General features: G+C 43.7%; 2 protein-coding genes across 8 annotated transcripts; one reads left to right on the forward strand and one right to left on the reverse strand.

Annotated features, from left to right (window-relative positions):
• Window positions 1–569: 569 nt before the first annotated feature.
• On the reverse strand, window positions 570–24525 carry MRPL55 (mitochondrial ribosomal protein L55). Of its 3 annotated transcripts, none has more exons than XM_069210992.1 (4): window positions 24240–24516; window positions 17063–17242; window positions 5958–6159; window positions 570–810 (listed from the first exon to the last, which is right to left on the reverse strand). In XM_069210992.1, exons 2-4 carry the CDS (start codon window positions 17107–17109, stop codon window positions 658–660), a joined length of 402 nt encoding a protein of 133 aa, XP_069067093.1. In that variant the 5' UTR covers window positions 17110–17242; window positions 24240–24516; the 3' UTR covers window positions 570–657. The 3 variants fall into 3 exon arrangements, with proteins under 3 accessions (XP_069067093.1, XP_069067092.1, XP_069067091.1); XM_069210991.1 differs by having other exon boundaries at window positions 17063–17258; window positions 24240–24377; XM_069210990.1 differs by lacking the exon at window positions 17063–17242 and having other exon boundaries at window positions 24240–24525.
• Window positions 24526–25060: 535 nt separating this feature from the next.
• On the forward strand, window positions 25061–236597 carry GUK1 (guanylate kinase 1). 5 transcript variants are annotated; one of them, XM_069210986.1, is made up of 8 exons: window positions 25061–25225; window positions 95444–95557; window positions 112233–112268; window positions 135309–135405; window positions 183614–183752; window positions 188343–188427; window positions 229511–229596; window positions 231623–236597. In XM_069210986.1, exons 1-8 carry the CDS (start codon window positions 25132–25134, stop codon window positions 231656–231658), a joined length of 687 nt encoding a protein of 228 aa, XP_069067087.1. In that variant the 5' UTR covers window positions 25061–25131; the 3' UTR covers window positions 231659–236597. The 5 variants fall into 5 exon arrangements, with proteins under 5 accessions (XP_069067087.1, XP_069067086.1, XP_069067089.1 ...); XM_069210985.1 differs by having other exon boundaries at window positions 25062–25225; window positions 112233–112274; XM_069210988.1 differs by lacking the exon at window positions 25061–25225 and adding an exon at window positions 78264–78342 and having other exon boundaries at window positions 112233–112274.
• The last annotated feature ends 51761 nt before the right edge of the window (window positions 236598–288358 follow it).

Consider the following 288358-nt stretch of genomic DNA (forward strand, 5'->3'; position numbering starts at 1 on the left):
AAAGGCTGTTTCCGCCGTGTTTTTATCCACGGTGAATCCGCCCCGGAAAAGGTGGCGGATTGGTGTGTTGTAATAGTGTGGGCGGTACTTTGTCTCCCGCCTGTCTGTTGGCGGTGACCGCCACGCTGTTTGTCTGTACCGCCGTGGCGGGCGAAGTGTTAAAGTGGCTGTCTTTGTTGGCGGTTACCGCTAGGGTCGTAATTCCCTTTTTTTTCCGCCGGCCTGTTTGCGGTATTATCCCACCTTTTAAACCGTCCGCCAGGGTTGTAATGACCCCCACAGTCTTTTGCAGAGAAGGACCTAAACATTTGAGCTGTAAAAATACATCTCACCATTATGTCTGTGTGCATATATTGACCAAATCATGCCTAAGTAACGAAATCCATGCAATGTATCTACAGCAACACTTTATCAACAACTTGAGTTGTATTTAAAAAGCACACAGAAACAGGACCGCTATATTTCAGTACCAAACCATGCTGCGACCCATTGCAACAGATCTAGTTTTCTTACCCCAATGTACTCTTTTTGATCTCTGATAAAAGGGGAAAACAACAAACAATACTATATTATAAGTAGTAAAGCATTTATTCATATGAGATGACAATAGCAGGAATTAGTATTTTCTCAGAGTTTGCAGAGCAAAAATAAAATAGTTTATTTTTTCTTCCAAAATTTTTTGTAATCCTCTACATTAAACTCATCCAAAAATTCTTCTTTTTCCTCTTTTGGTTGCAATCGTTTTGGATCACGTTTACGGAACCTTGCCTTTCGCTCAACTTCTGAGAGTGTGGTGATATCTACAGGCATCTGAAATAAAATAAAAAAATGAAAAACAGAATATAGGCAACTCATTAAATACCTTTATAATTCTTAATTTGATTTTGTAATTTTAAATAACCACTTGAGTGATTATTCTGACTTGTAAGTGAATAATCATTGTACAAACGTTTACAATTGGAAAAACAAAGAACAAACCTACGAAACATGAGGGGATCAATGTATTAAAGTGGATCAATACTATAATGATTTTAGTGCTTTGAGGTGTGAAAGGTGGTGAACTGAGTGAAGAAGACTGAAAAAGGCTTGAACAAATGTTACAAAGGAAAAACATCAAGTCTTAAAGCTGTACCCGCAAGTGGCGAGAACAGTATTGTGAACATAGTTGAAGCAAAAAAAAATAATTAAAAAAAATTGTTGATCAGAATCAAACACTCTCCTAAATATCTGTATTTGCCACTTGCTTAAAGTCAGCGTTACTGGTTATAAGCATCACTCGGTTGTATTTAATATTAGAAGTGTCCCAAAACAGCAAAGGGCCCACATATATTCGCTTGAGACCCTAAACATTGGACATAATTGATGCACACAGAATAAAGACCAATACGTGGATCTTGAAAATTTGCTGAGGAACGGTGAGCACAAAAATCATGAAAGTGAACCGTTCATTGTCTGCAGACAACTAAGGTATGGCCTACTGTACAAAAGAGCACAGCAACCAGTGAAAGGCTGGTGGTCATATGTGGCCACTAAGTGCAAGGATCTCGAGACATTTCTATACAGATTTGCAGAAGGGGTGTTGAGAAGAAAACCAGATATGCTGAACAGCAATGCTTATACTTCATCCATAAGGCAAGCTGACTGAAAATCTACATCTATGGATTGAAAGGTGTAAGCCAGCTAGTTTTGCAAAGAGGGAGAGTTACGCAAATGTCAAACGATGCAACCTCACGGAACTTGGCAAGCAGTGCAGTCTGAGCAGACAGATAGTCAAGTGTACAGCTCAGAACTGACAGAGAGGCATTTGTGACAGAGGAAATACATTGAAAATATGAGCAACTGAGCCATTTTTTTTTTAACGATGCTATTGTACAACATTACGTGTATTCCGAATTATACGAGGTACACATTACAGCTATCCCTAGAGTCCAAATTGTAGGTACAATTTTTTTTACAATTAGAGATTTCCTTGATGTATCATTGTTATTCCTTTTATTTTTCACTGTCAAGTTAAGCATGCTTGATACACAATGAAACATTACTGAACCCACTATTCAGCTGAGGTGTTGGTTTTGGGTACTGTATTTTTGGAAAAACTATGAAAACTGTAGATCTCTGCAACTACAATAGTGAGAAGAAGTAGCAGTATGTTACATTTGTAATTTGCCCTACAGTAAGAAAAATTAGAGATGCATACCTTGTCACCAATTCAATTTGAATTTTGTTCAGGAAACATTTTTATCAGCATTTTGCAAATAATGTCCTTGTACAGTAACATGTCACTTTTATATGTAATTTTTAATCTGTAATGTAAACTGTGGTATCAGGTGTTTTTTCAAGTTTTTAGTTGTTTGGGAAATCTAAACCAATTTATACAACTAAGCCTTGAGGAATTCAAAAAACTGTCTAGTGTTTGGAAATGTATGCCTTTTGGGTTGCCTACAAATTTGAAGAAATGGACTAACAGCAGAAATAGAAAATATTGGCCACCCTCTTCAAAAATACCAGAAAACTTTTTTTTAAATCACCCCCCCTCAAATTGTTTTAGAAACCTAAAATTCATTTTAGCACACCAACCTTTTTTGTTTACTCTATTTTTTAGAGCAAACACATTTTTTTCCACACACTTTTTTCAATTTTTTCAACTATATAAATTGTTGCTGTATTTTAGCAAGTTTTTCGGGTTGCTGAAGTGTAATTAACAAATCCACTGCATCATTACATTCTCCGATATGTAGAATAAAAGTTGTGTAGACTTAAACACTGACCTGTTCTATAGGTTAAAAAAGTGTCACAAAAGGAAAAAACCCTAGCAGCCAAGTGGTTAAATCAAAAAATGCCCTGTAGTAAAAAAGTCCACCGGTCTGTGATAGGATTCTATGACAGAAAATCAGGAATGCAGCTGTCATCCTCTGTGCCCCGTAGGAAAACTATGCCCATTCACCACACTTTTTTTATCCTCACGTATAAAAAGATGCATGGTGCATTTTCCAAAAGCAAGCAAATTCGCTTTGAAGTGGTCCAACCTGTTTATAAGAAGGCTGATTAGCGGTAGCACAGCGTGGAACAATGGACGTTACATTTTTTGGACCATGACCCATAAAGACAAGTCAAAATTTTCAATGTTTGTTCAAAATATTCAAAAATCATGATTTACATGTGCTTCTCATGTTCTCTGTTATGTAGGTTGCACTACATTCATAATAAGTGAAGACAGAAAAGAGCAGCAAGGGCAACGTAACTTGCTGATTTTCATGCATGCGGGTAAGATCATAGGCCCTACTGAGTCTACAGTTAATGTATATAGTGAAAATGTGGTTATGCCTGTGACTTACATTAATTTGTTCCAACTTTTACATTTCTCAATTTTACTTGGCAGTCCTTTGTTTTTAGTTCTAGCTTTCCAGGCAGTGCAAGCTGTCTGGTTGCTGAATACCTATTGTCACCTTGCAAAGAACTTATAGTGGTCTTAAAGTCCACTCATTACTTACCATTGTCTCGCTTTATTGTCACTCCCATTTGCTTGTTTTCCATTCAATGGCCTGGCTTGTCAGTCTTGTATATGCCCCTACCCTGGAGCATATCCTCTTTACTTGTGTCGTTCCACTGCTCACTTCTTGGGAACTATTTATTTTTGCTTAAACACTCCACCAGAGAGCATGCGTTTCCCAGCAGTCTCACTTGGGTGCTTGTCCCAAACTTCTCTAGGCGTAGCCCTCTAATCAGGGTGCTTCTCTCCACCATGCTCCTTGTTGCTCTCACCAGTGTGCTTCTCCCTAATGTTATTTTCTCCCGCCTGTGTGTCTCCCCCTGCCCGCCTTGTTACTTCTTCCATCGTAGGACTCCTTTCCTGCCAACACCTGCAAACCCAACCTGTTCCTCTGTTGCTCCCCAACCAATGATTTTCCTTTTTTTTTTTTATATGTTTTTTATTTTAGAGGCATAGGCAGGAAAATTGCTGCCAGCACTTTCTACTTTCATTCTACTTTATTTACCGATCCAGCTCGGACTGATAAGTGAAATAATAAAAAAAAAAAAGGCACATGTGCCATGCACATACGTCATGACCCGTGCATGCGCCTACAAAATGACATTGTTTTGCTTTTTTTGTTCCTCTTCATGTAGCACTGGAATTGCCAATGCTGCAAAGCTTGAACAAAGGTGTTAGAGTCACTAGGTCTCAAAGGCGAAACATATTGGCTTTGCTAATGCTTCTTTTTATTTATTACTTAGGACCCATTCAGGAATTACATGAACCACATTTATAGCAAGTCTAATTGAAAGAGAATTTCTGATATTATTTTTCCATTTGTTTATTTCTTTCAGCTATAAACCCTTCACATACAATTGCTGATAAAAGGAAAACGATTTTGATATTTTAGAATGCATGCATTTCAGTGTCCCTCCCCAGGAAAACTACCTATATGCTTCTTTGAGTTGGTGTAACTAAAATCACAAAAGCATTTTTAGAACGTTTATGTACTATAAAAATCTGTGTAGCGTATATCTTTGGACATTAATCAGATGCCTTAACATATAAATGACCCAAAACTACTAAATCTTTACAAAAATATCTGGAAAGACAATCTGCTGAGCAAGCACAAATGGTCCTTCCAACTGCACAGTCCAGTAAAGATGATTTATATCGGATATCAAATGAAATGCTATGTTTTACATGAATTTGTCTACAAACAAAGGATGTGTGTTAATTCACCTGATGTTATGAGAATGGCTATGTAAGCAATGAAAAGTGGAAACCCAAGAAGAACATACGGTTTTTGCTGTCTCTTGAGCTCCTGAGATAGTTGAAAAAACTGCCAGCTAGCCAGAGGAAACAAAAAGCGAAAGAAGGTAGGGCACTACAAACTAGATACCTGTGAACCACGTTTCTGTGTACTGTGGATAGATGGCGACCTGGATACCATGCTACATCTGATTAGAAATTAGAATGGACACACACGAGAGCAAGAAGACAACCTGCATTTCAGATGAATTTAGTCAATAAATTATAACCTTAAAAATCAATACCAGAATCTATCATTCTTGTAATTCCCAAATAAAATCAATTTAGGTCTGAGAATTGCACCTAGTTCCCAAATGTTGCAATATATGCATAAAAGTACATTGTGCATGGCAATTGTTTAAACAAAATATTCAGATCCTTATAAGATACCTGCGTTTACACATCAATTTTGCATTCTGTTTGGTTGTTAAAAATACCTTTTCAATTGTCTTTAACATTAAACAAGCAGTCTCTCAAAGAATGCCACACCAGATACATTATCCAAATGTGTGAATCTGCCACCGTAAATCTCAGTCACGAATATTGTCAGCTTTCTTATCATTGAAGACAGTGATCTATATTAAGTAAAATTAGGTGGACGATCAAGGCTTTTTTCTTTCATAAAGCCTGGCTTTGGTGTAACTTACTTCTGTTATTACAAGAGTAAGACGTCCTTATTCACAGAAACACACCTTGTGAATTGGGTCCACAGAGAACAAAATGGCTTGTCCCGAAGGTTAAAACACTGAGTTTCACCAAGGGCCCTTGTGTACTGTTCCGACTAACCTAAGTCAGTGGTTCCCAACCTTTTGACTTCTGTGGACCCCCACTTTATCATTACTGGAACCCGGGGACCCCCACTGAATCATTATTGAAATCCAGTGACCCCCTCCACTGACTGCTGGGACCTAATTTGTTAATACTATTTAATTTTCTAAGCAGTCACGGACCCCCTGAGGAGGCTTCGCGGACCCCTGGGGGTCCCCAGACCACAGGTTGGGAACCACTGACCTAGGTGACTCAACATAAGTAAGGGCCATTTATGCATGTTCGTGTCAGCTAGGTTAACTCTAAGAGCTCTAAGAAATGTGGATTCTCTGCACAAAGTATAGTTTAGATAATTACAATGCTGTCACATAAAACCTGTAGATTGTACACTACTGATGTGCCTTACTTCGAGGATTCTCCTGGGCTCTTTATAGCGAATGGTAATGGTGGATCCATCAGGTCTGACCAGTAAAACTGGATACGTTCTGCTGTATACCTGCCTTCCACAGCGCACTATGGATGTTCTGTTGGAATTGTGATGACAGCTAGAAATATGCAAACTGCAAATAGCAGGAGGGAAACCCCTCAACACCTGCTGCTGCAATAACCTGAAACGACAATAACAATAGAAGACGTCAACTCAAGTGTTGCCTCTGTATCAATCTGCAAAACAGTGCGCGAAAAATGATATAATCATATAGTAACAGTTATGCAGTTTACAAACTACTGCTTTCCCCGATGGCCAAACTGATTAATGAGTCCGTAAGAGAACTACTGATTACAATGGATTTTTTACTGGTGGTTATTTTTTTCCTACAGCAGTGTAAGGGCTTCTGGTCAACGAAAAGCTTTTGTACGCGTTATTTTCTGCAATCTGGTATCATAAGGGTGGGGGGGACATGCAAATTTCCAGAACAGCTATGCTGGGCTTCTTGCAGCATTCCACTGAGAGTACACTACCGGTGACTACGGCTAAGTCAATATTCAACCATCTGCAGTGCATTTCGAGAAGCGGTGTTTTTGGAACTGTGTGCATGCTGGACTGCAGTTTTTTTTTTTTTTTTTTTAATGGACAGGAAATATTCTGTATGATGTACTGTGAGAATAAATAAATACCTTTGTTGGCGAGGACGAGGAACCTCAATGTAATACAAGCTTCAACTCATTGCTCTGGCATCAATAAGCCTGTCTTTCAGCCTTACACTAAGGACATAACATCACTAGATTTTTTGATTAATACAGTTAACCCTTTAAGGAAAAGCAACCACATAGTGCATTATAAACATGTGCCTGTACATCTTACAAACTTCTGTGCGAAAGAGCTAAAATACATTACGTGGGACTTTCCTGCTCAGACATGTGGATCCTTCCTTCAGTAATGTGCCTGACTGGGGCGAACTTCCTGAACAATGCAGATAAGTTATGCAATAAAATCAGAAACCTTTCTTGACATAAATCAACCAAACAGCCTCTTGACTAGAAACTATGAAAACCTCTGGTAGTAGATGTTAAATGTACAACAGTACAGGTGTGTAGTGACGAAATCCTTTGCCCTTGCCCAGCAGTACACCAAAGCTGCTTTTCTTTTTTTTTACGTTGAGCCTACCAGACAGCACAGCTATCTGGCTGACAATGCATAGTCGGGACATGCTGAAAGCTTCTGAATGCATTCTGTCCACTGCTTACCAGTTACTTTATGTTTTGCAACTCAAGTTTGCCTGCTATTTGCTGGCTTTATTTCTCTTAGTTCAGTATGTTGTTTTCTCTAATGTGAAGCATGGCCTGTTTACCACCTCTCTGACTGGCTCCTTGTATTCTTCCACAGATGCTTGCTTCCTGGCAACTCTTTCTTTTTCTTAAGGCACTCTCCAACAGTAGATTACTTTACAGTCGTCTCCCCTGTATACTAGCTTTAGAGTTGTATTACTTTAAAATGACTTCCTGCTTCCTATCTTTTTGCTTGACTGATTAATGAACTGTTAGTGCAAAGATAAGTAATCCTGCATGCTTATGAGGAACAATGTTCTATTTGTGAGCTTGTTTACTCTGGTCAGAACTCTTCATTAATAGAATAACAAGCAATGTTCTTCCTCAATTTCACATCCATGCCCTAGACGCTTTAAGAATGAGAGGGGTGGTGGAGCTAAAGCACTTCTAAAATAATCATGCTGAAATTCAGAAGTGAATGAGCAATAAACAGGCCTTTAAATCTTGCTTTTATTTTGCCACGTTTGCTTTGCACTCAAAGACAGAGAGCAAATGTTAGGCACTGTCTTCTGAGGGAGGTTGTTGTTTACTTTTCTTTCTTTGACTGCAAAGAGAAGTGAATTCATGTGACAATCTTGCTGGGTACCAGTGAAAGCAAATGCTGTAGGATGTTATTTTGTTTACAGCACAAAACAAAATTTAAATGCCAGTAAATAAACTGCGCAACTATTTCAGAATATATTGGAATTAAGGATGCATAAATGAAAAACTATTTTGTAACTCTGAAGTTTGGTGGAAACTAACATTTTAATACGATTGAAACAAAGCAGTACACTAGGTGATGCAGACTTCCGCACATCATAATTTGTGCACTTTATAGTTTTATCAATGTGTATGTCTGTGCAAATTTAATGGTAGTTGCAATTGAAAATGTGCTGTCTGTAGTGGCAATAGCAGTCCACTACCACACTGTGCATATTTCACTCTACTCCACAACACTTTAGTCCACTCTATCCCACTCCACAGCACTTTACCCCATTCTATGTCACTCCACTCTATGACACTCCTGAAGTCTTTGGCACTCTATGTCACTCTGTAACACTTCACTCTACTGTACTCCATTCTATGACACTATACTCCACTCCTCTATAGGATACTCCATGACACTCCACTTTATGTCACTCCACTCCATTCTATGCCAATCTACTCTGTCACTTACGCCATTCTTCACCACTCTCTTTTAAACCACTCTCTGCCACTACACTTTACACCACTCCAGACACACCCCAGTATTTTACTCTACTCCATGCCAATCTACGACACTACTCTAAGCCATTCAACTCTATGCTACTACTAAGAATGACATACCACGACTCTCCACTCTAAAACACTCCCTGGTGCAACACTCACTCTGTGACACTTTATGCTACTTCACTCTCTAACACTCTGCTCTACTCTAGTTTCTTCACTCTGCGCCATGCCACTCTGGTAAGACTATCATTATCATAAATCTCTTTACCCATTTCTTCAGTTTGCCTTTTTGGCAAAGGTAAGAGTGTAGCAGGATTTGGGTGCTGTAGAGTTTAACTGAAATGTTCTCTGCTTCCATGATTGTTTGCTTATACTTTGTCAAGAAGCTATTTGTGAGATGCTGAGTGCATATATATGTTAGCAATGTCTCAACTGAATATGGATCCAACACAATAAGTATTTACCCCTTTACAATTGCCTCACTGTGTTCAATTGCCAAAGACGTTGCTACAATATTTTCATACAACATGTTAGGGCAGCAACTACTGAATACAGTGATGCAGAGAGCTATGATATTGGCTGCTTGGTTGGTCCAAGCTGCTAGGGATAAAACAAGTGCACAGCCTTCTCTTTCATGACAGAATAAATAAAAAAAACTTTCCCATAACTCCTAGAGCAGGTGCTCTACATAAACTAGGCCTGAGCTTTAGGAAGGTTTGTATACACCCTTCAACCCGAGGCACCAGATAACCAAATTCATTGTGCATTAGCCTCTGTAGGGGCTTAGCAATCATGGAAAACTTTGGAATCCACTGACAACCGTAGCCAATCATTCCTAGAAACATCTTCGGTTCTCTCTGTTCAGTTGGTGGGTGCATTCTCAAAATCACACAAATGTACTCTTTGAACACCTAACCTTACTTTGTTCTCAGTTTGGTGTCCCAAATAAATGACTTATTTTTGACAGTTTTGCATTTAAATATGGATTACTTTATGACCGTTTTCAGCAAATACAAAACTCAATCATCAACTTATCCTTATACTGTCCCAGTACTGAGCCACAAGGCAAATTTAAACTTTCCAAATGCTTCTTTGGTGTTTGGGAAAAGGGTGAAGGACTCTCTGTAGAGCCTTGTGGGATGCTGCACCAAACAAGGACTTTATTTCAGAATCAGAAGGCAAAAGTATTTCATCTATCCCTATGAAAAAGAATAGAGACAAATGCTTGACATAACCAATTACTGTGCGCTACTTTATACTACCTGGAATCTGAAACACAATGGCTGCTGGATTCTGTACCACTGGACACCATGAAAGGACCATATCATTAATTTTGTGAAAAGTCTCTACTATTCCCCATTTGCCAGTGGGTTTCTTCAAGCCCATTATAGGTGAATTACTTAGGACTTGCTTTAGAATGCCCCAATCAATCATTTTATCAATGAACTGTGCAATCCCTCAGCTTTATGAGTAAGTCAATATTAAGGGTTGCAAGGATACACTGTATATGGTTTTACAGTACTGCACTGGATCTACACTTCTCATTAACCCAATTCCTTTCCTGTAAAATCGCAAATCTCCTCTTTCACAGCACGTCTTAAAACTCCTTCAGTGAGAACTGAGAATAATTTCATCTTTACACCTCGTGATTTTAATTTAAACTCAACCTTGCTTGAATCCGAAACCATCCCTGGTTTAGTAAATCCACTATTTAACTTGCACAAAAGAACTTGACCCAACAACTTCCCTGGATTTGTCTCCCCAATTATAAACTTATGATTATTAATACTCAAACCAATTTTAACTGGGACATTGGCTGTCAACTTATTTGTCACTTGTGTGTCTGAAATGCCTAAAGCCTGGACTTCTTTTCCCAAGAGGGATAGGTTGGGAACCTTCACTGATTGAAACATGAATTGGTAAGATCCTTTATCAATCAAAAATGATACAGGACTGCCATCTACTTGTCCTCCCAAAAAAAAAACCATCCTGGTCTGTCTCTAGGATTGCGCCAAGCATGCAATCCTCTTCCCCTATTTAGCACTGCTACAGCGCAGAACTTGGTCTTGTAATAACTCCAAGTGTAGCTGTAAATTGTGTAAAATTCTCAAGAATCCCTGAGTATTTCTGCTGAATTTAAACTTTGGCTGAGGTCCTAGCATGTTACTCTGCATAGGTTAGTGGAAGGCATAGTCATATTGAATTGATTTGCATTCTGCACAGAGGCAGGAAGGGCAGGGACCAAGGACTGTGATGATGCAGTGATACTATTTTGTGCCATCTGATTCTCATTCTTCTGCATTTGAGAAACCTCAGTGTAATACAAGCTTCAAGTCAGTGCTCTAGCATCAATAAGCCTGTCATTTGAGACATGTTTTGAATTCTATTTGGATTAAATCTACTAGTTTTTTTCTAGGGTCCTCCTTTACCACATAAGTGACCAGGACCACTTCTCACCTGTACATTGTTAGTATCATTGCTTGCCTTAAAAAAGCAAGAAGACAACTATCTCCATCTTGAACACCATTACCATGTGCACCAGCATCTTGTACAGCAAAACCTGCAACTGGTGCTTGGAAAGTTCCTTAACCGCCTTTTTGAAAGCACTTTGTTTTAACTACCACTAACTTATCCTTAGTTGATTCCTTATTTTGCATCGCAACAATCACTACAATACTTAGCATAGGCAAGAATCTCATCTAACAATTTGTTCACCAGCACATTTCACTGCTGTATATGCACACTAGATGCAATCCATACACAAAAGCAGACACAAATTACAAGACACATTCTTTTGCTGAGGCATTAACTCCAGTGTGCTGCCTGTTAATCTGCATACATTTCATAATAATATGCATCCACTAACTCATCTGATTTTTGTGTCACTTCCATGATTTCCCCCCAATTGACTTGCTTCTTGGGAAACACTCCCTTCAAATGCTCATTAATCTGCTTATACTTTTCCATGACAGATGAAGAAGGCTTATTACTTGCACCAACTCAGAGTGGTTCTTCCTCAGGCTGCCGAACCACTGTCTCACACTTGTTCCACAAATCCTTAGGTACCACAGTTGAAAACAACCCATCTAGATGTTCCCAAAGTACCTAATAAATGGTTAAGATCCTTTCCACTTTTGGAAATTCTTTGTAAAAGTCATCAAGTCACTGCTTGACCAAGGTACATGCACATATGCGCCTTCAGGCACTTCCCTCAACGGAAAATCTTCTTCAGCTGTTACTTTGCATTAAGCATCACTCACATTAATATGCTTTCCCAAGTTGTTCTTTTGTGATTTATCAAACTTTCCAGACCAATGATCTTTAAATGTATTCACGTTTTCTCAATCTCTAATTATGTCAACTGATTCTCAGATGTATTCTTAGTGGTACAATATTCTGGTTTCGTTAATCCTGTTCCAATAATTCTATTCTATATGATCTAGGATTTTTGTTTCATAAATCCAAATATTTGAGCCAATTCCTCAAACTCTGTGTGTGTAGCAAGCATGTTTCCCTACTTCAAAATTCACAAATACCAATTCTTCCTTGTTAAATATCAGAAATTCATCCCCATTACCTTTTAGTGTACAATATGATGTAAATCCTCCAAGTTTTAAAATATTACATTTCTACAGTCTTTGCCCTCCTCTGAGATGATTGGGCAGCTACCAAATCATCTGTTTCTGCTGTTGGCCCCTCTGCTCCTGCTTCTAGTCTTTGTGCATGATCCTCATTATATTCGTCTTAATCAACAAATTATCCCTGATCTCATCTTGTCCCTCAGAATCACTCCTATTCTCTTCCTTTCTCTCATTTTTACTTTCCATGTTAAGCTCTGTTTTGTTTTTCCTTTGAGCCAGTTGCAATCCCAGGAAACAAACCCAGTTTCATATATGTTCTCATGCCACTCCCTTTTTCGTAATCGGCATTTCGCATCCAACAAATGTTTAACAGCTTTTCCAATCTGACCCTTTGGTATTTTCTGATGCCTTTTTTTTACATTGATCACATAATCTCATTCATTCAGTGCCTCAATCTTCGCAGGTCTGGGTTGCGGTTTTATCCCACACATGGCAGCCCTCAAATAGTTAGTTTTGTTTCTACGTCAAATGTACCATTCTCAGGAAATTGTAGCTTTTTGCCACTCTGTAAGCCACAGGCACAAATGTAAATCATAATTAGGCACCATCGCATAGGCGGGTGTACCAATTTGAGGTGGACCCTCTCTTCAGTTAGAAGGAATCTTTGACTTATCCAGGAGCACACCTATTATTTATCATTTCAAACAAACGTCACAATACACATAATGCTAATACAGCCAATCACAATGCAAGTTCACAATTCAATCTAAAATACCTAATATCAAAAGTAATAATAAACCTAAACACCTAAAACTTAGTCTGACTACAGGGATAAAGCTTGGAAAATCACACTCACCACAGAAAAGGAACAGTACCTTCCGGCAATTTCAATCACACCAACCTAGGCTTTCGACCAGCGACAACCTATCCTCATTATCAGTGTGCCTATTGCTGCGCACAGGATAAACACTGCTACTCAAGATTAGTTGGCATACAAAACTAGACTGTAAGTATCTTATGAAGTTCAATTTATAACCTGGTGTGGCACCACTCACCCTTATTCAGCATACAACTTTATGTTAAACTCTAGTTCTCCATGAAAGCATTAATTCAAAAACCTTTTACACATAAATATTAACACAAAATCACAATTTCTTCATCAAAATGCAAATTTTGCAAAACGTCAGAAACCTGCGCAACTCATTACAACTTTGAATTTTCAACACACGCGCAAGACAAAACACCACTGAAATAACATGCAGTGCTGCATGCAAAACAAATAATTTCACTACGCATTACACGTCACAAGACAACACACACTCAGAGCCAAACAACTCAGTCATATTAATACTGACCAACCAGCAGCATCTACAGACACTCTCACAATATTCTAAATGATTTCAAAATTCTGTAATTAGGTTAATTCCTTTTTGTTAATTAGTATTCCCCATACTGTCCTAATTTTGTTCCAATTTGCCCACCGTTCTGCACCAAAAACGTCTGCTGATTCTCTAATTAAACCATTAGAGGGTTAAGACTCAGGACTGGAGTTGTCTGAGTCTTCATAAGGCCTAGTAAGTAGTCGTAAGGCTAACCTTAGGATGAGTAATAAAATCTTGACAAGACAAGAATTCTAATTTTTATAGAAAATGTAGATCACTAGTGATTGTTAGTCAAATCTTAAATTAGCTCAAATCAAAGTAGTCTAAGTAATAATCTGCAAGAGGATCAACATAAGGTATTCACCAAAGCAAATAAATAGCGGGAACCAAAGTACAGATCAACAACAGATCGACAGTCAGTCTCCAAAGAAAGAGCCTAAAAGACTGGCACATTTCTAAAAAACAAGGTATTTTATATGATTTCAGGCAGAATGGCCACACACTCCACATGGTCTGAAAACGACAAAACAGGGCTAAATTAATGAAAATGCACTTAAAATCACCAATCGCTATTTGCATATATATGATACGGAGATAAGAAACATTTAGGTACACCAACTTTGCTGAACATTAATATACAAAATATGATAAAAACCAAGGAGATAACTATTCATTTCATAACACGAGTGCAATAAAATGTTTAAATAAACGAATGGCTCATCGGAAGAGCCTTGAGCAAATGGCTTTGAAATTGTTACACGGACAAGAACATCCTAGTCCCAGCCTCCTCCGCCAAAGGTACATTAAAACATTTGTATTATATACCGGCAAGAAGAAACATGAGTAGAGTTTGTATTTCACTTATTTTTTTAGACTGGAAAAGCACTCAACATGCACGTAGAAAGCTTGGTCACTCTAAAATACAAGTGCACATTTTTTCTGAGTGGGTGTCAATGAAAGCTGAAAGAGTCCTAGTTATGCTACCATAAACACATCTGAATTAAGCATCAATTTCTAATTATTAAAACTACTTCTGCAGGTTACTGATCTCATATTTGAAGATGTTTTTGTTAAACTGGACTCTCCATCCATCACTCAAACAACATTCATCCTGAAACTTCCTAGACACCTAAGGGATTGTGCCACCATTTCTGGTGCCTGCTTAGATAATACAGTATGATACATTATGTGGGTGGCAAATTGCCCAGGAGGACCAAGAGGAGGATTATCTACGAATAGCAGTCTGCAAGGATCTCCCAGAGGTGTGGAATTCCTATAGCCTGACGCCCAGGACATATTGTTTGGGGTCCAGGACAACAAGTTTTCAGGTTTATTTTGTCCTTGGGACAAGAAGGCCCAACCACTTGCAGCACATACCCTTTGGCTGTCAATTTACAGTACCACATTACAGAGCAGGGAACTGAATTGTCTGCAGTTAAGATAATATTTGTGTCCATATGTTAATGCTGCTCGAACTTGTATTCATGGTTCATTAATACAAAGCCTTTATTATTAGGGTGAGAGTTCTAAAAAAAAATGTGTAAGCTCGGACTGCACTACTGACAGTGGTTTCAGTAAAAAATATGTAAACATGTTTACAGACATAAACAATTATGGAGGCTATGTATAATGCTCCTGGGTTGCTCTCTGAATAAATGCAAATAGTTGCAGAAGCTTGATAGCAAGATTGATGTTCTTTTGCTGTCAAAATAAAATGTTAATAAAAAACATGTAACTAGGAAAAAAAACGTTTTGCTAAACTACTGTGAAATTTTAGGTACAATTTCTTCGAAGCATCTTTTAGTAAAATGTGTTGATGCATGTTATTATTTCAAAACAATATTGATAATGGAAAGTCAGTCTCTCCAGTTTCAACAAGATTATGGGACACATGAATGTAAACAAGCATTAGCAAGGCCAATCGTTACTACACTGATGGCCAGTCTTATAGTTTTGTAAAAGCGTGTCTTGTGTTGACATGGCTTTTGTAAAACTTTATTCTTGTGGGAGCTGCTGGGCCATCACCATTGTAACAAATATTAGCAAAAAGCCAAAACATTATTGGTCGCAAAAAGCATGCATTGTCACAGTAGTTCCTAGCACTGAACAAAACTACTTTGTATGCTGATAGGGTCCTTGTGAAAGCTCAGACTGCGATCATTGTAATGTACTGTAACATGGATTTGTAGATGTGTGGAACTTGTCAACCTTGAGGGGATCCAAAGGCTGAGTATGAGCAGGTTCTGCAAGTAGGATCAGTCACAGTGAAGCCAGCCCATACATGGATAGAGAGATAGAATTTTAATAAAACAAAAGGTCTTGGTTAACGCCAACCATAAACAGGGACCCAATTTGTTCAAAAAAAGAGAAAAAAAACACAACAGTTCACCCATGGTATATGTTTTTGCATTAGTGCAGATTTGCATATTTCATGAAATCACAAGTCTACCAGGCAATCTTACTTCTAGAAAATATTTGTGAACGGTATTTTAGCATGAGAAAGTTTGCAGGTATAGATTTGCTCATGTAAAGATCTGTTGAGCGTTTACAAGTTCACTCTTCCTTTAATCACTTTTTTCCAAACCCTGGAAGAAATTTTACTTTTGACCCTTGTTGGGAGTAAATGTCACACCTTTCTCAGTATGGGAAATGATTGGAGAAGAGCTGGAAAAAACCCTTAAAACATGCATGTTAGTAGGTTTGAATAGACTAAAAAGGGAATTCCAACCCTGGCACTACTGCTTAATGCTACTTACAGCACACTTATCTAGATCTGCAAAAAAAGGTGGCAAAATAAGGAACTGCTAGTATTCAAGGCCTACTACAGTATTAACCCTGCAATAATGAGAGAGGCTATTCTTATATAACAAGACTGCTGCCATAATTTGTCACCACACTACATGGCACTAAAGGGAAAGTAGATTGTTTTTACAGGAAAGGTAGATTTATGAAGCAACCTGTGTCATGGACAAGTAGACATTTTATTAAATGACACACCCCTGATCTCCCAAATCACATTTGAGGAAATCAGGACTTTAGCACAATAATGCTACAGTGTGGACCTCACACTAGATAACTTGCAGCCACTGTGATCACTTAAGTCCTGCACCCTTGAAAACAGACTCAAAAGCTGTTGGAATTCTTTTGCCTCTAGGAAAAACTACTTTGGTGGTTGGAAGTGACTGGGGCATTGAAGAACTAACATATGTGCCAGAGACACAGAAGTCTGGTATAATAAAGTACTTCTCTTTAATGAAAGATAAGCACTGGATACCACATTCATTACTGTAGGCGACGTGGTAACTTCTGAGTTTCTAAACTACTGTCTTGGAAAACCTAAACTGATAGCCTGACTCCCCTAAGGATAAAGTGCTGAAAGGTTGTTCAATTTGCAGTGCCATTTTAAGCCAGGGCCTGGGGACAACAGTAGTAAAAGAGCTCAACCATCAGGTTACCCTGTGGCCACTCCACCCCTGAAAGAGTTCTGCCACTACACTCCCTGATTGAGTGCTACATAAATATGCATAACATACACTGCAAGCATTATGATTTTACAAGTTTTCTACAGCTAGTGAAACAATTCAATTTACCTGAGTGTTTGACTCATTGATACCAATCCTCTCCCTGTGGTGGCCATTAGAACTGTAGAAGATCTTCGAAGCCTGGAGTCTCAAAACACCAATGGAATGAACACAATGGTACTGCAATATCTTCTCCACAGTTTCGGTCAGGAAATATTTCAGCTTTGAACACTTGTTACAGTCAACGAGCTGTGGAATTCCAAAACTAGAATGTAGGTAAGTCAGTCCGCATTCAGGAAGGACATTAACTTTTGACGTTAAAGTGAGACTTTGGTGAGGGAGGCAAAATCATGCAAAACAAAAAAAAAAAAAAAAAAAAAAATTGCATATTTTCATTTTAACATGTGAAAGATTTGCACTAAATCTAGTTGAGAGTTTTCGGTATCATTTTGGTAAATGCTTGATTTAGTGAAGGTTGGTGTGAATTTTATTGACAAACTATGACTGATTGTAAACCTGGAAAAGCATGATTTATCATTAGGCCGACTGGACAACAAATTATGCATCCTAATTCTAAAATCTGTTTTGAGTAGGCTATTACTTGCGCCCCCGCCATGCAGAGTTTTCTCATCAATAATTTAATTGCAAATGGTGCAGTGATATTATCAATTATGTCATAGAAGATGTAATATGAGGGGTAATTAGCAGTGCATGGTGAGGGAATGAGTTATAGTTACCTTAGGCCACGAGTTATAGTTACTTGAGATAACTAGAAATGGTGACTTTCTGTGTTTTTTCAGTTTAAAATATTGCATTGTGACTGAACATTTCACCTAACTATAACATTACTTTTCCAGTAAATTTCTAAAGTTTCTTTTTTAATGCAAAGTAAGATATTATCATGCCTAACAATAACATCACTTCAACTTTTTTTTTTTTTCTGTGAATTTCTAGCTTTTTTTTTTTTTAAAGTAAAGTAATATTTTCTTACCATACGTAAAGCCAACCCCTTGCTGCAAACGGCTGGTAGACTGGCCCTGTATTTTTTTATATTATATGTTATACACATTAAGTCTGCATTAAATGCAACCATACAACCATCCTCTAGGTGGCACTGCAGTCCCAGCTGTAAAGCAAAAGCTCCAGCCTGGGAAATGCTTTTGAAAATTATGGTAAGTTTTCCTGGGCTTATGGTTCCACTGAACCAGAAGACCTGCAGTTTCTCTTTTAGTGCTGCAGAACTCCTGGCACCCTCGCCACCCAACATTAAAATTGGTGAGGTCCCTGCCCCTTTTAGGAACATCAGCAAAAACAAAAAAATGTTTAAGTAGACCTCCATGGCATTATGGGGCACCGCTTGAATAAGTACCAATTAATACATGAATGCCTATGTTGGTATAGTTAGGTGGAAATGTCAGTTAATCATACAATTGTAAACTAACAAAACCACTCAAATTCACCAGTTATAGTTATTTCAAGTAGCTATATCTTGTGGCCATGCAGTGTGGTTTATCAGATGTTGCACTGATGTTATCAATTAAGTCATGGAACATCATAAGTGGTGTAATATGTATGGTATTTAGCAGGTCATGGTGAGGCCGCGAGCTACAGTTACTTGAGATGTCTTTAAATGGTGAACGTAGTTGTTTAATTCATTTATTATAGCATGTTTAACCTGACATTTTCAAATAAAAATAACGTTGTTCTAACCTTTGTTTTTTTTCCCCACTGAATATTGAAAGGTATTTTAATGTAAAGTAACATATTTCAATTCCTAACTAAAATGTTACTTTAACCTTTGTATTTTTCATCAGCTTTATATTTTTTTTTTAACATAAATTAAAATGTTCATCACCGTGCGTGGAAAGGGGTTAGGAACCCCTCCTGCAGGTGCCGAACCCACTCACAGACACCCAACCCTCTACAGCACACTGGGTTCGGACGTAATCAGCATAGGCCAGGCCTTGTGCCCAACTACATGCTGTTGCGCATGCCTGTATATGTCAAGTAACAATATAAACAGTGTAACTTAAAGAAAGACTGACCTACTGGCTTTACCACAGGCTCAAAATACCGAGAAAAAAAATGAGACTTGGATTATTGGTTTCATCAAGGAGACAGCATATCAACATATATAAAGCAGACCTATTGGCTTAGTCAAAAAGTCACCAATAATTATCATCAAATGAAAACTTCATAAATTCACACATTTACAATGTTTAATAATAGTGACAGTCTCAATGTTTAATATCATTAACAAAACAAATAAACGTCGGGGTCTTTTTAAACATTTCTCATGCCACAAAGCGCAGCCATAAAACCAACCAGAAGAACAGCATACAGCTCCCGCTCTGATTGCTTTAAAAAGTATATGGTAAGGTGAAATGGATTCAATGACTGACGAGACTTATTGTGTTTTTTTAATGTTGCTGGGTGGCTGCTGTGCTTTTTGCAGCTGTCCCAAACATTAAAAAAAATGGTTGGTGGTACACCGCCCCTTCCAGAAGCACTACCAGGAAGAAAATGTATAATGTAAAACGTACATGCCCCGCTCCCGCCCCCCCAAAAAAACAGGGGACCCACGTCTCTCTTCTATCCACCCCCGCCACCCTCTGGCTTCGTTTGAAAAAAATACAGGGGCCCATGTTTTTTGTTTCTCTTTTATTCAGGGATGCAAATCCGTGGCACTGACAAAAAATTGTTGATCTCGGAACCCCCCAACAGGCATAAGGTGTCACGGTACCCACACACACTTAACATACCTGACTGAGGCATGTGCGTGGTAAAGGCATGCATGGTAAAGGATGGTTCCCTCCTTTGGCAATGCAGTACCACCACTGGAATTGTCATCCTATTCAACAGACTAGACCAAGGGACCCACCCCCTCATTATGTATTTCCATATAAGAGGAGCGTTTGCTACATTTTTCAGTGCTCTCATTTAAGGGGCAATTCTTCCTGACACAACAAATATGTTCAAGGAACTTTCCTTGCACTAAAATGGTACAACATTCACTAATACTTATGCACACATACGTGTATGGAATACTATTTCCCTGTTTCACTCCTATCCATTAATAACGTTCTCCCACTACTACCATGCCAGGCACTAAGTAAGCAAGTCTACTACATGATACTCACCGGATATTCGTGCTAGTGGCTACAAGAACAGTTTGCTAAGATTTTTGAGTGAATCATTCAAATCTACCGTCAAGTGGTATATGAAATACGTTTGAAAGAAAAAAAATAAGGAAATAAACTGCTAATTTAATAAAGGGGGATATGTAAGAGTATTAACTGTAGGGCTTTCCAACTCATGCTTTATACTATTTTATTTTGCACGAAAGTGCATGATACCAATAGAACGTAATCAACTGGCTGGTGAGAGTACTAGTTTAATTTAACCTTGACTGAAGATCATCAGTTCTATAAATATTTAAGAGAATGAAAAGAGCAAATTGGTCTCCATCTGAGCTTCCAATTGACATGCAACAGGTATTATACAATGTACAATTAAAGTTGATCAGTGTTCCTGACCTGTGCAGCAATTGCTCTGTGGATGTGATACCGAGCGCTCAGATAACCATGTTAAGCCCTGGAGTTGACTGCTGAGGCGGGGACATTAATTTCAGGAATGCTGGTGCACTTGGCGATTAAGGCACGGACATATTACTATCTGTAGAAAACGGATTCTTTTACTTAGGGTTCATATCGACTGAACCTCAAATATATTACTTGCCACTCACTCTCTTGTTCGGGGGCGTTTAAAAGAAGCCTCACAGACTCAGAGAGGCAAAGGTTCGGGTGAACATATGTAATGCAGATGCTACTACATAGGCCTATGAAATCATCCTCCACATTCATTTTAGGTACCTGAAGATTAAGTAATTTGCTATGAATCACAGGATGTTGAGCCGTCGGAGAGACTCGAACCGGGTTGCTCGGGTCCAAAGCTGGAGCTCTGTTGGTAACGCCACGTACTATCATTAGTGAATGAGAACTAAAAAAGCGGCCTATGTTTGTAAATTGGAGCAGGCTTATTATTCAAGGTATGGAAGACAGCACGGATTAGCACTTTATGCAAGCAACCTGTTTCAACTAGGGAAATCAACAGTAAACAAGCATTGGCAAAGACAATAGATCATGCCTCTGCAGGATGCGCTGGTTTTGCCAATATGTTTTAGCAGTGTTGTACACCAAAGTGGCTGCTGTTCAGCACAGCTAAAAGTTAGTGGCGTAGAGGAGAGTGGCTCGAAGTATGTCATAGAGTGGAGAATCATGGAGTGGCGTGAAGGTGCGTGGTACCACGTAGAGATGATTGTCATGGAGTGTCATGTACTGACAGACTATTGTGCAGTGTCGTGGAAGACGAACAAGTCGTAAAGTGGAACGGTGTAGAGCAGGCGTCTCTATCGAGTAGCTCGTGAGCTACCAGTAGGTCCCTGTGATTAGCTCTTCCGTGTGCACCCCAGCCTACTACTATATAAGCTTTGCTAAGTTGAATTATTATATGAATGCCAAAATTAAAATTCATATACTTAAAATGACATGTGTGTACTTTCAGTACAAATAAGGTGTTGTTTGCAGAAAAACAACTGAATTTTCAATTTGAGTTGGAGAGATGTATTATTCACATTATTACCTTGGTGCCATGAGTGTTGCAGCTACGGTTCCAATTGATAACACTTTTTAAGTCGAACATGCAAGCGCTGCTTTTCTGACATGTTGGTATCTACGTGGGCTTTTAACCACGCCCACCTCACACCCATCACTTTCACTAGTTGGTGGGCTTGCCTTTCAAAAATCCTTAGATGATCTTGTTAAATGCTTTATGTTTGTCCCGCCTTGGGGTGGTTTTGTTACTGCCTTGGGGACCGACCATGTTACATGGATTTGCCGATATGTCTGACTGTGAGAGAGCTTCTTTTTCCATTTCTGTCTCTCCTTTGCGCTCACGCTCATGGAGGCTGTGGCGCTTTGAACTGACTTGCTTATGTCAACTGTTTTTCTTTACATTTTCAATTTATGTAGCAAGAAAAGTCCAGTTAAGAATTTACAACGCTAATAACTCGAGCAAACGTGAGACCCATTGCATTAAAAATGCTTGTTTATTTTATTGCATAACTACATCAACACTAATATTAGTAGCTCAGGTGGATTTTCATTGAACATAAGTAGCTCTTATTACCGAAAAGGTTGGAGACCCCTGGTGTAGAGTATAGTACAGTGGAGTGGCATGGAAGATGTGGAGTGGAGTAGCGTGATGTGGAGAAGAGTGGCATAGAGCAGAGTAGATCGTCAGAGTGGAGCTGCACGGACTGGAGTAGAGTAGTAGAGTGGAACTGCATAGAGTGCAGTAGAGTGGGGTGGCATAGAGGAGTAGTGGAATGGAGGAGTATGTCATAGAACAGAGTGGAGTATAGTGGCACAGATTGGAGAAGAGTGTTGTAGAGTGTAGTGGTACAGAGAGGAGTAGAGTCTCAGAGCGGAGTATAGTTAAATGAAGTAGAGCATCACAGGGTTGAGTATTATGGAGTGTCGTAGGGTGTTCTAGAATGAAAGGCGTAAAGTACAGTGGTGGAGAGTGGATTAGAGTGGAGTTTTGAGTTAAGTAGTGTAGAGTGCACTGGCGTAGAGAGCAGTGATGTAGAGTGGAATGGTGCAGTGTAGAGTGGAGTGGAGGTGAGTGCAGCAGAGTGGAGTAGAGTAGATTGCTTCAGAGTATAGTGAAGTACAGTGCAGTAGTGCAGAGGTGCAGAATAGTGTGGCACAGAGTGCAGTGGTGCAAAGTTGATTAGAGTGGAGTACAGTGCCTCCAGTTTCATAACCCACCGATTTACTTGCCATCTATTTTCAGAGCTCAGTTTGTACAAGGGCTCCCAGAGCCAAGCCAGACCCTTGGATTGGCTCTCTCCATTAATTGGCTAGTCAGCAATTTTATCTAGGGTTTTAAGAAGGAATAAAAAATGGGAGGGGTCTCTAAAAGGAGTTTGCCAAGTCTTCTGAGCAGTAGCAGATAAATGAGCAATGATTTTGGTGGGAATAATTGGTAGTGACAACGTTTCAATTCTGAAAATATGAGACTGTGAATTAAAGCATACTAAAGGTATGTGGAAGACGTACTGGTCTTTTGAGACTCTCAGTTACCTCCATTCTTCATTTCACACCACTTTCCTCTGCAGTCTTTCACTCTATTAAACACTTACCCCTTTTCACTCCACATTTTTGTGAAATCCTCAATCTGGATAGCTCACACCTCATCTCTTTCCTCCTCAGCCCCACTCTTTTCACTGTCTTCTGCTTCTACTTTCTTGCATTTCCTTCACTTAACTACCCTCCACATACAACACTCCCTCTCACCTGCATGCATGCCTTTTCTTTTACTTTCTCACTTTCAGTATTTTGACACCTGTGTATCTTCACCCACTTTCACACAAAATGACAAATACCACGAGACTACTGATATGGGGGCTCTACGTTGAGTTCAAAGGTTTGGATGAGAATGTGTTATGAAAACATTTATTACCCACTGACATATACTATGGGAAAATTGCACTATATTCAGCCTCAACAACAATGGTTTCAATCGTGTCCCATTATAAACACTTCCCCATAACCGGAATTCACACAGACACCTAAAGCGACTAAATTCGCAGTATGCACGATTCGAGGGTAATATGCTACATGAAAAATGTTACAGAAACACAATACCCTGGGGGAAAAAGCAAACACTTTAGGAAATGCAAGATTAAGTAAGAATAGGGAATTCAGAAATGCTGATGTTCCTGTGAACGTTTTTTACAGGCATTGTGTAAAAATCGATAAGTATTTTTCCTGTAAAGCTAGGGTGCCTAATATAGGGTCGGATAGGGAACCGTTTCAAGGTCAGGTTTTCGTTAGTGCAGGGTCTGAGATCCGCCCCAATCAAAGCCCTTGTTTTATGTCAAATTCTGGTTAATAAAGAGACGTCTGGGAGCGGTAGATATGGTAAGGTCTTTGACTAGAACACGGTTTACTTACAGAATACCGTCTTGCTTCTCAGTAGCATCTTTAACATCCCCTAACCTTGTAACATAAACACAAAATGTATTTTTACATTGGCATCCCCGGGTGATTGTTGCAGCATCTCAAACTCCTATTCCCCGTCACTGACTGAGTTAAGGCGAATGGGCGATTTCTTCGGGGCGACAAAAAATAATTGTTTTCTAACCCAGTCTCGTGCAGGCGTCAATCATGCCATTGCTTACCTCACATTACTTTCTCTCCTGAAGGAGCCACGCCGGGGCAATATGACGTCATCGAAGTGTCCCGGCTTCCTGCCCGCTGTCCGACCTTCCCGCGGAGCGGCTGAATGGGGGCAGTATCGGAAAATGCCTTTCATACACCTACGCCCCTAGAACCCCTGGACGGATACTGCGAAAGGGCAGCAGTAACCACCAACCACCCCTGAAAGCATGAAAAAGTTAAGACCATTGCTTATGCTTCCCCAGGTGGCCATGCTTGGAATATGTAGGCGGTCCTTTCACTTAATTAGAAAAGAGACAAACCGAAGTTCCTGAAGCCTTGTAACTATTCATATTATTGTAGATAATGTATTAAGAGTTAATAAATAGTGAAAACATCAACACGGCTTTGAATATTTTTCAAGGGCTGAAACATATCAAATAGTTTTCCTCTATTTTACTTAAGAGAAAACTCTCGAAGCATTGACTACAACTTGGCTTATCTGCAGAAACGTGCATTTGGTGTCATTGTTCCTCTGGGCAGATTTAGCTTCAGCAATCCTGTACTGTTTCATTTCCTTGAGAGAGGATGTTGGTTAGGAAGAAATGATCAAAAACCTACATATATTCTGACTACCTTCCCGAATGTTACGAACATGTTAAAAATAGCATTACAAGGGAGAACGGCATAGTGATACATACATAAATCTATGGGTTTGATACTTGAATGATTTTATGATAATTTTTTGCTTGTCCCTCCATAGGAAACCTACGCACTTAAACCTTTTGAAACATGGCCGCCACGAGCATAACCGTTTCGTTTTAAGTGAAGTGTCGCGTTAAAGTCTATAGCGCAGGGTGGGCCGTTGTCTTGGTGAGCGAGGAGGCGGGGTTGGCGCATGTGCAGAGTTACTGCATGCCGCCCCGCGGCCCCAGATGTAGTTCTGCAGTGGCTAGCCACATGAGTGGACTGAGGTACCTATCTGGTCTGTGCAGAGGGGCCAAAGCAGGTGAGAGCATCCCGCCTGCCCTTTATTCAATCACACCACTCAAGAGATGTGTAAAATGCTGGCTGGTCTAAGGGATGGATGAAGGGAGTCGGGACCGTGAATTTGCATATGTTAACCCATAGGAGTAGGAAGGGTATTAGAAAAGCCGCTGGATTACGAGATGCACATTGGCAATTCTTTAAAATGCGTGCTATTGACCTAACATTATGAACTGGAACTCTCCTGCATGGGTAGCGCTTGCATTTGAAGTACTAACTTTTAAAAGCAACACGGACAGACTTAATCAGCTCTTTAATGGGAAACAAATAATTCATGTGATAACGAGCCAACAGGAGCAGCGCGAGAAGATAACACCAGATAAAATGAAATGCAGCCATTAGGTTAATAAAACATCAGGCAGCTTAGAAGGATTTGTAATGGCAAAAAGGACAATACCGCTGCAGAAAGTGTAGAACTTTATGGGCGCAGACCACGGCTCTGGAAGGGAATCAAGAGCTGTAGGAATAATAGCAACACGTAGAGGGCAGCCAACTGTGGCCCGTACTTTACATTATTTGCAGACGTGGTGAGAATCCTTTCGAGAATGCCATAGACGAAGTTAGTATGTTCAGGCTGCACGTGGGGTCTTCCTAAATGATAACGCACGATCATTATTCCGGAGAGTGCCTAAGGCAGCGGACACGCGGGCAGTGTTCATCACATGATCGCTGATGCACGTTCCATTGGCTTTTGTACTAGAGCCGTAAACTCCCTTTTAATTATTTTGAGTAATTAATTTATGTTGAGTTTCTGCGGCGGCTAGCTAGTTTATACACATACTGAGTGTAAAGGACCTTCAGGCAATGCTGTTCGTAAATCGGATTCATTGCGAAGACGTCTCAGATAAAAAGGATATATTGTAGTATTTGTTTGCGCTTACACACACGGATAAAATATGACTTTTAGGCAATTGGTTCCCTCGAGATGACAATGCCCATTGTGAAAATATGACAAACTGCCCTTATCACTTTTAGAAGATAAAGTATGCAGAGCAGTGCCAGCTAAGGAAAATCAAACTTCCCAACCACATCAAGGCTAGTTGCAGCCTCAGGCTAATCTTTCTGAAATCTACGCAGTAAATCCTGTCGCCCCTTCAAATTATGACGATATGACTTGAAATTGATCTTTTATTGGCATTAGAAAATAAAAGTATGCGGATACGAACTTAATCAGCCAGGAAAAGTCAGGCTACCCCTTGTCACTTTAAGGCTGGTGTCAATGCTTGGGCTAGCTTTTTGACTTTTGGACTCTTGCTCTCATCCCGCTGAGTCTTCGCAATGCGGAGATATGACACAATCTGCCGTCATTAGCGTTAGAAGAAGTGACGTAATAAAACTTGGGGCCCCTCCTACACAGACTACAAGGAGCCTCTCCTGACCCAGTCAGCACCTATCTAGACGTATTCTTGCCAGCTAAACTCCTGAGCTGGTACAACAAATCAGTAGGTGACTCGATGCAGAACCTTAAGAACCACGTGGAGCTGAGGGGTACTTTCTCTGTTCACTGCCCCCGTGCCGATATGCACTACAGAATTTCCATTGGGTGGCGTATACGGCATTGCTGTTTTTAATTTTTCCCGATTTAACAATTATTTGAGAAATACGGTTTCTTTTAGATGTCTTATGGAGCTTCTTAAACGACAATTCTTTTTATCTTCCTTGCTGATGGCAATGATTTTAATTAATTTTGCAAATAAATTATAACTATTACCCAGTCTGGTGCTCTCAGGCCAGGGACCTGTCACCTGTGCAGAGTGTACTGTTCTGAAGGGTCACCCTAAGCTTGTGGCCCTCCTACACTGCAGGGGCTAATGTTTCGCCACTGATTAGAAGATGCAAGTACACTGAGCCTTGCCAGCCAGGAAAATCAAACTGCCCCCCTACCACCTGCGCCCTTGGTCCTGTTCTGCTGACCCTTCTTGTTGCAAGTAAATAACCCACAATCTGTGTTTTTCACCATTAGAAGATGAAAGTATGCTGAGCTATGGTAGCTAGGAAAGTCAAGCTACCCCCCACGTTAATGGTTAATGTTGGGCACAATGTCTCAGGCTAGCCTTGCTAATTCCTACGCAATTGGCCCCATTCTGCTAACATTTCTTTTTGTGCAGATATGACCTGCAATCCGTGTTACCAGCATTAGAAGATGAAAGTATGCCAAACCGTACCAGTCAGGAAAATCGTACTACACCCTACCCCTTTAAAGCTAGTTGCACAGTCTCTGTCTAGCCTGGTTTACTCATGTGCACCTGGCCCCCATCATTTTGGAACACAACATTGCAGAGATGTCACCCACCTCTTTCAATTACAGGTATTTGAAGTTGAGTACGTTGAGCCCTGCTGATTAGTAAACTTACAACCTGTAACTTTGACTAGAAATATCTTGTTGGCTGAAGCCTGAGTTTATCCAGTTGTGGTTTTATCGCTCAAGTCTGTCAATTAGGAGAAGAGCATCTGCTCACTTGATGCATTGTTTTGTAGCATTTGTATAGCGTTTACTACCCCAATGTGGGGGTGCTGAAGCACGTATCTACACGGGTAGCAAGCTACATTTTATAGGATGTGTGGTTGGGAGGGTGTTGTGTTTTGAGCCTATGTGGGAAGTGTTTTCATGTCGTTCTTGCTGACCACTGAGATGTGGTTATCTTGTTATGGGATGCCCCCCCTGGCAGTGTGGATGCTGATTTGTCTGGAAATAAAATCACTGTGCAACTCGCCACTCGTGTGATATGACATATTTTATAATTTATGGTAAAGTAGTGCCAATTGTTATTCTAACAGGGTACTATTTAAATTTTCTGACGGCCTATCACTAGGTAGGTAATCATAAATTTAATGAGTGCTCAAGTCAATAAAATTGAAGCACTCCTCACCCACCACTATTCAGCAAAACAGGAACGAGTTAATGCTTTACCAGTTCCGAACCAAAAAAAAAAGTTTAGATTGCCCAAAAACGTCAGGGTGGTAATTGTAAAAACGCAAGCATAGAGGACTAAAACCATCAGTATGGTCCAGAAAATAAAACAAAGTATGTTGTGGATGGTTCCTTTGATTTACTTGTTCTGGCCAGTAGGATATGGTATACATCGTTTTCCCTCAAGCGTGGTGAGATATAGTTACGTTACATCTTTGACTTTGTATTTAATGGGTGTTCAGTGCTACCTATGAATAAGGAAGTTATTTTTTTCTGGGCCATGAGCCCTTGTTTCTTGGAATATTCGATACCAAAGATGAAGAGCTAATTAGACTAGTTAGGGATAGCTTGACAGCTAGGGCTACCAACTGCCTACACAAGTTACATACTCTTGCAACAAACACATTTATGCTCGAATCGTATTATAAGCATTTTATCATTCTTGCTAGAAACGATGGACCAAGTGTTTATCAAATGGCGAAGAGGTTGACAATGCTCAATTGATTTAAACTAACCTGAGTGGAAAGAACCTAAGGCGGGATATGTAGTATTATGAACATATTTCATTTTTTAAACATTTTCACATTGCATGTTTTCAAAACTCCGAGGATACTTAGCTAATTAGCTTACTCAGTTTTGACATCTTCCCAAAAAGTGTTAAGACGCAACTTAGGGCAGCCTGACATCTAAATATCTGGGTGTACATCCTGCTAATTTTTAAAAGAAGTAATCACAGTGGACTTAAACCTAAACAAATGCTTGTCTAAATAGTGTTATTTGATATTACCTAACATCTGCGATTACGTCTGCCTAGGTAGTGGCTCTAAATGATCATTTAACAGAAATGGAAGTAGAGATGGAAGAAATCTGGGGCAACCTAAAATACTGTTCTTTGCCTGATGTATGTTCTTTGCAGCAGGCATATTAACCATCTGCGCTACCTTTGAGTCAAAACTACCACTAGACAAAATTCCCATCTCTCTCAAGCTGGTACATTAATCACTAGAGTAATCTTGACGCTTTTATTTTTGTGCCAAAAGCTGCTGGATGTACGAGGAAGTTTGCAGTGCTTTTAAAACTTCTGCACAAAGGAAGCAATAAATATTAAAAAAACATGCATGTGTTTGTCAGAGGCACCAGCTGGGGAAGTGCCCTCCTCCCGGCCCAGGCCTACGGACACCCTGGTAATCCGTCACGGACCCATTGTGGTCCACGGACCACATGTTGGTAACCACTATGCTAGACCATTCGACTTGCCGAAGAGCGAAGGGTAAAAGTGAGGAAATGCGGTGGGTATGAATATAAGGATTTGTTGACCTTCACCAAATCGTAGCTTTGGCAGCTGCACACGTGTTTTGAGATTTAGGGTATGATAATATATTGTAGTTCATTTTTATCCAATTATGTACTTAATTCAGAAAGGCAATTTGTTACGTAGTTAGCTAAAGTTGCCGTTTCATAGCTGAGTGTTGTAGTGTAGTACATGGAATTGGGTTGGATCCCCTCCCTAACAATCTCAGATACTTTAATTTGGTGATTTATTACTGAATCCGTTTTGGTCTTGAGATGCAGGGCTTTGGTTCACTGATACTGTACTGTAAGCATCTCTTATCAGATGGAGGTGCACTAAAATGTCAGTGGTGTCCTGTTGTAAATTAAAACGAGTTTGTGGAGCTGCATGTGGTGCACAGCAGCTTATGATCACTGACTAGCCTTTGGCATTTTAAACTACGCAAGGTCAAGCACAGAATTTGGTGGTACAACCAGTTCATGAATGAAGGAACACTGGGGTCAGAAGACTGTGTACCCTGAAAATTGACTGATTCCCAGCAAGTGGAATAAAGGACTACAGCATGGGCTGCAGGCATCCATAACTGGGTGGAGCATACAGGGTGCATGTGCACTCAGTACTCCCAAGCAAATTCTTACCTTTGCTGTGCATGCGATATTCCAGGTATCTGGTCCACATGTAAGCTGGCGTATGAGTGTGGGGGTGGTAGTTTATATTTCCCAAACAACCCCTAGGTGCTTGTGAGCAGTGAAGTAGAATACTGCATATTTTTTTTCGGTTGACTTACATTGTCTCAACTACATTAAAAAGTCACTGTTGCTCAAGATACTCCACTCCATAGAAAAATCTTCCAATTTCATGTTGGCATACTTCATTTGTACACACGAAGAGTGGGATAAATAAACACTTTGGATGAAGTATCATGAGTGAGGACCTGAGTTGTGGTCTTAATGTGCTTCTCACTGCATCTTGCAACTTTGCACCACCCCTGGTCTAAAGGCGAGGATATGAGAAGGGAAGTGCCAACAGCTCCAGGCCTTGCCAGGGCAATTTGGAAAAGCTTGTGACCACTACAGCTGAGTGGTCTCTGGTACACAACATTAAAACATTTTAACAATGCATCCCCAAACTCCAAAATACACCTAGATTTTGAAATGTGGGTATATTACCGACACATCAGAACCCAGGTGGGGGGGGAACACCCCTTTGAACGTTGTCATGGAGGTTTCAGTCGAAGCTCAACCAAAACTTTCCAGCATTATTTCACAGCATATTACGCCGCTAATGCCTGTTTCAGTATTTGCAAATAGCATATGATAACTCTGGAGCTTCAGCTTTATTGATGTGAAGCTTATACAACAGTACTGCACATTTGTGTATCTAATATGATTTTCCCCTAATGCCTATATTCTTTGTCACTGGCTTGACAAGTAAGTAGGAAGTTCTTAGCTAAAAACTTGCCTATTTTTTTCATCATCGCACTTCCATTAACTCAATATCCATTAGTTGTCCCAGTCATCATCATTAGAAACAATGGCTAGTCCTTAGCGGTAGGGTATTTACAGCAAAATGCTCCTCAGATCCATTTCTCTGTAATCTGTGAGATCAGCATTTGGTTGTATAAGCTTCAGACTGAGGGTGTAAACATTTCTTATGTTCCAGTATTAAAACGTCTCCCACCCATGATACCGTTTCTTCTTTTCTGAAAGATCGTTCCTTTTTAAGTCTCTATCAAACCTTTGTAGTCGATCAGTTTCCTGGTGACATGCGGCGTGCTTCAGGGCTCTTCCCTGAGCCCCATGCTTTTTAATGCCTGTATATGCCCCTTGGCCAATGCCATTAAGTCTTTTGGCTTTACTGTACTGACATACTCTGATGATACTGCTTGTCTTCTCATTGACATAAGAATCTGTTTGTAACACCGCTCTGCTTCAGAACTCAAAGAATCTGGCTGTAACTCCACTCTGGTTCGGAACCACAGTTGCCAATTGAATGGCCCTCAATTGTCTCAAGCTGAATGGAAAAAAGACAGAAGCCATAGTGCTTAGTAACCAAACAACCTATGGTCCACAAGCTGGTGGGTAGATTTTTATGCATTTAGACACTTCTTGGACCAAATTTTCGTTTGCCGGAGTTGATAAAGCAATAAATATAACTTTGGAGGACGCAAGGTTCAGGTAACTGCCAGGACTGAATTTCCACCTTTCACTGGAGGCAGCTTGCAAGCTGCAAGATGTAGGCCTTAAGACTAGTACAGCCCTGCACAGATGAGTAGTAAATGCTTTTGTTTAAAATCTTTGTCCAGGAGAAGTGCACCTTGTAGTTCACTTAGTCCATGTTTATAGGTCAAGTCTAAGCAGCGTGCATGCTCTGTTTCTCGACTTTTGTAATCTATTTCTATGTATATATATGTGTGTAATATAAATAATGGCAATATTTTCATTTTTTGTTGTTGCAGATAGAGGAAGAAGGTAAACAGAAGTGCTTTAGTTATATGCAGGGCCACTAGAATTATGTGGCAGAGAGAACAAAATTATTGAGCAGCTTGACCAGTTTATGTGGCAATAAAGGTCCAGTTATACATTTACAACGCCATTGCTCTAACTCAAGCAAACGAAAGACATCTTGCATTGCAACTGCTTGTTTGGTATTTCTGGAGTGTGTTGGAAAGAAATACTTTAGTATGTTAAAAATGATCTAGGTAGTGTAATTTCCACACACTTTTAACTGTACACTGTATAGTTATATTAGTAAAACTGTGTGTCTGTGCAAATGTAATGGTCATTTGAATTGAAAATGTGTTGTCTGTAATGGAATTGTGCCACCAGACCATGAATACTCCACTCTGCACCACTGCACTCTATTCCACTACACTCTGTGCCTCTACTCTCTACCACTCCACTCTATGCCAATGCTCTTTGTCACTCTACTCTACACCACTGCTCTGTACGCCTCTCGAGTCTAGGCTACACCAGTCTACTCTGTACAACCCCACTCTATGCCGCTGCACTCTACGCCACTGCAACTCAGCACTCTGCGCCATTTACTCTGTAGCACTCTGCACAACTGCACTCTACAGCTCTGCACTCTACGCCATTACACTCAATGCAGCGGCACTCAACCCTGCACCACTCCACTCTACGGCACTTCACTCTACTCTGAAACAATCTACTCTATGCCACAGCACTCTGTGCCACTCCGTTCTGTGCCACTGAGCTCTGCACCACTCTACTCTTAACCACTGTACGCCAATGACCTCTACACAACTGCACTCTGTCACTGCACTGTAAGCCACTGCACTCTACTCTGCATCACTTTACTCTGTGCCACTGCTCTCTATGCCACTCTACTCTACACTACTGCTCTCTGACACTCTACTGTGCAATATTGCACACTCTGCCACTGAACCCTACTGTGCCCTACTCAGCCACTGCACTCAATGGCACTATACTCTACTTTGCACCACTGTATGCTGCTCTGCTCTGCACCACATGACTCTGCACCACTCTGCTCCACTTGACTCTACTCTGCACTCTACACAACTGCACTCTATGCAAATTGACTACTCTGCTCTGCACAGCTGTAATCTGCACCACAGCACTCTACTTTGTACCACTCTGATCTACTCCACTGCATTCTGCCATGCTGCATTGTATACCACTAAATTCAATGCCACTGCACTTTACTCCATTATATTTTGCAGCACTCTACGCCAGTGCACTCTACACCAGTTCACACTACTTTGCCACTCCAGTGTATGCCATTGTGCGCGACACCACACTATGCCACTGCAATACACAACACTCTCTGCCTCTCCACTCCACAACTCTATTCCACTCTTAAGTTCTAGTCTGACACTCACCGCCACTCTCCTTTATGACACTAACGTTTAGTCATGCTGAACAGCAGCCACGCTCATGAACAACATGGCTAAAACACATTGCCAAAACCAGGTGCTCTTGCATGGGCGAGACCTATTGGCTTTGCCAATGGTGGTTTGAAAGAATTCATCTTAGACCTCTGAACAGGCAGCTGAAAGGAAATAGCCCAGCAAGCTTTACTAGGTGTTACATTTCACATTGAAAAACTGACTACTTAGTGGTTGGGACCTAGGATTTTGCAAAGCTTGTTTTTTCTCAAATGTACAGAAATAACAAGAGAGATAATCGCTTCTATTCTTAAATAAGATCTCTCAGTGGAACATGTTACATAAAGTATGACGGAATTTTGAAATAAAGGGACCGGGACAACGTGATTTGATATTACCATGTGCACAGCAAAATTTGCAGTGACTACAGTCTGGCTAGGAAGACAAGAGGTTGGCGGGGGAAAACTTGGAAATATATGAATCTTCAGCTGTTTTTGCCAGGTTGGTAAAGGGTGTGGTCAAGTTGGTAATATTGAGAAGAGAGTGGTGAACGGACAGGTGTTAATTAAATAACCAAATAGGAGGCAAAAAGAAAATTAAAAATGTCATATCAGTTGATATGGGGATTTTTATGCCTTGACAAGTGGAAAGGGGAATAATCAGCAATTAAAATAGGGAAAAACATGCAGACACTCGAAAAACTATTTTGCAGTTTGCAACTCACGAACCAAGCTGCTGTGAGGATATTAAAATGTTCTGTTGGCTTGTTGAGCTACGTATGGAGATTTTTTTTGCTGCCTCATTCAATTGCACGTCTTAGGGTGGGCGTGATGGTTACACTTGGAGTCTGTATGCTATGCTGGAAGTATTTGTCAAAGAAGTTTATCATTAAAATAGGGTGAAATTTTAGATGTGTGAAAAAAGTTAATAAATTGATGAGTAGTAATGAACTTGAAACGTTTAACGGCTCCTAGTTCAAATAGACTATCAAAGTGAGACTTATTAAGCCCTAGTCTTTCCGGCAATAATTCATTTTGGTAAATCACCCACTCTTGTGAAATATGTCAATTTACAGAATATATGGGATTTTTGAAGATTAAATGTCTCCTGTATTTTTATTAAAAAAGGTGCTTGATTGCCCTCCTGTTTTCTAATAAGTGCATTGCTAATCAGCTATCAGTCTTAAGGGCAGTGAATATTCTGCAAACCCACACTTTTCTCTTGTATTCCCTCTATGAATTGTGTAATTCAAGCATACACATTGAAATCTCTGAAACTGAAGCCAAAAATCCAAATATTGTTGCTATCATTTGGACTATCCACTCCTTTGCAGGTACTTCACTTGGAGCTAACACACACTGAGTCACCAGATTCAACAAGTATATTTCAAGGATGTTGTGTGTGCTGAGCTGGTTTCAACCTTATGGCATTCAGTGGAATAGACAACTGGGGCAGTCTCCCCAGGGAGCTCCAAGCTAGGCAGTGTTTGGTCTACATGTGAACTACTGGTTTTAGAGTAGTATACCCAATATTGGCATAACAAATATGCAGTGATTGATTCTGAAAATATGTTACGTATTCAGCAAAATATGTCACCACTTCGGCTTGCTGTAAAATAAGTAGAATTGTTTAAGAGAGGTTAGTTATATCAAAACACTGAACCCGTTGAACTTTTTTTTTTTAATGAAAACTGTAGTAATTTATTAAAGCAAAAAACTGATTGGTGCTCTTCGGGTGCTCTTGATTTAGGCCAGATATCCCAAATATTTAATAGGAAGAAAGATGGTTCAATTTATGCATTTAATATTCAGACCATCAAAAGCTTTTAGGCTAAATGCCTAAATGATTCAAGAGATTGTGGGTTCTGAACCCCTGAAGGGATATCTTTTTTTCTATGGCTGTATCCACAAAAGCAGGAAAGCACCCTTCCAGGGACTATTTACTGACAATATGTGCACTTTTAAACAGATGCTTTCTCATTTAACACAAGGAAAATATGTAAATCTTATGTGGAGCGTAAAGCTCACTGAACTCTGTTGTAGATGTTTAAGGAATTAGTAATTAACTGCAAGAGGATGGAAACCTGTTGCAAAACCAGGTAGTAAAACTACATATAAATGTATTGTATTGTAATAGGGAGATCATAGCAGGGTGAAACAAATGAGGGAGAATTTAGCAGGGTTGTTTGGGAGGTCATGGTAGTAGAGTGAGGTTTGGTGAGTTAGATGTGGAAGTGGAGGAAAGAGCTTAGGCAGAGTTATTTAGGAGATGAAAGTAGTAGACTGGATTTGGGATGAGTCAGAGTGGGAATGGAGGATAGATTGATAGAGACATGACATATGATGATGGGTAGATAAGTGTGATAAGATGAGAGCAGGGATTCATAGATATCTAGTATATAACAACCCACCCAGGAGCCATGCAATGACCCACGAACATGCCAAGCACAGAACATACACACACACACACACACACACACACACACACACACACACACACACATACATATAGATAGACATACACACATGAATACACACACATATGCACACACATATGTACATACAATACATCATTAGAACCATGGGTAAATATACTTAGTCAAACAGGTTTAAAGAGTGTGTGTGTATTTTATTGTTATGACATAGTAGCAATACATATTTTCTAAAGAACTATACATAACAAGAAATAGAAACATAATCAGAAAAAATATTTATCAACATAGGCATATGCAGTCCATAGTTGTTTGAATATGGTGGTTATGAAGGAAAGAGCCAACTCTTGAGTAGTTTTCTGAAGACAAGAAAGTTATCTGTGGCTCTTATAGTTGGGGGTAATGAATTCCATAGTTTGGCTGCTTGAACGGAGAAGGATGTACCACCTATAGTCTTTTTCTTGTATGGTGGTGTTCTAAGGCGGGGTGCCAATCTTGAGCAGAGGTTTCTTTGTTGGATGTATTTGGTTATTTTGTTTCTGATAAAAAGCGGTCTTGTTCCATGTATAGCTTTGTGGGTGATACAAAGCAGCTTGAAAGTGCATCTTCTGGCAAAGGGTAACCAGTGTAGTGCTCTCGAGGCACCTTCCAGGTGGACTATTTTACAAGCTTTCTTATAGACTGAGAGTGTGGGCTGAAAACAGTGGCCACCTTCCTGGTCCGGCAAGTCGGAGCATGTCGGTTCACTGGTTATGGGGAGGAGGTCGAAGGAAGGCCTAGGCTCTGTTGCGACTCCAACTGGCTTCTCACTAGGAAGCATTTCCTCTACTATGTGAAAAGATGACAAAAAGCAAACTCCCAGTGGTATGAGATTTTTTTATTTTTTTTCTTTTACATGTGTTGTGTGAATTGGCCCTGGTGTGAATTGCAGCTTCCGAAATGTCCCTCTGTATTTGGATGAGTAAAGCGCTCCCATCGCTTTGGCTGTGTCAGTATCCTTTTTCATTTTTTTCTTTGGCTGTTTCCACCTGTGTGCCGAATAACTGTTGTTGGTTGAATGGCATGTTGAGGACAGCCTGTTGGATCTCAGGTTTAAAACCTGATGTTCTGAGCCATGCATGGCGTCTAATGGTAACTGCAGTATTTATGGTTCTTGCGGCTGTATCAGCTGAATCTAACGCTGACCTTATCTGGTTATTTGTTATTGCTTGTCCCTCCTCTACTACCTGTTGAGCTCTCTTTTGGTATTCTTTGGGGAGATGTTGAATAATGTCCTTCATCTCATCCCAATGAGCCCTGTCGTATCTTGCAAGGAGGGCCTGTGAGTTCGCTATGCGCCACTGATTGGCTGCTTGTGACGCTACCCTCTTTCCTGCCGCATCAAATTTTTTACTTTCCTTATCTGGAGGGGGTGTATCTCCAGAGGATTGCGAGTTAGCCCTTTTCCTTGCCGCGCTGACCACTACCGAATCTTTGGGAAGCTGTTGCGTGATAAATACCGGGTCAGAAGGTGGTGGTTTGTACTTCTTTTATACCCTTGGGGTTATGGCCCTTCCTTTAACTGGCTCCTGGAAAATCTTTTGGGCATGTTTGAGCATACCTGGGAGCATGGTATGTTGTGTGTGTTGAGGACAATGTATTAAAAAGAAAGTCGTCCTCTAGTGGTTCAGTGTGCATGCTCACATTGTGGAAAGCTGCAACCCTTGCCAAAACCTGTGTGTAGGAGGTGCTATCTTCAGGTGGAGAGGGTTTAGACGGATAGCACTCTGGGCTGTTGTCTGACACAGGGTCATCATAAAGATCCCACGGGTCTGTGTCCTGATGTGACTGCATAGTGTGTGTGGGTGACTGTGCAGCCGGTGTAGCAGGTGGAGAGACAGCTCTCTGAGGAGAATGAGGAGGAGACTGGGCTGGAGAAAACTGGCATGGCGGAGATTGCTCTCTTGGCACTTTAGCCTTTGGCTGATCAGTGTCCATACGTCCCATGGAAAGCCAGCTTTCTTTTTAATTTGAGGGGAGGTGCTGTGAGGATCTTGCCAGTACCCTTGTGGATCTGTATCCTGGCTTGTCTGTCATAAAATTCCTCCATTTGTTGAAGCTCTTCCTCAAATCTATGGCTTTCTTTAAGCTGTGTAGAAAGTCCATGTTCCTCAGTATATGAATTGTCTTTTCGTCTCCGAAGTGTTTTTTTCGGTACCGAAATGCCCAGGGAGATAGTAGGCCTCAGTTCGGAAAGGGACTTTCGGGGTCTCGACTCGACCGGTCGGTGTCCAATTTTTTCAGAGTCTATGTCTCGACTTGAGTCCGAAGACTTCGATGCGGGTGTGGCCTTTTTCGGTGCCGAAGGTGTTACTTGGTCACCGCTTGATTTTTTTTTCTTTTCCGGGTGGAGCCATGGCCTTCCAGCAGTGGCGTCCCTGAGGCCTTTTGTTTGGTCTTGGTCTGGGTGGGGACAGAAGTACTCACATGCTGGCCCGCTGTCGGTGGTCGGCGTCTGAATCGGATCCTTGAACGGAGATGGCAGTGTGGATCATCTCCTCTTCTTCCGCGTCGAGGTGTTCGGTGCTCTTTGACTCCATTTGTAGCCTTCTCGCCCTTCAGTCCCTCAAGGTCTTCTTGGAACGGAAGGACCTGCGGGCCTCACAAGTATCCTCTCGGTGATCTGGTGACAAACACAGATTACAGACCCGATGTTGATCTGTGTAGGGATACTTTGCGTGGCAACGAGGGCAGAATCGGAACGGGGTCCGGTCCATGAGGCTTTGCCGCTTCTTGCGGTCGGTCCGACCAGGCCCAGGTTGGGCACGGGTGCCCCGAAGGGCAACCGAAGGTGTGTATCCGCCGGTACCGAGGTGTCAGTGCAAGATGGGGCGTGATCGAGAACAATACAGACTAATTTCGGTGATTTTAGAAGTTTTCCGAATCGAACAGCCGGAGTGAAGAGGAACACGTCCGAACCCGATGGCGGAAAGAACACAATCCAAGATGGAGTCGATGCCCATGCGCAATGGAGCCGAAAAGGAGGAGCCACCCGGTCCGTGACTTGAAAAGACCTCCTCGAAGAAAAACAACTTGTAACACTCCGAGCCCAACACTAGATGGCAGGAACTGTGCACAGCATGTGTATCTGCAGCTACACATGCCACCGAGAATGAATATATATATATATATATATATATATATATATATATATATATATATATATATATATACATACACACACACACACACATCTATCTATCTATCTATCGAAGAAGTCCCCTTGAGCCACGAGACCGAGCGACGACTCCTCCCCGGCTCCACCGCGCATGGGCATCGATTCCATTGTCAGACTGTTTTCCCACAGAGGGGTAAAGGAAGGAGTGATAGAGTATATAGGTATAAAGTAAGTGATGACCTTGTAAATGTATATATAAATGTAATAACTTAAACGACTACAGGCTTCCAGGGAGGGTGCATGTGAATCTGCAGCAGAACATGCCACGAACAGATATACACTGGGTAAGTGACATTTTCCGTTTGATGGCATGTGTAGCTGCAGATACACATGCTGTGCATAGACTACAAAGCAGTTTGTCCCCCCAAAAAGTAGCAGTGGCTATCCTGTAGAAGTTGAAGTTATTTGAAATTACGTTTTTAGGACAGCTTGGCCTACTGTGGCTTGTGGTAATACATCTACACAGTAGTGTTTAGTGAATGTAGGTGGTGTTGACCATGTAGCTGCTTTACATATTTGTCATTGGTATATTCTCTAAGAAAGCCATTGTTGCACCTTTCTTTCTTGTAGAATGTGCTTTGGGAGTAATTCATAGCTGTCTTTTTGCTTTGATATAGCATGTTTGGATGCACCTTACAATCCATCTTGCTAAACCTTGTTTTGATATAGGATTACCTATATGTGATTTTTTGGAAAGCTACAAATAGTTGTTAAATCTTTCTAAATGGTTTGGTTATGTCTACATAGTACATTAAAGCTCTTTTGATGTCTAATGTATGTAGAGCTCTTTCTGCTACAGAATCTGGCTGTGGGAAGAAGACTGGCAGTTCCACTGTTTGATTAACGTGAAATGGTGATATGACTTTTGGTTGAAACTTTGGATTTGTTCTTAGTACAACTTTGTTTGTGTACTTGGAAGAAAGGTTCTTCAAGAGTAAAGGCTTGGATTTCACTTACTCTTCTTAAAGAAGTAATTGCCACTAGGAAGGCAACTTTCCATGTTAGAAATTGCAGTTGACATGAGTGCATTGGCTCAAATGGTGGACCCATTAGTCTTTTAAGCACTATGTTTAGATTCCACAATGGAACTGGTGGCGTTCTAGGTGGAATGATGCGTTGTAAGCCTTCCATGAAAGCTTTAATGACAGGGTCTCTAAATAAAGAGGTGTTACATGTTTTGTAAATATGCAGAAATTGCAGTAAGATGCATCTTTATAGAAGAAAATGCTAAGTTAGATTTTTGTAAATGAAGTCATTAACATACAATATCTTGTATTGATGCTGTAATATTGATGCTGTAAGAGGGTCTATATTTTTAAATTAACAGTAATATACAAACCTTTTCCATGTGTTTGCATAGCACTGTCTAGTAGAGGGTTTTCTTGCTTGTTTAATAACTTCCATACATTCTGATGGGAGTTGTAAATATCCAGACTCTATGACCTCAGGAGCCAAATCGCTAGATTGAGTGCCTTGGGATTTGGATGTCTGATCTGACCTTTGTTTTGTGTCAACAGATCTGGTCTGCATGGCAATTTGGAATGTGGTACTACCGATGTTGTGTACCACAGCTGACGTGCCCATGTTGGTGCTATGAGTATCATGTTGAGTGAAGTTTGATGCAACTTGTTGACTAGAAACGGAAGGAGTGTGAGAGGGGGAAATGCGTACGCAAATATCCCTGACCAATTGATCCCTAGAGCACTGCCCTTGGATAGGGGATGTGGGTGTCCGGATGCGAAGTTTTGGCATTTTGTATTTCCGCTTGTTGCAAACAGGTCTATGTTTGGTGTTTCACTTTTGAAAGTACTCTTGAATTACTGGAGGATGAATCTCCCATTTCTGAGTTTGTTGGTGTTTTCTGCTGAGAATATCTACCAACTGATTGTCTATCCCTGGGATGTACTGTGCTAATAGATGAATTTGGTTATGGATTGCCCATTTCCAAATGTTTTGGGCTAAAAGGGACAGTTCGGATGAATGTGTCCCTCCCTGTTTGTTGAGATAATACATGGTTGTCATGTTGTCTGTTTAGATGAGAACAATCTTCTGTTTGAGAAGAGGTTGGAAAGCTTTGAGTGCTAGAAAGACAGCTAATAACTCCAAGTGCTTTATGTGTAGCGGTTTCTGTTTAACATCCCACGGTCCTTGAATGTTGTGATTGTTTAGGTGAGCTCCCCAATCAATCATTGAGGCATCTGTTGTAATTATGGTCTGAGGCACAGGGTCTTGAAATGACCACCCTTTGATTAGATTGGTGGAATTCCACCACTGAAGGGACATATATGTTTGGTGGGCTGTCAACACTAGATCTTGTAGTTGACCGTGTGCCTGTGACCATTGTTGTGCAAGGCACTGTTGTAAGGGCCGCATGTTTAGTCTTGCGTGTGGAACAATTGCAATACAGGATGCCATCATTCCTAGAATTTTCATGACAAATCTCACAGTACATTGTTGATTTAGTTGTACTTATGGAATTAGGTTTTGGAAAGCTTGTATCCTTTGTGTATTTGGATATGCTAGAGCTTGTTGAGTATTCAGTATTGCACCTAAATATGGTTGTTTTTGTGCTGGTTAAAGGTGTGATTTTTGGTAGTTTACTGAGAAACCTGGTGTGTGTGAGGTTTGTATTACGTAACGCGTATGATTTTGGCATTGTGTACGACTGCTTGATTTTATTAGCCAATCTTCTAGATATGGAAAGACATGTATATGTTGTCTTCTTAGGTAGGCTGCCACTACTGCCAAGCACTTTGTGAATGTACTGCATATCAGGTAAAGGCAGACCTTAAAAAGAAAAAAAAATGACTGTTGTGTGGGGCTGAGGGTGGTTTGCTTTGCCTGTGTCCACTTCCTGCTCAAAAACTTGTTGGATATAGCGACAGGGTCACTCCCAGCATTACAAAAAGTAAAACAAGCATTGGCAGAGACAATAAGTTTAGACTACGTGAGAGCTATTGGCTTTGCCAATGTCTTTCAGCAGCACTGTACAGTAGTGTGGGTGCTTTTCAGTATGGCTAAACGTTAGTGTTGTGGCATAGAGTGGTTTGGCTAAGAGTGCCTTGGAGTGGTGTAGACTGGCTCAGAGTGAAGCAGTGTGGATTAGGGTGGTATAGAGTGGAGAGGAGTATCATGGAGTAGAATGGAGTGGCGCAGATGGGCATAGAGTAGAGCAGAGTGGTGTTGAGCAGAGTAGCGTAGAGGGGTGTAATGTAAAGTGGAGTGGTGTAGAGTGCCATAGAATGACATTGTGTGGAGTGGTGTACAGTGGTGTGTCATAGAGTAGAGTGACATGATGTAGATTGACATAGAATGGAATGGCTTAGAGTGCCACAAAGTTTCATGGAATGAAGTGGCCTTTTGAGAGTGTCACAGAGTGAAGTGGCATAGAGTGTACTAGAGTGAGTGGCATTGTGGGGACTGGAGTGGGGTAGAGTAGAGTAGCCAAAAGTGGTGCAACATCGCATAGTTGTGGGTCTAAGTACCTAAAGCGTCAGTAGAGATGACATATAGAACGAAAGCAACATAAATAAGAAGCTTTATGCTTCTGTTAAAAGTAGGAACCGCTTACAAAAAAAGTGCATTACAAAAAGACGAGAAAGAGCAAAGTACGAGTAAGAACACAGGTACTTGGTCCATGGTCCAGGGAGGAGCTAATACAAGAAAGGAAGACAAGCCTGTAGGAGCTAAGCAATTGAAAAATTGTAAATAAAAGTGACAACAATAACAACTAATGGTATACTGTGGGTGGGTTTGAAGCCCAGTGAATGGTAAACCATACACAAGTCTCAGCATAGCGCATGTGCTGTGTAGGCGAGATCTAATAACAAACATTGTCAAAACCAATAGGTCTCCTCTGTGCAGGAGCTATTGGCTTTGTCAGTATGTTTTAGCCATGATTTACACCAATGTGTTTTCAGCATGGCTAAAAGTTAGTGGCATAAAAGAGAGTCACAAGTGTGATAGAGTGGAATGGCGAACAGTGTAGTAGTGTTGTGGAGTGGCAGTGTTGTGCATCGAAGTGGCATAGTGTGGAGTGGTGTATGGTGGCATACACTGGAGTGGCATAGAGTTGAGTGGACTGGTACGCGGTGGCGTAGAGTGCAATGGCATACAATGCATCATTTTAGAATGCAAATGCATGCAATGCCTCGTAGAATGCAGTGGCATACAATGCATCGTTGTAGAATGCAGTGGTATAGATTAGAGTTGAGTGGCGCAGATGACAGCGGCGTGGAGTCGAGTGGCATCAAGTGCAGTGGTGTAGAGTATAGTGCCAGAGTCAGGGACGCAGAGTGGAGTAGTGCAGAGTAGAGTGGCATAAAGCTCGATGGTAGAGAGTACAGTGAGGCAGAGTACAGTGCAGTGGCATCAAATGCAGTGACATAGAGTGCAGTTGTGTAGAGTGGCATAGAGTACAGTGGTGTGGTGCAGAGTGGCATAGAGTAGGTAGTTTCAGAGTAGAGCGAAGTGACGTGGAGTGGTGCTTGGTGGATTGCAGTTACGTAGAGTGGCATAGAGTGGAGTGGTGTAGAGCACAGTGATGTAGAGTGCAGTGTAGATTAGAATGGCATAAAGTGCAATGGCACAGAGTTTGTAAAGTGTAGTGGCTTGGAGTGCAGTGACGTAGAGTGGAGTTGTGCAGAGTATATTGGTGTAGCCTAGTCTGGAGTGGCGTATAGTTGAGTGATGAAGAGTGCATCGGCATAGAGTAGAGTGTTACAGGGTGGAGTAGAGAGGCGTGGTTTGAAGTGGCAGAGTGCGCAGTGGAGTGGTGCAGAGTGCAGTGGTGTAGAGTGGCATAGCGCATAATATGCATGGTAGCGCACTGCCCATTACATTACACATATTTACAGTTTTACTAATGAAACTACACAGGACACAAATGAAAATATGTGGAAATTGCATCACCTAGTGTAATGATATGTTTCAATCATTAGTATTTGCTTCCAACACACTTCAGAAATAACAATGAAACATGCTTAATTTCAGGGCGCTGAGGAGGGATGAGGGGGGATAAGGGGGGGGGTGCTGCTACTGCTCGAACAGCCAGGTCTTGAGAAGTTTCCTGAAGGTAAGGAGGTCTTTGGTCTGGCGCAGGTGGGTGGGAAGAGCGTTCCATGTTTTGGCGGCAAGGTGCGAGAATGATCTACCGCTGGTTGTAGTTCTGTGGACGGTTGCGAGGGCCAGGTTGACTGATCGGAGATGCCTGGTCAGGGTGTAGACGGAGAGCCATCTGAGGTATTCTGGTCCGGTGTTGTGAAGTGCTTTGTGAGTGTGGTTGAGGAGTTTGAAGGTGATTCTCTTGTTGACTGTGAGACAGTGCCGGTTTCTCAGGTGGTCTGTAATGTGGCGGGGGATGTCCAGGATAAGGCGTGCAGAGGCATTCTGGATGCGTTGCAGCCTCTTCTGGAGTTTAGCCGTGGTTCCTGCGTAGAGGGCATTGCTGTAGTCCAGTTTCCTGCTTACGAGGGCTTGGGTGACTGTTCTTCTGGTTTCACTGGGTACCCATTTGTAGATCTTTCGAAGCATGCAAAGGGTGTTGAAGCAGGAGAAGGAGATGGTGTTGACTTGCTGGGTCATGGAAAATGAGGAGTCCAAGAAGAATCCTAGGTTGCTTGCGTGGTCGGTGTGAGTCAGAGCGGCTCCGAGAGTGGCAAGCCACTAGGTGTCATCCCATGCGGATTTGGTGATGGCCTTCATTTCTTTGTGGAGGTTGGTCTTGGCGGAGTCCTTGGTGAGGGAGAGGATCAGCTGGGTGTCGTCGGCGTATGAAATGATGTTGAGGTTGTGGGATCGGGCGATATTTGCGCGCTGGGCCATGTAGATGTTGAAGAGGGTCGGGCTGAGGGACGAACCCTGGGGTACGCTTCAGATGATTTAGGTGGCTTCCGAGCAGAATGAGGGTTGGGGGACTCTCTGGGTTCTGCCGATGAGATAGGTGACCCGGTCCAGGGCTCTGTCGCGGATTCCTGCATTGCTGAGGCTTGAGTGTAGGGTGTGGTGGCAGACGGTGTCCAGGAGGATGAGGGCTGCGGTTTCACCGTTGTCCAGTATGGTTCTGATGTCGGTGGCGGCGATGCGGGCAGTTTCGGTACTGTGGTTGCTACAGAATCCGGATTGGGAAGGGTCCAGGGTGCAGTTCTCCTCGAGGAAGCGGGTTAGTTGTCTTTTGACAGCCTTCTTGATGACTTTGGCCGGGAAGGAGAGCAGGAAGATAGGCTAGAAGTTCTTGATGTCCTTTGGGTCCGCCTTGGGTTTTTTGAGGAGGGCGTTGATCTCGGTGTGTTTCCAGCTCTGATCTTCGGTAGTTGGGGTGTGATGACTGAGCTTTCTTTGTTGAGGATGTGGTGAGGGTAGGGGTCAGATGGAGAGCCGGAGTGGATGGTGTTCATGATATAGATGGTATCGTTGTCCGGAATCCAGTAGAGCAGGAGGTTGGTTGGAGGTGAATCTGTGGTGTTGGTGGTTGCCGGGGGGTGTGTGTGGGTGCTGAAGCTGCCGTATATGTCTGCAGTCTTGCAGTGGAAGTAGGTGGCTAGGGAGTCGCGGAGGTCTTGGGATGGTGGTATATCGTTGGCATTGGAGCTGGTGTTGGAGAGTTCCTTCACGACGTTGAAGAGCGCCTTGTGGCTGTGTTCCTTGTTGTTGTTTCGGTCTTTGAAGGCGGTTCTCTTGGTGGCTTGGATGAGTTGGTGGTGTCTGCTGATGGCGTTTTTGAAGGCTGTGTAGTTGTACAGAGTCTGATCTTGGCACCACTTCGTTTGGGGTCTTTGGCAGGTTTGCTTAGATTCGTGGAGGTCGGCGGTAAACCAAAAGGCCTTTCTGTCGGTGCGTCTGTTGGAAGGATTCTTGATTGGGGCGTGAGTATTGGCACAGGTGTCGACCCGTTGCCTGAAGTTGCATGCTGCTGCATCAGTGTCGGTGGTGTTGATGGGTGGGTTCCGGGAGAGGGTCGCGATAAGTTCGTCACCGATGACCTTGTTCCAACTGCAGTGGGGGATCCGTTGTGGGTTTCTTGAAGGAGAAGTGGATGCAGCGGTGATCTGTCCTGTGGAGTTCGGTTGTGTGGCTGAAGGTGATTTCTGGCGGAGAAAATAGGGTCGAGTGTGTGTCCTGCGTAGTGGGTCGGTGTGGTAACGACCTGTTTGAGGCCGAGGTCGGAGAGGTTGTCGAGCATGGTGGCGGTGTTATTGTCGTTGGTGTTCTCGAGGTGGAAGTTTAATTCCCTGAGGAGTATGTAGTTGGTGGATGCGAGAGCGTGCCGATGACGTCAGTGATGGAGTCGCTGAACTGCTGTCGAGGGCTGGGGGGCCTGTAGATGAGGGTCCCTTAGAGGGTTGTGCTTGGGTCGTTGTGGATCTGGAAGGGCAGGTGTATGGCGGTGCTGAGGGTGTCTTTGGTGCTGGTCATAATCCTGAGGGTGTTCTTGTGGATGATGGAGATGCTTCCTCCTAGTTTGTTGGAGCGGTCGCTGCGGGTGATCTTGTAGCTGTCCGGGATGGCTATGGCGATGTCAGGTGCTGAGCAGGGGTTCATCCAGGTCTCGGTCAGAAAGGTGACGTCTGGGGAGGATGTTTCGAGTAGATTCCATAGCTCTGCTGCGTGCTTGTGGACGGAGTGGGTGTTGAGGATCATACATTTGAGATGGTTGTGTCCTGCCTTGGTGGGTGGGTCGTTGGCGTGAAGGCTGGTGAAGGTGCAGTTCCTGCAGGAGAAGGGTCCGCGGGTGGTCTGCGGGGAAGCTTGAAGGCAGGCTGGAGAGTGGCCTGTGTTGAGGGCGCGGAGGGTGGTGGCGTCATAGTTGAGACGTTCGTGGCGGCGGTGGGGGGGGATGGGAGGCAGAGGTCATGGTGCGGGATGCGGTCCAGGCGCAGACGGGCTTGCCTTTGGCGTGCGCGCCATTAAGTATGGAGGTGGGGGGGTGGAGAAGACAGCTGGGAGGTGGGGGCGAAAAACTGTGCAAAAAGGGGGCAGGCTGCGGGGCAGCAGCAGCGAGGGAGAGGTGGGAGATTGAAAGTGAGCGACAGCGGAATGAGAGAAAAAAAGGAAGAGAGTAGCGTGAAGCAAAAGGAGCACAAAGGGACATAAGTGAAGCAGAGCAGAGTGCAAAGCAGAGAAAGGAGACGAAAAGGAGGAGAGATGCAGAAGGTAGTCTAGTAGGAAAGCAGAGCGCCCCCACTAGACACCAAGGATCAAGCGCAGGCAGAAGCCGATGGGTGGAGGAGGGCCTCAACTCCAGGGGTCCCAACACCCAACTCAAACGCAAAATTCCCTCCAATGTAGAAGAAACTTAAGACAAATTCCCATAGCAGTACTAGAATAAAGAATGAGATCACTTCTTCGCTGTCCATCTCATAGCCTCTCATAGTTGTAGTGATTCACCACCCACTAAACTCAACAGTGTCCTCCATACTGGACCACGTAGCCCCTGTGAAATTGAAAAGGGTGAGGAACCCACCCTCAAGAGCTTGGTTCAATAAAGATCTAAACACTGAACGAACGCAGCTGAGAGCAGCAAAAATACTTAAGAGATCGAACCCATCCACAGCACACCTTGAGCAACTCAGGAGAGAACGCATAAACTACAAAACACATCACACAAGGAAAAAATACATTCTTCCGCAATGCGATAGATGGGGTCAAAAGCCGCCCAGAGAGCCTTTCCATATCATCATACAACAAACATTCAAACCCCCCCTAATAAATCCTCAGACCTCAAAGGAACGGTGTGACAACTTTGCCAACTTCTTCAGTGACAAAATCATAAAGATTGACCTCTCATTTGAAACGCACAATCTGTCAACCACTGAGAACCTTCCTCCCACAAAGGAAAACAACAATCCTTTCTCTCCGTGGCCTCCCTTCCAACAATCTCTTCCTTTGTCAACAACGGATTTTATCTTATACAAGAGCCAAAGGCATCTCCTAGAAGCTGAAAAGTCTTCAACCAACTCTCTGAGGTGTACATCTCTGCTCTGCTGGCTATCCAAACATCCTCTTACCTGACAGACCCCCTCCCAGCAGACTGGCGTGATACCAGACTGCCTTTAGCTCGGTCAAGTCACACCACTGCTTAAAAAAACTGGGAGCAGACCTGATCGACCTCAACAACTTCAGACCCGTCTCCAGTCTATCCTCCCTTGCCAAAACTTATGAGAGATGTGTTCTCTCTCTCTCTCTACTAAACCAACACCTATACATCAGTGACCTCCTGGACCCTCTTCATTCGGGATTTAGAAAAGGTTACAGCCTAGAAACAGTGTTTCTTAACATAGTAGATAACCTTCACAAATCTTTTTAGATACAGGCCGATGCTGCTTGCTTATTCTCCTAGCCCTATCAGAGGCCTTCGACATGTTGATGACAAGCTTCTCCTGGATTCCCTCCAAAAAAGGTTTGGCATGGAAAGATCGATCCTATGCTGGTTCTCATCTTTTCTGCAGAACTGCTTTCAACAAATAAAAATAAACAACATGACCTCTGACACAACAGCAATCACCTGAGGTGTTCCACAAGGCGCTGTCCTCTCACTCACACTATTCAATAGCTCCATGGACCCCCTTACCGTTATTATCAATGACCTAACATCCCCTTCCATCAATACGCAGATGACACCCAGCTCTATATGCAAATCTCCTCTACAGAGGACGTACACCAGCTAAATACCACCCTCAAAGAAGTATAACTGGCTATTCTGCAACCACCTAAAACTCAACGAAGATAAGACAGAAGTTCTTCTCATATCAAAGACAGAACATTTCCTCCAGATGCAAGAATGGATAAAATCCATAGACACTCTTAAATGCAATCTTACCCCAGCAGATACTGTCAAGTCTTTAAGAATCGCACTGGACACCAATTTTACTATGAAAAACCATATAAAGAATAGTGTGAAGAATGCTTTTTACAACCTGAAACTACTGAACAAAATCAAACAATTCCTACTCCAGATGACCTAAAAAAATTCCACACAAGCGCTGATGCGGTCCAGGTTAGACTACAGGAACCCCATCCTCCATTTTGCGCCCATGAGAGCCACTGTCCATGCAGCGGGCAGAAAGGTTACAGGAATTAAAAAAAGAAAATATGACCACATCTCTCCCGCCCTGAAAGAACTAAAATGGCTCCCAATTGAAGCTCGCTGTAGCTTTAGAACTGCCTGTCTAACTCACAAAGCCCTGCACACTGGGAAACCAGCATACCTCGCTTCTAAACTCAAAAAGGCAGGACAGACAAGAAAACTAAGAAGCTAAAACACCCTACTCCTCATTCCGCCTAATGCCCACAAAGAAAAAAAACAGACATGCTCCTTTACAAGCAATGTCCCTAAAATCTGGAACTCCATTACAGTACACATCAGGTCAAACCCCTCTTATCAGATCTTCAAGAAGCAGCTAAAGGACTTCCTCCTCAACCAACATCTTGGCTAACAAGTCATCCATTGCCCACAAGACCTATTCCCCTCCACAGTGATTTCTCCACCTAACTCCTGTTTACACTCAGATAGGTGTGATTCTGGGAGGCTATATTGTTTATATGATTGATCTGTTGTGAACATGTACTATTGTAAAGCGCTCTGATGACCCTCGGGTCTTGCCAGCGCTATATTAAAACTCTAAAATAAAATAAAATTTAAATATCGTGCTAGAAAAAACGTCTTTCATACTCACATTATTCAGCAAGATTGTCACATAAATCATCTCACTTAGTAGTCAGAGAAAGAAAAGTAAACAAACACCCTCAGAAGAAAGCACCTGACATTTGAACCGCGCCTTTGAATGCCCAGCCAATGTGACAGGATGAGAAGAAGATTTAAAGGTTTACAGAAATGGATTTAGTAGAACAATACTGTAAACATGGTTTGGGCATGATGATGTAGGAAGTGCCCTGAAGTGGTATGGTAAAGCCAATTATTGATGTTTTGCAGCCATTCACTGCTTAGTGATATGTCTGCCACAGATTATAGACTCCCTCGAGAGGTTGGAGGAAAAGCCACAAAAGTTTGAAAGTAAAAGAACAGGCAGACTGAGAGGGAGAGAGACAGAAAGACACCATAGAAAAGTCATAAGTGGTGACTTTTTTTTTTTTTTTTTTGCAGTGAAAGTCCTCGTACAGAGGACAATTAAATGTAGAGTATTCTTTCTTTTTAAATTCAAAATCATTTTGCACCTTTTATGGAACATTGGTGCTTAATTCCTCAATCATCACTTGTGCAAATCATTCTAGAGCGGGGATAAATATATAATGGATGAATACGTACTATTGTGATGAGTTAAGGAAATACCTAAAGAAGCGCTTTCCCTGTTATGCCCTACAAAGTGCTCATGCTACCACAGCTATATTATACACTAAGATAAAGGTGAAGGCATATGATTTCCAAGAATCCTGCACACTCGTGCAGGACTCCAACAAATATTCCTTATTAACCTGTGCAAGAAACATTGGTATGGTGCTCTTTTATCATTTGTGGTACCACCTGTCAGCTTCCAGCACTCTGGATTGGAGCTTGACCATAGCTCTGTTAAGAACTCTAGCTGATGGAAGGATAAAATGGGATACTTTTTCTTTGTTCGCACTGGGATCATGAAAAAAAGTTGTACCGATTTGGTAGAACATAGCAACATCTCTGCACCCTTCATCTATCTGTTTCTAAAATTAATTGCAGTGCACTACCACACCATGCATACTCCCCACTATGCCATTCCACTCAGTGTCCCTTAGTCACCCCAACCCACTCCAGTCTACCCCACTCTACTGCATTCCACTCAAATCTACCCCTCACTGCTCCCATCTACCCCTCTCTGCTCCCATCTACTCCCTTCTACCCCACTCTGCTCCCTTCAACCCCACTCTGCTCCTTTCTACCCCACTCTCCTCCCATCTACCCCCCTCCTGCTTACTGAATCCACCCCACTCCTATTTACCTCAATCCAACCCTCTCCACTCCAGTCTACCCCAACTCCATTCCAATGTATCCCACTCCTCTCCAGACTCCACTGCAATGTGTCCAAATCATCTCCACTTTTTTCTACTCCAATCTACTCCATTCCCCCATAATTAACTCCACTCCACTCTTCCCAAATCTACCCCACTCCAATCTACCCCAATCCAGTCTACCCTACCCTAATCTACTCCTATTTATTCCACTCCAATCTTCCCTGTTCCAATCTACCCACTTCATTCCAATTTACCCTACTTACATCTATCACTCCTGATAAATCAGGGAGGTGGATTATAGGTAAACTACAACTATATGACACTGTATCTGTTAAGAACTCTAGCTGATGGAAGGATAAAATGGGATACTTTTTCTTTGTTTGCACTGGGATCATGAAAAAAAGTTGCACCGATTTGGTAGAACATAGCAACATCTCTGCACCCTTCATCTATTATGATTGGTGGATGGCATTTATGTTCAGTGCATATCAATGCAATTAATATATAGTGTGCTATGTATGTAAGACATTTTACAATTCTTCATACGGTTGGTGTGGTATGTTACATCACTCTTACTGGCTCAACCATGGGACAGAAATTGTTTAAAAGGTTCATGATGTCGTACAAAATTAATCAGTATAACTCATGAGTAATGAAAGTCAGAGATACAACAATAGGTTCTTTGTGACCTGAGGCGTGACCTGCCAAGATGGCTGCCTGGACCTTCTTTGCGTTGTCCCTGGTTAGACCTGTCCATAGATGCTTGATATCCCTGCTCCTAAGCCCAATATAATGGTGAAACTGCCCAGTCAGTCTACAGCCAGCAGGTCAGCCATGGAGATGCTTTGAACAATAGTAGTCACTGAGCCGCAGCCCTCTCTGATTTATGGCTGCCACACTTGTCAGATGAGAATTTGCTCAGACCTGACTCACCTGGTGGGTGGTCCCACTGTACTCTGGCATGCGGGGAATGATCAAGAGGTTTGGCACCTTGTGAAATCTCTGATGGATGGCCCCTGATCGCGTGTGCGTGCGTGCGTGTGCGTGCGTGCGCGTGTGTGTGCGTGCGCGTGTCTCTGCGTGTGTGTGTCTCTGCACGTGTGTGTGTGTCTCTGCACGTGTGTGTGTGTCTCTGCACGTGTGTGTGTGTGTGTCTCTGCACGTGTGTGTGTGTCTCTGCACGTGTGTGTGTGTCTCTGCGCGTGTGTGTGTGTCTCTGCGTGTGTGTGTGTCTGCCTTGGAGTGGAAGGCATGCTGGTGCAGGCCTAGTGGAGAGTACATGGAGGCCCTGCACCCATTGAAGACCTGCAACAGCTGCAGAGTAGAGGTGGCCGGTAGCAGTTTGGAAACGTAGTTCATCTTCCACAGCCGGGTTGGATAATGGGCTGAAGTAGGGAACTCTGTTGATGATACGGGTGAGCTCTTTCGAACCCCCCCCCCATGCTGCTCAAGGCTGTCTTGCTTTGCTTGGCCTCTCCCTGATAAGAGTTGGTCCTCCCAGTTACCATTGTTAAATTCCTGAATGAAGGGAGCACATGTTGGTACTTGCACCCCTAACTTCTCTGTGGTAGCTGTACTGCAACACTGTTCTTTGGTGCACTGCTACTTTGTCTGCTGCTCAGTAGTAATACACCATCCCTTTGGGGTCCCGACGACACCAGAAGATATGAGCTGCTAAATGCCGCATATCAGATTAAATGAAAATATCTCTGACTTTTGATACTGCAACACCTATCCATGCACCAACAAATCGTACACAAAATAGTGTCAATATCTTTTTCAGTGATCCCAACTTACCCAGACGACCTGGGATGACGGATGGCAGGGAGCGCAATCCATGCCCTTTTGCGAGATGCCCCTTAAGAAAGCAGGTGCATTGGAGTCTCTCAAAATTTAAAACAGAACTATGTGTGAAGCTTAGTGCAGACTTTGCCAAAGTTTTAAAAAAAATAAGGTTCAAGTTGTGCTCCAAACTATATGTGGTAAACACTGACATTGATTCTGTTGGCATGCAACTGATTGACATGGAATCTGAAGTTTAAGTGGAAGGAAAAATGGCTACCCTGGAAGGGTAAACTTCATGCAATAAAACAAAGTCTGACGCCGTACTTCTCAAACGTGCAGACTCGGAAAACCAGATACAGTGTGACAAAATATAAATTAGAAACCTAGTGGTGTGGGGCAGGGGGTCAGGGCACAGACCTAGACGCTCTCCTTGCTTGTCACTTTGCCCAGATTCTAGTGAACTCAAAGACAACTCTAAACATTGAAAAGGCTCACAGAGTAGGACCTAAATGAAAGGGAGAAATGACCAAGGACCGAGATATTTTGGGGATATTCTTAAGCTTCAAAACTAAAGAACCCATACTTCAAGAAGTTGTATCATATCACCTTCCAATACTATACAAGTGAACTCTGTCAAGCTATTGCTCCAGCCACCCTTGTACAATGACATGCGTTCAGGGCAATTACAGACAGACTGCGACCGGACCCCATAAAGTATTGTTAATCATTGCTGTTTGGCAGCTACTTTGATTTGGCAGTGCAAACGCCACTATTTTACTTATTGAGATCAAGTAGCACAACTCGTGAACATTTAACTATCAGATGAGAATGGTTGTCGAGCTGAATTGGAAGCTGGCAAGGATTCCACTCCAGACTGCATCTAATCATCTGCATGGGTGAGACCCTGTATCCAATAATAACAAGGAAACATTGCCAGACCGTGACCTTAGCAGGTTTCCAAAACTGTGTTTCGTAAAACCCCTACTGAGTTAAAAGGCCTGAGATGTATATGCTCTAAGCTTCTAGCGTGCATCCCAGCTCAATTTATATCCACCATCGGACCAAATTTAACTCCTTGGTGATGTTGTAAATTTTATTTAATACTCTGTTCTGGAGAAACTGGAACTTGGGGGGACCTTGAGGGAAGCAACCTCCTTTAAAAGTGCTGTTGATACGCACATCATACTTTCACAGAGTTGATTTTAGTGGTTTACAACTAGTGCTTCCACAAAAACAAATGGATGCACCTAGGAACTGATGCCAAGCCGCTAGGCACATACAAGTACATTATCATGATCACAGAAGGCCTCAGGATGTTGGTGTTCTGCACTGCACTGTTCCACGTCCTCCTACTAATTAGATGATGAATGACTATGTTATTATTATTTTTTTAGGTTGCAGCCTACCACACAGTCCTGCTGAGTACCTATGCAGGACGAGAAGAGATTATTTTTTTTCTCTGACATTACAAAAAAAATGAACCGTGCTGATGTTTCAGAATATATCAGAATTAGTATGAATGATACAGACCACCTTTGTAATTCTGAAGTGTGGTGGAAACAAATATTTGAATACCAACAAAGCACATCAATCTAGTAGGTGATGACATTTGCACTCATTTTCGTTTATGTGCAGTAAAACCGTATTTCGGTGCAACTGTAATGGCCATTTGAATTGACATGTGTTTCTAAAATCAATTGCAGTGCACTACCACACTATTCCATTCCACTCAGTGTCCCTTAATCACCCCAACCCACTCCAGTCTACCCCACTCTACTGCATTCTACTCAAATCTACCCCTCTCTGCTCCCATCTACCCCTCTCTGCTCCCATCTACTCCCTTCTACCCCACTCTGCTCCTTTCTACCCCACTCTGCTCCTTTCTACCCCACTCTGCTCCTTTCTACCCCACTCTGCTCCCATCTACCCCACTCCTGTCTACTGAATCCTCCCCGCTCCTATGTACCTCTCCACTCCAGTCTACCCCTAATCTATTCCATTTTATCCCACTCCTCTCCAGACTCCACTGCAGTGTGTCCAAATCATCCCCACTTTTTTCTACCCCACTCTACTCCAATCTACTCCATTCCCCCATAATTAACCCCACTCCAATTTACCACACTCCACTCTTCCCAAATCAACCCCACTCCAATCTACCCCACCCCCAATCTACTCTACTCCAGGCTACCCTACCCCAATGTACTGCTATTTATTCCACTCCAGTCTTCCCTGATCCAATGTACCCCACTTCATTCCAATTTACCCTACTCACATCTATCACTCCTGATAAATCAGGGGTGTGGATTATAGCTAAACTCCAACTATATGACACTGTATTAACATTAGTTGGTTTTTATGCCCCAAATTGTGACGATACTGGCCCTTTGAGAGTGTTTTTTTCTCGCCTCTTGATTTTTCAGATCCAGTTATAATGGCAGGGCATTTGAACATGATTCTGGAAAATAAACTGGATAGATCAGTGAGATGTAGGTATGCCAAAATCACAGGCCCACCTTAAAATGATGATGAACGAACTTGGATTGTGTGATCTCTGGAGACAGAGAGTTGGGGGTGCAGCAGGATTTTCATTTAATAACAGAAAGTACGTGCATGCTTCTTGGATAGATTATTTTCTTGTTGATCAGGAATGGTGGAGGCGGTTGATGAGATAATCTATTCAGCAGCCCATCTATCTGATCAAGCCGCGGTGGTATTAACAATTAAGTTGTTCTTAAAAGATGAGGTGAGGAGGCAGGGAAACATCCTGAACAACGAGGTCTAAACCACTACTTGCCTGAACCACTACTACTAAACAACTAAAAGGTCTCTACAATGAAGTACTGAACAACTACTGTCTAAAGAACAATTTTGTCTGATTAACAATTGCCGGAACAACAAATTTTAAGGTAAGCTTTTTTTTTATTTATTTTATTCTTTTATGGTTAATTAGTTGTTTAGAATTTTTATATATATATATATATATATATATATATATATATATATATATACACATTCTAAACAACATATAAGAAAAAAAGAAAAACTTACATTAAAATTCGCTGTTCAGGCAATCGTTATTCAGGCAGAATCGTTGTTGTTTAGACAGTAGTTGTTCAGTACATCGTTGTAGAGACTGTTTAGTTGTTTAGCAGTAGTGGTTTAGCCTTTCGTTGTTTAGGACCTAGTTGTTCCATCACATATTCAAGGAGGTGGACTCTAGAACGCTCACTGCTGCTGGGTGGTGATGATGTATCACAACTTCGCATGGAGACAGAAGAATTCTTTAAAGTACATTTGGGATCAGCACCATAAATGTGGTTTGGGATACTAATAAAGCGTTTGTCAGAGGTAAAATTATCAGCTTAACAAGTTTTAGGATCAAGAATTATAGGACCGAAGTAAGCTCTTTAGAAGCAGAAATGGTTGAATATGTGAGGCAAATAAAATTTGGGGCAGAGGTGGCAGGTAAGCTTTAGGAAAGGTTGAGCGAATTGACGATACAGCTTGAGAAAGTACTGCAAGCCAGACTGGGAAGGAACTGGGAAGCAAGTAAGCTTGCTCATTTTGAATATGGAGAAAGTGCAGGAAAACTGTTGGTATGGAAATCTAAGACAGAGCAAGTTCGGAATTCCATTACAGAGATTAATTGAGGGCAGACTGGAGAGAAGTGGTCAAGTAGTATTGATAGAATGAAGGCTTTTCACAGATATTTTTTTCAGAGCTTTATATGGGGGAGAAGATAGTATCTGAGAAAGAGGTGAGGGATTGGTTGGGTGCAGATACTTTACCTAGTTTAACCTTCTAAAGAACAGGCCCATTTGAATAAAAAAAAATCTCCCAGGGAGAAATAAGATCAGTACTGAAAGTGAGTAAGGGGGGGTAGAGCTGTGGGTGAGTTGTATAAAGTGTTGGGGCACTCCATAGTACCAGCTGAATTTAGTTTTTGCTGGCTTCAGGACTCTGGGCACTCTACCACTGCTGACCAGTGCTAGAGTGCAAATGTTCTCTGTCTAAATTGTATTGGTGATTGGTTTAACCATGATTGGCATTTTTGATTTACTACCAAGTCCCTAGTACAGTGCACCATGTGTGTCCAGGACATGTAAATCAAATGCTCCTAGTGGGCCTGCAGCACTGATTGTGCCATTCACCTGAGTAGCCCTGTTAACATGTCTCAGACCTGCCTCTGCAGTATCTGTGTGGGCAGTTTGAAACTGTCATTTAGGCCTGGCAAGTGCACCAACTTGCCAGGCCAAAACCTTTACTTTTACTACATGTAAGTCACCCCTAAAGTAGGCTCAAGGCAGCCCCATGGGCAGGGTGCACTATATTTTAAAAGGTAGGACATGTATTAGTGTGTTTTTCCTGTACCGATAGTGAAATACTGCTAAATTAGTTTTTCACTATTGCAAGGACTATCTCTCCCACAGGATATCTTGTCGATTGCCCTGAAATATATTTTAAATGTAATTACCCATTGGGGGCTGATAGAGAAATGGAATTTAGAGTCTCTGAGCTCACAATTTAAAAATGCAACTTTTAGTGAAATTGGATTTCGAACTATAGGTTTGAAGATGCCACTTTTAGAAAGTGGGCATTTTCTTACTTCACTGTTCTTTGCCTCTCTCTGCCTGTCTGTAGAATCCTTGTCTGGCCCAGGATGACAGTTTGGCGTTAGTGCATTCACTCTAGACAGTTGCACGTAAGGAGCTGAGGTTTGCCCTGCAAATCCTGATGGACAATCACCAGGAAGATGGGTCTTCCTGAGCTAGAGTGGTGGAAGAGTTGACATCTGCACCTGAATAGGGCAGTGCCCATCCTCACACAAAGCAGTCTACAAACCCCCTTGAGTGTTTCTGTGGCTAGGGCAAGGAAAGACAGGGTCTTGTGCACTACTAAGACCTCTCGTTGAAGTTTGCCTACGTCAAAGACAGAAATAGATATAATTATTGGACCTCTAGCCACATAGTTAGACCACTTCTGAACTAACAATATTCTGCTAGGAAGAAGAGCTGGATGCTATAGGAGGGACTGTCGCCCTGCCTGCTGCTTTGCTGTGCTGGCCTGCTGTTTGCTGCTTCTGTCCTGGTATTGAAAAAGTACTGGGCTTGGCTTTTTAGATCCTGCTTTCCAAGGTTCCTCAAGGGCTTGAACTGAGCTTGCCTCCTGTTAATAAGTTTCAGGACCTTCAAAGACTTCACCTGCCAGTGCCTGGGTCTCTTGTGGAGAGGCCTGACATGCCAGGTGGTACCAAATTCAGTTCCTGGGTCCTTGTAAGTAAGCTCTGGTGCAATCAAGAAAAACTATGCACATTGACTCCAGAGCTACTTCGGAACCGGTGCTGCGATCTGACTCCGCCCCCCCTGCCTGCACTGGAGCAGTGGTCTCCACTGAATGCAGTGACCATGACCTGCAACACAGGCCTAATGTCTCCGAAGTCCCACCACAGCATGTGACCCCATGTTGTGATTGCGATACCACAAAGTCGACTCCTCTCCTCTTGACCTGCTGGATTCATCGACCATGTCTGGTCGTAAGGAACCAATGCCTCCTCAGACACCGCACAACCTCCCCTGCAACCGGAAGGAACAAACGCCTCCCCTCCCCTGCCAGCAGTAAGGACCTGACATCTCACCTCCTCAGTAGCAGTAAGGAACCAACGCAGCACCAGCTCTAGCGATGCCTCATCTCCACAATTCTGTGCAATTTCGGTGTTTCCTGATCGTTTTCTAAGGTACTGAACCTGGGGTCTGAGCAACTCCAACTAGCCCACACTCCCTCGTGAGTGGTGTCAGAATGTTGGTAACGACTCCTTCAAGAGGCCCCAATGCAAGCTATTGTGTTTCTAACTACTATACTAAGATTAATCTTTGTAAATTTGTATGTTTGTGTATGTTGGATTTCTGTAGTTTTGGTCTTGATTTACTCCAGGTCCTGATGATTTCACCTCCCACATTTATAAAACCTTCGCTGGCACATTAACCCCTCATTTAACACAATTCTTCAGTCATCCTAGACAGTGGCTTGGTTTCGACACCAATGAAAGAAGCCCACATATGCCTAATACTAAAAAATGTAAACATGCCCCTAGTGGGCCTCCTTTTGTCTGATAGCCCTACTTAATTTGGATGATAATTTACAGGAAATTTTTTTTTATCTCACTGTTAAAACCACTTCTCCCTGCTACTGATCCATACATATCAATTAAGATTTCTTAAAGGACAGCAAACACACTATAATATTCAGAGTAAATAAGAGATGTACCTACTATCATATTGTTACTTGACACCAAGAAAGCGTTTGACTGGGTGGATTGGGGTTGCTTGGTAAGGACGCTTAAGAGATTTAGTTTCAACCCATAATTTTGTTAAAATGTTAATGGCAGGGTACTACTTCTCAACATCCAGGTTTTAGGTGAATGGGAGATTTTATTTGGAGAGGGTGATGAGACAGGGAAGCCATCTGTTCCCCTTATTATTTCCCTGATTGCTGCCAAGATATGGGCACAAGATAAATAAAATACATTCTCTTTGCTAGCAAAGGCCAAAAGATCAGTCTGTTTGCAGCCAATATCTTATCATCATTGACATCCCCAGCCACTTCCTTACAGTAAGTATTACAACTGTTACAGGAGTTTGAGGCAGTATGTGGATTTAAGGTTAATATAGGTAAATCTGAGGTCCGCAAGCTTTCTTTGCTATTTGATGAGATTGATTGAATTGAGGTACAGGAAAGGATGTGGTGGTACTGCCAGAGCTGCTGAATTCGGAACTGAAGAACCAGTTTCGTGTCCTGGCGTCGGCTCAACATCCTGTGATTCTTGGCAAATATCTTAATCTCCCCATGCCTTAAAAAATCTGACCTTGTGTGATGTAACTGGCGCTCTTGTAAAGCGTTCCAATGTCCTTGGCCCACATTTGCACTATATACATTTTGTTTTTTTAATGGCCTCTACTTCAGTTGTCCCCAAAGCTCATTAAGTACTTATGTATTTATTTGATGCCCCAAGTGGACGGTCTCTACTCGGCTTACTATTTGAAATTGCTAACATCCATGCTCGAAGACTATGGGAGGTGGTCCCCTCTGTTTCTGTTTTGGCTGGGTAGAATCATCACAGTCAAAATGACAGTATTTCACAGGGTACTTCTGTTTTTTCAAAGCAGCATCAATTGATCAATTATTCCCCCAGAAACCTAAGTCTTAGTTGTACTTGGAATATGTCTGGTATTTTGTTGTCCAAGTTATTAAAATAAAGATGTAACCAATACAATTCACATGGTTAGTGCACACAATACTTTACATGCAAAAGTTGTGGGGTGCCTTACTGTGCGTTTGTTTCTGTGTATATGCTCACTTTAAAAAACAAAGTTTCAAGAAACATTACCACTAGGTTCTGAATTTACATGCACAAAACCATGGAAATTCAGCTGTTGAGGGATGTGGAATTCCTTTATCCTGATACCAAGGACATATATTTTAAGGTTAAGGCCAGCACATTTTCATGTTTATTTTGTCCTTGGGACAATTAGCCCCAACCCCCTTCAGCACAAACCCTTTCGCTGCCAGTTTAGAGGAAAGGGAACTATCTCCAGTTGAGGTAATATTTGTGTCTGTATGTTAATGAGGTTGAACTTGTATTTATTGTTTATTAACACAAATCCCTTAATATTGGGGGGGGGGAGCGCTTTAAATAAATGTAGGAAACTCAGACTGCACAACTGACAGTGGTTTAGGTAAAAAGAAATTATACACACACACGTTTGAAAAGTTTAACAATGTGAGGTGACGTGTAATGCTCCCAGAATGATCTTATTAGATGCATATTTTTGCAGAAGCTTGTAATCTAGATTGATGAGTCTTTGCTTTCAAAATAAAAAGTTCAGAAAAAGATTGCAACTAGGACAACATGTTTTGCTAAATTTCTATATAATTTTAGGTACTGTTTCCTTGACGCATCATTTTGTAACATGTTTTGATGCATTCTAGTATATCAAACAATATTCATAATGAAAGATTAGTGTAACTGGGTTCAGCAAGATTACGGGAAACATGAAAACAAACAAACATTGGCTAAGCCAACCAATCCAACATTGGTGGTCAGTTATTTCGTTTTGTCAATCCATGTGTTGTTTGGACGTGGCTTTTGTAAAATGTTATCATTGTGGAAGCTGCCAGACTCTCACCTTTGTAACAAACATTGGCAAAAAGCAAATAAACGTTTTGCTTTTTCTCAAAAGCACACATTACCACGTTAGTTCCTGGCGCACAACAAATCTACTTTGTATGCCAATAATCTCCTTGTGAAAGAGCAGAATGCTGTCACTCATAGTAAAGCCATATTATAGATGGATAGAGAGATAAATAGAATTTTAATAGAAACAAAAGATCTTGGTTAAAGCCAGACCTAATTAGGGACCCAAATCTAAAAGAAAGTCACCAAAGTTCACCCCCATGTTATATGTCTTTGCTTTAGTGCAGCATTCAATCTTTCGTGAATTCACAAAAATTTACAGCAGCAGACCAGGAAATCGTACTCCTAGAAAATATTTGTGAACCGTGTTTTAGCACAAGCAAATATTCATGTGTAGTTTTGCTCATGCAAAAAATTGAGAGTTTACGAGTCCATTTTCCTCTCCAACCACTTTTTTCCCCCACCCTGGAAGAACTTCTAAGTCTGCCCTTGTCAGGAGTAAATTTCCAGCTTTTCTCAGTATGGCAAAAATTAGAGAAGAGCTGGTGAAAATCCTTAAAACATACAAGTTAGTAGGTTTGCGCAGGCTCAAAGGCATTCCAACTCTGGAACTATTGCTTACTGCTTCCTCCAGCCCCAGTATGTAGATCTGCAGAAAGGTGTCAAAATAAGGTAATTGCTATTATTAAAGCCCTACTATAGTATTATACTGTGAGAAAGTAACCTCTTTCTAGCATGGTTACCCCCATTTTTGGCCTGTTTGTCAGTGTGTTTTGACTGTCAGTGGGATCCTGCTAGTCAGAACCCCAGTGCTTATGGTTTGTGGCCTACTTGTCAGTATGTTTCACGGTTATCGTGAGTATGCTTTACCGTGTCACTGGGATCCTGCCAACCAGAACCCTAGTGCTTATGCGCTCTCTGGTTCCAAATTTGTCCTTACATACTGGTAACCCAGTATTTCACTCCAAATTGGTATACTGCCCCCCCCCCCCCCTATAAGTCCCTGGTATGTGGTACCTTGGTACCCAGGGCATTGGGGTTCCAGGGGACCCTAGAGGCAGCAGCATTTCTTTTGCTACCCATAGAACCCATGCAACAGCTTCTACAGGACTGCCATTGCAGCCTGTGTGAAATAGTGCATGGGCTTTTTCACAGCAATTTTCACTGCACCAGGCCACTTATAAGTCACCTATATGTCAGACCTTCAGACCCTGAAAGCTGGGTGCAAAGTACCTGTGTGTGAGAGCCCCTCTGCACTAGCAGAGGTGCCCCCACGTTGTCCAGGCCTATTTTCCTGGAGTTCGTGAGTGCGGGGACGCCATTTTAAGTGTGCCCTGCATGTAGTTCAATACCAGTGTCCAGCTTCACAATGGTAACTCCGAATATGGCCATGTAAGTTGGCTAACAACTGGGAATTGTACTCCAATACTGATTCCAGTATTGGTTGCACAATCCCGTGCACTCTGGGGGCTTCACAGTGGACCCCCAGTACTGCCATACCAGCCTTCTGAGGTTTTCACTGCAGGCTCAGCTGCTGCCACCTCCCAGACAGGCTTTTGCCCTCCCGGGGCTTGAGCAGCTCAATCCTAGGAAGGCAAAACAATGCATTTCCTTTAGGAAAGGGGTGTTACACCCTCCCCCTTTGGAAATAGGTGTTACAGGCATGGAAGGAGTATCCTTCCAGAGCCTCTGGAAATGATTTGAAGGGCACAGATGGTGTCCTCCTTGCATAACCCAGCGTACACCGGTTCAGGGACCCCCAGTCCCTGCTCTGGGTCGAAACTGGACAAAGGAAAGGGGGGTGACCACTCCCCTGTCCATCACCACCCCAAGGGTGGTGCCCAGAGCTCCTCCAGAGTGTCCCTGGGTTTTGCCATCTCGGATTCCAAGGTGGTGGGGCACTCTGGGAGCATCTGAGTGGCCAGTGCCAGCAGGTTACGTCAGAGAACCCTCTTGATAGATGCTTACCTGGTTGGGTGACCAATGCCCCTCTCAGGGCTATTTAGGGTCTCTCCTCTGGGTGTATCTTCAGATTCGGATTGCAAGAGTCCAGCAGGAATCCTCTGCATCATTTACTTCATCTTCTACCAATGGATCAACCGCTGACTGCTCCAGGAAATCTACAAAACTGCAACAAAGAAGCTAAGACGATTCTGTAACATTGTATCTTCTTCATCCTGCTAGCAAATGCAACAGTTTCCAGGTTGTGCATCTTCCGAGGACTGTGTGTCTTCAGCCTGAACCAGAAGAACCAAAGGAATCTCCTGTGGAGTGACGGAGTCACTTCCCTGCTTCAGCAGGCACCTCTCTGCAGCGACAACCTGTGGCTCGGGTCCACCCTCCAGATGGCAGGCATAGATCCAGGTGGACTAAAGTGACTCCAGCAGTCCCAACGTCCAGCTGTCCAACTTCGGTGGAGGTAAGAGCTTGCCTCCCCACACAAGACAGTACCCCCATGCACCTCATGACTTGCAGTTGCCGAGGCTTGTGTGCGACCTTCCAAGAAGTTCTTCGTGCACAGCAAAGCTTAGGCCCCCAGCACGCCTTCCTGCAACACACGGCTTCCTGAGTGGTTCTCCGGCAGTGTGGGAATCCTAAGTGTCATGCTGCGTGGTCCTCCATTTGCACCTTCTTTCTCCCCGTGCTATGGGACTCCTGTGCACACTGTCTGGTCTTCTGAGGGCTCTCTGAGTTGCTGAGAGCCCCAGAGGCCACCAGGTCCCTCCTGGTCCCGGGCAGCGCCATTTTCGCTAACCTCGAGCTTTGCGTGTGCCAAGGATTATTGGTGAAACCCAGCGACACAAACCAGACTGCATTCATCCATCCGGCGTGGAACATCTGCACCAACCAGCAACCCGCATCTGCCTTCTTTGTGACAATACTGACTTTGTCTTCTCACCGGTCGTTCTTCTTTTGCACCTTCATCCGGGTTAGCATGGGCTCCTGTTCTCCCTGGCTCTTCAATGCTTCTTGGACTTGGCCCCCTTGTTCCACAGATCTTCAGGTCCATGAATCCATCGTTTTGTCTTGTAGTCTCTTCTGGTTCTTGCACTTACTTCTATCACGGCTTCTAGTGTGTTTTAGGAAACTTGCTGTGTTTTACTCCTGCTTTCCTAGGCTCCGGTGTGGGGTATTTTACTTACCGTTGGTGTTTTTTTACACTCCCAGCACCCCTCTACACACTACAATTACCTGTGTGGGAAACCGACTTTCGCATTCCACTATTTTAGTATATGATTTTTATTTCCCCTAGGTCCATTGCAACCTATTGTGATGTTTACTGTTTGCTCTATTTTCTGACTATTTACTTACCTATTTTTGGTTACTAGTGTATATTTTATGTAATTTACTTACCACCTAAGGGAGTATAGTCTCAAAAGTAGTTTGACTCTGTAGCATGCATGGATATGAATATCATGCTAGTGCCTGTTTCTTTATATGGTTAATTATGTTACATGTTACAGTTTTTGTGGAGCAGAATGTATCCCATGACTCAGACTCATGAAGGCTTTCCCAAAAGTTTATTCCATTGACTTAGGGGCCCGGGTGTTCTCATTAGCATTTGTCAAGATTGTATAGTGCAGTGTGCGCATATGATCCTTTACACCTTTCTCTGACTTGATGGCTGTCTCTTCTCTGACTTGCTGGCTGTTTCTTCTCTGTTGTAGGTTTAATTTACTTGGTGCTCTGCCCTAGAACATTACATGGATAGGCAGGCCATTCCTGCTTTCTTTTCCTAAACCATATATTTACCAGTAGAGTTCCAAAGCTTGAGAGGTAGTTGGAAGTGGGTAGGTGACTATAGGACGGCCAGTTGCAAACCGTTCTTGTTATTTGGAATGGTTTATGCAGTTTTGTACAGTTGGTGACCTAGGCCAAGGGAAGACTTTGTTTAGTTCAGGTTTTAATGTTTTTTTTCTTGTTTGTACTTTTTAATGTTGCTTACGCCACTTGAGAGAAATGCACAGCACTTGCAGGCACAGAGGAAGGTTATCAAGTGAGAGTAGTCCTTTGACTTGGTGGCAAGTGAGTCTTCGTCACTGTTTACTGTAAGGCAGCATGTGGCGTTGAATAGGTAGTTTTTCAACCCTTGACTATTTGTTTTTTTAAACGCATTCTATTTTACCGTAAAGAACAGGATGTTTGAGAGTAAAAAAAAAAGGACAAGCTTTGTACATAGTACAACCTTTACAAATGGTGCCTGACGAGAAGACCGAAGGAGGGAGATTTTTGGAAGCTGGCTAGTAGGTCGTTTTTGAAGATATTTCAAGGAGAAACAGCCATCCTCTGCGTAATGGATGAAACAGATAATTTTGAAGTGTTCTTTCCTGAACTGTGCGCCAATGCATTTTTTAATTAAAATGTTATTGTACTTGCATGCAATACGGAGTGAGTGGTTCATGACCCTGTTTTTCAAAGACCTGACATTGCATGTGACTATGATATAGGCAATATTTGGCCAGGACCACAGTGGCTAAATTTGAGTTTTTTTTTTTTTTTTTTTTTAAAGAAGTTTGCTAATGTTCTGATTGTGTTTCTGAGGGATATTACTGATAATTTGTTAAGTATATTAATATGACAGGTCAAGGAGATCCGCTATGCAATTTGTTATTATTGAAAAGAAGATCATTTAATTTGATTTGTAAGAATTAATTGTAACGCTTATCACATATGCAGTATCGGACTCTGGCGGAACAGTAGCACTGTGGCACCCTTTCCTGATTTAATTATTTTTTATACTAACCATACTGTTTCCAACAAGGATATGTTTGTCCCAAGATTACTTGCCAGTACACTACATGATTTTTCAAAGCAAGTCGCTCAACAGCAGAGTAGTGGAATGCTTGAAATGTTGTCCACCCAAATGTCACTTTATTTCATCACTGTTGACTACAGTCTCCATGTCCCTTTTACACAACTAATGGGTGGTTGTAGCTGATGATAAAACAATTGGATACAAGCTTTTATTAGTTGTGCCCAAGTTTCATAGGTTGCCTTATGGCCCCCTGATAAGTGTGTGTAGTCTACATCGCTTTAGTTGGCAGGACTCTGTCAACCCCTGTATGATTTCCGAGATTTCTTCCTTACCAAGCCCTGAAGACTATGTTGAACCCTTTCACATCATAGACCTCTGCATCAATTCCCTCCTTATGAAGGGCCACTAAATTGTGGTATGCTTCACTTTGAAGAATCATAGCTGCCTCCTGCATCTAAAGCACACACCACTACCAAAGAGCAGTGACTTGAATGCATCTGAGGCAGAAATGGCTGCTTATGAGATCCAATGTGCAGCCACATGTCTACCAGAAAAAACAGTAAAAATCCTTCAAGTTCTCCATGCAGACTTCTAACTTTGCCTTGCAAGCCAGATCTCTGTGCCTGTATAGTACCAAGATATTGCTTAGGTATTCAGTTGAGTGTGAAGGCAGTAAGGGTTTCCCCATTAATTTAAGAAAGAGAGAATGACCACATTGTTTGAAAAGAAGAAACATTTCATCAAGCTATTCAACCTTTCTCAGTGGATGTGTTATATTTTAGATGTCCTAAAGCATACTGTTTATTGTACATTTAATCTGTACCTCAATGTTAAGTCTGAACCACCCCTCAAGGATGATCTTCGCCTGCTCCCGACCACTTCTCCTGGATAGTGAAAGCCTAGAAAGAAGCTTTGTGATAGTCATGTGCCTGCAATAGTACAGTAGTATCTTGTTCCCATGGATCCAGGGACAACTTGCAATTCTTCATATAATAAAATAATATCAGAATTTTATAGATTTCAAGGTATTTCTTTTTGGGGGGGAAAAAGCTAGGATTAGGAACATGAATTGCTGTGGCTTATTAGTAAAATGTCCAAGGTAAAAAAAAAATGTAAGACATAGGACTTTGATTGCCCTGACAGAAGTTTACTCAAGTTTACTAAAGATCTAATAATTCCAATAACAAATCAACTTAAAAAATATGTGAAGGTGAGAATGTCTACATTCAAAGGACATTGTGATTAGAAACATTAATAATGTAAAATTGTAGATTCTGGAGCCAACAAATAATTTTAGATTGGACTTGAGACTTTAACACCTAGAAATAGTTTTCAATTAAAGGCAATTAAACCACTTTAATGGCACCCAGGTGGGATTTCCAGAATAAGAATAAATCACAAAAGCTCATATAGTTTATATGACTGTAGTGTTATGATTTGCTTTATAACTTCTGGTCTGCAATCTGTGTACTCCTTTTATTTTTGGATCTATCCTGCAGTGTAAAATGTAGTGTGACATTGACATGGAAAAGGAACCTGTGATGCCCGGACGCACCAACACTGAAGCCAGATCCTCTTCCCCTGCTCTCAGGAACCTTTCACTTATATCTACAGATTGGTGGAATTTAATAAAATATCTACTTGTTCATAGGATATGTTCCTTCATAAGTTTACTTGTCCTGTAAAAAAAGAAAAAAATAATAATCTACTATCCCTTTGGTGTTATGTAGAGAGCCGACATATTATGGCACCGTCTCATTTTATAACAGCTCTAATAATAGCTGCTCTGATTATGCACGGCTAATACTATAGGAGGGCTTGAATACTAGCAGTTTCCTTCATTTGCCACCTTTCTGCATATCTACTTGCTGGGCCTGAAAGCAGAGGTTAAAAAAACAAAAAAAAATGTTCCAGGGTTGAAATGCTCTTTTGGCTCTGTGCAAACTTATTAGCTTAAATGTTTTTTGTGGGTTTTCACAAGCTCTTCCTTAATCTTTTTCCATATTGGGAAAGGTTGGAAATTTACTCCTGACAAGCTCAGAAGTAATACTTCTTCCAGGGTTGGGAATAAGTGGGTAAAGGAAAAGTGAAATTCTAAACACTCAACATATTTTCGCAGGAGCAAATCTACACATGCTTATTTGCTATCGCTAAAATACGGTTCACAAATATTTTCTAGGAGTACTATTTCCTGGTCTACTTCTTTGAATTCATGAAATATGTAAATCTGCACTAATGCAGATCATATAGCATGGGAGCACTTTTTTGACTTTCTTTAACAGTTGGGCCCCTAATTAGGTCTGGCATTAACCAAGACTGTTTGTTTTCATTAAAATACATTCTTTCCCTCTATCCTGCTGTCAGCTGGCTTTACTGTGAGTGATGGCAATCTGCTCTTCGACAAGGAGCATACTGGCATACAAAGTAGTTTTTGCTCGGTGCGAGAAACTACTGAGGCAGCATGTGTTTTTTGCAACCAAAAAATATTTTTGCTTTTTGCCAATGTTTTTTACAACAGTGAGGGCAGCTCCCACAACAATAATGTTTTACAGAAGCCATGTCAAAATAAGGCACGCATTCACAAAACCAAAAGACTGACCACCAAATTCTGACCTATTGGCTTTGCCTGTGCTTTTTTATTTTTATGTTTTTCATATTCTTGAAACTGATTTCACAGATTATTATTTTTTTTCCTTTATGAATATTTTTGGAAAGACTAGCATGCATCAAAACATTTTACTGAATGATGCTTCAAAGAAATGGTACTTAAATTTCCCAGTAATTTAGCAAAACATTTTTTCTTCATTGCATTTTTTGTGAACATTTTATTTTGAAAGCAAAGAATTGTCAATCTAGCTTTTCAAGCTTCTGCAAATATTTGCATCTAATCATGGAGCATTCTGGGAGCATTACATGTAGCGTCATATTGTTAAACTTTGCAAACTTGTGTACACTTTTTTTACATTTTTTTACTGGGACCATTGTCAGTACTGCAGTCCGAGCTTACAACATGTATTTGGAGCGCTCACCCTACTAATAAAGACTTTGCATTAATGAACCATAAATAGGATCTTGAACAATATTAGCATATGGACACCAATACTACCTCAGCTTCAGACAATTCCCTTCCCTGCCTCATAATGTGCTACTGTAGACTTGCAGCCAAAGGGTTTTTGCTGCAGGGTGTTTGGGATCCAGCAATTGGCACATAGATAGCCTGTTCCATAGAGAATGTGTGTGTTTTTTATTTTTTTTATTTAAGCAGTCTGGTCATGCTCGGCTTTTTTTAATGGCAATCGGAAATAGAGCTCTTTGTAAAAGATTTGTTAATAATGTTGTAGTAAGAGGCATTAAAACTGGAAAAAGTTTCTTTCAAAACAGAAAGGATAAAGGTTTGCTGGACACAGGGTTAAATTGATTGCCATGGTATTAAATGTTATTTTGAATGTGGTTTCTTTAACCAGAGAGAAAGGTAGGGCAGCAGAAGGCTCTTCAGACAGAGGGCAACTATTGATTCTTGATTCATCCTCCGAAAGAACAATGCCACCCTGGAGCTTAATTTTGCCCGCGAAGAAAACCTGAATACCCCTCACAGATCAGGTGTCTTTATGGGCGCCTGTGTACTCTGTATGCTGACTACCAGAAGTGTCCTAGAGAATTGGACACAGCTTTCCAGATTGAGGGGTTTCAGTACCAGTCACAATCTACCAGAGGTTGTCATTGATGTGAAGAGCTATAGGCTAGTTGAAGCTTCTAGAGTGGACCAGCCAGGAGCTCCTGAACTCGACACAAACTTTAAAATATGGCCTCCAGGTTGGCACAGAATACGCCAGCAGTGGCCTCTAAAAGGTAGTGTCAAAATTCCAGATACTTATTTCCATTACTTTCAACGAACCATGTACTGTAAGCACTTTTGACAAATGGTAAACAATGACAGTGCCTCTGCACCATAATATTCCTTTTGCTCCTACTACAGCCTTGCAATAGTTTTCTCGCTTTAATTTCACACAGTACAGAAATTCAAAGATTTTTCACTGCTGCTACCCATGCTTTACATGTGTTGCGTGAGTGATAGATTAGTTTTATAGTTTTCTGTAGGAGGCTGGCCCTCTTTGTAGTGTGCAAACTAGGCACACTGTGCAGGGGGTCCTGGCAACCACACGTTGGTTTCCAGAGTTAAAACTAAATCACCTAATGCTCTAATTTTTTAGGTAGCTTGGTCGAGCAGTTAGATCTTGGAGAAGTTCAAAGCGTTTGTTGTACTCACAGTATCGATCATGCATCTCACACGTTCAAAGGAATGACTTGAGACCAATTTATAAAAATACTACAGATTTTCATATACATTTTAAGACCAAGATTATCAAAATTGGGTAAGTAGTTTTTAAGACCTGGATTTTTGAAGTTTTAACAAATGCAGTCTTTCTGTGCATAATCACGCACCATAGGAATCAATAGGGAGCCACTTTTAAAAACGCATATTAAATCATACAGTTGGTTTACCAAGTTCCACTTTTGCAGGTTGGTCGAGGTCGTTGGTGGGCACCCTGTGCCAGCTGGAGAAGTTGGGGCGGCTCCCGGTTCCGGCTGGAGCAACGGTAGAGAGTCTCTTGGAGCTGATGCAGGGCCACTAAGAGGAACCACTTGGAGAAGATCTGTTCTTGCAGATTTAAGTGTCGAGGGTTCCCTTGGAATGTCAAGGTTGCAAACGGTGAGGGACCTTTGGGGCACAGCTGCTTCTTCGTTGCAGGGCACAGGGCATCCGGGTGCTGAGCGAATCGGTGAGCCAGAAGATGTGCGCAAAGGAGCCCTTTGGAGTTGGAGGTAGGTCTCTTTGTCGGTCACTTGCAGGACAACATGGGCACTCTGGTGGGAGTTTCAGGTTGTTTCTGAAGTCTCTCGACTAGTGCTTCCTCCTGGTCCTTTTTCAGCTCTGGGAGAGCTGGTTTTCTGCTGTCCGACATCAGCTGACCAGTACCCAGGGTATTAGTACAGTCTGGCCACTAGAGGGCACATTGTCACCAAACTTGGCACACTTGCAGGGTTTGTCCTTGTGGTTGTTAGTGTGTCGTTGGGCTCGGCTCCGACTTCCGGTTAGGGAGATATCAGCTGGTTAGTGAAGTGACCCTCACTGGGTTGCTGGTTCTTGGTTTGTTGCAGAGTAGTACCTCCACTCTGGAGGGAGATCTTGGGCAATTGATGAATCCTGGAGGTCCTCTGGGTTTCTTGTGGTCCGTCTAGTGTCCAGCTCCTCTGCAGGAGCGATTTTTCTGGTCCTGAGTGCAGCAGGCAGGGTTTGGTGCCTTTTTCTTGTGCAGCAGTCCACAGTTCCTGTGCCTTGGATCTTCTTTGGGCTAGTCTTCTCTGTGTCTTTCGAATCTGCTTTCTTGGTCTAGGGATGCCCACTAAATACTGAATTTAATGGGCGTTTTAGGGGGAACCTGGTAGTGTCCAGTGGGACACTTACCTTTGGGTGGCTACACCCACTATAGTGACCACTTCCTGTGAGAAGGGTCACTTTCCTACACCTAATTGGCTATTTACCTTCCATCAAAGATGGAGGAAAATGAAATGGAGGGTCCACCTCGCAGGCAACACCTTAGGGGTGGTGCTTGCCGGGTGGGGCGACTCCTCCTACCCTTGGTGTTGTTTCCCGCCTTTGTTCCCGCCAAAAGTGGGGGTTTGGAAAGGGGGAGGCCATAAGCTGAAGCTCACGAGCGGAGAAGTGCACATTCCTGGGGGAGAGGATGTTAGCACCACCACCCAGGAAGGTAATTGTTTTACAAACCAGAGAGACCAAGCTCTTCCCCCAAGGTTTGTCTATTGGCTTTCTGGAGGTGGCAGGTTGGATATAGCCAGTCAGCAACCATGCCAGGATAGTTGGCTTTTGCAGGGGGCACCTCTAAGGTGACCCATGGATACATTTTATAACAAATCCAGTACTGGTACCAGTTTAGATTTATCATTGTGAGTTGTTTGATAAAAAAGCAACCCAGGTTCAGAGTGGCCATCATGTATCTGGGAAACTAGTGTTGACCAGTGTCCAGCACATGTATTAAAATGGCTGCTCTGTTCATTCACTATGTCCCATGTTTGGCAAGGACACAGTGGTGGCATATTGCTTATGCAGCTATGCCCTAACACATAATATGGAGCCCCCTCCCTTAGGGCTGTAAGGCCTGCCAGAGGGGTGTCTTGCTCATAGTAAATACAGTGTATAGTAGACAGGACACACAGGTTGTGTGCCATGTCACGTTTGTGTTTTAGGTTTGCACCAGGACACCCATCCTGCAATGGCAGTGCTGGATGCGTCCGGATGCATTGCCCTAGAGGGTGACACAATCAGTGCTACTGCCCTCGGGGTCTACTGTTAGTACCCCGTGCCCTGGGTACTTAGGTACCCATTTACTAAGGACTTCTATTGGTAGTTAAGGGTGTTTCCAATTACCTTTACAATTTTAGGGAAAGAACACTGGCACTGGCAACGTGTTTAGCAGGATCCCAGTGCACTCCAGTCCAAGATGCATCCAGAAGCTAGGCAAAAAGTGGGGAGGTACTGCAACAAGGTGCCAGTTTCCCACATTTTCACTATAAATTGCTATTTTGACTGGTTCTGCCTGTTATCTTTTACTTCAGCAGACTGTAAGGAAATGGCTCCCTGTTGCAGTTACCCCCCCACTTTTTGCCTGATACTAATGCAGACTTGACTGAGAATTGTGCTGGGACCCTGCTAACCAGGCCCCAGCACCAGTTTTCTTTCACCTAAAATGTACCATTGTTTCCACAGTTGGCACACCCCTGGCACACAGAAGTCCCTTGTAAAAGGTACCAGTGTTACCAAGGGCCCTGTGACCAGGGAAGGCCCCCTAAGGGCTTCAGCATATGTTGTGTCACCCTAAGGGACCCCTCACCTAACACATGCACACTGCCATTGCAGATTGTGTGTGTTGGTGGGGAGAAAAAGGCAAAGTCGATATGGCATCCCCCTCAGGATGGCATGCACACAAAATACTGCCTGTGGCATATGTAAGTCACCCCTCTAGCAGGCCTTACAGCCCTAAGGCAGGGTGCACTATTCCACAGGTGAGGGCATAGCTGCATGAGCAATATGCCCCTACAGTGTCTAAGTCTATTCTTAGACATTGTAAGTACAGTTGTGGCCATATTAAGTATATGGTCTGGGAGTTTGTCAAAAACGAACTCCACAGCTCCATAATGGCTACGCTGAATACTGGGAAGTTTGGTATCAAACTTAGCAGAATAATAAACCCACACCGATGCCAGTGTTGGATTTATTTAAAAAAAATGCACACAGAGGGCATCTTAGAGACGCCCCCTGTATTTTACCCAATTGTTCAGTGCAGGACTGACTGGTCTGTGCCAGCCTGCTGCTGAGAGACGAGTTTCTGACCCCATGTGGTGAGGGCCTTTATGGTCTCTGAGGACAGAAACAAAAGCCTGCTCTGGGTGGAGGTGCTTCATACCTCCCCCCTGCAGGAACTGTAACACCTAGCAGTGAGCCTCAAAGGCTCAGGCTTCGTGTTACAATGCCCCAGGGCACTCCAGCTAGTGGAGATGCCAGCCCCCTGGACACAGCCCCCACTTTTGGCGGCAAGTCCATGGGAGATAATGAGAAAAGCAAGGAGGAGTCACCCACCAGTCACGACAGCCCCTAAGGTGTCCTGAGCTGAGGTGACCCCTGCCTTCAGAAATCCTACATCTTGATTTTGGAGGATTCCCACCAATAGGAATAGGGATGTGCCCCCCTCCCCTCAGGGAGGAGGCACAAAGAGGGTGTAGCCACCCTCCAGAACAGTAGCCATTGGCTATTGCCCTCCCAGACCTAAACACACCCCTAAATTCAGTATTTAGGGGGCCCCAGAACCTAGGAAACTAGATTCCTGCAACCTGAAGACGAAGGACTGCTGACCTGAAAGCCCTGCAGAGAAGACGGAGACACCAACTGCTTTGGCCCCAGCCCTACTGGCCTGTCCCCCCACTTCAAGAAAAACTGCACCAGCAACGGGTCCCCCAGGGTCCATTGGCCTCTGAAGCCTCAGAGGACTACCCTGCATCTAAAAGGACCAAGAACTCCCAAGGACAGCGGCTCTGCTCCAAAGAAGAAACAACTTTGCAACAAAGAAACAACTTTTAAAGGACTGCACGTTTCCCACCGGAAGCGTGAGACTTGGCACTCTGCACCCGATGTCCCCGGCTCGACTTGTGGAGAACAAACACTACAGGGAGGACTCCCCGGCAACTGCGAGCCCGTGAGTAGCCAGAGTTGACCACCCTGAGCCCCCACAGCGATGCCTGCAGAGGGAATCCAGAGGCTCCCCCTGACCGCGACTGCCTGCTTCAAAGAACCCGAAGCCTGGTAAAGACACTGCACCCGCAGCCCCCAGGACCTGAAGGATCCGACCTCCAGTGCAGAAGCGACCCCCAGGTGGCCCTCTCCCTTGCACAGGTGGTGGCTACCCCGAGGAGCCCCCCCTTGCCTGCCTGCTTCGCTGAAGAGACCCCTGGGTCTCCCATTGAAACCTATTGCAAACCTGATGCCTGTTTGCACTCTGCACCCGGCCGCCCCCGTGCCGCTGAGGGTGTACTTTTTGTGCTGACTTGTGTCCCCCCCGGTGCCCTACAAAATCCCCCTGGTCTGCCCTCCGAAGTCGCGGGTACTTACCTGCTGGCAGACTGGAACTGGGGCACCCCCTTCTCCATTGAAGCCTATGTGTTTTGGGCACCACTTTGACCTCTGCACCTGACCGTCCCTGAGCTGCTGGTGTGGTAACTTTGGGGTTGCCCTGAACCCCCAACGGTGGGCTACCTTGGACCCAACTTTGAACCCTGTAAGTGGTTTACTTACCTGCAAAACTAACAAACACTTACCTCCCCCAGGAACTGTTGAAAATTGCACAGTCTAGTTTTAAAATAGCTTATTGCCATTTTTGTGAAAACTGTACATGCTATTTTGCTAATTCAAAGTTCCTAAAGTACCTAAGTGAAATACCTTTCATTTGAAGTATTACTTGTAAATCTTGAACCCGTGGTTCTTAAAATAAACTAAGAAAATATATTTTTCTATATAAAAACCTATTGGCCTGGAATTGTCTTTGAGTGTGTGTTCCTCATTTATTGCCTGTGTGTACAACAAATGCTTAACACTACCCTCTGATAAGCCTACTGCTCGACCACACTACCACAAAATAGAGCATTAGAATTATCTCTTTTTGCCACTATCTTACCTCTAAGGGGAACTCTTGGACTCTGTGCATGCTATTTCTTACTTTGAAATAGTACATACAGAGCTAACTTCCTACACAGACCCAATGTGTTAAATAGTTGATAACATTATAACATATTATTGACAGGGGCGACTGGTGTTCATGGGCAAAAAGGGCATTGCGCTGCCACCCTCAGGGGAGAGTCAAAAACAGGGTAATTATGACAGAGTAGCTGAAAATAAAATCACTGCTCCTGGACAGGGTGCTGAATCTCCTGGGTAAACTCTAGTGAACTTTGTAGATGTACTGTGCAAGTGTATGCGGGCAAGGTTTTCTTCGATCTGCATGTGCAAGCTTCAGCAGTGACCTCTTCGGAGAGGGAGTGCTGAATTAGAAAGCAAGTGATCAGATTGCTTATGGGGCACATAAACAGTGGCCCTGGAAAGAGGTGCAAAGCTTCATTCACTTCAATGGCTGGGGTGGGGCAGGCCTATGAGGACGAGGAGGGAGTGGGTGGCAACAGTGTGTTGGTCATCGCAGAGGGGCAGACTGTAGAAGGGGTGCAGGGGGCTGCTCTCCTGGCAGTACACGTTTAGTGCTGCATTTGATGTCACTTTGAAAAAAACATTATTGAGATGAGCACAACAGTGCTCCTTATCTCAACCATAGAAGCCCAAGGAACCAGCTGCTGACAATTGCAGTAGTGGACTAAGAAGTAAGTGTGCTGTTAAGCTTCAGTCTGCTTCAGAGGCATTGCCCCCCCCCCTCCCCCACCCCCTTAGCAGCTACAGTGGGGTGGGGCTCTTGATGGGCATCTTCTGGCTGCAGCTCAGCAGACAAAGGCTCACAATAAACCTGGGACAGTGAGTGCATTGAAGGATGGATGGATGGATGAATGAAATAGCGGATGGATAGATGCATGGATGAATGAGTGAAAGGATGGACGCAAGAATGAAAGTGAAAGGCAGGGAGGGTTTATGATTGAAAGGGAGGACGGATGGATGGATGATAGATTAAAAGAATGGGTTGATGGATGATGAAAAAAGGATGGGTTTGATGGCTGATGGGGAAAAAAGGATGCATGGTAGAATGAGTGGATGGATGGCTGAGCGGAAAGGCAAATGGATGGTGAAAGTATGGCTGAGTGAAAGTATTAATGTAAAGAAGGATGCTTATAAAATGGATGGATGAGAAAGGCAGGTTAGATGGATGTCTGGATGAAAGGATGGATGAGTGAAAGGGTGAACTGATGGATGAATAGATGGATGAGTGAGTGAAAGAATGGATGACTGTGTGAAAGAGTAAATGGAGGCATGTATGAATAGATGGCTGGATAAGACAAAGGGTGGATGGATGGGTGTAAGGATGAATGGCTGAGTGAAAGGGTGGATAGATGGACGAGCCAAAGGGAGGATGATTGATGGATGAAGTGAAAGGATGGACAGATGGAGTGAAAGGGTGGATGGATGAGTGGATGGATGAAAAGGGGATGGATAAGTGAAAGGATGGATGATTGAGTGGATGGATTGGTTTGATGTATAGGTGTCCCCGGACCAGTGGAGGCTCTCCTTTATGCGGTATGCCGCTACAGTACACCCTCCTTCTTTTGTAGTCCGTTGTTATTGTATCTAGAGTGAATATTTATTCACTCTTGATATAATAGAAATAAAATGCAGGCCATCTTCAGATCCAGCAACAAACTAAGGCAGCTAGTGACATTGTCTGATTGCTTGTCACAAGTGCATGAAGATGCCTACACCAGCCATCAGAAGCTGTTCAGAGCTTGTGAAATCCCAGCACCGTGAGCATGTTTGTGTGACTGTGTGTGAGTTAAAGTGAGAGAGAGTAAGTGAAGGAATGACTCTGAGTGAGTGCTAATAAGTAACAGAATGAGTATGTGTGAGGGAATGTGAGTGAGGCAGAATGGCTGTGAATGTAACTGTGTGTGACACAGTAAGACTGAGTAATTCAGAATGAGTGATTCTGAGTGGCACATAGTAGAATGAGTGAGAGTTCTTGAATTAGTGAGCCCAAGTGAGACTGAGTGAGATAGTAAACTTAGTGCAAGAAAGTGTGAGGTAACCCTTCGAGAAAAAGCTCTTTGGAATTCGAGCCAAGAATTACGCCCACAACTTTTAAAGGTCGCCTGCTGCCACTGATTATTGATCAACAAGTATCAATGTACTGCTCTGTGTGAAGATGCAGAAGTCATAATGGAAATATTAAAATAGCTTTCGAGTAGGCATAAAGGAATAAAGCTCCACAATTACTTTTTCTAGTCCCAGATTCACAGATGTTTGCTGTTTTCCTTGGCTGGTATTGCTGTACATTGGAACATGCACCATGTTTTTTCACAGTAATGCACACTAGACTGTTTGTCTTGCTGCAGGACTGGGTTACAGTCTAAACGTTTTCTTTCAAGGTGTCTGATTTGTGATCACAAATTGTCTTGTAGGGCGCCCTCAAAAGCACAGTGTCTCTGTGCCTCTGACATGTATGCCACCCTGCAGTACCGAAGTGTATGACTTTCCATTCTGTCATCGTGATCATTTAAACTATGTTCGTTCTGGTTTTTTGATACTCTCCTGGGTGGGGTTCATACATTGGAAACTTTTTTGTAATTGCTGACGTCACTCTAATGCCCATCTGCAAAATATAATTTTTAGCGACTTAATTTTTTATTAAGTATTTTTGTAGATAACAAAAGCTGCACTCGTCTCTTAAGACAGCGAATTCCACTGTAAGAAGTAACTCCCCCTCTTTCCCGCCACTTTGCCATTTCCCCAAAATGTGTGTGATCGTGGGCAAGCACCTAATATCTGTTCTCTTACATAGCAAAAATTGATAATGTTTAGAAACAGGCTGTCGGAACCCAAAGCTCTGTCTCCCTTTATACCATTTAGTAGCTGTCTCCTGTTAACTTTTTCATTGGATGCATTTCTTTTGCTTAGTTTTCCAAACAGATAGTAAGCGTCACTGCCAAGCACCATTAAAGAGAGTATTTCATGCTTTATATCATAGAATACCACCACATTAATGGCAGCTATTATTACGCTGCTACTTTGGAGGAACCTCTGTGTCTATTACTTACTCTCCCTGTTCCTTGCACACACTGGAAATTTCTGAAAATTCTGCAAGATTTGAAGGTGCTCTTCATGGCTACATGTGATTTGTGTGAGATGTCATGCCTTGATGACATGCCTTAAGGACTTCAAGTCCAGTGTTGTAGGCAGCGAGTGGGGCATCTGTTAATGCTTAGCCTTAACATGTGGAACTTCTTTCCATTCTTTCTCTCTAATTATAGTGCCAGGGGAAACGCCCTGGCGTCACACACAGGCTCACTTCATGTTTCTGCTTCTCTTTGAAAGGAGCATTACCCGCAAGACAGCTACATCTCTCTCCCGGATAGATCTCCACCGACCCCTTCCACTCAGACCTATTTTTAATTAGAGATTCTTGGAGAAGGTATGTTACGTTCGCATGTTTTTCCTGTAGTGTATATTTTATCTATATGTCATCTCTCTGTGTCATCCACCTATACATAGTACGTTTTTTTAGATTATTCTAGCTTCTACTTATCAAGATGGCAGCATATTGCATTTTAGTACATAAGAAGTTTTTTTTAAAGAATCCCAAAGTTGTAAATGCATCAGATGCGACTTGACTGTCCGTGACCACTACATTCGTTCAGTTGGAGAAGCGCAGCGAATGCAACTTGACTGTCGGGTCTGGTCACTGTATTCAGCGAGGTGAGCGCAGATAGTTATGTTGCTTCTGCCATGCTTAGCTAATTGCGTGTTCCCACAGATAACTTGTGTATTAGGACCGCTGGTGCCGGTGTACCTCCTCAACGCTGAGGCACCATTCATTGAGCCTCATGGTAGGCAGTCTTCTGCAGTTCTTTACCTCCTGGGCGAGGACTTATAGAATGTCACAATGCCAATAATGGTTGTCCTGATGAGGCTCATGGACAGAGTGGAAAGTAGACGTTTTGTGTTTTTTTTTATTTTATTTTTTATTTTTATTTTTTTAAACCACGACTGAACGTAGAAATGAAATCCACCAGCAAAACAGCCACCTTGTAGATTGCAGTGTTTTCTTAGCCCACTTATTCCCTTTCACTGTTTAATATGCATCGCACCTGAGAAGTATGCACTTGCTGGACCAACAAACTGTAAACATTAATTATGTTTATTTTAATGATTTGAAAGAAATACCTGGGGAAATATATAAAAGACTGAATAGATTCTTCGTCTTTATGTATGTGTATTCGACTGTTTGCCAGCGATGTATACCTTTTATTTATAAAATTTCCATCAATGCTGGTTAGTAATGAATAAGGCTATCTCATGCATATTGAATGCAATATCTAAATTACTCCAGTGACCCACTTTAAAAAAAAATATATATATATATATATATTTCTATGATACCCAGGTTCTCTTTGAGATCAAGGGAAATGTTTTTAGGTCTTACCTACCACACAGCCTAAGCTGTCTGATTGCGAAAGTTCTATTGTTTACTTAGTGGGCTAAATGCATGACCATTGCTTAACATTTGATGGCTTTTTTAAAATCCTTAATTTTCTTGCTTCTTTAGTCACTAGTTTGCCTTTGTTTTCCTTTGTTTGTCCCTGCTTTGGATCATTTCACTTTAGAGTTCTTTTGATTGGCTGACTTGTATCCTTCCACTGCTCACATGTAGGGAACTACTTTTTTCTTGTCATTGAGCACTCTTGAGTGCATGCGTTTTCTATCTCCCTCTTTACTGTTTCTCCCTTAAAACACTTGCTCTCTTCACCCCATTGTGTTGCTCCCCACCATTCCCCGCTTGTCTGTAAAAGCACAGCAACAAGGATATTTTTGCTGGAGTATGACTAAAGAGCAGACTTTAATCTCATGCATTCAGCACTTTTCATGAAAGCACAAGATTTGGTAGATAAAGTCTTTTATAAAGCTGTTATTTGGGTCCTCTGTTGCAGTCACTCAGCTGGCCTCTGTGACTGAAGGTGTACTTTGCATGACACTTGTCCTGAAGGCCCATGAATGTACTCCAAATGGCTGAAAGCTGTGACAAGTAAATTAGACCTTGGTAAGTGTTTTCCTTTCCAGTAGGTTGAGCCTAGGCAGCGCTTGCGCGGTCTCTCGACCTGCCGTATTCTCCTCTGTGGGCTTTTACCACACCCCCACCGCTTTTCATTGGTTCCTTCCTGTGGTCTTCTAAATTCCTTGCTTTTCATTGGTGAATCCATGCTATCTGTCCTGCTGGTGTGCTGTTCCCTCCCGTGGACACTGCCCCTGTGATGTGTGTCCCATCTCTTTTGTTCACTTATGCCATTTTTAGCACCCTTTTTTTTTTTGCCAGCCCATCCTACTCAGTTGTGTCCTGGACTTACCATTGTTGAGCTGCTGCCGTGGTACCCCCTCCCACCCCGGTTAAAAGTGGCTCTGTTCGCAGCCCTACGAATATGAAGGGACTGGAGACTGCAAGACTGCAGTTAGAGGTGAGGTCGGGGCAGGGGCGGCACCAATTTTTATCTTTCTTTCACTCCCCCATGCACATAGGCTTTTGTTACAGGTTTTACATTCACGAATGTTTCAAAGAATGCGTGGGTCACGTGCAGCGTTGTCTTCGTTTCAACCCAGGGTATACTTTACGTACGTGTATTGCAGACAGTCAGCCTGTGAAAGTCAAATGAAAGCAGAAAAAGTGCAGTGAATAAAGTGGGCTGTTCTTCTCGAGGAGGAAACATGAAAACCATTGTTGGGCGTGGCAGTATGGAAGCTGCCCCACTTTCAGTGCTCATTAACCAGCGTTCCTACAGTACGCTCGGGAACACATTCTTAAAATTGCCTATAAGTTTTATGACTTTCCACGGATCTCTCGGTCCTTTGTTCCCTCGACCTTATGACTTCTTTCATACAAATAGAGGAAACTGCTGGACGGAGGGATTCCTTTTTCACGTTTATTACTTCACTGAATTCAGCATTATTGCATTGGCTGGTCCTGTCCTTTGCCTTTCTGTTTTTGTGTGACTAAGGCCCTCATTCTGACCCTGGCGGTCTTTGACCGCCAGGGCGGAGGACCGCGGGAGCACCGCCGACAAGCCGGCGGTGCTTCAATGGGGATTCCGACCGCGGCGGTAAAGCCGCGGTCGGACCGGCACCACTGGCGGGGTCCCGCCAGTGTACCGCGGCCCCATTGAATCCTCCGCGGCGGCGCAGCTTGCTGCACCGCCGCGGGGATTCTGACCCCCCCTACCGCCATCCAGATCCCGGCGGTCGGACCGCCGAGATCCGGATGGCGGTAGGGGGGGTCGCGGGGCCCCTGGGGGCCCCTGCAGTGCCCATGCCACTGGCATGGGCATTGCAGGGGCCCCCGTAAGAGGGCCCCTAAATGTATTTCACTGTCTGCTGCGCAGACAGTGAAATACGCGACGGGTGCAACTGCACCCGTCGCACAGCTTCCACTCCGCCGGCTCGATTCCGAGCCGGCTTCATCGTGGAAGCCTCTTTCCCGCTGGGCTGGCTGGCGGTCTGAAGGAGACCGCCCGCCAGCCCAGCGGGAAAGTCAGAATTACCGCCGCGGTCTTTCGACCGCGGAACGGTAACCTGACGGCGGGACTTTGGCGGGCGGCCTCCGCCGCCCGCCAAGGTCAGAATGAGGGCCTAAATGTCTTTACAAGCTTGTGCGTGCCTCTGCGTGTACTTAGTCTGTTTGAATATCTGGTTGTTTCAATGTGCTTAAGTGCAGGCCTCAGCATGTGTCCTGAGCGTGTGTGTACCTTTGTGTTTAAGTATATGCATGGGTGACTGCCAAAGTGTGTGGCTGCATACGTGTTAGGAAATGTGCCTTTAGGTATCTACTGTATGGGTGTGCCTTCGTGCATGTGTGTTTCATGTAAGTGAGTGTCTAAATACGTTTGCGAGCAAGTTTGTGCGTGCATATGACGTTTTTGTGTTTGTATGTATTTATGAATGAATAGTTGGCTTGTGAAAAGATCTGTCTGTCTGTGTGTGTGTGCATGCTTGTGTGCATATCTGAGTGCGAATGCGTGTATTTGAAAATGTTGTTGTCTGTGTGGCTTGCATCATCTACATGTGCGTATCCGTGCTGACATTTGTGGACGGTTGTGTTTCAACATGTACCTTTTATGTATGCATACCTGTACTTGAGTGGTGTGTGCCGGAGTGTGTGACTTTGAATAAGTGTTTATATATCTCTGGCAGGTCTTCAAGCGTGCCTGTGCCTCAGAGAATACCTCCCCGTGTTTGCGTATGCATTTGTGTGTGACTGAATACGCGTCAGTATACCCATGTGTACGATCATGTGTTCCATTGCCTGTATGTGACTGCTTTGGGACGCACTGCTTAAGGTGACACCTTTTCTGCAAGAGACATGGAACCTGTGTTTCCTCTAATCTGCGCGCTCAGGCGCCCACCCAGCTTCTCTCCATACCCCGCACAAAAGGTAACAAGTAACTTTCATTATGGGGTGCAGGACTGGCCATTAACTAAAACTGGCGGTCCGAATGCGTAAAAGTCTTAATGATCGATCCCCTGGTGGTTTATGGCAGCCTTGAGGCAGGCAACTACATTCCCCCTTTCCAATCATTGGCATTGCTACAGAGATTCAATGTTCTGTTAAAGTGTTTAGCAGATAGGTCTCCAATCTTTTCTGTAAAAAAGAGCTACTTATGTTCAATGAAAAGCATTACAAGTTACTCATTTTATTAGTGTTGTATTCATCCAATGTAAAATTGTCAAGTGTGATTAACTTAGTCCATCAGGCAGGATTGCCAGCAGTAAAGTAAAAAAAAAAAAAAAACCTTTCATCGATTTTGATGCTGTACCTGGGTAATACTTAACAGCCACAGCTACAATTTCCCTGTCACCAAGTGATGAGTACTGTGTCTTCCAAGCACAGCCTAATTTATCACTTAAATATCAGCTTTAAATATATTTTCCAAATTCAACAATTTTTCTTCAAACACCAGCTTATATATTCTGAAAATACATTCTCATCTCACACCTTTTTAATATTGGTGTACATACATTAATTCAAGTAAGCAGATTCTTCTAACTTACTTGCCTGAACTGCACAGATGTGAGCTATTTGCGGGTAGCTGGAGAGCTGTCAGTGGCTAACAGGCTGGAGGAGCCTGGTTTGGCATATCACAAAACGTTTGACTCTCCTGCTCTGATCCCCCATTCTCCTATTTGAATAAAGAGTCTTCTATCCTACACTTGAGGAACCCGAATTCCAGTGATATTTTCCACTCAAAACAGAAGAAAAAACTACTTTAAAACATAATTTGCTGCCTTATGATCGATCCAAGCTTCCACTAGGCAAAAGTACATCCTCTCTCCAAAAAGAGCATTAATCACCAGAGTTATTTTGACATTTTTACATTATATGCACTCTGTCATGTTTTTTGCAGTAGGCACATTAACCCTCTGTACTACCTTAGGGTGACTCCAAGCTTCCACTAGACAAAGTGTGTTCTCTCTCCAGAAAAAACATTGATTGACAGAGTTATTTTGACATTTTTACATTAGATGCACTTTGTAATCTGTCTAGTACATATTCTTAGCAGTAGGCACATTAACCATGTGTGCTACCTTTTCATGAGTCCAGGCTTTCACTAGACAAAAGTAAGTTCTCGCTCCAAAGAAACAATTAAACAGTAGAGATATTTTGACATTTTTACATTCGATGCACTCTAAACAGAAAAACGTCACAAATGGAGAACGAAAACAGCTGTGACAGTGATCTGAAGAGGCCGGGAGTGGCTAGACATAGAATATATAGGCCCAATATACCTTTAAAATTGCATTTCGTCAGTATTTAGTACTTTAACATTTATGTGCAGCATCCTTCTTACGGCAAGAGCTTTGAAGCTATTTTCTGCTTTTAAGACTTTTTGGGCCTCTAAGAATAATGAGTTATTTGAGCGCAATATTACAACTTTACTGAACTCCTTAGTAAATACCTTTGAAGTGTGTGCACTGTGGCCACTTGCAAACCCTGTACAGGCAGCCAACTCCAGCTCATGAGCTGTAGCTGCTGTCTGATGAAACCAGTCAGGTAAAGGTAAGGTGCTGAAATCCCGGCTTTGCTGTGTTTTTACTGTGATACACTGCTATTCAAGAGGGCATCCCAACTATAAAATCGTAAAGTTGTGAGCCAGCCCTTGGAGTAGTGTTCATAGAGTTGTCCATCTCCCTAGTTCAATGCGTGATTCACTTATATAGATTTTCTGCTTTGCATTGTGGGACTTGTAGATTTTTTTTTAACATAATACAAGCTACGAATACAAAGCAGAAACCTGACTACATAAACTTCACAAGTTTGAGTCTGTGAAACTTGGGCTGTGTATGCGTGTATTTATAAAACTAACCTCAAGGAGAGCTTACAGTTGATTAATTATGCTGTGCAATTGTTAGTATTCTATAACTAAAATTTCAGTTCAAGACTGACTGAGGATCATTAATATCAGGTGAGATGGCTGTCCTCAAGTGTGTGAAATATCATGGGTGTTTTGTTTGACTCCCCCAGACTGCAGTAAAGGGACAGTGATCAAGTAAGCATGCATTCTTGGAGTACCATTATTTATTCATTGCCCCTCTGGCACTGTCGCCTGTACCAACTGCCAAGTAAATATGTTTTGCACATGGGAGTAGTATGTGTTTAAAAGACCTTGTTTAAAAAAAATATTCCAGTAGGCCTACCAGCCCTTTAGTTATATGCACGGCTACAGGAATTATGTGGCAGAAGGGACCAAAATATGCTGCACGGTTGACCAATTAATGTGGTAAAAAAGTTCAGTTATGCATTTACAATGCCGATCGCTCCAAATCAAGTAAATGCGAGACCTATTGCATTGCAAATGCTTGTTATATCGGACACTGCCTTATTCTTTGAACGTTGTTCAGTTTCCTGAGTGAAATGTATTTGAAAAACAAACTATGCCATTGATAAAGATTGAAAGCATTGAATTTAATGTGCAGTTTTGAGATACAATAGGATGTTTGCTTTTGGCAACAGGCATGTACTCGCTTCAAATGGGTGAGACCAATTGGATTTGCCTATGTTGGTTTCCTCCAGTAGGAGTGCAATCAGGCTCCATGACACATTCCTTTCAGCACCAGTCGTGCTCCAGCGTTTTCTCCCTCGTCAACTGTGCTACCCTCTCATCTGGCTTGCTCACCTTCTTTTCTATCCATCACACTCATCAGCCACTTCCCTTCATCTAACATCACCCACCTATCAATCTTACCTGCCAACCATTTCCTTTTCTCTACTGGAATCAACATTTACCACTACACAGCCAGATGTTTCATGTTTCTTTTACTCTCTCACATGTATGTGCGCGCACACAAACACACATACGCACGTTTACACTGTTGCTGCACAGCCTGTACTGATCCTGTGCGTGTAATGAAACCTGCACTACTTGCTATATGTACTGTAATGGTTCAGTGTGTGAAAGGAAAGCTGGCTCTGCAGGTGTATGCCATGTAGCATTTTTAAGTGTGGGAGAAAGTGTGCACCATTGGTCACTGTACTGTCGTTGTCATTTGTGTTATGAAAGCTTGCAGAGCTGCTCCCTATGCCGTTTAAATTTCTGCAGCATCCTTTAGTTTTGTTTGTAAAGTATGTGGTTAAGGACCAACATGACACGGCAACTTGAATCTTCTTGTTTGCAGAGAAACATACTAGCTTCTTGTGGTCAATAATTGAGTTTGATCCTTTGATCTCCTTTAGGTCTATTTTTATATATTTTTGTAATCTTCTTAAGGTAAACCCCTCCCTTGGTAGGAGCTGTATATGTTTGACTTTTCCTGTCAACATGTCCCGTGACACAAACAGCATCACGTATTAGAAATGTAACGGTAGAAGGAGCTTTATCCAATCCTTCGCTCGAAACCATGCGGTATGGCCGCTGGAATGAAATGTGTCGGGGTTGACCAGAAAAAAGACAGAGTATGCAGCATGATGCGGCATCATTTTAACCCTTGCTTCCTACTGATAAGCTGTTTCGACAGATGCTATCACTGTGTGGGTAAGGATCACCTCCTTATTATCCGTTTAACAGCTAAATATAACAGCCAACAACTGAAAGGTGGCCTGCCTCTCAGCGGCAGGCCTGTCACAGTGCAGCAATGTGTAGTAAGCGTCTTTACTAACGTTTAATCCATTTGAGGTAGAAACAAAACAAAATTGCTGTTAATGTGCAAGTTATGCAGATGACTGATCAGTGGCAAGTGTAGCAAATCCATAATTGTAATGAAGATGCTGCAGATTTGCACAATTCCGGTTGCCCTGCCATAAGGCTACCATGCAAGTGTTTTTTTTTTTTTCATTTTTAAACATCTTAGTTTGTGTAAGAAAAGTACTTTGCACGTGATCTGAGCGCAACAGAGCACAAAGAAGCCTCAAAGAGGATCAAAATAAATAGGATTAATGAAGAGGAAGGAAGGCTTAAGTGTAGAGAGCACTCTCAAAGGAACACCACCAGTACAGACGGGTGCTCCCATAGGTCTGTCACAGCCTGTCTTAGCTTGTCTGAGGCTGCAGTTAGCATTACTCCAGTGAGATAAAATAAAGGTGACAATAAAGGGCATGGAAAAGTATTGAAACCAAGGAGGGTTGGAAAAGCGTGACAAGGTAAAACCTTTTAGCCCCGAAATCAAGCTGCCATATGGTTTTACTGTCTCAGAGCTTGTTATATAGGATGCTTGAGTGTTGACACTTCGGAAATAATTTTGGGAACATCTGTTCTATATAGTCTAAATGTCATGACTGATGCTCTCAGTTGAATATGCCTGGAAAGAAGATAAGGGCAATCGAAATAAATCAGACCGGGAGCTCTGTGCAACCGTTTGGTGACATTTGGCAAACGAGAAGGCCTTTGTAAACATCTGTCAGGCCTTTTCTTGGGGTTCTTAAGTAGTGGTTTGTTACGTGGCAGTGTCAGGTGTGGGTACTGTTGTGTACGTCTGGTGCCCGAGATAGATAAATACTCTTACATTTTGGGCACTTGACACCCGAGACATAGGAAAGACAGCAGCAAAGGCTTACTCTGAGAGACAGCAAGAAACTAGGAGAACACAATTGACTTTAACATTTAATAAACTCAGTCTAGTCAGCGCTATGTCTTTAAATAGGAATAAGGCTTTCATGCTTCGGAAAAACAGAGTGAGTTAGAGATACAGGACCAAATGGTAAAGCGCAATGTAAGCATAACTGCGCACAAGCAGGATCACTAGGGTGCCTGATAGTGAGCAGGAGCCTCAGAGATGTGAGTCTGAGCAGAAGCCTCAGGGGTACAGAGAGTGGAAATGAGCTTGAGAGTCCTGAAGGTGAGTGGATAGTTTTAGGACCAACTGATAATACGCAGGGATCACACTTTCTTAGGGTGAGCAGGGTGGCCATGTCATTGAGCGTGAATCGTGAATAGAAGCCAGACCCAATGGTGAGCATGATCCTCGGGGGTGATTTGGTCAGTAGAAAGTGATAATCTGCACAAATATGTAGGGAGTTTAGGGTCTAATTGTGGGAAGGAGACTCTGGAATGTGAGGGTAAGCATGGGCTCTGGGAGATTCATGGACCTAAAGATTAACATCAAGACCAGAGTGAGATGCAGTGAAATAATGAAGGTTTGAGTCCTGTACAATGTAACTGGCTCTTCAAGCTACAAAAGGCTTCATTTATCACCAAGCTCTCCCAAAATTAACCCCTGATACTAACTAAACAATGGTTCACGACATTGTCATCCTCCAACATGAGACACAATTTAGGTCAGGCTCTGGCCAAATGTTGCCTCCCGGAGCACAGATTTTAATTGGAGGGACATTGTGTTCTCCTGCTGAAAAAGAGTGCTTGTATTTATCTCTTTGCCTAATTGGTGCACTTATGTTCAACACAACAAAACCTGGTTATGGTGCTTGATTAGGGGTGTAGGACTGAGACATTTAAAGTTACTTAAAAGATAGTAGACCTGACTTATTCATTGTAAACAGTATATGTGAAAGCCATTAGGTCTGTTATAACACTGTGTTAAAGCTAATAGGTGTTGCCTTACATGGATTCTCAAAGGTAGAAGATGTGCATATGATGATCCTTTTTAATCCTGAGGAGGGGTTGGATATTGTGGCGCCAACTGTACTGGTGTGACAGGGACTGAGGGGAAGTGCACACTCCCCCTCAGTGCGCATGTATGTTTGGCCGGTCGTCTTGGCCAATCATACATGCGCAGTAGGCTCTGTCCAACCTGACACCACAGTGCTGGATTGGAGAGAGCAGGCAGAGGCTTCCACTATACCTGGGAGCGCCCAGCCAGGGCACTCCATCCAATCCTAGCGCTACTTTCATGCTGCCAGCAGCACGAAGGCAGTGGTAGGAATGGACGCAGGGCAGGCTGGGAGCCTGTGGCGCTGTGCGGCAAAACCGGTACATTTTTGTTTCCATTCATTATTTTTTGTTTGCGCACCGCAGGCCCGCGCCGCCCCTTCTCTCTCCCATGAGCCATGACTGTTTGTAGATATATATAATTGTTTGACTGCATGCATGAGGGTTGCCCTATGGTCGGCCTAAAGCAGAATTTAGTAGTCTTGATTTGCTTAACAAGCTAAAGATCCGTGTAATAGGCCTAATTGTTTCCTTGGGAAAATGTATGCGAGATGCCGTAGGTTTGATAGGTTTATTATGAAAAGCTACGAAAAAGGCAGTTAGCCTGATCAATTTAATGCGAGAAGCTTTAACGCCAGTAGTCTTTTTAAGGGTGGATTGTCTTTACACTGTGTTAAGGGCCATAGAAATATATTTTGTTACATGGAATCTCCCACATTTGAAATAGGCTGTAGACTAGTATTTTGTTATATGCAATCTCAATCATTAATTTTGTAAGCATGGGTTTTAGAAGCACTATGTTGTCCACCTTGGCTTAGTACAACAGTGCTGCACTACACACTAGCGTTTGAAGAGGACTGCCCAGTGCATTATTTACTAAGTGGCTACCTTGGTATTGTGCATTGTGTATCATTGTTTGTATTTTACTGCTCCAAGGGGGTCTACACGTAGTTTATAAATGTGGCGTCTGTGTTGGTGCTTTAAAACAATGATACAGTATGTGTAGTACCATTAAAATATAGCCATCGGATATTATGTTTCATTTTAATCTTGTATTGTAAGCATATGTCCGCCAATTTTAGGTGGCAGCATATTTGAATTGTTCTACTTTTTTTTGTTTTCTCTGTGCATGTAGGAGTGTATGTCTGTTGTGGATGTGTGAGGGTCTAGACCAGAGGTCTTCAAACTGGGGGGCGGGCCCCCCTTGGGGGGCCTCAAATGATCCCAGGGGGGGCGCCAAACTCTGACCAAAAGAAATATTATAGAGATAACATGCCTTTGTTTTAAGCAGAAGCATGTTATTGCAATTTTAAAAAGGTAACAGTACTTAACTGTAATGTTTAAATAGGTTTAGACATATTTAAACACTGCCATCTTTCTAAAATAATTTTAAAAAATTCTGAGGGGGGGCCCAATGATTTTTATTTTTCAACTGGGGGGGCGCGGCATTAGAAAGTTTGAAGACCACTGGTCTAGACGCAAGAATGAGTCAGTGAGTGGATGTGTGAACGCAAGAAGGAGTGAGTGCCTGCATGATGTCTTATTGAGTGCCTGAACGCATCGTTTTCATCTCTCTTAGTTAGGGTGGCCAGAACCTGGACATTTCTCAAAAAATAGAAGAAGGACTACAATTTTACATCAATGTAGCGCTCCTCAGCATAGAAACTCAGATTAGGTCATAAGAAAATACTTAAAATGCTATTTATAGCTTCTGTATCATACCTGTTCATTAAATTGTTTCTTTATATCATCTCTCAACTAACCCTACTTTGGAACACATAAATATGACTCACACTGGTTTTTAGTCTGCCCTCTTTAAAAAACCGGACACGAGCCAAATTTGATCACATCTGCCAGGCCAGCTGGTGAAACCCCCTGACTTTCCCGGCAAATCCGGGACGCCTTGTCACCTTATTTTAGTATCCGGGCATAAATAATAGTTAACGTAGTCCTTCCGACGATTGTCTACGAGACTAGATCCATTTCATTTTACTGCCCAAACAGACGCTTGAGTTAAAGGCATGCGGAACTGTAAACTCTATGAAGGGGGTGACGAAAACGTGCTCCTCTGGTTTTCCTCAAGAGCGTATTCGGGCAGTAATAGGCAGCTTGCAATGACTCACTTCAGCGGACTCGCTCGTTTATTGCTGGTTCCAGCATAGAGGTGGGAGGAGTAAACGAAGGGATGGGCGCCCCTGGAGGAGATTATCACACCCTAAGCTGTTTACTGGTTGCATTTACTTGGACTAAGGAGTTGCAAATCGCCATTTGATGAATTGCACTCGACACAGCTGCTGTTCGAGCGGTATTGGCAGAGGAAGGCGCAGACTGGAAAGAGTCGGTGAGAAGTTCGGCGAAAGGCGGTTCGGGTTGTGTGGATAAAGTAGGATGCGTAGATTGTCACGATCAAAACAAGTTGCCGGTCTAGAATGGCACGTCGTATTTGTTTGTGTAGGCAATGACGGCTTAACCACAAAAATGTTAGCAACGTATACTTGAGTAAGAGTGGTAATGTAGTAATTAATGTTTTTGAACTGCATTATTCAGTGGTATAAAAAGGGTGTTGGTGACCCTAATGAAAGCAAGGAAAACTGGTCTTTGACCCGCAGTTGGATTATAAAATAAAGCTATGTTTGGAGCACAAGGATGTATTTTATTACACTTGGGCCCCGGAGCCGCAGTACCTGCTGCACCATTACTGGCAACGGCATTGCTTAACTTATAAAGCAGTAAGTGTTGGGGCGCAGAGTTGTGCTCTGAAGCCCGCATCTGCCATGATCGAGGTTGGGGTGCTGAGTACCAGGGCTTTGTTGTCCTGCCTCTTTTATCCACCACCACACCACTCCCTCCCTTTCATCTTGCTTTCGAATTTTTAAAATTCCTGTTTTCTCTCTTTGTCATGGTTTCCCCCACTTTCTATTCCCCGTTCTTTTCTCCTTTTTGTGTGTGTTCTCTATCTGTCCTGTTGTGGATTAAAGTATGACGATGAAAAAAAAAAAAAAGTTGTGTTTTTCAAAACTAATATTTTATTCTGTACATGTTTTGAGCTCGGCTGTAGCTGTTCACTAATAGTGCGAGAATAGTTTTTAATATTTTCAGAGCTCGCAGGAATAATAATTTTCTTATCAGCCATAAATTATTTTTGTTGTCCATTGTATTAGACCCCTTTAGCTTTCAAAGACCTAGTGTCTCTAATACATTACATTACAATATATATAGATATATATATATATATAGATAGATAGATAGATAGATAGATAGAGTGGGCTGTGGGTCACCCTTGCTCTAGATTGTATGACCTTTTGTCTATCTCTTTTCCCCACTTCTTATTAAGTGGCTTTTCCCCTATTCTTTGGGCATCCCATTTCAGCCTTGGGCTGACTTCATTGTGAGTGGTGGCATTCTGCTCTTTAGCGGGATCCACATTCACTCACAAAAGCTGTTATGCTACAATGGTGTTGTGGGCTTTTTAGGGCTAAAAACATTTTTCTTTATAGCCATTTTTTGAAAGTTTTGTATAATAGAAGCAGGAACACAGCGGCTCTGCCATCAATAGAGTTTTACAAAAAACATCACAAAGTAAGTATTAACAAAGCTAAAAAAATAATAATTGGGCCAAGCCTTTTTTTATTTGAACACAGTGTAGAAATGCATGTGTTTTCTTGTTCTCTCTCGCTTTCCTCTGTGCTAGCTCCACTTCACACACCAGCCCAAACATGCTTTCCATGTTGCTATCCTTATCAAGCTCACCCTTTCCACCACTCTGTTTTTAGGTCAAGCGCACAAGAGCTTTGACCTGTTGTAAGTATTGTGGGCTTTTAACCACGTACATGTCACGCCCATCGCTTTTACTCAATCATGGGCTTGCCTTTCAAAAATCACTTGATGTAATTGGTAAATGCTTTAAGTTTGTTTGCCTTGAGACTGTTTTTGTCACGCCTTACAGACTGCCCTGTTACAAGGATTATTGCATGATTGCCAATGTACTTCAGCGTGGGCAAACTATTTCTTTTGTCTCTCCCCTTCGTGCTGCATGGCAGTCATGGCGCTCACAGCGCCAACAGGCACAACACAGTGAACTCAATCAGTGGTATTGGAGCGCTGGTCACATTGTTCACAGATAACTAATTAGTCATTTCTTGTGTGTCTCCCTTTAAACACTTGAATTTGGTGAATGCTTTATGTAAAATAGGAATTCTAAAAGCAAAAGCAGCTCTCCTGGGACAGGGGGAGAGCCAATACTACAGTAGTCCCCGCACTTGGGAAAACTCAACCCATAATGCTTTGCAGGGCATTACTTTTACAAAACATTTTTGCTCCTAACACAGCCTGTGGTGGCCTAGGACAATGGAACCACCACTAAAATGTTCAAGACAATGTGCTCTCTCTGTGTACATCATCTTTGGGTCCCCACCCTAGGTTAGTGGGGACCAGGTAAAAAATAATCCCTCCCACAATTCAGTGTCTGTTTAAGCTCTCTTATGGCTGGCACCTTTGCTTTACAGCTGGGAATAGCTTGTGTTTTAAGGGCCTTGTTTGTAATATCATTGTTATAAGCTTTCTACCCCCTGAATATATGTAATGCATTATGCCCTTTAGGGGCTAAATATATGGTTATACTGCATTATTTATTGCCATTTGTTTTTATGTGGTTATGCCCTCTAGGGGGTAACTATATAGTTACATGACCAAGTTTATTAAAAATGCTATTGTCATTGCGGTGCCCTCTACAGGCTGTTCTAAGCATTACAGTCTTAGCAACATATTAAAATATTAGTGGCACTGAAACTTGTCTGATAATGCTTTGTAAGGCATTACTTTTACAAAGCATTTTTGCTCATAATGCAGCCTGTGGTAGTCCTAGTACAATGGGACGACCTTCAACTCAAAACAATGACCACGATGTGCTCTTTCTGTCTACATCGTCGTTGGGTCCTGCAGTTGGGATTCCAAAATAATTACCCCTACCCCTATTCATAATTTTTTAAAGCTTTCTTAGGGTTGGAACAATTGTTTTACAGCTGGAAGAAGTTATGTTTTATGGGCCCTGTTTGTAATACCATTGCAGCAGTCCAACTAGTCCTGAAAATGTGTAATGCACTATGCTCTCTATGGGCTAAATATATGGTTACACTGCTTTACTTTCTCCCATTCTTTATGTGGGTATGCTCTCTAATGGCTGACTGTATGGTTACATGACCATGTTTGTTCCAAATGCTGTTTTTACTGTGGTGTCCTCTAGGGACCGTTCTGAGCACTGCAATCAACATACTATAATATTTGCGGCACAGAACAAACCTGCCCTATAATGCTTTGCAGGGTATTACTTTTACAAACCATTTCTGCTCATAACTCAGCCTGTGGTGGTCTTAGGACAATGGGACCACCTTCAAAATACTTTCTGTCTACATCATCTCTGGGTCCCCACACTAGATTAGTGGGGACCCCAAAAATAATAACCTATCCCACCATTCAGTGTCTTTTAAGCTTTCTCATGGCTACAACTTTCGATTTGCAGCTGGGAAGTTTTGTTTTAAAGGCCTTGTTTGCAATATCATTGCAGTAGGCCTGGTAGCCATAGAAATGCCCTCTGGGGGGCTAAGTATATGGTTACACACTGCATTACTTTCTTCTTTTTTTAATGAGGCAGGGTTGACCAATTTATGTGGCAAGAAAAGCCTAGTTATGAATTTACAATGTGATTGCTCTTACTCAAGCAAAAGCGAGACCTATGGCATTACAAATGCTTTTTTAAATTACACCCCACCATTACTTCCAGAGCTGTCTGTGTGTGCTCCCCGCTTCTCTGTTTCTCCCTTGTTCCGTCAATTTATATTTTTAAGGAGGACCAGGAAGCTGCAATTTGCTGCCAGTCTGCTTGCTTGCAAGAACACGCTTTGATACACTTTTTGTAATTTTTTTTTATCTACCACTCCAAGGGTGTTTGTCACCTTGGACTGGTAAATATAAAAAGAAAACTGGGCGCCGTAAGATGAGGCATGGATTCACACGCATCTGCCATAGCATAATGAATATACATGCATGCCTGTAGATTTATTACATTTGTTTTCCTGATGCTCAAGAGCCAACGGGCAAAACCAGTAGGTCTGCATTGGCTGAACCAGAAGGCAATACCAGTTGACTATTAGTGCTTGATGAAGTGTGAAACTTGTCATCTGGTCTGAGGTGTTCAGATGGGGGAAGAATCCAGTCACTTGTTGACTGTATTACATGAAGTACACTCCACTTGTTCAGAGTTGTGATTTGCTAAAACTGAAATATAAAGCCCCGTAAATGTCTTTTTTTTTTTTTTTTTTTTTTAATTGTATGTTGTTTATTGGAATAGCATTTTAGGCACCCAGAAATACCCACCAGGTACTTTCGGGAGCAATAGAGCTGTAAAAAAAAATCCACTGGAGAGGGAAACAACTGTCAAGATAGAGGCAGCATGAAAGGTAGCTTGTGGATGGAGCAGTGTCACACAAAACATGTACATCTCACTATTGTAGCAGATTGTGGGTTGACTGCCTAAAATATCTGTTTGGGAGATAGATGAAAAGGTAGCATAAGAACTGAAAGGGAGTAGACAGAAGAGGGCATAGCTGGATGGGTTCCCTGATTGAGATTAAGAGTGACATGAGCATTGAAGGCTTGAGAAATTTTAAAACCTTGTTTCACTCTGAGGTATGAGGAAAGGCCAGGGGGAGAAACCTTGTAAGACAAGGGGCTCCTATACCTAAGCCTCTCTAAAATGTCTACAGTAAGATTTTGTCCACTATTCTACATTTATTTATCTGTATGTCCCACTACTGAACGTAGAGGGATGGAGAGCAAAGGGCTGCTGATTTTCTCAGAAGTACTTGTGGCAGCATAGAGTATTTAAAACTATTAGGAGGCCCACCACAGGCAGCGCAAAGCATGACCTTAATACTGTAGAGTGGCATAGACTGAGCTTCCAGTACTCAAAATCTCTTCCTTGGTTGCACAATAGGGTGCTTCAGTGTGACACCTGTCCTCTCAGCCCAGCGAAACCAGGAGCTCGTTTTGAGGATTTGACTGGAGGTGCATACTTCTTCATGCATCCCTTGGACTTAGATGAGTGCCCCTTGACATTGGGGTCCATTCTGCATATTATTGTATTAGAAACAGACTTCATCCAATATGGACAGCTCATTTCATCGCCTTTTGTTATATTGAAGTTGTCTTGTTTAGGAGGAGATTTGAACCTCGAGGCTGTGAGATGTGGCCACCTGTGCCAACTACCCCATTGGACTATTTAGTGAAACTAGGCAAATCTCTTGATTACTCTGTGCATAAGTTCCTTTACCTGCTGAAAATTGGAGATATTTTAAAGCAGACTGTCAGAATATTACATTGGGTAATTAAAATGTTCTTTGTGCGTAATACATTATCTGTATATTTCCTTTTTAGTTATGGGAAGACCCAGGCCAGTCGTTCTGAGTGGACCCTCTGGAGCAGGCAAGAGCACATTGCTAAAAAAACTTATGAAAGAATATGACGGTGTCTTTGGCTTCAGCGTCTCGCGTAAGTATCTCACATGCCTAGGGGATAAATTATTTCCTATTGGTGGGGGAGGGTAGAGATGGAACTGTTGAAGCAATGAAAAAGGCAATACAGTTTGTTGGGAAGGAAAACTGACTACACTGCAGCATTTATACCTTGGAATAAGTCAATTTGGGCATTTCTTCAACTACTAAACATGACTTGCAGTGTGAATCTTAAAAAAAAAAAAAAAAAAAATGCCCGACCACTTCTCCACCCCCACTCAACCTAATCCCTTAATCTGCCCCACTTCACTTACCGCGTCCTCTCCCTAACACTGCATGGCTTTTTCTGTGCCCTAACCACGCATATGTGTAGTTCAGCACATGCGTGGTTAAGGCACAAAAAAAGTCATGTGTTCAGGCAAGAGTGGTCACGCCTGCGTGGGAAACGTCCGTGTCCTTGAGGATGTTTCCCGTAAATCGGGCTCAGGAAGCTCCCTCCATGATTGTGATTGTGTCTTTGATAAATTTAAGTGCGTAGTTGAACAGTGTATGGCCCTTTTGATAGAAAGGATGCACAAATTGGAGTTGACTGTCTTTACCATGGACAGATCAGCACTTGCAGTTACTGCTGCTAGGAATTCCACTCTGGGTGGTAAGATGAGTGAGGAGTCTCATTCACCGGGGAGGTACTAAGTGATCCTGAGGCCCGGGAAGAGGGTGTCAACACCAGGGCAGTGCGTGCTCTGTTGGCGACTAGAATGCAAAAACCCAGTACTCTCAAAACAACGTAATTTATGCATTGTGCTGATATGTTGTTGTTTAACCTTTTGCATTGCAGAGTTCAATTCTGAAGACTAATTTTAAATGTGCTTACCAATGCTGTTCATTTGCAATGTATTGCTGCAGGCTTTCAGAGTGTGTTACGGTGTGGTCCCTTTCCAGGGCCTTCTAGAAACTTTCCCTGTAACATGCCTGGGTGTGGTTGTGGGCTGGGCCAAGACTCTATAAAAAGGAGCCAGCCCAGCTCCAAGTGCTCACTATTCAGAGGTCCCGGTGCAGAGCAGCAGCTACTTCCTGAGCTCCTGTCCCGGTGGCCTATTTGATCTTCCAGACATCTGACTTTCCTTCTTCATTTGGAGATCCTTGTTCTGGGCGGTAAGACGGTGGTTGGGCCGGTCTCCCTACGCCGCTATCGAGAAACTCTCATGTTCTTGGGCCTAATTCTTTTATGATTTGACAGAGTACTTTGCACGTGTGAAATATGCGCTTGAGTGTTTGTGACAGTTGCATGGTGGCTTAAGAATCGGCAAGACGTGCGATTCGTTTTATGGTGTTTTAACTTTGTTATTCATTGTGCGCTACCATTTCTTGACATTTACATGGTGGCTTAAGAATCGCCAAACGACGCGCGATTCGTTTCATTGTACTTTGATCTTGTTATTCATTGTGAGCTGTTATTTCTTGGCATTTACATTGTGTTTTACGAATCTGCAAGACGCGCGATTCGTTTAATGATGATTTGACTTTGATATTCATTGTGTACTACCATATGGCTTTTTACATGGTGACACTCGAATCGGCAAGACTCACGATTCTCTCCTCGAGTTTAATTCATGTTGTTTATTGTATGCCACTATTCTAAGATATTTATCATGTAATATTCAAGTTGACGAGTTATGTGATTTGTTTTTCCTGAATCCATATTGTGTTGTTCATGGTGCACAATCCTTTTATGGTGTTTACTATACGTATGTATATAAATCTACAATATGCGCAATTTGTGTTGAAACATTTTAAGAGTACACAGAAGATCAGAGTTTCTAGATGCAATATTGTATGGTCCTCGTATGCATTCTCAAAAAAGGATTTATATGACTGGTTTAAAATTTAGTCAGAATGTTTTTCTGATTCTCATGTAAAGGAAAGTACTTTAATAAGAAAGTTTTCATTTAATCCATCTTAATTCCCTTACAGATATTCAGCCATCTTGAAACTTAGTCATTTTAAACTGAATTCTTAGATTGTTCATGTTTTCAGAATGACTATGCTTAGAATCATAGCCTAGTATTGATTTCAGGAGATATAATTTTCATATTGTGTGTTATAACCTTTTTCGTACTACAGGTCTCCTTCCCAGCTGTTTCCCTTCCTAATCCCCTCTTCCCCTCTTGAACTCTCTTAGCCTCTGTGATTTATCTATCAGAGTCTTGGAGTTGTTCAGTGGTGGACGTGTTGGGAACGTGTGCAGACCCCGAGGATATGGTGACTCTGATACAGGGTCCTCCTATCTCTGGAGATCTGTCTAACACCCCGTGTAATGCCTTTCTTTCAGTCTTGCACACGTGGGTTATCAGCAGGCAACACCAGGTGCTCCCCGCCAAACAAAGAATGAAAATGAATTTAAAGCTATAGGTTACAGAAAAAAAGAGAGACAGCTGGAGAGAGAAATACATAAAATTGGCTCAGTCACCTCCTCAAAGAACAACATTTATTAGGCGAGAGAGGAGCCGGTCAAGATTAAGAAAACCACGAAGAGTGGAAGGGGAATGATGATCCAACATTCTACGGAACGAGGAGAAAAAGCAAAATGACTAACTACTACAAAAAGTCATTTAAAGTTAGTCATTTTGCTTTTTCTCCTCCAGTTGTCTCTTTTTTCTGTACCTATAGCTTTAAATTCATTTTCATTATTTGGTACAGATAATTATAAAAGATATCCGGCAAAGAGCCCCTCTTGAGGGACTGTTGGACATTGCAGTGCCGGTCTGACCTGGAGCAAGCCCAATGATGAAACATGAGAGCCCTTGCTTCTAAATTTACATCTTCTTGAGAGACCTGTGTTTTTATTTTTCTATTTGGAACAGTGTACCTTATTTTTGCAATGTTACGATTAGGGAGAGTGTAAACTGGACCTGTTAATCTCCCTGTCCTCTTTTGATATTTATATCATTATCCACATATTGTTTGGTCAGGAAGTTGTGCAGTCGCACAGGCTCAGTGATTTTAAAAGCGTTTACTTGCTGCTGTATGAAATTAAGTTTGTGGTGAGGATCTTTTTCTCGATGGTTTATTAATTTTTAATATGTCCCCTCTCTGAAAACATTACAAAAAGAAAGGACTTCATGGTAAACTAACTGCCATTGAGTAACATATTCACTTTTATGTATCTGACCAACAATTCCCTTGGAGCTTTTCTGTGATCTATGGATTGTCTGTCCCAGTTTCCTATCTGGAGCAACAGCATTAAACCCCCCCTCTCTGTCTTTCACCACAAAATATCTTTGGATGCATTTTCTGTAGAGGTATGGGTTTTCCACCTCTAACCTTTTCACTCTTTCCAAATACCTGGACCCCTATCTCAGGTATTTTATGCAATCTAATTCGCGAAACACAGTAATCAGTGACTCCACAGTATTCTTGTGTAGGTTCCAATCACCTTCCCTATCAGCATGTACCATTTGTATCACCAGAGCTATTGTGTAAAACATTTCCCCAGTACGTGCAAAATTCTGGTTTTTCTTCACATTCTTTGACAAACTCTACAAACTTGGTTTTCAGATTTTTGAACTGAGTGTAGTGAACATTGCTGGGCTGTGCATTATGTCTTTTGAATGAAGTGCATCCTATACCTTGTTCACTTCTGAGATAAGATATGCAAAACCTAATTTGTCATTCTTGCTCCAGAAAGCATTCCAACAGAATGTTTCTATAGCCTCACATATTTCCATAGCCTCGGATATGATGAGCATACCCTGTAACAAACAAACATAATGAGTTCAGCTAAATACTGACTGGGCAGTTTTGCTCCCAAAGATTTCAGCCTCAATAAGTGCATTGTCTATGCCACACCCACTAAGATAACTTCCTGCACACTGCAACACAACTTTCGTCATGTGGAAAACGCTCCACAATGGATTAGGATTCTATTTGATTGCTCATAAAAATGTTAGCTACAATACGAAGAACACATTCACAGAAAATTGGCAGGATTTGTTGGTCTTCAAGCTAAATATGCACGTTTTGGAAATTGTTTAGCGCTGTGCATACTGTTGGATAGTTTGTGACTATAGATGGCATTACTGGTAAAAATCTAACTTTCTTTTGTGGGACGGTATTCTGGGAGATCAAAGCCCAAATTCCAACTCGCGGAAGAACTGGCTTTTCTTCATCCTTCAGTCCGCACCAAATAAGTGATATGATAAATTCAGTTAGATCAGCTTTGCGGACTGCAACATCATGTAGAAGATTCATGTATTCAGCCACTTTGAAACTTTCTGGGAGACAGGAACGTGTTGATGGCTTGTAGTGATTTTGCACATGTTTGCAAGGCTGTTTGGTTATAGGTTTGGAGCTTCATTTGTTTATGCATACAGTTGACACACTTTGTTTTCCATCAGCTACTTCATTAGTACAGTCTTGAAAAAGCACAATGGCAGTATCATGTGTGCTGGAAGTTCCAGACAAAGAAGAGCTGTCTCCAAAATCAAAATTGTTAAGGGTAGCAGTTGTAAATCCTTTCTTGGGAACGTGACTTGGAAGTGGTATGCTGTTGGATTAACAAGATTTTACAGCATGAGCTGCTAACAAGTTTCTGCTCTGTACTATGTCATTACAACTTGTTGATACACCAGTCCTATTCATTGAAGTGATTAGCTCTCTACTTTTGCACTTGTAATAGATTGTGTGTACAGTCATCATGTGTAGGGGATTTTTTTTTGTTGCTGTGATGTAATTCATAAAACATGATTTGGAAAATAGAATATTTTTGAACAGCATAAGCCTGTCGGTTCATGGGAGTGTCTTCCACTTCTTTGCTTAGATCTTCAAAGCCATCATCAATGTTGGCTTCTGTTCCGAACTCAAGAAATTTAGTTTGTAACAATTTTCCTATGTCGATATTAAACAATGATGTAAACATTTTTAAGACAACATCAGGCATTCTTGTTGACTCATGATTTACGGAGCTCTGGGACATCACAAAATTTGTCAGTAAGTCCAGAATACAAATCTTTCAAGATGTTTCTCAAAGCGGTTCCTGCTGATTTTACTGCATCCTGTGATCTTATTTTGGCAGCAAGAACTTCAGGAGTCAGATCAGCTGAGAACACCATAAGTGGGCCATTCTTTTTGTTAGACTGTCAACAATAAATTCTGTCGTATATTCTCACCAGAAAAAACTTAATTTCCTTATTACAGATCAATACAATTTAATCCGTGTTGACCATTATCTCTCTAATCTTACTGTGTGTGAACCCATAGCCAGCCCTTAAGAGTCGCTTTAAAACTTCATTTTCATTTTCTAAGAGTGCATACTTGACTGAAGGGTGGCAGTTATGTTGCTGCTGGGAGCTCATTGTCCATTGATATTTTCAAATGTATGCACACATGCAGTTTGGGTGGGCATACATATCTGCTGCAAATACATTCACTTGGGTGTTTAGACCAGCTGTTCGGCTGAAAACTTAATCTTGGAAGAAACTAGCTGCACAGAAAAACATGTTTGCCCTTTGAGACTCGCATACTCTGTATTTTGTTCTTTCATCAATCCTTTAGGCCCTTGTTCTGGCTAAACCAGAGATAACACATTGAAGATCATCTGCTTTGTGATCAGATGTTGGAGGTGGATGAGAGGAAGCCATCAATCTTCTAAGCGGATGGGCATTGGGGTTGGTAGTCGTCGCTTTTTCAGAAGTCTCAGATTCTTTATATGATTCACTGGTTTCTGCAATGTTTGAGGATTTTTTCCAGGATTTTTCTCATTGTATACGACTTGTAGCACTTGTTACAATGTTAACATATTTGATCCTCTTAACCCATCAATTTCAATCTTTTGTAAACTTTGTCTTGCCGTATTTCTGCAGCATTTCACTTTCTTCTGTCCAGCTACAGTTGATGTTAGCCTTTCTTTCAGATTAGTTTGGCATATCACACATTTTTCTTTGTTTAAGGAGTTCTCAGATTTTGTAGTTGGCAAGACTCTGTCAGGAGATAAAGATACTCTGCTACCACCTGCTTCGCTTATGTTTATGAATTTGAATCAACAGAAAACCTGAAACAAACAATATAAAAATAAATTACCCGTATGATGGCTATAACACATCATTATAGAGCTGCCATTTTTTAAAATGGCTGAAGGGTCACTCTGAGAAGTTATTTTCTGTCTCCATAAGACTACTTGACCCCCAAACCCTTTGTTTTGACACCAAAATTAAGTATATAGGTCTCATGGTTCCTGAAATATTACATCATCACTGCAACACATCTGCCATTTTTAAAAATGTTGCCCAGAAAACATGGGCCCGATAAACAATTTCTACCCAAGCTAAATTACTTCTCTAATGATCCCAAAACACAAATCAAAAATGAAAATCTCTGGACAACGATTTTTTTTACAGAGGAATATCAAGAGGCAAAGGTTAAGGGCAGTTTAATCAAAATGGATCTCACCTGTGACTAGATCTTTCCTCTAATACTGATGCCAAATGATAGAGGTATCGCAGCCATTTTAGGTTCTACTATAATGAGCTAGATGCCCCATAATGTACTGCATCCAACATTTAGTAGAAGTCTATCCCCTTAAATGAATTTGGGGAGATAAAGAGTGAAATGAAGATGTTTTATCTAGGCAAATTAAGGATAACTTAAGGATTATGCGGTGTTTAAAAGAATTGCGTTACCTGAAAAAAATGCACAAATGCTCGGAATTCTTTCTTATTAAAGGCACCAAACATGCAAGCCTGTGATTACTTTGACCTTTAGCTGCAATGAGATGCGTTAATATGCTCAACAAGATATACATATGTTGTTCACAGAACATTTCCAGGGTCATTTTGAGAACAAAAAACATGAATATGAAGCACACACATTCATAAACATCCTAAATATGAACCGTTTTATTATTGTGTTAAATGTAGATTTTCCTAGTATTATGACGGAAAGTCTTAATTTTATTAAAGACACGGAGGCGAGTATTATGCGTTTCTTTTCTTACTTTAATTCAATAGCAGCAGTCAAGAAACATACTACAATTCCCAGAAGGCTAACAACAACAGCCAATGGGAAAGAAAAAGTAGTCATAACAGTATACACCAATCACATGCATAGTAAGGTATTATGACATCACTTGACTGCGACCAGCCCTCTTTTCTTGCGAGAGAGTCAATTAACAGTAAACAATGGAACTATAGAGAACAGAATAAAAATTGCCATAATAAACGACAAAACATCCGAACAAAAGTTCAAAATCCAAGGTAACCAAGGCGGATCCCGGAAGATTAGTCCTGTGGGAAGACCGGCTTTGAACGGAGCCATGGAAGTTTGCAGAGAAGAAATCCAGGCCGAAGGAGGAGACTTAAGCGGCAGATTGAGTGATGGCCAATGGTGCTAGAATAAAGGGTGGGAAAGAAAACAAGGTTAATGAAAGAGGAGGGATAATACTCGCCTCCGTGTCTTTAATAAAATTAAGACTTTCCGTCATAATACTAGGAAAATCTACATTTTATGGCAAGACCGGAGGCTCCTATTATGCGAGTTTAAAGCATATTAGTTATATTCAGAGAAACATTTTCAATAGGTTTACAATAAAAAACTTTGAATACTGTGTCATTAGACCAGTCTGCAGATTTAAGAATGTCTTCTAAACGGGAGCCTGTCCAAAACGCCTTAGAAGCCATTGCCCCTCTGGAAGAGTGAGCCCCAAACATAGAAGTATCTATGCCCGCCAAAGACATCAACCAACGAACCCACCGGGCCAGAGTAGCGGTCGAAACGGGGGAGTGAGGTTTCCTGAATTAAATTAATAATTGGGAATGAGAAGAGGATCTTAAATCTGCAGTCTTTGATTCATACACTTTCAAACATTGTCCTACACATAGATTGGGATAGTCAGGAAAGTAAGGATAAAAAACTGAGGATAAATTGGTTTTGGTTCGACGAACCACAGTGAACATGACCCCAGAAGGAGTAAACTGACGGTTAGATATATCTAGAGCTCTAACATCTGCCAGCCGTTTAATAGAAACAAGACACAATAGCATAGTTAACTTTGCCGATAACATTTTTAGAGAAAGCATGACATTATCAGGCCAAGACAATAGAAATTTCAAAACAATAGAAACATCCCATAATCGACTGTATTTAGGTAAAGGAGGATTAGAAAACTTTACTCCCTTTAGTAAACGGCAGATCAAAGGATGTTCTCCTACAGGTTTTCCATTCAGCAGTGAATGATTGGCCGAAATAGCTGATCTATAAAGGTTGATAGTACGGAAGGCCTTACCTTTACTGGCTTCATTTGCTAGAAAATTGAGAATAAAAATCAAATCTGCTGAAAAGGGATCGATTTGTTTTCCCAAACACCAGCTGTTCCAAATAGACCAGGCTGATGAATAAGCCTTTTTTGTACCTGGGGCCCAAGACTGAGCGATATATCGGGAAGCTTCTGCTGAAATGCTTGGGATAATTTGGGATTGCCCGAGACTTTCCATGCCGAGAGGGTGAGCAGATTGTCCAATATCAGAGGATGAGAAAACCCTAGAGGATTGAGCAATAGGTTCGGGAAGGAAGGAATCAGGACCGGGAAGTCTATTGATAATTCTAAAAGCGCTGGGAACCAAGTTTGAGACTGCCAAAAGGGGGTTATGAGAACTATGGTGGCTAGTTGGCGCCTGAGCTGAGCCAGCACTCTGCTGATCACGAGGAAAGGGGGAAAGGCATAATTGAGGGAAGGGGACCAATCCTGTAAGAAAGCACCTGATGCTACAGCTAATGGATCTGGCCGCCAGCTGTAGAATAGAGGAAGCTGGGAATTGAGGCGTGAAGCAAAAAGGTCTATTACTAGGGGACCCCATTTGTTTTGAATGAGTTGGAAAATTGAAATATGGAGTTTCCAGTCGCTTGAATCTCGCAGATGACGAGAGTGCCAATCCGCCACTGAATTGAGAGACCCCGGAAGATATTCTGCATGAACCGAAATGTGGTTTAAAAGGCAGAATTCCCAAAACCCCTTGGCTAATTCCGTCAGAGGTTTGGATTTCGTGCCTCCGAGACGATTGATATAGCGGACGGCTGAAATGTTGTCCATCCTGAGGAGAATAGCGCATCGCACTCTGTTTTTTGCAAGGCTTCTGACTGCAAAGGAGCCTGCAAGCATCTCTAAACAATTGATATGCATTCTGGACTCCTCTAACGACCATGTGCCTCCAGTTGAGATTGGTCCACATCGGGCCCCCCATCCTGATTGGCTTGCATCTGATTCTAATACTAGATCGGGGGCTGATGCAAAGATAGTCCTTCCGTTCCAAGAATCTAAATGGTCTATCCACCATTGAAGTTCTGTGCGAGAATCGGCGTCTAATGGAATGATATCTGCGTATGAGAGACCCTTCCTTAGATGACGGATTTTCAATCTCTGAAGAGCCCTGTAATGGAGAGGACCTGGAAAAATAGCTTGAATTGAAGATGAGAGTAGACCCACAATTCGTGCTAACGTTCTTAGGGAAATCTGAGAACTGCGGAGGACCTGTAGAATTTCCGATTTTATAGTTTTGATCTTTGCTGAAGGGAGTTTGAGGGTGGCCGAAATTGAATCTATTTGAAATCCTAAGAATTCTATAACCTGAGATGGAATTAGAATGGATTTTTCTCTGTTTATGATGAAACCTAGTTCCGATAACAGGGAACGCGTGAAGGATAGATGAGAGAGAAGGGACTGAGAGGACTGACTCATTATTAGAATATCGTCGAGATAAATGATGAGTCTGATGCCCTGCGCCCTGAGAAAAGCTACCACAGGTTTCATGAGCTTGGTGAAGCACCAGGGGGCTGATGAGAGACCGAAGGGTAGAGAGGTAAAATGATAAAACTGGCTTAACCACTGGAATTGGAGAAACTTTCTGAAATGAGAATGGATTGGAACCACTAGATACGCATCTTGAAGATCCAGTCGAACCATCCAATCCCGTTGCAGAAGAGTGTCTCTGAGATGGAGAATAGTTTCCATCTTGAAATGATGGTAAACTACAAAATGGTTGAAATACTTTAGGTTTATTACCGGGCGCATCTTCTTGTTTTTCTTTTGAACCAGAAATATCGAGCTGGTAAAACCTGTCGGATCGGGAAGAATAGGAACAATGGCTTGTTTTTGCAATAGCGCTTGCACTTCCGCAGTTATGAGAGAAACCATGTCTGAGGAGAAACGAGGAAGAGGGGGTAACTGCGTTTGAATAGGACTTGTGTAAAGTTCTATGGAATAACCCTGAATAGTGTTGAGAATCCACGGGTCTGCCGTGATTTGTAACCACTTTGGAAGGAAAAAACGGAGACGTCCTCCTAACGGAATGGAAGAAGAAACATGACTTATTTGGTTGGGGAGAGCGTCTGGAGATCCTGGAACCTCTGGAGCGGAAACCCCTGCTTCTTTGTGGATAAAACTGTGGTCTATATTCCTGGTAGGATGCGTTATGATAACCTCTGGAACCTTGTTTGTGGTATGCACGGCCGGCAAAGCGGTTCCTTCCTCTGCCAGCCCTTTCAAAAACACGCTGTGAAAATACCTTTTTCATCGATTGTTGCGCCTTGTCCAAAGAAGTAAAGGTTGTCACATACTTGCTTAGCTCTTTGATGAAGGACTCTCCAAACAAAGCACCATCCGTTTGAGAGTTGGATTTGACAGTCGCCAAATTGACTAACTTAGAGTCAAGTTTTAAAAGAAGACCCTTGCGTCTTTCGTGTGTAAGGGCGGAATTCGCATTCCCTAAAAGGCAAAAGGTACGTTGCACCCATAAGGAGAGTTCTTCAGGATCAATGAAGGAACCATCTATTCTGGCCGCTTCCACTATGTCAAAAATACGGGTTAGTGGTCCCATAACATCCAGCAATTTATCTTGGCAAGAGGCCCATGCTTTATCCACCCCTTTGCGTGGATCCTTGCCTATTTTTGTAAAATATGATAAAAGAGATTGGTCAATAGTAGGGGTAGCGGATAAATTACGGGACAGGGAAGGACGAGGGCACTCAGATTTCAATTTCGCCCTGGTTTGTTTGTCCAAGGGACAATTGATTTTTGCAGAAACGTATTGAGCCACATGGTCTGCGGGAACCCACTCAGTGGAGTTGGGGTGAAGTATATTGGAAGGGTCAAACATCGGGAAACCCTCAGGGTCTAGAAGCGTGGAGGTTTGAAGAGAGGACAACTTGGACTTTTTGGGAGGCGGGGGAGAAAAAGTATTATCATCTGCGTCATCCGAGACACTGGAAACAGAGTCCAGATCCGACACATCGTCATCCGTATCAGGGGTGGATGAAATCATCAAAGGGGGAATAATATTCTTTGTTTTAGATTTGTGTTTTAAATTAGGTTTCCCAATGTCCACATTTTTATACTCCTTGGGGGGAGCCTTTTGAGGAACCGCGTCCTCTGCCGCATGTGAGGAAACCTCACTTCTCTTATGCGCCAATTTTTTTTATTTGTTTGGATTTTTACTAGGGGAAAGGCGCTGACTGCATTCCCCCGCAGCCTGGGCCGACATGGTCCTAGAAATCATATCGGAAAATGAGTGTTCTAGGTTCTTAGAAATTTTTTGCATGGAAGAAGAAACTGCCTGTTGGACAGAGGATTTGATGAAGGCAGAGAGTTCCTGCCTAATATCCTCTACTTCATGTGAGGGGGAATTATCCGAATTCATAGTGACAAAGGAACTGGGCTGAGAGGGGTTAAAATGAGGTAAAATACGGCTACGAGGTAACAGAAGGAATGAAAAAACCCGAACCTCCAGCCGATAATGGTAAAGGAAAAGCCACTTAATTTCTTTGAGACGCGAAGAAACCACGCGTCTAAAATGGAATATAAGCCTCAGGGGAGCCGTTCTTGGCCGAGCGCCCGGTATCTCCTCAAGCGCGAGCAGAATAACTGCCGCTTGAGGAAAAGCCGGGTTCCCAGCCAGCGAGCGCACGGGCGCCGCGCGCAGAGCAGAAAACGGCCGAAACTGCCGTGCGCGAGCCGGGAAGCGCTCCGGATAATGCGGCAACCTGCCGTCTATGGAACAAGTTAATAACGTTGAACCAACGCGTTAGGAACACGCAATAAGGAAGCAATGAAAATTAACCAAAAAGCGTAATAACCATAATCTTACCATATTACCACAGACAAATATGAGGAGAAAGATAAAAGGGTACTTATCTTGACTGCGAGCAGCAAGAAAAGAGGGCTGGTCGCAGTCAAGTGATGTCATAATACCTTACTATGCATGTGATTGGTGTATACTGTTATGAGTACTTTTTCTTTCCCATTGGCTGTTGTTGTTAGCCTTCTGGGAATTGTAGTATGTTTCTTGACTGCTGCTATTGAATTAAAGTAAGAAAAGAAACGCATAATAGGAGCCTCCGGTCTTGCCATAAAATGTGTTTCTGAGAACGGTAGATTAAGATGAATGTGCCAAAATTAATTCCAGCAAACAGTTCAAGAAAGGAGAATATGTCCCCAGCAAGGCTCTTGAGAACCTAATTTGGACCAACTGTTTATTTTGGCAGTGCTCCTTATAAAATAGTCTTACTGTGTCTGGTTTTCAGCTAATTTGCTGACGCAGATAGACAACTTGGTTCTAGTGGTGCTATATTCAGAAACTCACTCCAAGGTTCATTTGGAAAATCATTTATGAGCCAGCATTTGAAGTATGATAATGTAGACTGCATATGGACATTTTAGGAATCCTTGGCACTTGAACTACTTTAGACTGCTCCTTGTTCTGATGGAGGTACTGCTTCAGATGGACTCTGACATTGGTAGTACTGCAGTGGACTGACTCTCCTGAAATCCTAGTACAGTTGTGGATATATTCTGGAGCTGATAATCTGCTGTAGTAAATACACTTTGTCCCCAATGTCTGGTATTGTTTTTGACCTGACACACATATTGAGAGCCATCTTTTTATAGACTCTTGTATTTAGTCTCCTATTTGGGGGGCGGGGGTGGAGAAACCCGCGAAGCACATTCAATTTATTTAGTAGAAATAACTATACCCACGTTGTGTGATGGAATACCAGTTAGTGTTTTTCTACATTTTACATAACGTATTGACGAGTCTTATTTGGTCATGGGGAAATGCTAGCAATCTAAAACAATTTTTGCCTTTTTGTTGAACTGTTCCTTTTACCATCTCACAAACATGCTTTGTTGATTATAAGTCTAAGCTTATGTAGCTGAATTGATTGCTGTTTTAGTTGGACTGAAGATGTGTTGAAATCTTAAGAAAACTAGAAACAAACACTATCCTCAATGTCTATCACTTTAGAACACACAACAACATTTGAACCATATCGGGACTGACTATTAGCTGACCATTGAGAAAAAGGGACAGCCCCGATTTGGTAAACATAAATATATGCCATCTTGTGGAACAATGCAGTGATTCCTAAAATATGAAGATATCATGACTTGATAGAGTGCTTACCAGTGACACCAAAAATTAATAATCATACAGGAAACCTGGACCTTATAACCCCGCACTACTCCATGCTACATCAGTTACTGTAAATGTGCCATCCTTCTGGCAAGATCTAGAAACAGTGGCAGTATGCACATCACTTGCAGAGTTGACATCCGTTCAGACACCAGAAACCCCAAAATATCCAAGTGTGCAAAATTTATCTTTCAGGCAAAACTGTCTTCAAAAAAATAAACGTCTACATCCAGCTGAAAAGGAAGTCTGGATACCTAAAGCTACTCTCCACAATCAAGGAAACAAACAAGCCTGCGGACACTAAACAAATTATTTTCTCCTTTGAGGATAACAACTAGAAAATGAGCTGCTAAGGAAACAATTATCATCAACCAGTCATACTGGAAAATACACGAGGCATCCCTTCCATTATCCACAACTAACCAAAAACAGTTGCAAATGATCTTCTCTTGAAAAGGTTCTGCACAAGTGAAGGCTTGATTTCAGCTCAATCCATAGAAAATGATACTGTAATTACAGCATACTTTGCAAGAGGAGTACATCTATTATATCCTCTTCCCAAGCGAAGACTAGGGTAGATAACTGTAGGATATCATGGAGAATCAAAAGGGACCACAAGTGCCTCCTTTGTGACATCAACGGTATTACCCCCAGTATGATCCTGGTACCTTGAGAACTAAATACCGTAGTCATGGGATTTCAGCTTCAAAGAAAGACTGAAATAGAACAGACATTGAGAGGAATGGATAGAAATCAATTACATAAATTCAATCATGACAGTAGAAAATATAGCAAATGCCACAGGAAAATTAGGTGACCTGCTTTCAAACCATCAGTGGCTCCCTTGGTAAAAGCCGGGGCAAACTAAGAACCTCAACATAAATTGAATAATAAATCAGGATTCATTGATATCTGCAGACACTAAGGAGGAAAACTCAAATCCACTTGCAGCCCCAGTGGAGGAAACCTTAACTGCTAGAAAAGGCTACAAAACTATGATATAAAGGAAAAAGGAAGATGCAACACAAAACATTTGCGTCACTCTGGAGAGAGTAACATCAAAAAACAATTCCCAAAGCATCTAGAAAAAACTAGCACTGAGCTTGGTGTTAGGAAGAACATCATGGAGGCTGACATCCCCGAAGCCACTTCAAAAATCTCTTTAGCCAAGATAATTCCCTCAGTTACGACACCTCTAACACAGCAGCCCAGCTTTCTTCCCCTCCAAAGTAACCAACAGGTGAGGCTCAAAGCAACAATAGGGCCTATTTTTGAAGTAGGAATTGAAATCAGGCATTTGAGAATTCTCAAATGCTAAAATGCTTGACCCAAACAAGACCCCTCACCCACAGCCCAAAGTGTTCTGTCCTAGTCAGAATAATGGGCAAAAAGCTAACTGGAATTTTTCAACAGATTTCATACACTAGAACTTGTCGTACATATTGGCTGAATACTGTTGTCATCCGCCTCACCAAGAGTATCCCAAAGAATGACCCGTTGTCATACTGACCAATGAGCCTCAATGACATACACTGCAAAATATACACCAAGGTGCTGCTCAAAGGTAGAGTAAACCTATCAAATCCAATTCAAGGAGGTTCCTGAGATGGTCAGTCAACGGTGGACTTAGTTTTCGGATTTATGTATATCATCTACAAATACAGTCCATCAAATAAGATGCTACTATACATTGCTTTTCTTCACTTAACCTCTGTTTTCAACCTTGATTCAAAGCCCATATTATGGCTGAAGATATCCTTCTTGTACCTGGATCCAACCCTGCTTTTAGTCCTTAGACTGCTGTACTCTAACACAAATTCACAAGTAAGATTAAGTCAAAACAGTTGCCTGAGCAGTCAGTTCACCATTGAGTGCGGGGTCAAATAAGGCTGTCATCTTACTCTTTTCACTCTACACCAATGACCTCTAAGATGTAGCCCTGAAAGTGTTGCAAGCGGAAGCCTCCATAGAGAACTTCAGAATACCTGCCCTATCACATGCGGATTACTTAATCTTGTTTGTTGTTACTCTTAAGGTGCTTCGGGCACAACTGTCTGCAATTGAGAAATACTGTATGGCAAACAAATGTAAGTTAAACAAATAAAGAATATAGTCTCTAGGAAAAAAAAATTCTCAAAATCTGCGTTTTACATGGGAGAAGTAAGGATTGAAGGAGTAAACATTTTCATATGGGCTGACCATAACCAACAACTTAAAATGGACCATTCAGTTACAAATTAACTTTTATGAACCCGGGTGACCTCTCTGGTAGATTAATCTGTTCTCTACTACGCCAGCAATACCTGAAGTCTCAGATTAATTTATGGGATAGGAAATGATTTGCGATGTCAAGAAGTAGCACACTCTTGCGAATGCCTGTGTGGAAGAAAAGGAGCCTGAGAAGCTTTGACGAATGTTTTTGTCGCCAGGCAGAAGTCCTTAGCTACTGCCTGTTGCACTCTCTATGAATCAGTTGGAGAAAAAAAGATCAACGAGGTAGCAACGAAAGAGTAGCTATAGAATGATGAAGAGGTCATATATTACCAGCTCCATTTTCTATCAAAGGCAGTAAAAAGACTCATTGGCTGATAACTGGTTAAAAATCTGGGTCAGAAGAGAACAACTGACTGAAGACAAGTACCAATAGAAGGACCGACAAATTCATTGCATCGAAATAAAATTACAAAAGCATGACTTGAAAAAAACTGGAACAAACATTTTGATATCTTTTGTTGTTTTTCTTTTCCTCACTTTCTGGTCTTTTTCCTCTGTTTTCCTTTTGTCTGTCCCCATATAAGTTAAAACTACAAGGAAGCCCAGTATTAACATTTACTTCTCTTTCCCCCATGTCCTTCCTCCTTTCTTCTTTATTTACCCTCATTCCTATTTGTTTTTAGATATGTATTGTTATTCAAACTCTTGTGTGAAAGGCATTTAAGCTGGAAGCACTTTTAATAAACCAAATCAAATTAGAAAGAAACCAACCAAATATCAGTCAAATGACTTAACACACACAATAACATGTTCAAGAAACTTTTATCAGTTGCCGGTAATTTACATCTAGCATGCGAGTTCACCACGGTCTGCTGGGTTTAATTTTATGATTGCATCTAAACACCAACATTCTTAGAAACTCCTTAATTGTTACTAACAAAAATGTACCGCATGAACACCAAGTATGTGCTTGATGTAAGTAGTGCAATGTTGTCTGCATTCAATCAGGCCTTCGTCTCACAGAAATTTATCTCATTCCAGACACTACAAGAAGCCCAAGACCTGGAGAAGTTGAAGGTAAAGGTCAGTATATTTTGGCAACATTAGTTTATAACTGTAGTTAATGGTAATGATGTGGGATCTTGAAATGGCGTACACTATGAATATGAGCACGTAGTCTGGACAGTCATGAGCTCGAACGTCGGTCAAAAATATTGTTTGAAACAGTTCTTTATAAATGCTTGATCATTATTTAATATGTGACATGAAGAAATTGGTGTCCTTGTTTTTTGTATTGTCTGTGGTGGTTGTGCTATCTTAGAGGTCTTAGTGGTCTTGGTCTTGATGGTAGTGGCCAGGCTTGGACTTCATAGTAGTTGTCAATGGTGGTCTTGTGGCATATGGTGGTCTCTAAGCACAGCTCACAGTACAAGGGATGGTTCTTCCAACAAATTGATCTGAACTGAACAATGAGAATTCTAAGCTTCATGCAAGGAGCTAGTACCTCCATGGCTGGAAAGAGTAACCAGAGCTGTTGGTGTTTTAAGTACCTACTGTATTTAGTGTCTATCTGCGTGATCATGCATGAGAATGGGTTTTCATGTCATTACCAATGGTGGTAGTCATGTTTTAAGGTAGAACATCTCTAAAGAGAATCTTATTTGTGAGTAACATTCTCTGGGAATTTGTTAAGGAAAAAGTCTAGTTTGAGGCAGTAACGTCTTAAAGCTTGTTTGACAGTTACTCATAGGAATTCAGTTGTGGAGTCACAACACATTTTACCTTTTGGGTGCTCTTAGGTAATCAGTGCGACCTTGAACATCTGAAGCATCTCAGCTATTCCACCACAAAAGAACAACTTATCCTTATGATTTAGTTCCTAATGCAATACAGAACTTTATAAGAGACTTGAACTACGTTATTGTGATTATCTTGTTATTCTTGCAAAGAATTAAGTTGAGGTCATTGAATGTTGAGGACTTTTGCTGCTAGGTGTCAACATCTGCTTCATTTTCAGTGTAGCTGTATCAGCATGTTTGTAATACATATAAGTTTTTGACAGTTCGGTGGCATGTGTAGCTGCAGATACACATGCTGTGCACAGTCCGCCATCTGGTGTTGGGCTCGGAGTGTTACAAGTTGTTTTTCTTCGAAGAAGTCTTTTCGAGTCACGAGACCGAGGGACTCCTCCCACTTCGGTTCCATTGCGCATGGGCGTCGACTCCATCTTAGATTGTTTTTTTTCCGCCATCGGGTTCGGACGTGTTCCTTTTCGCTCCGTGTTCGGGTCGGAAAGTTAGTCAGAATCTCAGAAAAATTTGTCGGTATTGTTTCGTTCGGTATCGGGTTAGTTAGAACAAATCGACACGAATCTTGAAGAGCTCCGGTAGCCCTTCGGGGTAATTTCGATCCCCCGTCGGGGCCTGGTCGGCCTGACCGCGTGCGACTTCAAGACTGATGGAACGGACCCCGTTCCGATTCTGTCCTAAATGCCATAATAAATATCCTTATACGGATCAACATTTGGTCTGTAACTTGTGCCTGTCCCCCGAGCACAAGGAGGATACGTACGAAGCCTGTCGCGCGTTTCGGTCGAGGAAAACGCTCAGAGACCGAAGAGCCAGGAGATTGCAGATGGCGTCCACGCCGACAGGACAACAACGGTTCGAGGAGGAAGAAGAAGAAACTTTCTCCATCCACGAGTCGGATTCCGAAGAACTCGATGCCGAAGAAACATCAACCGTGAGTAAGACGTCGAAACAAAAAGCTCACGAAAAGACTGACAAAGCCCAGGGGACGCCACCGCCAACAGGCCATGGCTTAACCCGAAAGTAGGTGACCGTCCAACGGCACCGAAAAAGGGCGGGCTGGTGCCGAAGTCATCCGACTCCGGTCGAGATACAGGCACGCAGCACTCTCGGGCCCGAGAGAGTGGCGCAGAAAACATTCGGCACCGAGGCAGCGGCACCGAGATTGGTCGCACCAAGAGGGCACGACGCAGAAAAGAAAAAAGATTTTGTTGGAGCCGAAAAAATCAGTAGAAAAGGTTTCGGTGCCGAAACATCCGGCATCCGAACCGAGAATCAGTTCCTATTCAGAGGAACCAGGACTGTCCTCTCAAATGAAAAAACACAGATTTGAAGAGGAATTACAAACAATAGAGCCAGATCACACGCAAAAGCGGCTCTTTATTCAAAAAGATACTGGGAGGATCAGCACTCTTCCCCCAATCAAAAGGAAACTTGCCTTCCAACAAGGAGACAAGCAACCACAAGCAAAGGTGGTGAAGAAAGTAACTCCACCACCTTCTCCACCACCATCAACTCATGCATCACCGGCGCAAACTCCACCATTAACACACTCGCCAGCTCATACCACAATGAGCCAGGATGATCCAGATGCATGGGACCTCTACGACGCCCCAGTATCAGACAATAGCCCAGAGTCGTACCCAACTAAACCGTCACCACCTGAGGACAGTACATCATATGCACAGGTGGTCGCTAGGGCAGCCGAATTCCATAATGTATCACTACATTCGGAGCCTATTGAGGATGACTTCCTCTTTAACACCCTGTCCTCCACCCATAGCCATTATCAAAGCCTTCCCATGCTCCCAGGAATGCTAAGGCACTCGAAACAAATATTTCAGGAGCCAGTTAAAGGCAGAGCTATAACTCCAAGGGTGGAGAAAAAATATAAGGCACCTCCCACAGACCCTATATTTATTACAACACAACTGACACCGGACTCAGTAGTTGTGGGGGCAGCTCGTAAGAGAGCCAACTCACATACATCAGGCGACGCACCACCTCCGGACAAGGAGAGCCGCAAATTTGATGCAGCGGGAAAAAGGGTTGCAGCACAAGCAGCAAATCAGTGGCGTATCGCCAACTCGCAAGCACTCTTGGCGAGATACGACAGGGCTCATTGGGATGAAATGCAACATCTCATCGAACACCTACCCAAAGAGCTCCAAAAAAGAGCGCAACAGGTGGTGGGAGAGGGGCAAAGTATCTCGAACAATCAGATACGGTCTTCATGGATGCAGCGGATACAGCTGCACGGACAATAAACACTGCAGTCACAATAAGGAGGCACGCATGGCTGCGCACATCTGGGTTCAAACCTGAAATACAACAGGCTGTGCTCAATATGCCGTTTAATGAACAGCAATTGTTTGGGCCGGAGGTGGACACTGCCATTGAAAAACTAAAAAAGGACACCGATACAGCCAAAGCCATGGGCGCACTGTACTCCCCGCAGAGCAGAGGCACATTTCGGAAAACACCTTTTAGGGGAGGGTTTCGAGGTCAACCCACAGAAACCAACACCTCACAAACAAGACCACCTACCTACCAGGGACAATATCAAAGGGGAGGTTTTCGGGGACAATACAGAGGAGGCCAATTCCCAAGAAATCGGGGAAAATTTCAAGGTCCCAAAACCCCTCAAAATAAACAGTGACTCACAAGTCACACAACCCCTTCACACAACACCAGTGGGGGGAAGACGAAGCCAGTTCTACAAATCTTGGGAGGAAATAACAACAGACACTTGGGTCTTAGCAATTATCCAGCATGGTTATTGCATAGAATTTCTCTAATTCCCTCCAAACGTCCCACCGAAAACACACAATATGTCAAAACAGCATATAGATCTTCTAGGACTAGAAGTTCAAGCATTACTGCAAAAGGACGCAATAGAATTAGTACCAAGTCTACAGAAAAACACAGGAGTTTACTCACTGTACTTTCTAATACCAAAAAAGGACAAAACTCTGAGACCAATACTAGATCTCAGAACACTAAATACCTACATCAAATCAGACCACTTTCACATGGTCACATTACAAGACGTAATCCCACTGCTCAAACAGCAAGACTACATGACAACATTAGACCTCAAAGATGCGTATTTCCATATACCGATACATCCTTCACACAGGAAATACCTAAGGTTCGTATTCAAAGGAATACATTACCAATTCAAAGTGTTGCCATTCGGAATAACAACCGCGCCAAGAGTCTTTACAAAATGCCTAGCAGTAGTAGCTGCACATATCAGAAGGCAGCAAATACACGTGTTCCCTTACTTAGACGACTGGTTAATCAAAACCAACACGCTAACAAAGTGTTCATATCACACAAAGTATGTCATACAGACCCTTCACAAGCTAGGTTTCTCCATCAACTATGCAAAGTCACACCTTTTGCCGTGCCAAACACAGCAATACTTAGAAGCGACAATCAACACAACAGAAGGTATAGCCACTCCAAGTCCACAAAGGGTTCAAACATTTCACAAGGTAATACAGGCCATGTATCCAACACAAAAGATACAAGCAAAAATGGTATTAAAACTCCTAGGCATGATGTCTTCATGCATAGCCATTGTCTCAAACGCAAGGTTACACATGCGGCCCTTACAACAGTGCCTAGCATCACAATGGTCACATGCACAGGGTCAACTTCTAGATCTGGTGTTGATAGACCGCCAAACATACATCTCGCTTCTATGGTGGAACAGTACAAATTTAAACAAAGGGCGGCCTTTCCAAGACCCAGTGCCACAATATGTCATAACAACCGATGCTTCCATGACAGGGTGGGGAGCACACCTCAATCAACACAGCATCCAAGGACAATGGGACATACATCAAAGGCAGTTTCACATAAATCACCTAGAACTGTTAGCAGTATTTCTAGCGCTAAAAGCATTTCAGCCCATGATAACCCACAAATACATTCTTGTCAAAACAGACAACATGACAACAATGTATTATTTAAACAAACAGGGGGGGACACACTCAACACAGTTGTGTCTCCTAACACAAAAAATATGGCATTGGGCGATTCACAACCACATTCGCCTAATAGCACAATTTATTCCAGGGATCCAAAACCAGCTAGCAGACAATCTCTCTCGAGATCACCAACAAATCCACGAATGGGAAATTCACCCCCAAATACTGAACACTTACTTTCAAATTTGGGGAACACCCCAAATAGACCTATTTGCAACAGAAGAAAACTCAAAATGCCAAAACTTCGCATCCAGGTACCCACACCAGCGATCCCAAGGCAATGCTCTATGGATGAACTGGTCAGGGATATTTGCGTACGCTTTTCCCCCTCTCCCTCTCCCTCTCCTTCCATATCTAGTAAACAGATTGAGTCAAAACAAACTCATACTAATAGCACCAACATGGGCAAGACAACCTTGGTACACAACACTACTAGACCTGTCAGTAGTACCTCATGTCAAGCTACCCAACAGACCAGATCTGTTAACACAACACAAACAACAGATCAGGCATCCAAACCCAGCATCGCTGAATCTAGCAATTTGGCTCCTGAAATCCTAGAATTCGGACACTTAAACCTCACACAGGAATGTATGGAGGTCATAAAACAAGCAAGAAGACCTTCCACTAGACACTGCTATGCAAATAAATGGAAAAGATTTGTTTGTTACTGCCATAACAATCAAATTCAACCATTACACGCATCTCCAAAAGATGTAGTAGGATATTTACTACATTTGCAAAAATCAAATCTAGCTTTTTCTTCCATAAAGATACATCTCACCACAATATCTGCTTACCTGCAAATTACTCACTCAACTTCACTATTTAGAATACCAGTCATTAAAGCGTTTATGGAAGGCCTAAAGAGAATTATACCACCAAGGACACCACCTGTTCCTTCATGGAACCTCAACATTGTCTTAACAAGTCTCATGGGTCCACCTTTCGAGCCCATGCATTCTTGTGAAATGCAATACTTAACGTGGAAAGTTGCATTTCTCATTGCCATCACATCTCTAAGAAGAGTGAGTGAGATTCAGGCATTTACCATACAAGAACCATTTATTCAAATACTTAAAAATAAAATAGTTCTAAGAACAAATCCAAAATTCTTACCAAAGGTTGTCTCACCGTTCCACTTAAATCAAACAGTAGAATTACCAGTGTTCTTCCCACAGCCAGATTCCGTAGCTGAAAGAGCACTACATACATTAGACATCAAAAGAGCACTAATGTACTACATTGACAGAACAAAACTAATTAGAAAGACAAAACAACTATTTATTGCCTTTCAAAAACCTCATACAGGAAATCCTATTTCAAAACAAGGCATTGCTTGATGGATAGTTAGGTGCATTCAAACCTGCTATCTTAAAGCAAAGAGAGAGCTGCCTATTACACCAAAGGCACACTCAACCAGAAAGAAAGGTGCTACTATGGCCTTTCTAGGAAATATTCCAATGAACGAAATATGTAAGGCAGCAACATGGTCTACGCCTCATACATTTACTAAGCACTACTGTGTAGATGTGTTATCTGCACAACAAGCCACAGTAGGTCAAGCTGTACTAAGAACTTTATTTCAAACTACTTCAACTCCTACAGGCTGAACCACCGCTTTTGGGGAGATAACTGCTTACTAGTCTATGCACAGCATGTGTATCTGCAGCTACACATGCCACCGAACGGAAAATGTCACTTACCCAGTGTACATCTGTTCGTGGCATTAGTCGCTGCAGATTCACATGCGTCCACCCGCCTCCCCGGGAGCCTGTAGCCGTTTAGAAGTAGATCTTCAACATGTGTACATTTGTAAATATATTACTTTAACCTTCATTTTGTACATACATATTCATTCCATTGCATGGGCACTATTACTAGCATACACAACTCCTACCTCACCCTCTGCGGGGAAAACAATCTAAGATGGAGTCGACGCCCATGCGCAATGGAACCGAAGTGGGAGGAGTCCCTCGGTCTCGTGACTCGAAAAGACTTCTTCGAAGAAAAACAACTTGTAACACTCCGAGCCCAACGCCAGACGGCGGACTGTGCACAGCATGTGAATCTGCAGCGACTAATGCCACGAACAGATGTACACTGGGTAAGTGACATTTTCCTTAACAATCATTTGTCTCTGACTGCTGGAGATGAAAATATCAATTTGCAAATCGGGGAGTGCAGCATGGCCAAATGAGAGATAACCGAATGGGGCGCAGCAAGACAGAATGAGAAAAAACCAAAGGTGGAGCAGAACACCAACAGATCCATTTCTCTCCTTGACCCTTTGCAAAGAATCATGGTAGGGCATGTGACCCCCATTCTATCACCTCTTCTCCTTTCCACTGTCTGGTAACATGCTTTGTCTTGGGCTCTGCAACCCACCAGATTTAAAACTTCCATTTGTGCAATGGGAAGCAGAGTGTGAACAATTGAGGCAAATAAATCTTTAAAGCACTTCTTGTTTCTCCTAAAATGTCCTCTGTGATCTTCTTGAATGGTGATCAGGACCCCTCTCCTTGTGTAAGTACATATCCTAAAAGTAATGAAATGTATGTATTATTTTGCTCAACTCTGCATGATAATGATATCAGTTACTTTCTAGCACCCAAGGCATGTTGTTAAGGGAGCAGGAAGTAATCAGAACAAAAAACATGTTTTGTTGTGCATGGTGCATACATGGGTGTAACATACTTGCGCTGTTTGAAGTAGGTTTAAGGTTACCTCTGGTGAAAGTAAAGGCTATGAAGCAAAGAAACATGCTGAAGATTTAGTCATATTAAGCAGAAACCCATTTTCTTCTATAAAGGTGAGCCTCCCAGTAGAGTAATGTAATCTGTGAGAATCTGGCCATCTCCTATGGATCAGTCCTTAAATTAAAATCTGCCAGAGTGAGCGAGATTTCCAGGTGAAAAAGTTAGCCTAATGATACATAAGTCAACTCAGTTGAGTATGCCACTCTTCATGATTCACTGGCACTCATGTAGAAAGTGTTAATGTTAGTAGCATGAATGGAGTAGTTTCTGATATGTTATATCAGACGTTGGTGAGATGTTGGGCATGTGCACTTTGAAAGTGCCCTAATCCAGCAGTGTTTGTTGAAGGGGATATTTAACAGTAGATTGATGTGGCCTGTAAACAATGTGGTCAGGAGCTTGAGGTCTGTTACAAAAATGTTTGTTCCACCATTTTCTATAAGGCATTAAATACTTTCCTGAGACAAACTATCAAATTTTTTATCTGTTGTGATATGCAAGCCACAAGTGTGAATCTTAGAAAAAATATTAAGTATTCGGTATAAACAGAAATAAAATTGTAGTGCGCACACTAGTTGGAGTTCAAGGGTAACATAACCCAATACAGTGATAAGCCCAGGATGAAGACTCTGGGTACTGTTGTAGTCACAAAATAATCGGAAACGCATAACATTCTTGAAAGTGAGAACATAATACATTAACAATGCCATTGCACTCCATTCTTCTGCGGACTGATGCCATCTTTGAAATACATAAGCACCACAATGGTAGCTGATATATAGTCATATCAACCCGTATATTATGAGGGTGCTACATCGATCACCTTCTGATGTCTGAATTATTTGGTTTCCACATTCACCTCTTCTGGCTAAAGAGATGACTTGATAGGCCATAACACCATGCGTATCCTGTGAGCACAAGTAACGTGATCTGTTGGATAGATCAGCTTCATGGAAATCCACATATGCCAATATCTGTTATATTTCATAAGTTCTGGTATGTATGGCTGTGTCAGTCTTACACTCTTCCCCAACACTGATGGGTATGTGCAGTTTAAAACCCTACTCAATATGTCAAACCTCAGACATAATTTGAATATTTTTCCTTCATTGAATAACTGCAACCAATACACTTTCAGCCATGCCATTACCTGATGACTGACCCAATAGTGCCAATATTTCTTTGCTAGCATTGCCACCTCTCTTCCAGTTCATGTACTAAACTACTGAAACACTATCTGTTCAATTTCACTGTTTCCTCCTTTCACTAAACTTATTTTCACAAAAGAGTCTGCTAAGATTTGGAAACAAATTGTAATTAACTCATTGTCCTGACCTGTTTGCTTACCACCCATTGAACAAGAACCACTCTTTGCTCCCTACCCTGCCTTACTGGCATGTGACTTGACGACAAAATCCACCTTATCTCCAGAACTACCAAGAAGTGTGGCTGTTTTCCTCCCAGGGCTATGCAGCGCAATATGAATGCTACATATGTCATGGCCACTGTTTAACTCTTGAGAAAGTGTTTTAGGCCTCTCAACAGGGCAAGAAAGCTCTTAAAAATACCCACGCAAAACAGTACAATATTAGCATGATTTACTAGTTCAAATAGTACTTGACAAAGTGTACTGTTCACTACTTTATCGCAAACACTACTTTAAAATAGAAGATCCCAATGCCTTCTCTGAAAAACATAGCTTTGTATTGGGTTCGTAGACCTTTATGGTTACTGACTGCAAATACAGAAACTATCTGAAACACTGCCAATCAGTACTACAATGAGATGGTAACTTAGAGGAGAAGTGTCTTGGAGTTATCGTGCTGTCAGGCCCTATAGATTCCAAGTCAGTGGCCCGCCCCATGCTTATGCAAGGCTAGCCTTGATAATAAAGTGGGGCCGACTAGGCTTTGACTCACAGCAACTAGGTACAAGACCCTGCACCAAGGGAGTTTGTACTAGGCCACACAGGTCTTCCTCCTAGCCTCTGGCTTAAAAATAAGCCAGGTTCTAGACCTCCTCCAAAGTAGCAAGATTAAAGAATATCAAAATAATAAACATTTGGTGAGTGGAGAGTGTATGTTTGCAAGACAGTCACCACTTACTTTATCTGTACTTTCAGAAGTATTCTTGAGGCAGACTTTTTTTTGGTCTCTGGTGATGGGCAAGAGGGTTCAAAATGTTGTGTCCACCTCTCCGGACTCATTAGATTGGCTGGGGGCTTTCATGTAGGCAAGGTCAACAGCAGAGCTGGCCTTCAGAGATTCTATAAGGCATTGACCTTTTTCCTAGCCAGTAGGAAAGTGGCAGTACTCAGTTCTATGTACTGAAAGCAAGCGAAGTAGCATGGTATACACTGGTCAGTGTCCAAGAGGTGTTTAGTAGAATTAAGAAACTCTCCAGCTTACATTCCTACGTGCTGACAGGTGTGTAACGACCAAAGGATTTCAATCTGCCTCAAGTAACTGGACTTAATTTAGAGAGGGGGGGACATTGGACATCAAATCTAGATCTAAATGTTTCACCCTAAAATCTGTATATTCATCTTCCAGCTTGGAGTCAGAGTGGGGATTCCATTGGAGGGTCTCTCCTATGCTCAAGGCACACCAGAGACTGTACTTCAGAAATAGCAAATTTGCAAATTGATAAGTAACATAAAATTCCTGAAATGTTATGGTCAAAGTAAACAAGTATCGAAAAGGTCTGAATCTCATTAGGATTGGGAAGTTTGTATTTGTCTTTGTATGGTTGGGTCGGTATGTGTGTGCAAGAAAGAGTTAATTGTCAGATTGACGTGTGAATGATTGATTTCATGGATGAAATATGCAACAGAATGAGAGGTGTTAGGAGACTGACGAGATAAAGAACAATGATGAGGAGCAGAATGGCAAGAGATGAGGTAGAGCGCAGTGCATGTCCAGCATATCTATGGTGCCTCAATCAGTAGGAGAGATGGAACAAAATATTTGGATTATGAAAACGTAATAATACAGTCTGCGCAACCTCATCAGGAACTATGCTAGACAGCAGATTGGAGGCAGTATGCCCAATCCCTCAGCGTTCATTGAAAGTGCTTGGAGCTCCTACTCTTGAAGGACAAGGATGTGCACATTTAAGTAGGCCACCTGCTGCAGAATAAATTATAATCCACTTCACTTCCAAACCAATCCTTTTTTTTTAAATAAATGTTGTTCCTTCGAGTAGCTTCTCATATTTAAAGTTACCAATGCACGGAGCAACAATGCTGTCATAACCAGATGTGAATGTGTAGCTAATGTCTGTGAAGAGGAGATTACTCCCTGACTATGCCAATGACAGGCGTTTCTTTTCATGGGAGCTCCAGTGCAAGCATTTTGCTTCTTAGGTGAGAATAACAGTGCAAACAGTAATCCTGGTTAATTTTTATGGAGAATGATTCCCTTGTAAAGAACTAAAACTAGGGCAGAACTGTGTTGTGTATTCCTAATGAATGACTGATGATGCACCCATCTCACCCTAGAAGATTCTAAAGACCGTGTCCAGTGGGTGACAAGATCCACACTAGTAGAGTCTAAAATTAGTGCCTTAATTAGTGTCCGTTCACTCTGTTAAAACGCTTTTCTCCAGCATGTGACTGTGAGAAAAGAGGGCTGATTGCTGAGCCCACTTTACTTTTTGCCCCCAATTTTCACTTTTTGCTGATGTTTTCCTGAATCTGATAGTGCCCTGGGTACTGCTAACCAGTCCCAGGGGCTGTGCTCTGTGTAAAATGAGTATGCAAATTAGGCTAATTATAACTAGCTATGTCAACCTATTTATAAGTCCTTAGTATATGGTAGGGCATGTAGGTTTAGGGACCCCAGCATAGGTAGTGCACCCATAGGTGCACTGCTGAGGTACCCAGGATCCTTTTAAAGGAAGTCCTGCCTTGCTAACTGCTTTTAAATTAAGGTTATATACGCAATCAACTTTGGAATTAAAAGTAGTTCCAAAGTCTTAAACTACCTTATTTTTACATATAAGTCACCCCTAAGGTGTGCCCTATGTCCCCTAGGGTTGGGTGCCTTGTAACTATAAGCAGGGACCTTATAAAAAGTGTTTTGTAAACACTAGTGAGGTAAAACATCCAAATTTGTTTTTCTCCTCACTGTAGTGAATGACTTTCATAGGCTAAAATAGGGAGACTTTATTTCATTTAAAAAGTCCCCTTAAGTGTCAGATACCTCGAGTTTGGTATCAAATTAATTATTATAATAAACTTACAATTGTTGGATTTATTATAACTAGTTCCTGTAAAGCGTTTTAAATTATGCCTGAAAAGTTACCAACTTCAGCTCACTTGTGCCCTTCTCTGATTGGCCATCCTCTGACAGCCTGGCCAGGCTGCCTTGATGAGGTGTGAAGTGGCCTGGGCTGAACACAAAGGATTTGCCTGGGGGAGGAGAAATGCCTCAGCATATGGGGAAGCAGGAAGGGGGAAGGCTGCCAAACTAGTCTTCAAAGGCAGGTGAGGACATTTGGAGCAACTCAGCAACTTACTCACATCCTGCAACCCCAGACAATTAGGTGCCCTCTTGATTAGATTAGGAGAGGGCAGGAGAGGGGTGTTTAGGATTTTTATCCACACCAGTGGGTGAGCTCAGTCAGGTCTAACCTCCAAAAATCATTTTCAGCGATGTTGGATTTTTGAAGAATGTTGCTCCCTGGGATTGATTTTATTTTTCTTCCATACTTCCCAGAAAGTGGTCATCACAGGGGGAAGGACCCTGCCTCTGATTGGAGAACCAGGAACCCCTAATTTTCACCCAGGAGCAAGGATATATATAGCAGAGCTGCACCCACACCTCAGATCCCTACAAGGAAGAACATCAGAAGAAGGACTGCCCTGCTGTACACGTGGGTTTCACCACAAGAAGGACTTTGCCTGGCTTTAACTGTTTCAAGGAGGGACTCCCTGTTTGCTACAGGTGAGAAATTGCTGACCAGAGTCCCCTGTCTCAGATCCTGAAGAAACTGACCAGCTGACCACTGTAGATTGGCCGTTTTGGAGTTTGAGCCAGGTGCATTCTGGGAGTTGTAGGCTGCGCCCTCAAGGAGCAACTCAGAGCTTCTGGAACCGTAGGGTGAGCGGTGGACTCCTAAAGGACCATAAAAGATGTTCTGGAAGAAGATCCAGACGTTTGGAGAAGATTGGAGAACTTTTTGAAAAAAGCTCCATAGAGGGACTGACTCACCGCTGCGATCCTAGGCAGCTTTCCTCAACTGCGACCCGGTCTGACTTGCAGGTTCGTCCCGCTGAAGAAAATCTCAGAAAAAGTGACTACGTCCGAACGTGGAAAGCTGACCAGGACTTCCCTCACCATGTATCCGAAGAGGACTCCAGGGACGTCAGATCCAGATTCAGGTTCATCCCGGTCAAAGGATTTTCATCTCGAAAAATCGTCTAAGGCAGAACGTAGAAATCTTAACAGAGGTCTCCTGCGGCGTGTATCCGAGGAAGGGCTCCAGGGAGGTCGGATTGGACTAGTGACTTAGTCCTGCTGAAAAAAATCTTCAAGAAAACGACTAAGTCCGAAGGTAAACTTTTGACAGAGGCCTCCCGTTTGCTGTAGCCAAGCAGGGCTCCATCGCAGTCAGCCTTAAACCTTGACTTTGCCCTGGTCGAGGTGTGACCAGATTGGCGCTATACATTTCTGTGTGCTAAAAAAAACACTAATTCTTGAAAAATTCATATCTCCAGTTCCCCTTCTCCGATTTTATTTGTTTTGGTGTCATTTTAAAGATAACAATATTTCCTATTATTATAAAATGTTTTTGGATTTTTAAACTGTTTCTTGTGTTTTATCTATTTCTGTTTTGAGATACTTGAATGCTTTACACTTTGTCTCCTAATTCAAGCCTTGTTGCTCGTTGCCAAGCTACCAAGGGTTTAATTTAGTGAGTCCTAACTGGACTTAAGTGGGGGTTAGTGGCCTATTGCTAAGCGTAGGTACTTACCTGCCCTTACCAATATTCCACTTTCCAACACTGATGAAGACTGAGAAACAGTGCCAACCATAGTACAAGTACTTGAGCCTTTAAGCAGGACTTTGTTGACAGCATTTTGCAAGAGCATAAGGAAACAACAGTGCTATGAATATAGGAGATATTGATGTGATGTAAATTCAAGTAGTTAAAGTGTAGCTGCCTTGAATTAACTGCTCCATCCTTAAGCACACTATCGGTGGCCACATGCCAAGTGGAGCACCCTCAACCAGCACTTGCTTTAAAGCCAACTTGAGATTGCATTCTGGGACTTCGTTTCAGTTTCTCTGATGCAAAGCACTGTTGCCTTAAAAACCGGGACTGCTTGCAAAAGTGCCACATATGACATGATATGAGATCACTTTACTTGTCAGCTGTAACTAGTGTGTTTTGGTTCAAAGCTATGAGCCAGAAGGCAGCCCTTATTAAGCCACTGGTGTTCCCGGTTTACAGACAAACAAATAAAGTAGCTTAGTGCGCTCTTTGTGCCAAGTTCACAGCGGTGACCTATAAAGTACAACAGTCAGGCAAAAACATTTGAATTTGAGAATATCTTGATGGTAGACTGTATGTCATCTTTTTCCTTCGGGAACCCGTAAAAGCTGCCTCTGCTACTGAAAACAATAGGTACGGTTCTTTTCAGAACAAACACCATCTACCAGCACCAAAATGACATTTCGCCTCCTAGTTTTTAGCCACCTTGAGACTTGCATATTGATTTGCTTGTCACTTTACAATCACTAGACTGCATAATGTGAAACATTGCAAAATGTGCTTCCTTTGGCTGCCATTTTAGGTGTAGACAGGCAAAGTAATAATTGTCTAATAGAGGATAACTTGTATCTAAGGTGAGGACACTGATCACTGCCACTGCACTACACATGGCATATCCCAATTAGGGGTGGATGTGGGTGCTTTTGTAGTGTATATTTTAAAATTTTATGTTAGACAAAGCATGGGAACTGGCGCACAATTCTTGAAACCATATTGCTTATAATAAAACTGTTTCCTTTGTGACTGTCTAACTTAAAATCAGAAAGAGAATGATTATATTTTCGAGGCCTTCAAGTAAGTTGGAAAAATGTTATGTATATTGTAAAGTGCACCAACATCTGCAAGGGTATCCTGGCACTGAGCAGATGTGTGTCTAGACCTACCTATGGTAAGTTGGTTTATTGAAAAGCCAGGTATTCAGCTTATTTTGGAAGTCAATAAGAGAGGGGGAGGCTCTGATGTGGAGTGGAAGCTCATTCCACACTCTAAGTGTACGTTAACGTCTGGCCTCTTGATCTGGTTCTGTGTAAGCATGGGATGCATGCGAGTAGATGTCTTGCAGGAACTAATGTGTCTGGGTGGTTGGTGGAAGGAGATGCAACTGTTCAGGTATGTGAGGCCTGAGTTATGTAGTGCCTCTAATGTGTGCATGAGGAGTGTGTAATGAGCACATTTATGTATTGGTATCCAGTGTAGTTCCCTGAGATGTGGAGTGATGCGAGTTCTGTGTGGGAGGTTGAGGATGAGTCTGGCTGCCGCTTTCTGGATTGCCTCTAGTCTTCTAGTGAGTTGCTTGGTGATTTATTGCTCGGGAGCTATTTGACAATCTCCTTCAGTATCTTCAAGGTGTGTAAGCCGGATGCAGTGACGGTGTTGACTTGTGTGGTCATGTCCAATTTGCTGTTGATTATTCTGAGGTTCTTGATGTGGGTCTGAGTTGGGCCAGCCACCAGTTCAAGTCCCATGGTTGAGGTGTTCATGCTGAAGATAACTACTTCTGTCTTGGTGTTCAGCTTGAGACAGTAGACTTTCATCCAATAAGCAACGTAAGACATGTATGCTCTGAACCTGTTTTTTATGTTGGATATCTTGTCCAATAGGGAGGGTATGAGTTGCGTGTTGTTGTTTGCATGGATGACATTGGCCAGAGGGATCATGTATATGTTGAAAAAAATGGGGCTGCACGATGAACTTTGAAACACTCATTAGATAAGTTTGCAGTCTTCTGAGGAGTAAGGTGCCAGGCTGACAAGTTGTATTCTTTCCATTAGTAAGGAGCAGAACCAGCAGAGAGTAGCTCCTTTTTTTCTGCTGATCAGGATTGTGGGACTGTGTCAGATCCTGCAGGGAGGTCCAAAATAACGAGGGAAGCCATGTCTCCTTTGTCAAGGAGTGTGCATATGTTGTCTGTGGCCATGAGTGCTATTTCTGTGCTGTGGTTGGGTCTGAATCTGGGCTACGTGGCATCAAGGAGCAGGTGGTTGCTGAGGTGATCTGTGAGGCTTTGGTTGCTGATGTTCTCTAAAACCTTTGCTGGGTATGGTACGAGGGAGATGATTTTGTAGTTGGAAAGTGTGACTGGGTCAGTGGATGGTTTCTTGAGCAGGGGTATGAAAGTGCATGTTTCCAGGTATCCTAGAATGTAGCTGTCAATGGCGGCATTGAGGATTGGTGTTAGTGTTTTGCTTATCAGTAGGAGTTCTCTGAAAGCATGTTGAAGGACAACGGCCAGATTGAACCCCTGAGCGGATAGTCTTCATTGTAACTATGAATTTGATTATGATGGAGGCATACCACGTGGTCAGGGTTCGTTTATCGGCTGTGATGGGAAGTTAAGTGATAACGCGGTCCGGGTGAGAGGTCTAAGTTGCCGTATATCGGGGTGATTTTGTTACATACAGACACATGCAAGACAGACGAATTCCAGTAACTTGATTTTGAGGGTTGATGTTGCTGGCGGCTTAAGGACACGCAGTGAAATCTTTGATGGCGAAGATTTCTTTGCTGCTGTTAGTGCTTGCGTCAATGCGATCTCCAAGAGCTGTGCACTTGGTGTTCCGTGTCTGCTGGTGGTAGCTTCTTAGGGCTGATTTGAAGATGTCTTTATTTGTGGTGCCTTGACTTGTTCTCCATTTGCACTCCAGTTGCTTGCAGTGGCGTTTCGTCAACTTGTATTCCTCTGTGTACCAGCTGGCATGTGGTCAGGCTCTTACTGTTGGGTTGTGAGTGAGGGGAGTCAGGGTGTCTGCATGTAGGTGATCCAACTGTTGTAGTTTTTGATGGCTTACAGCAAGTTGCTGGTGTGCTCAGGCCGGGTGCTTGAAGAGGGTGGAAGCCCACTCCTCTTCTGAGATATTCTTTGAGCTGCAGCGAGTGGTTCCCGTACTGACACATTTTTTATATCTTTCATCTTGTTAGAGGTAATGGTAGCTCCGGGTGGCTTAAGGCGGGTATAGGTGGCAGGCAAGTGGCACCACAAAGTGAAAAAAAAAAAACTGTATATCGCGAGCCACTTACACCCCTTGCCTTGTGGAGCTTTTGGAATCAGAAATGTTGTGTACAAGTGATCAAAAGGGCCTGTGCCGGTTGCACCGACCTACGATCAGCAGCAGTACTGTAGCTGGCCATGTCAGTTTTAGTGCAACATTGAGGTGACACATCTTAATGTTGCTCCCCTGCCAGAACGGATCAGCAGTTGTCACAAGAAGACTACAGTTGGTACAGAGGGATTCTCCTTCTGGTTATTACAGCATCAGGAGTGAGGCTGTTGGGGGGGGGGAAGGGTCTTAAAAAGGGTTTAGCAGCAGTAACAGGATCATTTTTGTGGTTTGTGTTCCTTTTGACGGTGCGGAGCACTATGGCAGTGGCCAACGTAGTCCAGGCTTTGTCATTAACTGGGTATTTGCCAAGGTGAGCAGAGGGTAATTCATGGTCATAGAGAGGCTAGGGCTCCAAAATCGGGATCCTGTTTTCTCTGGATCTGCTTTCAGAGTGAATGTGTAGCATTCCAAATTAGTGCCTCTTCTACTCCTCACTGCCGTATCCTGTAGCATGCTGTCCTCCTTGCTGACCGCTGGCAGGCTGGGGTGCTTTGTTAGCCTTGAGAAGAAGGCTAACCTATAGTGCCAGTAAGGACAGATTGAGGGCGGGGTAGTTTCTTATTGGAGACAGCAAGAGCAGCATGACAGCAGCAGCAGCAACAACTGCCAATATGGGATCAGTCCCATGTTTCAGCAACAGACCTACACCATCTCGAGCACGGCCTGTCCCCAGGGACACCAGTGTTTACCCAAAACACATGGTCTCTCAATTACAGGGATCCCTGCTTGGATTCACTATCCAGGCCAGGGAGTGTAATCTTAAGTAGGAGACCTCCCCCCAGCAGGAGGAAAGAAGCTCTGAGATCTAGCCCTTCCAGGCCAGCGTTCCGGGGAAAGGGGTCAGAGGCGCAGCTCTGATCGAGCTCCTGGCAGAGAGGAGCATAATGGGTTTCTCAAGCTGCATGGAGAAGGATAGTATAAGCAGCTTTTAAATCAAAGTTGGTTGCGGGAGCAGAGGAAAGTTAGTTGATGGGACTTCCTCTGTAGGCTGAAGGTCTGGCCATTTCAGTAACATCTGGACAGCTTGGTAGCTAGTGGTTAGTAGAACGTGGGCCTGAGATTGTCATGCTGTGAGACAACTTCCGGGACAATGCCAATAATAGAGATTTAGTTTGGATGTATGTACTGGTTTTTCTATATCACAAACCTAGTTGGATCCTAATAAATTTGAAATATTTGCTGTTGCACTGAATTTCACACATGCTAAGTTGTTTTAGGCATAGTGACTTTAATTAGTTTGGCGGGAAGTGCAAGACTCGGGATTAGAGCCCAGGTTCCAAATCAGGCAGTTTAGCCACTAGGTCACTAGGCAACATGTTCTGTTCGATAACAGAACCTATTTAAGGACAGTTGCTGAATTTTCCTCGTTAAAAATAGTTGCATGGCAGATCTGATGTAATTTCAAAGCAGAAGCATGAAGTAGCCAGTAAAGGGTGGGGTTGGGAGTGTCTAACTCTTTCCCCTATAGAACTTCATGTAGGAGAAAGAGCGCTTGTCCTAGATTGCGGTCTGTTGGTACACACTTTAGCAATTCTACCTTTAAGTTTAACTTTTTGTCTGTAGCTGGTCTAGCGCAGAGCCCAAGCAGAATGTAGCTCGCGTATCTGTGAAACATACGTAACTCTTGCAAGGTGTGGACACTTTTGATATTGTACTCTATTTTGAGACAAGAATGTGTGTCAGGCTGAATGACTCAGCAGACTGTAATCTTAGCCACAGTACGTTTCCTGTGAATAGTTTTCAAAACTGCCCTTGAAGCCTTTCTTTGCACAATATACATACGCCCATTATACCACGCTATTGGTTGTTTTGAAACTTTTGGAAGAATCAATTTTTTCGTAACCTTCACCAGTAAAGTGACGGTTTCGACTTAACTGTGTGTGTGTCTCTTACCGGACATGTTTAAAAAAATTTGGAAGCTTGAGCGCTCAATGGTACAGTAAGTGAATATCCCGAAACAGACTGCAGACGTTTTGCAATTACTGAAATCGTGAATAACAGTTCAGGGTTTCAATTTGGGATGCAAGTGGAGTTGAGTTTTAGAATGTTTTCAACTGCATTTCTAGTTTACATCTTTTCATGAAGGGAGTGAAAACAGATCTAGATTAGAAACTGGACAGAAAAGGAGCCTGTTTTGAGCATGGTATACGCTGTCCATCATATTTAAGTAAGGGACATTACTAAAGGTTGCTAAACTATAGTTTAAGTGCTCGAGCCAATCTCTTTAAATGTTGGCTTAATTTAATTTCCTGTAAAACGAGGGATTTTAACAGGAACAATAACATTCTTATCTAGATTGTAACATTTGTTTTTTCATAATTCATATAATTTCTTACCTATTTGTGCTCACACGGTCTTACAGTTGTTTACAGTGAGCGTATTAGTGTTTCCAAACTCTGCAGTTGAATTTTGTGTGTTAAACTGGAAGCCATAAAACTCATCCAGAACCGTGTTTATTCTCTAGGAAAAACCCAGAGTCTAACTAGTGTTTTTGGCCAACTGCGACATGAGTGAACAGATTTGCCTCTGAAAAAAGCTGACTAGGTAGATGTTCTCACATACTTTATCGTGTAGCAATGACTACAGACATCCTCTCCCAACAAAATGACAAAGTGGGGAAAAGGGGATGAATCACCCTTCCCTACTCATGAATAATCTACTTTGAAATCCAAAGGCTCAGAGGTGTTTTATTCCCATTCATGTACTATAAGTGCACTCTCAAGCCTTAGCATGCACGCAAACTGTTGTTCCACAATGAAAGCCACAAAAGAAAACACAGCCAGGGCAGTTGTTCCCAAATCTTCCTGCCAGCTAGCTATCATTTTATCAATCTTTCAGGGTGATGAATCACTGTAGGCTATAAAGCTGGATGTAATAAAAACAAGCAGTTGTAATGGAATGGGTCTCGCGTTTGCTGGAGTTAGAGCTGTTCGCATTTTAAACTCCTAACCGGACTTTTCTTGCCACATAAACTGAAAAGTAAAACAGTTTCACATGTGGAAGCCCACGGCCACCATGAAACGTGATGGAAACACACAAAAGGAACCAGAAGTTGGCTCGCTGTGAAACATATCAGCAAAAGTGCAATTATCCATGTAACCGGCAAAAGTGCAATTAGCCATGTAACCGGTAAAAATGCAGTTAGCCTTATAACAGGATCGATGTCATGCAAAAGCGCTCACCTACTGCCAGGCGAGATCACACTGCCTGTGAAATAAAGAGAAAAAGTAGTCCAGAAACCATACGGAAAACATGGAGCCTCGTATGTTTTCAGTAGTTGGCCGGTGCGCTCGAGGAGGGATAAACACAGGAAAAGGCATGACATATGCATGCCTTTCACTAATGTAATGAAGCAAATTTTAAAAGGCAAGCCCACGAACCAACCAAATTAATGGGCGTTGTTGAAAGCCCATAGAGCGATTACATCAGAGACAGAGCGCTTTGCGCTTGACCCTAGAAACATATGTCACTGAAAGAAGAGACCCTGGATTTTTGTCTAATTCCCTTCATTGAGATTGTGAAATAAATGAAAATTACATGGTCATTGTGAAAAACAGGAAGACTTGATACTTAATAAAGGAAAAGACAAATATTACCTTATAAACTTTACCAAAGTTACTTGCATTGACAGGCCCTGTGAAAAATGTTAGCCTGGCTGAAATAAAAGTCGGGCCTCAGCGGGATCAGAGCTTGTTGTCTAAAAGACTAAATAAAGAAGTCTTCTTGTTGAATGGGAAACATGACATGCTTGTATGATAGTTGGAAAGAAGTAGATTTTTCTGGCTTTGTGTTAGTCCTGTCAGATTTGGGATGGTCTTCCCCAAACATTTTGCCTTCCTGTTAGATTTTATCCAACACTATATTTGCTTGTTTTAGGACACTGAGCACTTAATCATTTCTAACTAGTGCTAAAGTGCAGGTGCTCATGCCTCAAAGCATGGTAATAGGAGCTTATCCCCAATTGGCATATTTAATTGACCTATACGTCCCTAGTAAAGTGGCACTACATGTACCCAGGGCCTGTAAATTAAATGCTACTAGTGGGTCTGCAGCACTTTAGTACCCACTAAAGTAGCCCTTGAAACATCTCGGGCTACCATTTCAACCTGGCAAAATAAATATTTGCCAGGCCCAAACCTTTCTTCTTAATATTTAATAGTCACTCCTCCAGTAGACCCTGGACATCCCTGAGAGCAGGGTGCAATGTATTTAAAAATAGGGCATGCACCTTTTAAGTTTTACATGTCCTGGTAGTGAAAAACTCTTAAATTAGTTTTTCAGTACTACAAGACCTAGCTCTCCCATAGGGTATCATTGGAGTTACTGTATCACATTTTATAAGTGGGATTTCTAAATGGGAATAGGTAACCAGTGCTTCTGGAATCCCAGTTTAAAATCCTAACATGATGATAATGTCGGATTTTAAATTGTACTTCAGAAAATGCCACTTTCAGTATGTTTGCATTTTCCTGCCTCAGCCGTTTAGTGCTTATACCTCTTACCTGGGTCACATAGGTGGGTGTAGCTGATGGTTGAGCTTTGTGTTTTCTTCCTAGACTGCCACGCACAATAGGGATCTTAGTTGTTTCTGGATGTGTGATCCCTGACAGGATGGGACAGGCTCAGCACAGCCCCACTTGATTAGGCTGTGTCTTGCCTCCACAAAAAGTGCTGCATACCCCCCCTGTAGCTAGTCTGGAACCAGGAATGGAACGGTAGGATATGTGAGGACTTCAAAGGGAAACCTCTAGAAGATTCTTTCCCACTTCGGAGGCAGAACTGGGAATAAATACTTGACCTTTGACACCAACTCTTCAGTACACTTCTGGGCCTATGGATACTTTGCCAGGAAGAAAGACTGCTGTGCTGTTACAAAGACTGTCACTCTGCTGGAATGCTGCTCTGAAGGAACTGCTGCCCTGCTGTGCTGGCCTGCTGCCCTCCTACACAGGGGAAGAAGGATATGACCCGAGCTTAATCATGAACCCAGAGTGACTCAAAGGGCTAGTCTGCTGGCCTCCTGATCTGAGTCTCGGGGAAATAAGTCTACCCAGCCAGCTCCTGGACCCTGCTGCAGTGAGTTCCCCAACCCCCCCCACCCTGTGTATTGCCCCTCAGGTCCTGAACCCCTGCTGTGGTTCAGTAAGCTTAAATCAAGCTTTTCGGCTCTTTGTGACACGTGAATCAGCCTGTTCGCACTAGCCTCACCGCTCACACTGAGAATCCGCGCAAACCATCACCAACCTTTCTGTTCGCACCACAGCATTCACCGCCCGCAGGGTGCCAGAAATGTGAAACTCCAGCCCTCCCATCTGCGATGCCCAGCCTACACTTCGCCACACCGACAGCCTCCCGTGGTGCTCGGCTTGCTCCCTGTGGCCCTCTCGAATGCAAACAAGACCGTTGCCACAAAACTCAAGACCTTCAGCAAGACTAACCTGGGTCTGTATCTGACCTGCTCTCCATCGGGTCGGTCTGAACTTTTGACTTTGACCTGGTCCTGTATGACCAGATAGCTGCAGTTGGTGCTTGGTACTTTTACGGTCGATTTTATACTTTATTCTTTAAAAGTTAATAACTCTGGTTTTGGTCGTGTTTTAGTTATTAAAATCAGCTCTGTTTTTTCAACTTGGTGTGGCATCTTATTATAAGGTATTTTCACTGTTTTGTTGTTTGAAATGTTGTGTAAATACTTCACACATTGCCCTTAGGTTAAATCCGATTGCTCAATGCCAAGCTACCATAGGGTTGAGCACAAGTTGTGCCTACCCTGATAAGGATTGTGGCGGTTGTATGACCATGGCTCACACCCCAGTCAACAAGTAACACACTTCCTCACCCTTAGCAAAGTACTCAAAAACATAGGCTTGTTTTGGAGACACAGTAATGTTGGAGTTAAAGATCCAATGTTTGGCAGATGCATCCTTCCCCATTCACTCACTAGTCAGTTGATTTTGTTGGTTATTTATCTCCTTGTCTTCCTATTGGATCAGAACTATGTAAAATTATATCAGCTTTTATGAAACTTTGGGTTTATACCCTGAGATGTGTATTAGACAGTGAAGTGGAAAGGATTTTTTTGAGTTGCAAAAATGAACTTGTTGTAGACCTAAAAAGAATTAGCTAAGAAATGAGCAGTCTGGTGAAAAATCACATTTTGTTTTTATTTGTCCAGATTACCACTTTGTTTCTCGAGCAGACATGGAGAAAGCAATCAGCAATGGGGAATTCATTGAGCATGCAGAGTTCTCCGGCAACCTCTATGGAACCAGGTACCACTAGTCTTTAATATGTCCTTAATAACCTCATGAAAAGAAAGCAAGTCATCATTACTACTTTGCTCGAATTTACACACAACATTTAATTTGGTGTTTTGGATATTTTGTTTAACCTTCAAGTACAGATTCTGAAGTAAAATGATAATTTAAATCTTCCTTTCCAGGTAGATATCATGACGTGCGTATTTGTCAAGGTGTACAGCTGTTAGGCAGACATAAAGGTGATCATTTAGTGACAGATGATTAATGCAGTAACCAGAGGAAAAGTCAAGTTGTAGTCTGAAATAATTAATAGTGGTTTATCACTTTTATTATTACAGTCATTGAGGTCACATAGTTCGCAATGCAATCTTAATGTTGGGAATGTTAATTCAGTGTCCTGCCTCTGTTGCTCAGGGAAACTCTAGTACTAAAAGTAGAAATCTCCCTGCTACCTCCCGAGCTATACCCAATGTCCTCCCTAACCAGGAAACTTATGTTGACCTTCCCACTTCATTGTTCTGCCCAAAGACTGTTATTATTGTAGCCGAGAAAACACAACAAGGTGTGGCAGCTGTGTTGCTGGTCTGAAATCCATGCCACAGGCATATAAGCGTATGGGAGAAGCAGCCATTTAAAAGAGAAATTCTACATCTTTATCAGTGGATTCTCTCTGCTATTCATAACAGTAGAATGTGTTTGATGTTTCGTAACATCATTGAATGCATCTTATAAATGTGTATTTTACATTTTGAAAATCATGTCAAAAATAAAACATGCCCGATAGTAACAACTCTGCAACTTTCTAGATTATCCATAATCTCGGAACGCTCTTAACTACGAAGATTGCAAAAGTGTTTCCTTTGGAAAACATCAGTTCAAGGAAAATTCCTGTCTTTGTCGTGTATTCAGCTAGTTGGACGAGTCATGTTGCATTCGGGTTCCGAAGGCCTTGTGAATTTCTGCAGTCCATGAAACCAGGCTAAATATGTGTCCATTTCTTTGGTGCCTAGAAGATCCGTATCCTGCATCGCAGGATCTTCTTTCATAGTCATAGGTCTTAGGATAACTTCCCAGTGCTTGTGTGGACCCTAGGAAACTTGTTTCACAATTATGTCCAAAGAGGTGCTCAGAAATTAACGTGTAGATGTTAGACAACTCTAAGCAATCTTTGTTAGACAATTTCCCCCCCAAGCGAATATTACTCTGAAAAATATATTTACAAAACTCCATTGCAGCTTTTTTTATTTTTTTTATTTTTTTAGACTTGACTAATGCTAAAAAGAGTGAAGGAGGATGGAGGAATTACTTCTAGCTATTACATTAGCTGTGCCTTATAAGACAGCTGGATGCTTCCGATCTCGGAATGCTCTGTACTGGCAGTTAGTTGCCTCTCCGATCACGTTCTTTTTCTTTTTTTTTTTTGTCTCAAGAAGGTGGGTCTGAGGAAAACTGTTTATTTTTCCAATTTTCCACACATTTTTTATTAACAATGTCGACATTATTAAACCATTTGATGCTTTTCAACATTGAGAAGAATTTCCAAACTTTCTTTGGTTTTCCTAGCAACCTTTTTGTCACAATGAGGTCGCTGTTTGTGAGGAGACTTTCATGTGTCGGAGAAAAAAGCTTAAAACTCTCCTAAGGTTTGTGAAACCTGCCTTCCTGGTTCACATTCCAACAACCAAATGTGAATTTTGTGTAGAAAATGTTTTTTTTTGTTGTTGATTTTTTTCAAATATTTTTATTATATAAATTCATGATAATACAGTACAGTTATAATGGTAAAATAAATTATTCACATGACAACCTCGACGAAATCAGGTACTGGATATATAGTTATTTTAAACATTACAGAATGATATTCTTATAATCTTGTGAGGAATAGAAAAAGGGAAAGTAAAAGAGAAGCTATGAAGGAAAAAAGAAGAGACAGGAGGAGGAGGAGAAGAGGCAAGCCTTTGAGAACTATTGAGAGCACATTGCTTGCTAAAGAAGAGTTGATCTTTTGTAAATAAAGATCCAGTTTGGACTATAAGAGCCAAGAGAAGTTGTTCTTGAAAGTTACATTGTGCAGTGTATTATCTGCACTTCTAATAAAACAAGCCCATGCCCACCATGTGAGATCTGAAATATTATTGTCAATCTTCCAGTTAGAAAGTATAGTTTTAATACCCATAGATAGACATATGTCAATAAGAATACCATCCTGGCTAGATAAAGATTCTGCCAAGTGTGTGTCAGAGTAAGCTTGTATAGCCAAAGAGACTAACAAATGAGTTAAAGACAATTTAATATTAAAAATATTAGACAATGCGACTTCAATATCTTTCCAGAAGGGCCGTATATGTTTACAATAAAACAGTAAATGGTCTATGACACCCTGAAAAGGATGGCAATGCCAACAAGCAGCTGAGGACAAGAGCCCTTGTTTGTGTAAATGTTCAGGGGTCCAGGTCGATCTATAAGATGTCCAAAAGGAGGGAGATTTTGTAACACTGGAGAGAACCTCATATATTGTCCCACCTTATGAAAGGAATGGATTTAGTATTATATTTAGAACAAGGATTTCCCCATGCCCTTTGAATCTGAGCCATGTCTGGCTTGACGTTTTCTGCAAGGTTTTATAGGTTATTGATGCTGTATGATTCTTGGACAAAACTTCTAACATAGAGAATATCCATAGATGCCCAATGTTTCCAGAAGGATAAGACGGGATGTAATTTAATATCGGTATTAAACAACAGGAAAGCGAACTCTGAGCAGCTTTATCCTCATCGTTAGAAAAGACCAACACATCATCAGCATATGCTGCCAGTGTTGGGGAACCACTATTAAAAGGGATATCTTTTATTGTATCATTAATTTGAATGGAGTGTAAGAACAATTTAAATAACAGTAGAAAAAGGAGAGGGGATAAAGGACATCCTTGTGTGATACCCGTTGATAAACAGAACTTACCTGATAAGTTCTATATTATCTGATATGTTTTCTTCATGCTGAAGGTGTCTGATAAACTGCCATGGCCATTCGTACAAAGCGAGTGCCCAAATTAATTTTTTCTAGTTTTGATCGTAAAGAAGTCCAAGAGATGTTATCAAACACCTTCTCCACATCTAAGGCTATGGCTATTGTGGGAGGAGGAATCTGTTTGAGTTTCTCAGTTACGTGGCAGAAAGTTCTGATATTATCGGCTGCCAGATGTCCCTTAACTAATCCAGTTTGTGAGGGGGTGAATAGGAGATGGAAGAACCCTTCTTATTTAAGAGCCAAAAGCTTAGTTTATAACATAGGGTGGAAGTTGTTAATTTCTAATGGATCTTTACCCTCTTTTGGTATCCCCACTATATGAGCATCAGAAGTTGAACCTGAGAGTTCTCCTCGCAAATCAAATCTGTTAAAAAGAACCAACAGGTGGGGTAGTAAGATATGTTGAAAAATCTGACAGAAAGAAGCAGAGAATCAATCTGCAACCTTTTTTGGCTTGAGAAAATTAATAGCTTTAGTAATTTTGGCTTATATGATTCGTTTATTAAGAGCTTCTACATCTTTTTCAGAGATTGTTGGGAGCTGAAAGGGTCCCAAGAAAGCTATACACGCTTCTACATTCGATGTATTCCCCTTCTGAAGAGGATTATATAACTCAGAATAAAAGTTCTGAAAAGCTTCCGCTATTTTAGCTTGATCTGTTTGAAAACTACCATTATTGTCTTTAATGACTGGTATATTAATAGATTTTTTTTGTCCTTGAGAGTTAATGAAAAAAGCCTACCCGTTTTTTTTGTGTTCCAAAAGAGTTCAAAAAGAGTTTTAGCTTTAGATTTGGAAGACCATATATGGGCCCGATCGTTTAAGATTTTATTATAGTCAAATGTAAGATGTTTAATTTTAGATGTAGTTAATATGGATCAAGGTTTAGTATCCTATCTTTTTCGAAAGATGGGATTTGTTGCTCTAAAAGATTCAGTCTTACATTTACTGCCTGTTCCTATTTGACATAATGCCTATCACCTCTTCCCAAATAGTTGTTTCCATGGCGTCCATTTTGCTTCAATATCCATATCCAAGGTGACATTCTCTTTAAAGAAGTGAGTTAAAGATTGGGCTGTTTGGTATTTTGATGCAAAATCAGCGAGTATGTTGTCATTCATTCTCCATTATTTAGGGTGTTGAACAGATAGATAGATTTAAGATTAGTGTGACGTATCCATGGTACGATGTGCAAATCGACTCAATTAGTGGAGTCAGTGGCTGATTGTACCAAGGTTTTGCTAATGAAAAAAATAGTAAATTCTCAAGAGTATTGTGAATGTGCGAATAAAAGGTCAAATCACTACCTGTGGGATTGTGTAGTCTGCAGATGTCAGTTAGTTAATTATCCTCCACTAGCGTATGGAATGGTGTATGAGAGCAATTAGGTCTATAAGTGCACTGTGAAAGTCTGAGTGAAGAAGTATCAAATAGGAGATTAAATTCACCTGCAGTATAAGTTTACTATCCTGAGGGAGTTCATTTAATTTTTGATTCAAAGAAGACCAGTAGGCCAGGTGATGACTGAGCATACATGTTTGCAATAAAAAAGGAAAAGCCATCTTTGACTTTAGACAGTAGCCATCTACCCTGATCATCATGCACAAAAGTATCAACTGAGCACCTGGCTTGTTTAGAAATCAAAGTAAACCCTCAATTCTTCTTATCAAGTGGCAGAGACCACGTGCAATCAGAAACCCAGGAGGGTTGCATCCTACCAGATTCTGTCTGCCCAGCTCTGGTCTCCTGAAGTAGTATAATACCATTCTTCAAGTCCGACAATAATCTAAAACCTTTTTCTGTTTGCTTTGGTGATTAAGTCCTTTAGTGTTAAGAGGAATAATTTTAAGTGGTGCTGAAATCATCATGCAACAATACTATTCAAAACAGCATGGTATGCACCGGGGAATAACCTCCATAGGACTGTAAAAGAGAGGAACACTAAAAAGAAAAGAATGGAAAAGAGAGCAAATGATAAGGAAAGGGAAAGTGACAAGTAATGGATATCATTGCAGTGTATTTAAGAGGAGATATCTAAACCCCCAATTCAAACCCCATACCACCAGACCCTCAAACCATCCTATGATCTCACCCCAAAGCAGAAAAGGGGCCATGTAGACCTCAAAACAGGAACACGGTCTAGGAGAAAGAACTTCGGACCTGAGCAGAATAATGGTTATGAAAATACTAACCAGAGAATTAGTAAAAAAAATATCAATTAAACACCCTACAAATACGTTGCCTCTAATGAGGAAAAGGAAATCAAATGACAAAATATTTCTTAATAACTAGTACATCTAATTACTGATGCATTGTAAAATCATATCAGTAGCATTCAGTCGTTAGGGTAAAAACTTTCAACATAAATATATTGTTCGAATGGGTGATGGAGCTGGTATTAAATATTTTAAATATGAAATACCTGAAGTGCATTATGACCAGAAGGTAGACAACTTTACATTTTACCTTAACCAGGATAACTAGCAAAATTCATGACAAAAGATTATCCATTGTGTGTTAAAATTACCTAATGCTTTATCTGAATCAATATTCAGAGCAAACTTCCTGAAAAATATTATCCATTGAGGGGTGAAATTACCTTATGCATTCTCATATGAACCAAGATAACAAAATTAATGAAAACTAATATTATCCAGTGTGTGGTGGTGTTAGAAAAATGCAAAGCAAAACATCAAATCTAGACCACGAGGAGAAAAATCAGTGAGATGTACTGGAATCTAACACCTTTTTCACAAAGGCCCCTCGATCTTTAGGTTCATCATACATTTGTGAATGGCCTTCATGAGTGACCATGCTTGACCTATAAAGAAAAAGTGATGTGTTAGGATCTGAGCTCAGTACGCATTTCAAGGAAACTTTTTGTTTGATTGTAGGAAAGTGAAGTGTTATGTGTTGTGGTATTTAGTCCTCACCATGTAATACTCTCACATTACCCCAGAGATGGTCCTTGGATACACTAGTTAATCCTTTGCTCAGTCTTGGTAGTGTGGCAAAGAGCAGTCAGGCTTTGCTTAGAGGAACATGTGTTAAGCATTTCACAACACAAACATGGACAATAAGTAATTGACATGACTCAAAAGAAATCCAACATCAATTTATAAAAACATAGAGCTTACTTTTATATAAATTTAGATACCAAATCGGACAGTATAGGTTGAGGAGAACCTATACTTTATTGAGTTTAAAAGCAATAAAAATTCAGTGCAGAAATGGCATTTAAATGTTGCATTGAAGTCCATGGGGAAATGTCATATGTTGCAAAAATGCACTTAAAGATTGAGTTGCATGGAACCCTTTGTAAGGTTGAGCTAGTACCGCCCCTGGGACCAGATCACAACTGTCAGAGCAGTTTTACCTGTCCTGTGGAGTCTGGCTGCAGGGTTGTCCTGGCGGTCCATGGTGCTTAACAGAGTTGCATTGAAGTCAGTGGCAGTTGTTAACATTGGAACAGTCTGCCAGTGCACACAGCGGTACATTCATATACAAGAACAGAGTTGCATCACCACTATTAGATTCCCCTATCGTGAACTCTCCTTCAATCCCGCAATGAAGATACCTGGTCAGGGAGGCTCTGAGACCTAGGCCTGAGGTTACTCTGACTGGTCACAGGTGGGGTGGCTTGTAGATGGCAGACAAACGTGCAAACTGGAAACTTAGACTAGATCCCGCTGATAGGTGCATCGACACCACAATGGTCCCAGGAGATTGGCCCCAATAAAACAACATGGTCAGAGGGGTGCATGCATTAAAAAAAAACACTGAAGTTAGGTGCCACACATGTAGTCAGGAACACTTAACCAATCAGAACAGAGCACACACAGCAACATGCAGTGACCATGCGCCCTTCAGGACGGACATCTGGACACGTACTTTCTGGCCCACATTATGCCCACGGAAGGTCGAGGCCCACCTGCATTTGTCATCAGGACCTTATTTATGACTCTGTGACAACTGTTCACATTCTTAACCAAGAAAGGAATGTTTTAATTATTTTATGGTCCTCTGTGAAATGTATAAAACACCACTCCAAACTGATGTACATTAGGAGACAGTCCTTAGACCACGAGTTTGTAACTGCTCTCCCGGTCCTAATGTTAAATTAAATAAACAAACCGTTCCTGTTTGCCAAACACCTCTTGCCTTCTGTTTTTTTTTGTGGTAAATTCAATTTGAACAACACAGGGGTGCCACATAACAAACAACTACTTGGGGGTCGAGCTGCTTAGAACCATTGCAGGGTAAAGCGAGTGCGGGCCCTGGAACTGGGCCACAACAGTTAGCAAAATCTCAGCTGGGGCTGGGTTGCAGATGTAGGTTACAAGCTGTGCCCTGCAGCGTCGAGTTAAGGGGTTAGTTACTGGGCTGGCAACCAGCAAGCCTTGGCAGCGGTAAATGCCCCAGAATCATTTGGAAACTTACTGGGGTCTGTGAGAGTGAGGTAGCAGCCTGAAACTTGAAGGCAGGCTGGACTACGACTCCCAGAAGACACTGGGCCCCCTGGTTTTTGGCGATCCCACGGCCGCTGAAACTTCCGATTCAGCATTCGTTTTTACTTGCAGTTTGCAGGAGACTAGTGCCACTTGTCCAAGGGAGACGGAAGGTGTTTCTGGCTTCCACAGGTGTCTCTGGTCAGGAGTGATGAGTTTCAGCCAAGGACAAAGGTCCATCACGCAGTTCCCATTTGGTTGCCTCAGGGACAGAGTTTCCCTCTTTTGCTTTGGAGCAATGGGCAGAGTCCAATTGTTGGTGATGCAGAGCTTCTTCTGGTCCTTCTTTCAAGTTGGTCGATCAGATCAGCAGTTCTGGTGACGGGTATCCCTTAAATCCTGGAAATCCAGGATTTGGGGGGATTAGGCGTGTGGAGTCTAGTGGCCAATGGGCAGCTAGCTCTTACAGCGAATCTGCCCCTGAGGTGACCACGTCTGGTGGGAAAGGCCACCTTTTCGCTACCCAGAGCCCTCTCTACGGCCACTCTTAAGATGGCAGTGCAAAGACTGGGCTGCTCACCCTAGAGGTGTGGTCAGCCGTCTGGGAGTGTGTATAGTCTTGCATATCTAATTTCCAGCCTGTCTACGAGCAAATGTTCCTGGGAGCAGGAGGCGGGCTGTTTTGTCGCTGGAAGACAGCGTTGATGGCTGTCAGGGGCTGTGCAGCCTTTGAAGCCCACTGCCTTGATGGCACTATTTGCTAGTCGTGGTGGGAGGTGTGACCTGCTGCCCGTCTCAGCCCTTTGTTGTGCCCTCTGGCAGCACCCAGGCTACCTGGCAGGAGGTCAGAAACCGGTCTTGTCGGCAGCAAGGGCAGGCTGCTCGGCCAGAGCACAAATAAGGGTGACAAACAGGTTGGCATCCTCTAGTGTGCCACCTGGGTGGATGCCAGCTGTCCCTCGACACAAAAAGCGTGTTGGGAAGGAGAGGGCAAGTGTTTGACACCAAACTCGACATTTCTAGGCGGTACCATAATGGAGATAACATCCTTGGTCAACCGGGGCTTAAGTCCCAGGTTATCCTATGGACCCGTCTGCACATGTAGTGTATCTAAATGGAAAGGACCCTATAAGAGACATTGAGCTCATGCTGATATGTCTGCACCTTAAATATAATGCACCCTGCCTCCTGGGTTGCAGAGGCCTATCCTAGGGGTGTCTGACAGATATGTAAGGCAATGCATGGGACTGTGCCACTCTTGGTGATTGCAGAGTCGAACTCAAGAAGTTTAACCGATCTGGTAATGGCAGGACTGCCACCAGTACTCGGGGAGTGTCAACTAGGATGGCCCAAACTCGTGCTGCAACCCTGGGGACCACTTTACCATTAATGCCCTGGGTACCATCTACGTATTACCGGGTAAAGTCTTGCCAATCAGGTAATCACCAAGCTGACATAACCGTTTAGAGAGAGAGAGCACAGGGCCTGGATAGCAGGCTTCCAGGGCACTAACTGAGTCATACACATCAGCATTGGCGACAGAAGGTGGGGTGACCATACGTAAAGGGGCACTTTTTTACACTGTTCCACCATAGGCTTGGCATAGTCCTGTGAAAGGCCTACTTATTGACCTATCCAGTAAATGGCTTTAATACGTCTCATGCAATCCAGAATCAGTTTTGTGTGTTGATATCTCGGTGGCCAAAATATAAGTGCCCTTGGGTGATTAGCTGAAGCAGAGTTGACATGTGTCGGAATTCTGTGAGCCCTTTCTATCTCTAACCTCTGTTCAAACGATAATTCCAGGACACTTGGAAGCCATGACTCAAGAAAGGCCACACAAGATTTTTCACTGTTTTCTATTTCGGCAAACCAGAAATTCTCAAATTACCTCTCCTTTTTCTGTCCTCTAAGGCACAAAGTTTTCTTTCCAAGATACCACTTTTTGTGTCATTACGGCTGTGCTTTTCATCAAATAATTCCAATTGTCTTCAACTTTTCTAATCCTGCATTCTGCCTCCTCCATTCGATTGGCTTAAACTTGAACATCCTGCCTAAGGCCCACCATTTCACTCTGTAGACTTTCTGTATTGACTTTGGTAGATTGCGTAAGGTCGTGTAGTGAATTGAGTTACAGGAGAATGGTTTCAATGTTTTTTTAGAAATATATTTTCCCCTTAATTGGAGAGTCTTGTTTCATACGCTTTTGACTCAGTTTTTGATCTCTCTGTTCTTTCGATCCTCTCTGTTCCCCCTGAACTCCTTGTCTTTTGTGTTGGGGAGCCGTTTTTATTTTACGGAACAATTGACGGAGTTACTGCGCACTGATAGCTTTGACTACATCTGTGGTTATAAACCAAACCAGCAACACACGAAAATAGAGTGGCACATGAAATGTATATATTGATTGTTCATAGTGATCGTGTCATCAAAAAACATAGTCAGCAGTGTCTTCTAGCATTGTTACCATGTCAGTCTTTCTACCAATAAAGCCTTTGCATAAAATATCAGAAGGTGGAATGGATTTAGATTAAGATGAAGCCCCTCCACACTTATATGGTGCAAGGCAAGAAAACTGATTAATATGCACACAAAAAGACTCCATCTGCAAAGTTGAAGAAAAAAATTATGTAAAGACAAATTCTTTCTGCATATATCTATATCCAAGTAGCCTTCGCAGGCGCTAAAGTTTATGAAGTCCCAGTGATGTAGCCGTAGACAAGCTTGGTGTTCATGCCTGAGGTGAAAGGAAGAGAGGGCCTCCCCTCTCTACATAGTAAATAAAAACGAGAAGAAAAATCATTGGAAATGGTGGCGGGAGAATGAAAAACTGAGATGCTTTAAAATGGATTGTTTCTCACCTCCGTTAATGCCCACTTAAACAGCGCTGTGAGAATAAGTCAGATCGTCTGTCAAGGAGTTTTAAAGAATGGGCGCCATCTTAGATAATGAGAGGGAAACTGTTATTGAGGTAATGTGCCATAAATCAGCCTCAGGAGATTGTGAAGGCATCAAACTGAAGAGCACGCTTTGTTGTGTGAGATCCAAGGAGAAAGAAAGGTGTAAAAGGGCCCCTAGAGAGGCTTCTTCCAGGGCTGTGATTATCCCTTCAACCACTAAAGACTCCAAAGAAGAAAGATTGAGGAATGAAGATCCAAAAAGGACCAATGCCCTGAGTGCCCAGACTGCAAATACCAGTGATCCAGATTTTTTTGTTTTGTTTTTTTGTTTGTCATGTTGCACACCAGTCCCTTGTGCAAGAGTTGACAGAGGCCTTGTCTTTGACAAGGATGACTTCTGGGCCTTATTTTAAACTGGGACGGGGCACTAAATGCACCCTCATAGTGACAGAAGACTTCCATCTATTTAGTTTTCATGGGTGGAGCGCCAGGATGAAAATAGAGGAAACTTACTCTGATTGAAGCAAAGGACACATGTAGTTTATGAAGTCCCATTAGCGTTTTAGTATCAATGTTAGCAATCAATAATATTTTTGGTTGTGGGGCTAGCAGAGGATCTAGCGACATTTTGTGTCCCCATATATCATTAATTATCATATAACGTGTCTGGTTTATGTCAGTGATTCTAGCCATAGTTCCCATATATTTTCAAATTTTTGTGGGCATCCTCTAGACTCAAATACCAGTTTCTCCTGATTTGCACACCAGCCCACGCCCTTTCTCCATTTCTGGATCGCTGAGCCCTCTGGGGAAGTCCAAGTTGCGGCAATATCCCTCTTGGCGACCTAAAGCGAAGTGGCTGTAAAGTCCGGTATGGGGCTTGTGGTGGGTAAGCGGACTCTCAGTGCGTGTCTTAGCTGGAGGTATCTAAAGAACTGTGCCTGATTTAATTGAAACTCTGCTTGTAGGTCTTGGAACGATTTCATGGCCCTCCCCTTCCATATATCTCCAACCAGGGAAATGCCTATTAGGTCCCACGCTGCAAATCCCTCCAACGTAGCCGAGGCACATAGCCATTTCCCTCTCCATAACAGAGTCTGGAGAGTGATAACGGTATTCCAGTGAGTGTAGTGTAGTGTAGCGTGGCTCGCCACGCTAGGAAGACCACCCTGGTTGTTTCTTCCATATCACGGGGAAGCTATGATCCGTATAGTATATCAAGAACCCGTGGAAAACCTAGGAGTGCCAGTTCTGTCTTGTAATCCGGATCTTCCCACCCCCGTTAAACCAGTCATGAATCACTATCAATTGGGTAGCCAAGTAGTATAGATAAGGGTCTGACGCACCCAAACCTCGTCATACATTCCTCTCTGGCAGTGTTGTATCGCTACTCGATGCCTACTGCCCCGCCATAAAAATCTTCCTGTGATGCTTTCAAGGTTTTTGAACCATGAGTGAGGGATGAGGATGGGAACATTTTGAAATATGTATAGGATTCTTGGTAAGATCATCATTTTTTATAAGGCCATCCGACCCATCACGTTTAATGGCAGGGTTTGTCATCTCTGCAAGTCCGTTTTGATTCGTGTTAGCAGAGGAGATAGATTTTTAGCCTATGTTAATTCAGGCAGAAGGGTTACCCAGATACCTAGGTATTTAAAACTTAGTCTGCGTATGGGTATTGTATTTTGCCAATCAAAGCAATCACGTGGGTTCGTGAGCGGGATCAGGACTGATTTGGTGGAGTTCATACTGAGACCTGAGATTTGTTCATATTTCCGTAGAAGGCAGAGGCTCCTTGGACCAGTTATACTAGGTTCCTCCATATATAGAAGAACATCGTCCGCATATAGAGCTATCCTGTCTTCATGGGATGGGCCCCAGTTCCATCCTCGGTATAATGAGTCCGTCCTGACCATCTTAGCCAGAGGTTCAATGGCCAGGGTAAACAAAAGAGGGGATAGTCGATGTCGAACCTGTGGGATATGGTCCCGTTAACCTGTACACAGGCCGTGGGGTTGGTGTATAATGCTTTAATCAGGTGACAGAATTGTTTTCCTATGCCTGCCCGTCGGAGCACCAGGAGAATGAATCTTCAGTCAACCGGATCAAAAGCCTTTTCGAAATCTATAAGCAAGGTTTCGGGGTAGCCGGCGTGTCTCCGCCACGGCTACCTGTAGCCGGTGGATACAGCGTTATGAAATGCGGGTTGCCATAAACACGCATTGATCAGGATGGATTAGCTGCGGCAGGACCCTTTTGATGCGAGTGGCGAGGATAGAGGCGAAAATTGTAATTTCTGTATTAATCAATGATATTGGTCTGTATTCCGCGCAGTGTGGTGAAGGGTGCTGGGTTTTGGGGAGCACTACGATCATGGCAGTGTCTAGTTCTGGAGGAAAGGATCCGCCTTTTTCTGCGAAAAGGCGCATTAGACGTGGGGTCAGGTCTTCTCTAAATGCTTTATAATATTCTGGGGGGAACCCATCGGGACCAGGCGTCTAGCCGGCATTTAATGTTGAGATCGCCGTCCCAATTTCTTCCTCTTTAATGGGTTCTTCTAAAAGCTGTGTTTCTACCGTAGGTAACTGCGGGAGGGGGATCTCATCAAGTAGTTGACAGGCTTGATGTAGATCTATTTGTGTAGATGCTTGGTATAGTGTGTGATAATAAATGGTAAAAGCATTCACGATTTCGGCGTGTGCTGTAACTAGGATCCCGTCCTTGTCGTAAATTTCGGGGACGATCTTGGAGGCCTGATTGCGAGAGATCAACCAATATAACATTTTCCCGGTTTTGTCCCCCCAACCATAGATCCTTCCAGTACTGGCCCACCATATCTGTTTCACACCTTCTAGGGATTGACCCCGTATTTCCTCTCGGATTAGGAGTTGTCGCGTCAGTTTCTCACTTGGGTTTATTATGTTGTCTCTTTCGAGGCTTATTGCCCGGAGCTCTAGCTGCGTAATATGTTGTGTTTTGGTGCGTTCCTGATTACGTATCAGATTTGTAGCCATACCTCGTATTACCGCCTTCCCAGCCACCCACAGAATGCCCTCCGAGGTAACCGAACCTTCGTTTAGGTGAAAATATTCTTCTTGTGCCTGTTGTAATTGTTCCTTAAATTGTTCATCTTGGAAGTACCATGTGTTTAGTCGCCACACAGGGCGACGCTGAGGACGAGCCGGGCCTAGCGTGAGCCGGAGAGGGGCGTGATCAGAGATTCCTCTAGCTAGAATCTCGATGTGTGAGAGGGTTGTACAGTCTGTGCTCGGAAGAAGCACCAGATCTATTCTGGATTGGGAACCATGGGCTGCTGAGGTGCGAGTGAATTGTCTCTGCCTCGGATGCCATATCCGCCAGATGTCACAGAGCCCCGTAGCAGATAGCCATCCATTGATTTCTGTTGCCAGTGTACGTCTATATGTGGAGAGTGGACCGTCTACATCTAGGGTCGGGTCTGGGGTTGCGTTGAAGTCGCCACCTAATATAGTGTGCCCAGGGGGTAGGTCAGAGAGTAGTTTGGTGAGTGCCTGGAGGGTTGAGCTGACCATGGAGGGGGGGGCGTAGACACTTATGTTGAATGTGACCCCTTCTACCTTACCGGTAATGGCTACATACCGCCCCTGTTTGTCCCTCCAAGCTTGGATGTGTGTCATGGGAAAGGTACGATGCAGTAGTATGGATACTCCTCATGATCTGCATGTGTATCCCGCATGATATACCCTATCAAATACCCAACGGGCCAGGAAAGGAAATTTATCCCCCAAAAGGTGAGTTTCCTGCAACATGAGTATTTCTGGACGGTGTCTATGTATAAAGGTGAACCCTGCAGTACGTTTGATCTTATCCAGGATTCGTTGGTGTTCTATGATATGGGGGGGGGTTGGTTAGGTGGAATTTTACAGTGGTAATACCAGCTTTTAGCTTTTAGTTTGTGAGATTCTGAGGAACTTGTATTTTTATCTCCCTGTTGCCGATCCTTAGTCTCTGTTATATCTATCGTGTCACTAAGTATCCTGCCCTGTGCATCAATAAAAAAATATGAACCTTGCATTTGCATAGTAATTCTAACATTGGCCTTTGGAACGAGGCCGGAACTCCCTTGCCCCCCAACTCCCTCCCCTCCCCATACTTCCCCCCAGAAGCATATGTCGCCCATATACATAACCCCTCACTTCTAAAACTGGTGAGGTGGCTTTCAAGTGGTAAGGCTGTGGTATTGGTGGTGGTGGACCACTCCATAGTATCGGATCATGCATGAATATATAGTACTTGATGTGTAATCAGATTAGGCATGGTGCTTCTATTTTCAGTGTCTTGAATCTATCCCAGAATAGGTGTCTTCTGTGTATTCACAGGGTTGGACTACGGGACAAGTCTGTGTCTTCCTTTGTCTCTAGTTGGACTTTGGTTGTGACTTTGGTTGTGTCCTGTGGGTTCTGGCTTGGCAGGGTGGCTCTAGAATTCTCTATCTATTGTAGGTTTCGTGATTTTGACCGATGGGCCCCAGGAGGGGAGTCTGAACTGGATCTACGTCTTCCTCTTCGTTGTCGAGACCGTGTGCGCTAACTGCGCACAAGTTGTTGCCCCCTTTGGTGAGCTGGCATTGTTTTGAGCGGTGGACGTGGTCCTGGTCTGTTTATGTCCAGTGGGGTTTCTTTTGTCAGCCAGGTCCATACTGCGGTCGGCTGCTCAAAGAAGTAGGTTTTATTGCTGCAGATCACCCAGAGTCTCGCTGGAAACAGGAGGCGATATTGGATGTTCATTGATCTTAGCTTATGTTTCACTTCCATGAACGAGCGGCGTTGTTGCTGTACTTCGAATGTGTAATCCGGAAAAAGAAGGACTTTTGCTCCATTGCAGAGGAGGTCTCCTCTGGAGCGAGCTTCCTGCAGGACCAAGTCTGGTTGAAGAGGCGGATTATTACCGGCCTGGGTGGGGAACCCGGCGGGGGCTTTGCGCGCAGTGACCTGTGGGCCCGTTCGATTGTAAACCATGTTGTGAGGCGGTCTGCTGGCAACCAGGACCTGAACCAATCCTCCAGGAACGTGGCCAGCGACGATTCTGCAGTGGCCTCGGGAAGACCTACCATGCGGAGATTGTTGCATCTAGATCGGCTTTCGGCGTCTTCGGCCCTCCTGTGTAACTCCGAGGTGCGCTTGGTCAGCTTTGAGATTTGGGCATTAAGGGTAGTTATTTCATCTTCCGGCGTGGAGATTCTGGATTCGGCCTCTCTGATTCAGGACACTGCGTTACAGAGATCCTGTCGGATCAGGGCGATATCCACTCAGACTTCCCCTATTTTAGATTAGACTGCTGTCTGAGAGGCCTGAATCGGCTGGAGGATCGCCGCCAGGTCGCCGGACGATGTTCGCGGGTTACTACCACCATTCGGTGTTGGGGCCTCCAACCTTGGGCCCGCTGTGCCTGTGGTGAATTGGTCCATATGAGTTTGTGCCGTTGTCTGTTTGTTTGGTTTGTCTATACCCATGGTGTTGGGTGTGGTTGTAGTCCCACTAGGGTCGCAGCAGTCGGTCAGTTTCGTTTTGCCCTAGTGGAGGGTCAAACAGGAGTCCCCTGGGGATCTAGTGTATTTCCACTGTGGTATATCCTACATTATGAATCCATCAAATAGTTCCAGGGGTTTGGGGGACGCGGTGTTACAGAGTCTATTTTATCTTTCAGTTGTTGTTGTTATTGCTGCTTCATTTCTATGACCCTTACCCTAGTGGCGTTCCTTTTACCACTCAATATGACCCCGGGACCCTTCCTGTGTCCGGCCGGTGAGGAAGCCTATCGCCCGGAAGAGAGGAGGTCAACAAAGAAGGAAAGGAGGAAGATCGCTCCTATAACGTGGCACCCCCCAGGGCTGAGCCCCCACCGTGGCATGAAAGGTGAAGGGGAAGCCAATTGGGTGCGTCTCTCTCACGGGCCTCGAGGATCCAGATCCACCCTTCGGTATCCCGGTGGTTGTCCCAGCTCACAGTTTGTCTTTGTTTGTTGCTTATTGACTGTTTTTTTAGTGTCTTTGCTACTTTGACCTGGCCCTGGGCTGTCTATATATCGAAGCAATGTGTTGTCCCATGTCTAGGCCCAGGATCAGTTAGTTTTAGGCCGCCTTGCACCCCATCTCCATCTCCTGGGCCCCAGCGGGGGGGGGCCTTCTGCCGTCACAAAGTCTTGTGTCTCATGGGAGGAGGGGGGCAGTGAGTCCTCTGGTTCCGTCCACCGTCTGACCCCCTCCCTGCGGCCTCTGAACACGTGGCACCTCACCCGGTCCCCCAAGGGCGCCGCCCCAGGTGCACCTCACCTCGGCCCCACGTCCGGCCCACAGCAACAGGGGCCCCAGGCACCCCAGTAGGCACCCGCTCGATCTAGCGTCCTTTCCAGCGGTTTGCGGCGGGGCGTCCTCTCATCATCAGGCCCCGGAGTCTCCAGGCCACCGCACAGTTCGTGCCCCGGGCCCATAGTGTGTCCCCAATCCCCTTCCCGGCCCCCGGTCACAACGGGGAAGTGGGGGGGGGGAGTCGTGGGGACCAGAGGACAGCGCAGCCGTCGGACCGGGGCTTACCGCAGTCTCTCCCAGTCACAGCGGCCCCCGGCCGCGGATCGTGCCTCTCCCGCCTCGGGGTCCGCAGCTCGGCCTCCAGGCAGTCGAGGCCGCCATCGTCTTTCCGCTGCGGCGGGCTGTGCCTTAGGCCTGTCCCTCGGCCGCCATCTTGGTCGGAAGCAACCGCGGCCGAAAACCAGGCAAACAAAACTTCAGCCCTGCGGGGCCGGGAGAGTAGGGAACCCATCACATGGAATGGGGTGGGATAGTGGAACCTCAAGGGAGCGCTCACGGTATTGATGTGCTTGGATGCTGGTTTTATGAGAGGCGGATGACGGAGGGGTCTTGAGCACTAAAAAAGTGTGGCCGCCATCTTGATGCCTTTGCCACGCCCACCTGCTCCTGTAGATCTTAATTCAAACTCTGAATCTGAGAGGAGGCAGAGAAAGATTGACTCATAAAGTACAGGAGACGGGATAGTTGGATTAATTGACTTGTCTTTTCTGCAAATGGAAGTGCTGGGCTGGACATTGATTCTGTTGGGGGGGAGGGTGCAATTGATTCCTGAGTAACTCCTTATTAACCTCCCTAAGAATCCTCACTAACAGTTAAGGACTGACAATAGTTGGACAAATTCATTTTTTTCTATACTGCTGCCATGCTTTTGCAGATCCGTACCCCTCACCTGTGTTCACTCGGATATAAATGGATTAAGCTACCATCCTTTTGAAGGAAGTTCAGTTGGGGTTTGTAAAGGGGCCATAGAGGGGGTCCTATAGGCAGAGAAAGGCAAATGGGGTTATTTTTGCTATTTCCTGGTTCCCAAAAAGATAGTGGTCTCAGTACATTTTTATTTCCTCACCCTCTGAACACCTTCCTGTGAAAGGGTAAAATAAAAATGTTGACTTCCATCAAGTCCTTTCTGCCCTGAGTCCTGAGGCCTGGATAGTGTCCTTAGACTTACAGAATGCATACTTTTGTGTGCCAGCCCTGCAATCCCGCAGATGGTACTTTCAGTTTGCGGTGGGGTCAGAGCATTCCCGAGTTGCTGCTCTACCCTTCTGTAAGGAAATGCCTCCTTGGCATGGTTGCCCCCTGACTTTTTGCCTTTGCTGATGCTATGTTTACAATTGAAAGTGTGCTGAGGCCTGCTAACCAGGCCCCAGCACCAGTGTTCTTTCCCTAACCTGTACTTTTGTATCCACAATTGGCAGACCCTGGCATCCAGATAAGTCCCTTGTAACTGGTACTTCTAGTACCAAGGGCCCTGATGCCAAGGAAGGTCTCTAAGGGCTGCAGCATGTCTTATGCCACCCTGGAGACCTCTCACTCAGCACAGACACACTGCTTGCCAGCTTGTGTGTGCTAGTGAGGACAAAACGAGTAAGTCGACATGGCACTCCCCTCAGGGTGCCATGCCAGCCTCTCACTGCCTATGCAGTATAGGTAAGACACCCCTCTAGCAGGCCTTACAGCCCTAAGGCAGGGTGCACTATACCATAGGTGAGGGTACCAGTGCATGAGCATGGTACCCCTACAGTGTCTAAACAAAACCTTAGACATTGTAAGTGCAGGGTAGCCATAAGAGTATATGGTCTGGGAGTCTGTCAAACACGAACTCCACAGCACCATAATGGCTACACTGAAAACTGGGAAGTTTGGTATCAAACTTCTCAGCACAATAAATGCACACTGATGCCAGTGTACATTTTATTGTAAAATACACCCCAGAGGGCACCTTAGAGGTGCCCCCTGAAACCTATCCGACTATCTGTGTAGGCTGACTAGTTTTAGCAGCCTGCCACAAACCGAGACATGTTGCTGGCCCCATGGGGAGAGTGCCTTTGTCACTCTGAGGCCAGTAACAAAGCCTGCACTGGGTGGAGATGCTAACACCTCCCCCAGGCAGGAATTGTCACACCTGGCGGTGAGCCTCAAAGGCTCACCTCCTTTGTGCCAACCCAGCAGGACACTCCAGCTAGTGGAGTTGCCCGCCCCCTCCGGCCAGGCCCCACTTTTGGCGGCAAGGCCGGAGAAAATAATGAGAAAAACAAGGAGGAGTCACTGGCCAGTCAGGACAGCCCCTAAGGTGTCCTGAGCTGAAGTGACTCTAACTTTTAGAAATCCTCCATCTTGCAGATGGAGGATTCCCCCAATAGGGTTAGGATTGTGACCCCCTCCCCTTGGGAGGAGGCACAAAGAGGGTGTACCCACCCTCAGGGCTAGTAGCCATTGGCTACTAACCCCCCAGACCTAAAAACGCCCTTAAATTTAGTATTTAAGGGCTACCCTGAACCCTAGAAAATTAGATTCCTGCAACTACAAGAAGAAGGACTGCCTAGCTGAAACCCCTGCAGAGGAAGACCAGAAGACGACAACTGCCTTGGCTCCAGAAACTCACCGGCCTGTCTCCTGCCTTCCAAAGATCCTGCTCCAGCGACGCCTTCCAAAGGGACCAGCGACCTCGACATCCTCTGAGGACTGCCCCGGCTTCGAAAAGACAAGAAACTCCCGAGGACAGCGGACCTGCTCCAAGAAAAGCTGCAACTTTGTTTCCAGCAGCTTTAAAGAACCCTGCAAGCTCCCCGCAAGAAGCGTGAGACTTGCAACACTGCACCCGGCGACCCCGACTCGGCTGGTGGCGATCCAACACCTCAGGAGGGACCCCAGGACTACTCTGATACTGTGAGTACCAAAACCTGTCCCCCCTGAGCCCCCACAGCGCCGCCTGCAGAGGGAATCCCGAGGCTTCCCCTGACCGCGACTCTTTGAACCTAAAGTCCCGACGCCTGGGAGAGACCCTGCACCCGCAGCCCCCAGGACCTGAAGGACCGGACTTTCACTGGAGAAGTGACCCCCAGGAGTCCCTCTCCCTTGCCCAAGTGGAGGTTTCCCCGAGGAATCCCCCCCTTGCCTGCCTGCAGCGCTGAAGAGATCCCGAGATCTCTCATAGACTAACATTGAAAACCCGACGCTTGTTTCTACACTGCACCCGGCCGCCCCCGCGCTGCTGAGGGTGAAATTTCTGTGTGGGCTTGTGTCCCCCCCGGTGCCCTACAAAACCCCCCTGGTCTGCCCTCCGAAGACGCGGGTACTTACCTGCAAGCAGACCGGAACCGGGGCACCCCCTTCTCTCCATTCTAGCCTATGTGTTTTGGGCACCACTTTGAACTCTGCACCTGACCGGCCCTGGGCTGCTGGTGTGGTGACTTTGGGGTTGCTCTGAACCCCCAACGGTGGGCTACCTTGGACCAAGAACTAAGCCCTGTAAGTGCCTTACTTACCTGGTTAACCTAACAAATACTTACCTCCCCTAGGAACTGTGAAAATTGCACTGTGTCCACTTTTAAAACAGCTATTTGTGAATAACTTGAAAAGTATACATGCAATTTTGATGATTTGAAGTTCCTAAAGTACTTACCTGCAATACCTTTCGAATGAGATATTACATGTAGAATTTGAACCTGTGGTTCTTAAAATAAACTAAGAAAAGATATTTTTCTATAACAAAACCTATTGGCTGGATTTGTCTCTGAGTGTGTGTACCTCATTTATTGTCTATGTGTATGTACAACAAATGCTTAACACTACTCCTTGGATAAGCCTATTGCTCGACCACACTACCACAAAATAGAGCATTAGTATTATCTATTTTTACCACTATTTTACCTCTAAGGGGAACCCTTGGACTCTGTGCATGCTATTCCTTACTTTGAAATAGCACATACAGAGCCAACTTCCTACATTGGTGGATCAGCGGTGGGGTACAAGACTTTGCATTTGCTGGACTACTCAGCCAATACCTGATCACACGACAAATTCCAAAATTGTCATTAGAAATTGATTTTTGCAATTTGAAAAGTTTTCTAAATTCTTAAAAGACCTGCTAGGGCCTTGTGTTAGATCCTGTTTAGCATTTCTTTTAGAGTTTAAAAGTTTGTAAAAGTTTGAATTAGATTCTAGAACCAGTTGTAGATTCTTAAAAAGTATTCCAACTTTTAGAAGCAAAATGTCTAGCACAGATGTGACTGTGGTGGAACTCGACACCACACCTTACCTCCATCTTAAGATGAGGGAGCTAAGGTCACTCTGTAAAATAAAGAAAATAACAATGGGCCCCAAACCTACCAAAATACAGCTCCAGGAGCTTTTGGCAGAGTTTGAAAAGGCCAACCCCTCTGAGGGTGGCAACTCAGAGGAAGAGGATAGTGACTTGGAGGACAATTCCCCCCTACCAGTCCTATCTAGGGAGAACAGGGTCCCTCAAACCCTGACTCCTAAAATAATAGTCAGAGATGCTGGTTCCCTCACAGGAGAGACCAACACCTCTGAAATCACTGAGGATAGCCCCAGTGAAGAGGACATCCAGTTAGCCAGGATGGCCAAAAGATTGGCTTTGGAAAGACAGATCCTAGCCATAGAGAGGGAAAGACAAGAGATGGGCCTAGGACCCATCAATGGTGGCAGCAACATAAATAGGGTCAGAGATTCTCCTGACATGTTGAAAATCCCTAAAGGGATTGTAACTAAATATGAAGATGGTGATGACATCACCAAATGGTTCACAGCTTTTGAGAGGGCTTGTGTAACCAGAAAAGTGAACAGATCTCACTGGGGTGCTCTCCTTTGGGAAATGTTCACAGGAAAGTGTAGGGATAGACTCCTCACACTCTCTGGACAAGATGCAGAATCTTATGACCTCATGAAGGGTACCCTGATTGAGGGCTTTGGATTCTCCACTGAGGAGTATAGGATTAGATTCAGGGGGGCTCAAAAATCCTCGAGCCAGACCTGGGTTGACTTTGTAGACTACTCAGTGAAAACACTAGATGGTTGGATTCAAGGCAGTGGTGTAAGTAATTATGATGGGCTGTACAATTTATTTGTGAAAAAACACCTATTGAGTAATTGTTTCAATGATAAACTGCATCAGCATCTGGTAGACCTAGGACCAATTTCTCCCCAAGAATTGGGAAAGAAGGCGGACCATTGGGTCAAGACAAGGGTGTCCAAGACTTCAACAGGGGGTGACCAAAAGAAAGGGGTCACAAAGACTCCCCAGGGGAAGGGTGATGAGACAACCAAAACTAAAAATAGTAAAGAGTCTTCTACAGGCCCCCAAAAACCTGCACAGGAGGGTGGGCCCAGAGCCTCTTCACAAAACAATGGGTACAAGGGTAAAAACTTTGATCCCAAAAAGGCCTGGTGTCATAGCTGTAAACAGCATGGACACCAAACTGGAGACAAGGCCTGTCCCAAGAAAGGTTCCACTCCAAACTCCCATCCAGGTAACACTGGTATGGCTAGTCTCCAAGTGGGATCAACAGTGTGCCCAGAGCAAATCAGGGTCCACACTGAAGCTACTCTAGTTTCTGAGGGTGGGGTGGATTTAGCCACACTAGCTGTCTGGCCGCCTAACATGCAAAAATACAGACAGCAACTCTTAATTAATGGGACTAGAATAGAGGGCCTGAGGGATACAGGTGCCAGTGTCACCATGGTGACAGAGAAACTGGTTTCCCCTGGCCAATACCTGACTGGAAAAACTTACACAGTCACCAACGCTGACAATCAGAGAAAAGTACATCCCATGGCAATGGTTACTTTAGAATGGGGAGGGGTCAATGGCCTGAAACAGGTGGTGGTCTCCTCAAATATCCCAGTGGACTGTCTGCTTGGAAATGACCTGGAGTCCTCAGCATGGGCTGAGGTAGAGCTAAAAACCCATGCAGCAATGCTGGGTATCCCTGAACTGGTGTGTGTGAAAACAAGAGCACAATGCAAGGCACAGGGTGAAAAAGTAGAGCTGGAGTCTGGAAAAATGGCCCAGCCTACCAAGAGAACAGGAAAGTCAGTTGGGAAACCAACTGCAACACAGCAAAAGAAAGGGAACCTCTCTTCTCAGGAAGAAGTTCTGCCATCTGAGGGAACTGAGCCTTTGGAGCTTGAACCTTACCAGGTTGAGCTCTTAGGCCCAGGGGGACCCTCAAGGGAGGAGCTGTGTAAGGGACAAGAAACCTGTCCCTCTCTTGAAGGCCTTAGGCAGCAAGCTGCTGAAGAGTCCAAAGGCAAGAAAAATGGAACACATAGGGTCTATTGGGAAGATGGACTCCTGTACACTGAGGCCAGAGACCCCAAACCTGGTGCCACTAGGAGAGTGGTAGTGCCTCAGCTGTTCAGAGAGTTCATCCTAACATTGGCCCATGACATTCCCCTTGCTGGACATTTGGGACAAACCAAGACGTGGGAGAGGTTAGTCAACCACTTCTACTGGCCCAATATGTCCAACATGGTTAAGGAGTTTTGCCTCTCCTGCCCCACCTGTCAAGCCAGTGGTAAGACAGGTGGGCATCCAAAGGCCCCCCTCGTTCCACTTCCAGTGGTGGGGGTGCCCTTTGAAAGAGTGGGTGTGGACATAGTTGGTCCACTAGAACCTCCCACAGCCTCAGGAAATATGTATATCCTGGTAGTAGTGGATCATGCTACCAGGTATCCTGAAGCTATTCCCCTTAGGTCGACTACTGCCCCTGCAGTAGCCAAGGCCCTCATTGGTATCTTTACCAGAGTGGGTTTCCCTAAGGAGGTGGTGTCTGACAGAGGTACCAACTTCATGTCAGCATACCTAAAGCACATGTGGAATGAGTGTGGAGTGACTTATAAATTCACTACACCATACCATCCACAAACTAATGGCTTGGTTGAGAGATTCAACAAGACATTAAAGGGCATGATCATGGGGCTCCCAGAAAAACTCAAAAGGAGATGGGATGTCCTCCTGCCATGTCTGCTTTTCGCTTACAGGGAGGTACCACAGAAGGGAGTAGGGTTCTCACCCTTTGAACTTCTGTTTGGTCATCCTGTAAGGGGACCACTTGCCCTTGTTAAAGAAGGCTGGGAGAGACCTCTCCATGAGCCTAAACAGGACATAGTGGACTATGTACTTGGCCTTCGCTCTAGAATGGCAGAGTACATGGAAAAGGCAACCAAAAACCTTGAGGCCAGCCAACAACTCCAGAAGTTTTGGTATGACCAAAAGGCTGCACTGGTTGAGTTCCAACCAGGGCAGAAAGTCTGGGTTCTGGAGCCTGTGGCTCCCAGGGCACTCCAGGACAAATGGAGTGGCCCTTACCCAGTACTAGAAAGGAAGAGTCAGGTCACCTACCTGGTGGACCTGGGCACAAGCAGGAGCCCCAAGAGGGTGATCCATGTGAACCGCCTTAAGCTCTTCCATGACAGGGCTGATGTGAATCTGTTGATGGTAACAGATGAGGATCAGGAGGCAGAGAGTGAACCTCTCCCTGATCTTCTGTCATCAGACCCAAAAGATGGCACAGTAGATGGAGTGATCTACTCAGACACCCTCTGTGGCCAACAGCAGGCTGATTGTAGGAGAGTCCTACAACAGTTTCCTGAGCTTTTCTCCCTAACCCCTGGTCAGACACACCTGTGTACCCATGATGTGGACACAGGAGACAGCATGCCTGTCAAGAACAAAATCTTCAGACAGTCTGACCACGTTAAGGAAAGCATCAAGGTGGAAGTCCACAAGATGCTGGAATTGGGAGTGATTGAGCGCTCTGACAGCCCCTGGGCTAGCCCAGTGGTCTTAGTCCCCAAACCTCACACCAAAGATGGAAAGAAAGAAATGAGGTTTTGTGTGGACTACAGAGGGCTCAATTCTGTCACCAAGACAGATGCCCATCCAATTCCAAGAGCTGATGAGCTCATTGATAAATTAGGTGCTGCCAAATTTCTAAGTACCTTTGACTTGACAGCAGGGTACTGGCAAATAAAAATGGCACCTGGAGCAAAAGAAAAGACAGCATTCTCCACACCTGATGGGCATTATCAGTTTACTGTTATGCCCTTTGGTTTAAAGAATGCCCCTGCCACCTTCCAAAGGTTGGTGAATCAAGTCCTTGCTGGCTTGGAGTCCTTTAGCACAGCTTATCTTGATGATATTGCTGTCTTTAGCTCCACCTGGCAGGATCACCTGGTCCACCTGAGGAAGGTTTTGAAGGCTCTGCAATCTGCAGGCCTCTCTATCAAGGCATCCAAATGCCAGATAGGGCAGGGAACTGTGGTTTACTTGGGCCACCTTGTAGGTGGAGGCCAAGTTCAGCCACTCCAACCCAAGATCCAGACTATTCTGGACTGGGTAGCTCCAAAAACCCAGACTCAAGTCAGGGCATTCCTTGGCTTGACTGGGTATTACAGGAGGTTTGTGAAGGGATATGGATCCATTGTGACAGCCCTCACTGAACTCACCTCCAAGAAAATGCCCAAGAAAGTGAACTGGACTGTGGAATGCCAACAGGCCTTTGACACCCTGAAACAAGCAATGTGCTCAGCACCAGTTCTAAAAGCTCCAGATTATTCTAAGCAGTTCATTGTGCAGACTGATGCCTCTGAACATGGGATAGGGGCAGTTTTGTCCCAAACAAATGATGATGGCCTTGACCAGCCTGTTGCTTTCATTAGCAGGAGGTTACTCCCCAGGGAGCAGCGTTGGAGTGCCATTGAGAGGGAGGCCTTTGCTGTGGTTTGGTCCCTGAAGAAGCTGAGACCATACCTCTTTGGGACTCACTTCCTAGTTCAAACTGACCACAGACCTCTCAAATGGCTGATGCAAATGAAAGGTGAAAATCCTAAACTGTTGAGGTGGTCCATCTCCCTACAGGGAATGGACTTTATAGTGGAACACAGACCTGGGACTGCCCATGCCAATGCAGATGGCCTTTCCAGGTTCTTCCACTTAGAAAATGAAGACTCTCTTGGGAAAGGTTAGTCTCATCCTCTTTCGTTTGGGGGGGGGTTGTGTAAGGAAATGCCTCCTTGGCATGGTTGCCCCCTGACTTTTTGCCTTTGCTGATGCTATGTTTACAATTGAAAGTGTGCTGAGGCCTGCTAACCAGGCCCCAGCACCAGTGTTCTTTCCCTAACCTGTACTTTTGTATCCACAATTGGCAGACCCTGGCATCCAGATAAGTCCCTTGTAACTGGTACTTCTAGTACCAAGGGCCCTGATGCCAAGGAAGGTCTCTAAGGGCTGCAGCATGTCTTATGCCACCCTGGAGACCTCTCACTCAGCACAGACACACTGCTTGCCAGCTTGTGTGTGCTAGTGAGGACAAAACGAGTAAGTCGACATGGCACTCCCCTCAGGGTGCCATGCCAGCCTCTCACTGCCTATGCAGTATAGGTAAGACACCCCTCTAGCAGGCCTTACAGCCCTAAGGCAGGGTGCACTATACCATAGGTGAGGGTACCAGTGCATGAGCATGGTACCCCTACAGTGTCTAAACAAAACCTTAGACATTGTAAGTGCAGGGTAGCCATAAGAGTATATGGTCTGGGAGTCTGTCAAACACGAACTCCACAGCACCATAATGGCTACACTGAAAACTGGGAAGTTTGGTATCAAACTTCTCAGCACAATAAATGCACACTGATGCCAGTGTACATTTTATTGTAAAATACACCCCAGAGGGCACCTTAGAGGTGCCCCCTGAAACCTATCCGACTATCTGTGTAGGCTGACTAGTTTTAGCAGCCTGCCACAAACCGAGACATGTTGCTGGCCCCATGGGGAGAGTGCCTTTGTCACTCTGAGGCCAGTAACAAAGCCTGCACTGGGTGGAGATGCTAACACCTCCCCCAGGCAGGAATTGTCACACCTGGCGGTGAGCCTCAAAGGCTCACCTCCTTTGTGCCAACCCAGCAGGACACTCCAGCTAGTGGAGTTGCCCGCCCCCTCCGGCCAGGCCCCACTTTTGGCGGCAAGGCCGGAGAAAATAATGAGAAAAACAAGGAGGAGTCACTGGCCAGTCAGGACAGCCCCTAAGGTGTCCTGAGCTGAAGTGACTCTAACTTTTAGAAATCCTCCATCTTGCAGATGGAGGATTCCCCCAATAGGGTTAGGATTGTGACCCCCTCCCCTTGGGAGGAGGCACAAAGAGGGTGTACCCACCCTCAGGGCTAGTAGCCATTGGCTACTAACCCCCCAGACCTAAAAACGCCCTTAAATTTAGTATTTAAGGGCTACCCTGAACCCTAGAAAATTAGATTCCTGCAACTACAAGAAGAAGGACTGCCTAGCTGAAACCCCTGCAGAGGAAGACCAGAAGACGACAACTGCCTTGGCTCCAGAAACTCACCGGCCTGTCTCCTGCCTTCCAAAGATCCTGCTCCAGCGACGCCTTTCAAAGGGACCAGCGACCTCGACATCCTCTGAGGACTGCCCCGGCTTCGAAAAGACAAGAAACTCCCGAGGACAGCGGACCTGCTCCAAGAAAAGCTGCAACTTTGTTTCCAGCAGCTTTAAAGAACCCTGCAAGCTCCCCGCAAGAAGCGTGAGACTTGCAACACTGCACCCGGCGACCCCGACTCGGCTGGTGGCGATCCAACACCTCAGGAGGGACCCCAGGACTACTCTGATACTGTGAGTACCAAAACCTGTCCCCCCTGAGCCCCCACAGCGCCGCCTGCAGAGGGAATCCCGAGGCTTCCCCTGACCGCGACTCTTTGAACCTAAAGTCCCGACGCCTGGGAGAGACCCTGCACCCGCAGCCCCCAGGACCTGAAGGACCGGACTTTCACTGGAGAAGTGACCCCCAGGAGTCCCTCTCCCTTGCCCAAGTGGAGGTTTCCCTGAGGAATCCCCCCCTTGCCTGCCTGCAGCGCTGAAGAGATCCCGAGATCTCTCATAGACTAACATTGAAAACCCGACGCTTGTTTCTACACTGAACCCGGCCGCCCCCGCGCTGCTGAGGGTGAAATTTCTGTGTGGGCTTGTGTCCCCCCCGGTGCCCTACAAAACCCCCCTGGTCTGCCCTCCGAAGACGCGGGTACTTACCTGCAAGCAGACCGGAACCGGGGCACCCCCTTCTCTCCATTCTAGCCTATGTGTTTTGGGCACCACTTTGAACTCTGCACCTGACCGGCCCTGGGCTGCTGGTGTGGTGACTTTGGGGTTGCTCTGAACCCCCAACGGTGGGCTACCTTGGACCAAGAACTAAGCCCTGTAAGTGCCTTACTTACCTGGTTAACCTAACAAATACTTACCTCCCCTAGGAACTGTGAAAATTGCACTAAGTGTCCACTTTTAAAACAGCTATTTGTGAATAACTTGAAAAGTATACATGCAATTTTGATGATTTGAAGTTCCTAAAGTACTTACCTGCAATACCTTTCGAATGAGATATTACATGTAGAATTTGAACCTGTGGTTCTTAAAATAAACTAAGAAAAGATATTTTTCTATAACAAAACCTATTGGCTGGATTTGTCTCTGAGTGTGTGTACCTCATTTATTGTCTATGTGTATGTACAACAAATGCTTAACACTACTCCTTGGATAAGCCTATTGCTCGACCACACTACCACAAAATAGAGCATTAGTATTATCTATTTTTACCACTATTTTACCTCTAAGGGGAACCCTTGGACTCTGTGCATGCTATTCCTTACTTTGAAATAGCACATACAGAGCCAACTTCCTACACCTTCAGTCTAACCTCTGTCCCTCAGGTGTTTTCAAAGATTATGGCAATGCTTGTGGCCCACCTTCACAGGTTGGGGATGCATTATTCCTGTACATCAATGACAGGCTGCTGAAGGAAGGCTTGCCTTAATCTGTTCTGGACCACCTCCAGAAGAAGGTATCCCTCTTGCCATCCTAGCACTTTACATCAGTAAGCAGAAGTCCCACCTGACACTCTTGCAGAGGATCTCCTTCATAGGGGCCATCCTAGACTCGGTTGTCTTCAAGGCTTTTCCAGTTCTGTAGAGCGTTCAGGGTATGAGCCAGAGTTTTTGGGCTCAAACCTCCATTACAACGTGGGCAGTTCTATAGCATCTTCAAAACTTGGCCTTATGCATCCTACTCTTATTATCTGTCCGCTGGTGCATATGAGCCTTACAGAGGCGGTGGTTTATTCATCTATTTTTCTGTTTTCCTCCCACCTATCCCCTTTAGTGTTGGATTCATCAATCCTGTTTTCGAAATTTTAGTAACCATAACCCAGTAGAGTTGAGCCTAAACATAGATATGCAGACGCAGGCTTCAGACATGTTGCAAATTACAGGGATCTGGAGCCGGAGTTTGGGTAGTTGTTTGCTATATTGTCCGTTTGTCCATCGCCACAGTCTCCCACGTCTTCAGAGCAGGGCTCCATCGCTGGGCTTCCGGAGCGGGCTGGGCCAACTGTGCAGAGCCCAGCAGGCCACAGCAGTAGCGAGGGCGGTGTCTGTGGAGCACTGTAGTGAGAGCAGGGGTGGCAAAGGCACAGAAAAGAGCCTGCGGAGCTTCTTTACCCTGGTAAGCGGTGAGATCCATCTGACCATGAGAGCCGTGTGAGTCATGCGGGGCAGGCCCTGGCGATCAAGGCTTAAGGATGGCTTAGGCTCTGGGCAGTAGAGCAGCACACAGCAACCTAAAAGCAGGCATGAGGGCAGGTGTAGGGGCTCAGGGTCTGAAAGCACTAGGCTGCAGGCAGCTCACAGCACATGGAGGGCTCTGGCGTTCGGCCCCTGTGGTTTGCCCTCCCTCTCTGCACTCCCTCAGCCCCGAACCCCTACTCAGCCCCGGCCAAGTTTACCTCCCTGCTGCCAGCCTACCTGGTGGTCGGTTTCCAGTCCTTTGGACTAGCTGAAACTACTCACTGTCTGCTGCAACTCTCTCCAACTGGTGTGGGTGAAGATGAGAGAAGAGAGCTCACACAGACAAGCTAAGTAGAGAGAGTGCTCTAGCATATGCGCTGTAAACTCAACATCCACAGGGGATGGATCATTAAGCAGCGAACACCAAGCAGAAACGATAATCCAGTGCAAACAAGATACATCAGCACCCAAGCAAGAAAGCAAATGACTAGCTAACAATGGCAACTGTCTTATATGTAGGTGCCATCTGGATTCTGCACTTCGGTGGATGCAGCAGGAGGCATCAGGCTACCTTAAATCACTATTTTTTCATCAACAAAGCAGCTTTAAGCAGCAGCAAAGCACAAGACGAAAGGTCACCTTTTCTGCACATAAAACGCATGTAAAGTGTGGTTGAGTGTGGAATAAGCTAAGAAAAATGGCTACTGAGAATATAATGAGGGTTGGTCCCACATGTGCTGATCACTAATCTCCCATTAGAAGAGGATAAGGCCACCCAGCTTGCATTAGCCCTAACTTGTGCCACTGTACTCACTGCATCTTACTTGACTTAGGCCGATGCCGCTGTTGGAAATTGGCAACCATTGGCAATTATAACCCCCGATGAGGAACGTGAAGGAGACAACATTTTGTCAAGATACAAACAGAGAAGTTCGGATGATGCAAACCAGTGGCCCATTAAGTTGCCACAAGAAAAGTCCTGTAGTTCAAATGTGTATATCAGTAATTCATACAATGCAATGTTTATTAAAACGGATTACTAAAAACAATGTAGGTTTTATTTTAACTTAGTTTTTATTATTACATTTTGTGGGTGAAAAATGTGAAATTAAGTAGTCAAAGTTAAATTTATGTATGAATTATATGCCTCCCACAGACCCCACCTCCCGGGGTTCAGCCACATATCAAAATGGGGTGGGGGCTGTGTGGTCTCTATCCTGGGCTGATTTTGGGCCTGGGAACCCCATCCTCTGGGGCCTGTCTGTAGTAATCAAGCCTGGCCAATTTCAGCCTTGGGGACCACCGGGGCCCGTCCATAAAAAATGGGGGACATAGCGGGTTCTCAACCCGCATTGGTAAACCTGTGTTTGCAAACATTAAAGACCTAATTTAGAACTTGGTGGATGAGTTACTTCATCACCACGGTGATGGATATCTTGTCCGTCTAAATTTAAATCCCATTGGTTGTAATGGGATCACCGTTGTGATGGAGTGACCCGTCCGCCGAGTTCTAAATCAGGTCCTAAGTCTGCTCCCAGCAGGCAGGAGCTTTAAAAATGCACAGGGAGCAGACTTTGGAAGGCAAATAGATGAAAATATTGCTCCCGCCAAGAGGGAGCAGCATTTTTAGCTGCTCCTATCAGGCCGGAGCAATGCAGGCTCCCACTAGAGGTGGGGAGCCAGCTGGGGGCATAGGAGCATTGGGGCTCCCCTTTCGGCTCCCAGCCAACATGTAGTGTAATTCCTTGGGTGGGGCTCCAGGGCACCCACCATTTGCTGACTGGTCCTCGGGGGATGGGTCCCCTGGGCAGAGGCCACACAGCCCTCCTCCCCAATTAATAATTAGGCGCTGGAGAATGGAGTCCCCGGGGCTAATATTGACCTGGGAAGTGGGGATGCCTGCCCCTGATACCTTTCTTATAAGCAGTGGGTGCCCTGGGTGGACTCCAGGCCACCCACCATAGACTGGGTGGACCCTAGGAGATGGGGTCCCCGGGGCCAATATTGGCCCTGGAAGATGGACTGCATGCCCCCGTCATAACGTGACTGGGCCCCAGGCTCCCCTGGACCAAAATCAGCCCGGGAAGTAGGATGCGGCATTACAGCACTTCCCCAGTTAATAATTTGATAGGCTCAGATGGAAGGGGTGCCCTGGACCAATATTGACCCAGGGAGGGGTGCTGCGTTCCCTCATCGCCCATAATTTAATGTGATAGATTATATTAATACCACTTAGTTGTTATCATTAGTGAGGGATAGGTAGTTTCAGGTGTATGGTTGGTGAGAGAGGTAGGCTGGTGGAGATTAGGTAATATAGATTGCAAGAATAGGGTTTTAAAGAGGAGAGAATGTGGTCTATCAAATGAGGTATCAGCAAATTGCAGAATCACAATAATAGCGATTACGGCAGATGGGCATGGGACTGACCGGACGCTTTACTCAGAAATGGAATGCATGGAGAGGATGAAAGGTAAGAAGAGCATCCCTCTGAAGAAAGACATAAAAAGAATCAAGCTGAAGGAAGTCAAGGTCAATTTTTCCAAGCAAGGTTTTAGGAGTTTTGTGGGGGAGATTTGAAATAATCAGCACCTGAGGATGTAAGAATGAATTAGCAATACATATAGTGCTCCATGTCTGGGGCAGACAGCTTTAGTATGCAAGTCCAAGTGTACACATCATTTAATCATTGAGTCCTGGCTTGTTGTGTGCCAATCTTAGGGCATCACTTTAACACAGCCAGGATTATCCCTAGGTTGGTGCACAGTCTGTATATTACACAAGGGGAGGTGGTGCAGATGTCGTTTTAGCAAGACACCTTCTTTATGCAGTCTCATTTAATGATCTTCCCAAACTATTCTGCATTAAACGAAGATGCCTAGTGGTAATATCCCAGATGTATGTTATTTCTTTGTGTATATGACCAGAGTGGTATCTGCATTGCATGAACAAGTGAGGCATTGGGGGCCTGTTGGTTCCATTTGGGAAGCCAAGCACCCATTAAAGACTTGTGGAGGACGAGAGGCTTCCGTAAATGAATGTTATTTTTTCCCTTTTGAAGCCTCATAGGGCAGCACAGTTTTTTTTAAGGTGTTACCTGTTGTTGTACTGAGTGTAACGTGTAATTCCACAAATCAGTGGATGGTTCATTTAAGTCATGTTTATTACTTACACACCTCAGCCAGTCCACTTGGTTCAGTACGCTCCTCTCCTCCCAGCTGTCTTTTCCTTTTCCCCACATTCCAAAACTCTCCAACTGCTTTCATCTCCTGACATGTCGCACTCATGTTCACGAGAATATCACACTTCTCCCCTCTCTCCAATTTATTTGAATTTACATATAATTTATACTAATGCAGATTTAACCTTTTCTTAGGCGAGAATTAAATGAACTCAAAAGTAGACAAACGTGATTTTAAAAAAACGCCTAAATTTCCTAAAATAGGATAGGCAAAGAAACAGAAGAAGTAGGCTGTTCACTTCCCAACTACATAGTCTTGAAGATATAAAGGAGATTTTCATTCTCTCACAATCCTCCTCCTACCACCCTGTCTTATAACATTAGAATGAGAATTATCCAGTGCTCGATCATCAATCGCTTTAGGTATTTCCTTCAACATGTCATTTACCACAAGATCCCTTGATTTTCTTTGTGTTGTATCTTGTGTACCCTTCACCTTTACAACTCTAGTCAGGGTCCATATCTTCCCATCATTCATTTTGATAGCATTTTTCAAAGTCTTCAGTAATCTCTTTTCACATGTAAATTTTGACCATGGTGCACCTCCGACTGCTGCTCTTATTTTCACTATATTACCAATCTGAATCACATTATCTTTTACTTTTTTTCCTCTCATTAAAATATTCCTTTCTTTTTAATTGAGTTTGCAGTTCCTTCTCTCTCTTCTCACTGGGTCCATTACACTTCACTCCTTTGTCCCATATAATCAAGCTCAGGCAGAGGTTAGTACTTGGAGAACACCCTTTATACAATTCAAAGGGTAATTTTCCAGTGAATGAGTGAGGAGTCATACGATAAGGGGTTATGCGATTTTGCAAAACATCCTCCCAATTCAAATTATTACTTCTTGCCAACTGAATGCTCTCTTTCAATGTCTTATTGAGTCTCCCCACAGCACCATTAGTTTCTGGGTGATAAACGGAACACCTTTTGTGCGCAATTCCACATTCACTTGGGTAAATTTCAAATTAATTTGAAGAAAATTGAGGACCATTGTCAGTCGGTATTGAACTCGGAATTTTTTTTAATTTTTTTTTTTAAACGCCACCCAAGAATTTTATCATGCTAGTGGAAGATATGTCATGTACACTACTTAGTTCTACCCATTTGGAATAAAGATCCAATAGCGCAATTAGATCGGGAAATTGGTGTTCCCCTCTCAGTGGGTCTACAGTGTCCATGGCAACCTCATCCCAAAGATGACCAGGTAATCTTCTACCGACCATCGGAACTTGTTTGGAAGTGAGACCTTTATGAGTGTTATCAAACTCCACACAATCTCTCAATTCTTTCCACCTCCTTATCCATGCCCAGCCACCAAAAAACAGCTTGTATCCTTTATTTGGCCTTTACGATACCCAGGTGTCCTTCACCTGCAAGGGAAACTAGTTTGTTACTTAAGCATCCAGGTGGGACTAATATTGTTTCTCTCAATAGCACTCCTTTGTCCACTGACAGCTTTTCTTTTATCGAGGACCACGGCTTACCTATAGATCCATGATTATTAACTTTGATGGCCTCAGTTACCTCCTTTAGACTGCAATCTCTTTCTACTTCACTCAGCCAATCGCCCTCTGAAATGATTCCTGCAGTGATTTCACAGTGCCTAGAGCTTCAGGCTCAATACCTGAGTAGTTTTTCTCTTTCTCTTTCAACCCTCTTGATGCACCAGGCAATCAGTTCTTCCACCCCATTTCTTTTCCGAATCTAAACCGCCCCAAAACCTTCCTGACTCGCATCACTACTTATTATGGTTTCATTCCCTGGGATAAATGCTTTCAAACAGGGTGCCTGCATTAAATCATTCTTTACCAATTCAAATTCCTTTTTGCATTCCTCATTTCAGGCTAAATCTACCTTCCTTCCCAACAGATCTCTCAATTTGAACGTCTTTCATGTGTAATTAGGGAAAACATTTACTATAAAACTCTGTCATACCTAAAAAGGGCACCAACTTATCCCTATTTCTTGGTTCTTCTAATTTCAGAATAGTCTCCACTAAACCTTTCTTTGGCAAAATTCCTTATTCTGTCATCAGGTGTCCCAGATAGTTCACTTTATGCAAATCAAATTTACACTCTCCTTCTTTTAAGGTCAAACCAGCTCTTATTAATCTTTCCAAGACCAACTTAACTCTCACTTCATGTTCTCACTCATGAGTTCCATATACAAGTAAGTCATCCTGATAATATCTGACTCTTTGCAAGTCTTTCAGTACTTCGGACATAACTATCAGAAACACTAATGCTACAGACACAAGTCATAAAGCTAATCTCCTGAACTTGTGTGCCCCCCCCACCCCCTCGTTGTTAAAAAAGCAGTAAGATCTTGTGAGACTGAGTCTAACTTGATCTGGTGAAATGCTGATGTCATATCTAGCGTAATAAAATGTTTTGCTCCTGCCAATGTGGATACCAATTCTTGAATGTTTGGAGGCTGGAATTTGTCTACGACAACCTCTCAATTCAGTGCTTTTAAATCCACACAAAGTTGAATATCCCCATTCTGTTCCCTAACCATGACCACAGGCGCGAAACACATTTTGGCCTCTTTTGACTCTACCATACGCAGATCAACTAGCTTTTGCAACTCACATCTCATTTTCCTTGTACACTTAAAAGTATTTGTCTCAATCTGGCCATCACAGTTACAGCATTCTTCCTCAACCGAATATGATGTTCATATGGTCATAGCCTTTGTGACAGCCTAGTTTTTCCTGAAATAACTGAAGAAATTCCTCAACAAACTTTGCTTGTTGACTTTGGATGTGTTTTACAATGAGTTGAGGTACTGCATTTGGCTTTAACTTGACCCCTAATTGTTTTTGATGAGACCAACTAAATAGATTGTCACCCTTGTTTGCAACATACTCGTTTCCATCACACTTGCGTCCTCTGAATTCTCTTAAAGCCTTGAACCACCCTGCCATTTAATTCGGTGAACCACCATAGCCACTTGAATGAACATCAAACTCTGCAAGTAATTCTTGATTTACAAAACGCTCCTCAAATACCTCAACAATATTAATCTTAACTAACACACAGCTGAACTTCTGCAAATCTGGTTCAAATCTATAGTATCATTTATCTGAAACACAATGTTTTGTACTTCAGGTACTGCTTTCTCTTTGTCACTCTTTCACCTTGCTTCTACATCATTTTCCAAATTGTCCTTTTTTCCCACATAAGTGACATGTTGCTTTTATTGCTGGACATTCACTACCATTGGTTCTTTGACACTGTCTTCCACACCCGAAACACTCACCCTGGAATTTCCTCTTCTCACTTTTTTCATTTACACCCATTTTTACCACAGTTACAGGTTCATTGTTTGATTTTCATTACACACTCCTGCTTGTTTTTATCTAATTTCTTTACATGTTTTAACGTGTGTTCAACACGTTTCGCTATGAGTGTAACATTTTCTAATGGAGGTTCATCTTTGAGCTATTAATCGTCTCTAATTTTGTTGCTTCTACATCTCAGGACAAGCTTGTCCCTAATTCTTTCATCTGTAGCCCCCCCCCCCCAAAGTTTTCCTAAACTGTTTACTTCCTCCTCAGTGATAGCTGTGTCACCCTTAACTCTCATACCGAAAAGATAACGGTCCATTATTGTACTGATGCAGGGAAGATAATGTCTATCTAACTTTTCTTTGCATATTTCATTCTCATTCATGTTACTTTCTTCTTCCACAGAAGATTGGTTAGATTCTCTAAAACCTCTTGGCCTTCCCCGCTCAAGCAGTGTAGTAATAGAGTATTTTCGCTCTGCACTCGGGTTAGTTCCGCAAACTTATGCATAGTTCACAACGATGTTTTTTCCATTTGCTCCATCTGATAGGAGGTACTTCTGCACTACTCAGAAAGAATGGTGCAGCAGGTACATTCTGCATAGTTTGTCTGTTTCTTACTTTATTAATCAAAGAAATAACAGAAATTCAGTCACTTTCTTTAAGGTGTGCCTATGTTAGGAATATTATTTGTTGCAATGAAGTCCCTATGGGGTGCCTGTCACCTCAATATTATGTTTTACAATGCGGGCTTGTGTAATCTTGAGGTGCAATCCTCTTTATTATTAGAGTGCTTATCAGAACTTCAAAATCTTTCTTTAAGGTGTGCCTGTCACTGCCATATTATGTGTTGCAATTAAGTCCTTGCGCACATCTCTGATGGTTCATCATGTTTGTTTTATGAACCACAAAACAATATGTTTCACACTATGAGCTTTGTGTGCCACAAAAAAGGAAAGTTTTTCTCCTGCCAGAAATGACACTACAAGACTTGGGCTTTCTACATCTGTTACCTGTCCTTGGCTGTGTCCCTTTCTTCACTGTCATTCCTCCACATGCCGATTTTCTCCTAAACCCCACCCATAAGACTTATTACACCATGTATGGTACCATAATCTTCCATTTGTGTCCTTATGACTTGCTTTATTTCGATAATTCTGTCATTCTTCACATTGCGAAGGCCCTCCTCGAGAATGTGAGTAATGGCCTCATACGATGCGATATGTGCCAGTTTGTTTCAAATCTTGTTATTTTGAACAAAAGGGACAGTCAACTGCCAGCATCAGCAGCTTAGTTTCATGCCTTTGAATCTTAACAATCTCTTGTGTTTGTGAACTTTGCAGTAGTGACCTGTTGTACAGCTATTTTAGCCATGTTTTTATACCCGTCTTTTAGCAAGTAGGCCTGGTGTTTTGAGCTTTAGCTCAGCTACATTTTATTCAGCTTTGTTTTATTTTTCTAGCATAGGCACATTTTCGGTGCTGTTTTATTGTCATTTTCATTTGTTCTTTCACCTAGGAAAGCATTACATTCCTGGCAAAACATTCTTTTCACTTAGTGATTTCCTCAAGACTGCAGCCAGATAGAGTTGCTGGCAAAGTGGAAGACTGGTCTCCAACATTCATAGAAATATACAGATCCTTACGTTAGGACGTTTTCTGAGAACATCATCTGTTTTTATTCTAAAAATACTTTTCTGTCCTATACACTTTAGAAGGAAATTACAGCCAGATTACCACGACCGCATGATTGCTGATTGCCCTCGCTACAGCTGCTTGCTTAGACTATTAGATCCCTGGCCTACATGGGGATTGTGTCTTTCTAGACAACAGGCTTCCTTGCTCAGGTATGGGGGATGATGTCTTCCCAAAGGGGGAACCTGAAGGGCGAATTAGGGATTATCATGGTGTGCTCTAACATAGTTTAGGCAGGAACCACATATATTATGTTTAGTGACAGTATGGTGGGACTGTTTTTGTGTTTCTTCTCATCACCGTTTTGCTTCTAGTGTGTTTTATCATCCTAGTTATTGCAATTCATGTCACTTTATCTTAGATGCAGTTAATTCAATAAACCTTACTGAACCATTCTCTGCCTCTGTCTTGGCGTATGTAAAACTAATGTTACTGAGAGAAAAGGATGAGATCTGATCGACCACAATTCCCCTGAGGAGTCATTTCTGACCTGCGCCCTGGCAGCCACAATCATCCCTGCTTTTGGGCAGAGGTGAGGCACTGCTAGTTAGCCGTAAAACCCAGAATAGGCCGACCGTTGTCACATGGTGTGGGATTGGACTCAGTTCCCCACAATTCATGTGATTCTGCTGCCCGAATTCAGTAACCTCATTAGGATAATGAGAGCCTACGTGACATACCTATGCTGTACTGGCAGTCCTTGGAAATTAAAAAGCTCTTTTACAAACAAGGTAAAGATTGTGAGCCTCAAATACAAGTATCCCCTAACTCTCGGGCCAGTTACAGGAGAAATGAAAATGAGAATGATCGAGAATGCAAAGAAGTGACAAGACTATTAGCCTTTCTGATTATTTCTTGCAACATTTCTATTGGATTTGTCTACCGACTTACTTCATTGGTTTTCTGCTCTAGTTTTTTTTTAAGCAAATTAATACTTCATTGTTCAGATCAGTATATTTTGCCTTGTTTGAACTGTGGAATGCATATTTTGTAACCTGTAATTCAGTGCTAATCTGTTTTTTGCTACTTAGATAACCAGATCTCCTGCGCTACAACTTTGGTTATCAAGTGTGAAAAGAGACCGCTCACCCTGTATTACACCATAGTGTTCACGCTTTTTGCACTGCATACTAGGATGCCAAGATTCAAGGTCTAGGGAATCACTTACATTCAGCCTTCAAACTCTGGCTTAACACCTTAGCTACCGAGCTTTCACCTTCACTTGTTCTGAGCCCTTTCTCTGATGTTTAGAGCACTTGGGCAAAATCCTTTTTTTCCACAAACTGAATCAAGGCCCCATTTTAGTCCTTTTTCCCCCACATGAAAACTGAGAAAATGTCCAAAATATACATGTTTTTGTTTTTGTTTTTGTTTTGGGGTTGGGAGTGTGGGTGTGAGGAAAAAGTGCCAGAAACTGTTTTTTGTCTTGTAATAATGGCATTCAGAAAAGGTTTGATGTTGTGAGATCATCTTGGCCCTTGCTTTCAAGAAAAATCAGTCATTAAAACAACGTTTTTTTAAAGCTCAGTTTTTGCATATTTCTATGTAGTAGTCGATATTTCCTTTTTTGTGTATTATACTTACTTTCCATTAGTAGTGGAATCAGGCGTGAGACGTATTGTTGAACCCAGAAAGCTATACATCTCTGAAAACTAGACAAAATGTTGAATTCTGCAAGTGGTCATTTGTGTATATAAGTGTTGGTGTTTCCCAAGAAAATAATTTTTAAAATTAAAAAAGCGCAAACTGGATAGGAAAAATAGAAATAAGTGACTGTGTTTGCTTCTGTAATGTTTTGCTCTGATGACCAATTTGCAAAAGTAATATTCATTTACGTCAATCAGACCCTTCTGATTGCAGGGCTATATAGTTTGTTGGTTGTCAGTAGCACACAACTTGCAGCTTAGTTGTTGGCTTTGGGTATTATGTTTTTTCATCATACACCGACCATGCATCAGTTTGTATGGTAAAATCTAATGACTGACAAACTGGTATGAAGGAAACCTATAAATGTTTAAAATGTGTGCAAACTGTGTGTGTGTGTGTGTGTGTGTGTGTGTGTGTGTTTTGTTTTTATACAACTTTCAATTACCAATACTACTGTGATTCCTTGTGACACGCTGGTTTAAGATTAGAAATGGAGACAAATTTAATTGATAATTAAGTGTTCTACTATTTTGAATTTCCCCACTTTTCCTAATAAAACTGTACTCCACAATTATGGCTGGCCCTATGACTGTGACACACCACTAAGTGTAGATATCAGAATTTCAGCATGGAAGTTGACCAATTTTATGGTGATGTGGGCTGCTGGTTTTTAGCCTGGGCTCGGTTGTCCCCCAATGAAACCTTCGAAACCAAGACAATTCATAAAAGTAGACTCCTTGGATTTTCTGGGGTTGTGTGATTTGCATCGATGCCACAGTTGTTTCTTAACCTGAGTAGCCTGCTAGCCTAAAGCATTGCTTTAGATCACACATTTCCTCACATCTCTGTACTGAGGAGTTCTGGAATCTAGATGGTCCACAAAATTCCCACCGCTAACCAGTCCTGCGCTTCTCCCAATAAAACATTATCACATTTGTGTGGTGGGACCTACTAGTCGCCTAAGTAACAGCTGACAACTGCAAAAATATGAAGTCAATGTTGTGTTTGCTTAGTTTCTAGTTTGGTCTGTTTTTGTCACAGTTATTCAACCCAACCACACAAGTGAAGTTCTGTTTATATTAAGAGACATTTTGGAACACTGAGTGGGCGGAGTTGTGTACATCCATGCTGATTCTAGAACCTTCTCTCACAGAAATGTGAGGAAAATGCATGATCTTAACCAAAGGTTAAGGTTTGTAGGGCATCCTGAGATGGGAGGGGGGGAATAAAAAAAATATATATATTAAAAAAAACAGTGGGATCCCTGTAAACCACATTGCCCTGGATTTGCCTGACCCTCTAGGTTTCATAAATGCTCAGGTTTCGAAGGGTTCCCTGGTTGCCAGCTGACCCAGAGCCTGAATAGTGTGGCCGTTCATTAAGGCAAGTGAGAGAAAAGTGGGATTTACCCTCTCTGTCGACCCATAAGTCAAACCCCCTTCTGCTCCTGGTGGGTGGAAAGACTGTTAGGGGGCTTTTTTGGACTGGTAGCTTGTCTGGTGCAAGTGTGGTCCACCCCACCCATTTTGTTTTGCCTATGTTTCCTGGTTTAGTGTACTTTTCTGCAACTGGTTGGGCAGATTGGAGGGGAAATCCTCAATCTGGCCGCAGAGGAAGCCGAAACACTGCTGGAGCGGTTTTAGAGTGGAGACATATCCCGGTTTCAGGGTTAACCGCCTCTTCTTTTTTCCTCTTATTTGCCCTGGAGCCATTTTGTGGTGTGTACATGACCTGATGCCAGACGGCTGCCCCATTGCATCCCCTTCCCCTTAAACCGCTGTGACTAGTGAACAGACTGCTCCATTATTATTATTTTTTTACTCTGGGTAGTGCCTTGGGCACTGATCACTCCACGTTTCTAGTGAGTGGATCTCTGCTTTCAAATGTCATATGGAAGTATTAATTAGTGTTGCTCTTAATATGATTCGATTGGTGTTTGAGAAAACAACGGTTAGGGAAAGAACAGAACAAGAAGGTACTAAAAGGTGGCCAATTCACCTTGATATATTTATGTGAAAGGCATCAAAAACGCTCCAAAATAAGATTTATTTCAGTGCACAGCTCATGCCTTTGTTTATTTTTGTTGTTATTGTATTTCCGTGGGGACAACCAAACCCTGGTAGCTCTTTTGGCAAACGTGCAGTTCCTCCTGCAAGTCATCAGATGATAAGGTCTTCATTTTTAGCCAAGATGAAACCTGACCACAAATGGGGTTTAGGTGGGAACATTGACTTAACTGCTCTGCTTCTGGCAGGCACCAGAGCGTTTTTGTGTTTTGTGAAGCTAATTGTTGGCCTTTGAATGCAAGGCATTAGCTCCACTGGAGACTGACATGTGATCTCCTTACTCATCTGTAAGGTGACCAAAGTCCTCTCTTTTTCTCCCTCCAGGCACTTACGCACCAAGGGTTTAATTAGTGAGATCGTGCCAAAATGGTTAAAAGGAGACACGCAGTGAAATAGCATTGTCTTTAAATAAAATAAATAAATAACAATATTGCATCACAGCTGATAAAAAATGTCCCCTGCATGGTATATGGGTGTGTACTCCTGCCCGGAGTGACCCAACTGCATGAGAAATGTGTATCATGACTTATTTCTGTTACAACTAACATGCTAATCCTTACTTGTCCAAGGTAAGACCAAGATCCAGACCGTGTTCTGTAACCTGGTGAGGCACACAGTTCATGTCCTGGTTTGTTGACATGCAGCTGTGGTGGCAGCATCCTGATTTGTGGACAAGCATAGTCCTGACCAGATCTTTTTCCTGTTACAGAGGTGTGCGGCATTCGTGCCCCAGTCATTTAAAACTCTACTGTGATGTTCACTCAGACCCTTGCACTGATCTTGTGTGAGTTGATTGCCTGTATGTGTGGTGGATGTATGGTAGCAAGACAACCTGTGTGCTGAAAGTAAGCCTACTGTGACCAGTGGGTGCCATTTTGGATTACCCCGGAGTAGCATGGCACAAAATAGAGGATGTATGCAGCTTCCCCAGACGTTAGAGTGTTGCCTGCATTCCTGTGACTGGTATATGTGGACACTGAAGTGAGGCAGGATAGAGACAGGGCTCCTTCAGAAATTCCATGAAGGCAATTTAAGAAGGGATTGCTGATTAGTCCTTCATGACCACTTGGTAGATGGAATTGGAGAAGGAGTCAGCAGTTATATGGTAAAATGTGTGGATGTTTCTAGACAGGGCCTTTCTTTTTGTCTATCGTAGCCAAGTGCATAAACCTCACACTTCAGTGTGTCCCGGTTTTTGATACTGGTGCTTGGGGTCCGCATTATCAGTACCTTCTTTGAGAGTCACCATTTTACACAAAACTGTGTTTGCACTACAGCCAGACCATAGCATTTGAAAGGGAACCATCTCAAACTGGCCCAGGACCTCAGACACTGAATCCACCTTTAATCTAATCTGAAGAGCAGTTTGCCCCTGCTTTTCCAGATGGCCGTAAGGTCAGCAGCTGCGCAAAGACACGTTCTTGTCGTGTTTCAATAGACTAAAGGAAAGTCTACACTGGAAGTGTTAAGAAGTGACCATGGTAAGGAGTAACAGAGGGAGTGGGTTGCAGGATACTGCATTAGAGCCAGGGTAAGTGAATGATGGAGGAGGAACATTCAGCAGAGAAGGAAGGAGACACTTGACGGTTATTAGTTGTAGAGAAGCAGGAGGTAAATGACAGGAGGAGCGAGCTACAGTCCCTTAAAATTAGCTTCCTGCATTAGCTACAACACAGTTGTATTGTAGCAGTTATACTGTATAGTAAGTCATACCTGTCTATGGGGCGCTGTAGCACATTTTCAGACGGTTACCACGCTACACCATGGATGCTGTGTGTAGTTGGCAAGTGTTTGCTGTGATTGTATGTGGGAGGCATTTCGTTGTTGGGCGTAAGTGACCGATGAGATGGTCTGTTGGGGTGCAGAGCTTTTAAAGGTGGTGAAGCTGGAGTGAGAATTCACTATTCGTGGATTCATAGACAAGAAATGAAACTGCCAAACTGTATTTATTACTTGAAGCCTGTCTGTAGCAGCAAATGCAGAAGAGTGAGGTTATTTTCATGTTGGTAACAAATCAAAATAAAGAAACAGAATTGGAAAAGTCCTCTGTGAGACTACAGATCTTTTTTTCTAGATTTGGACCATAAGCCCAGCAAAACTTAAAATTGTTCTATCAATGGGTCTTTCATGCCACAGTCCATCAATGCTCACTTGTCTGCATTCCGATACAGGAGTGTGCAAAGCTTGGCATGCCAAATACAGCACATCAAAGGATGGCTTGTATCTGATGTGGAACATTCCCACTCGGGTCATCAGTGTCCTGAAGCAAGGTTAAAACTCCTGCTTCTGTGCTGGCTAGTAAGGCTAATGAATGTGGAATATTATTGGAAAACGTTAGCAAACATGCCAGCTATCATCTTAAGCAGCTGAAACCGTTACGTTTCCAAACGTCTTAAGCTTCATGGCACAACCAGTGAATTTGATGATTGTGGTCTTCTGCAAAAAAACATCTCACAAGTATTTTTGTTTCTCTTCAAATGCGTGGAAGAGTGCCCTCTCTTTCAAATGAGGCAGTAACGCGGCATATTGATGATCTGCCCCAGTTTCACACTCCTAGTCCATAGTGGAACCTTAGTGTATTCTTTGCCATTTAATTACTGAACAGTTGGAACCTTGATACATGTTGTGTCATTGTAAGACACATCTTGTGAATTGTAAGGCAGCCATGTTCTGTTATGGTTGTATTTTGCCAACCTTAATTCCAGGTGCACGTTCTCATAAAAATATATCATTTAGCAAGAACGGTCAGCACCATCTCTCTGCTTAAACCCCGGCTCTTCCCGCATTTTTGGTGCTTGGAAATTAATCCGTTATCAACCTTCTGGGAATAAAGGAAAACAGGAGGGGAAACTATCTTCAAAGTGATTCTGGTTTTTTTAGGCCCTCACTTTCTCAGCTTCTCGAAAACAGTCATCCCTTCATTAATCACGTGCCATGAATCAGTGATACCAAGCAGTGAAAATATTTGGGAAATGGATTGAGATAATAGTATGCAAACGCATAGAGGCGTGTCGGTGCAGAAGGAGGGGACGCCCATTCTGTGGTCATTCACAAGAAAGTTAGTCATGGGATCTTTTAGTGGCCTCTTTGTTCCTGCCTGTGGTGCACACATTTCCCTTCTGTAATTAAAAAAGAGTGGGCACATATATCCAGGGCAACTTAATAATGATCTGTTTCCCAAGGAAAACCTGACTCTAGAGCAATTGTCTTCTTTTTTAACTAATTATTTACTGAGTGTGACAATAAGGCCGACCACCCCCACCACCACGAAGCGAATAGCAGCAGAAAAACGAGTGTGCACAATATGTGTGATAAAATATTACAGCATGAAAGATCACGATTAAGATTTGTGATAATTACACAACAGAACCATCCTAGTGATAGCGGTTTTCACCTACCATAGCACCTTATTCACCTTGCAGTGCATGAAAGTGTCTACACTTTTTCTCCACAAATTTAGACAATGGAATCCATTTGATGAACAGCATTGCAGCAAAAAAAAGAATAGTCTTTACAATGACTAAATATGATTGTATTTTTTGTGACGGGGAAGTACCTCAGAAGGGTGTTGTAAGTGTATGGCATGTTTGAATGAATGTTGATTGTTGAAAAAAATCAAAAAAAAAAAAAAAATCAGGGTTTATAAAGCACAACTACTCACCCGTAAGGGTCTCAAGGCAACTCAGGGGGTTTGTCCTCTGAGCTTCATTTGAAGAGCCAGGTTTTTAAGGTCCTTCCTGAATTGGGGTAGTGATGGTGACTCCCTCAGGTGCAGAGGCAGGGAGTTCCAGTTCTTTGCCGTGAGGTAGGCAAAGGATCTCCCAGCAGCCGAGGTCTTCTGTATGTGGTGTAAGGTGGCTAGTGCTTGTTGAGCAGAGAGGACTAGTGAGGATGTTAGGACACTATGCACACAGTAGGTATCTATGTAAAAAAAACATTTTCGAAAACATTTTTTCTTAGGAAGAATCTTAGATGTTTTTGTTCCTGATAAAAACCAAGTGACCCGAACTAGGCACACGGCAGAAACAAGTTAACCTGCCCTTGATGAAAAGTACATGACAGATGATTTTTTTTTTTTTTAACCCCTAGGGTGCCTTGGACAAGGTGATCTCGTCCAAGGCACCGGTTCCCGGGTGCCTTGGACGAGATCACCTCGTCCTGCACCCGGGAACTGGGGGGAGCGCTAGCCCTCCCCCCATGTGCTCCCCACCCCCCTGCGCGCTGACAATCACAGAGGGCCTCCTCCCATCGTGCTGGAAGCTCAGCTACCAGCGCGATTGAAAGAGAAATGCAAAGCATTTCTCTTTCGATCACGTGGGGGAGGCCTAGAGAGGCTTCAAAGGGAAGGAAATGAATTTCCTTCCCTTTGAAGTCTCTCTGAGCGTTTCAAAAGCCCACTAGACACCAGGGATTTTTTATTTATTTTTGTTGAAATTGTCATAAGGGAGCGACCCCTTGGGCAAGGGTCGCTCCCAGGGGGGGCATTTTTTTGGAAGGCCTTTTCTGTCCCCAGGGGAGGCAGAAACCTCTAGGCACCAGGGATCATTTTTTTTTTTTTTTGTTTTGTTGGAGGTGGGGAGCGACCCCTTAGGCAAGGGTCTCTCCCCTAGGGGGCAAATTATATTTAGGCCATTTCTGCCCCCCTTGGGGGCAGATTGGCCTATTTTTATGAGGCAAATCTGCCCCCAAGGGGGACAGAAACCACTAGACACCAGGGAGTTTTTTGGGTTTTGTTTACGTGAATTTCACGCAAGGGGAGCGTCCCCTTAACCAAGGGTCGCTCCCCTGGGGGGAAAATGTATTTTAGGCCATTTCTGCCCCCCTGGGGGCAGAGCAGCCTATTTTGATTAGGCTGATCTGCCCCCAAGGGGGGCAGAAACCACTAGGCACCGGGGATTTTTTTGTTTGTTTTTGTTTTACAGAGGGGAGCGACCCCTTGGACAAGGGTCGCTCCCCTGGAGGGGAAAATTGTATTTAGGCCATTTCTGCCCCATTTGGGGGCAGAGCGGGTGATTTTTGCTACGGCAATCAGTGTTTTTTTTTTTTTTGCGCCAATGTAACGCAGGGGGAGCAACCCTGTAGGCAAGGGTCACTCCTCGGGGGTGGGGTGGGGGAGCAAATTAATTTTAGGCCATTTTTGCCCCCCCCGGGCCTGGCTGAGCTAGAGGCGAAAATCCACAAGTAGGCACTTTGCAAAAAACACCTCTGTTTTCTGTCAAAAAATGTGATGTGTCCACGTTGTGTTTTGGGGGCATTTCCTGTCACGGGCGCTAGGCCTACCCACACAAGTGAGGTATCATTTTTATCGGGAGACTTGGGGGAACATAGAATAGCAAAACAAGTGTTATTTCCCCTTGTCTTTCTCTACATTTTTTCCTTCCAAATATAAGAGACTGTGTAAAAAAGCCGTCTATTTGAGAAATGCCCTGTAATTCACATGTTAGTATGCTCACCCCGGAATTCAGAGATGTGCAAATAACCACTGCTCCTCAACACCTTATCTTGTGCCCATTTTGGAAATACAAAGGTTTTCTTGATAGCTATTTTTCACTCTTTATATTTCAGCAAATGAATTGCTGTATACCCGGTAATAGAATGAAAACGCACTGCAGGGTGCAGCTCATTTATTGGCTCTGGGTACCTAGGGTTCTTGATGAACCTACAAGCCCTATATATCCCCGCAACCAGAAGAGTCCAGCAGACGTAACTGTATATAGCTTTCAAAAATCTGACATTGCAGGAAAAAGTTAGAGTAAAACGTAGAGAAAAATTGCTGTTTTTTCACCTCAATTTCAATATTTTTCTTTTTCAGTTGTTATTTTCTGTAGGAAACCCTTGTACGATCTACACAAAATACCCCTTGCTGAATTAGGAATTTTGTCTACTTTTCAGAAATGTTTAGGTTTCTGGGATCCAGCGTTGGTTTCAACCCCATTTCTGTCACTGACTGGAAGGAGGATGAAAGCACAAAAAATCGTTAAAATGGGGTATGTCCCAGTAAAATGCCAAATTTGTTTTGAAAAATTGGGTTTTCTGATTCAAGTCTGCCTGTTCCTGAAAGCTGGGAAGCTGGTGATTTTAGCACCGCAAACCCTTTGTTGATGCCATTTTCAGGGAAAACAGGCACAAGCCTTCTTCTGCAGCCACTTTTCCCCATTTTTTTTTTTTTTTTTTTTAAACTACATTTTCACTGTATTTTGGGTAATTTCTTGGCCTCCTTCAGGGGAACCCACAAAGTCTGGGTACCACTAGAATCCCTAGGATGTTGGAAAAAGAGGACGCAAATTTGGCTTGGTTAGCTTATGTGGACAAAAAGTTATGAGGGCCTAAGCGCGAACTGCCCCAAATAGCCAAAAAAAAGACCTGGCACAGGAGGGGGAAAAGACCTGGCAGCGAAGGGGTTAAATGAGTGGTCCTTGAGAATAAAGGGACAATAATCACAATTGCGGGCGCTCTGATACAATCTAAGGCAGTTAGGTCCGCAACCCGTGGTTACATAAAATACCACGCAGAGGACTCCCTCAAATAAATAGGATAGAGCCCGTCCAGATACATTAGTTCTTGTGGTGAGGATTTGATGATGAAGTATGCTACTGAATTAAGACCCAGTGGGTGAGAGGCCTTATAAATAACACAGGTTTTCCTTGGGAAACAGGTTGTGAAAATGAAATTGCCATGGATATATTTGGTCTCTTTCTCTTGTTTACAAATAATTTGAGTGGAAGCTGAGTGGATCCACGGTAAGGCTGCTTCTTCCCCCTTGGCACACATTTCTCAGCCAGTTGAGAAGGAAAGCCAGTACTAAGGGTCTGTAACCGTCATGAGCTTATATGGTTTTTAATCTGTTGTTTCCATTCAATCATCTCTACATTCAGCCACCTAGTACCTGACAAGCGAAAAGCATATGTACGCCTGTATTTATCTCCTGATGTCGCTATTATTTTTATTTAACCAACTCTAATGTTCTGTCCCCAGTAAAGCTGCCGTCGAGGTTGTGCAGGCGCAGAATCAGATCTGCATATTAGATATCGAGATGCAAGGTGTGAAGAATATTAAGAAAACCGATTTGAAGCCAATCTACATCTCTGTTTTTCCTCCGTCTGTTGAGGTTTTGGTAAGTCTGTTTTCCTATTTGCTTATTTCCGTTTTCATCCCTTATTATTCCATTTCGCCTTGTCACCAGCAAACCCTACTTATGTTTTTGATTTAGAGCGTTCTCGAAACCTGGAGCTCTGTAATTTGTAGGAAACGTGCGAAACACCTAGTTTCCATTGACTCAAGATCAATGATGCTCTTTTTGTTCCGAACTCTACTGCTATATCTGTAGCCATAATGGACTGGCGATTTACTCGCTAGTAGAAAATTGTGTGACTTTTGACTGTTTATAATGAACTCGTGCAGAATGTCTTATAGGTTAATAATGATATCTGACTATTTTGCCATGAGAACCGTTTTGCCTATCTGACAAGTCCATATTTTTCGTTAGATTGACTCCCCCTTACACGCCTTTGATGTAGTATTGGTAGATTTAGCTCAACTTATATTTACTTTTTGCTTTAGGCTTTGTTGTTGTTTCGTTTATTCTTTTTTTCATTTATTCTTTTTTTCCTTTCCATTGCTCGGTTATCACCTAACAGTCAGTACTTGATGTGTTGTCTTTAGAGGCACCCCTCATATTTTTTAAATCACTTTCCAAGACAATTCCCTATTCCTGTTGTGGAGCCAGGTGAGTTAGGGAAACTGATGTTCCTGACAGTATCTAACCATAAGTGATTTCATAAAATAAGTTAATTGTAAATAACTCCTTGCATTTCCCGGTGTGTAGTGAACAAGTAGGCAAAGTTGAGACTGCCACAAAACCATGACGAAGGACACCTAGTCAGTAGTCTCGTAAAAGAACCAAGACATCTGGTTTTCTGCATGTCCCTTTCCCTTTTCACTCTTTCATGAAGCACACAATTTGCATAAATATATATAGATGTCAAAAGGCATTTGCTCAAATGTACGCTTTTCTAGTCATCCATTTGTAGTATTGAAAAGTGTCTTCAATACTATAGCAGCTCCTAACCCAGTTAAACGAGATTTAACCCTCCTCACTAACTCATGATCTTATCATGGGAGCGGCTTGAGGCTTGCAACATTGTCCTCAGTGCAGTCCATGATATCAGTAGTAACTTTAATGATGCTCTAACTCCTTATGACTTCTTTACTTAAGAATTCTTCTTTGGCTAAAATTCTCACCATCTCCGGGAAGCTGTCATCTATGGCAGACAGATCAGACATCTTTAAAAAAAAAAAAAAAAAAGCATCAGAATCAGCTGGATTTTCAGATGGCTGGGCCTGCTGTGTTTCTTCCTGATCAAATACACTTGGCAACTTGCGGTTGTTGCTCCTCATTTGAGTGTCCCACTAAGTGATGGCTTGATTGCTGAGTTGAAGTCTAGGGTGACTTCCTCAGGCACTCCTCCTAAGCTCCTAGTGTCCACTGTGTGTGCAGCCAGCATCGCATAGGCAACTCTAGTTGCTGGCCAGCCCATCCTGCCATCGCAATCTATCTTGCTGCCATCTTCATGTCTGTAAGGTCTGTCTGGGACTGTCAAAGCTTCCCTTGAGACTTTCTCCTTTGACAACCCTAGTCCTCCACTGTAGGAAGTGGGATTCTACTTTCTGGTGGCAGCCTCAGCACTTCACCTGGCCATTGTGCCCTAAGCAAGCACATGAGATCTGCAATAACCACACTCTCCACCAGTGATTTCAGTGTCTCAAGATAACAAATACTGTGCTTTCAGTGACAGTCCAGTCGTTACCTTGAGAAACGTCACAGCTCAGCCTGTTGTGGTTATTGCACATTCCTTGAAAGGGATGGCTTTTTCGTGCATATAGACAAAGAGGGATAAAATCTGAATCCAATGACAAAGATATGTATTCATCTGTAGGTTCCTCAATAGTAAAGGCTAGCTATGAGCAGCACCTCTGGCATTAGTTTGACTGCAGCATCTTAATACTGTCCAGGTATGATTGGCCACTTCACATTATTTTCTCCTTCTGTCAAAAGCTTTGTCTTTCAAGACCAGGGTCTGCTTTCACCCTGAACCGCTTGTAGCAGCCTCCTCTTCCGTGACTCAGTCCTGTAGTTTCAGGAGAGGAAAAGACTGCTCCCCCTCCTATAGGATAAAGTCACCACAGACCTTCGGAACCTCTGGGGATCCTGGTACCAAGTTCTACATGTGCAGCTGCCTTGAAAAACAATTGGATCTGTTGCTTAGTAGCAGTCTAAGCATGCCTCAGCCTGTCGATCTTTGGTCCCAGCCCTCAGATCGTGGAACAGACATCCAACTTTCTCTTGGGTTTCTCTGTTCACTGATTGCAGATTGACTTCTCGGAGTTCGGTGATGGTCTGGGTCTTACCGCAGCTGTGTGTCCATCAGTACCTTTTGAAATTGGGCAGATGTGTCTTTCCTCATAAATGTGCTCAAGCTAAAGATGGGATTGCTTCCACTAAAATCATCCTTCCTTGTGGTAATTTCAGGAGTGGTTATTGTCCACATACACAACACTCAATTAATTGGTTTATAATTTTTTGTATTATAAAAATACATGAAAATTTATTTCTATTGTTGTCACAAACCACAAGGGTACTTATTGGATGATATTATTGATGGGATGTGGGTGTTGATGTGTTTTACTTATATTATGATATATCCTTCCACTGCCCATTAAAAATCAGCCTCTGGCAGGTAAACATTTATATAATTGTATTCTTACATACACAACACTCCATCCCTCTTCTGTATTTCAAACCAAATGTGCTTTCTTGCTCCCTGCAAGTCTTCTGTCTGCTGTTTAGCTACAACCGAGGCAGCCTTCAAGTAATGGTGTGCTTGTCTTGCACATTGCTGAAGTGGATTAGCAGAAGGCGGGCGTCCTAGGATGGCATCTGTACTCTCTTTTCAATCTTGTGGTTTATCAGCTAGCCCATAACTCAATATCGGAGGGCTTTACTCACTCATGTGAACTCCAGGTATCATCACTTTTCCTCCTGATATGACCATCCATATCCTGAAAAATGCCTTGCTATTGGATTGACATTGATGTTTTCCTCCAAACTCTTTACAGAATAATCCAGAAGATATGATAGCTCCCAGCATGCACTCTCATTCTGGTGGCTCCAGCTGGGGACGTCCTGGTTTGGGTCTTTTATTTCTACACCTTCTTCAGAGCACATGTACTGTCCTGTTTGTTGAGGAGTAGGGACGTCCTCCAGCTTGTTGAAACAGGACGATTTCAGCTATCATCCCTTCTATTCCAGAACTTTAACTCAGGGTCGCTGAGGAGTAAGCCTGGTCACACTCTGGGTTTTAATCTGGGAGCCTGAATTTCCTTTTGTTTGCTGGGAAGGTTTCCACCAGAGCACAGTTCGAGCAAACAGCTATAGGTCTGCAATTAGACCTTGCCAAATAATATCAGTCGCCTCAATTTTTAGAAGGGCACTGTAATGTCTTTCTCCAGATATCTGGCTGTATCAGGCTTCCAGATTTAGATCTACTTGACAGCCGTTACGGCTTACCAAAAAAAGACCAGGTAAATCATGTCCCATCTGTGACTCCCTCAAAGGACGTCAGACAAGCCTTATGCATCCATTCTTGTTTGAATATCAAAGTGTCTGGCCTGATTGATCCATAGTGTTTGAGGCCATCTGATTGAATCATAGTGTGGAATGTAAAGATCCAGTCTTGAAAGGGTCCCTTTTCTATTTCTATGTAATCACCAGGAGTATAATTTTGCATAATACCAATTGCTCTTCTGAAGCATACACACAGTTTAGTGGTTCTGAGAACTAGTCCTATGTGATGGTATTTATCCAAAGTGCTGAGTAAGTTTCACTTACATTATATGTTTCTTTCCACATTTCAGTGTGCTTCCCCCAAAAGTGAAAGACTACAAACTCTTGCTGTTTGGATAATTTTACATTTCGATAAAACTAGGGCTCTGCGTTCTATGCATCAACTCTTTGTAACCTTTGGTGATAATAAAGGGTTACTGAGCTACAGATAAAGCCTCACCTACCGGACGATTCTCTTCTTGCCACTCCCATTGCATTAATGTAAAGCTGAGGGTGTTTAATATTAATGGAGTGCTGGGTCCAAGCCAGGTTTTAAGGACTTTAATCTAAAATGTATTTTCAAATAATTAACACACACAGAGCTTCATTTTTTGACCTGTGTTACACACCCCTGTGATAAAGTTAAACCATTATGGCATTTACATTGCTTATAGGCTATAAACTTTTTTCCACTCTTACACTAACCCTTCAACCAAAATATGAATGCGAATTGGCTCCCGTTTAAGGAAGGGAACTTGTGTAGATGCTCAACTGCTCCGGGGAAGGAAGGGCATACCTGAGTATCATGTACAGGTGCTATGTACCAGAGGCACAAAATAGTAATAAATATTTACATAAGCAGTTTCCATCCCTCCATCTTTAGATGGCTTCATTCACCAAAGAATAAGGAGAAAGCCTAGGGACTCAGAAGAAAATATTTCTCATACGGGTAATTTCCTCCGTTTACAACTGTATTAGCTTCTCTTTCCGTTTGTTGTCCTCCTTTTAGGCTTTGATAGTTTGATGAATAGTTACTTGATTTACTTATCCACCGAGATGAATTGGTTCTTAAGTATGTGTTTTTTATTTTTTTGTGTAAAGGAAAAACGATTAAGAGACAGGAAAACAGAATCTGAAGAGAGTTTACAAAAGAGATTGAAGGCCGCACTCCGTGACATGGAAACTAGTAAGTATTGCGACTACGCTAAAGTAAGCCAGCACAAGCACATCCTCACTCTTGCTGAAAATATGACAGTAGATTTGCAAAGAGCACCTCTGTCTGAACTAGTTGCATGTTACAATGATCTTTTTGATGATTAAAGTTAATTCCAGTTTAAAGTCTGAAGTGCTTTTAGCATGTAGGCATATGCCCTTTCTTATACATGTCTCTTGCACTCTGAACCATCTGTGTCATTGTCTCAGGAACGTTAATCTACTCTGTTTCTACAGGCGTACTCTTATAGGCCTTGTTTTACCTAGATAACAATTCTGCATTTTTCTAAATGTGTGTGGAGACGTTTTGTAAAGTTTTCGTTGTATTATTGTGAGTGTGTTGCATAAATACTTTACACATTGCCTCTTAAGATTAGCCTGACTGTTCTGTACCAAGCTATTAGTGTGTAGCAACATCAGAAGATGGACAGAGTGCTGAAACGTTTCAAACACTCACTCCCAGTCACAGATCTAGTTTAAATCCATCATTATTTTGCTCACCATGCCACCCCAGTTTAGACCCAGCCATATGCAAATCAAGCCATATGCAGATCAGTCTTGACCCTGTTCCCCATGTGAACAGTCCAGCCTGCACTGCCAGGCCAGGTCCTCCCTGGATTGGAAACAAGCATCCTGAGTCCGGTTTTGGGGTATCACCCCTCATCAGCCAGGCTAGCTTGAATCCAGTGGCACAGTGAGCAAGGGACCAATGTTTTGGCATACCCTTGCCACGTAGGGTGAATTTAGCAACACAACAAGATGATAGATAGAGTGCTGAAACATTTCAAACACTCACCCCCAGTCACAGATCTGGGTTAAATCCATTGATGTTTTGCTCACCATGCCACCCCAGTTTGGACCCAGCTTTATGCAAATCAGTCTTGACCCTGCTCCCCATAGTGGCTGGGGCCAAACTGGAATGGCGCAGCAAGCAGATTAACAATGGATTAGAACCCAGATTTGGGACAGAGGGGTGAATGTTTGACAACTTTTTGTGTTGCATAAATCTGATAGAGACTACTAGTTGCAGATTCCTTCCCTTCTAATTTTCCCCCAGGTGTCAGACTGGATCCGAAGATTTTTTATTTTTTTAAGCAATACCCTTGCGGGTCAGTAGGTGGCGTCGGTCGACTCCACAGGCGTCATTGGCGTTGCAGTCACCGTGATGATGTCAAGAATAGTACATTCCACCTCAGCGCAGTAACGTCACTTTTTTCCACGGCATGCGCTGATCTGGAGACGAGCTACCCTTTGTCACTTTTTGACCGACTTCGACTCTTGTCGACTTTCGGTGAGTTTTTTGGTGCATCAGGGGATGTCCCCAAATACCTGTTTCAAACTGTGCGAGGACTGTCGCCGCTTGATGTCGGTGACTGATCCGCATCAGGTCTGTTTGTGGTGCCTGGAGCGCGACCACGACCCGAAGTCATGCACCCGAAGGTCTTGAGTGAGCAGTCCCTTAAGCTTATGGCGGCCTGGCACTCGACTCAGTGTAGGTCTCAGTCTTGCTCGAGGGGAAGGTTTCTAGACTGGTTGTGGAGCCACCACCACTCTTCTTCGACTTCTTCTTACCTTGACCCGAAGACTTAGAAGAAGAGATCCCATCAACTTTTGATTTCATCCCATCGCTCGGCTGATGCGACGCGGGAGGAGCGTCAACACTTGAGGAGTCTGCTTCTGGGTCTTCTCCGCTACTCCCCGAGTTTCGGGGAGCCGGGGCGACCCCTGCCCAATTAAAGGAGTTAAATGAGGCCAGCCGCCTCATTTTTGGGCAGTCCGACCACCCTACGGCACCTTCCGGGCCCAGAGTGTTCGGTTGGGGGGCCTTTGGGTTCTGCTCCGGTGGATTCAGCTCAGGCCACCAAAGTCCCCTCCGGATCTGCTCTCGGATCCACACCAGCTCTGCCCGTACCATTGAGACCTTCCCTAGCACCGGTTTGATTGTCGATGCTCCCGAAGTCTGTGGTGCCCACCATCATTGTCGACCTGATCCTCATCCCTGATGACTGGGTCGGACCAGCGTCGGCCGACAACACCTCCTTCTTCAATGGGGCCTATTGACCCCAGTTTGGATTCTGACCCTTATTCTTATGGTTGCGAATTCAATAAATGATTGGAGGGGTCCCTGAACCCTTATGAATACCAGGATGACCCTAACTTGAACTTGGCATAGGAATTGGGCGAGGCCAGTGGTCTGAATACCTCTCCAGACTCTGGCATGCTGTCTTCTCCTACCGTGGCTATGGAGAAGGGAGCAACTTACTTCATGGTGGTCAGAAGGGCGGCTGAGGTCCTGGGCCTTCAGCTGCCTACTGTTCAGGTCTGGTCTACTCTCCTGATGGAGGTGCTTCAACTAGGGTCTTCCACATCTGAGCCTCTTCTTCCATCCAATGAAGCCCTCACCAATGTCTTTTTGAGTACCTGTTCCAGACCCAACACAGGGGCTCATGTGAACAGGACTATCACACGTCGCCATTGGCCCGCCCTGAGCAACCCTAAATTCCAACACCCTTCGCCTGAGAGCCTTGTCACCCAGGCATCCTTATCCTCGGGCGCATTCTTTTCTACACCTCCAGATAGGGAATCAAAAAGGCTGGAACAATTTGGGGAGAAGATGTTTTTGTTCCTCCAGTCTCGTGCTGCAGTCAATTAATACCGCATGCCTTTTGGGCCGCTGTACCCACTCTCTTTGAGATACGGTCGTGCAAGTTCTGCCGCAGGTACCAGAGGAGGCGAGGCCTGTGCTATTGTCTCCCAATCTGTCACTGATTGGAGAGATACGGCAAAGTTCACTATCAGATGTGGGCTAAACACAACAGACTTTGTAGTTAGATTGGTTGCGACAACGGTGGCCTTGAGGTGCCACGCCTGGTTACGTACATCTAGTTTCTCAGGAGATGTTTAACATACTCTTATGGACATGCCCTTTGATGGCTCCTGTCTCTTTGTAGACAAGGCGGACTCGCCTTTGGAGAGGTTCAAGGACTCCCGGGCTGCGGCTCGGTCCCTCAGCCTTTCCACTGCCTCTCGCCCGCAAAGTTCTCCCTTTCGCCCCTTTCGTAGCCACGGAAGGGGCTCCCTGTTGCGTCCCTTTCCCAGCCGCCATGCCACCTATGCTGTTCAGCCCCTGCATGGCTGGGGATGTGGAATCCCACGTGGTCATGGGACAGGGAACCAGAGGTCTGCCCAGTCCACCCCTGCCCTTGTGCAGCCTCTATACCCTCCTAGTCCGTCCCCTCACTCCGGTCCAGCTGGCGGCAGGATTTGCCATCACCTGCCCCACTGGGAATCCATCACTACAGACAGGTGGGTTTTGAAAATCGTTCGAAGGGGCTACTCCCTCCCCTTCAAATCTGCCCCACCAGCCATGCCTCCATCAGTCAGGCGTATTCCGGAGGAACATTTGGCCCTTCTCCACCAGGAAGTTGCAGCTCTCTTGTCCAAGGGAGCCATGGAGAGGGTCCCTGCACCAGAAGTAGGTTGTGGCTGTTATTCCCGCTACTTTCTGGTGCCCAAAAAAGAAAAGAGCTTACGTCCTATCCTAGACCTTCGGGACCTTAATCTCTTCATCAAGAAGGAGAAATTCAGAATCCTCACCTGGGCTCAGGTCCTGTCTGCGTTGGACCCAGAAGACTGGAATGTAGCATTGGACTTGGAGGACACTTATTTCCATATTCCCGTCCTGCCTGCCCATAGACGTTACTTACGATTAGTAGTAGATCAAAAGCACTTTCAATTAATGGTGCTCAGGTTGGGGGGGTTCAGTTTTCCCCTACCTTGACGGCTGGCTGTTGAAGGCGGACTCACCCCAGAAAGTCGTCTCCCACCTTCAGACTATAGCGAACCTCCTGCACATGCTGGGGTTCACTATAAACGTGCCGAAGTCACACGTGACTCCCTCTCAGACGCTCCCTTTCATCAGACCTGTTCTGGACACAGTACAGTTTTGAGCCTATCCTCCCGAAAAGCGAGTTCAGGATATTCAGGCTATGATTCCGATTGTTCAGCCTCAATCTTGGGTTTCGGTGAGACTGACTCTGAGTCTGCTGGGCCTTGTGGCCTCCTGCATCCTGCTAGTGACACATGCCAGGTGGCATATGCGGGCTCTGCAGGGGGACTTGAAGTTCCAGTGGATGTAGCATCAAGTAAATCTCCCCGACATGGTCCAGATCTTGGAGGAGACTGCGAAAAACTTGCAGTGGTGACTTTTGAATCTGCATTGGGTCAACGGCAGATCCCTCTCCCTTCCCCAACCAGATCTATCCATAGTGACGAATGTGTCACTTCTGAAATGGGGTGGCCACATGGGAGAGACGGTGATCAGAGGCCTCTCGTTTCTGGCGGAGTATGGGCTCCATATCAATCTTCTGGAGCTTTGGGTGATCAGGTTTGCGTTGAAAGTATTTCTTCCCTCGCTCAAAGGGAAAGTAATGCAAGTGTTCACGGACAACACTACTGCCAAGTGGTACTTGTAGGAAGCTGGCCTGGTGTGTGGTGGGTACCTGTGGTACTTGCACCTTATACCAGGTCCAGGTATCCCCTCTCAGTGAAGTGTAGGTAGTGACTAGAAGCTAGGCTTTCTAGAGGTAGCTGTGGATGAACAGCCAATGCTTATCTAGGAGACATGCAAAACTCATACAATACCACTACAGTCACCCAGTACTTACACGCAAGAAAGAAAACACTTGGTTGTACCAAAGTACAGGGAGTTTATTTTTGTAACACAATATCAGAAAATTCTAGAGAGGCAACCCTCCAATAGGAGGTAAGTAAATGTGTGTGTGTGTGTGTGTGTGTGTGTGTGTGTGTGTGTGTGTATATATATATATATATATATATATATATATATATATATGTTCGATGGCATATGTAGCTGCAGATACACATGCTTTGCACATCCTGCCATCTAGTGTTGGGCTCGGAGTGTCACAAGTTGTTTTTCTTCGAAGAAGTCTTTTCGAGTCCCGAGATCGAGGGACTCCTCCCCCTTCGGCTCCATTGCGCATGGGCGTCGACTCCTTCTTAGATTGTTTTCTTTCCGCCATCTGGTTCGGACGTGTTCCTTTTCGCTCTGCATTTCGGTTCGGAAAGATAGTTAGATTCTCAGAAAATTCAACGGTATTGTTTGCGTTCGGTATCGGGTTAGTTGCAATAGATCGACACCGACTTTTGAAGAGCTCCGGTAGCCCTTCAGGGTTTTTCGATCCCCCGGTGGGGCCTGGTCGGCCCGACCACTTGTCTCTTCAAGGCTAATGGAACGGACCCCATTCCGCTTCTGCCCCAAATGTCACAACTAGTATCCTTATACAGATCAGCACCTGGTCTGTAACTTGTGTTTGTCCCCAGAACACAAAGAAGAAACTTGTGAAGCCTGTCGAGCGTTTCGGTCGAGAAAAACATTAAGAGACCGAAGAGCGAGAAGACTGCAGATGGCGTCGGTGCCGACAGGACAAAGACATTTGGAGGAGGAAGAAGAAACCTTCTCCATCGAGGAGTCGGACTCGGACGAGGTCGATCCCGAACAGACGCTCAAAACCGTGAGTAAGACGTCGACACATAAAACTTGCGAGAAGACCGCAAAAGCCCAGGGGACGCCACCCCCAGCAGGCCATGGCTTAACCCCAAAAATAGGTGACCGAACATCGGCACCGAAAAAGGGCATGCATGTGTCGAAGACATCCAACTCCGGTTGAGATACCGGCACACAGCAGACTCGAACCCGAGACAGCGGGTCCGAGCAAGTTCGGCACCGAGAGGGCGGCACCGAAACAGGTCGGCACCGAGAGAGCGGGACGCCAAAAATAAAAAAAGTATCATCTGAGCCGAAAAAGACTGCCAAAAAAGTTTCCATTCCGAAACATCAGGCCTCGGAACCGAAATCAGCTTCCTATACAGAGGAACAGGGACTGTCCTCACAAATGCAAGGACATAAGTTCGGACAAGAACTAGAGTCAATGGAGCCAGACAACACTCAGAGAAGGCTCCACATCCAAAAGGACATAGGGAAGATAAGTACTCTTCCCCCAATTAGGATGAAAAGAAGACTTGCCTTTCAAGAAAAAGACAAGCAGCCACAGGCAAAGGTGGCAAGACAAATAACACCGCCACCATCTCCACCACACTCAACGCACACATCACCGGTAGCCACTCCACCACTGATGCAATCCCCAACTCATACTGGAATGAGTCAGGATGATCCTGACACATGGGATCTTTATGATGCGCCAGTGTCAGATAACAGCCCAGACTGTTACCCAGCGAGACCGTCTCCACCTGAAGACAGTACAGCCTACACGCAGGTGGTGTCAAGAGCAGCGGCATTTCATAATGTCACCCTGCATGCAGAGCCTATTGAGGATGACTTTTTGTTTAACACACTATCCTCCACACATAGCCAATACCAAAGCCTCCCTATGCTACCTGGAATGCTAAAACACTCCAAACAGGTGTTTCAGGAGCCTGTAAAGGGCAGGGCCAGAACTCCAAGGGTGGAGAAAAAATACAAGCCACCACCAACAGACCCGTATATATCACGCAGCAATTAACACCATACTCTGTGGTAGTAGGGGCAGCTCGCAAGAGAGCAAACTCTCACACCTCGGGGGACGCACCACCTCCAGACAAGGAGAGTCGCAAATTTGACGCTGCAGGGAAAAGGGTGGCAGCACAGGCGGCCAACCAATGGCGCATTGCCAACTCACAGGCACTGCTGGCAAGATATGATAGGGCTCATTGGGATGAAATGCAACATTTCATTGAACATTTACCCAAGGAGTTCCAGAAAAGGGCACAACAGGTGGTGGAAGAAGGACAGAGTATCTCAAACAATCAGATACGGTCAGCAATGGATGCAGCAGATACGGCGGCTAGGACAGTAAATACAGCAGGAACCATAAGGAGACACGCATGGCTGCGTACGTCAGGATTCAAGCCGGAAATACAACAAGCCGTCCTGAATATGCCTTTTAACGGACAGCAGTTGTTTGGGCCGGACGTGGACAGTGCTATCGAAAAACTTAAAAAATACACTGATACGGCCAAAGCCATGGGCGAACTCTACTCCCCACAGAGCAGAGGCACATTTTGCAAAACGCAGTTTAGAGGGGGGTTTCGAGGACAAACTACAGAAGCCACAACCTCACAAACAAGGCCCACTTATCAGAGACAATATCAGCGGGGAAGTTTTCGGGGACAATATAGAGGGGGACAATTCCAAAAGAGTAGAGGGAAGTTCCAAAGTCTCAAAACAAGCAGTGACTTCCACATCACAAATCCCCAACACATAACACCTGTGGGGGGAAGACTAACCAAGTTTTACATACATTGGGAGGAAATAACAACAGACACTTGGGTCCTAGCAATTATCCAGCATGGTTATTGCATAGAATTTCTCAAATTCCCTCCAAACGTCCCACCGAAAACACACAATATGTCAAAACACATGGATCTTCTAGGACTAGAGGTCCAAGCGTTGCTACAAAAAGGAGCAATAGAATTAGATCCAATTCAACAGAAAGGAACAGGAGTTTACTCTCTCTGTACTTTCTCATACCCAAAAAGGACAAGACTCTAAGACACATATTAGATCTCAGAACATTAAATACCTACATCAAATCAGATCACTTTCACATGGTGACATTACAGGACGTAATCCCACTGCTCAAACAACAAGACTACATGACAACACTAGACCTAAAGGATGCATACTTCCATATACCGATAAATCCTTCACACAGAAAGTACTTAAGGTTTGTATTCCAAGGGATACATTACCAATTCAAAGTGTTGCCATTCAGGATAACAACTGCGCCAAGAGTTTTTACAAAATGCCTGGCAGTAGAAGCTGCTCATATCAGAAGGCAGCAAATACATGTGTTCCCGTACCTAGACGATTGGTTAATCAAAACCAACACGCAAGAACGGTGTTCACAACACACAAAGTACGTCCTAGAAATCCTCCACAAACTAGGTTTCTCACTCAACTACACAAAGTCACACCTTCAGCCGTGTCAAACACAGCAATACTAAGGGGCGACAATCAACACAATAAAAGGGATTGCCACTCCAAGTCCGCAAAGGATACAGGCATTTCACAATGTAATACAGGCCATGTATCCAAAACAAAAGATAAAAGTCAAGATGGTGATGAAACTCCTAGGCATGATGTCCTCATGCATAGCCATTGTCCCAAACGCAAGATTGCACATGCGGCCCTTACAACAGTGCCTAGCATCACAATGGTCACAGGCACAGGGTCAACTTCTAGATCTAGTGTTGATTGACCGCCAAACATACACCTCGCTTCAATGGTGGAACAATATAAATTTAAACCAAGGGCGGCCTTTCCAAGACCCAGTGCCTCAATACGTAATAACAACAGATCCCTCCATGATAGGGTGGGGAGCACACCTCAACCAACACAGCATCCAAGGACAATAGGACACTCTGCAGAGACAGTTTAACATAAATCACTTAGAACTACTAGCAGTGTTTCTAGCGTTGAAAGCATTTCAACCTATAATAACACACAAACACATTCTTGTCAAAACAGACATGACAACGATGTATTATCTGAACAAACAAGGAGGAACACACTCAACACAGTTGTGTCTCCTGGCACAAGGAGTATGGCATTGGGCGATTCACAACAGCATTCGCCTAATAGCACAGTATATTCCAGGGATTCAGAATCAGTTAGCAGACAATCTCTCTCGGGATCACCAGCTGATCCACGAATGGGAGATTCACCCCAAAATACTAAACACCTACTTCCAAAGATGGGGAACACCACAAATAGACCTATTTGCAACAAAAGAAAACGCAAAATGCCAAAACTTCGCATCCAGATACCCACAGGATCAGTCTCAGGGCAATGCGTTATGGATGAGTTGGTCAGGGATATTTGCATACACTTTTCCCCCTCTCCCACACCTTCCATATCTGGTAAACAAATTGAGTCAAAACAAACTCAAACTCATACTAATAGCACCAACTTGGGCAAGACAACCTTGGTATACAACACTACTAGACCTCTCAGTAGTGCCTCATGTCAAACTACCAAACAGGCCAGATCTGTTAACCCAACAACAACAGATCAGACACCCAAATCCAGCATCGCTGAATCTAGCAATTTGGCTCCTGAAATCTTAGAATTCGGACATCTGGACCTCACACAGGAATGTATGGAGGTTATAAAACAAGCTAGGAAACCAACCACAAGACATTGCTATGCAAATAAGTGGAAAAGATTTGTTTATTATTGCCATAATAAACAAATACAACCCTTACACGCATCTGCTAAAGACATCGTCAGCTACCTACTGCACTTACAAAAGTCAAAGCTAGCTTTTTCGTCTATTAAAATTCATCTCACCGCTATTTCAGCTTATCTGCAAATTACGCATTCAACATCACTATTTAGGATCCCTGTCATAAAGGCTTTTATGGAGGGTCTGAAAAGAATTATCCCACCAAGGACGCCACCAGTTCCTTCGTGGAACCTTAACATTGTCTTAACACGGCTCATGGGTCCACCGTTTGAACCCATGCACTTATGTGAGATACAATACTTAACATGGAAAGTAGCATTTCTAATTGCCATCACATCTCTAAGAAGAGTAAGTGAGATACAAGCATTTACCATACAAGAACCCTTTATTCAAATACACAAACATAAAGTAGTTTTACTAACAAATCCTAAGTTCTTACCAAAAGTCATATCATCGTTCCACTTGAATCAAACAGTAGAACTACCAGTGTTCTTTCCAGAGCCAGATTCTGTAGCTGAAAGAGCACTACATACATTAGACATCAAAAGAGCGTTAATGTACTACATTGACAGAACAAAACAAATTCGAAAAAACGAAACAATTGTTCGTTGCTTTCCAAAAACCTCATACAGGAAACCCAATATCCAAACAAGGCATTGCTAAATAGATAGTTAAATGCATTCAAACCTGTTATCTCAAAGCAAAAAGAGAACTGCCTATAACACCAAAGGCACACTCAACTAGAAAGAAAGGTGCTACCATGGCCTTTCTAGGAAACATTCCAATGACTGAAATATGTAAGGCAGCCACATGGTCTACGCCTCATACGTTTACCAAACACTACTGCGTGGATGTGTTAACAGCACAACAAGCCACAGTAGGACAAGCAGTACTACGAACTTTGTTCCAAGCAACTTCAACTGCTACAGACTGAACCACCGCTTTTGGGGAGATAACTGCTTACTAGTCTATGCAAAGCATGTGTATCTGCAGCTACACATGCCATCGAACGGAAAATGTCACCCAGTGTACATCTGTTTGTGGCATGATACGCTGCAGATTCACATGCACCCGCCCGCCTCCCCGGGAGCCTGTAGCCGTTTGAAGTTGATCTTGAACATTTGTAAATTTGTAAATATATCACTTTAAACCACGTTATGTACATACATACTTACTCCATTGCATGGGCACTATTACTATAATACACAACTCCTACCTCACCCTCTGCGGGGAAAACAATCTAAGATGGAGTTGACGCCCATGCGCAATGGAGCAGAAAGGCGAGGAGTCCCTCGATCTCGTGGCTCGAAAAAGACTTCTTAGAAGAAAAACAACTGGTAACACTCTGAGCCCAACACTAGATGGCGGGATGTGCAAAGCATGTGAATCTGCAGCGTATCATGCCACGAACAGATGTACACTGGGTAAGTGACATTTTCCATACCCATCCATCCATCTCACAGAAAATACCTCAGGTTTGTCATACAAGGAAAACATTACCCATTCAAAGTATTACCCTTCGGGATAACAACAGCCCCCAGAGTATTTATAAAATGCCTCGCAGTAGTAACGGCCCATATAAGGAGACAACACATACACATATTCCCATATCTCGACGATTGGCTAATAAAAGCCAACACTCAACAGCATTGTCAAAATCACACACAGTACGTAATAGATACCCTACAAACAATAGGGTTTTCTATAAATTACCAAAAATCACACTTGCAACCATCCCAACTACAACAATACTTGGGACTAACACTCAACACTCAAAAAGCGATTGTCAGTCCAAGCCCACAAAGGGTACAATCATTCCACACCATGGTACCAAAGATACAACCAAATCAGCACTACACAGTCAGATTTGTCATGAAACTCCTAGGCATGATGGCATCATGCATCGCAATTGTCCCAAACATGCTTCTACACATGCGGCCCTTACAGCAGTGCCTTGCAAAACAATGGACGCAGGCACAGGGTCAACTCCAAGATCTAGTGTTGATAGACCGCCAAATACACTATTCGCTTCAGTGGTGGAACCCTGTAAATTTAAGCAAAGGGTGGCCTTTTCAATACCCTGTGCCTCACACCATTCTCATAACAGATGCATCAATGATTGGGTATGGAGCACACCTCAATAATCAGAATCTACACGGACAATGGGACAGTCAACAGAAACAACTACACATAAATCACTTAGAGCTGCTAGCAGTCTTCCTAGCACTAAAAGCATTTCAACCTCTTGTAGCTCACAAACACATTCTTGTCAAAACAGACAATATGACAACAATGTACTACCTAAACAAACGAGGGGGACACACTCATCACAACTATGCCTCCTAGCACAAAAAAATTGGCATTGGGCAATTCACAACAACATTAGCCTAATAGCGCAATATATTCCAGGCATTCACATAGCGGACAATCTCAGTCGAGATCACCAGCAAACTCACGAGTGGGAAATACATCCCCAGATACTACAAGAATACTTTCACCAGTGGGGGACACCAGACAAAGATCTGTTCAACAAAACGCAAAATGCCAAAACTTCGCGTCCAGGTACCCACACACTCAGTCCAAGGGCACTGCTCTATGGATCAATTGGTCAGGGATATTTGCTTATGCTTTTCCCCCTCTCCCACTCATTCCTTTTCTAGTCAACAAACTGAGTCAAAACAAACTCAAACTAATACTCATAGTACCAACGTGGGCATGCCAACCGTGGTACACCGCACTGCTGGACCTCTCTGTAGTACCTCACGTCAAACTTCCAAACAGACCAGATCTGTTAACACAACACAAACAACAGATCAGGCACCTCAATCCAGCGGCGCTCAACCTAGCAATTTGGCTCCTGAAGTCTTAGAGTTTGGCTATCTAAATCTTCCAAATGAGTGTATGGAAGTTGTAGGAAGTTGGCTCTGTATGTACTATTTCAAAGTAAGAAATAGCATGCACAGAGTCCAAGGGTTCCCCTTAGAGGTAAGATAGTGGCAAAAAGAGATACTTCTAATGCTCTATTTTGCTGTAGTGTGGTCGAGCAGTAGGCTTATCAGAGGGTAGTGTTAAGCATTTGTTGTACACGCACAGGCAATAAATGAGGAACACACACTCAAAGACAATTCCAGGCCAATAGGTTTTTGAATAGAAAAATATATTTTCTTAGTTTATTTTAAGAACCACAGGTTCAAGATTTACAAACAATACTTTAAATGAAAGGTATTTCACTTAGGAACTTTAGGAACTTTGAATTAGCAAAATTGCATATACAGTTTTTACACAAATGGCAATAAGCTGTTTTAAAACTGGACACTGCAATTTTCAACAGTTCCTGGGGGAGGTAAGTGTTTGTTAGTTTTGCTGGTAAGTAAACCACCTACAGGGTTCAAAGTTGGGTCCACAGGTAGCCCACCGTTGGGGGTTCAGAGCAACCCCAAAGTTACCACACCAGCAGCTCAGGGCCGGTCAGTTGCAGAGGTCAAAGTGGTGCCCAAAACGCACAGGCTTCAATGGAGAAGGGGGTGCCCCGGTTCCAGTCTGCTAGCAGGTAAGTACCTGCGTCTTCGGAGGGCAGAATAGGGGGGTTTTGTAGGGCACCGGGGGGGGGGGGGGAACACAAGTCAGCACAAAAAGTACACCCTCAGCTGCACGGGGGCGGCCGGGTGCAGTGTGCAAACAGGTGTCGGGTTTGCAATGTAGTTCTATGGGAGACCTAGGGGTCTCTTCAGCGATGCAGGCGGGGGGGGGGGGGCTCCTCGGGGTAGCCACCACCTGGGCAAGGGAGAGGGCCACCTGGGGGTCGCTCCTGCACTGGAGGTCGGATCCTTCAGGTCCTGGGGGCTGCGGGTGCAGTGTCCTTACCAAGCATCCGGTTCTGAGAAGCAGGCAGTCGCTGTCAGGGGGAGCCTCTGGATTCCCTCTGCAGGCGTCGCTGTGGGGGTTCAGTGGGGTCAACTCTGGCTACTCACAGGCTCGCAGTCGCCGGGGAGTCCTCCCTGTAGCATTGGTTCTCCACAAGTCGAGCCAGGGTGCGTCGGGTGCAGAGTGCAAAGTCTCACGCTTCCGGCGGGAAACGTGTGTTCTTTCAAAGTTGCTTCTTTGTTGCAAAGATGCTTCTTCCTTGGAGCAGAGCCACTGTCCTCGGGAGTTCTTGGTCCTTTTAGATGCAGGGTAGTCCTCTGAGGCTTCAGAGGTCGCTGGACCCTGTGGAACGCGTCGCTGGAGCAGTTCTTTTGAAGTGGGGAGACAGGCCGGTAGAGCTGGGGCCAAAGCAGTTGGTGTCTCCATCTTTTCTGCAGGTTTTTCAGCTCAGCAGTCCTTCTTCGTCTTAGGTTGCAGGAATCTATCTTGCTGGGTTCTGGGAGCCCCTAAATACTCGATATAGGGGTGTGTTTAGGTCCTCGGGGTTAGTAGCCAATGGCTACTAGCCCTGAGGGTGGCTACACCCTCTTTGTGCCTCCTCCCTGAGGGGAGGGGGGGCACATCCCTAATCCTATTGGGGGAATCCTCCATCTGCAAGATGGAGGATTTCTAAAAGTCAGAGTCACCTCAGCTCAGGAAACCTTAGGGGCTGTCCTGACTGGCCAGTGACTCCTCCTTGTTTTTCTCATTATCTCCTCCGGCCTTGCTGCCAAAAGTGGGGCGGTGGCCGGAGGGGGCTGGACTGCCCTGGGGTGCTGTAACAAAGGGGGTGAGCCGCCTTGAGGCTCACCGCCAGGTGTTACAGTTCCTGCAGGGGGAGGTGAGAAGCACCTCCATCCAGTACAGGCTTTGTTACTAGCCATAGAGTGACAAAGGCACTCTCCCCATGTGGCAAGCAACATGTCTGGTGTGTGGCAGGCTGCTAAAACTAGTCAGCCCACACTGGTAGTCGGGTATGGTTTCAGGGGGCATCTCTAAGATGCCCTCTGGGGTGTATTTTACAATAAAATGTACACTGGTATCAGTGTGCATTTATTGTGCTGAGAAGTTTGATACCAAACTTCCCAGTTTTCAGTGTAGCCATTATGGTGCTGTGGAGTTCGTGCATGACAGACTCCCAGACCATATACTCTTATGACTACCCTGCACTTACAATGTCTAAGGTTTTGTTTAGACACTGTAGGGGCATAGTGCTCATGCACTTATGCCCTCACCTATGGTATAGTGCACCCTGCCTTAGGGCTGTAAGGCCTGCTAGAGGGGTGACTTATCTATGCATATAGGCAGTGTGAGGTTGGCATGGCACCCTGAGGGGAGTGCCATGTCGACTTAGTCATTTTATCCACACCAGCACACACAAGCTGCCAAGCAGTGTGTCTGTGCTGAGTGAGGGGTCTCCAGAGTGGCATAAGACATGCTGCAGCCCTTAGAGACCTTCCCTGGCATCAGGGCCCTTGGTAACAGTTACAAGGGACTTACCTGGATGCCAGGGTGTGCCAATTGTGGAAACAAAGGTACAGGTTAGGGAAAGAACACTGGTGCTGGGGCCTGGTTAGCAGGCCTCAGCACACTTTCAAATCATAACTTGGCATCAGCAAAGGCAAAACGTCAGGGCGTAACCATGCCAAGGAGGCATTTCCTTACAGAAGTCATTAAACAGGCAAGAAAACCTTCCACCAGGCATTGCTATGCTAATAAATGGAAAAGGTTTGTTTTCTACTGTCAAGCAAAACACATCACACCGTTAGATGGCTCCATACAAGACATTGTAGGTTATTTACTACACCTACAAAAAGCAAATCTACCTTTTTCCTCCATCAAAATACATCTCACTGCAATCTCTGCTTACTTGCAGATTAAACACACAATCACTATTTAGAATATCAGTTATTAAAGCCTTTATGGAAGGACTAAAAAGGATTATACCTCCAACAACCCCACCAGTACCTCGTGGAACCTTAATATTGTACTTACACGACTCATGGGTCCATCTTTTGAACCCATACATTCTTGCCAAATCCAATTCTTAACTTGGAAAGTGGCATTTCTAGTAGCTATCACTTCACTACGAAGAGTTAGTTAAATACAAGTGTTCACTATCGAAGAACCCTTCATACAAGTACACAAACATAAAATAGTTCTCTGCACAAATCCAAAATTTCTGCCAAAAGTAATCTCACCGTTTCATTTAAACCAAACTGTGGAGCTCCCAGTCTTCTTCCCACAGCCAGATTCAGTAGCAGAAAGAGCACTGCATACATTAGACATAAAAATAGCACTAATGTACTATTTAGACAGAACAAAACCATTTTGTAAAACTAAACAATTTTTCGTCGCTTTCCAAAAACCCCATGCTGTAACCCTATAACCAAACAGGGCATAGCCAGATGGATAGTCAAATGCATACAAACATGTTACCTAAAAGCTAAAAGAGAGCTACTTATTACACCAAAGGCACACTCCACTAGAAAGAAAGCAGCAACAATGGCCTTTCTAGGTAACATACCAATGACAGAGATTTGTAAGGCAGCCACTTGGTCCACACCGCACACGTTTACCAAACACCACTGTGTAGATGTGTTAGCAACACATCAAGCCACAGTAGGACAGGCTGTACTAAGAACATTATTTCAAACAACTTCAACTCCTACTGACTGACCACCGCTTTTGGGTGGATTCCTGCTTTGTAGTCTATGCACAGCATGTGTATCTGCAGCTACACATGCCATCGAACGGAAAATGTCACTTACCCAGTGTACATCTGTTCGTGGCATGTTCCGCTGCAGATTCACATGTGCCCTCCCACCTCCGGGGAGCCTGTAGCCATTTAAGTTGCAAGTAGAAATTGTATATATGTAAATAAACATTCCTTTAGCACAAACTATGTACATACATATCTATCCCATGGCATGGACATCTTTACTATTCTCATTCTACCACTCCGACCTCACCCTATGCCGGAAAACAATCTAAGATGGAGTCGATGCCCATGCGCAATGGAGCCGAAAGGGAGGAGTCACTCGGTCCCGTGACTTGAAAATATTTATTCGAAGAAAAACAACTTGTAACACTCCGAGCCCAACACTAGATGGCAGGAACAGTGCACAGCATGTGAATCTGCAGCGGAACATGCCACGAACAGATGTACCCTGGGTAAGTGACATTTTCCATATATATATATATATATATATATATATATATATATATATATATATATATATATATATATATATATATACACCATATATATATATATATATATATATATATATATATATATATATATATATATATATGTGTGTTTGTGTATATCCAGTAAGAGGCATAAAAAGGTTAGAAAACAGTGTAAAATAGCAATATGCAATAATAGCCCTAGGGGAATCCCAAACCATATACTAAGAAAGAGGAATGCGAACACGGGGCCCCCACCTAGGTAAGTAAATCGTGTAGAGGAGAGCTGGGAGTACTAAGAAACTACACAGGTAAGTAATGCAGTACCCCTCCGCGACCAGGAATGCAGGAGCAAAACACTGGATTTACCCAAAACCAGCCCAAAGGATGACAAGAAGAAAAACAAGTCAGCCTGCAAGGAACCAGCAGTGGAAAACGGAAGATGGAGACCTGTGGAGGAAGGGGACCAAGTCCAGAAGTGTCTGTGGAGTCCAGGGGGAGTAGGAGATACTACCCATCCAGGGGTACCTTTTGGAGTTGGTCAAAGAAAAGAAAGAAGACAGGTCAGCATTGCAAAACAGAAGCTGGAGAAGAGTTCCTGATGCGTGCAAAATGTGTCCCACGCTGGATGTCAGATGGGTGTCTGTACCACCAACAGTCCTTGGCAAAGGCAAACTCACGATTGGAGGAAAAGAGGTGCTGCCGGGGACCAGCAAGGTCCAGGAGGACTCTACCCAGGAGGGGAAGTCACAGGGGACCGTCCGCGTCGCAGAAGGCCCACACGAGCAGAGGCAGTGCCCCAGGTGTCCCATAGGACAGGGACACAGAAGTCGCTGAAGCAGCCCACGCAGCACCACAGAAGTTGCTCCCACATCACCGGAGGACAATGCAGAGGCGCAGGAGTGCTGGGGGCTAGAGCTACACCTCGCCTAAAGTTCCCCTTGGAGGTGAAGCAAACAAGCCTTGGCAGCGGCAAAGGACATGATGCATGGGGGTGCTGTCTTGCGTGGAGTGGAAAGGACTTTCCACCACCAAAGTGCGACAACTGGTAGAGAGGACCAAGGGAGACTCTCCGGACCACCACCCGTGATGCAGGACCCATGCGACCCATGATGAGGAGAGATCCACGCAGCCAGTCGTTGTTGCAGCCAGTTACCTGTATTTACTGGGGAGTGATGCCTTCACCTCAAGGGAGATTCCTTCTTCTTCTTGTGCAGGCTGAAGAGTTTAAGTCTTCTTAGGATGCACAGCCGGGGAAATGTTGCAGAGCTGGCAGGAATTCAGGATACAATGTTGCAGAAGAGTTTTCCTCGTGGATCTGCAGCTTGTAGGTTCCTGGAGGGTCCAGTCGCAGTTCTGGAAGCCAGAAGTCGAAGCAGAGGTTGCAGAGGAGTCCTGTTGGAATCTTGCAAGCCGAATCTGAGGACCCACCCCAGAGGAAGACCCTATAGAGCCCAAAGAGGGTGTTGGGTCACCTAACCAGGTAACTACCTAGCAAGAGGGTGCCGCTGACATCACCTGCCTGGCCTGGCCACTCAGATGCTCCCAGAGTTTCCTGCCAACCTTGGAATCAAGATGACAGCACCCAGGGACCCTCTGGAGGAGCTCTGGGCACCACCCCTGGGGTGGTGATGGACAGGGGGGTGGTCACTCCCCTTTACATTGTCCAGTTTCTCGCCAGAGCAGGGACTTTGGGAGTGCCTGAACTGGTGTGGACTGGTTTATGCACAGAGGGCACCAAATGCGCCCTTCAAAGCAAAACCAGTGTCTTGGGGAGGCTACCCCTGTCCCCCCCTGTCCCCCCCCCCAGCCACTCACACCTATTTTCAAAGGGAGAGGGTGCTACCTCCTCTCCCAAAGATAATTCTTTATTTTGCCTTCCTGGGCTTGGTCATATAGAGCAGCAGGAGGGCAGAACCCTGTCTGAGAGATGGCAGCAGTAAGCTGTAAGACCGGTGGTAGCAATGCTCAGGGTCCTCTAAGGAGCCCCCAGAGTGCATGGAATCATACTTGCGATAGTATTTGTGTATGATTCCGACATGTTTGATTCCAAACATGCCCAGGTTTGGCGTTACCATTATGTAGCTGGACATAGGTAGTGACCTATATCAGGTACATATATAAAATGGCGTCCCCGCACTTATGAAGTCCAGTAAAATGGAGCTGGAGTTTGTGGGGGTACCTCTGCTAGTGCAGGGGTGCCCTCACACACAGTACCTGCACCCTGCCCTCTGGCCTGAGAGGGCCTACCATAGGGGTGACTTAGAGTGACCTGTTGCAGTCACCTGTAGTGAAACCGAGTGCGTACACCCAGTTCACGCAGATTGCAATGGCAGGGCTGTAGAACCCTTTGCATGGACTCCCTATGAGTGGCAGAATAACTGCTGCAGCCCATAGGGATCCCCTGGAACCCCTATGCCCTGGGTACCTAGGTACTACATACTAGGGACTTACATGGGGGCACCAGTATGCCAATTGTGCGGATAAAAAGTTACCAGCAACCAAATTTAGAGGAGAGAGCACAGTCACTGGGGTCCTTTTTTTTTAGCAAGATCACAGTCAAACACACTGATAAACAAGCCAAAAATGGGGATAACCAACCTAGAAAGAGGCTACTTTCCTACAGTACTGCAACAAACAGGGAGGAGTAGGGTCCTGGACCCTTTGTCAGGAGGCACTGCGCCTCTGGACGTGGCTGGCACATCATAACATTACTCTGGTGGTTCAACATTGGACAGGCTCTCTGAACGCCAGAGCAGAGGAACTTAGCCATCGATGCATAGCCGATCACGAATGGTGTCTCAATCCGGAGATGGCGCAAGGTCTCTTTCAGCAGTGGCAAGACCCTTGGTTAGATCTGTTCGCCTCTGCAGAGAACGCACAATGTCAGCTGCTTTGCACATTGGAGTTACCAAGGCGGCACTCGCTTTTCGTAATGAGTTGAACTCCGGCCTCCTTTCCTAATACCACTTCTGCCCAGAGTTCTCAAGAAGATCGGGAATGACCAGGCCCAAGTCATCTTGGTGGCTCCGGACTGGGCATGGAGGATATGGTATCCAGAGCTGTTGAGCAGGGCCACTGATTCTCCAGTCAGACTGCCCCTTCGGGAGGATCTTCTGTCGCAGCAGCAGGTGACGGTTCTCCACCTAAACCCGTCCAATCTCTGCCTTCATGCCTGGATATTGACTGGTTGCAGTTGACGGCTTTTGACCTTCCACCCGAAGTCTGTGATGTTATCTTAGCAGACAGGCGTCCCTCCACAAAACGGTATACACCTGTCGTTGGTATAAATTTGTGGCATGGTGTACCAACAAATCTGTTTATTCCCCTGTCTGCTCTTCTTTCTGAGGTTCTTTTGTTCATTCTCTCTTTAGCCCAGCAGGGCTCTGCTTTGGCACCCTTAAAGGTTATTTATAGCCTTTCTTAGGTTGCCTGATCAGCCTTCACTTGTTAGGTCTTCTATTGTTAGTCGATTCCTTAAGGGTCTCACCCATTTGGTTCCTCCCACTTCATTTATCATGCCTCAGTTGGACCTCAATCTTGTGCTTACTTTCTTAAGGTGTACTCCCTTTGAGCTGATGCACAATTGTACCTTGCGGCTCCTTTCAAGACTGTTTTTCTTGTTGCCATCACTTCTGCTCGTAGAGTGAGTGAGCTTCAGGCTCTTTCTTCTAAGCCCCCATACTTGTCTGTGCACCCTGACGAGAACACCCTTTCTTCTCAAAGTCATTACACCTTTTCATGTAGGCCAGTCCATCACTGTGCCTACATTTTACGCTCCTCCACATCTTTCTTATGAGGAGGAGAGACTCCACCGTCTGGGTCCAAAAAGAGCGTTGGTGTTCTATATCAATCGCACTAAAGATTTCCGGGTGGACGATCAACTCTTTGTCGGGTATGTGGGTGCGAAGAAAGGGAAGGGGGTCCAAAAACGTACCGTCTCTCAATGGGTAGTTCTTTGCATCAAGATGTGCTTCGCTTTGGCAAAGAAGCAGCCACCTGAGGGCTGGCGCGCTCATTCCACCAGGGCAACTGCTGCTTCCACTGTGTTAGCATGCAAAGTTCCTGTCCTGGATATTAGCCAAGCGTCTTTGCACACGTTTACTAAGCATTACTGCCTGGACAGTCAGGTCCTTCGGGACGGCTACTTCGATCGCTCAGTCGTGCAGGACTTTCTAGTATGATCTTGGTTCGCAGCCCACGTCCGAGGATGGCATTGCTTCGGTATCTATTCTAAGGTAAATAATCTGCAACTAGAAGTCTCCATCAGATGTACAAGTTACTTACCTCCAGTAACAATATATCTGATAGAGACACATTCTAGTTGCAGATTCCTTACTGACCCACCCATCCTCCCAGTGTGCGAACTGATTTCTAGGGACAGGGCTTTCCCACTCAGGGCCTTAGCTCTGGCACACCATTGTCAGTGTTCTTTGCGGCTCTGCTCTTTGGCATGGAAAGTCATGAAAAAAAAACTGATGTCACTGCGCTGAGATGCCATCCATGTACTACTCATGATGTCATCACAGCGACTGTGACGCCAACGACGCCCACAGAGTCTACCGAAGACACCTACCTGCTCATAGAAAAAAATCTCCGGGTCCAGTCTGATGCCTGGGGGAAAACTCTAAGGTAAGTAATTTGCAACTAGAATATGTCTCTACCAGATATATTCTAACTGAAGGTAAGTTACTTGTACTTTAAAGTGTGTATCTGACTTATCCTGCCTAGGGTTGTGGTCTGTACTTAAACAGGGTGCATACCTTTGTTGACTAGAGACCCAGTTTCTAACATTGGTGATCAGCGGTGAGGACAGGACTTCTGTTTGTGCAATACCATATAGTAACTCAGTGTTCACTGCAGCTCTGCATTAAGACCAATTTAAACCAATTTCTCCTGATTGGCAACATTTTTGTCTGTCTGGTACTAATTGGCATTTTTTAGTTCTTACTGATCTGACATATTTAGATTTTTCCAAAGTCCTCTTTGCCAAAGCCCCATTTTCTCTGCTATGTCTGTGGCCCTGCCTGATATGGATTTCGAGCTGGCCAACCTGAAGACCTACACTATGGCTCATGTCAAAGGGTTTTTTCATGGAGAGATAGGTGTTCCACAACGGAACTGCCAAGAAGGCAGAGCTTCAGAAAGCCTTGAGAGCTTGGGCAGAAGCTCACCCAGAATGAAGAGTGGATGATGAGGGATCTGTGTCTGAGGATGGATCAGAGCAGGACCTGATAGAGGGCTGATCCCAGGACTGAATATCACCCTCTGGAGTAGGCAGCAGTGAGTCTTAAAGGAACCTCTCCACAGAGGAGCTGACGGACAGGAGTGAGGAGAGGAAACTCCAGCTAGAAAATGCCAATGTGGAGAAGGACAAGAAGCAGACCCTTGCTAATCTTGAAAAGGAGTCAGCTCTTGGTAAGAAGCTAGCCTTGAAGGAAAGGAAGATGGTCCATTATCTAAGCCTTAGAGAGCTGGATATTAAAACCTTACGAAGTGGGGTCCAGCAACAACAGAAATGGAGGCCTCATGCCTGAGGTGGCCACTAGTGAGTCCAATCAGGATACCCAAAGATGTGGTGCCCAGTTATGTGGTGGTGGATAACATAGAAGGTTTGCAGTCTGTGAAGTGGCTCTGGGCGTGCACAAGGTCCCAGAGGAGTTCTGAGATGGTAGTGTTTGGAGGTAGTCTATGGAGGTATTTGCCTACAGTTGGGGGAACACACTCCTTACACTAGAGATAGAGGACCAGACATGCTACACTTCAGTGAAGTCCATCATAGTCAACACGTTTGGACTGACGTCTGCGAGGTATAGACTCAGATTTTAGGACAGCCACAAGATCTCATCTCAAACATGGATTTCTTGGATTATGCCAATAAGGAAATGATGGGCTGGGTGAGGAGCTCAAGGTTGATTATTCAGGGCTGTACAGCTTGATTTTAAATAAGCACATGCTTGATACTTGTGTTCCAGATCTGCACCAACACCTTGTTGAGAGCAAGCTTACTGACCCCGGGAAGCTTGCAGAGGAGGTGGACATCTGGGTCAGCACCAGTTTCAGGGGGGGTGGGAGGTGTTACTCTCAAAAGGGTGGTCATGGTTCCCAACAGAAAAAAGGTGGGGAGGAATAAAAAGGAGTTCTCCCTAGGCCCCCAAAGCAACTCACAGGGGAAAGGGTATGGTTTTCATTCCCAATCTGGCCACCAGATGCAAAGGTACCCTGACAAGTCAGCAGCCCAAATCTCCCCAGTTATACAAGTGGTGAGTATGGACACTACACTACTTGTGTCCCTGGATGACAGTGAGATGGTTCTCCATGCGCCATCAAATCCTACCAAGTATAGGCAATGGGTCACCATCATTGGGCAAGGTTTTGAAGGTCTGAGGGGTGCAGGTGCCAATATGACTATGGTAAGGAGTCAGCTGCAGTCCCCAGAGCAGGGGATTTCCTCATGCATTCCACCAAGTTGTGGTGGCTGACAACAGAGAGGTTAAAGATCCTGTGACCCTGTTCCATTTGTGTGGGGGGGAGGGGTTGGGGCTCAGGAATTCTGAAGGTTGCTGTGAGCCCTGCCATGCCTGTGGGCTGTTTTTTGGGTAATGATTTTGAGTCCTCATCTGGAAGGAAGTAGAACTCAAGGCTTATGTGGAGATGTTAGGGTTACCTGATTGGATCTGTGCAGTGACAAGGTCCATGGCAGCCCAGAAGGGAAGTCAAGACGGGCTGAAGCCTGGAACAATGGCCCAGCTAGCTGCTAAAAAGGGAAAAAGTAGAGGGTGTGGGAAACCAGCCCCTGACTGTACCCCATTGAGATGTGGCACCTACAGTGGCAGCACCAGATTGTATTGAGGAGGGCACTGCTCCCCTTGGTGACCTGCCTACACCTGCTGATTGGCATGTAAAAGGAGGACACATAAAGGGTGGGCTCTGTAGGGCACAGAAGGAGTGCCCAACCCTTGAGAGCATGAGGAAACTGGCAGATGTCTAAGGAGCAGGTGATGTCTCTGGTAGCTATCACATTTAATGGGAGAACAACTTCCTTTATAGTGAGCCTAATGTTCCTGTGCATGTGACAACAAAGGCGCTGGTAGTCCCCCAGTGCTAAAGAGCCTTCCTACTGTAGCTGGCTCATGAGATTCTCCTGAAAGGACACTTGGGCCAACACAAGACCTTTGCAAGGCTTGTCCCCCACTTTTATTGTCCTGTGATCAGGACTTCCTTACACAAGTTCTGCAGGACCTGTGTGACCTGCCAGGCCAGTGGAAAGACAGAGGAAAAAGTTGAAAGCCCCCATAGAACCAGTGCTCATCATTAGCACCCCGTTTGAAAGGGTGGGCATTGACGTTGCTAGATCTATTGCTCCCCAGATTTCTTCTGGTCATAGGTTTCTCCTGGTTCTGGTGGATCATTTCATGCAATACACAGAGGCCATCCCTTTGAGGACCACCACTGTACATGCGGTGGGAAAGGCTCTGATGGGGATTTTTACCCAAGTAGGTTTCCTCTAGGAAGATGTGCCTGACAAGGGCACAAATGTTATGTCAGCATACACGCAGTACATGTGGAAAGAGTATAGACTAACTTACAAGTTCTTAACCCCTTAACACCCCAAATCAATGGGCTGGTTGAGAGGTTCAACAAGACCTTGAAAGGCATGATGAGATGTTTGCCTTACAGCCTGAGGAAATAGTGGGATATCTTCTTGCCATGCCTGTTGTTTGCCTATAAAGAGGTACTACAGAAGGGTGTGGGCTTCATCCTTTTGAGCTTCTGTAAGTGTACCCTGTCAGTGGACCTCTCAGTTTGGTGAATTTGGGTTGGGAGCAAGCTCGCAGGAAAGTTCCTCTGGATGTAGAAGGCTACATGCTGGCCTTCAGGGATCCAAATGGCTAAGTTGAGGAAGCTGGCTTCTGACAACTTAGAAGCCAGTCAGACTGTGATGAAAGAGCGATATGACCAAAGTTCTACCACTGTGGAATTTGTTCCTGGGCAGAAAATGTAAGTTATGGAACCTGTAGAGCCTGGGCCCCTCCAGGACCACTGGACTGGTCCTAATGAGGGGATTGTGAAGAAAGGTATGGCCACCTACGTGGTAAACCTTAAGACTCTCAGGCAAACCCACAGGGTGCTTCATATCAATTGCCTCAAACCACACTGAGTGGTCTGCGCTCACCATGCTCCTGGTCAAGAATACATCTTAAGAGATTGTCGAATAAGGTAAGGGCCAGCATTAAGAGCAAAATATCTAAGATGCTGGAGTTGGGGGTGGGGGGGGGGGGGTGATGGAACCCTCCAGTACCTCCTGGTCCAGCCCTGTGGTTCTGTCACTAAAAGCTGCCCCTGAGGCACTATGCCTGAATTGAGGTTCTGTGTGGCTTATAGAGGGCTAAACTCTGTAACCAAGACTGATGCTCACCCTATCCCCCAGACGGATGAGCTCATTGACTGGTTAGGGACTACCCAGTACTTCAGTACCTTTGATCTTACATCAGGGTACTGGCAGATCACCCTAACAGAAGGAGCCAAGGAGACGTCAGCCTTATCCACTCCAGAGGGCCACTGTCAGTTGAGAGTGATGCCCTTTGGATTAAAGAACGCTCCTGCCACCTTCCAGAGGTTGGTGAACCAGGTCCTTGCTGAGTTGGAGGCCTTCTGATCTGCCTATCTGATTGACATAGCTGTCTTCAGTAGCAGCTGGGAAGGTCACCTCTTGCTTCAGCCACTGCAGGAGGCAGGCCTGACTATCAAGGCCAGTAAATGCCAGATAGAGCAGGGGGTGGTGGTGTACTTGGGATACTTGGTGGGGAGGGATAAGGAACAACTCCTCCAGGCTAAGATTGAAACTAGCATGGACTGGAAACTTCCCATAACCCAGCCTGAGGTCAGAGCATTCTTGGGCCTCTTTGGGTATTATAGGAGGTTTGTCAATGGATGTGGCACCATTGTTGCCTCCTTGACTGAGCTGACTTCTAAGAAGCAGCCTAGAAACGTGGTTTGCCAAAAGCATTTGACTCCCTGAAGCAAGCCATGTGCGCAGCCCTCTACTCAATGCCCCTATCTTCTCCTGTTCAAACAGATGCCTGACATCATGGCATAGGGACAGTTTTATCACAGCTCAATGAAGAAGACATGGACTAACCGGTAGTTTCATCTCAAAGAGGTTACTTTCTTGGGAACAGAGGTAGAGTGCTATTGAGAGAAGCTTTTGCTGTGGTTTGGTCCAAGAAGACGTACATGTTTGGCACTCAGTTCCTGATTCAGACTGACCACAAGACCCTCTATCGGCTCATGAAAATGCGGGGTGACAACCCATAACGGTTATTTCCTTACAGGGTATGGACTTCAGGTTTGAAATCTGACCTAGTGTAGACCACACCAGTGCTGATGGTCTATCTAGGTTTTTCTGCCTTAGTGATGAGAACTTGTGTTAGACTTGGCATCCTTATGGTGGCCTTACTCCAAACTTTCTGACCTTCACCTCCTGTTTTTGCTGTATCTTTTTGTTGGCCTTAGGATGCTCAACACTTTACAACTGCATGTGCTTTTCCCCTAAACATGTTAACATTGGTGTATCCACAATTGTCATAGTAAATGTATTTGTAGGTCCCTTGTAAAGTGGGATATAATATACCCAAGGCCTGTAAATTCAGTCCTAATAGTGAGCCCGCATATATACAAACAAAGGCAGCCCTGTCGCATAAGGGCCTGGGCTAAATCATTACACTCCCAACAACAGTGGTTCTTATCTATAATATTCATAAATTCTTAATAGTAACCAATGCAATAACATCAATTTGGACAGCAGCAGGACATACAGACAGTAAGGTACCACTCATCTGAACAACTGTCTTCCAGGGCAGGGAGGATGGGAAGTGCGCGCACTTACACTTCAAAAGGTAGCTGCCTGAGCCCCACACAAAGGACTGATCACCCCTAACTGATAATTTGGAGCCAGGGCTGGGATGAAAGGTGGACCTTTGTATTTCAAGGAACTGCTTTGACTTCTCCTCCACTTCAAAGGGACTTTTATGTATAGGTATTGGGGTTCTAACCCTCTGAAATCATATCACTACTTGACTTGGGAAGAACTATGCTGGAGTAAAGACTGCTGTGCTTTAAGGATTGCCACTCTGCCTGGACTGACGGTGCCAAGGAACTGCTCTGGTTTGCTGAGCTGCCCTGCTGCTTGTTGATCTCTGCCCTGCTGAGGATAAGGACTGGACCCAGCCGAATGAACCAGAGGGCTTGCAGGCTTGCCCCTTGTTCTCATGCTGTCCCAAGGACATCATAGACTGCCTGGAACTCTCCTGCTCCTTATTGACTCTGCCATCTGAGAGTCCTACCCTTGCCTGAGGTGCCCCTCTCCAATCCTAGGCCTCAGAAGTTGGTTCTGCAGCTAATTTACATAAAGTGACACATCTCCTCGAGTGCATGTAAACTTTCTCTGCATCGCTCTTCAAAGCAGAGGCTACTCGTCGACCCCAAATTTCGAACCTGTGCGGCTCAACGATGATGCATCGCATCCTCTTCAGTGGAGCCCGACGAGGATGCAGTGACCCAACCTCTTGAAAAATACTGATGCATTGTGCCCTCTACGGCCTCATCTTCCTCCGTCAAAGGTACTGTTTCAGCGAACTCTGTGTGGGTTCTGTAGCCGGCCTACTTCCCATTGCGGTCGGCCTGAACTTCAGAATTGCATGGGTCCCTTATGACCTCAAGTGACCTTTTGACCAGTAGTGACTTTTAAGCACTGTTTCACATCTAATCTTTAGAAGTTAATATCTCAACTCACGATGGAGAGTGGAGGATTGTAATTCAATATTTTGTCATCATTGCCAAAAGTCAACAGAGTCACTCGAGCACTTTATGTTTTTCTGTCCTAGATATTTGGTGCCAAGGAAGAAGTGGATTGCCCTGCTATGTAGGTTAATGGGGATAAGTGAATGGATTACAGCTTTACGTATCCTGACAACTGATACAAATGACAAAATAGTTTTTTCAGTTGCAAGATATTTGCAGAGTGCATGGGCTATAAGAACTAGAGAATTACCATAATCGTGTGTTTTAACATATTGGTCTTAGATTTTATCTATTTAATACATCAAGTTGTAAATTGACTGGAACTAAGATATAATAGTCCATCATATCATATATCTAATATCTTTGAATATCAAGATTCTAGATTTTATCTATTTAATAGATCAAGTCGTTAATTGATTGGAATCAAGGTATAATAAATAGTCCATCATATCATATCATATATAATTAATATTTTTGAATACCAAGATCTTAAGAACAATGGCTGTGATGCATTGGTTTTACAAAAAGAGATTTTATAATTTAATTAGGGTTTTAAATGTATATTGTGGTATTTCTTGTTGATTCTTATCTATAACTGATATGTTGCTCAACTATGATACGATATTTTTTTGTTTACTTTTATGGCTTACAGCCGAAATAAAGTATAATTCGACTTTGACTAATATCTCGACTTCTACTGATTTGCTTTTTGTTGTTATGGTCTTGTTTAACTCCTATAAATATTTTCTATTTTTCTATACCTGCGTGGAGTTTTTTGTGGTGTTTTTAGTATGTGTGTGTGTGTTGCACAAGTACTTTACACATTGCCTCTTACATTAAGCCTGAATGCTCTGTGCCAAGCTACCACAGGATGAGCACATGTTAATTTAAAGCCTCTGCCAATTAGACACCCAAATTCTAACAGTGCACATAGGGGACCACGTCTTCATAGTCTGATGAACTGGTGTTCCTTATAATATGCCTTTGGATATATTCTAGCTATCATACTGTCTGTTTATTCAATAAACCTTGCCAAAACAGTAGTAAAATGCAGCAAAATTGTATTTTCTAATTTTTTCTTACCCTGAGGAACCTTTGCGGTAGTGGTGGATGCTTCTGTCATTGGATCTTTCATAAATTGACACACTTGAATCGTCCACGGTTGTCAAGCTTGAAGTACCCGGAGACTCCTAGCCAGATGAATGGGAATGATTCTAACGTGTGAATCTATGAAAGATACTAACCCTGGAGAACTGTTGTTATAGATAAGTAACTTATTTCTTATCTGGATTGGCTACAGGCCAGATCACGATTCTTTTATTGTATCCTATAACTTGTTAGCAACAAAAGTATTTGTTGAGTTTAGGAAAGGTAGAATAAATGCACCACAAGGGAAACCAGTTTAGGTTTTTAAAGTCCTGAGAAATATGAGGAAGGAGATGTGCAAGCGAACTGTGTTTTTGAGAATGGAGAAAACGTTTGTATCTGCTGCCCTTTAAGGGGCCATCCAGTTTAGAACACAGATCTCTTTGCTCAGTCTTGCATAACAGTTATCAGCAGGCATTCTGGAAATGTTTGGTGATGGTAGGTGGGTTTAGAGATCAATTGTGATTTGAGCCACCAGATGGCCCCTTTTAATTGTTTAACTTCAGAGGGAAAAGCTGAAAGTTGATCATGAATGAGAAGATGTGTATTAACATCATTACCAATCATGCAGTGCCTGCGTTGGGGACCCTGATTAGGCATGCATACTGCTTACGGTCAGGGGTCTGCTATATTTCTTAGATTCCCTGAAGTGTATGATGGAGAACTTTTGTACCAAGTTTGCACCACCCCAACCATACAACATGCAGTGCTTACAGCTTGCAGTGCTATGTATGTCTTCCCCAGAAAGATCGGGGCTTAAGCCCTGATTCAGAGGTAAAAAATTATATCCATTATTTAGGCCAGAAGTGTCTTCTTTTCATATCCTTTTTTCTGGACATGCTAAAGTAGAATTCCTTCTGAAGATGGTGACCCCTTTCTGTCTGGGGCAATCCATTACCCTTCCAACTTTTTACTCTCCACCCCATCCAACCAGAGAGGAAGAGAGGTTACACCGAGTGGACACTTCAAGGTAGGTCAATTATTGTACCCATCACTGAAGACCACCTCTTTGTGAAGTTCACGAGGAGCAAGTAGGGCAAGGCAGTGCTAAAGAGAACTTTATTCAGAAGATTAATTTTGTGTATTAAGATGTGCTATACATGTCCTTGCAAAAAAGGATCTGCCCGATTGCATCTGGCCCCATTTCACCAGGACGAAGTCTTCCATGCCGAGGGTCTTCCTGGCGCTAAGGTCGGCCAAGCAGCGACATGTGCTTCCCTGCATCTCCAAGCATTTACAGTTGGGAAGGAATAGCTTTTTCACACACTTTTGTGCTCCAGGATTTCCCTGTTCACCATTCCTTCAGTACGACCACCTTAAGAGGTTTGGCTTCAGAATCTGTTCATCGTGTGAGGAAACTGAAGGTAGACATATCCTTCAGACGAAAGCTACTTACCTTTGTAACTGTCTTTGCGATGGACAATCTTTCTGCAGATTCCTCACTGATCCCATCCTCCTCCTTTTTCTGAAAAATGGTCGCAGTCTCACTTGTTCACTCATTCCTCCCCACCTTTGCCATGGTGGTAGGGAACTGGATGGCCAAATATCAGATGCATTGCAGAAATTATCTTTCTGAAAAATGTGTTGGGCGTTGTCAATTTTGGTAAAGCTTTGGAGGCAAGTGACTAGTGGACACCGTGCTGATCAAAGATTTTTTTCCACATTTTGTGATATATGTATTTGTTATATCTTTTAATTTCAATCAAACTGTCACCTTTCTTCTCTAAGACACAACCAACCCCACCCACCATGAGTGGCTAGCGGTAATATACCAAGTGGCTTCCCGCAAACAAATTATCTACAATCCACAGGACAGAGTGGGGATTTTCCTCCAGACATGAGTGCCCTTCCTCCAGGGTTCCGCACATTAATTCTTGGCCCTATACATAAGCCTCTTCTCTTGGACATACTACCTGATGGCTGTGCCCCTTCCGTCAAGCACTTCCCTACCCCTGTGATCATCCCCCTATTCTCCTTTTAGTCCCTCCCATCTCTTTCTTCCTCCTCTTCTCCTTTGCACTCTCCTCCCCCTCACCACTCAGACACACATCCCACTGTTATCCCCAAAGTGCACCCCTACTTATGGCCTGTGTATCATAGGGGCCCCTTTTTTTTTTAAAGCTATGACCTCATTGTATGACACGTGCTCTGTACCGTTGTTTCCTTCTTGCCATTTGAATCAGCAGTTATTCATTGCTGATGTGGAATGACTCCATTGTCGTATGCAGTGGCCTGTTCCTTACCTGTCCATCCCCCCTCCGTTTTGCACTCCTTTGGTTTTCAGTAAAAAAAATAGCACCACAAAAAAGACACCCCAACCTGTGGCAGAAAAGCTACTGAATGTTTTGGCAGTCTGACAAGCCGTTAGGTATTACATACTACACAGGGCCTGGGCTTTTGTTTCTCCTGGGTTGTATGTGTGTGGTATGTTTATAACATGAACCTAGCTAATAGGGAGCAGAGAGCTTTACAGCATCAAATGAAAAGATACAGTCCTTTAGTGATTGGAGAGGTAGCTGGGTTTTGGGAGCAGCAGTAGTTGTTACAGCAATATGGCATAGTGTTCTTCAATGAGGAACAAATTCAGTTCTTTCCTAAACTGGGCAGGGTTGAGGAAGTCCTGATTGGATACAGGACTGTTCCTTCTGATCCTCAGTGGATAGTTTGAGAAGGCCTGTTGACTTGTATGGTCTTTCCAGTGGCATAACACTGCCTCCTGGAACTTTGACATCTGTCACGCCACAATTGATCAATAGAGTATTTATAGTGGCACAGCAATGGCACCAATGGGTGGAGACTCTCTTACTCTTAGGTTGACTCCATATAGTATTTCAATAGTACCTTTATCAAGAGATGGTATCTATTCGCCTGCCATGACTGCTTCCATTAACATGATTCTCACCCTTCCTTCAAATTCCCTTTCTTCTTCTGGTCCACCTCCCCCAGTCTGTGCACTCTTAAAACAGAGCTGTTTATAGGTGCCGCATGAGCAAAATCCACCATGTCTAGCAGCCTTCAGTCTGTACCTGCAGATCTGCTTGCTTGACAACCCGCATTACCCCTGCATGATCTCGTGTGCAGTTAACTGATTGACTGCTTGCATGACATATTGCAGACCTGTCCAGAATATAGTGCACAATAGATTGCCAGAATGCTTGTCACAGCTTTATATAACTGAAATCATAAACTGCATGGCATACTACTTACAGACTGTGCAATAAACTACCAAGACAACCACTAACTATGCATGACCAATGTTTCTAACGTAAGTTTTCCTTGAAGTGGCATGCTGCTCGTTCGTGAAGTGCTTCATCTTCATTAATAAGCGTTATAGGAATGCCTGTACCATATTACTATTGGAAAGGCAGAACAGAACCTAGAATTAAGACCTACCAGCCCTTCCGTTCACATGAGCTGCGTTTACTAACGAAGCCGGCTATAAATCAATCAATTGAAAGATGAAAAATGTAGTGTGTAGTTAGGCAATAACTTGGTGAACTACTCTTTACAAGGCATGGCCTAGCAAGATGGCACCCACTGTATAGCTATTCCTCCTCCCATCCTGGCTTGCTGTTAGGATCCTGGCAGGTGACATTTCGGGCGGGCGATGCAGCCTGTACCCTTGAGAAACCACTGCAGCCTACCTTGTTCCTTGCAGTGGCTCAGTGTGGACCCAGTGCAATGACTACGCCTGGCCAGCCTGGGCTGACATCCAAGGCCCAGGGGCCGAGAGATGTCGTGAAGGAGGCAGGGCTGGCTGACTGAAGTTCTGATTTGAACAACTCTAAGTTGCCAAGGGAGCAAGGCAGCTGGACGCTGAGCCTGGCCTGTGGAAAAGCCGGCAGCCTAGGTGTGCTATAGGCAGTTAGTTGCAAGGCTCCCCTACAGAGCTTGAATCATCCTGGTACTGTGGCCGATCCCCTTGAGTGACCTGGTAGGTGCACTATGGTTTGGTACGGGGCTGCGCCTGCACCCCTTCCCCCTCCCGACCTCCCATGCTAAAACTGATAAAACAGGGGTAGATAGGGCCTCTCACTTTTGCGTCTTCCCACCTCACCCTTTGACTGAGTGTCTCCGGAGCCCTGGGGAGTGCAAGGGCAGGCTGCACCTGGGAGCAACACAGCGACTGCTGTATGGCGAGGTGCGGAGGGCTGGGGTCTGCACCCCCTGGCCTGTTGTGCTACGGCAAAGAGTCTCATGGCCCTGGGTCTTGCCTTTACGCCTCCCTCCCTGCACTCATTTGGCAGTGAGTCTGGCAGAGGCTGTGACCCATGGGAGGGTCCTGGCGCTGGGGATGCATCTGGTGGGGGTGGGGAAATGGGATGGATCTGCCTGCGTCCCCTGTACATTCTGTCACAAGCTGGAATGGACCCGGCTTGGGGACGATGCAGTTTTTTGTGCGAGCAAGTGGGCTCTGTGACGTGCTGACTCAGCTGGGGCGCGGGTTCACAGTGAACCAGTATGAGCCTTCTTTCGCCCTGGTTACAATCAGTGATTGGTGCTGGCTGGGCTTGGCTTCTGAAACTGAAGCTCAAATTTTGGCAGCTATTTGAGGCATCAAGTGTGGTTGTTCAGGCCAGGATTGAGGTGGTGTCGCAGGATGTCAGCTTGCTGCAAGTGGACCTCTGCAAGGTCGTGGCGCGATCGCTATATACAGAGAAGGATGTCGCTAAACTTTAAGAGGAGATTGCTTCCCTGTAGGCGACATTGACTGACCCCTGCAGACCAAGGCCAAGGATGCAGAGGGACGCTCCCAGCGCTGCAATCTCCGGTTTGTTGGGGTGCCGAGGGACAGACCCCAGAACTCTTCCTGGAGCGCAGGGTTGGATCAGCGATCCCATCAGCCAAACTGTCATTGCTCTTTATGATTCAGGGGGCACATAACATCATGATGCCGCGGGGGCGCCGCCTCGCACCATGATTGCAAAGATTCTCAATTATAGTGACAGAGATGCTATCTCAGGCAGTCCAGCAGAGCGGGATCCTGTCTTCAAGAATGATGTAATGTGCATATTCCCCAATTACGTGATGTGCAGTAAATGCTTCTGACGTTTGGGAGAGTAAAACAAAAGCTGAAAGCAATGGGATTGCATTTCATGCTGCTGAAAGTAGTTCATGAATATAATTGAAGTATGAAAGGTAGTATATGGGAGAAAAATCGCACTTCCGACTGGTGTCCGTAATAAAAAGTACAAAGTATAATATTGTATTATTCAGGTGCACGCGGCCAGGTGCCCTACTACCTAAAGGCACAGGATAGTGTATAAGAGAATACACCGCATATAATGAACGCAAAAGACCACAGCACTCAAACATGTACAAATTCAATAAGCACAGGTGTAAGCTATTATGAAGCAGTTATGTTAATAAGACATTCGATATTCATCTTGGTAATCCAGGAGGTCGTTTGTTCGGATTGATTTTCATAAATCCAAAAGGTGCAGTCAAACAGGCACAGCCAACACGAGTTTCGTCACATACGTGACTTCATCAAGGCTTATGGCAGTGCAGTGCAGGGAAGGAAGGTGGAGGAGCAGCTCCTGGTAGACGAACTGAAGGATGTGGTCTGGGATATGGTGCCAGGCCCAGACGGGCTCCCGGTGGAGTATTACCAAGCGTTCTCTGACCTGTTAGTCCACACCTGCTGGAGACTTTCCAGGAGGTGGGCTGGCAGGAGTGCTACTGCAGTCCATGAAGGAGGCTTAGATTGTTATGCTCCCTAAATCGGCTACAGATCTGACATACCCTGGTTCCTATTGACCCCTGTTTTTGCTGGGGTACAACACAAAGGTACTGGGAAGGTTCTAGTGACTAGATTGCGTGAGGTAGTGCTCCACCTTGTCTACAAAGATAAGTGCCGCTTCATACCTGGCAGAAGGACGCAGGTGAACCTGAGAAGACTGTCCCATGTGCTACGTTCTGTAGCAGCACAGACCTAGAGGTTGCATTGGAAGTGTTACATATTGAAAAAGCTTTCAACACTCAACTGGAAATCTTTCTGGGAAGTGCTGAGGAGGATTGGAATGTGGGTGATATTTTTGCAGTGGGTGCAGATACTTTATACCCAGCCTGTTGCGTGGGTCCCAACCAGGAATGTTATCTCCGAGTGCCTGCCTATAGAGAGGCACAAGACCTCTGTCGTCACTCCTTTTTGCTTTGGCAAAGGATCCCTTAGCTATTTGGCTTCGTAGGGACATGGCAGAGTGGGGTATCACAATGGGCGGGAATACCCATGTGGTCTCGCTATATACAGATGATGCACTGGTCTGTCACACACCGGGAGAGGTCAGTGCATATATTGCTGGAGATAATGGCTGATTTTGGCAGGGATGTTGGGCTTACACTTCAACAAGTGAAAAACTGTGCTCTTTCCCATTTGCAACACTGGAGAGCAGAGACCTTGCCTATCTACCAGTGACGGAGCTCCACTGGGACCGGGGGTAGTTCTGATATTTGGGGATATAGGTTGCGCACTCCTCTGAAGTCTGCTACCATCTGAATATGGGTTGAGTGCTCAAGAATCTGGAGGCTTTGATTCACTTTTGGAATCGGTTGCCACTTTCTGTGATGGGAAGGGGGCTTTAAGCAAAATGGTTGTTGCCTAATTGCCTGTATCTCTTGCAGAATTCATTGTGTGAGGTCCACGTTTGCCAAATTGAATAGTCTACTGGCGTCCCTGGTATGGGCCGGCAAGAGAAGTACAGTTAAATTAAAGTGGATACGGAGCTCGGAATTCTGGGTCTCCAAGGCATGCTGCTGTATTATTTAGCCTGAATGGTGCAATATGCAGTACACTTGTGTGAGACAGCCCAAATGGGGGAGAAGAAATTGCTAGCAGGGTGGAGGGACAGTACGGACCTCCTGCTGTACTTACTGCAGACTTTGGGAGTTCCCAGGGGACTGCCTGTTTGTCTGGCAGGTGGCGGATGCTTGGGAGCTGGCGATCATGTGTGTGTTACGTAATGCATCTTATACCAATGGATACAGCCATTCCGGAATATCCACACAGTGGTGGACGTGACACAGTGGACGGAGGGTGGTTGCACCATAGCCAGACACCTATACTTGCATGTTACTTTTCTGACAGTGGGTAAGACGCAGGACGTATTCTAGCTACAGCCACGTCAGTTATTAGAGTGCGCTAAGCTGTCCTGTATGGCCCAGGAGATATGGACAGATTTTCCTGCAGAGCTGGTGTAATCAGACACTGGTGGGGATGCTGGACTCTGGTTCCAGTAAATGCCTGATGGCCCGCCTCTATAGGTCTCTAAAGGGAGACCGACATATAGACATGACGATAATCTAGGACAGGTTGACAGCTGACTTACCTACGCCACTTACAGAGGGCAAATGGACACAAGCATGTGCTCTGGTCAGGGTAGTGGCTAGTAACGCACGGTTGAAGCTCTCCCAGGTCTATCACCTGCATTGAGCCTACTTGATGGCTCAACAGCTACACAGAATCAGCTCAGCGCGGTTGAATGTATGTCCCAGATGCGAGACAGCTCCTGCAACATTCCTAGACATGCAGTGAAAGTGCAGTAGGCTGCTGAAGAGTTGGGTGTAGGTGCTGCAGGCACTGCTGGAGGTTGCGCTCATACAGGTAGAACTCTTGATCAAGCATTGCCTGTTGTGTTTGCGCCCAGCACCCAAAAGAAGGACTAAAACGAGACACAGGTTCACCTTTCTGGATCTAATAGTGGCCAAATGGCGTTTAGCCATACATTAGGTGCAACCCAGACCACTCAGCATTCAAAAATGGCTGGCCGACATGTGTGAGTGGGGTGTGCCAAAGGAAAGATGATTGTGCTTAGTGCGCACACACGATTTCGCAGATCGAGACCTAGCAGCATGGCAAGGCATGGTGGAGAGTTTGGCAGCTGTGGAGCCCCTGTGAGATGATTTGTCGCTGGGCACCTCAGATCCTGATCCCAGGGACTCCCATGTAGTCAGAAATACCCCTGGCCACAAGTTGGGAGGATGCATGTGGAAGGAGATGGTCACACGGAGATGCTAGTGTGCTCCCACCCCTGTTCCAAGATGTGAGAAAGCTCTTCTGCTTGGTTTGTGTGCATGTGTGGACAAGATTGATATAATGGAAGGATTGCCCATACGCCCCCCTCTTCCACCCTCCCCAGCCCCTTCCACAAAATATTGGCTGGTGGTCTGGGGCTATGGCACTACAGCTGATTATCCAACGCTTCTTCTTGGTATTATTGAGGTTGTACATTTTGTTTTAGTGACCGTTATAATTAGGTTAGGTTGAAGGAGATGCTTGTGACTGCTTAGTGGACTTGTGCTGAATATTGAGTGGTTGGTGGTTCAACACATAAAAGCAGTAAACATGAGAAGGGAGGGAATTGGATTTTTAGGACTGCAGAGGTGCAGAATCCTCTTGCGTGAGGGAGATACTTCCTTTGTTGACATTGTATTGTATGTCTTAGTGTTGGATGTGCTATACTGCTGTCAGTATCCTATATGTAATCACAATGAAGACGTTTTTTTAAAAAACACAAAGCTATTCTTTACTCATTAGACATACAGCATATTCAACAAGGGAGACAGCTGCTTCACTTCTTTTTATTGGAAGCGTATAATCAGAACTGTGTTGGAGAGCTACATGTCTGTATTATACATTCTGTGTGCTACTTCTCACGGTTGTCCAATACTACTTTGTAAACAATGCACACCGTGGGATTCAAGAGTGAGATATACTGCCAAACAAAAACAGCAGCAACAGTCTTGCATCTTGAGGCCATTCGGACCATATGACATCCTCATCTCTACAGCTTATCCCATACTCCCAGGCCCACCCTCACCCTGCTTCACGATCCCCCACCGCCTTCAATCCCGATCTTTCACTATACCCTCCCTCTCAATCCCCAACCCTGTCCTCCCTTAAGCTTGCCCACCCATCCTCCCTCTCAATTGAGATGGAATTCTCTAGTCAGTAAATCCATTGACAAATGTAAAACCAGCTTTCCTAAGATGGAAAAGTGGATTTGCCCTGCTAGAACAAAGTATTTGGCATCAAAAGCAAAATTATGTGTTCAAATAGCTTTAGGAACGAGTCCCTCCTATATTTAATTATTTTTTTATTAATTATAACTGTAACCAATAAATAAACATTGCCTAAATGTTTTGCTCATATTCATTTCAAGGCTAGTGTAGAGCAAAGTGAAATTGCAGTGACAAAGAAGTGATCCCAGACAAGTGGTGTTGGATGCTTGCCTGAATTCACAGTGACAGACCACTGCAGAATTTACATGGGAAGTAAAGAAATTGCGGGAGGCATCTTGACCAGCACTTCGCGAAGCAGTGTATTTTCAATTACAGTATTTACTATTCATAGTTGTATTTACACTTGATCGGTTTTCTTCAATGGGTGAAGATGTTTTTTTTAGTGAGGTTGATGGCCACTTTAGCTCATAATGATTTCTTTTATAGAGCCTTCTTCATGCCGCTGCATATTTGGGAGCAAATAGTGTTTTGTCACCCAAGATAGGAATACACATTTTGCAACATTACGGACCATAACACCAACTGTAGCTACCATTTCACAGGGGTTGGAGTAGGGTGGTGAAAATTAGGTCTTAATTGCTGAATCTCATGTTTGAAGAACAAATTCACTCTTGAATCTGGGGTAAATGTCATAGTGTCCTTTCTAAAACTATTTCATAGTTATTCATAAACTATGCCAATTTATCACAGAGAAACTGTTTTAAATCTTCATTTTGTAAAGTCTTGGCTGGGAGAAATGTGTACACACTACATTATGCTTTACCAGGATAGTTAGTTGTCTTCATCTCACCTTTCTACAATGGACATGAGATTTACACATTTCAAAGTATGAAGCACTGAAGTGATTAATATTAAAAGATACATTCTGAGTTAAATTTCTCTAAATAGAATCAATGGGACTTGTTATGGTGGTGGTTGGTGAATGACGTGCTTAAAGCAGCACACATGTAGTACCAGAAAGTAGACTTAAGGTAGTGGAATTAGAACAGAATGCAAGTTATCCTGAAAGCTATTTTGCATCTGTGTATGATAGTTGCTGCCTGGGCTTCGTGGATACAAGGCCTGTGTGTGTTCTTCAAGAAAGTTGTTATTCATCTATCCATAAGTCGGCGACTGTCGTTTACCGTTATTCAAAATGAATTACTACAAACCTAATTCTTAATTATCATGTAACTATCTTTGATCATACATTTTTGATATTCAGTCAGTGTTATGCTTTGGAGAAACTTTCTGATTCGCTTGCATTTTCTGACACCTCCAAAAAAAACATTTAGCTGTTTTTAATTTTAATTGCATACTGCTTGAAATTTAGTGTTGCTACATTTAGCTCCTGGTTTGATCAGGATACCACTGTACTGCTGGAAATTGTATAGAGGTAGCTGTTATCCAGGAGCTGCATTGTATCTTATCTGAGCATGGGACTGTGCCTCTTTGTAGGTATCTCCCGAAATGCATTGTAAATTGCTTATGCAGTGTTATTGAACTTTGCTACCTTTTATGGCCTATTTGCATTTATCCTAAAAATGCTTTAATTTCAGTTGTATGGAGAAAGAAATCTCTATTTTGCTTCCAACTTGACCATTTTCCTTGTGAGGAGAAACAGGAGACCTCGTTCACAGAACAACAGTACCTTTTCTAGCATTTTTAGAACACAAAAAGAGTGTGTCGGGAGTGGTTCACCCCCACACTTGCTCCGGAATAGGCTACAGAATCATCAATACACTAAAGGTGTAGGGGGGTGTAACTGGAGGGGACTGGACTATTATGTCCAGTTCAAAAGGCGCTAATTAAGCACATATTTACCAAGTAGAGATGAGTGTAGGAAGTGGCTGTGTCTATTTGAGGGAGTTCCCTTTACGAACTAGGTGGTCTCACACACATTATAGTGTCATGCTTCATCATTTGACCACCTACCCCACCCAGGTAAGATGATGATACCTGGGCGGACTCAACCTCGTTGTTAAAAGAACTGCTGAGGGAGTGCTGAAATTAAATCTGACTGGATATTACAGGGATCCAGATAAGAAATTGGTAAATAAAGTGAAAATTACCTTACAAATCACTTGTTTCAATTGGAAATAATTTAATATAGGTGTTTGTATGTAAGAGTAAAAAACTATGGTAAGGACTCAGTTGAGAATGATGACTCACGGAGTCTAACAATGAGGGACCAACATGTTTCTGCTGCACAAGGAGCTGGAAGGTCTGGGGCATTCGCCAGGGTCAGGGATCCCTATCAGAAAAAGAGCATGGGAGCATGCTTAGAAAATAAGGTGAGTAAATGGTAGGCCTACCTGAACACTTTGTTCTATGGTCGGCCCTGCGAGACAAGGCCAGTTGCCTCTGGTCTGGGAAGTAACGGGGGGTACCCCTTGTAGTCACACTCACTCCAAAGGGTTTACCCGGTATAAGCACCTATGGTCCGTTTCCCAGCAGCTCTTTTTCTAGCATTACCTTTCCTTTGGCAAGATACTCAATGGATTCTAGTTTCGGTTCTGCAAGGGAATCAACAATGTAGATAACTGTAGTTGGAGTATATCTGCAACCCTCTATCTAAAATTGATGCAATCTTTAACATTCTCACCCTTTTCCAGACCCATAGAAATGTCCTCCCATGTGAACAAATCTGATTTGGTTTAAAGAAAAATCATCTTGGGGAAATATTTTCCTTTGAAACTGTATTCTTTCATTAATGCCATCCACATTTGCGTTATTTTCTTTTAATATTTATTGAAATGTTGGTCTTCCAATGAAGTAATTTATAAATAGCCATGATTTTGTGACTCTCTCCTAACGTTTTTGTTGTTTTAGTTTACCATATTACTCTAGTGAATGAGCAGTTAAATTATCTTTCCGCTCTTTTGATAGGTTTGGGGTTGTTACTTTGTTTTGGAGGATTAGCATTCTTATTTCTTTTGGAGTATTGTTGATGAGTAGCAAGAGGATTGCAGCATCAGTAGTTATTGAAATTAAGATTTTTCGTGAATTTAAGTTCACCCATGTTTCATGTACTTTTGGCAGTGTGTTAGCATGCGGTTTTGGGAAACTTGCTGGAAGCACGATTTTATGAGTGGAATAGAGCACTGTGAATAGAGACTTATTTGGCACATATGTTTTATTTACAATTACAAAAGAGGCCCTAAGCTTCAAGCTACAGTGTTAATCTTGAAGATAAATGTGATACGATGATGTGTTGATCTTAAGACACTTATGATGTAACTGAATTGCAAATGACATGATGCATGTAAGGTATAAGTCTAAAGCAAATTACACACTTTTAGACTCTAACTATGAAAGCACTTTGTCTCACAATTGAAGCAGCTGTGTCCAAATCACAACGCATTAGTGTTCTAGTTTATGCTAGCTGTGTGAACTCTTAGTAGAAACATTCACCGCATAGTGCGCAGTCCTACTACTAGGAGAAGATTGAGTATGCAAAGTTCCTGGTGGTTCATGCAAATGTTTGAGTACTGGCGTATTTTGTTGATTTTGAGTATATCAGGATCCTTAATTGGTAATGAGGAGATGATAAAAAAACATCTAAATCAACAGCAGATACTAATGATGTTTTCTACCTTCCATTAATATTTGTAGCCAAGGTGTTTCTATCCTGTATGTCATTGGGTGAAAAGCCTTGCTATGTTTAGTTATCAGACTTCTCTCCAACACCACAACCCTGTCACATTTGTATTTGGTTGTGACTTTTCTGCTTATATTTTTTAGGTAAAGAACCTGGCATGTTTGACCAAATTATCATCAACGATAACTTGGAAGAAGCTTATGGCAGTCTCAAGAGTGCTCTTAGTGAGGTAAGCCTTTCCAACCTTATCTACCCAATTTATCAGTTTCTACTTTAAGGTAGCATTGTTCATTACTGTATGTTGTTAACTGACCCATCATTACTTTGATAAGTCTTCTGATAAAGAAATCCGGAGGCTATGGTAGTAAATGTGCTTTCTTAATTTAACAGTGAAAAAGACATTAGGCATCAATAATATGAATACAAACAGGCTCATCATTGGAACTCAAGAATCACATTACACTTTGCCCTTCTGCCTGTAATTCAAATCATGATAGTATGATAGCTTACAATTAGTCTGTTTTAACAAACTGTCTGTAATATTTGGAGATGTAATATTTGGAGATATCCTGTTTTGCATTCTTCCACATAACTTTGAGTGCTACTCCGTGAGCAATGCTTGCAAACAAAGTGCATGCTGCTGCGAAAGCATATATGATAAAGTTGCTGAAAGTGTACTATTGTTGACCTGCTAAAGCCACAGAAGATCACTCTCTTGAGTTCGTGGAGACATATTGAGAAAACGTGGAATATTTGATTGATGTTCATAATCACTTTTCCTCATTGCATGGACAGTGGTTTTATCAGTCAGTTCTCTCAGAACTAGACATTATAGCTTGAGTCAATCAGCTGTGAGACCTAAATAGCTTTATTTGGTCAGTCTTTTATTTTGGCTTCCATCACAGTCTTTGCAATACAAAAAAGCAGTCATTTAGTCCCATCTCCCCTTCCAAAGAGACATACATAAAATGTCTTTTAAACTGCTCTTAAGTAAAACATGATAGATAAAAAGTCTGAATATTCTTGCCTAATAATCTGAAGCGGACTGCACCATTCTGGCAGTTTATGTAAGAAATGACTCAGAACTGAAATTACTAAAAATATACATGAAGTACAAATGGCCCATGAAGGATAGAGAAAAGTTACAAAGGTGAAATAAAGATTTTCAATACAAAAATAACTAGGGGGCTGACTGGATTAGCGAAGAAACCAGTAGTGAGACAATTACTGTGATGCGAAAATAGATAACCCAACTTGATTGCACACATCATACTTATAAGAAAATAATATAGAATGAATGATTACATATTTTAATGATTGCTGGAATTATATGTATATCCATCCGGTTGAAGATCAGAACTTGTTAGCCAAAACTTGACCTTAGTCAATAAAAGAACTTGAAACTGGCTAAGAAAATCAGTTAAAGAATAGGTTTCTGCATAATGGAACTGAAAGTGAAGAAGTTGTGTTGCTACTCTCCTACTAAGGCTTTCTAGTGTGTTAGTAAGTGGGTGAAACAGGAGGTCTGAAGTTTTTTATGTAGGTTTTCGTGATGTTTTTATAGGCAGAAGTATTTTATGTAACCAATAAAGGAGATTGAATAATGTATAATTTATAACTGTTTTATATATGAAAAATGAATTGAGAAAAGGTCTCTGTACAACATAAAATACAAATTTGAATGTCAGTGATTATCCTGCTTTTGAGTTGTGATGATTTCTTAATATTACATTGAAACAATGTAATCTTTAAATAGAAAAATAGGAGCGGTGTAAGTATTGCTAATCCTAATTCAATTTGTGGTCAGACAGGAATAATATGTCAACGGGAAAATTGATTATTTTCCTCCACTTTTATTTTCACGGTTTGGACTAGTATGTTGTGCCAAACCTTCAACAAGAAAAACATCTTTATTCTGAAGGGTGTTCATTTCTTGCTCCGTCTCTTACTGTTATCTTCTGATAAGATTGTCCACTCTGCCTATATACAGTAACGAGACTGAATTGACAACTAGGCGTTTGTCAGTGGAAAGAGACAAATGAAATTCGAGTCTTTCCAGTTAACTAAAGGTCATTGAGAGCTTTGGTTTTTAAACAATAATTATCACAAGTCAAGAACCATTTGATTTCCTTATTTGACATTCTATAAATGTGAACTAAAAACTGTTCATGCTTTTTGTCCTAAGGGATGCAAATGCAAGATGTGCTCTGGATATTGCAGTTCATCAGTGTTTAATTCAATATTTGATTTTCCAGGAAATCCAGCGTGCCCTGGCATCCAAAAAATCGTGACCAATGCTACCTGCTCTGCTTCTTCACTAATCCTTCCGTTCCCGACCATTTTTAATTCAAAATTGACATTCCTGGCGACTTCGGCCTCTTCTTCCAAGGCTCTGCTTTGAACAAAGAACACATGTAAATGTATTTTCGAATGTAAATGATCCTAACTTTGCATGGTTACACAGGCAGCTCTATTTTAAATCAGTGGAACTGACAGGCTTGCACCTTCCTTCGCATGAATGTGTGTATGTGTATATATATGTGTGTGTGTGTGTGTGTGTGTATATATATATATATATATATATATATATATATATTATAAAAAAACATGTATAAAAGAGCAGTGTAAATGGACCATTTTTGTGGATTTTTTGTTTACCTTTTTAAGAGATTGAGTCTAAAACCATACTAAGCAATGTTGAACTTACTGTGGTCTTGCTGCATCTGCACGTGTTATGATCCAGCATTGAATCAAGTTATCCTACAGGGCAGCACTACGTCTCTTTCCCCCATACCCAACCCAAGACCATCTATAATTGTTTTTTTTTTAAATGTCACAAATGAAACATGAACAGTTTGACTCTGATTCATTTGCAGCATGAATTCCTCAGTTCTCATCCAGTTTGGGTGCCATGATAACATGTCTAGATTCAGCAATGTATTCGGGCCCTCTTCCTTCAATTTTAAATCTGATTTCAAGGTGCAATTTAAGTTGTAGATTAGGTTTGCAAAATTTATGTACATGATATAAAACTTTTCTTTTTTTCCTGCGACCCATCACTCCATCAGATAAACATGAAATGTGTATAATGTTTCTCCTCTGTTTATTTTACCTCGTCCAGGTGATATATTTTAATTAGAAATGAGTGACATGATTTTAAACATAATTTTTAATTCTACTTCTGTGAGAGTAGGTAGACCAAGCCAAAGGATTTACGTTGGCAAATAAACGGAACTGCAGTGCTTTGTTACATGGCTTTTTAAGGGGCCCAATGATCTTTGTCTTTCGTGTTAAGGAATTATAAAATGTTAATTATATTCACGCCTATGAGCTCAGAACATTCTTTAGGCATTTTCTCTAGCTTCCTTCTTGATCTCCTTACCCATGGAAGAAAGTCTTTATCAATGTTTTTAAAAAACTGTAGGACCTTCTTCGGCAGTATGCATACTGAGGACATAGGGCCTGATTTAGATTTTGGCTGACAGGTTACTCGTCACAATGGTGATGGATATCCCATCCACCGAAATATAAATCCCATTATTTCCTATGGAATTTATATTTTGGCAGACAGGATATCCTCTCACTGTTGTGACGGAGTAACCCGCCTGCTGAAATCTAAATCAGGCCCTTTGTTTGCAAAACATGGTACACAAACTGCTCAGTTACCCCTAGATGCTACTAATGGGTACTTGTAAAGTATACTTTGTGTGTGACTGTGAGGATGTCTGATTCTCTTGTTCAGTAATACTAGGCCTCTTGCAGAAGAGTGCTTCAGATTGTCCTTGTTGTCAGCAAAAGCAAGGTTGGTAAAAAGGCACTCATTTTGGGGTGAATAAAATAACTCACTAACAATTCTGCATCGTAGGACCTTCATTGATAATCATAAGCACTTAGATGGGTCTGCCTGTGTGCAGTGTGGGTTACCGGAACACTTTTAGTGTGCTTGTGTATCGATAAAGACACAGTCAACTGAGTTCTCACTCTGGCGTAATGTCTAAAATAACTGAAATTAGCCAGTTATGGTATGCAATGCATACAATGCACGCCATAACTCTCATCACCCACCATGTTTAGCTCTTGGTTGATTCCTTTTTGTTCCCGTGCTAGTTGCAGTTTTGCAAGTAAGTGTTCTATGCATAGCAAGCAACAGGTGTTATGGCGTGGGTTGCATACCATAACTAACGAGTGTCAGTGGTTTTGGACATTGGAGCTAAAACTGTAACTCTGGCTTTAACTGTTTTTTTCAGTAAATGTCTTTGTCTGTTTTTTATACTTAAGTTTCACCTTTCTTTACCTTGTTTTCTCTGCATGGAAGCGTATGAAATTTGGCATGAGGGACTTTAACAGTCTGTGCTGTTTGATTACCAAATGTTGTGCATTTCCATTCATGGGCAGAAAAATTAGAGGCATATAAATGGAGAGTGTTTGAACCATAACGACATAGTGGCATCTATTACTGTGTAATCTACATTTAAGCCACAGCCAATTAAACCTTCGAGGTACACTACAGTAAATAGTACAGAAAAAAATTTAACTTGAGTCCCACTCCTTGGTAGTAGTTGACATCCCTAAAGAATCCTGTCATGGAGATCTAGGATTGCGAGTAACAATCTCTTTCCTCAACCTATTTCCAATGTTCCAAATCTCTTCTTTCCCCTCCCGTTCTTCTACAGGCAAATCATGCAATGTTGTTCATGTGTTCATAGCTGGGGTTCCCCTTGGTTTGAACGGCAAAGAATGTGAAAAAGGAATAGTCCGTTAATAGCTGCAGTAACTTACATGTCCAAAACTTCACAAATCTGCTGACCGCAGTGGGGGTCTGTTATATGGCCTACGACCGAGTTGGGTGCATTTTAACTGTTAGGTGCTGCATTTTGTTGCTAAATAGTCTTTCTTGCAAGAGACATCTTGCAAAAACCAAGGCCGGTGAGCTCACTTTTTAGTTGAATTGACAAAGTTTAGCATATTTTGCTCCCAGTCTGCCCATTCGGGTATAATAAATTACAAAACCCAGTGTAACGGCTGTTAACATCCTGTGCAGCTCTGTAAGTTTCGCACTGGAGCAAGATTTCTCATGAGTGCCCCTTTAGTCAGCCGAGCACCAAAACTTGTTACACGAAATAAGGAAGGAAGCAAGTTGCACTGATTTTCATGAATCAACATACAGTAATCAGTTTTTAAAAACTGAAGTTTGTCCTTTTGTACTAATTTTATGGCATTATTAATGCAATAATCTCAGTATTCCTTCCTATGTTTTAGCAGAAAATCAAGATTCAAAGTCTTGAAAGCCAGTAAAGTGTTGGCATAAAAAATAAAAAGGTTTGGAGATGCGACAAGCTGTGTACCCTCCTTTGAAGTGTGGTGAGGCTAGTGCTTCCCTCCTCATGTAAACATTCTACTGACCAGAGTATGGATTTGCCTGTTCATCAAATAGTCAGTTGGTCATTTCCAAGCTTTATATTTAGGTAGACTATCATGTCTGGTCAGTGACTTGATATTCAACAGCACTTGAGTGAATTTGGTGGTTATCTATAGAAAATATGTTTCATTGTATTAAGCACAATGTCACATGATATCAGCCCATGGCTTTGTATGGTTGGGCCTAAGTGACATCACTATGTCGGTTACGGCTCATGTCCTTAAATCCCTTCCTAGCATCACTTTACTCCCCTAGCTCAAATGAAGAATGTGAACTTTTGCCTGGCACAATATTCCACAAATGTAGCGAGTAGTACATTTTAGGTGAGTGGTTAATGCAACTGGGATCTTTATCAATCATGTTTGTTATGCAGTGTTATTATTGATACAAAATATTTTACACCCTCAAATAGTGTTATTTTGGAGAATTCAACGATTTCAGAGTCTGTATGTAAAGAACAACACAACGTATTTAACCAAGGCTTTTCCTTGTTTGCTACGGGAAAACCATTATTGCACATTCTTGGTTATTGTGTAATGTATTTTTAATAGAATGCATTCAATCTGTTAACTTTCCTGTAAATATGAGGGTTGACCAATTCTGGACTTAACCCCCTTTGAAATGCTGTATAATTGATGCTCATAGTTGTTATGAAGAGCAGTAGTACCATTTTCTGTTTTTAGGCCACATCTGATCTGAGCCTGAACATTAATGTGCATTGTGCTCCTGTCACAGTTATCCCAGAAGTCACAAGAATACTAGAAATACCTCTTGTATATTCAGATCTGCCCCTCCCACAACCTGATTAATTTACAGAACGAATAAATGAAACTGAAGGCGCAAATGTTTAATGTTTACATTGTGGGAATGAAATGGAACACTATGTTGGTCAAATGACACTCCACTGTTTCTTTTTAAAATTAATACACAAGACTATCCGATTTTGGCTCCTAGCTTTCTTATCCATAAAGGCTGCTTCTTTAGTGATCACTACATTAGAAGAGGCGCTTATGTGACACCAAAAACAAGCAGCCACCGTTTATTAGTCTAATTAAATTGTCTTGTTTCTGTTTTGTTTTTTGTTTCTTTTATTTCACTTACCAGGTTGAGTCACATTACCAATTATGTAAATGGAGGAAGATTCAATTAAAGTACCTGCCAAAGACTTTCTTGTTTTAGTTCTTGGAGGTAATTAAAGTACCTGAAAACGAATAAGTTTAGCTTTTCACGACTTTGCATAAAAGTACCAACTTGAAGTCAACACAAATTATATAGTAAAAATCTTAACTCATCACTGGGCTCTGCAGTGGCTGAGAACCCATAATGGAGCAATGAGTTGCGGCGTGATCAACTAAAAAATGTATTACACTTTTGTGGCATGTGACTCTGAAGTCTGGTTTTGTGAAATCACGTGGTTCCCTTAAAAAATAGGAGAGGTCATAAAAACCTAATTTCATGCTATATAAAAATGTTTTGTTACCTTTGTCTCTTTGTTTTCTCTTGAATCATGTTACTTTGATATCTCTCCTAGTGTATGAGAAATCAAAAAAACTAATTTGCATATGAGTGACAATGTGATGCAATATGCTGTGCGCATCCCGTTTTACCGTTTTATTATAGTTTTCATAACTTTAGGCAAATGTATGTTTGTGTATGTTTTCTTTTTCTGTCTGTCTGGAAGCAGACTGAATTATTAATGAAAAATGTCTTTGAATTACTGAACCAAGATTATAAAACTAAATCAAGTAACGTTTCTTTGTCGGTCTTCTCTGTGTTTTTTTTAGACTCTAAATAAAAGTGTACAATCCATAGCTAGTCTCCGTTATTTCACCGTGGTGGTGTGGTGTGTACCATCATTGCATATGTTTGCTTTCCTTTCAAACACTTGCACTGATGTGTATCAGGGTGTCTTGGATCATGGACGAGAGAAGCAAATCTGTCTGCCTCTACTGATGGTTGATGGCTAGGTGTACATGGTTGTCACTTGTAGAATGTTGATCAGTGTAAATCATAAGCATAAAAAAAGAATATGCTGCAGATGCAAAATGTTTGAATTGGAATTCATTAGACACAAACCAGAGTCCTACCACCTTACCTCGACTTATTAATTACCACACCATTGTTCCATTGATCTTCCTTTCCTTTTCAGTGTCCTGACCAGTAGTCTCACCCAGGGTGTCTGCCTGCTTTTTTGAGAGTTCTTTGGATTTGTGCCCCTTGGTGAGCCTTACAGAGTGAATTACAATTACCCCCCTTGCTTATCAGCAAACCTTCCCCTCATTTTGCTTCATTGTCGTGAAACAACAATTTGCTTTTTTGTCAGTGATTTTATGTTTGGGCCAAGGATATTCACATTTTTGTTCACATTTTGTAAAAAAAAAAAAAAAAAACATTATCACCACTTGGTGTGTTTTTTTGGTCACAGCCCAAGAACCAAGAGAGTAAAAGTGGTGAAAACAATGCATAAGTACACGCTGTTCACACAATTCCCTTCAGTGACCGAAATCACAGACAGGATTAGATTGCAAGTCTTTGTAAACTGCAAGTCAGCAGTTACTTGACCCCAGACAATATAATCAAATGCACTTACATTTTAAAATTAAAAGATGTGTTTATAATATTTAACTATTTTCCACTTAAAGTACAAGAGAAAGTGTGAAACATGCACCACAGGTATGTTTTAAATAAGTAAGAACAAAGATCTTGCACCTCCAAGTTTGGTTCAAGACATTTGGCACTTAGTAATGCTACACCATATTTCACTCAGAGCACATCACTTTCTGGGAGAACAAAAAGTTGGGCATGCCTCACGATTAGAGTGACATTGAAAGTTGTCAAATGCATTAAAACAACGGAAACATTGAACTTGCTTCTTTTTCCTTCAAGAAAACTACAAAATGTACAAACATTGCTTTCAAGCACTTGGCACCTGCCCTAGGAGAACGCTCTGTCGCTGAAATATTACAGGACATTTTTGTACATTTTGTGCCACACATACTAAATATCCCTTTGGTGATAAATAAATTCCGTCTCACAATTATCAAGCATATACTGGTGCCTCAACAAACGGTGTTGCCTGTTAATTTTTCCACACTTCCCTAAACGAGAAATGAAAATGTTTTCACCTGGAACCCAAGTTGTTGAATTGAACACAGTAGGTCTTGCGTTTTAGAATTTCACCGTTTAAAAACATTTTTTTTTTTTCATTAACAATGGTCAATACACAAGCCGGAAGTACTCAAACACACACATGTTCCCATCTTAATTTTCTCTTCCACCCCGTCTCGCCCTAAGTGGCACAAGTCACCAGTTTTGAACAGCCCTGGAACCTCTCCCGGTGTGGTCTAACTTATTGCCTCCTTTGTAGGTGTTAACACTGTGGTGGGTTCTCTCTTCCTGATTGGCCTCCGGGGTCATATATCAGTCCGTGATATTCTCTCCATTGCCCCCAAACTTTTTCAAACTTCTTGGGGCAGCTTCGGCTTTCATAGACCACTCTTATCTGCCTCCATAACTTCATTCCCTGTTGCCACGTGTCACTCGTGGAAGTAGGTTCCCCTCCCCACATCATGGCCAGGTCAGTTTTTGCTACAGCACAGCCAAAACAATAACTGCTTCCATGGGATATCCACATCGTTGGGGAATGGCTAGTATAGTCAGTAGGGATATTTTGGAAATGGCAGCCCCCACCACAGCTTCCAGTTTGTTGACAGTTGACCACCAATACTTGCAGACTTTCTGACAGCTCCAAATCGTGTGGAGGAAAGTGCCCTTATCTGTGGCACAGCGAAGGCACATCGGGCTCTCTGCTCTCACCATATTGTGGAGACTGGGCCTGCTATAGTAGGATCCATGAAGAATATTGAACTGGATCAGGGGTAATCTGGCTTTAAAGGCAACATCCCTGGGGTGCATCATGGCTGCCTCTCAGTCAACATCTTCCAGGTTCCCCACATCAGCCTCACATTTTTCCCTTAATTTCCCAAGATTGTCAGGTGTATTATTTTCTATAGTATACTATAGTACTATAGCTGAGAAACAGTCTTGTGAGTAATGGCACCTCCAAGGACCCAGCTCTGTAGCTCGTATGTTCCAGGAGATCCATTTATAGGATCTGTTCTTTCCTCAGAGCATGTCAGTTGAAAATACCTTAAACGTTCTGTGTCGGTCAGGGGTGTGTGTATTCTTGTTGTAGTACCTCAAATTATTTAAACTCCCCATCTGCTGATACATCGCCCAATAGTGCAATCCCGTCTAAAGAGGCCTGTAAGTATGCCCACTTTGGTCATTATGGTACCCTTCCATAAAGGGGTGGCCAGGGCGAGCTTTCTTTTTCAGCCTATTGACATCCGTGCCATCATCCCAGACCCTCAGGATGGCCCAGACACTTGGGCAGCTGTTAACTGTCTTTTTCTGGTATTGTCACTGCCCTCATAGTCCCTCCCTCTATATCCTGTATGTTGGTTAGGTATAGGGGGCTGTGTACCCAGTTGTTGAATACATAGTGCTGTGTAGCCCTTTGTTGCGCTTTGATGTCAGGGAGTTCAAGGCCTCTGTTGTAGATGGACCAATATAAAGATTTTAGGGATTTTCTCAGGGTGCCCTCGCCCCAGAGCAGTGTACAGAGCATCTTATTTAGTTTCTCAAAGTATTTTTTTGGAATACTTTTTAAGCTGTTTTGCAGTACTTAGATCAGCTTGGGCAAGGTGATCATTTTATAAGGGGCGGCCTGTCTATGGGCCTCAGAAGCAGTTTGTGAAATGGGTCTGCGTCTTCGCAGACATCTTCCAGGAGTTTGTCCAGGTTTAGTTCCAGAGACAGCTTACAGTCCATTGTCATGTCGATACCTAATTAGCTGAAACCCATTTTCATCAGTCCGAAGTTCCCTGTCAAGCTCTCCTTTCCCCCCAGTGTCCCAGCTGGTAGATGATGGAATTCACTGAAATAATTCGTTACCAAGAGTTTGTCTCGAAGGAAAAAAAAAACAGAACCACTGGGAGCAACAATTCTGGGCCAGTTAGGTACAACACGGCGTCATTGATGTATAGCAATATTTTATCCAGCTCGTCCGATATCTGGAGGAAGGCCAAAATGTCCACCAGGCAATGCACCCAGAAGGCCAACGGCTCTAGGCACAGTGGAAACAGAGTGCGAGATCGGACACCTGTCTTGTTCTCCCCAAGGCATATATTACTGAGACTTTCCCGTTCCCATTACGGCCGCGGTGGGTGCTTTGTAGAGGAGAGCCACTTGCTTGCTTCTCCCTTGCCAAATACCCCCTACCCACCCCCCCCACCCCCCTTTCCATTTCTTGGCAGTTAGTTGGTGCCACGCATGGAGAAGAACGGCCGAATTTATTAAACCAATTAGCAAACATATACATCAGGTTTATTCACAATGAAAGTTAAAATGGATATCTGATAATACTCCTGCCTTGAAATGTACAAATTCATAAGTCCTAGCTAGCCAACTAAAAATGAAACTTACCACCTTATCTATCTTTCTGCAGATTTAAACCACATTTAAATACCCAAGGTCAGCCTCGCCTTCAGGAAACTCAACAACATTTTCGAATTGAAAGTGTGCACTGTAGCAACATAAGACAATATGTCACTTGCTTCAGTCCCTTTTCCATCATTTTACTTCTTTGCAACATGAACCACTTTATAGATTTTGCTATAGTTTGTTATTCGTCAACATGGCTTGACGCTCTGCAACAGAGCGTGTATTATCAGCTTTCATTAACATTCTTTCAAACTAAATGGTCTTCTAATGCTTCATTCGTCACATAACTTGTTAGAACCAAAAAAAAATTCTCTTGTGCCGTTTATCAGAAGGAGCAGCTCGAGACCAACTCCTTAAAAAAAAAAAAAAAAAAAAAAAAAAAAATGAGACTTCTACTCCATACTTACGGAATACTTTTTCCTATGTGAATCTTCTTAATGGGTGGGTGATGCCAGAATAGAAGTCCCCACCACCCGAAAACAATGCAAGAAAATGTTTCTGAAATAGATAAGTCCTCATGGCATTTTGTTTTCCCTACTCCCTGGTTTGGCTTTATTTACCCAAAGTGATATTAGAGTTTGTTGATTCTATTTATCAGCCCCTACACTACCCCCCAGACTTATCTGCTGAGTTCTATGGGACAGTTTATAAAAAGCCCCTCGGTTTGGAAATCGGGAGCCTGTTATTTCTCTAGACTTTTCTTCTTTCTGTGCACAACTCTTCACTGCACTCCATGGGACCCTCCTGTTCTCCAGCTCTGCAGATTCAGTTTCACACCAATTGCTCCCTCTCACCAACTCTGAGACTCCCCAACAGACAGACAGACAAATCTGCATTGAGAGTCCCTCTCATGGCGTCTCCTGCTATATTGAAACAGGGATATTTGTTTACAAAGCCTTCCACACAACACTACTCATTCACTTGAACACTAATTTGAAACAGTAAGGAATGTTTGCCAATATGGCTTATACTTGATCATTCTGTGTCTTGATCCCATGGGTGTGTATTTGAAGGCCCCTGATAAGACCGTAGATGTTTGTAGCCACAGTGTGTAGCACTTCATTTTATAGATGTAATGCTTTATAAAGCAAAGAAGGCCTGTACCTTCTCAGTCTGCAACGTGAACAAAAAATTGTAGTCCACCTTCACTGCATAACAATCTGTATTAGAACATTGGAATGTTTAGCTCTCCATGGTATAGGCCTGCTGCTTTCATCACTACAATGTCCCGATAAACACCCTCTGCTCCTGTCTTTCCCCTGCCTGTCCAAAATATATGGATTAGATATGGAAAAAGAAGGCAGTGCTTGTGCAGCAGGACACAGATCAGCATTCCCCTCTCCTTCCTGCTCTAGTGCACAGGGTTACTGAAGCATCAGAAGGAAGGCCTATTCTGCTCTGCTCCTGGGTAAAGCAGTTTCGCCAAGCCCAGGCTGACTTCAGCCTTCTTCAGAATAAAGCACACTATGGAGACTAGGCCAAGAGGCCTATCCCAAGTCTAGATCACTTTCACTAGAAAAATGCATAATGGAAAAATGCACACTTGCCCTTTATGAGTCTTAGTATTCTTGTTGTTTATAATTGACATTAGTGAGGACCTAATAATGCTTGACTTCTCGCACCTATGATAATTGTATTCAAACTGATTTGTATACACAATCGGTCCAGGCAACAAAAAGCACGCACTTCGGAAATGCAGGTGCATAAATTAAATTTATTGACAAAATGGTAGTGGATTGAAAACATCTTAAAAAAAAAAAAAAAAAAAAAAAAAAGAAAAGACCTAAAAATGTGACGAACAATAAAATTGAACTGAAATTCCAAACCCCATAGAGGCCCGATCATTTTTTATAACCAACGTTTGCCCTTGAAAATCAATAAAATAAATTAGAGCACACATGACCATCATCGTTCTATATTTCTCATATGCCTACGTGCATTTGACACATTGCAATCTTTATAGCAAGCCTTAGTACTTCCACCACCTCCCACAAACCTTCTGTTGTTTTCAGGGACAGCCTCTCATGACTTAAATAGATTGTTCTTGTTTTGCACACAAATCCATTGCTGACCTCCATTCTGCTAGGGTCGGAGGCGCCCTGTATCATTCCAAAGTTTAGCAATGGGTCATATCTTAATGTAGTAAATTAGAATGCCATAACTTGTGAACCATTGTGTCAGGTAATAGAGCACTGAGCCACAGCATGAATATAGTCTTCTCCTCTACTGTGATCCAAAGTGTCCATTTGTTTCAGCTGTCATCCTCAGTTTAAACTCTCAGGGATGATCATGAATAGTGTAACTCCATATGTATGGTCCCCAGGAAAATTAAAAAGATCACCTTACATAGAGCCCCAGTGGGTATGTATGCATAAACATGTATATAAATAACAGAAGATGACTAATGTGGAAAATATGCACTGACAAGTATTGTTAACATAAGCATTCAACGAGTGGGCAATCATGTGCCAGGCTTGAGATAACATAAAGACACTAGTATCCCACAAAATCACTCCTTCTCTTATTCACTACAACAACAAGCCCAAGTGGGCATTTAGATATGAAATAATGAATAACCAGAGTAATCTATGTGGAAATTATTACAAGAGGATTCCTGCTAAAATACTCAAAGAAACATCTCCATACGGGCCAAGTTGTAGTTTAATTCTTCTTCGATATTGAGGCCAATAGGAACTTTAGACTCTAAAAGTAGGGTTTAAGTACTTTATAACCGTCTTTGAATAAGCTCCTGGTTCCTACCTCGTTCCATCACAAGGATATGGTCAATACCAGAAAATGAAAGCCAATTCTGATTGTTTTATGCCTGTCCCTGAAATGACTAGCAAAAGGGTAATGTAAATCAACATTCTGTATCGCATGAAAGTGCTCCAGCACTCCTTTCTTAAGAAGGCGAATATTGCTTACCACATACACTTTGTTGCATGGACACTTTAGAACATACACTATGATCTGTAATGCAAGTAATATATTTTGAAATAGTTTTTTTTAATTAAAACGTTTTATTTATATTTTCGGTATGAACAGTACAGCCAGTCGCTCACCTGGGATACACCACTTATATATATAGTGTTTCTCAACATCCTCTAGCTATTTTATCTCTCGTGGGGTCCCTCCTTCATCCATCTAGTCCCTAGTATAACCACCGTTTCTGCCAGACCCTCATATGTACAGGGGCACTCCGGGGTCGTATATATTGTCTTTTCCGTCTGCCATACCAGTCCATGCCAGTATCAATGGGGCTAGAGGAGATGTCCACTGTTTGGCTATATTGCATTTAGTCACTAACATATCTCACCAATGTCCTGCTCCTCTGGGTCACGCTAAACCCATCAGTATGCCCAGTAACACAATTCTAGGACTAGGATGTACTTCAGTATGCAACCCCGCTGCCTGGGCTAAGGTAGAATGGCAGTGTTCCTGTATACTTGGATAACTAGGCACGACCACACCAGATGAAAGAAATCACCCCCAGGTCTTGGCATCTGCTGCATGCCGAGGGGGGCATGGAGGTGCTTGCCCTCCTTAGTCGAAGGGGTGTTAGATAGGCCTGTCGAAGAAATTGAAATTGTACAAGTCTGAGCCTCGTCAAAAATTGCCAACACGCAGGGGCCATACATGCCATTCAGCTTCGTCCAAGTCTCCCATCCTTCCCTCCTCCTGCAAAGAGCCCATCAGGTCTGGAGCGTTTGACTCTAGGGTCTCATAAATCTGTGAGATTCCACCCTTCCCTATATGACCCTAAGCAGGCAGTTCTAAAATGGCTTGCACTCTGGGATGTCCACTAAGTCGCCTGTGCATGTCTGAGCTGTAAATAGCAATAAAAGTCTGAGGTGGGCATTTGGAAATCCGCACTGAGATCTTCAAAATACTTATTATGGTCCCGGTCCCATACATCTCAGCGGGATATCCCTAAGCAGGCCCATCCCCACAAGCCCTAAATAGATGCTACCTATGCTAGACATTGGCCTTCCCATAAGGCAGTCTTGCGCGTGAATCTGGGGTCCCAATCTATCCATGCCGGCGCCGCCTTTCACACCTGGAAGACCACTGCAGTCATTTCTGGAAGGGATGTTGGAATGGGTGCCCTGTATAAGATCCCCACCACTCGGTTTAGGTCAAGAAGGGACTGCTGTCTGTGATATCTTGAGTTGTGACCCTCACCCAACCAGTTGTTTATGATCAGTAATTGAATTGTCCAATAGTAGAGGAAGATGCCGGCCATGGCTAGCTCTCCTCCATAGACTGATCAGACAAATTTGCTAAAAGCCACCCATAGGGGTTCATGTGCCCAGATAAACTGTGCTTTCGGTCCTCAGTCTCCAGGCCCCAGTCAAACCTGCAAACCTGTGCATGTCTACCTTGGACAACCCATGTGATCTTTGGTACCACCAAGGCTAAGGTCTTGTGTAGGAGAATGGCCATACCCCATGAGCCTTGGGAGTACCCTGCATGGTATACTTTGTTGTTGCCCCTGTGGGCTAAGAACAGGCAATTGTGACCTTGTAGGTGTGTTTCCTAAAGCATCAGGATAGCCGATTTGTGTCTGAGCACAAATTGAAGAAACACCCCCCCCCTTTTATTATGGTCCACCAGCCTGTTAATCTTTCCATGTCATGACTGGGCCATTCCCCCACCTCCTCCTCCTATCCATTGTATAAGAACGTTTTCTTCAGCCCCTTCCTGGAACTCTATGAAGCGGTAGTTGTTTCAGCTGGCTCTGTTCTCAGTACCTTCCGCCCAGTCTTGTATCTTGGAGTTGTGTGGCAGACTGGACACCTCCGAGGAAAGATTCCATACCATATCTTCTTGTTCCAAGATCTTGCCCTCCGCTGCTAATGCTCGGACCACAGTCTGATGGAGATCCTGGTGCAACAAGGCTACATCTATGCCCTCTTCTCTGATTCTTGTTTCCAGAGCCGCCTTAAATTCTTGAATGGCTTGTAGGATCACTGCTGTGGTGTCTCCACCCAGTGGGGTCGCACTTTCCTGGTCCCTAATTGGCACCCCCATTGTGCTCCTGAACAGGTCAGTGCACTCGTTCATTGTGGCCTGGGGTGCTTTGTCCTAGCCCATCTTGTAGGAGACCATCGCCCACACTGATCACGGATTGCATTGAGCCCCAGAGGGTTTCCAGTGGGTGCTCCCACCTCGAAGTCCCCTGCACCAGGTGTGTCTGGTAGTCAATGAAGGGGGACCTGACCCGCTTGCCCCGGCAGCACGAGTAATTGGCCCCAGCAAGCGGAGTGTAGCCATCACCCACCTCAGATCCTCAGTTCTTCTCCAGAGGATGTCACCATTAGGTGGAATGTAGATTTGACAAATATTCTTGCTGTGTTTACAAGCCTTACACTTGTTATGCATTTAAAATCTGTTCAAGGTAGAATACCCATGAAGGATCAAACAAATAACCTGTAATGGATGCATAGTTACAGAAAAATGATCTAAACATTGTTAAAATACCAGTAAGCAGCAAAGTAAGGGACAACACAGAAGCAATATAATCGTCAGTCATATCATGCAAGTGGATATGAAATTGTATACAATGTGCAAGTCCTCGAAATTGCATCAAAAACAAATGATAATGCCCAAGTGGACTTTTATGTATGGCGAAGACCCGGATCTTCAACCTCTTGGCATGTGCCCTATTAGAGGTTTAATTAAAAACTGCATAAATCTCACCTGATCTGGAAAACATGTTAATACACTACTGTCCTGGTTGTAACCCCCACTTAGGTTTGGAACTATGGAACCTTACCTTGTTTCTCTTCATGTACCATTGTAAACAAATTTAAAAGTCAACATTGTTGAGTGGACAAAATCAATAACTACTTATCCTTCAGAAAAACATCACATCTTATCTGAGTGTTCTCTTCTCATGGTTCCCGTAGGGGATAAAAAAGGTTAGGGGCTCTTGACCCGACAGGCACCACTGCATCTCAGCCAGAGGTTCCCTTCATTTTCTTCTAAAACATAAACAAAAGAAAAGCATATTAATGATACAGAAGAAAAAGGATTAAAAACAGTTGAAAGCAACCAACTGTGTATCTCAGCTAGAGCCATCTATCAAGAATGATCAAAGAACTTTAAACAGCTTAAAAGTTTTGAGTAGGTGGGTGCTAAGGTACTTCTCTGTATTACATACATTAGGGAATTTTGTAGCCAGGCCAGTGATCCATCTAGACTCCTTTTGTTTCAGTTTGAGTTCTGTTATTACCCCTGGGACATGGTGGGACATGTTCAATGCCAAAATAAGTTAGGAGTTATAACTTTATAATTTCTAAAGTTTGTGTAGTTTACGTTGAGTTTGTATGACAAAAATAAATACAGTTTTCCTAACTATAACTTATCTTTAAACTTTTTTGTGAAAAAAAAAAAATATATATATATATATTTGTATGCAGTTGTTCAAGCTACATCTATGAACTCAATCATAAATGATAAACCTCTACATGCCTTTTAAATGTTTTGGTATTATTTTCAATACAGTATGATAGTATAATATTTATAATTCGACATTCAGGTAGGATAGCATTTCCAGCTATTAGGCAATTTTTGCTTCTTTAGCCTCCAGACTCCTTTTATGTTGTTACTGAAGTTCCACAATCCGCATAAGTACCTTTTCTGTTCTAGCTTTCCTTTTAATGTGCATCTTCAGCTGTGACTGTCCCCAAAGGACCATTTTATAGGCTTCCAATAGTTCACTTTTTAATTACAGTGACCCTGTGTTCTCCTGGAAGTAGAGGGATGTGGTTTCTTAGAGCTGGCCTACTAACTTATTCCTTATCTCGCACTCATTCAATCTGCATATGTCATTTTCTCCCATGCTCCTAGCCCCAAGTTTCAACACAAGGGGTTAATAATCGGAAATCTTCAAGTTTTCTACTCCATCAGTATGGGAAATCTCTGGTCCAAGAATAAGAAAAACATCAAGTCTTCACCCCAGATAATGAGCATTATTTACCCCTTTCTTGTCTATTACATCCTACCCAGTGAAGTGGGCCCCATAGATCCAGCAGCACTCACTTGTTCCATTTTTTGATCATCATGTTCAGAATCAATGCCTATAATGTTTGCAGTCATTAACAATCATTTAAAAAAACCACAGAAATCTGACTTCGGCTAGTCAGCAGTTGAAGTTCCATGGTGAGGTGTTCTTGATGAAGATCTCTAATTCTGTCTTGTCTTCGTTGAGATTGAGACAGTTAGCTTTCATCAGTTAGTGACTTCGGTCATACAGGCGGTGAACTTGGTTCTTGTTTTGGGGGTCTTGTCCAAGAGGGAGATTATGAGTTAGTGTTGTCAGCGTAGGAGAGTATGCTGATGTGTGCATGGATGACATTGGCCAGAGGGATCATGAATGTGTTGAAAATGGTGGGGATAAGTGATGAAACTTGAAGGGACTACACAGATGAGTTTGCGAGCTTCCAAGGAGTAATGTGTTCATCCGAGTAGTAAGGTGGTAGACTGACTCCTTGTATTCTGTCTGTTAAGAAGAAGCAGATCCAGCGAGAGCTGGTCCTTAGACACCTCGATGATACCCTTCCTGGATATGCTAAAGGTCAACTTTAAATTCTGTTTTATCCAAATTAACATCCTCTCGTTCCCAAATTACTTAATGCCCTGCAAGTATAATTCCAGGCCAGCAGGACATAAAGTGGAAGTGCAATATATATTAACTATCAGATCTAAGAATATAATTAACCAACGAACAGGTGCTAATAAAATTCAGTTGCTTATGCACAACTGACCACTGTCCTAAAGCTGCAGCCTTGCCCACCCCTAAGAATTTGTCTTCTCCTGACAGTTTTCAGAGTGCTGGCTGGATTTGTTATTTATCAGCTTACCAACAAACAGTTGTAAATCTGTATACAGCTTCCAAGTGCTTTGCTGATCTATTCCTTTCAGGCTATCATAAAAGTTCTGCGAAGCAAAATTTAAGAGCATAAACAAGACAAATGGCTACTTGTTGGCTGGGTTTATACTCTCACCTAAAAGATGATCTCTCCAGAAAATTCACAGACTGCAGCTGACATTTATTTTTGTCCAACTTTCAACTGCCCGATCTAGATATTTTTTAAGTCTGCAGATATGTTGCCAATCTGTACCCTGCAGACATTCAAAAGCAGCACCTTTAATTTGTCCAAACGTCTATTCTAAGAAAGCAGAGTTGTAGTAGGTTTCTTCATTACTGCTGCAGAAGAGGACATATACATATTATGTGTTCTAGTGACTCTTTCGATTTACCACAACCTCTACAACAAGTGCAGTTCCGTTTCTTCATCTTAAATTGGCCTTTCCTCAGGGATGCAAATAGAACTAATTAAAACCTCATTCCCATATACTTGACTTAAGTTACCTGTTTCAACCTCATCCCCATATAGCACTGAGCCCTTGGTGAGCAGTAAGATGTAAGTAGTAAATAACCCTGTGAGAGCTTACTGACTTTTGTCATATATTTGTAATAGGTTGCCATTACAGCTGCTTATTTAGCTGTGGTTTTGAATGTTCTGTAACTTGTTTCCCCTTGCCACATTTCCATCAAATTACATCTCGTTAATATTCTTTGTAAATTTAAAAAACTTATGAGGATGTTTTTGGAGTTAGTGATTAATTCCTTCCAGATATAATTCCTTAGGGATCCGATCTGTGAGCCCTCCAACCTAGAGTGACCAAAAGTTGCATGAATAGCAGCAGAAAATATCTTATCGAGGCCTGAGTTTAATTTAGCCCCAAATGTGAAAAAAACATAAGTTATTGCTGGTATAGGTTTAAATCTAATTATCTTTAGGACTGATGAGTTAAATGGTCTTTGGCAGTTGGAATACATTTTCCGCAAATTTATTTGCAAATGTCTCTATCGATCTCTCTTGCAGGTAGGTGGACTTTGTGGCTAAGCTTCTCGTCTTGCCAAACTCCCAAGTATTAATAAGTGTTACACTAGTCCACCCATTCTCCACCTTTTCTCTAAGCATACTTCCTATTTTTTTAATACTAAACTATTCTAGTTTTACTTAGATTTATTAGAAAATAGTTATTAGTGTTAAAGGCTAGGAGACAATTCAGAGCTCTTTGAAGGCCGATTTGAGAGCAATCCAGTAACACAGTAACATTTGCTTATTGAGGGGCTGGAATGTGGACAGAGCCCCTACTTTGGGGGTAATTGTTTCTTTCTGCTGGGTTGAAACCATCTCCAATGTAAAAAGATTATATAATTGAGTGGGGGGGGGGGGGGCACAAGCCTGCTACAGCCCCCGATTCATCTTCTTACCAATTCTTCCCAAGCCTATCTTCATTCTCTTTTTTAATTTTTGGAATGTAGCAGTTATTTTCATAAACCACACTTCATTATCACAATACAATTCAAGCAGTTAAAACCAGTAAATTAATTTGAATATCAGTTTTGACATGATTGTACTCAATTATAATATGCTAAAAACATCCTCATATACGTCTTAGATTATTCACACCTAGTTATCCCAGTTTTTCCAAATTCTATACACTTTAATTGTGGCCCGTTCTTGTTTTGCATACATTATTTCTCGAGTAAAAACTGTTCGCGTGTTGTTAATCCACTGAGAAACTGAAGGGACTATGCCTGATTTCCATTATGCCAAAACCAGTGTTCTTGCCACCATTGTGGTGATAAATAAATACTAGCTGATGCTGCCCATTTGTCACTTCCAGATAAGCCATAAAACTGACCAATGCCTGAAACACACCTGGAAGTACATTGTATTTCAGTCTTTGGCTTAGTTTCAACGAAGATGTCCAGTGTAAATTAAACACCCTCTTCACAGAATGTCTTTGAATGACCTTTAATTGGTCTACCACAACATAACCTTCCCTGCCAGTCTAACACCAACTGACACAGGAATTTGATTCACAACATTCCCCCAGAACCTTGGAAGCAAATTCAACTTACATCATCAGGAAACCTTGGAACAAAAATATGACATATCTTTCACATATCATTAACAATTGTATCCTAACTTCCTATTAAACTAAACCTCAAGTACAATTCAACTCTGAAATAAATACAAAAAACGGACAGATATGGGTGCAGATATGAGGATAATAGTGCATGGGAATAGGATGAATGTGCACAAACAAAAAAATGATTAGAAATGAGAACACAAAGTGCAATAAATTAAAACGTGTTTAAAAATACTAAAGTTCAAGCTGATTCTGTAATAGAGTACTTCAGATGTAAAGGAGGTTTCCTTTCTTTCCTCACCCGACCTTCTCTCCTCCCATCTTCCGGAACACCTCCGTCAACCACTCTTCTTTCTACCATAGTCCTCTCAGGATCAGGACTTGATGAACCATTCTTGTCCATAGACTCAGCTACATCATCAGTAGCAAACATAAATACACTACATCGCTCATCAGTATCCTTTACAGACTCCTCACACCTTCCTCCTTTCTGATACAATGCTACCTTGCATCTGTTTCACTTAGATCCGTTCTCCAAAACTACATACCAATCACTCACTTGCTTGACTCTGAATGGACCCTGTAGGAAAGTACCATCTTGCCTGACATGTTACCCCCATATTTCACTGTATATATGTTGTTTTAGTCTGTCACTGGGACCATGCCAAGCAGGGCCCCAGTGCTCATAAGTATGTGCCCTGTATGTGTTCCCTGTGTGATGCCTGTCTCACTGAGGCTCTGCTAACCAGAACCTCAGTGGTTATGCTCTCTCTGCTTTCCACATTTGTCACTAACAGGCTAGTGACTAAATTTACCAATTCACATTGGCATACTGGTACACCCATATAATTCCCTATTATATGGTACTGAGGTACACAGGGTATTGGGGTTCCAGGAGATCCCTATGGGCTGCAGCATTTCTTTTGCCACCCATAGGGAGCTCTGACAATTCTTACACAGGCCTGCCAGTGCAGCCTGCATGAAATAACGTCCACGTTATTTCACAGCCATTTACCACTTCACTTAAGTAACTTATAAGTCACCTATATGTCTAACCTTCACCTGGTGAAGGGTGGGTGCAAAGTTACTTAGTGTGTGGGCACCCTGGCACTAGCCAAGGTGCCCCCACATCGTTCAGGTAAAATTCCCCGGACTTTGTGAGTGCGGGGACACCATTACACGTGTGTACTACACATAGGTCACTACCTATGTATAGCGTCACAATGGTATCTCCGAACATGGCCATGTAACATGATCCCCCGGGTCTCTAGCACAGTACCCGGGTACTGCCAAACTGCCTTTCCGGGGTCTCCACTGCAGCTGCTGCCAACCCCTCAGACAGGTTTCTGCCCTCTTGGGGTCCAGGCAGCCCTGGGCCAGGAAGGCAGAACAAAGGACTTCCTCTGAGAGAGGGTCTAACACCCTCTCCCTTTGGAAATAGGTTTGAGGGATGGGGAGGAGTAGCCTCCCCCAGCCTCTGGAAATGCTTTGATGGGCACAGATGGTGCCGATCTCTGCATAAGCCAGTCTACACCGGTTCAGGGATCACCCAGCCCTGCTCTGGTGTGAAACTGGACAAAGGAAAGGGGAATGACCACTCCCCTGACCTGCACCTCCCAGGGGAGGTACCCAGAGCTCCTCCAGTGTGTCCCAGACCTCTGCCATCTTGGAAACAGAGGTGTTGGGGGCACACTGGACTGCTCTGAGTGGCCAGTGCCAGCAGGTGACGTCAGAGGCTCCTTCTGATAGGTTCTTACCTCTCTTGGTAGCCAATACTCCTTCCTAGGCAGCCAAACCTCCTTTTCTGGCTATTTAGGGTCTCTGCTTTGGGGAATTCTTCAGATAGCGAATGCAAGAGCTCACCAGAGTTCCTCTGCTTCTCCCCCTTCACCTTCTTCCAAAGGATCGACCGCTGACTGCTCAGGACGCCTGCAAAACCGCAACAAAGTAGCAAGACGACTACTAGCAACATTGTAGTGCCTCATCCTGCCGGCTTTCTCGACTGTTTCCAGGTGGTGCATGCTCTGGGGGTAGCCTGCCTTCACCCTGCACCAGAAGCTCCGAAGAAATCTCCCGTGGGTCGACGGAATCTTCCCCCTGCCAACGCAGGCACCAAAAGACTGCATCACTGGTCCTCTGGGTCCCCTCTCATCCTGACGAGCATGGTCCCTGGAACTCAGCAACTCTGTCCAAGTGACTCTCACAGTCCAGTGACTCTTCAGTCCAAGTTTGGTGGAAGTAAGTCTTTGCCTCCCCATGCTAGACTGCATTGCTGGGTACTGCGTGATTTGCAGCTGCTCCGGCTCCTGTGCTCTCTTCCAGGATTTCCTTTGTGCACAGCCAAGCCTGGATCCCCGGCACTCCTTCCTGCAATGCACAACCTTCTGAGTTGTCCTCTGGCGTCGTGGGACTCCCTTTTGTGACTTCACATGGACTCCGGTTCACTTTCCTTCCAAGTGCCTGTTCAGGTACTTTTGCGTGTGCCGCCTGCTTCTGTGAGGGCTCCCTGAGTTGCTGGGCGCCCTCTCTGTCTCCTCCTCCAAGTGGCGACATCCTGGTCCCTCCTGGGCCACAGCAGCACCCAAAAACCTCTACCGTGACCCTTGCAGCTAGCAAGGCTTGTTTGAAGTCTTTCTGCGTGGGAACACCTCTGCAAGCTTCATCGCGATGTGGGACATCCATCTTCCAAAGGAGAAGTCCCTAGCTCTCTTCTTTCTTGCAGAACTCCAAGCTTCTTCCAACCGGTGGCAGCTTCCTTGCACCCTCAGCTAGCATTTCCTGGGCTCCTGCCCACTCTCGACACTGTCACGACTATTGGACTTGGTCCTTTTGTCTTAAAGGTACTCAGGTCTGGAAATCTACTGTTGTTGCATTGCTGGTGTTTGTTCTTCCTGCAGAATCCCCCTATCACGACTTCTGTGCTCTCTGGGGGTAGTAGGTGCACTTTGCACCTACCTTTCAGGGTCTTGGGGTGGGCTATTTTTCTAACCCTCACTGTTTTCTTACAGTCCCAGCGACCCTCTACAAGCTCACATAGGTTTGGGGTCCAGTCGTGGTTCGCATTCCACTTTTGGAGTATACGGTTTGTGTTGCCCCTATACCTATGTGCTCCTATTGCAATCTATTGTAATTATACACTGTTTGCATCACTTTTCTTGCTATTACTTACCTAATTTTGGTTTGTGGTCATACATCTTGTGTATATAACTTATCCTCATACTGAGGGTACTCACTGAGATACTTTTGGCATATTATCATAAAAATAAATTACCTTTATTTTGAGTAACTCTGTGTATTGTGTTTTCTTATGATATTGTGCATATGACACCAGTGGTATAGTAGGAGCTTTACATGTCTCCTAGTTCAGCCTAAGCTGCTTTGCCATAGCTACCTTCTATCACTCTAAGCTGCTAGAAACACGTCTTCTACACTAATAAGGGATAACTTGACCTGGCACAAGGTGTAAGTACCTCTGGTACCCACTACAAGCCAGCCCAGCCTCCTACAGACCCCGAAACATAGACCAATCTCTTCTTATACAGTACGTCTATCTCTCACCTTCACCCAATCACGGACCTGAATATTAGAAACTTTGCACCCTTGCTAACCTGTATCTGTTTCATTACGCCCTGTCAACCAACTTGTAGCCAGTTTTGTCCTGGCATTTGCAACCCCTCATAATCTCAAAAGGAGCTTTGCCAGTCATCCAATGTATGGTAGTGTGATGGGCCCCGACCACTTCCCGAACTCCTCTCTCACATCCGAACCACATCTCACCGCCAGCTGCATAGTACTTTTGACCATACAGTTCATTCATTCTGTAATGCCATTGGCCTGGGGAATATAAAGAGCTGTGTGATGATGTTTGATACCTTGCAATTTCAAAAATTCCCTCATTTGAACACAAGTTAATTGAGTACCATTGTCTGTTATTAAGGTACGAGGAAAACCTTCCTGCCTATAAATATCTTGCAAGTTAGTAATGGTACTCCTTGTAGACACATCCTTCCTAAAGATGACCTCCATTCATTTTGAATAATCATTAACGAACTCCATGGCAAACCTTAAATCATGACCCACTCCAGCCAGAGGTCCAAATATGTCCAAACACACAGTATGCCACACCTCCTTATGGTCTTGAATGTGTCCCATTTCAAATTTCACCCCAAACTTTTCAACCTTTTTTCACTCGCCTGACATTCCACACACCTTTCCACCCATTGAGCAGTTTGTATATCAATTCCTGGCCACCAGACTTTTTTTCACTCTCCTCTGTGTCATGGTTTGCCAAAGTACTGCACATGTGCCAACTGAATGATTCTCCTCCTTAAGTTTTCTGGTGGTACATATCTGTCCCCTTTCATCAAAACAATCCCATCATTGACAGACAACTCCTCCAGTATTTTGATATATGGTTTCACAGAAATGGCACCTTCACTCTCTCTCCTTCCACCCTTGACAATCATCCTACTCATGTCTTGCAAAATGATGTCCTTTGCCATGTCCTGCATCCAATCGTCTCTTGTAAAGACACCAACACTATAGTGTACAACATCCTCCAACCATGCCACAGCCCCCTCCTTTTCTTTGCTCATGACCACCACACCGTCTAAAACCTGCCAGTCCACTGATAACCATGAAAGAATATCTGCTTACACATTTTGCCATCAGCGAATATGTTCTACATAATACAAACATTCATGTAGGCTGCCAACCTTGCAGATCCCTTGCTGGCAGCTCCAGGAGATAAAACCTTGATCTGTCCTTAATTTGGAATTTACACTCCACAGAAATGTATTAAAGTACTCTGCTGACCAGCCTGCCACCAATGCCTTGCGCTCAATGACCGAATATTTTTTTCAGTCTCAGTCAATGAGCAGGACGGCAAAGCCACCTTTTTCTCTACCCTTTTAAGTAATTGAGATAAAACAGTACTCACACGAGACACACTGGTATCCACTGTGATAATCGTAGATAAAGAGATATTAAGAGGTACCAAAATTCCTGCAGCACACACTTCCTGTTTTAATTTGTCAAAACATGTTTGTTGATCCTCACTCCATTTAAAGGTATACCCTTTTCTCAATAATGTTTTATGCTCCTCTGTCTTAGTTGCAAAATTCTCAACAAATTTATCATAGTACTCTATGAGCTCCATAAATGATCTTAGCTCATCTTTAGGTCGTGAAGCAAATTTTATAGCTTCCAAAAGATCTTTTTGTGGCTTCACCCCCTCAAATGAAATTGTGTGACCCAAGTTTTCAATTTCTTTACATAAAAACACATTTCTCTTGATGCAAAGTGAGTCCTTCATCAAACATTTTTCTAAGCACCTTTCTCAATACTTGATTAGGTTCTTCATCAGTTGCTGCTTACACTAAAATATTGTCTTGCAAGAAAATAACATTGATAAAAACCTCAAAAATATGTGACATGCTGCGTTTAAAAACACTAGCCACAGAAGATAGTCCAGGTAGCTTTCTAGTGAACCAAAATGTGCCATCCATAGGAATGAAGGCTGTTATATCTCTGGAACGTTTGTGAAATCAGATCTGATGGTAAGCACTCTTCAAGTCCAATTTGGAGAAGTACTTATCACCATTGAGCAAAAGAAAATATTTGGTAGAGGGAAATTATCTGTTATGTTCTGATTTACACAATTTTTTTTTTTCCATAAATCTGTTTATTCAAGTTTTACAACATTACAAGGTATGCATGAATCATCAGAATTTTTAGCTGGGTGCGTTATGCGGCCACAGCATTATTAACCACTGTTCAGTATCATTCTTACATAACATTGCATTTTGTATAATCTACATTGCACCATGCAAGTCATTCCTGTGTTTAGTCTCAGCCCCATGTCGTCTGCAGGTTGAGACCATCTGTATTTGTCTCTTTAGAATATTCAACTAATATTTTCTTAGTATGTCTTGAGAGTCTAACGTGAGGCGATGAGCTCAACATCAAGGAGGTAAGCATGTCATTTAGTAACATTCACTTATGCAATGCTTTTACAAACTAAGTTTCATGTGTTTAAGTGTCATTGTTGAGTAGACAGATGCTGTTAACACTATGTGAACTAACCGTGTGAACTGCAAACAACTGCTGGTTGCGAATAACTACCTTATTATTTACACATATTTGCTTTCGGATTAAACAGGGGGTGCTAAATTACTTCATTTAAACATGTCAGCGAAGGGGTGAGGTCAGGTACAAAGTGTAGCAAACTATGTCTTATAATCTTCTAGTGGAGCACAAAGGCTCATCCATTTACTCATCTAAGCTCCTAGCGCGGTGCAGCACTCCCCCAGTGGCATTCAGGAGAACTAGTCCAGGCCTCCCTCGTCAGGATTCCCGCCCGCGTCCCACAATCTCATCATCATTTCTTCCCAGCTAATGGACATCGGGAACGGGCGAAGACCCAGCACTTCCTCCCATTTCAGCGCCGCCTCCTCTGCTCCTGCTCACACCTCAAGAGAGCGGTTTCATGCCTGCATGGGTGGCGGGTCCGGTGATTTCCACCTACGAGTCACCAGCCGCCTTGCCACGATGAGCCCTAGGTCCGTGAAGCGTACCTCCGCTCTATGTCGCCTGCTTCTAGGGAATAGTCCCAGTTTGCTTGCCTCCCAGGTAATGTGGATCCGACAGGCTGTGTAGTTCAATAAATTATCAACTACCTCCCACCAGTAGGGGCCTAATCTAGGACAAGACCAAACCATATGTAACAAGTCTGCACCAATCTCCTGGCATCTAGGACAGGCCGCGTCCCGATGTGCAAAGTATTTGCTCACCCGGGCTAGTGTAAGATAGGCCCTATGAACCAGGTAGCATTGTATGAGGTGAAATCTGGAGTTGCAGGGTATGTTAAGGTGCCCGAGAGGGCCATACCCCACTGTGCTTCTGCAATTGGGGCGCCCGCATCTGTTTCCCATGCCGCGCGCAATGCTCCGCCATCCAGGGCTGTGTGGTTGCGCAACACATCTGCAAGCCAACTTATCAAGCGACGATTCCGACCCAGCACCTGCAGATATTGTATCAACAAGTGGGTGGGAGGAGCCGTCGAGATGTCTCTCCACCCAGTCCCCAGGGTCCGCAGCAAGAAGCTGTATAGTAGAAATTGGCCGGGAGGCAGTCCCACGTCCTGAAGCCCAGTGAACGGGATCAACCAGCCTTCTTCCTAAAGATCACCCAAAGTGAATAGATTTGCTTCGTGCCATGTCCGAAGTTCCGAGCTTGATGTAACCTTGGAGCCGTGCGGCATTCCCGCCAATGCCAGGGCTGGTGCAAAAGGGGCCACCTGCCTCGTCAGTCGAAGGGATCTATGAAAGCATCTATGGGCGACTTTAAGGAACAACTGTTGTGGGCTTGGTGCTCGTGTGAGCGGATGAAACCGATGTTGAATTCGTAATATTGGCCAGGGACCACTTTCTGATGCTGTGTCAGCCAGCTGCACCTCTGCCAGCCATCTGGCTATCCACTGGAGTTGGGCGGCCAGGTAGTAGTGTTCTAAGTTAGGGACCGCAAGGCCGCCCCTGTCAGGTGGAAGGTACAGCTTCCTCAGGGTGACTCTGCATCGGCCCCCGTTCCAGATAAAGTCTCTCAACCTGGCTTCCAGAGCCCTGAAGAAGCCAGGAGGAACATGGTGTGGGAGGTTAGAGAAAAAACATAGGAGGTGCGGCAGGACGACCATCTTCAGGAGTGCTATCCTGCCCGCCACCGACAGCAGCAGTGTTCTCCAGAACGACATCTGGGACCTGACCGAGGATACCGCTTTCGCAAGGTTGCCCTCAAGCAGGTCTTCCTCGCGATGGTAGATTCTGATGCCTAGATATCTAAATGTGCCAGGCTGCCACGGAATGGGGCTTCCGGCCAAATCAATCCTGGGGTCCGAAAGTCCCAGATCGAAAGGGAAGAGACCTGAATTAGACCAGTTTACCCTAAGGCCGAATAGCCTCGCGAAGCGCTGCAGGAGCGCCCCGACCTCTGGTGGAATTCACATGATGTCTCTGAAATACAGAAGGAGGTCATCAGCGTACAACGACACTGTATGCAGACCGTCCCCAAGGGGAATTCCCCAATCAGTCCCCCTTCCACGCAGGGCTGCTGCCAGAGGTTCCATGGCGAGTGAAAACAGTAAAGGCGAAAGAGGGCAGCCCTGTCTCGTGCCTCTGTATATATAAATCGACTCCGATATTGCAGATCCCAATTTTACCCGGACCTGTGGCTTGGTGTATAACAGTTTAACCAGTCGGGCGAAGGAGGGTCCCACTCCAAGCCGCCGCAACACTTTGAACAGGTAGGGCCACTCCAGGGAATCAAAGGCCTTCTCCAAGTCCAAGACAAGGAAGCCTGCCCTCGGCCACGCCCGACCCGCATAATTCATGACTCGGAACAGCCTTCTGATATTATGTGATGTGTCTCTCTCCGGGACAAACCCGTTTTGATCAGGGTGGACTAAACCTGGGACATTCAGCGCCAGTGATAATGCCAGTGTCTTCGCTAGTACTTTGTAGTCGGTGTTTAATATTGCTAGGGGTTGGTACGATCCCATCTCTGCAGGATCCCTCCCCGGTTTAGGAAGAGAGACCAGCATCGCCTCTCCCTGAGTGGCTGGTAAGTGACCCTGCCGTTCGGTGTCTTCGTATACGCGAAGCAGCCTGGGTGCCAACTGCAATGCAAAGGCTTTGTAGAAGTCTACTGGTAACCCGTCCGGGCTCGACGTTTTGCCAGATGCAAGTTCTCGAATGCTGGCCTTTATTTCTTCAAGGTCAAGTGGCGCCTCAAGCGCCTCTTCTTGTTCTTCCCCTAGGCATGGCAGTTCCACCTCAGAGAGGAATGCAGCGCAGAGATTATCTCCAGGAGAAGCTTCCGAGGTGTAGAGCGCAATGTAATGCCTGACGAACTCAGCTAGTATTTCCCAGGGCATGTGTACTAATCCCCCTAACTGCGAGCGGATCTCCACTATCGGCCCCCTGTCCCTGTCTTGTGGATCAGCCAGGCTAGTAGTTTGCCAACTAGTTTGCCGAGTGCGCAGTATAATTTAAACAACTCAGGCGCTCGAGTAGTGACAGGTGTTCAGCACGTGTAGCTGCCAATTGTCGGGACCTAGACTGACTGTCGGCTGCCTCCCCCTCTGGCCTCAGCAAAAGTCGCTCCACTCGGGTCAAATCACGTTCAACGGAGCGGCGCAGGTTGCATTGGGTCCCCAGGCAGTGCCCCCGGACAAAGCCTTGAATGCGTCCCATTCCACCAGGCTCGATGAAGCGGTGCCATCATTGAACTCAAAGTATTCCGAAATCGCAGCACCCAGTGAACCCCTGAACGCTGCGTCCTCTAACACCTCGGGCCTCAGTTTCCAAGTAGGTACAGCAGGCCGGGAGATTTCCCAGCTAAGACTTGCGAGTAATGGGTTGTGGTCCGAGTGCGTGCGCCCCATGTATTCCGTGTTCCCTATTACGAGGACTAGGTTAGGAGTGCAGAGCATTCTGTCTAACCGTACGTGTAAAGAGTGCGGGCAGAGTAGAAGGAGTAAACCCTATCCTGCGCGTGCCGTTGCCGCCTTAGGTCTACTAGTGTCCATTGCTGTGTCTAAGTCACTAGTCCGCGCGAGGCAGTTACCACCGGTGATGTGGGCAACGGTGGGAAGGATCGGTCCAGGTCTACATCAAGCACACTATTGAAGTCCCCGCCTAGCAACCAAGGGAGGTCACCCCAGCCCGCCAAATGCTGGGACAGGCCTTGTAAAAAAGATGTCTGGTCTGTGTTTGGAGCATATATAGAGCCCAGTACCACAGCGCTTCCCGCCAGTCTCCCCGTACCAACAAAAATCTACCTTGTGGGTCCACTATCTGCTCCTCTATTGCAAAGGGTGTGCCAGCTCTGATCCAAATCAACGCGCCCCTAGCATAAGCTGAGTGCCCTGTCGCGTATAGTTGCCCTCTCCAGCGCGACACAGCTGGGGGATCTCCGATCCCGCCTGGTGTGTCTCCTGTAGAAATGCCAGATGAATTGAATGCCTCTTGAGGTAGGAATAAATGGCTTATCGCCGCTTGGGGTTATGTATGCCTCTCACGTTCCAGGTAATTGCTGTATATGAAGACATGTTATGGATAATAAAGCCTCTTCTATCGCCCCTCTTCCCTCCCCTTCGCATAGCATCGCTTCGTCAACTGCCCATTCCCAGCCATCGGTTAGGTGTGTAATAGGCGCAGTCCAGCCGAACCAAAACATAACTAATACCATTAGAGCAGTTAAACAACAGGTCACCGCCCAAACCCAACAATGAAAACAATAGCATGTAACCACACAACTGCACATAATGTATCTCCACTAATAGGAGTATGGGGTAGGACGATCCCACAGGTGAATAGTTTCCACACAGGCCATGCAGCCCGGTCATAGCTAATAATAGGACTGTAGTGGGGAGCATAGGGGAGTGCCCATAATATGCATCTACAGGGAGGCACAGCGTGCAAAGGGGGAGCGGCACGCTGGCAGTCGGGCACACCACCACGTGACATATTTCACCCTTCCCTAAAAACCAGACCCGCCCATGGTTCGCTTCTACAAACATATTAATGGGGTTCTGTAACCCCCACAAGGAAGTTCCAGCAGTGTATAGTTACGCCAAATCCCCTAGTAGTCTCTTAAAAGAGCTTGTCTGCAGTGGCAGGTGTCACAGGAGGGCCCCCAGCGAGGCTCAGCTCCGACAGGCGGTATGGGGTGGCAGGTCGGTCACTTGCTGGCTGCGAGAGTTCGGTGTCCGATTCTGACACTAGATGGAACATGCTTATTGCCGCGGCAGACTGGATTGCCTCTCTTCTCTCTTGTATCAGTTGTTCCAGATCAGGTGCTCATGTCGTACGGTCGGCCAGGGGCTCTCCCCTCCTCCGAGCCCGCCTGGTTCTGCCACGTCTGCCCCGAGGCATCGATGTTGGCCTGTCAGCGGTTCCGCTCGTGAACAGTCCTGATGATTCAAGCCACTCCCATACCGTCTCAGGTGTAGTAAAAAAAATGTGACTTGTTTTCCGCCACTACTCGTAGCTTGGCAGGGAACAGCAGGGAGTAACTCAAACCAAGGGACCTGAGTCTGCGCTTCAATGGCAGGTAGGAGCCCCGGTCTCTCTGCACCGCTAGAGTGTAGTTCGATAATAACAAAACCTGTGCTCCTTCCATTCGGAGAGGCAAGTCGGTTCTTACAGTTCGCAAAACCACGTCCCTATCTGCGTAGTGGAGGAGACGAATGATGAAGAGACGAGGAGGACTCCCCGGTGGCCTTGATTGTGTGGGGACTCAGTGGGCGTGCTCCACTGAGAAGAAGGGGGTGAGTCCACCCGTTGGCACCAGGCCCCTCAAACAGTTCTCCGAGTAGGCCACTGGGGTTTGGCCCTCTGCTCCCTCGGGAAGGCCCACTACTCTGATATTGTTTCTCCTGGAGCGGCCCCCGCATCCTCCACTCGGCGTACCAATTCCATCACTCGGGCCTGTACTTCCTCCATCTCTGATTGCAGGCGGGAGGTCTTTGGTACCAGATCGTCCCCCTTTATATCAATTTTGCCAGTTTTGTCTTCTAACTTGCGGTGGTCAGCATGCAGCAAGACAGGGTCACTTGTCACTTTGTCTATTTTGGCTTCCAGCGACGTACGGGTGCGCTCCAGCGAGTCTCCAATGCGTTCCCCTGCTGCGAGGACCGCGTCTAGTTTCTGACTGTCCTGTGCCATTGTGTCTTGGGATTTCCCAGCACCGGCACCAGAGCGTAGACGTCCTGTCCCGGCCATGTTCCAGGTTACAAGGAATCTCCGTCTGCTCACCGTTTGCTGTGCCCTGCCTCACTAATTCCTATTTCCAATTCACTTTTCTGGCCGGTCTCGAGCAGGGCAAGGGTACCGGTCAGGTGAGAAGTCAGTCAGGAAGTGTGTCCATGTGGCTATCGGGATCACCAGGGCACGTTTCTAGTTTTACTTCATGAGCACTTTGGCAGGGCCAGCTCTGTAGTAATCAGCTCTGGGTGCCCCCTCCTTGCATGGGTCTCTTCGCTGTGAATTGGTGGATGAGTGCCGAGATTGCGCTATGTCCCGCTTCCGCTCGGGAGTTCAATGCGCTGGGGCAGGGCGGGCCTGCTTGTCGTGTACGACAGTTTTCCACCCACCGACTGCCCTCTCATCTCCTGCCGGGCGACACTCCCCTCCATCCTGTGGGTCACATCTAGTGCGCACAGTCCCGCAGCAGGCCAGGCAGCCTCCAAGGGTGTATAAAAGCAGTTCAGCCCCTCCCAGGGGGCTTGATCCACTTCTAAGTGCCTCCTGTGGGTATTCCCACATTCACAATTGGGTAGAGAGTTTCAGTTCCGAGAGGGCGTCCACCTGCCCCCCTCGGCACTGTGATGAGTTTCTGGTCCCGTGCACCTCCTGGGACTCTATATTGAGCCGGCTCGGGGCAGTCCTCAGCCCTTGATGAGGCCCTCACAGGTCGCTCCTCCCTTCAGTTCTTCCCTTCCCCTGGGGGCAAATCCTCACCTCCTTGGGGGAAGCCTCCAGCTGCATGTCGCGCCTCGAGGGCGTTCTATCCTCGGAGCGCTGTCTCCGCCTCAGGGGGCGCGCCCCTCCCCACGGCTGCGCCGTCCCGCGATGCGGCCCCGTGGAACTGGGCCGACCAGGTGCAGCGCGTCGCCGTTGGGGTGCCGCCGAAGAGGCGGATTTCGGCCCCCACAAGCTGCAGGACCGCAGGGGTTCAGCGCTGGTCGCCCATCGGGTGGCGCCCCTCCCCTGTCCCCACCTAGGGCGTCGGATTTACCCGGCGTGACGCGGCGCTCTAGAAGCTCGTGTCCACCATTTTGGACGGCTTGGCTACGCCCCCTATGTTCTGATTTATACTATGAAGGTCCACGCAAACCTAAGTTGGCCATCTGATTTCTTTGTTATGACCACATGTGATACCCAATTTAAAGCCTCCACCGGTTCAATCACCCACTCCTTCACCATATTGTGCAGCATGAGGCTAAACTCCTCCCTGACTACAATAGGAACTTTTCTAACTTTATGCTTTACCCATACTGCACCTGGGGTCCCTCAAATCTTGTGCACATACACCTTTAGCTCGCCCAACTCTTCCTGAAACACCTCTTTCACCTCATTAAGAATTTCATTTCATCTCCTTCACCATCATGACTTGTTTTGGAGCCCTAGGATTTACTGTTATTTTAAGATCATAATGATGCATCCGTCCAAGAATGAGTAGCCCACCGTCAACTACATACGTTTTTCCTTGTGTTTCTCTCGTTTTACACTCTGTAGTCATAGTGAAATACCCCAAGATATCAATCTCCTCTCCCTGATATTTCCCCGGTCAAATATCCTTTGACATCAACACAACATGTGACCACTTTAAAAAAAAAAAAATCATTGGGAATAATAGTGTACCTAGAACCAGTATCAACCATGAGCTCCACTTTCTTCTTCCCAATGGTAAACTATGCTTTTGGTCTTGTCTTTCTTCTTTCATTGTTTTCATCATCTCCTAGGCTCAAAATACGAACACGACTCAGCTCATCTCCCTTATCTCATGTTAATGCCACCTTTGATTAGACCACTCTTTTAAACATAGTGCAAAATGACCATTGCCTCCACACCTCCTACATTCTTTGCCTATAGCAAAGCATGACTTCAATACTATGTAAACTACTTCCACACCTGTTACACGACTTGCCACTAAAATTATTGTTAAAACCTTTCTGTTTGTGTTTTTTTCCTACTACACACACATTGCTACTCGCCATTTCAACCCATCCTATAACTTCAGCCACATGTTCTTTTTCAGCTAACCCAATTCAAGCATGTTTCCCTATTTCCCGCATATAAAATTCAGACTCTTCAATCACTTGTGCCATATCAATGGCATCCTTCAAAGTGGTATTTTTTTCGCTGCCCATAATCACTTCTGTTTCTTTCTACTTTTGCACTGGACAATGAATTGATCCCTTAGCTCATCGCCGATCACACCAAAATTATATTTCACAGACAACTCTCTCAACCTTGACACTAACACATCAATAGATTCCACCACTTGTTGAGGTTGGGTATAAAACATCTACCTTGCCATCACAACATTTATATCCTTTCCAAATCTATTACTCAGTCTCCCTCTGACCTCCTTATATACAACAATAATCGGTGCAACATTCTGCAAGGCTGGAGGCATAAGTTTAAACATTCTCTGAGCCTCTAAACCTAAATAATTCAAAAGAATCGCCTTTTTCCATGCAGAGCTGAAATCTTCACTGTCCAATGGCAATACATATTTATCGAATATTTCAATCTACAGGGAGTGCAGAATTATTAGGCAAGTTGTATTTTTGAGGATTAATTTTATTATTGAACAACAACCATGTTCTCAATGAACCCAAAAAACTCATTAATATCAAAACTGAATATTTTTGGAAGTAGTTTTTAGTTTGTTTTTAGTTTTAGCTATGTTAGGGGGATATCTGTGTGTGCAGGTGACTATCACTGTGCATAATTATTAGGCAACTTAACAAAAAAAAATATATACCCATTTCAATTATTTTTCATTACCAGTGAAACCAATATAACATCTCAACATTCACAAATATACATTTCTGACATTCAAAAACAAAACAAAAACAAATCAGTGACCAATATAGCCACCTTTCTTTGCAAGGACACTCAAAAGCCTGCCATCCATGGATTCTGTCAGTGTTTTGATCTGTTCACCATCAACATTGCGTGCAGCAGCAACCACAGCCTCCCAGACACTGTTCAGAGAGGTGTACTGTTTTCCCTCCTTGTAAATCTCACATTTGATGATGGACCACAGGTTCTCAATGGGGTTCAGATCAGGTGAACAAGGAGGCCATGTCATTAGATTTCCTTCTTTTATACCCTTTCTTGCCAGCCACGCTGTGGAGTACTTGGACGCGTGTGATGGAGCATTGTCCTGCATGAAAATCATGTTTTTCTTGAAGGATGCAGACTTCTTCCTGTACCACTGCTTGAAGAAGGTGTCTTCCAGGAACTGGCAGTAGGACTGGGAGTTGAGTTTGACTCCATCCTCAACCCGAAAAGGCCCCACAAGCTCATCTTTGATGATACCAGCCCAAACCAGTACTCCACCTCCACCTTGCTGGCGTCTGAGTCGGACTGGAGCTCTCTGCCCTTTACCAATCCAGCCACGGGCCCATCCATCTGGCCCATCAAGACTCACTCTCATTTCATCAGTCCATAAAACCTTAGAAAAATCAGTCTTGAGATATTTCTTGGCCCAGTCTTGACGTTTCAGCTTGTGTGTCTTGTTCAGTGGTGGTCGTCTTTCAGCCTTTCTTACCTTGGCCATGTCTCTGAGTATTGCACACCTTGTGCTTTTGGGCACTCCAGTGATGTTGCAGCTCTGAAATATGGCCAAACTGGTGGCAAGTGGCATCGTGGCAGCTGCACGCTTGACTTTTCTCAGTTCATGGGCAGTTATTTTGCGCCTTGGTTTTTCCACACGCTTCTTGCGACCCTGTTGACTATTTTGAATGAAACGCTTGATTGTTCGATGATCACGCTTCAGAAGCTTTGCAATTTTAAGAGTGCTGCATCCCTCTGCAAGATATCTCACTATTTTTGACTTTTCTGAGCCTGTCAAGTCCTTCTTTTGACCCATTTTGCCAAAGGAAAGGAAGTTGCCTAATAATTATGCACACCTGATATAGGGTGTTGATGTCATTAGACCACACCCCTTCTCATTACAGAGATGCACATCACCTAATATGCTTAATTGGTAGTAGGCTTTCGAGCCTATACAGCTTGGAGTAAGACAACATGCATAAAGAGGATGATGTGGTCAAAATATTCATTTGCCTAATAATTCTGCACTCCCTGTAGTCTTTACATTGAATGACAGGCGAAGCAAAAAAAGTGTGGTGCTGCAATCGACACCTGCTCCATGCTGTAGTATGTAAAAACTTAATGATACAACTTGCACGATGTCACTAAAAGTGTGCTTATCACCGTTGTATTCACTGTGATGAAAAGCAATTTGATGTAAGATTAATGCACTTGCCAGTTTACATTGTGCTCTCTATTTCATTTATTTTTATTTTCCATGATTGTACTCAGTAATATTATTTGAGCACTCACTGGGTGTGCGCGTCACCGAACACGACTTGCTACTTTTCTTGGGCTGGTGTGCTCATCACTGCGCTCTGTGTCCTGAAACCAAGTGATATTTCTTGAGCACTCTCCAGCTGTGCGCGTCACTGAACACAACTCGCCACTTTCCTTGGCCTGGTGTGTGCATCACAGCACTCTGTGTTATGAAAACGAAGACATAGTAGAAATTGCAACCTGTGCCTTCAAGAGAGACAGGTGTGCAGGTCACTGCGCTAGCATGCATCCAAGTTTCGTCCCGCTGCTAGAGAATGTGATTAAAGTGTGTCATGGCTCCAATGGGTTTTGCTCAATTGAGAGGGGCGTGCGCTGGATTCACGCACTGGGCAAATAGAACCACCCAGCCACTCTCCAGATCCTTCCCAAATTATAAGATTGGTAATAAACTTTCTAAAGCCACCCGTTGTGGTCAGCAATACCTCTTTATGTCAAGCAGTCCTGTTTATTCCTCCAATTCAGCACCAAGATCACAAAGATTCCTCTCTGTCACAAGGAGGCAGTAGCATGGCGCACACACGCCCTTCACACCAGTGGAAACAGTACCTTTAAAGAGTTGAGTGTAAACCCTTAAAACAACACAACAATGCCTTTTCCTTGAACATGCTGGGAACGTGAGGTCGACTCACCTTCACAATAGTTGTCACCTGGCAGACCAATGATTTAGATACATTTTGTGAATTTTAGCTGGGTAGAATATAAAACCCTGTTGCTGAAAAAAGCAGTTCTCCTTAAATTAGCAGCTGGTAAGGCCTTGTAACTAAATTTGTTATAGAACTGCCACTGAGAGATATCTTTTCTACACCCTGTTGATGGATTTAATCGACTGTAGTAATTCTGAAATCAAGGCCTTGTTCCTTTTCGGGTGCAATAATCTGTACCAATTCCTCGTATCCTGTATCTTGGAAATGAAATAGGCTTTGTTGAGTGTTAAACTTGGCAGCATTGGCGTGATCTCCTCTAATGTTTTGTCTCTGCTTCCCAGGTTGTTTCTATGTGCTGGACTCTGTTTTCTGTTACTCCAGGCACTTTACTACTGCTGACCAGTGCTAAAGTGCAAGTGCTCTATGTGAAATTATGTGTCTCATTGGCTTTTCCATGATTGGCATATTTGATTTACTTATAAGTTCCTAGTAAAGTGCACTAGAGATGCCCAGGACCTGTAAAGCAAATGCTACCAGTGGGCCTGCAGCACTTGTGCCAACCACGAGTGTAAACATGGCTCAGACCTGCCACGGCAGTGTCTGTGTGTGCATTTCTAAGCGACCAGTTTAACTTGGCAAGTGTACCCATTTGCCAGGCCTAAACCTTTCCCTTTTTTATACATGTAAGACACCCCTAAGATAGACCCTAGGTAGCCCCATGGACAGGGTGTATATTAAGGGTGGATATGTACTGATGTGTTTTGCATGTCCTAACAGTGAAATGCTCACAAATTGGGTTTTCACTGGGCAAGGCATATCTCTCTCATAGGTTAACATGGGGGCAGACTTTAAATATTATTAAAGTGCAGATTACCTTTGAGAGCAGATAGAAATTGGAGTTTAGAGTCTCTGAACTCATAATTTAAAAATACATCTTTTAGTGAAGGTGTTTTTTAGATTGTTTATTTGAAAATGCCACTTTTAGAAAGTAGTCATTTTCCTGCTTATACAATTCTGTGACTCTGCCTGTTTGTGGATTCCCTCTCTTGGTCATTTTGGCAGTTGGGCTGTTTGTGCATCTCCTCTAGACAGTGACAGAAAGGGTGCTGGGGTGTAGCCTGCATATCCTGAAGTGCCCCCCGTGCTAGAGTGGAGGGAGGAGTGGTCACTCCCACCTGAAAGGGCCGTGCCTGCCCTCACACAGTGCAGTCCCCATCACCCCGGTGTGTGTCTGGGGCCAAGCAATGCTTTTACAAACTAAGTTTCATGTGTTTAAGTGTCATTGTTGAGTAGACAGATGCTGTTAACACTATGTGAACTAACCGTGTGAACTGCAAACAACTGCTGGTTGCGAATAACTACCTTATTATTTACACATATTTGCTTTCGGATTAAACAGGGGGTGCTAAATTACTTCATTTAAACATGTCAGCGAAGATGTGAGGTCAGGTACAAAGCGTAGCAAACTATGTCTCATAATCTTCTAGTGGAGCACAAAGGCTCATCCATTTACTCATCTAAGCTCCTAGCGCGGTGCAGCACTCCCCCAGTGGCATTCAGGAGAACTAGTCCAGGCCTCCCTCGTCAGGATTCCCGCCCGCGTCCCACAATCTCATCATCATTTCTTCCCAGCTAATGGACATCGGGAACTGGCGCAGACCCAGCTCTTCCTCCCATTTCAGCGCCGCCTCCTCTGCTCCTGCCCACACCTCAAGAGAGCGGTTTCATGCCTGCATGGGTGGCGGGTCCGGTGATTTCCACCTACGAGTCACCAGCCGCCTTGCCACGATGAGCCCTAGGTCCGTGAAGCGTACCTCCGCTCTATGTCGCTTGCTTCTAGGGAATAGTCCCAGTTTGCTTGCCTCCCAGGTAATGTGGATCCGACAGGCTGTGTAGTTCAATAAATTATCAACTACCTCCCACCAGTAGGGGCCTAATCTAGGACAAGACCAAACCATATGTAACAAGTCTGCACCAATCTCCTGGCATCTAGGACAGGCCGCGTCCCGATGTGCAAAGTATTTGCTCACCCGGGCTAGTGTAAGATAGGCCGTATGAACCAGGTAGTATTGTATGAGGTGAAATCTGGAGTTGCAGGGTATGTTAAGGTGCCCCGAGAGGGCCATACCCCACTGTGCTTCTGCAATTGGGGCGCCCGCATCTGTTTCCCATGCCGCGCGCAATGCTCCGCCATCCAGGGCCGTGTGGTTGCGCAACACATCTGCAAGCCAACTTATCAAGCGACGATCCCGACCCAGCACCTGCAGATATTGTATCAACAAGTGGGTGGGAGGAGCCGTCGAGATGTCTCTCCACCCAGTCCCCAGGGTCCGCAGCAAGAAGCTGTATAGTAGAAATTGGCCGGGAGGCAGTCCCACATCCTGAAGCCCAGTGAACGGGATCAACCAGCCTTCTTCATAAAGATCACCCAAAGTGAATAGATTTGCTTCGTGCCATGTCCGAAGTTCCGAGTTTGATGTAACCTTGGAGCCGTGCGGCATTCCCGCCAATGCCAGGGCTGGTGCAAAAGGGTCCACCTGCCTCGTCAGTCGAAGGGATCTATGAAAGCATCTATGGGCGACTTTAAGAAACAACTGTCGTGGGATTGGTGCTCGTGTGAGCGGATGAAACAGATGTTGAATTCGCAATATTGGCCAGGGACCACTTTCTGATGCTGTGTCAGCCAGCTGAACCTCTGCCAGCCATCTGGCTATCCACTGGAGTGTGGCGGCCAGGTAGTAGTGTTCTAAGTTAGGGACCGCAAGGCCGCCCCTGTCAGGTGGAAGGTACAGCTTCCTCAGGGTGACTCTGCATCGGCCACCGTTCCAGATAAAGTCTCTCAACCTGGCTTCCAGAGCCCTGAAGAAGCCAGGAGGAACATGGTGTGGGAGGTTAGAGATAAAATATAGGAGGTGCGGCAGGACGACCATCTTCAGGAGTGCTATCCTGCCCGCCACCGACAGCAGCAGTGTCCTCCAGAACGACATCTGGGACCTGACCGAGGATACCGCTTTCGCAAGGTTGCCCTCAAGCAGGTCTTCCTCGCGATGGTAGATTCTGATGCCTAGATATCTAAATGTGCCAGGCTGCCACGGAATGGGGCTTCCGGCCAAATCAATCCTGGGGTCCGAAAGTCCCAGATCGAAAGGGATGAGATATGAATTAGACCAGTTTACCCTAAGGCCGGATAGCCTCGCGAAGCGCTGCAGGAGCGCCCCGACCTCTGGTGGAATTCACATGATGTCTCTGAAATACAGAAGGAGGTCATCAGCGTACAACGACACTGTATGCAGACCGTCCCCAAGGGGAATTCCCCAATCAGTCCCCCTTCCACGCAGGGCTGCTGCCAGAGGTTCCATGGCGAGTGAAAACAGTAAAGGCGAAAGAGGGCAGCCCTGTCTCGTGCCTCTGTATATATGAATCGACTCCGATATTGCAGATCCCAATTTTACCCGGACCTGTGGCTTGGTGTATAACAGTTTAACCAGTCGGGCGAAGGAGGGTCCCACTCCAAACCGCCGCAACACTTTGAACAGGTAGGGCCACTCCAGGGAATCAAAGGCCTTCTCCAAGTCCAAGACAAGGAAGCCTGCCCTCGGCCACGCCCGACCCGCATAATTCATGACTCGGAACAGCCTTCTGATATTATGTGATGTGTCTCTCTCCGGGACAAACCCGTTTTGATCAGGGTGGACTAAACCTGGGACATTCAGCGCCAGTGATAATGCCAGTGTCTTCGCTAGTACTTTGTAGTCTGTGTTTAACATTGCTAGGGGTCGGTACGATCCCATCTCTGCAGGATCCCTCCCCGGTTTAGGAAGAGAGACCAGCATCGCCTCTCCCTGAGTGGCTGGTAAGTGACTCTGCCGTTCGGTGTCTTCGTATACGCGAAGCAGCCTGGGTGCCAACTGCAATGCAAAGGCTTTGTAGAAGTCTACTGGTAACCCGTCCGGGCTCGACGTTTTGCCAGATGCAAGTTCTCGAATGCTGGCCTTTATTTCTTCAAGGTCAAGTGGCGCCTCAAGCGCCTCTTCTTGTTCTTCCCCTAGGCATGGCAGTTCCACCTCAGAGAGGAATGCAGCGCAGAGATTATCTCCAGGAGAAGCTTCCGAGGTGTAGAGCGCAATGTAATGCCTGACGAACTCAGCTAGTATTTCCCAGGGCATGTGTACTAATCCCCCTAACTGCGAGCGGATCTCCACTATCGGCCCCCTGTCCCTGTCTTGTGGATCAGCCAGGCTAGTAGTTTGCCAACTAGTTTGCCGAGTGCGCAGTATAATTTAAACAACTCAGGCGCTCGAGTAGTGACAGGTGTTCAGCACGTGTAGCTGCCAATTGTCGGGACCTAGACTGACTGTCGGCTGCCTCCCCCTCTGGCCTCAGCAAAAGTCGCTCCACTCGGGTCAAATCACGTTCAACGGAGCGGCGCAGGTTGCATTGGGTCCCCAGGCAGTGCCCCCGGACAAAGCCTTGAATGCGTCCCATTCCACCAGGCTCGATGAAGCGGTGCCATCATTGAACTCAAAGTATTCCGAAATCGCAGCACCCAGTGAACCCCTGAACGCTGCGTCCTCTAACACCTCGGGCCTCAGTTTCCAAGTAGGTACAGCAGGCCGGGAGATTTCCCAGCTAAGACTTGCGAGTAATGGGTTGTGGTCCGAGTGCGTGCGCCCCATGTATTCCGTGTTCCCTATTACGAGGACTAGGTTAGGAGTGCAGAGCATTCTGTCTAACCGTACGTGTAAAGAGTGCGGGCAGAGTAGAAGGAGTAAACCCTATCCTGCGCGTGCCGTTGCCGCCTTAGGTCTACTAGTGTCCATTGCTGTGTCTAAGTCACTAGTCCGCGCGAGGCAGTTACCACCGGTGATGTGGGCAACGGTGGGAAGGATCGGTCCAGGTCTACATCAAGCACACTATTGAAGTCCCCGCCTAGCAACCAAGGGAGGTCACCCCAGCCCGCCAAATGCTGGGACAGGCCTTGTAAAAAAGATGTCTGGTCTGTGTTTGGAGCATATATAGAGCCCAGTACCACAGCGCTTCCCGCCAGTCTCCCCGTACCAACACAAATCTTCCTTGTGGGTCCATTATCTGCTCCTCTATTGCAAAGAGTGTGCCAGCTCTGATCCAAATCAACGCGCCCCTAGTATAAGCTGAGTGCCCTGTCGCGTATAGTTGCCCTCTCCAGCGCGACACAGCTGGGGGATCTCCGATCCCGCCTGGTGTGTCTCCTGTAGAAATGCCAGATGAATTGAATGCCTCTTGAGGTAGGAATAAATGGCTTATCGCCGCTTGGGGGTATGTATGCTTCTCACGTTCCAGGTAATTGCTGTATATGAAGACATGTTATGGATAATAAAGCCTCTTCTATCGCCTCTCCCCTCCCCTTCGCATAGCATCGCTTCGTCAACTGCCCATTCCCAGCCATCGGTTAGGTGTGTAATAGGCGCAGTCCAGCCGAACCAAAACATAACTAATACCATTAGAGCAGTTAACCAACAGGTCACCGCCCAAACCCAACAATGAAAACAATAGCATGTAACCACACAACTGCACATAATCTATCTCCACTAATAGGAGTATGGGGTAGGCCGATCCCACAGGTGAATAGTTTCCACACAGGCCATGCAGCCTGGTCATAGCTAATAATAGGACTGTAGTGGGGAGCATAGGGGAGTGCCCATAATATGCATCTACAGGGAAGCGCAGCGTGCAAAGGGGGAGCGGCACGCTGGCAGTCGGGCACACCACCACGTGACATATTTCACCCTTCCCTAAAAACCAGACCCGCCCATGGTTCGCTTCTACAAACATATTAATGGGGTTCTGTAACCCCCACAAGGAAGTTCCAGCAGTGTATAGTTACGCCAAATCCCCTAGTAGTCTCTTAAAAGAGCTTGTCTGCCGTGGCAGGTGTCACAGGAGGGCCCCCAGCGAGGCTCAGCTCCGACAGGCGGTATGGGGTGGCAGGTCGGTCACTTGCTGGCTGCGAGAGTTCGGTGTCCGATTCTGACGCTAGATGGGACATGCTTATTGCCGCGGCAGACTGGATTGCCTCTCTTCTCTCTTGTATCAGTTGTTCCAGATCAGGTGCTCATGTCGTACGGTCGGCCAGGGGCTCTCCCCTCCTCCGAGCCCGCCTGGTTCTGCCACGTCTGCCCCGAGGCATCGATGTTGGCCTGTCAGCGGTTCCGCTCGTGAACAGTCCTGATGATTCAAGCCACTCCCATACCGTCTCAGGTGTAGTAAAAAAAATGTGACTTGTTTTCCGCCACTACTCGTAGCTTGGCAGGGAACAGCAGGGAGTAACTCAAACCAAGGGACCTGAGTCTGCGCTTCAATGGCAGGTAGGAGCCCCGGTCTCTCTGCACCGCTAGAGTGTAGTTCGATAACAAAACCTGTGCTCCTTCTATTCGGAGAGGCAAGTCGGTTCTTACAGTTCGCAAAACCACGTCCCTGTCTGCGTAGTGGAGGAGACGAATGATGAAGAGACGAGGAGGACTCCCCGGTGGCCTTGATTGTGTGGGGACTCAGTGGGCGTGCTCCACTGAGAAGAAGGGGGTGAGTCCACCCGTTGGCACCAGGCCCCTCAACCAGTTCTCCGAGTAGGCCACCGGGGCTTGGCCCTCTGCTCCCTCGGGAAGGCCCACTACTCTGATATTGTTTCTCCTGGAGCGGCCCCCGCATCCTCCACTCGGCGTACCAATTCCATCACTCGGGCCTGTACTTCCTCCATCTCTGATTGCAGGCGGGAGGTCTTTGGTACCAGATCGTCCACCTTTATATCAATTTTGCCAGTTTTGTCTTCTAACTTCCGGTGGTCAGCATGCAGCAAGACAGGGTCACTTGTCACTTTGTCTATTTTGGCTTCCAGCGACGTACGGGCGTGCTCCAGCGAGTCTCCAATGCGTTCCACCGCTGCGAGGACCGCGTCTAGTTTCTGACTGTCCTGTGCCATTGTGTCTTGGGATTTCCCAGCACCGGCACCAGAGCGTAGACGTCCTGCCCCGGCCATGTTCCAGGTTACAAGGAATCTCCGTCTGCTCACCGTTTGCTGTGCACTGCCTCACTAATTCCTATTTCCAATTCACTTTTCTGGCCGGTCTCGAGCAGGGCAAGGGTACCGGTCTGGTGAGCAGTCAGTCAGGGAGTGTGTCCATGTGGCTATCGGGATCACCAGGGCACGTTTCTAGTTTTACTTCATGAGCACTTTGGCGGGGCCAGCTCTGTAGTAATCAGCTCTGGGTGCGCCCTCCTTGCATGGGTCTCTTCGCTGTGAATTGGTGGATGAGTGCCGAGATTGCGCTATGTCCCGCTTCTGCTCGGGTGTTCAATGCGCTGGGGCAGGGCGGGCCTGCTTGTCGGGTACGACAGTTTTCCACCCACCGACTGCCCTCTCAGCTCCTGCCGGGCGACACTCCCCTCCATCCTGTGGGTCACATCTAGTGCGCACAGTCCCGCAGCAGGCCAGGCAGCCTCCAAGGGTGTATAAACGCAGTTCATCCCCTCCCTGGGGGCTTGATCCACTTCTAAGTGCCTCCTGTGGGTATTCCCACATTCACAATTGGGTAGAGAGTTTCAGTTCCCGAGAGGGCGTCCACCTGCCCCCCTCGTCACTGTGGTGAGTTTCTGGTCCCGTGCACCTCCTGGGACTCTATATTGAGCCGGCTCGGGGCAGTCCTCAGCCCTTGATGAGGCCCTCACAGGTCGCTCCTCCCTTCAGTTCTTCCCTTCCCTTGGGGGCAAATCCTCACCTCCTTGGGGGAAGCCTCCAGCCGCATGTCGCACCTCGAGGGCGTTCTATCCTCGGAGCGCGTGGAACTGGGCCGACCAGGTGCAGCGCGTCGCCGTTGCGGTGCTGCCGAAGAGGCGGATTTCGGCCCCCACAAGCTGCAGGATCGCAGGGGTTCAGCGCTGATCGCCCATCGGGTGGCGCCCCTCCCCTGTCCCCACCTAGGGCGTCGGATTTACCTGGCGTGACGCGGCGCTCTAGAAGCTCGTGTCCACCATTTTGGATGGCTTGGCTACGCCCCCTATGTTCTGATTTATACTATGAAGGTCCACGCAAACCTACGTTGGCCATCTGATTTCTTTGTTATGACCACATGTGATACCCAATTTAAAGCCTCCACCGGTTCAATCACCCACTCCTTCACCATATTGTGCAGCATGAGGCTAAACTCCTCCCTGACTACAATAGGAACTTTTCTAACTTTATGCTTTACCCATACTGCACCTGGGGTCCCTCGAATCTTGTGCACATACACCTTTAGCTCGCCCAACTCTTCCTGAAACACCTCTTTCACCTCATTAAGAATTTCATTTCATCTCCTTCACCATCATGACTTGTTTTGGAGCCCTAGGATTTACTGTTATTTTAAGATCATAATGATGCATCCGTCCAAGAATGAGTAGCCCACCGTCAACTACATACGTTTTTCCTTGTGTTTCTCTCGTTTTACACTCTGTAGTCATAGTGAAATACCCCAAGATATCAATCTCCTCTCCCTGATATTTCCCCGGGCAAATATCCTTTGACATCAACACAACATGTGACCACTTTAAAAAAAAAAATCATTGGGAATAATAGTGTACCTAGAACCAGTATCAACCATGAGCTCCACTTTCTTCTTCCCAATGGTAAACTATGCTTTTGGTCTTGTCTTTCTTCTTTCATTGTTTTCATCATCTCCTAGGCTCAAAATACGAACACGACTCAGCTCATCTCCCTTATCCCATGTTAATGCCACCTTTGATTAGACCACTCTTTTAAACATAGTGCAAAATGACCCTTGCCTCCACACCTCCTACATTCTTTGCCTATAGCAAAGCATGACTTCAATACTATGTATACTACTTCCACACCTGTTACACGACTTGCCACTAAACTCATTGTTAAAACCTTTCTGTTTGTGTTTTTTTCCTACTGCACACACACTGCTACTCGCCATTTCAACCCATCCTTTAACTTCAGCCACATGTTCTTTTTCAGCTAACCCAATTCAAGCATGTTTCCCTATTTCCCGCATATAAAATTCAGACTCTTCAATCACTTGTGCCATATCAATGGCATCCTTCAAAGTGGTATTTTTTTCGCTGCCCATAATCACTTCTGTTTCTTTCTACTTTTGCACTGGACAATGAATTGATCCCTTAGCTCATCGCCGATCACACCAAAATTATATTTCACGGACAACTCTCTCAACCTTGACACTAACACATCAATAGATTCCACCACGTGTTAAGGTTGGGTATAAAACATCTACCTTGCCATCACAACATTTATATCCTTTCCAAATCTATTACTCAGTCTCCCTCTGACCTCCTTATATAAAACAATAATCGGTGCAACATTCTGCACGGCTGGAGGCATAAGTTTAAACATTCTCTGAGCCTCTAAACCTAAATAATTCAAAAGAATCGCCTTTTTCCATGCAGAGCTGAAATCTTCACTATCCAATGGCAATACATATTTATCGAATATTTCAATCTAGTCTTTACATTGAATGACAGGCGAAGCAAAAAAAGTGTGGTGCTGCAATCGACACCTGCTCCATGCTGTAGTATGTAAAAAACTTAATGATACAACTTGCACGATGTCACTAAAAGTGTGCTTATCACCGTTGTATTCACTGTGATGAAAAGCAATTTGATGTAAGATTAATGCACTTACCAGTTTACATTGTGCTCTCTATTTCATTTATTTTTATTTTCCATGATTGTACTCAGTAATATTATTTGAGCACTCACTGGGTGTGCGCGTCACCGAACACGACTTGCTACTTTTCTTGGGCTGGTGTGCTCATCACTGCGCTCTGTGTCCTGAAACCAAGTGATATTTCTTGAGCACTCTCCAGCTGTGCGCGTCACTGAACACAACTCGCCACTTTCCTTGGCCTGGTGTGTGCATCACAGCACTCTCTGTTATGAAAACGAAGACATAGTAGAAATTGCAACCTGTGCCTTCAAGAGAGACAGGTGTGCAGGTCACTGCGCTAGCATGCATCCAAGTTTCGTCCCGCTGCTAGAGAATGTGATTAAAGTGTGTCATGGCTCCAATGGGTTTTGCTCAATTGAGAGGGGCGTGCGCTGGATTCACGCACTGGGCAAATAGAACCACCCAGCCACTCTCCAGATCCTTCCCAAATTATAAGATTGGTAATAAACTTTCTAAAGCCACCCGTTGTGGTCAGCAATACCTCTTTATGTCAAGCAGTCCTGTTTATTCCTCCAATTCAGCACCAAGATCACAAAGATTCCTCTCTGTCACAAGGAGGCAGTAGCATGGCGCACACACGCCCTTCACACCAGTCGAAACAGTACCTTTAAAGAGTTGAGTGTAAACCCTTAAAACAACACAACAATGCCTTTTCCTCGAACATGCTGGGAACGTGAGGTCGACTCACCTTCACAATAGTTGTCACCTGGCAGACCAATGATTTAGATACATTTTGTGAATTTTAGCTGGGTAGAATATAAAATCCTGTTGCTGAAAAAAGCAGTTCTCCTTAAATTAGCAGCTGGTAAGGCCTTGTAACTAAATTTGTTATAGAACTGCCACTGAGAGATATCTTTTCTACACCCTGTTGATGGATTTAATCGACTGTAGTAATTCTGAAATCAAGGCCTTGTTCCTTTTCGGGTGCAATAATCTGTACCAATTCCTCGTATCCTGTATCTTGGAAATTAAATAGGCTTTGTTGAGTGTTAAACTTGGCAGCATTGGCGTGATCTCCTCTAATGTTTTGTCTCTACTTCCCAGGTTGTTTCTGTGTGCTGGACTCTGTTTTCTGTTACTCCAGGCACTTTACTACTGCTGACCAGTGCTAAAGTGCAAGTGCTCTATGTGAAATTATGTGTCTCATTGGCTTTTCCATGATTGGCATATTTGATTTACTTATAAGTTCCTAGTAAAGTGCACTAGAGATGCCCAGGACCTGTAAAGCAAATGCTACCAGTGGGCCTGCAGCACTTGTGCCAACCACGAGTGTAAACATGGCTCAGACCTGCCACAGCAGTGTCTGTGTGTGCATTTTTAAGCTACCAGTTTAACTTGGCAAGTGTACCCATTTGCCAGGCCTAAACCTTTCCCTTTTTTATACATGTAAGACACCCCTAAGATAGACCCTAGGTAGCCCCATGGACAGGGTGTATATTAAGGGTGGACATGTACTGATGTGTTTTGCATGTCCTAACAGTGAAATGCTCACAAATTGGGTTTTCACTGGGCAAGGCATATCTCTCTCATAGGTTAACATGGGGGCAGACTTTAAATATTATTAAAGTGCAGATTACCTTTGAGAGCAGATAGAAATTGGAGTTTAGAGTCTCTGAACTCATAATTTAAAAATACATCTTTTAGTGAAGGTGTTTTTTAGATTGTTTATTTGAAAATGCCACTTTTAGAAAGTAGTCATTTTCCTGCTTATACAATTCTGTGACTCTGCCTGTTTGTGGATTCCCTCTCTTGGTCATTTTGGCAGTTGGGCTGTTTGTGCATCTCCTCTAGACAGTGACACAAAGGGTGCTGGGGTGTAGCCTGCATATCCTGAAGTGCCCCCCGTGCTAGAGTGGAGGGAGGAGTGGTCACTCCCACCTGAAAGGGCCGTGCCTGCCCTCACACAGTGCAGTCCCCATCACCCCGGTGTGTGTCTGGGGCCAAGCCTGGGCAAGGCAGGATCTTGTGAACAACAGAAACTTTCCTTTGAAGTTTGCCTATTTCAAAGGCAGAAAGGTGTATATGTAGTGGACCCAAAGCCTGAAACTTTAAATCACTTCTGGAACCAAGAAGAGCCTCTGCCAAGGAGAAGAACTGAAGAGTTGAGAAGTGCTGCCACTGCCTGTGACTGAGCTTTGTTGGGCTATCCTGCCGTTGCTGCTTCTGCCTGTGAAAGGGGACAAAGACTGGACATTGTTGTGCATTCCTGCTTGAGAACAATCTCCTGAGGGACAGCAAAGGCTTCACCATCCAGTTTTGAGTCTGCATCCTGCGGACTCTAGCTTGTCAGAGGGTGCCATTCCAGTTCCTGGGCCCCTGGAAGTGATTTTCTGGTGAAATTCTGTGTAACGACGCTAGAAGATGCCGTGCGAGTTCGCTAAGGACGCTGCTGCATGGAACCCGCAATGCCACCTGCACCTAAAGCCATGTACCTCGCAGAAGCGCGATGACCCCACCGACTCTGCATGCCTCGCATCACTACAGCTGCTGACTCCGCCCGAATTCACTGAGATCAGAGTGTCGTAGCACCGATGTTCACAACACTTGACTCCATCGTGGCACCTGTGACCCCGTGACGTGAGCTCGACCCCATGAGGTCACCCTGCAGCATTGTGACTTCGCCGGACTTCGTCTCTGCCGGAGGTATCAAGGGACCGACATCTCTCAACCAATGCCACCTCACCTCCACCGTTCCGCAGTAAAGACCCAACACCTTTTTGGGACACCTCTGCTTCTCTAACCTGCAGCACCAGAACCAATGCTGCATCAGATCCAATGATGCCTCGCTCCCGGACTCCATTCACCGGCCTGTTTTCTACTTGCTTTACAAAGGTACTGTACCTGGGGGTCCGTATGACTCCGTAAACTGTGCCAGTGGCATTGCATTGTGTGAATTTTTGTTGTATTTGGTGTTTATTTAGATAAATATTTACTATTTTTCTAAACCTGTGTGGTGTCCATTTTGTAGTGTTACTGTGTGTGTTGGTACAAATACTTTACACACTGTCTCTGAGTTAGGCCTGCCTGCTTATGCCAAGCTACCAAGGAGGTGAACAGAGGTTAACTGAGTGTGATTCTCCTTTACCCTGACTAGAGTGAGGATCCTTGCTTGGACAGGGAGCACCCTGACTGCCAACCAAAGACCCCGTTTCTAACACTGAGGTTGACTGCTAGAGTTCCATCGTCTATTGCTAATCCAGAACAAAAATGTTTAATTTGAACATAACTAATAAAAAAAAGAGGGGTGCTTAGATTGATATTCACATTACCCAGCCATTGCGAAAATGTATTATGATTGAATTCTTGCAACTTCGAACCCCAACTGAGACCACCGAGTGCATCTATGATTCGACAGGCATAGACCCAGTGGAATACTTTTTACTAGTTTCAATTGAGCATGAAACTGGGAAATCAAAAATTCTTCCCAGATCCCATTAAAATGATCCAGAATGGGGCAAGGGGTCTTCTATCTGGACCTTTTAGGGAGCCTTGTTTTTTTTAGAAAGAGGAAAAGCCTAATTTCAGATTTATTACCCATCTGATCTAACTTAAAATTTCCATCACTAGAGGCATCTGAGGAAGACCTTACCAACCAATCAAGAAATGATGCCTGATAATAAATGTTTATATTGTGGAACGCCAAATCTCCTTTCTCGGGATCCAACTGAATAGCATGAATTTTGAGTCTGGATTTCTATCCCTGACAGATAAAGTTTCGAATTTCAGTATTAACTAACTCAGAAAAAAAGACTGTAGGATTTTAATCATATGTTTGCAAATACAAATAATAACAGCGGAAGAATGCTTATTTTGACCAAGGCAACCTTACTCATAATTGTCAAAGAGGATTTGCCATTGATTTAGTAACTTAGGAATCTTGTTTAATGTTGTTTTGAAATGTAGTGCAAACAAATCCTCTAATTTAGAGGTTATATTAATTCTTAATTAACTTATAGGTGAGTTTTCGGGACTAGTGGGCCTGCACTGTAAACAGCAAAATGTCTGGGAAGCAGTCAAAAAGAAGGGCCTCCAACTTTACATGGTTAATCTTACAGCTCCGTTTCTTTGTGAATTTGCTTGTTTTCGAGAATAGATGTGATATATTGACTCTGTCAGAAGCTAAGTAGAGAACCATGTTGTCGGCACTAAATTATTAATTTAGCTAACCCTACCACAGGGGATTTTATGTAATTGTCCCGTCGAATTGCCCAGGCTAGTGGTTCAATTGACAAAACAAAGTAGGGGAAGGGGGCAGCTACAGCTTGCGCTAATGCTCCCTGCAGTTCTGCCATTTATTATTATAAATGCAGTAGAATGTAGGTATAGATTTTTTAATACCTGAATGAACCTGGATAGTGTTGGAGTGTCTTTTAAAAGCAATATTAACATGACAAGCTTGCAATATATTGTGTGATGAAGCTGCATAGAAAATGTGTTAACATAGAAATTAATGTACACGTTTGAAATTTGCCCCCGGGAGTGGCTAACAATGTATACGAAAACTAATGAAAGCTAGTTAATTCTGAATTTTATGCAATATTGTTTTGAATCTGTATTAGCATATCATAATTAGAGTTATGTAGTAAGAAGTTGCTTATTAATTTATAGGCCTTAGCTTAGCAGGTGTCTGGGCCTACCTGCCTGGTCTCGTATTAAACTGCATTTTCTAACGTGCAATGTGCTGTTTTCTTGAAGGACATGACGCTGTACTTTTCCAGAAGTTATGTGTGTAGCCGTAGTAAATTCTTTCTCATGAGAACCGACTTGCTCAAGGAGACGTTCTTGCTGAATGCAACAGTGTAATTCGTAACAGGTGCAAGGGTACTAGAGTAGGTGAAACAATGGAGACACTGACTGGAGCGTAAACTGTAACTTTCATTCCAACCGATGAAGACGTCAATAACATGGACCAATTAGCGACATGAGAACTGTGGTTTTGGAAAATTCTGCCGAAATACATGAAGGATTATTGGGCAGAGATAATGATGCACCGATTATTATCCAATAGGGAGTTACGGCCTAATTAGACTGTTTTGATTTAACGGAGTACAGAGGAAAAACCTCACTCACTCACAGAGACTTTTCGCTCTTTTGCTTTGTCTTGATACTCTAAACCATCCTCTACCCATTCTTTGCTTGGTGCGAACTTCTCCTCCATATGAGGGAAGAGAGTTTATTCCGTAGCTATGCTATATTGAGACTTTGCCTTGTCCTATCTGTGCTGATGGTGAACCGACTGATGTCCTGAGGACGAAGACTGACGCTGTTTGCTGATCTGTTGGATTGGTAACTGTCTGATGCAAATTTGTAATTGTCTGTTTGCCTTTTCTTTCTAGGTACCATCTGCTATTTGGATAGAGGCCATAGAGAGATGTTTTCTAAATTTGTGTTTCTGAATGTTTTGCATGAAGCCCAACATGCTAATGCTAATTTGAGGTTAGTTAAGGCGTTCACAAATATCTGATGCAAATAGACAAATGACTGAGTTCATGCTTTGTTGAATCATGTATTACTGAGACTTTGCTAAGTTGCTTCATATTAATGATGTGTCTGAATACTGAATGAATATTCTCTATGCTTTGATTAATTGTGTTCTAAATTGCTAATTAGAAGAGTTCTAATGAGGTTTATTGCTAATGAGATTAACCGAGATGATATTAGATTGTACCCAATAGGAAAATAAATATCCTAACAAGTAGTTTGTTGTGGTTATTCGTGACTGACAGGTCACGGTGTGTTCAACCTATCGATTTTTATTAAACGTTACTGATTAGATAATTGATTAGTTACTGTGAATATTGATTGATTGGGTTATTGATCTATTGATTAGTGATGCCAAAAATACATCTCGTACTGGGAAGTCCCCGATTGTGGTCCAAAGGTTCGTCGACCTAGGCTTGTCTCCTTGTAAGTATACTTATCAAGGCTCTGACGCGCTAACAATAGGAAAGCAAATTTTGATAAGACTGTGAGGAGAACATTTCACTGAACACGATTGAATGCTCTCTCTGCACCTAACATTATGATAGCTGCCTTGGTTTTATGTACTGTAAAGTAGTCTAGTGCCTAGATTAAGTACTGTGTGTTAGTTGCTATCTTTTTACCTAGCAGGAAACCATTCTGATTGTTTTGAATAATCGATGGAACTACTGATGCCAGACGATTTGCTAAGAATTTAGTAAACAGCTTAGAATCACAAATAAGAAGGCTAATCGGCTATAGGAATTCATATCCTTCTCTGACTTGCCCTTCTTCAGGAAGCTGACAACTACTGATTCCAAAAATGAATTAGGAATTTCGCACCCTGCCACGATTCTATTGAATAGTCTGGAGAGCCATTGTTTCAGTTGTGGAGAGGAGAGCTTATCTACTTCAGCATTTATCCGTCATTTCCACTAGATGTTGTGTTATGGGAGGAGTTAACAGCCTGAGCAACTTTTGGTAGCTTAATTGGCCTAATCAAAGCTTCCCCCTGCTCTGGGGATATTGCGAGTGTATTATGCCCCTCTAACCATTTTTTGCCATCTCTGGAGCAGTATTCTGCGAGTCGGAGTAAAGCCTTGTATATTTCTTGTGATTGAGTTATACGTCTGTCTGAGTCTGGATCTTGAATCTGCTTAGTAAGATTGATGTTGGATCTATGCTTAACTGACCAGGCCAGGTACTTGCCAATATGTTCATTCTCTTCATATATTTTCAGCAGAATTGTGTTATGGTTTAATATCTCCCTCGAAATTAAATGATCCTGGGGATTATATCTTGCCTGGGCCACCTCGCGCTTATACTCTCTTGTGGGGGAAACTATATATGCCACTGTTGCCTATCTTCATTCTCACCCATGTATCCGTATGAACCATTCTTATTTCCTTAAACAATAGTGTAGGAATTTCCCAAGATTATATATTTTTTTTCAAAAAGGGGCTCCAGTCACCCTGCCAAAAGCCATACTGTAATCCAGGTAACATGCCTATATTTCAAATCTTTGTTGTAAAGCATTTTTTACCATTATATTTATGGCTGGGATGTTGTCCAGTGCCTTTGAACCTTTCCTAAAACCTGTCTGCTGCAGGGGTAGTATTTGTTTTATTGTGACCCAGTCCTCAAGTTCTGTAAGGAGGATTTTGGAAATTAATTTTGCATCTTTGTCTCGTAATGCAATTATTCTATAATTCTTAGGGTCAGTTATGCTTCCCTTTTTATGTATGGCGTTTAAAATGAATCTCCTCCAGGATTCTTTTTTATTGCTGTATTTATCGAGCTCATAAAAATACCACACAGTGATTTATCCCCGTTTTCAATATCAGATTTGAAAACTGTTATCAGGACACCATTTTGGCCAGAGGCACTGTTTGATCTTGCTGATGTTAGAATCTCCAAGATTCTCTCCTCAGTCATCCATGTGAATGGAGCTCTATCTCTTGAGAGATTCCTAGCCTCCCCACTGCAATTACTTATTGGCAACCAAGGTGACTGAAATTCAGATACCCTGATTAGCCTTGATTTATTTAGATGCTCCAGTATGTCCTCATCCTTGTGACTGAGGGTAGGAGATCCATTTCCTGTGGCCCTGCTTACGATTGTCTCCGCACCACGATTGGTCTGGCTCCAACTAGAAATCGCCCAGGATCAAAGGGGTTTCTCAAATATTGAGTCAAGAAGCTGTTCAACTACTGGAGAAGCCCTTGTTTCAAAGTATAAATCAGACATGTGTATTCTCCAGGTTGATGCCTCTATTGTACTGGTTACTGGTGGGGCTTGGGCCAAGGACCTAACCAACCCCCAAAACCTCTTGGTGTCATGTGTTGCTGTCTGGCTGTTAACGTTATGCGAATGTGGCTTATCTTTGATTCCAGCACTCCAGACTATAGTATGCTCTGTACTTTGTCATTTCTAATTATGCTAATTGAAATTTGGTCCTGCAATACCGTCGTATCAGGGTATTCAGTAGTTTATTTTCATCTTGCTCAGTAATGGGGCATATCATGCTGCCTGTTTGAGTTATAGGAAGAAATATAACACTTCGTATTCGGGACTTGATGCTTTAGAACGTATTATGACTAAAAAATTTAAAATGTGTCCCCAGCACAATGGAAGTTCTGCATTATCAGTGTTTAAGTTTTGAAAGGAGTTGACCTTGGTAACAAAAGAGATGAAGAATTCTACAATGGAAGAAGTTTAAAAAGGTCAAGAAAAATCAAGTTTCCTAAAAGTCTTAAAAAGCATGTACATTGAAAATTAGGTCTAACTCATTTAAAAATATTGACGTTTTCTTGTGAAATATAAGTTTTATTCTCCATGTTCTTCCTCCTTGTGTTCTATTTTGTGTGTTTATAATTTGTGTGAAGGGGGACGGTTGGTGGCATCGTTTCTATACTATTGCATGTTGAGTGTATTTAGAGTATGTGCGTATTTGAGACAAGTGACCAAATTGCATTCATTTTTCCCTGCCCTTGATAAGCTCGTTATGAAATTAAACAAGTATTTATATTTACTTCTGTGCACGTTATTATAGTATGGTGTTGATCAATGGCAAGTGCAATCGGATGTTAGAAAAATATTTAAAAAATTGATTTATTGTATTGTATTGTAATCGTATTTATATAGCGCTTACTACTCCTGATGAGGCGTCGAAGCGCTTTTCGATTAGTAGCACGCCACTCTGGAACCCAACAAGAATTAGTGATGGATTAGTATCTGGAAATAATGAGTACAGTTTTAGTATTATTATGAGTTAATTTGAGCCGCGGATATGAGAGTTGGTTAGTTAAATTGACTGGAGTAATGGAGGGGTGGAGGAGGAAAGAAATCCAGAAGTGTTAATTGGGAGTATATCCTTCATTTACTCAACCCAAAGGCTTGGGATGAGTAAAGGGGAGTGGAGGAGGGAAGAGTATGTGGAAGGGGTAGGGAGAGCATAGTAACAGGGTGAGATAAATGCGGGAGAATTTAGTAGGGTTGTGTGGGAGGTCACAGTAGTAGAGTGAGGTTTGGTGAGTTAGATGTGGAAGCGGAGGGAAGAGCTTAGGCAGAGTTATTTAGGAGATGAAAGTAGTAGAAGGGATTTGGGATGAGTCAGAGTGAGAATGGAGGATAGTTTGATAGAGACATGACATATGATGATGAGTAGATAAGTGTGATAAAATGAGAGCAGGAATTCATAGATATCTAGTATAACAACCCACCCAGGAGTCATGCAATGATCCACGAACATGTCAAGCACAGAAACAACATATACACATACATACATATATATATATATACACACACACACACACACACACACACACACAAATACACATACATATGCACATACAATACATAATTAGAACCATGGGTAAAAAAATACTTAGTCAAACAGGTTTAAAGAGTGTGTGTGTATTTTATTGTTATGACATAGTAGTGATACATATTTTCTAAAGAAACTATAAATAAATAGAAATATACACATAATCTGAAGAAAATATTTATCAACATAGGCATATGCAGTTCATAGTTGTGTGAATATGGTGGTTATGAAGGAAAGAGCCAACTCTTGAGTAGTTTTCTGAAGACAAGAAAGTTATCTGTGCCTCTTATAGTTGGGGGTAATGAATTCCATAGTTTGGCTGCTTGGACGGAGATGGATGTACCACCTATAGTCTTTTTCTTGTATGGTGGTGTTCTAAGGCGGAGTGCCCATCTTGAGCGGAGGTGTCTTTGTTGGATGTATTTGGTAATTTTCTTTCTGATAAAAAGCGGTCCTGTTCCATGTATAGCTTTGTGGGTGATACAAAGCAGCATTGAACGTGCATCTTCTGGCAACGGGTAACCAGTGTAGTGCTCTCAAGGCAGGGGTGATGTGGGCTTGCGGCTTTACATGTAATAGTAGCCTGGCTGCGGAATTCTGGATACGTTGTAGTTTTTTCATAACAGATAAAGATGATCCTTTGTAGAGGCCATTGGCATAATCCAGTTTGGCTAGTACAAGCGAGATAGTAGCTTGCACCTTGTGTGGAAATCCGAGGTGGGGGAACATGCGTTGTCAAGTCTTCAAGGTGATGAAGCTTGTTTGTGCTAATTTGTCCACTTGGGCATTCATAGTTAACTTGGAATCCATGGTGATTCCTAGGTTTTTAACTTCCTTGGATAATTGAGGAGGTGGTCCGAGATCGTCAGGCCAGAAGCACAGAGGGTCATAACTTTTCCAGTCACCACATATGAGTATTTCTGTTTTGGAGGTATTTAGTTTGAGATGGCTCCAGGTCATCCACTGATCAACGGCTCTGAGGCAACTGAAGATTTGTGAGTTTTCAATGTTTTTGAGGCATTTGAATTTAAGTAGTATTTGTGTGTCATCTGCATAGTTGTAGCATGTGAGATGGAAATCATTGATCAGTTCTGGTAAAGATATCATGTAGATGTTGAAAAGCAAAGGTGAGATGATTGACCCTTGGGGGACCCCTGCTTTTGTGAGGTAGGGTTCGTACGAGAAGCGGGCGAGTGGATGATATTAGATCTTTTTTGAAGATAGGAAGTAATCCAGTTGAGAGCAATCCCTTGTATGCTGGCTTTGTGGAGTCTTTGAGTTAGGGTGTCATGGTCAACCGTATCAAAGGCAGCCGAGAGGTCCAAGAGAAGTAGTGCAGCAACTCCATTGCGGTCGACTGTGTTTTTAAGATCATCCCAGATTGCTATGAGTGCCGATTCAGTGCTTCTTCCTGGGCGGAATCCAGTTTGGAAGTCTGAAAGTATAGAATTGTCTTCAATGAATTGTGACATCTGGGCGAATGCTGCTCTTTCTATCGGTTTGCCAAGGAAAGGTCCATTTGTGATTGGTCTGTAGTTGTTGGGGTCTTGTGGGTCTAGGTTTGTTTTCTTTAATAAAGGTCGTATGTATGCCTTTTTCAGGTCTACAGGAAAAGTTCCTGAAGTTAAAGAGTTGTTGATGATTCTTCTTACAGGTGTGGCAGCAGAAGTAGATAGAAGAATGTTCTTGAAGATTTGTGGTGGGCAAGGGTCAGAAGGGCAACCAGAAGGTCTGCTTACTTTGACCAAATCCATAAATTCATCCTGGGATATTTGTTTGAAGGACTGTAGAGGTTGGGTTGGTTTATTCTTAATGGGTATTTTAGGAAAGGGGTTGGTGCTGATGGTTTTCTTCTGTTTTAAATAGGAGACCAATGTGTCTGCCTTGGTTGTGTAGTGATTTGCCAATTTGTTTGTGAAATCTTGAGTAGTGGGATGACTTCCTTCCATGCATGTAGGTGTTCGAAATTCATTGAGAATTTTATAAAATTCCTTGGTTGTAGATTGCGCATTTTGAATTCTGTCTGAGTAGTATTTTTTTTAGCTTTTTTGATTGATGATTTTTATATCCTGTTAAGTTTGTGTAGCTGCAGTTTGTCTTGACTGTTGTTTGTTTTGAGCCAGGTCCGCTGCAACTTTCTGATTTTTTGCTTTATCTTTTTAAGTTCTGTGTTTCTCCAAGGTTGGTTTTCTTTTGTCGTGTTTAGTTTTTCTGAGTGGTATCAGGATATCAAAAGCTTCCTATAGCCACTCATAAAGTTTTGGCAAGGAATTAATTGTATCTAGATCTGTGTTTGCTGTTAGTT

Source organism: Pleurodeles waltl, chromosome 10, assembly GCF_031143425.1.
Source record: "Pleurodeles waltl isolate 20211129_DDA chromosome 10, aPleWal1.hap1.20221129, whole genome shotgun sequence".
Lineage (NCBI taxonomy): Eukaryota > Metazoa > Chordata > Amphibia > Caudata > Salamandridae > Pleurodeles > Pleurodeles waltl.

Bases quoted from the DNA above. Each gene is read 5' to 3' on its own strand.
- MRPL55 (XM_069210990.1), bottom strand. From the start codon at position 24,373: ATGAAAGGCATTTTCCGATACTGCCCCCATTCAGCCGCTCCGCGGGAA. The intron at 6,160-24,239 runs GTAAGCAATGGC...TTGTCGTTTCAG, and splicing joins AGGAGAGAAAGTAATGTGAG to GTTATTGCAGCAGCAGGTGT. The intron at 811-5,957 runs GTAAGGCACATC...ATTTTATTTCAG, and splicing joins AGCCCAGGAGAATCCTCGAA to ATGCCTGTAGATATCACCAC.
- GUK1 (XM_069210985.1), top strand. From the start codon at position 25,132: ATGCCGCCCCGCGGCCCCAGATGTAGTTCTGCAGTGGCTAGCCACATG. The intron at 25,226-95,443 runs GTGAGAGCATCC...TTTCCTTTTTAG, and splicing joins GTGCAGAGGGGCCAAAGCAG to TTATGGGAAGACCCAGGCCA. The intron at 188,428-229,510 runs GTAAGTATTGCG...TATATTTTTTAG, and splicing joins ACTCCGTGACATGGAAACTA to GTAAAGAACCTGGCATGTTT.